This window comes from Molossus molossus, unplaced genomic scaffold (genome assembly GCF_014108415.1).
Source record: "Molossus molossus isolate mMolMol1 unplaced genomic scaffold, mMolMol1.p scaffold_m16_p_5, whole genome shotgun sequence".
Taxonomy (NCBI): domain Eukaryota; kingdom Metazoa; phylum Chordata; class Mammalia; order Chiroptera; family Molossidae; genus Molossus; species Molossus molossus.
Window position 1 is genome coordinate 117,020,535 of NW_023425388.1, and position 288,358 is coordinate 117,308,892.

At 45.8% G+C, this 288,358-nt stretch overlaps 1 protein-coding gene across 1 annotated transcript; it reads right to left on the minus strand.

The window, feature by feature from the left end:
- Nucleotides 1–19,669: 19,669 nt before the first annotated feature.
- Nucleotides 19,670–151,098, minus strand: USP25 (ubiquitin specific peptidase 25). Its single transcript, XM_036243410.1, has 26 exons — nucleotides 151,047–151,098; nucleotides 127,364–127,441; nucleotides 123,052–123,196; nucleotides 112,126–112,249; nucleotides 100,201–100,363; nucleotides 98,080–98,172; nucleotides 86,072–86,209; nucleotides 81,207–81,283; nucleotides 79,664–79,737; nucleotides 74,218–74,366; nucleotides 69,458–69,585; nucleotides 68,992–69,087; nucleotides 67,410–67,571; nucleotides 66,616–66,842; nucleotides 63,869–63,939; nucleotides 62,708–62,936; nucleotides 60,454–60,642; nucleotides 51,122–51,261; nucleotides 44,989–45,102; nucleotides 42,756–42,851; nucleotides 34,279–34,457; nucleotides 32,369–32,447; nucleotides 28,709–28,788; nucleotides 24,040–24,163; nucleotides 21,796–21,991; nucleotides 19,670–21,010 (listed from the first exon to the last, which is right to left on the minus strand). The coding sequence occupies exons 1-26, from the start codon at nucleotides 151,089–151,091 to the stop codon at nucleotides 20,838–20,840; spliced, it is 3,369 nt and encodes a 1,122-aa protein (XP_036099303.1). The 5' UTR covers nucleotides 151,092–151,098; the 3' UTR covers nucleotides 19,670–20,837.
- Nucleotides 151,099–288,358: the final 137,260 nt, after the last annotated feature.

A 288,358-nucleotide genomic window follows, 5' to 3' on the forward strand; every position in this document is an offset into this window, starting at 1 on the left:
GAGAGACCTGGGTTCAGTTCCAGCTAAGGGCATGCACCTCGGTTGCGGTTTGTCCCTGGCCCTGGTTGGGTCGTGTGGGTGGCAACCACTCAATGTGTCCCTTTCATGTCGATGTTTCTCTCTCTCTCTTCCTCTCTCTCCCTCCCACTCTATCTGAACAAAGAATGGGAAAATGTCCTCTGGTGAGGATAAAAAAAAAAAAAAAGAATTTGTGACGACAAAAATGTAAAAGGGAGGGAGTGAAGGTCTGAATTTCAAATGGGAATGGAGATCAGACGCATTCAGAAAAGAAAGGGCCACTGTATATATGAAACTTTCTTTTGCATAAGTCTAATGGAACTACAGAGAAAAAAGGAGACACATAACCTAAAAAAAAAAAAAAGAAGAAGACAGAGGCAATACTTAAAGACTACCCCAAACTAAAACAACAAACAGAAACACAAGGCAAAAGAACCAATGGAGGCACGAAAACTACTAAAAAACAAAAGATAAAATGGCTCTAGAAAATCCTCATACATCAATGACCACCCTAAATGCAAATGGACTGAACTCCCCAATAAAAAAGGCACAGGGTGGCAGATTAGATCATAAAACAAAACCCACCCACATGTTGCCTTCAGGAGACACGTCTCAGCTGCAAAGACAAAGGTAGACGCCAAGGAAAAGGGTGGAAAATGATTCTCTAAGCCAATAACACCTGCAGAAAAGCAGGTGTAGCCTTACTTCTATCTGACATAATAGAGTTCAAAATAAAAAGGTAACAAGAGACAAAGATGGACATTTTAAAATGCTAAAAAGGATACTACGTCAAGAAGACATTCATTTCTTAATATATATGCACCAAGTCAGGGAGATCAACTACTAGCAAATCAAATACAAGAGTACATTAAAAAATAGTACATTACAATCAAGTGGGATTCATTCCAGGGGCACAAAGATGTGTGTGTGTGTGTGTGTGTGTGTGTGTATCTCAATGTAATACACCACATTAACAAAATAAAGGATAAAAATCATATGGTCATATCAATAGGTGCAGCAAAAGAATTTGACAGGATACAACTTCCATTTATGTTTAAAACACTCAATAAAATTGGTGTAGAAGGAAAGTACCTCACTATAATAAAGGCTATATACAACAAACCACTGAAATGTCCTTCAAATGATAATTGGATAAAAATATATGGTACATATATACAATGGAATACTACGCAGCCAGAAGAAAAGATGAAATACTGCCATTTACAACAACATGCATGGAATCTTGAGAATATCATACTAAGCAAAATTAGTCAGACAAAAATTCAGAAACCCTATGATTTTACTCATATGTGAAAGATAAAACTGAAAGCAAGAAAGGAACAGACAAAAAGACACTCATAGACACAGACAATGTTGTGGTTACCAGTGGGAAGGGGGTTGGCAGAGTAGAGTTAAAGGGGGTCAAATATATGGTGATGGAAGAAGGTTTGGCTTTGGGTAAACACACGAAGCAATATACAGATGATGTGCATAGAATTGCACACTTAAAATCTATATGATTTTGGATTCCAAAACGGTGGCAAAGTGAATGGAAGCTACACAGACCATCTCCCAGGACAAAAACAACTAAAATAAAGACACATCATTGGGAAAAACCAACAGAAAACAGCTGGAGAGGATCCGTATAACCATGGTCAGAAAGAGGACACTAAATTGAGCCTGGTAAGAATTGCGGAGGTGAGCTAGGTGGGTTGGAAGCCCATGGACAGCTGCTGTTTTAGCTGTGAGCAGCTCACTCAGGGTTAAAATCCCAAGCTGGCTCCACAGTGCAGAGGGCTGGCACAGAACACTAAATTAGCTCCAGGCACTCACCTTGGGCTCCAGCAGAGGGAGGGCAGACTGGACTGGAACTGTGTGGAGATGTGGGAGGTTGGAGAGCTGAGAGGGCACTGGGAGTTTTGTGCTGAATCGCTCCTCACAGGGCAGTAGCCATATTACTCGAAGAGCCCCTTCCCAGAGCCACAAAAAGAAGCAACCCCTTCCCTCAGGAATTTAACACTGCCCAGCCAGGGCCAGAGAAATGCAAATTGAGGCTCATTAACAGCCAGCAAGCAACTGAGGGACACCTGAGGGAGTTTTTCATTCAGCTGAGGGCTACAACCCAAGGCTCATCAAGTAACTGAGACTAATAGCCTCCAGGCAAAAAGCTAGAGGATAACTGAACTTTCCTGGGCTTGCAAATTTACCCAAGAAAGTAAAACTTAACAGCGGTGTTTAACGTGAGTCCTCCCACATTCATCCAAACCCAGAAGAGGGAGCCACAACCAGCAGAACACCACACCCACAGGGAAAATTTGGCAGGCTCCAAAACCCACTGAGAAAGCCAAAATGGTGAAACAAAGGAACAAATCCTAAATGAAAGAACAAAATAATTGGACAGAAGATGAAATAAATGAAAAGGAACTGAGCAAGGTATCAGAGAGTTCAGAGTGATAATGATGAGGGAGTTCAACAGCATGAGTGAAGATACAGAAACATTGAAAACCTGCCAATTGGAAATGACTTCTGGAGGACTTCAGAGGAGAAATCAACAGCAATACAATAATAGCAGGGAACTTCAACACCCCACTGACATCACTGGATAGATCCTATAGACAAAAAATTAACAAGGAAAAAGAGACTATAAATGATGTGCTAGGTCAAGTGGATTTAATAGATATCTATAGAGAATTACACCTCAAAACTGAAGAATTTGCATTCTTCTCAAGTGCACATGGGACATTCTCAAAGACCGACCACGTGTTAGGACACAAACTAAATCTCTACAAGTTCAAGAAGATTGAAGTCATATCAAGCATCTTCTCAGATCACAATGGCATGAAACTAAAAATTAATTACAATAAAAACACTCAAAACTTTTAAACACATGGAGGCTAAATAGCATGTTATTGTATAATGAATGGGTTACCATGGAGATCAAGGAAGAAATTAAAAACTTCCTGAACACCAATGAAGATGAACACACAACAACACAAAACCTATGGGATGCAGCAAAAGCAGTTCTGAGAGGGAAGTTCATAGCACTACAGGCCTACCTCAAGAAGCAAGAAAAATTTCTAATAGACTATCTAACTTCACAACTTAAAAAACTAGAAAGCAAACAAAAAGAAAAACCCAGAGCAAGTAGGAGGGAAAAAATACTAAAGATTAGAGCAGAAATAAATGACATAGAGACCAAAAAAAACCAATTCAAAAGATCAATGAAACAAAGAGCTGGTTCTTTAAAAAGATAAACAAGATTGGTGGACCCTTAAGCAGATTCATCAAGAAACAAAGAGAGAGAATCCAAATACACAAAATCAGAAACAAAAGAGAAGTAACAACTGACACCGCAGAATTATAAAGGATCATTAACAAATACTATGAACAATTATACACCAACAAATTGGACAAGCTAGGTGAAATGGACAAATTTCTAGAAACACATAGTCTCCCAAAACGGAACCAGGAAGAGATAGAAAACTTGAGCAGACCAATAACAATTGAGGAAATTGAAAATGTAATCAAGAATCTCCCAGCAAACAAAAGCCCATTTTTGCACATTAAATGTTAAGATATCTAGGAAAAATCTTAACCAAAGAAGTAAAGCACCTATTTGCAAAAAACTGCAGGACATTGGAAAAAGAAATTGAGGACGATATAAAAAGGTGGAAGCGTATACCTTGTTCATGGATTAGAAGAAGTAACATTATTAAAATGTCCATACTACCCAAAGCAATCTATAGATTCAACACAATCCCCATTAAAATACCAACGACATATTTCACAGAACTAGAACAAATACTCCAAAAGTTTATATGGAACAAAAAAGACCCCGAATAGCCACAGCAGTCTTGAAAAAGCAGGACAAAGTAGGAGGGATCACATTATCAGATATCAGGTTATACTACAAAGCTACTGTAATCAAAACAGCCTGGTACTGCCACAAGAACAGGCATATAGATCCATGGAACTGACAGGGAACCTGGAAATTGACCCAAGACATTATGCTCATTTAACATTTGACAAAGGAGGCAAGAGCATACAATGGAGTAAAGACAGCTTCTTTAATAAATGGTGTTGGGAAAGTTGAACAGCTACATGCACAAAAGTGCAACTAGACCACCAACTTACAACATACACAAGAGTAAACTCAAAATAGATAAAAGATTTAAATGTGACTCGTGAATCCTAAAAATCCCAAAAGAAAATGTAGGTGCAAAATTACAGATATCATACACAGCAGAATCTTCACTGATACATCACCTAAAGCAACTGAAACAAACAAAAATTAATACATGACACTACATCAAACTAAAAAGCTTCTGCAGAACAAAAGAAACAACCATCAAAATGGAAAGGGAACCCACTATATGGGACACCATAATTGCCAATGATACATCAGATAAGGGGTTAATTTCCAAAATATATAGAGTACTCATACAACTCAACAAAAGGAAGACGAAGAAACCAATTAAAAAATGGGCAGAGGATTTAAATAGACACGTCTCCAAATAGGACATACAAATGGCCAAGAGAAATATGAAGAAATGCTCAACATCACTAATCATCAGAGAGATGCAAATTGAAACAACAATGAGGTATCACCTCACACCTGTCAGAATGGCTGCCATCAACAAATCATCAAACACAAGTGTTGGCGAGGGTGTGGAGAAAAGGGGACTCTAGTGCACTGCTGGCGGGAATGCAGACTGGTGCAGCCACTATGGAAAACAATATGGTGTTACCTCAAAAAATTAAAAATTGAACTGCCACTTGACCCAGTGATCCCATTTCTAGGAATATACCCTAAGAAGCCTGAAACACCAATCAGGAAGAATATATGTACCTCCATGTTCATAGCAGCACTATTTACAATAGCTAAGATCTGGAAACAGCCCAAGTGCCCATCAGTAGACGGATGGATAAAAAAGCAGTGGTACATATTCACAGTGGAGTACTATGCAGCTGTAAGAAATAAAGATCTCTTATCCTTTGAGACAACATGGAGGGATCTGGAAAGTATTAATCAAAGCGAAACAAGCCAAGCAGAAAAAGACAAATACCACATGATCTCACTTATTTGTGGAATATAATGAACATAACAGTCTGAGGAATTGGGTAGACCCAGAGATGTGGAAGTAGGGTACAGACTGACAACCCTCAGAAGAGGGGGTGGTGGGGGGACGGAAGAGATAAACCTCAGAACTTATATGCATGTGTGCATAACCAATGAACATGAACAACAAAGCCGGGGACGACGGGGTGGGGAGGATTGGGAGGAGGGTGTCAATGGGGTAAAAAAGGAGAAACATCTGTAACAAAACAAACAAAATACAGCCACGCGTTCTGAGGTGCTGTGGGGGTTAGGCTTCAATATACCACTTTGTTTTGTGTTGTTTTTGTTAGTCCTCACCTGAGGATATTTTCCCATTGATTTTTATTTTTAGATGGAGCGGAAGGGAGGAAGGGAGAGAGAGACACCGGCTGGCTGCCTCCCGCGCACTGCTGACCGGGGCCAGGCATGGAGTCTGCAACCCAGGTACGTGCCCTTGACTGGGAATCAAATCCAAGACCATACGGTCCATGGGCTGATGCTCTAACTGCTGAGCCAAACTGGCCGGGGCTCAACATATGGATTTTAAGGGGACCCAATTCAGCCCATGGTAACTGGGGCGGTGGATCTCAGTTCTCAGAGAGAAGTATCCTTTCTAGACATTGGAGGCCGTCATGATTTAGGGTGTTACCCAGAGAGCTACACACCCTCAGGGAAATGGCTCTCAAACCACTAGCTCCGTGATGAGTGGAGAGACATCTCCCCCAGGGATGTCAGCGGGTTTCCATTGCTCAAGTCCGAGACCGCTGGACTTCCTGCCCGTTCAGAGGCCGGGGTGTCCAACACGTCCTTGAATGGAATGAGAGATCTCAATAGTTTTCCAAAACTACCTTTTTAATCTCAAAATGATCTCAACTTAATCTCTTCATTTTTGGAACATATTAGAAAAGTTAAAAATGCTTTAACCTCTAAAAATGTGAACTATTTGTAACTCTTAGAAAGAATGTCCATAATTCCATTAAGACCAACCCCATGTAGGGCCTACCTCTTTAGATTGCTGGTGACTCTAGTGTCACAAACATTAAATTACCAAAATAGTAGATCTCACCCTGTGAAGTCCCGTTGCTGGGGTGAAGGAGGATGTCAAGGAGAAGTTAATTACTGACACTTACATAGTCGCATATTTCCTTAACATATATTTACTATATAACTTTACATAGTTTAAAGCAGGCAGGTGGAGGTTACAAAAAACCAAAAGTTTTATTCTACGAACATAATCAGCTGAGAACCTGGAACATCACACGGAACGTCGTGTGGTCCTCACACAAAGACCACCCTGTTCTCTGAGTGATACAGCTGGCTTCCTGTGATGTTGCCAAAGAAAACATGAGGATTACTGCAATGTCAGACGGAAAAATTAAGACTGTCTTCAATTCAACTAGGAACAGCTGGATGTTCAGCAAGGCCGACCGTGTATAATGTAGATCGTTCAAATGAGCAGTGAAAAGTAGAAGGCATTTTGTCGCCAAATAAAATTTATACTGATGAGAAGGACAAGTTCTGCACTCCTGTTAGACTTCCGGGACAAGACCAGCTTCTTTGTCACGTGTCTAAAGCATAAAGAGCAGAAGAAGGATCATGGGACACTTTTTGCAAACATCTTGGCCATGTTCCTTTGACGTGCGGTATTGCACAATTCCAGAGAAAGACAATAAAACACGGTCACTTAGTACGAGCTGTCTTATAAAAACGTAACTGAAGAAACAGCATGGACAGTGTGTTTTAAGCAGTGCTGTCTTAGAAGAAAAGTAAAGAGGATTTTAAATGCGAGTACATGTATTTGAGCAACTATATTAACTTTTTCTTCTTTTTCTACTGTATTAAAACAAACAAAAAATACACCTATTCCCTAAATGCAGTATTATGGCACCCCCTACTGGAAATTTAGGAGATAGCAATCAAGTTACGTCAGTGTAACTGTGCATCCTGCTGACGGCATTTTAAAAATCATCAATAAAGCGATCCAAGAGATGTGCAATATACACACACTGGTGAACACACAGAGAAACTTTATAAAATTATTAACACATTTTTATGTTAGGGGAGTCTCTAATTCAACCACTTTTCATTTTGGGAACTACTAACCAAACGATCGTATCTAGATGAGCCAGTTTGGATTACTGAAATGGATAATAGACGTATTAACCGAAACACCCACTTATCAACCTATAATGAGAGATGATTGCCCCTAAGGTAAATTGGGTTCTATTTTTTCATCAGCACACTCGAGAAACTTCATTCAGTCTAACTGGGCAAACGTGTCACAGGTTGGCTTTTCCGGAAGCCCACGCTGAGGCAGAACGGGGTGCAGAAAAGGGGTCTGCGCCTGTGGCAGCCACAGGGGACCCCCAGGACTAAGGAGAGAGAACACCTGTGAGCCCCCGGGCCGTGGCCGGGCCAGTGCAGAACTCTGGGTCCAACAGGGCTCTGCACTGGGCCAAAGTGGACTGATCTCCCCCCACGCGTGGGTGGAGCCCAGGTGGGGACCAGCACAGGGATGCCCGAGCCTGGAGCAGCCTTCTGGACCCTGAAGGGTCTGCCAGTGAAGTAGCCCCTGGAAAGGGGATCTGGGCGGCTCCTCTCTGTCTACCTCAGCGAGGAAGTACACGCTGTTGGATGTTAAGGCCACATGTATGGACAGTTCATCGGTCTGATACATGAGATCATCTCTCTCCTGCCAGAACTGTTTGTGCTGATTTCCGTGCAGGTGTGTACCCGCCGCTCGGTCGTGGCTCACATCGGTCGCATCAAGGAAAAACCGTGTTTCTCAGGGCCAACGGCCTCCTTCTCTACGTCCAGCCTTTCTGGGTGTCAGTTGCTGGCCCCACCGAGGATCTGAGTTTGGTCCTGCCTGGTCCCTGCTGTCCCTCCTGTCCGATTTTTCAGGACATACGTGCAAGGTCAAGGGTCAGACCCACATCCCCAGAGCAGCAGCTCGTGGTTGTAAATTGCTCCCTCCAGAGGAAAAGATGAAAACTACACATTTTTATTATTATCATTATTATTATTATTAACTTATTTTGGTTACAGATGTTGCCCCCTCCCCAGACCCCTCTTCTCTGTCCCATCCCCCCCACCAAGCATTGCTTTCTGTGTCCACTGGTTACGCCTACGTGCGTGTAAGTTCTTTGGTTGATCTCTGTCTTCCCTGAGTAGAGGGTTTTCTCCCTTCTTCCTGATGCTTTTACTTCTGTCTTCCGTCCTAGGTTTAACATTCTTCCCCCTGCTCCCTAGCCTGAATTATGTCTTATGGGCCCAAAGACCCATAAGAGAAGCTTATTTATTTATTTTTTATCCTCCCCCAAAGGCATTTTTGCATTTATCTTCAAATAGAGCGGGAGGGAGAAAGGGAAGAAGAGAGAGAGAGAAACATTGACGTGAGAGAGACACATCCCCTGGCTGCCACCCACACGACCCCAGCCGGGGCTGGGGTCAAACTGCAACCAAGGCACGTGCCCTTAGCGGGACCTGAACCCGGGACTCTCGGTCTGTGGGCCGACGCTCTAACCGCTGAGTCAAACCAGCCAGGACCATAAGAGAAGCTTTTAAATAAAAAAATATGAAATGATGTAGATTAGTTAATATTAAAATAGGAAAGGAAATAGCAAAGTCATACAAACATGACAAATGCCAACAAATGTAATTAAATCCTGTCATCTCAAATTTATTTTGACATTTTGACTGTCTCCCTTCACTTGTCAGCGATTTTGTAACTTTTTTTTTTTAGAGAGAGAGACCAGAAAAGTTGTCAGCTTTCCTTTGACACGGCAGATGGAAACGGATTCGGACTTTCTTCCTCCTTAGCCATTGTGCTAATTCTCTTCCTTTCCAGACTAAGGGATGCGTTACAACTGCTTTTCTGTTGCATCCAATATTGCAAGTGTCCCATCAGTGACCGCCCGGCCGCATGGTCGGCCAGCATGTTGCACATCTGTCTCGGCTGAATTCCTGAAGCCACCCCAACACGCCTGTCCCCGCCACCGCACCGACACGACCCTTGTCCAGATGGCTTACTGTGTCCTCAATTTTCTCAGAAGGACTGACCATAGATGACCACCTTCTACTTTTGGAAAAATTCTTCTGCTTTGGACTAAAAGACACCAGCCTTTTCTCTGTGGATATTCTTCTCCATTTCCTTTTCTGGTTTCCTCCCCACCCTCGCACCTTCGAGTGCTCCTGAGAACTCTAAGCCGGGGCCTCCTCTTCTCTCCCCATCGCCGTATTACGTGTCATGAGTCCCCTTGACTTCAACTGCAGTCGGAGCTGAGGATTCTTAAATGTATGTCACTGGGGAGACAGCTCTGCTTTGTGCTCCTGACTTAGAACTCCAACTGCAAACTTATATACGCACAGGAAATTAAACACATCAAATCACACGCAGCTGGGATCAAGTCCAGGGCCGCACAGATGTCCCTCCCCCGACACCTGTTTCCTTCCTCCTAGAAGTAACTGTTACCTGGACTCATGTTTGTGGCAGTCCTTTTTCTGCCTTTGTTTTGTTTTCTTTTAACATTCATGAATGCATCTCTTTATTTTGATTTTACATGGCTTTTTTCCCTTGTACAGTAAATAAATGTAATTATGTTCTATATACTTTTATCTTACTTCTTTCACTCATTGTTATCTTTATACCTTCGCCCATGTTGATATGTGGCTGTCCGTTGCTCCTTTTTGTGGCTGTATAGTACTCCACTGCATGCAATTTAGGTTTAATATTGTTGGATATTTGGGTCATTTCTGGTTTTTGCTAGTATAAACAATGCTTCTAAGAACATTTAACAAATATTGTTGAAAGTATTACAGATGTCCCCCCATGTTCCCAGTTCCCCCTCCTCTCCACTCCCCACCACCTTCCCCACACTATTGTTTGTGTCCCTTCATTGTGCATGTAAGTTAAGAACATTTTTGTATGTGCAAACTGATACACATGTACCCAAATACTAGGAAAAATCCGAAGGACTTGCTGAATAATGTACTTATAACTTCAGATATTTTAAAACACTTTTCCAAAGTGGTTGCCCTAATTCATACACCCACAGTACCATCTGTGTGTACCTATTGCTACATACACACCCCGCCGCGGTCTGATAGTGCCACGTGGTGGTTTTGTTCTGTCTTTGCCAGTCTTTGGGCATTTGCTGGGATCTGGTGGTTTTAATTGCATTTTCTTGATTACTAATGAAGTTGAGCCCTTTTTCATGTTTCGCAGTCATTTGGATACATTTTTTTTGTAAAGCCCCTGTATGAGTCCACTTTTATATTGGAAGAAAATTGTAAGTCTGTTCTCCGGAAGGTGGGATGGAGTCACAAGTCATGGCCCTCAACCGAGTCCGAGACTCAAGCCAGACTGCAGCGCCAGAGCCCCGCCGACGACGGGAGGCCCAGGCCCCTGGGTGAGTTCCCAACTTTGCAGCGCGGCGTCCACAGTCTGTCACAACCTCCCCCTGAGGGGGCAGGTGCCCGTTTGCCAAGGTGGACTGTGCACCGTGGAAAACAGTGCGACCAGGCGATTCAGATATTTTGGACGCTGTATCCAAACTGACACAAGTTTCTGGGGGTGCAGGAACGCCATTAGGGTACGCACACTGAAGGGGCTGAGCGGCGAGAGATCATGTCCCCAACGCAAGGTCAACACAGAGCAAGATGGCCTTATTGCATGTGCCTGGGGGCAGGCGGGCTGCGCCGAAAAGGGCTCAGCCCCCAATAACAGTTGGGGTGCCGGTTACATACTCTGCTTCTAGCTTCCGCAGTTCCTGTTGACGCCCTCTGCCTGGCCCACTGTCCACTTTGCAGTAGGACTGGTCTGGGATCTCGTCCGGCATCTGCTGGGTGAGTCCTTGCCTTGCGGACAATCCAGATAATCCTTATCCGTCCTCAACAGAAGGCTGAGCAACGGTCATGCAAGCAACACAATTTTTTCACAGTTTCTGCCTTTTGCAAGCTTTTACTTTTACCCTTTGAAACGTTACTGACCCTTCCACACGTCAGTAAGAGGAGACATGCATGTAGGTCAGATGAAAGAGTTTTGGGTTGGGTTCATCTCTGCTAAATTCTATTTCCAGCAGCTTCATCCCCAGGATGGTCTCTGGCCTTCCAAAACAGTTTTGTTTTTGTGCATTTAATGTCCTGGAGGCTTAGACGGCCTCAGCACCCTCTGATGTTTTGCAACACTGTTTCGTTCGTTCCCGTTGCGCTCATCCACAAACAGAAACATCTCCCTGTGTGCTGGCTGTCCTATCAGATTGGGGTCGTGCTTTATAAACATGTATCGGTGATTTCTGTTTCTTGGGGACACACAGAATTTCCCCTTTGCCTTGAGTCTGCTACCTGCTCACCTTTTCTAACCTTGAGGAAGTCTTGCCGAAACATCGTGGTTGCCTGGAACTGGGCCCCAACCCCTTGTATTTGGGGCCCCACGAGCATGCCTGGTCACGTCACGTGTTGCAAACCCTGTCTGTGTTGCTCTTCAGCTCCCCCTGTGGCTTTTAAAAATCCAACAAAAGAAAACGGTCTAGGAACATTTGGGAAAGTGTAACATCTCTTTTGCCTGTCATTTTGCTCACTGGAAATATCTTCCCCACAACATTGTCTTACTCTCGAAGGAATCATCTGATAGACAGAATGCTTGATCGACCGTGTCTGCATTTACCAGAAGTTTCCTCCATGTGGAATTCTTTGTCTGTGTTAGTAAGTCCATTGTTCTTCTACATCTTAAAGACACTCCCTCATGCTTTCGTCGAAATGATTGATAGACCCAGGGTCCTGGGACAGTTGGTATCAGAGTAACGCCCCTGCCGTCAATGTTCACAAAACCAGATGAATACACGCAGTAACCCTTCCAGGGTTTGGACGAGGGACGATCAAAGGTTTATCCCTCCTGCAACGCTTGAGGGCAGCAAGGCCTAGCAGGTAACCTCCCGAGACATTTTCAAACATGGGGTGTGGCATGTTTGATCCCCCAAAAGGGACATTTTCTTATCGGGTAAAATTCCCGGGACTGTTGACGGCATATGGACGTTCCAAACGGTTACGTCTGGTGTTTATTTCTCTAAGACATTACATTGCTTCTTGTGGTTCTTATGTATTTCTGAACAATCCATTTTTGAGTGATCGCCAGTTCACATTTTAAGTTACGAGCTGTGTGGGGGTGGGCACAGTGTCGTTTCCATAATTGTTGTCGGGGCGGGGACGGTGCTAATGGCCACTCGACTTCCTTTCCAGCCGCAGGCCTGTGGTTTAAGAGCACCAGCCTCCAACATAAGGACCAGGCAGAAAATGTTGCTGGTTTTCACTCAAAATCTGAGTTCTGTTAACATAAATGTTATGTTGCTATTTTATCACTTTAAAATGAATGCTATAATTTTTTTCTACAATGTCTAGTATGGCAAATAGCAATAGATATAAGCAGCCCAAACACAAGCTTCTTTGGGTCCTCAGTCATTTTTGAGTGTGAAGAGGCCCTGAGACCTCAAAGTTTGAGAGCGACTGTTCTATATTAATCATATTCAATTAGAAACATTTTTTTTTTCAAGGTGGAAAAAAGCTCCTTCATAAACAGCACAAAACATCAAAACACATTAAGATACCTGGAATTAAAGACAAATGAAAATAACTTCAAAACTCTAATGAGGGACATATAAATAGAATAAAGAAACAGGCACCGTTCTTGTTAGAGAGATTCAATAGGGCAGGATGCCATACTTCCGCTGTGTAGCAGTCTAAGTCAACATGATTGCAATCAAAATGCAAGCAGGGTTTCTTTCTATTAGAAAGAAAGTTGAGTAATTCTAAACTGTGTCTGTAAGAGTAGAGGATTTTTTGGAGAAAATGAGTATTAAGGGTGTGTGTGTTAGGGGTAACACTTGACTTATTAGATAGGAATACGTATGTTATATTTAAAATTATTTTAACTTTTATTTTGCTGTTAATCCTCACTGAGGATATTTTTTCAATTGATTTTTTTTTTTTTTTTTAGAGAGAGAGCGGGGGGGAGGGGGAGAGAAACATCGATTGCTTGCCTCCCGCATGTGCCCTGACCAGGGCACGGGATGAACCTATGACCTCAGGTGCGTGCCCTTGACCAGAAATCAAACCCACGACCCTTTGGTGCATGGGCCGATTTTCTTACCACTGAGCCACACTGGCCAGGGCTATAAAAGTACTTTAAATCAATGTTAAAACAACAGCAATTAAATCAGTAATGGTAGTGAATAGACAAAAGAATGGAACTGAATATTTATATCAAATATAGAAATTTATTAGCTAGTGAAGATTACATTTTAGATCAGTAAGGGAAAAGAATTCTCTTATAAATGGTATTAGACAACTACATCATCTGGGCAGAAATCTGTGATTCCTTACCTCACCCCTTAAATTAATATAATTTTCAACTGCATTAAAGACTGACATGAAAAAACAATCATAAAAATATCAGAAGAAAAGACGGGTATTTTTATAATTTGGGGCAGGGAAAAACTCTTTCTAAACATATCAAAGGCAGAAAATATAAAGCAGGTCAACCAGGTCTGATTAAAAATAAATAGTCATCAAACAATAACATAAATGACAGAAGAAAGAATATTTGCAATGTGCGTAATAAAATAGTAACGATTCCTAATATGAACTGTTGAGAATTTGCAGACATGAACACCCACCAGAAAAAGTGCCAAGGGCATAAGAGGGTCATACGATAAGTACCAACAGCCATTAACATATGAAAGTATATTCACTGTCACTAAAAATACAAAGTGTACAATAAACTTTTGGCTGTCACTGAAAAATCGTCAAGACTGACAACCTTCTGCGCTGTTGAATTTGGGCAGGAACACACACTCGTGCCCCAGGGGTAGCCATGTAAACGGGAATAGTTTTGGTGAAGAACATTTTGACCATTTTGCTCATTTCAAATCTGTACACTCAGCGACTCAGAAATTATACATCTAGAAATTAAGCAGAAAGACAAAAGATATAAAAATAATACACACAGACATAAGTAGTAGCCTACATTTTATGTTCATGAATAAATTATATTTTCCTTATAATCAAATGCTATATGGCAATAAGATAGGTAGATCCATACATACTTTCTTAAAACATTTATTATATTTTGTTTCCATGCAAAGCACTTATAGTTGTGTGTGTATGTGTTTGCATGTGTGTGTGTGAGTGTGTGTGCACGCGCACATGTATAGAAGGATGTCCAGAGTCATCAACCACAAATGTGTCTAATTCTAGGCAGGCAGGTAAATTTGGGTAGATGATTACTTTTCTCTTATTACATACACTTTGTTTTATCCTGGCAGATTGTGTGGCATGTGGTATGCATGCAAAAAAAAAAAAAAAAAATGTGGCTGGGCATGATTTTATATTATACAGACATCTCCCCGCTGCGGATTTTAAAAAAGAAGCATCCAATACCATCATTAAAAGGTCCCATTTGCTCAAAAGATCAGCCAAGTTTCAATCAGAATGAGCGCATCCTGAGGCCCCAGAGATGGTGTACAAACACATTCCTGAACGTTTAGTAGTTCAGGGGTTCACACCTTTGGATAACGAGGAGTCTTGGAGAGGAACTGGTGTGTTGGTCCTTTACCTTTCTCTCAGCTCCCATTCCGTTCCCCCTTCTACCCTCTGGGTGCTGGAGCTGGGACCCTGCAAAGTGCCTTTCCCATCGCGCCTGCTGCGTCCCACCAGCTCCTGCTAAGAAGTCCTCCTGGAGGAGGGTGGCCAGGCGGGGCATCCTCGTCTTTGTGTGCCCACCCACCAGTGTTGACCCGAGCGTCTGCCGATTCCAGTCTTTGACGACGGTAAGAACGTCTAGAACTATCTTCACTGCACCCCTCAGAAGCAGCAAGAGCAGAGAGGGGGTGGTCCCCCTCAGACTGAGCAGCCCCACACGGACTTGGAGGGCCAGGTGGCTGGTCCCCAGCTTCTCTCGTTTGCTGCTCTCCCCACAGGAACTGGAGCTGCACCCCGCAGTCAGGATGGTGGGGGCCACCTGGGGTGGCGTCCCCAACCGGACACCTGCGGCTCTCTGATGTAGCGAAGTGGCTAAGGACGGGCTCAAGACAGGGACAAGTGCCGAAGGCCAACGTGCTCAGGTTGTGTGACTGTCCCAGGGGCATTAATGAAAGGTGTCCATGGCAGGAAGGGTCGGGGCAGCTCCGCCCAATAGAACTTTCTGCAACCATGGAAATGTCCCAAAGCACATGGTCCAGTAGGGTAGCCAAGTCACACGTCGCTACGGAGCGCCTGAAGGGTGGCTGGCATGACTAAGCCACTTTATTTGGCTTAAACTCAATAATGACATGCGGCTCGTGGCCTCCTAGTGGACCGTGGGGTCTCAGGGGATGGAGGTCTGGAGAATCTGCCAGACTCCACCTCTAGCGAGCTGCCAGGTGTTTTGAAAGGTCCTGGGGTTACAGAAACAAGAGCTGCCATCGCCCTCTTAAGACGTCAGCCCGGCGGTGGAAGACACACCTGTGAACACTCTGAAAGATTATTCTGCCAACAGTACGGAAGGTGGGTCGTAGGGACAAGATCGAACACGGACGTCGTTTGGGCCCGGTTGTCCAGATAAAGGGATCAACAGAAGTAAGGGATGCAGGAGCAAGCATGAAAACACCTGACCTGCCGACACTTGATCATCAATGGAAAATCTAAGTAGAATGGAACACATTCCCCACTTCCGGGTGGTTATGTCACGGACACAGGGACACGAGAATCAGGCAGGGGAAGGGCTAGGCATTCAGCTTGGGACCCCGAAGCTTAAAGTGCTCGTGAAACATCCAAGTCTGTTGGAAATGTACTCGGGCCTGGGGCTCACAGGGAAGGTTTGCTCAGAAACACCGACGTGTGGACCAGCAGGTGGGCGGGAGGACAAGGCAGTGGGCAGGACCACCCAGGAAACGAGAGAGTTAGGAGCCTTGACCACAGCGACATTTAGGGACAGCAAGGAAAGGAAATGACAAGCAAGGCAGGTAGGAACAAGTGTCGCTCAAGAAAACCTCTCAGGAAGGCAGCTTCTCAGTCAGGAGCAAGAGGACCAAGTGACCAGCTGACAGTGGCCGAATGCCATGCACCAGAGATCACTGAGGTGTCTTGTAAGCATCCTGTAAGGGGACACTGTAACTCCACTTTCTAGATGGGGAAACTGAGGCACAGAACGGCCCGCTGACCCGGGATCTGGACCTAGGCGGTCTGTTCTGGGCTCTGCACTAAGCCACTTGGAGGCAGGTGTCCCCAAGTCCAAGGCTCCTGAAGCTGCTGCGGCTGGAACACCCCAGTCTGCCGTGCCCGAGGTGCGACCCGCACACTGAACCACCCTGCCTGTCCGGCGACACACTCGTGTGCAAAGTGTCCACCGCATGCTTTGGCGGTTCAGTGGTCTCTCGGGGCAGGGCCACAGGTGGTTCGAGGTGGGGAAGCGCTCACCCGGTGTCCTCACTCAAGTCTTCTACGGACCCTCAGGACGGGCTGCTGCTGACGCCCGGCCAGCGTGCCGAGCACGAGTCAGCCTCCAGGTCACTGCAAAGCGAGAGGGCCACTTGCTAAAGGACAGAGGGGTGTTGCCCGGGCCTTGGGCTAGAGCAAGGCAAAAAACATGTGAACTTTTGGAACTAATTTTGTAGAAAACAACTGTCCCGAAATAATGGATATAACTGAAATCTGTAAGCTCACTGTATACATTTGATTTTATATTTTCCTCACACCATTGGATTTTCAATAATGCCCATCCCTGATCATATCCTGGTTAACTAATAATCACCTGTAAGCTTACAGGTGTGCAGGAGCAATCTGAAGGGGAGGCTCCTACTCCTACGGGGTCCGCAACCGTCTCGGTGGGGCGCGGAAAACACCTGTTTCCACCAGAGCCTCCGGGACCGGGCTGGGCGTGGTGCTGAACCGGAGGGTGATGGAGTGCGTCCGCAATGAGTGAGGATTTTGGAATCCTGCTGTGTGTGCACGTGGACATTCAATCGCGGATCCATTCTGCCAATCATGCCTCGTTCAACTTTTATCCGTGTTGCACTATTTCTTATTACTATTGCATTATGGTTAAGTCACCTCTTTCAAAGCTGATCAGAAAAAGGACTGGAGACTAGAAACTACACCAGGGGAAGGAGAAAGGATGTTTAGAATAAATGGCATCTCAGCTTTGTAAAAGCAATGCCCCCTTCTTCCCAATCCACCCCCCCCAAAAAAGGTTACGCCGTGTAACCTTATCCCGACCCGGAAAAGCACGCGACCACAGTGGTTAACAGTCGTCCCCTGGCTGGGGGTGGGGGAGGGAAGGAAAAGTGATGAGGAGCAGCAGGTAAGAATAAAAATACAGGGAAACAGAAACAGCCATGATACAATGTGCCAAGTCTGAGGAAGCAAGCACATGAACAAGGGTGAGTCGACAGGGCCGCCGCCTTCATCCGCAAAGATCTGCTCAACAACAGCACACTCACTGAGCGGTGGATGCTGAGCACTTTCCACCGGACCCGCACAACCGACTAGTTCTGAGCCCAGTGAGTCAGACAACGGCTACGCAGATGGAAGAACCGAACTAGGATCCCCAGGCCGAGAAAGGGGCTGCCGGTCTTACTGTGTTTTCAAAAAGGAGGTAAGAACGGGACCATGGTCACCTATTGTTACGGACTAAATCGTGTCCCAACCCCCTGCCGAATTAATCTGAGAATCCCCTACCCACAATGTGACTCTGGAGACACAACCTTTAAAGAGGGAATTAAGATTACATGAGGTAACCAGGCTGGGGCTCCAGCCCAGTATGACGGGTGTCCTCACGAGAAGAGGGACACCAGAGAGGCAGGCCTGCAGGAGGAAGAGGCAAAGTGGGAAGACCATCTGCAAACCAAGGAGAGGCCCCCCGAGAAACGACACCTGTCACCCCCTTGTTCTGGGACTTCCAGCCTCCAGCACTCAGTCAGTCTAGGGCTTTGGCTACGGCCGCCCCGGCAAACCAATCCATATCCTTTGGATAAAGTTATCACGGGCACAAAATTATATTCAATCTGTTTAATGATGTAAAAAAATTTAAATTGTTACACCGGGGTATCCCTGCTCACTTCCCCCAAGCACTGGGGTGATCTTGCTTCCCCCAAGCATCGCAGTGATTGTATTTTTGAAAAGAAACAGGTGACCCAGAGGCAGGGTCTACGATTCTGAATCACAGAACAGAGACAGTGGCCTTCTGGAAGGCACAGATCAAGGAGAAAATCCACTTTCGTCCAAATCTAAGCAAAATAATTTGCAATCGCTTCGTTGAAATTACAAGTGAGGGAAACAGGAAAACCTTCCCCCCCCCCCCACGAGATGGTAACTAAATGGAAATTAGACAGCGTCGACTTAAGAATGCTGCCGGCGGTGTTCCACGGTGCTCTCAGACTGGAGCGGAACCGGAACCACCGGAGGGACCTGTCAGCCCACAGATTGCAGGACGAGTTTCCCAATCAGTGCTCCGGTATAGGACCCAAGAGTGGCCAGTTCTAGCGTGTTCCAGACACCGTGGAAGGTGCTGGGCTGAGACCACACCCCGAGAACTACTGACTCAGTGTGTGGTCATCACAGAATTTCAAGGAACCTGGCAAGTATTAGAGAGTCTCCAGGTTCCCTCTGGTACGGTCTCCCTAAGCCCCGTGTTTATAAGAAGCTCCTACAAGTCTCAAGTTCTATGCTTTCTGTGTGCCTTGTATTATTTCAAATCATAATTTGGGGGGGCGGGGGCAGGGAGAGGGGACCAAAGTAAAATCTGCCACAGACCACAGCTGTATGCGGTTCTAAGTTTTAAATTACCGCCTACAAATGATATTTAACAAATAAGGGAAGGGAGTTTTCCTGACCTAAAGCTTACCACAAGGTTGAAGCTGACATAAAAACAAAGCGGCATCTCTAAGTCGGGGAAAAGGTCACTTCTGTAAATGAGGGTTACAGAAGTCACGACAAGGAATGAACGAACTGGGGTTCAAATACAACGTCCCCTCAACACTGAAACTTACCTTGAGCCCAGAGCCGCGGATTCCCTGCTGTGGCCTGTGGCGGGCGAGGCCTCCCCGTGGCCCGAGTTCTGTGTGTCTCAGCCGCCAGCCGGACACAGACACAGACCATCCGCCGTTCCGGTGGGACAGCACCCAACACTGCTGATCTCTTACGAAAGCTTTGAGAGCGCACACAGTCTCTAAAATGTGGACCCGACTTGAAAACCGATGCAGAACGCGAATTCTCCTCAAGTGGACAAAATAACTTCCGACCCAAGGCACGTCTGGACAGCTGCGACATGCAAACGCACACTTACAACAGAGACAGTACCAGCTTTGTCGTGAGTCCTCAGCAGCACATTCCCCCTTAAGAGGAGCATCGTGTAACAATGTAACAGTTTCTTTCCCTCCTGTGTCCAGGATGATGTTCTGCGAGAGGCACTTAGAAAGGGCACGTTTGGCTGAAGCTATCACACACATACGCGGAGATAATGATACATTTTACTAAGCTAACAAGGTACGGTGTATAAAGAAACTTGTATAAATCCAAAAATAGGTTGTTGGTAACAGGATTACCTTTAAAGCACTGCTTTTATTCACAATATTACCTCATTAATCTTAAACAGAAGTTCCATCTATAAAATGTTCTACAGCTTCTTCCTTTTGAAGAGGAGGTAAGTTAAAGCAGGTGAGATACCCATAAACTCGAGCTCAACAGAAGCAACTTCACAGCACTGGTTAGCAGAGAGCATTTCCAACTCCAGTGACATACAACTTACAAAAATAGAATGATTATATAATGCAAAACACTGTCCTCCATTATGAAGAATGTGTATGTGTACGTGTGTGTATTGTGTGTGTGTGTGTATATACATATATACACACATATATACATATTTCTTATAAGATTCACTATTAAATAGCCCTTATTCAAGTATTTTTTTCTGGTATCTTTTGAGAGAATCACCTTGCTACATTATTTGTACATACATACAAAAATAAAAGGTTAATCTAAGAAACGTTTAAAAGTTTCAGTGTGGTTGACTAAGCCACTCTCCTCCAGGAAAACCTGATTTGACTTCGAAACAGGCTTAGGTGCCATATTAAAGTTTAACAACTTTGTGAAAAATATATATATATATATTTAAGTGTCAAATACGCAGTAAACTTCCAATAGGCCAACATTAGAGCAAACTTAAAAAGTCTGCATTCATCTTTCCATCACCCCAATCTTAATCCCCCAAATGCATTTATATATTACAGCGGAAATGATACACTAATATACAATATACCTGCTTACAAACACATAGGTAGCCATAAATAAAACTTTATTCTTTAATTCCATTTACAAGCTACCAAATGCGAAGTATCGTACACAGTGCCGGCAGCCGGGGGAGGCCCGGGCTGGACGGGAAGCTGTAGACACGGGTAAAAGCAGTAACACTGCAGCCCGGGCGGCAGAACGCAGTCCTGCCCTGGTCAGTTCGATCGGGGGCGTCACGACACGCGCGCTGGCTCAATCGAAGGCTGAGCGTCATGCGATTCTCAGCTTCGACGTCGGCGGTCCAGCGGGAGTCTGTACAGTTACTTTGTGTCTTGCAGTCGTTGAAAAGAAAAGAAACAGAGAAAGTTAAAAACGATAGCAGCAACAAGCGAACCCGGCGGCAGGGAGGCGAGGGTGGGGGCCGGACGCGGTTCGGACAGTGCGGGCGGAGGGCGGTCTATCTGCCGTCGGCGGGGGTGCGGCTGAGGGACAGCATGGCCCGGGCGAAGCGCTCACACAGCTCGTGCGTGGGGCAGGACGGCAGCTTCGGCGGCTCCTGGAAGCCCTTGACCTCCGTGGAGCAATCAAGCAGCTTCGGCAGGAAGTCCGTCAGCTTCTCTTGGAGGTTCGCTGCAAATACAAACGATCAGAGGTGACTCCGGGGAGAGAGAGAGATTATGGTCTGCAGCCGGCTTTATGGACTTAGTTTTCCATTTAAAAATACGCACAATAGCCCTGGCCAGTTTGGCTCAGCGGTTAGAGCGTCGGCCTGCGGTTCGGAGAGACCCGGGTTCGGTTCCCGCTAAGGGCACGTACCTCGGTTGCAGTTTGTCCGCGGCCCTGGTTGGTCGTGCGGGTGGCAGCCACTCGATGTGTCCCTTTCACATCGATGTTTCTTTCTCTCTCTCTCTCTCCCTCCCACTCTACCTGAACAAAAAATGGAAAAATGTCCTCGGGTGAGGATTAAAAAAATAAAAAATAAATAAAATAAAAATACGCACAATAATTATCATCTTGAGGGAAGAAGTTGGAGACCGATGGCAATGCAGACTCCAGAGATTAGATTTAAATCAAAGGAACAATGTGAATATTATCGAATATAAAAATTGATACAAATCACCCTGGCTGGTTTGGCTCAGCAGAGTGTCGGCCTGCAGACCAGAGAGTCCCGGGTTCGTCCCCGTTAAGGGCACGCACCTCGGTGGCAGTTTGTCCCTGGGTCGTGTGGGTGGCAGCCACTCGATGTGTCCCTTTCACATCGATGTTTCTCTCTCTCTCTTCCTCCCTCTGTCCCTCCTGCTCTATCTGAAGATAAATGCAAAACTGTGAGGATAAACCCACAGAAGCAGCCACGCATCCTAAGGTTCAATCCCACTGCTGTCCAGCTAACCGCCCAGGAGCACCGTGGGCCTTACGTTCCATTTCCTGTCCCAGGTAGGAACACCACCGGTTCCTCACGTCCTCCACGGCCAGCACGTCCTTCTCCTCCATGTCGTCCGCCAGCAGCAAGGGCAGGAACGGGACGACGAACTCGTTCATCACGACCAGGCCGTGGCTCACGTCCCGGTCTTCTCCGGACTCGAACAGATCTGCCGCCTGCTCGTTCAGCTTCTTAACCAAGGAGAAAGGAACAGGGGTGGGTGGGCTCGTGCCGCAGTGACAGACACGCCCGCGGGCGCGCGGAGGACACGGGCAGGCGCTCCCGAGCCGCACCAGCACGCGCGGCCACCGGGGAGAGCGGCTCACCCTGTCCCACCCGGAAAAGCTCGTGGGAACACGGCGTGGGCAGCAGCAGGCACGAAGGACAAAGCAAATGCGTCATGTTCATCGCGTTCACGTCCGGCGCCGGGCCCGTCTCCATCCCGTCTCCCGGGATGAACTCCGCCCAAGCGCGAAACCCACTAAGCACTCGCGTCCGCGTGAAAACACAGAAATGTGAACTCCGTTTTCACTCTGAGAAACTCGTCATCCTCTTCCCCACGAATGTCGACCGAATAAGGGAAGCTCTATTCCTTGGTACAAAATTACAGAGCTAAACAGGGAACTCGTGTATCCCTTCAGAAACTCTGACCTAGCGCGTGCCCCGCGCCCGACATTCTTCTACACGCAGGACACCTGAGTGACTGACACAGAAAACTCGAGTGCAGCGTGCGGCTTGGTGTGGGGACCGCTGAGCTCCTCTGTCAAGGTCAAGAAGGAACTATTTGAGGGACCCACTGTGTCCGCTGCAGTTCGTCCACCTGCCTGTCTCCAGAGGCAGCCACGCATCATCCACAGTGAGCGTGGCTGTGTTTCAGCAGCACTTTATGTACACAGATAAGGGGCAGGCTGGATGCCGGCCACGGGCCGGTCCCTAACCGAGCAGGACTGAGAAATCCTTTGGACAAGAAACACAAGAGACACAGATCTAGGAGACGGATAAAGAAGGCAGATAAAATAACAGCTGTAATATTGAAGGGCTTATGTTTGACATCTTATGTTTAGAGCGGATAAATACGATTTTTTTCTTTTTTTTAAATCCTCACCTGAGGACACTTTTCCATCTTCTGTTCAGATAGAGTGGGAGGGAGAGACAGGAAGAGAGAGAGAGGAAGAGATAGATAGATAGATAGATAGACAGATAGATAGACAGATAGATAGATAGAGAAACATCGACGTGAAAGGGACACATCGAGTGGCTGCCTCCTGCATGACCCCAACCAGAGCTGGGGACCAATCGCAACTGAGGTACGTGCCCTTGACCAGTATCGAACCCCTGACTCATAGGTCCATGGGCTGACGCTCTAACCACTGAACCAAACCAGCCAGGGCTAAATAAGGTGTTTAAATGATCCTAGTTTAAAGCTGAATTTCAAATACAAAACTTATATTATTTCTTATGTTTATGTTAGATCATTCTTGTGGAATTTATTTTTGGTTAGGAGACAGGCGGATGTTAAGTCTCACTCAGCCACCCACCAACCAATCAACTCATCTTGAGCAAATAAGGAATCTGTCAGCTTCCGTTTCTTTGTTTGAAAAATGGGATCCTATTCCCTTCCTTACACAGTGGATTAAATGAGATACGCCTTGAAGTATCGACTATAATTTTTATAATGTACATTCCAAGACATATTGTCATTATTCTAAAATTTAATGTTAGATTCGGCACGATCGGGTTTCTTTTCAGAACATTCTGGCAGTAGTATTCTAGAGGGTAAAGTAGAAAGTAATAGTGATTGAAGTCCACGAACAGAGCAGAGAGACAGGGGAAGAAGGGTAAAAGCCTCAACTAAGGCAAAGTACCATGGGTATAACGAACAGGGTGCAAAAGTGGTGAAGCAAGTGTGGCCAGTGTGGCTCAGGGGTTGAGCGTCGACCCTGCACCAAGAGGTCGCCAGTTCGATTCCCGGTCAGGGCACATGCCCAGGTTGTGGGCTGATCCCCAGTGGGTGGCGTGCAGGAGGGGACCAATCGATGTTCTCTCTCATCGATGTTTCTATCTCCCTCTCCCTTCCTCTCTCTCTAAAATCAATACGGGGAAATAAAAATGGTGAAGCAAGTAAAATCAAGGGATGTGGTAACTAATGGAGGAATGTAAAGAAATATAAATACAAACATGTAATCATTCGGATCCCATTCTAAGGAAGATAAACACATACTATGTGCATCCAACTTACCAGTAAACATTCTCTTCTGTAATGTGATATCAACTCCTGATCGTGTCCTCTGTACGGCCCTTTGCACAGGAGTTCTTTGTTATTCTGATAAGCACAGATGAGGAAGAGCAAGGAATCTATATAACTTAAAAGGACAAGAGAGCATTAGTACTTCATGTAAGAGTCCGCTATAATGATAAAACATTTAAAATAAGCATTTACCTTTTGATTATCCAGAACATTATAATAAAAACTATCATCTGAGACTCTGGAAGCCGGACACAGGGAACCAGAAGACAATTATGTCTTAAAGGTGAAATACAAAAATCGGAAAACAGCCCAAAAACTGGGAGACAGGGCCAGAACCGATGGATTTAGGAAGGTCCCCACTGTCTTCCTGGCGTCTTTCATTTTGATTCAAAATGAAGACCGATAATGAAGCAACTGCTCACTGAACATACTGTCATTTTTGTAGGAAGAGGGCTACTGTGCTTTTGGATCACATCAGTGGTTCCTTCAGGGACTATTTGGTGAGGATTCTTTCTATGCACAGGCACAGTTCTCGTCATTGAGAAAAATGTCAAGACAGAGGGGAGAACATACAAGGGAGATGGGGCGTCGAAAGGGACAAGAATCCTTCTAAATCTGGGAAACCCAAAGACACAAGGGAACACTGACAGACAAGGCTAACAGGGTAGACCTCTGCGCTATATTTAGTACAAGTCATATTAATTCGTTCTATTACTTAAATCTAGATATTATGAAGTTCAAACTAGTTTTAATAAAGGGAGGAGGGGAAAATGTTTGAGTGTTCTATTTGTCTCTGAAATAATGACCCTCCTCCTAACAGGCTGTAGGGAAAAAATACATACAGATATGTATTTGTAAAACTGAAATGTGAAAGATATATTAAGATATCTCCATTGTGTTAGTTTGTCCAATCATAACATAACTTTCTATAGATTAATTCAGAAAAATGGAACCCCCAAAAGAGTGAAATATGATAAAGGAAAACTCTAGTGCACACTGCCAATCAGTATTACTGTTTATTATTTAATTCCATGTGTTCAGATATAAATCAATGCTGTACTCCAATGGTTAAACATAGAATTATTTGGAAATATATACACACTCATGAAAAATCAAATTACACCCTGAAACTGTCTTGGAAAATAAGTTATTCTACACACTTAATAAAAATGGCTTCTTCCAGGTTTTCTGAGAAAACCTAAGATTATAAAACTTTATTTAAAATAATATAAATATCTCAGTTAAAGATTTTTTAAAAATGTTTTTACTGTTTTTTTTAGAGAGAGGCAGGAAGAGAGAGACAGAAACATCAATGAGAGAGAACATTGATAAGCTGCCTCCTGCACGCCCCCTACTGGGGCTCGGGCCCACAACCCCGGCATGTGCCCTGACTGGGAATCGAACTGGGACCTCTCAGTCCATGGGATGACGCTCCATCCACTGAGCCACACCACTTGGGCTCAGCTAAAGATTTTTTATTTGTGAAAAGAAAGAAGTGACAATAATATTACATGTCTTATGCCATTAAGGTGAGGCTGACACACCTACCCCTTCCTTTATAGCTATTACGCCAGCTGACACAAAGGTGTCCCCTGAATGACATTTCTGTCTGGCCTCATAGATCTGAGTCCCCTCTCTGAGAATAACCCTGGAGCCATGACCTCGTTCCAGCTTTTTACTGAGACGCACAGTATGTTCCATATCTTACCGATGACAGTGTGGTGATGTGGATTGCGGGGGGGCGGGGGCGCAGGGGAGGGAGGAGGGGGGGATGAATGGTGATGGTCGGAGACCTGACCTGGGTGGTGAGCACACAGCACAGTGTACAGACAATGTGTTGTAGGGAACTGTGCACCTGACACTTGTAGGATTTTGTTAACCAGTGTCACCCCAATAAGTTCAATAAAAAGAAAAAAAAATAAAGTTTTATAAATATATTTTCAAATAAATCAGAATAAGAGTCAGCAGTCCAGTTACCACGTTCTTATTTTAAAAAAACAGTTTTTTTTCTTTATTGATTTTAGAGAGAGAGGGAGAGAGAGAGAGAAACATCAATGAGAGAAAACATCAACTGGCCGCCTCCTGCATGCCCCACACTGGGGATCGAGCCACAACCTGGGCATGTGTCCTGACCGGGAATCAAACTAGCGACCCCTTGGTGCAGGGTCGACGCTGAACCACTGAGCCACACTGGCCGGGCGACACGATGTTTTCTTAAATGCTAACAGAGACCTGACCTTCTAGAGGTATGATTTCCATCATGGTGGCCACCATGTGTGACAATTAAAATTAATTAAACATTTTTTAAGAAAAATTTTGTTTCTCGGTCAGACTAGCCACATTTCAAGGTTCAGTGTCTGCAGGTGGTGACCACTGTATGGATGTAAAACTCTCCCATCTCTGAAGAAAGTTGTGCCGGGCACTGTGCCGTTACTATTACACTTACCACAACTATAGAAGCTACCACACAAAAGAAAACAGGAGTATTAATACCTGGAAGCAAATTATTTAAGTCCTAATTATTGTGTAACTTATAAGATAATTCACACTGGTCACTGAAATAGGAAACTATGTTGATTATAGCTCTATTTCATACATCTTTGTGGTCAAGGTTTTATTTCTTCTATAGAAATATTTAAATTTATACTCGGGTTTCTCAGATTTGTACTGATTCGAGGAAAGAGTAATATGATGTTACAATTCGGTAAAGTGTTTAAGACCAAAATGGCATTTTGGGGATCAAGCAGCCCCCCGGGGCATAAACTTGGTCAAGGTCACACAGCGAAGTAGGGAGAGAAGAATGAAGACAGAGACCCCTGTGTTCTCGTGTAATTTAAGGAAGTCCAATAAGCACAAAAAGTAGCATTCAATAATCTCATCCAGAATGTAAAGAGGTATAACTATCACTTTCTAGCTCTCTGCGTAGTATGTATATTAACTCATTTTAGCTAGATCTGTTAACGGTCTTTACGATATAATAACTTGGGCCCTGGCCAGTTTGGCTCAGTGGTTAGTGTCGGAGAGTCGCAGGTTCAATTCCGGTCAAGGGCACGTACCTCGGTTGCGGTTCGTCCCCGGCCCTGGTCGGGTCATGGGAGAGGCAACCAGTCGATGTGTCTCTCCCACATCAGTTTCTCTCCCTCCCATCCACTCTGCAGATAAATGGAAAAATACCGGGTGAGGATTTAAACACAAAACAAAATATATAACTTGGTAATATGTTGAAATTTCATAATTTCTTTATCTTAAATATGTTTGTTCCAACGTCAATATTCTCGTATCTACTAAATAAATTGTAAGGACCAACTGGAAAGTTAGTAATGATGACAAATAATGTTGACAGAACAAGAGAAAAGAAACGTTAATGTTATCACTAAACACAACAGTTGCCACAGCTAGCGGATGTCAGATGTTGCCCGGAGGTTTTGTCGGAGTGGTTTTTAATGCAAACCTAACAGTCGGGACCTGACGGGAATGTATCGATGGGCCGTCAGTTCTGAGACCAAGAGAGAGTCCACCAGGCCCCACAGTCTTATTGTATCTCAGATAAGAATGTGGTGTCTGGCCGGTGTGCTCAGTGGTTGAGCGGTGACCCTGCATCAAGAGGTCGCCAGTTCGATTCCCGGTCAGGGCACATGCCCAGGTTGTGGCCCGATCCCCAGTGGGGGGCGTGCAGGAGGCGGCCAGTCGATGTTCTCTCTTATCGATGTTTCTCTCTCTCCCTCTCCCTTCCTCTCTCTCTAAAATCAATAAAGAAAAATAATTTATATATATATATATATAAAATAGTTTCATTCCCTCAGTGCGGGGAAGGGGAAGGGAGGAAGGAGAAGGAAAGAGAAGCAAAGGAAGGACTCCAACAGACCTTCATACATTTGGTTGCAGCATGGCACCATTCAATTACAGCACTTTCAAAAACAAACCACCAGTCAAGCAAGCTCGTTATTCAAGGGTGTGAATCAGGAACCATGGGGAGAAGGAAGTAAACGCCCACTAGTGGTGAGTAGCCCACAGCGCTGTCCATCAACACCCGCCCTTCCTTCTTGGTGACAATTCAAACAAAAACAACCAACCATGCAAGAGTTGAATACGTAGAAACCCCTTTTAAAACCACTTGCAATGTAAATGAAAAAAATCTAAGATGTGTTTGCAGTCTCAATACTTAGGAGACCAGAGAGCGGTTTTCTACAGCTATATTTTTAGTCCCTAAAGTTCAGGCATGTAGACAGATGGGAAAACGACGTGAGTCGAGGTCAGGAGTAGACTCAGAAAGAATCAGAGGCCTGCAGGTAGCTGTTAGGGAATATGAACCATCACACCTGTCGGGTTACCAGCTTCTCTGGTCTCCAGCAAATTCTAAGCTTCTCTCCAATCCTCCCACATCCTGACCTTCAGGGGTCATGTTCCAGAGCTGATAAAAACAAAGACACTAATCCCCACCATCCAGATTTAACTTAAAATAAAAAAAATCCATGGTGTGGGGGATGCGTCCAACTCTCTGGGTTAACTGTGCCCGCTCTCTGGAAATCTAAACTGTTCTAAAATAAAGCATTCACAATATATATCATGATTAAAATCTTTTCTACATAGAAGGTCCCATCTGACAGGACGAAGTACCCAAATTAAGCTCCTCGTTCCAGCTGCCGCCACGTTTCCTTACCTTTCTCTTTGGAAATTTTCCAGCCCAATGATGAGGTATGTGGTTGTTTCTCTGAACTTCCTGTAATCCTGATGCCACTCCTACAAGAACAAGAAAATGTTAGCTGTACCCACAGGGAGATGTTTGTGCCAACACGGGGAGATTCTTCACTCGGCAGCACACTGTTCTGATAACTGAATTCACAGGAAAGACGTCACAATGAAGATAATCCAGATGATGAAGACCTGAATTGGTGTCTCTCGCCCGTGGAGATCTCGGTGACAATTCTGCGGCGAGATGTCTGACTGTTTTCGCCTACATTTTCTTCTAGGATGTTTAGGGTCTCATGACTTACATTTAAGTCTTTTATTCATTTTGAGTTTATTCCTGTGTGTGGTGCAAGCTGGTGTATGTGCGGAGCCCACGGACAGACAGAAGAGTGTTGAAAGTGTGGGGGTGGGGGGGTGGACAGAGGGGTCAGTACGGGAAAATGGGTACATCTGTAATACTTTCAGCAATAAAAGCAAATTAAAAAATAAAATAAAAACAGTCTGCCAAAAAAGACCTTAAGTTCTGCCAAGACTATTTATTAGTAAATAATAAACAAAAATTATTAGACATTGATGAAAAATTAAACCACAAGATCTCATTAGAAGACAACAGAAATACGAGGCAGGATAATCAATCTGGCTCTCTCTCTCTCTCTCTCTCTCTCTCTCCAAAATTCCTCAGTACAAAAGCACACTATGAAAATTCAGGATGGGGCAAAAGTAGGTTTACAGTTGTGAGTACGCAAAAAAGTTTACCCTTTTATATTACTTATTAATTACGGTATGATTTCCCACCCAACACTGGTAACCCTTCCGTTGCCTCATCTACCTCACAGGGGATGTACGAGGTAACTGTGGTTACGACTCTAATGTAAATCAAAGCTTGAAGCCTATTATTTGATGCAGCATTTAAAGAAACTAAAAGAAAAAAAAAAATGTTTTCGCATAATACATTTATTTCACCTGTTAATTTCGCCAAATTTGTGCTGAATGTCATTTGAAGTGTGGCAGGTGAACAGTCTATTTGTTTGAGAGTCAGGCAAAAGGATAAAAACATTTCCCATTTCACTGCCTTACCCTCCAAAAACCCAACTGTCGCGCAAGTAATAGGACTAAACAATTCAGAACTGATATCCTCTAGAAAACAAAACAAACGCTGACTTTTTTCTTACTTAAGGAAATTGATTCAAGGGAAACCATAACTAAAATACAACAAAATTACAACACTGGACTCACCTAAAAGAGATACTGATAAGAAAGCTGTGTGATCAAGCTCTTATACACACATTATTATAAGAAAATCAAAGAAGCATCTAGACCAGTGATTGGCCGGCTGTATGCTCCCTGAATAAAGACCATTTTAAATTTTTGAGGCATAATTTTCGTACTATTAGTAGACCCTAATAAAAAATAAAGGCGGTGTTGTTTTGCAGGTATAAAGGTCGCTGTCGGGGGGAAGTACTCAATGGCCACCCCATTGCCAGACTGCCCGAGAAGTTGTGATGGGCACACTCTCCGTGAGGAGCCAGACAAACATTTCAGGGTTGCAGCCACCTCGTGACGGTAGCGCGGAGACGCGCGGAGGCCAATGGCTGTATTCCAGTGCAACTTTATTGACCAAAGCAGGTGGCGTGCTGGGTTGGGTTTGCCGGCCAGGGTTTGCTGAGCCCTGACTTGGAGCAAGACAAAGATAAGCGAAATAGAAGAAATGTTATGTGACGATCTGCAAGATTCTATGACTGCCGTTAGAAAGAACATAAGACGTTTTCAGAATGTGCTGAATCCAATCCGATGAAGCTACCTTGGGGAGCAACTGCAGAATGAAATCACTATTGAAAATGAGGTCCCGTGTAACCTGAATTTGGGGGACAGAGGCAGAGTTAGCAACCCCTGTCCCTGCCATCTCTGGCACACATCTTGTGTCTGCTGATTTGTGGATGGGCCCCCAGACTTCTATTGTGCCCCATTGTTCCAATTTACCGATTCTTATGCTCATATTATTATAAACGTAATAGTTAAGACAGTATGTCTTGATTTCTAATAGAACAAGCCTTCTTACTTTGTTCTTCAAGAATGTCAGGACTAGACGAAGATCTTTGCATTTCCATAAAATATCTGAATCAGTCTATCAAGCTCCCTAAAATAACTTGCTAAAAGTTTGGTAGAAACTGTGGTGACTCAGTAAATCACTTAAGGGGATACTGTCATCTTTCAATACCAAGTTCCAAACATGACAGATTATTCATTCACTGAGGTCTTCTTTGATGTCTCCTAAAGTCACGTACATCTTTTGTCAAATTTATTTCTAGGTATTCCACTGTTTTGGATGATACTGTAAGTGGTGTCATTTTTTAAAAATGTATTTTTTCTGATTATTTGTTATCAGTATAAAGGAATAAAATTGGTATTGGACATAGGTGTGCACATTACAAAGCTCTTATTAGTTCAAATAAGTCCATCTGTAGATTGTGTGGGTATTTTCTCGGTAGACAATTGAAAGTAAGAACTTCGTTTCTTCTTTCATAATCTTTCACTTGGTGCTGATTTCTGTGGCCTCCTGCCTGTTAGTGCCGGGCTGAGCAGGAGCAATGATCACTCACTGCCCATGCCCTGCTCAGACGGACAGCGGTCACGCCCGCAATTCTCCGTATTTCTTGTAATCGTGTTTTTGTGTTTCAAAGCACTCTTTAGTCCTTTAAAGTAGTTACCCTGTACTCCAGGTTAGCTAAGGGTTTTCATCCAAAATGACTGCTGTGTATTTCCTTTGATCTGTTATACTATGGGAATTACGGTAACTGTGTAAGGGGATGTCAAATAATTAGGTCTGTAAATGGGACCAAACATTCATCCAAGGCACTCATGAAAGCAACTAAAAATTACCTGGATTTATAACTTAAAAAGACACTATATAGTTAAATACCTGTATGAATAAGGTACTATACATATCACTTTTAATGATATGAAATATATAGTATATATAGTATAAATTTAAAGTTAAAATAAATGCTAGGTATTTGAACTGGTAAATTTTTTAAAATAGGTATTAGTCTTAAAACCAAAAGTTAAGTCAAAGAGAGTTCTGTGCACAAAAATGACTGTAAACACAATGTCAGTACATGTGCTCACAGGGACCCCAGGTCCAGTGATGAAAAACATACAGGGGGTTCAGTGATTAAAATAAATTCTAACATCAAAATACGTGATGAAGCCCAGAGAGTATTCGGCGTTTAGAGGCAGGTTCCACCCGGCCGTGTGGCTCAGTGGTTGAGCGTCGACCCTGCACCAAGAGGTCCGGGGTTCGATTCCCGGTCAGGGCACATGCCCAGGTTGTGGGCCCGATCCCCAGTGGGGGGCACGCAGGAGGTGGCCAGTCGATGTTCTCTCTCATCCATGTTTCTCTCTCTCTCTCTCCCTCCCTCTCCCTTCCTCTCTCCTTAAAATCAATAAAGAAAATAAATTAAAAGAAAAAAAAAGAAGGCAGGTCCCGTCAGCCGGCGGTCCCTGCGGGCTCTGGTGGGTGGTCACCCCATGGGCCTCATCTCCTCGGGCTCAGCTGAGCCACGACGACAGGGAGACCAGTGACCCGCAGGCGCCCTCCGTCCACAGCTGGACAGCTCAGAAAGCATGTTACCTCATATTCCTCCAGGTTCACTTCCTCGGGCTTGATCATCTCCAGTTTGGCTCGGGCCACTTTCATGATGTTGTGACACCTTGAGAGGAAAGAAGGGGGTTCCTCAATCTAAAGCGAGACCCATGCACCTGGACAATGTGTGCTGTGCAAACCTGAGCCACCCAACACACCTGGAAATGAGACCAGTCCCTGAGGAAACAGGTCCCAAACAACCGTAAGGAAAACGTGCTCTGGGGACCAGTGCTGCATAGTGACAAAGTGCATAAAAAAGACAGTGTCACTGATTCTGAGTCCAATGTACCAGGTCACAGCTACACAGGGTTTTAAAATCACAGTCTGCTAATAACGACTGCATAGTAGAAACTGTGTTTTAAAAAATAATTTATATTTATTTAGCATGCTCAAGACATTACATTTTATTTCCCCCCAAATGGCATCATTTGCAAATGGTAAAAAGGACCCCAAATGTTCCCCTCACTGCAGGTCAGAAGGGAAACATTCCAGTCAATCTCTGATCAGAATCACAGATAAAGAAATCCCCACGAAATATACTGATCAAATTAGGTTATCAGAACGAATCGACTCTCTGCAGTGGCCAGGACAAATAGTTGCAAAAGAATGAAAATGTGCCCTGGCCGGTTTGGCTCAGCGGTTAGAGCATCGGCCTGCGGTACAGAGAGACCCGGGTTCGGTTCCCGCTAAGGGCGCGTACCTCGGTTGCAGTTTGTCCCCGGCCCTGGTTGGTCGTGCGGGTGGCAGCCACTCGATGTGTCCCTTCACATCGATGTTTCTCTCTCTCTCTCTTCCTCTCTCTCCCTCCTGCTCTATCTGAACAAAAAATGGAAAAATGTCCTCGGGTGAGGATTAAAAAAAAAAAAAAAAAAAAAAAAAGAATGAAAATGTGATTATTCCAGGAATCTCTTCCCCAAATTCATTAGCACGTGTTTATAGTGCTTTAACAGAGATATAATAGGGATCATAACCAGTCGTACTAGGGAGCTCTTTGTAGTCACATGTAACAAAATGAATGATGCCCACACTAGTACTATTAACAATGTAACAGCCAACACCTGCTGAGGCTCAGCCACTACCAGATATTATTAGAAACCATTTACTTGTACTATTTCACTTAACCTTAAATTCCGCATGGTGAGGCAGGAATGAACACTAGATGTTCAATTTCTCCTCCTCATCTCCTCTGTGAAACATGTTTTCCATTCAGTATTTTTGAAATTGTCATAAAAAGGACAATCACTGATTTCTTAATTAGAATGTGATTATAATGAACTCCAAGGCAACATAAATGTTTCCCATCGTATAATCACTTCCAGTATTTTGATCTTCAACGGAGACATTTTTTCAACAGTATTCATTCTAACTCAATTACGTTTACAATTTTAACATTAGTAAATAGTTTTATAGGAGCTCCACAGAAAAAACATTTTTTTTTTTTTTTTTGGAAAAGCAAAATTAATTGAACCAATTATCTGACTCAAAATATTCACAGTATAAAGGCTGAACATTTTTTTGCCTCTAAAATATTGAGTCCCACAGGCAGTGGTTAGAGTGTACTCTTCTGTGTTATCATTACATTGCTTAGCTCAGTACTTTGGCTCACAATTAAAATGTACTAAAATGACCTGAATAATTTTCATTTCAAGCCTTTAAAGGCTACGTGCTCCTAGCGGGAACCAAACCCGGGACTCTCTGGTCCGCAGGCTGATGCTCCAACTGCTGAGCCAAACCGGCCAGGGCATAAAGGTCTTGATTATAACCTGTAGATAAATTACAAAGCCACTACTCAAATGAAGTCAAGTCCGATTTTGTGCTGTACTTATTGGAAATGTTTTTGTGTATGCATAAAATAAACGTTCAAAAATCGAATCAGATATTTCGTATGTCTACATTACCTTTCATCAAAACTTAAATTTCTATCTCCAAACTGCTCCAGCAATGTCTTCTCAATGATTTTCTTCGGCGCCTGATTCTGGATAAAGTAAACCACTGCATGATGTAAACGGTAGTCGGTTTCCGGTGGGGTGTCTTCTTGGGCCAACTTAACCAGCCTGGAGTACTCCAACTTAATCGCCTGGGAAATGCAACAAAATGTCACTGTGGGTTAGTCGTCCCAATTAAATCCTTCCATTTGGTAACTGTAATCATTCTTGAGTCTCACCTGCCTTTTTCCTTTGAAAGTATCACCAACAGGGCAGTGTAGCTAAGAATACTGCTCCGCGTTCCATAGCTCCAAAGAACTTTCTACAAACTGACCACATAAGCCCTTCCTTCCAGAAATGTTCTTTCCGTTTCCACCCCGAGACGTGGCCCATGAACAACACCTCTGAGCTTACTGGGTGAGGAATTTTGTCAAGCTCATCAAAGCCTGGTCCAAGTCCGCTCAGAGGTCGCCTGAGACTGGTACACCAAGCAGCTCCTCTGCTCTGCTTTCTAGTACCAGCCTGAGGTGGCCTCTCGCACCCAAACTGCTGCAGAATGCCCGGATGTGAGACACACTGGCTGGCTCCCGAGAGCCTAGAATATCACTACAGTGAACTTTCCACGGAACAGGCCGCAAATAAGGGATGACGGAGGCCAGAGACCGTACTTATCACAGAACGAATTTCTTGTTGCTTCAAAAATTTCTGCATTTCATTAGTATAAGTACTTAATAGTGAATATTATTACTACTACCTCTTTGACGCTAAAGCTTACTTTCTCTTCATAGGTAGGAACACCTCATAATTGATAACTAATGATGATGGAAAATAAATATTAATAGGTTACTGTACATGGCAAATGATTGGAAAAGCATTTGCTCATATAGAAATCTATGTCGAGTTATACATCCAATACAGCTGTATACAAGAAACTATGATTTAAAAAACAGTTTTTAAAATATAAATTTATATTAGACTTCTATCTAAATTCTAGCTCTATTAACCATAAAATATTTTGGGGCTACATGCAAAATACAATAAACCCTCAAGTCTGTGGACCTCGATTTAATGAACTTCGGATATAATGGACAAAATGTCCAGTTTGCACGTCATATGTGAAAATTAACACTCTGTTGATTTTAAAATGCTTTTAACCAAGATTTGCTTACAATTAATTATTTGTGTTATTACTTCCTGTTATTTTTAACACATTTCAGTGAACAGGCCATATGTTGGAAGAAATACTGCAGTAACATTGCCAACAGAATAAATACTACGTATCTACAACCCTAGTCTACAACTTGAAATCCAGAGTCACACTCGCGAACACTTCAGGGAATGATTAGCGGTGATGACACCGCACGGGGCGGAGGTGGGGACTGGTTCTGTGGTCGCCTGGTGTGACCTCCTGCAGCAGCTTTTGGTGGCTGTTGTTAATCCTCACCTGAGGATAGTTTTTCTCACTGGTTACGAGAGCCAGTGGAAGGCGGGAGGGAGGGGAGAGGAGAGAGAAGCACCAGTGTAAGGGGGACACACGCATGGGTGGCCTCCTGCGCTGGTCCCAGCGGGTGCCGCGGACGCACCTGCAACCCAGGTACAGGCCCTTGAGTGGGACTCGAACCCTCTGATACACAGGCCGACAGGCGAACCACTGAGACTGAATTTAAAATGACTGTAATACACATATAAAATTTTTCTGTGAAATTAAGCTTTCCATCCATAATTTTAATTACACAGATGTGTCTACATAAGTAGAAAGAGGGAAACTATCTAAGTTGTCCAATTTTTAACACACATTTGGAAAACCTACTTTATCAGATAACGGACTTTGGCTTTAAGGGACACCCCTTCGCCTGAATTAGTCTGTTCCGTTCAGGTTTGACTGCATGTTTCAAAGTACCCACCCTGTAGAACGGTTTTCTTGTTAAATGTATGCCTTTCGTAGGCAATTCTTGGGCACACAGATATCACCACTGATACAACTGTATTTTATAGAAGGCAGAAAATATAACTAACATTAAATGAAATGTTCTAGTTACATATTGTTACAGTTTATCAAGCGGGAGGCGGAGTCCTTTCTGCAGAGCTTAGCATTGCAAATGGAATAAGAATGACCTTCCAGCTAAAATAGCATCTTCTATTTTATTTATTTTTTATTTAGGATATACATGTCATTCTACAGTCTTAGAGCTGTGGTTAAAATAGCCAAGAACGTTCATTCTCGCTGACATGTAAGATGATCACGGTTCACTTCTTGGCAGACCTAGTAACCGCACGTGAGCTTGGCTGAACTCTTTAAAATCTCCCTATTTTCCCAATTTGAAAAAAGGCTCAGCTTCACTTAATAACCAAATTATACTGAATTTGAGAAAAAATGTCAGACAAAAACAATAACTGTTCATTCTTATTATTATGGACCTTAGACAATGACTATTATAGGTTATATTACAGGTTTTTTCTGAATATTCCAGTATGTTAGATATTATGCTTTGGGCCAATACTGTGCTTTAGTATGGCCAAAATAAAATAGATTTGTACTGAGTTTGTTAAAATAATATTATGGTTCAGAGACAGAAATGATAACACTAAAGAGTTATCCATTTTCCTATTTTCAAAGTAGAACCTGTGAGTATTTATAAATAGTAAATAGATTTCTACTAGAGAGCTGAATATATGTACCTTCTTTTACTCTAAGCTTATGTTTATTACTTGATTTTGCTCTATTTTAGAGTCTCCTAATTTTCACAAGTAAATAACAAATTCACAACCTGTAGGTGTTTAAACCAGTACAGGTATTTTTTAATTTCTGGGAGTAACTTTCAAACACACACATACACCAGATCACCTTTGACCAGCATATATCCCTCATTTTCAAAAATCCGTTTTCTAACCTTTAAAATGCTCGGCAATCATATCTATTCCTTCAGACTGTCAACCGCCCTCAGCAAAGCTGGACACTGTCCGTCACCAACACCGAGAACACGCTGAGCTGCCCATCGGCCCCGCACGAGCTCCTCAGCACCCTCTCCACTGGGAACGACGCTTGTCCCGTCCACGCCTGAGTTCAGGTGATGACCACAGACGCCGCGATGACACCCCCACGCTGACAGAGAACAGGGGCCCTGGCCGTCAGCTGACAGAGCCTCTGGCTTCCTTTCTGCCTGGTTTTCCCCACTCCCCCGACTGGGCCCACTCACCACGGCCCACGTCACCTGTGAGGGCTCTTCCTGCTACTCTCCCACCAGGACCTCCTCCGTCCCCCTGGGCCGGGCCCGTCCCCCAGGGGCACCCCAGCCTTTGCTAGCGCGTCCTCCGAGCGTGTGACGTCGTGTTCACCCCCACCTACGACTCATCGGTACGACGAGCTGACGTCTCTCTTGAAATTTTCAGTGCTAAGGATTTCCTCTTCTGACTCAGTCAACTCACGCACTGTGGCACAGAGCTGGTCACATCGTAATCCGAGTGCCCTCGTCTCTAAAATAATGTTAGGTGAATACCAAGTGCATGTCTATGTGTGAATAAATGTCTGTATTAAGATGTGGACTGTGTTTTAAAAACTGACCATGGCGCAGGAATGAAGAACCCCCCCCCATCCCAGAGGACCAACAACACGTCGGCACGATCTCTGACCACAGTGCAGTACAAACAGAATTGAAACTGAAGGCAGCTCCCACACTAAACACGTAGGAAGTTACAAATACTGTTTTAAATAATTCTTAGGCCCAGAGAACCAAAATTATATTGCCACTGAGAATATGGGATATCAAAACCGATAGGACACAGCCAGACTGGTAGTCAAAGGAACTTTCCAACGTAAGCAAAACAGAATAAAACGTATCTCCAGAAGCTGGGGAAAGAAAGAAAATGAACCAAAATAAACGAGAAGAAATAAAATAATGTGGCCATTAGATATCGTCGATGGTGTTTCTTCTCCAAAAAGCTAAATGGGAAACCAAAAAATGGAAGAAAACTCAACACCAGAACACAGGTAAACATTTTAAAAGTTATGACAGAATAATACATATGACGTTGTGCCAATAAACGGTAACATCTTGATTAAACAGAGGATCGTCTAGGAACACGCGAGGGACCAGGATTGCTTTGAGAGGCAGAAAGACTGAGGAGACCCCGCAAAACCACAGAAACAGTTAAACGCTGCACTCAGACAGGATTGGGGCCCACACTGGGTTAGAGCCAAGCTGCTGGGCACATCTTCACAGACAAGATGATTCCTATCACATCTAAACCGCTCCAACACCTAAAAAAAAGGGAAGAGGCTCCTTAACGATCATATTAGGCTACTTGAATCCGGATATCAAAAGTTGACGGACATAAAAAAGAAACTATGTATCAATTTATCTGTGAACACAGATTCTCCACATCCAAATTCACTGATAAGCTACATTGTGTACAAAAAGAATATATAGGAATAGATGATGTTTACAATGATTTTTTTAAGTCAAGGTTAATTAAGATCTTTACATTTCCAAGACTAAAAATGAAAGAGAAACCTGCTCAGTATCTCAAATGCATTAAAAAAGTCCCAAGTTCCAGCATCAATGTCAAAGAAGACTCTTAACTATGAATTTAAATTTGAGTGTTTTTATATTTAGAAGAGGACTCGATTAAATGAACAACCTACTTAATAAAACACTAGAGACAGTCTTATTAAAATAAAGAACCCCTAAGGTTTTTATGTTGTTGTTTAAATTAAATGAGCATTTGCTCTGTTAAGACATTTGATTCATCTGTAAGTTGCAAATTGTATTTTGTTTGTCATTTATCTTTAAATTTGTTTTTAGTGTCTTACTGTGTACACTTTTAAAACTCATAAAATATAGCAGTATTTTCTTTATGGATTTGGGCCTCTATGAACACTTCCAAAACTACCACCTCTTTAATTCTAGAATTTTCAGGATTTTATTTTTTGTTTAGATTCTTAAATATGGGATTTTGTTTTCTCCAAATAGAGAAAGAGTCACACAGTCCAAATATACAATTTTGACTAATGTGTCTTTTATACACTGACTTGAAATATCATCTTTCTCACATATTAATAAGTACCATTTATAAATAGGTCTGTTTGGGTCTCTCCATTCTACTGATATATTTTATATCTATTAAATAAACAAAAGAGTAATAATAATTATAGGCATTTCATAATTTAAAAAGAGCAATACAATTATGTCAAAAGGAAACAACTGTTATGAAGCAATGAACTAAATGGTAAAAAAAAAAAAAAGTCTCATAATATAAAAGTGCTACTCATTAAAATTCTGAGGGTACTTAACTAGGTAAAGAAAAAATGTACATAAAAAAAGACACTGTAATGTCTTTCGAAGTAGATGAAACAAGTGAAACTGCTCTCACGATCGTAATGATCACATGACCCCGCAGCTCCCTCTCCCGGATGCGCAAGCGATGGGTCCCTTACAGAATATCATTATTTGTTTCCTTCTGGCTTTTATTCTTGCCCATCATAGTAACCCTGCACTGCCTTTCTCTGGACAAAAACTTCTGTCTTCAAGCCACTATTTTGGGGGCAGTTTCCTGTTAACAACGAAAACGAAACCCGAACAAGCAGGCAGCCGGGGGAAGGACCAGGCACACGTCCCTCCTCACGCACTTGTCCAGACCTGCCTGCCCGTCAAGGCGCTCGTGCGTGTTCACAGGGGCAGACTCCCAGGCGCGAGGCCCCGTGTGGGCGGGGACATGCCAACCACTGGTAAGGTCCTGATTCAGAGGTTACAACGTATCTCATCCACTTCTCAGCCTGATGCCTTTCACTGTGCAACTTACGTGTTTGTCAGTAACAAAGTAACATTTTCACCATGTGGTTCTGCCCTGCAAACCTGTACGACATAGGCACTGGCCTGGTCATAACCAGGAGGAAACCAATACCCAGGCGCCGTGTCGACAGCTTCCTCCTCCTCCTCCCTGCACTGCCCACATCAAATAAACCCGACACACATCTTTCTTTGGCGCTGTGACCAAATATAAAAGGGACATTAAAAAAAAAAAAATTCTCGCCCTGGCCAGTTTGGCTCAGCGGTTAGAGCGTCGGCCTGCGGTCTGGAGAGACCCGGGTTCGGTTCCCGCTAAGGGCACGTACTTTGGTTGCAGTTTGTCCCCGGCCCTGGTTGGTCGTGTGGGTGGCAGCCACTCGATGTGTCCCTTCACGTCGATGTTTCTCTCTCTCCCTTCCTCTCTCTCCCTCCCACTCTATCTGTACAAAAGGTGGAAAAATATCCTCGGGTGAGGATAACAAAAAAAAAAAAAAAAAAAAAAATTCTCCTTCAATGTAAGAGAAACTAAGCATTATGAACATCTAAATACACTAGTCTATGTTAAGAAAACAGGCAAGCAGAAGCAGCCAGCACATACGAGACACTGTGCCACACACGTCCTCTGGACACCTCTCTATTACCAAGTGACTGCGCTTTGTAGATAGTACTTTTGTTATTCACTTGACAGATGTCCTAAAATTATCTATTATCAGCTAGAAGTCTCCACATGTTAGTCATATACCTACACATCATTTATAATACAGACACGAATTATGAACAAATAATGTTTCCATAAGATTACACCCATAGATAGTCTTCAGTGACAGATGGGTAGAAACATAAATTTCAGAAATATGCTGCTACAGGAAAATTGGAGGGTAAACCAAAAAAGAAAAATATATGAGCTACAGAAAACACTCACGGGACGAGATGCAAGGAGCACCCCAAGGTCGCAGGGAATGGAGACCCCGGGGAACAGAAGGCCAGGAAGACCAAAGCTGCTACAGAGCAGGTCCCCTGAGGACGTAAAACTCACAGAGAACAGCCCTGGCCGGTTTGGCGCAGCGGTTAGAGCGTCGGCCTGCGGTCCAGAGAGACCCGGGTTCGGTTCCCACCGGGGGCACGAACCTCGGTTGCAGTTTGTCCCCGGCCCTGGTTGGGGTCATGTGGGTGGCAGCCACTCGATGTGTCCCTTTCACGTTAATGTTTCTCTCTCTCTCTTCCTCTCTCTCCCTCCCACTCTATCTGAACAAAAAAATTTAAAAAATGTCCTTGGGTGATAAAAAAAAACAAACACAAAGAAAACATGAAAGTTTGTTTTTTGCGGTATTTTTTTACGAGCAGCTGTTCAGCCTTTCTCAAGGGTCCTCATCAGGGTGACGATGTCTCCCTGGCCGCTTCGCCGGAGCTGCTACAGGTCCGCAGGCAGAGTCCTCTCCCGGAGCCCACAGCCGGGCCCACCGGACGGCGGGCCGCACCCATGCAAACAGGTTCCCACTTGTTGACCGACACAGGCGGCACTGCACGAGGACTCTGCGTCTGTCTTTGAAAGAACTGCTGGAAATAAGCAGTGTGTGAAGGACCGGGTTTGAGGATGGGAGAGCAGAAAAAATTCACGAGAAAAATTTAGATTTTTAATGTCAAGTAAAGGAGCATGCATTTAAGGTAGTGAGCTACACCTCAATGCCCATCCCCCTAAATTTCTTTTAATAGAAAGAAACAAACACTAATGAGGGGCTAGGAGTGAAAAGACCCTGGTAGATTTTCGGTTAATCTAAATAAAATGACAAAATATACAGTTTTTTTTTTTATCCTCACCCGAGGGTATTTTTCCATTTTTTGTTCAGAGTGGGAGGGAGAGGGAGAGAGAGAGAGAGAGAAACATCGATGTGAAAGGGACACATCGAGTGGCTGCCACCCGCACGATCAACCAGGGCCGGGGACAAACTGCAACCGAGGTACATGCCCTTAGCGGGAACCGAACCCGGGTCTCTCCGGACCGCAGGCTGACGCTCTAACTGCCGAGCCAAACCGGTCAGAGCTACAGTGTTTTCATTTTTAAAAGCAAATACTGTAATCAAAACATTGTAAAGACCTGGAATTAGAGGAGAAAAAGATTGAGCCGCAGAATAATGCGTCAGCTACACGGTCTCACGTGTCTTGAAATGACCAGAACTCAGGAATTAACCCAGGGGAAAACATAAGTGAATAGAAACATAAAAAGATAACGCATGAATGATTTTACAAACAACCCAACACAGAAAGCAAAGTTAAAGGACAATATTACGGGAACGACTAATCGTATTTCCAATGAGGAAAAAAATAAATTATTATCAGAAAGTGACTCAGTGCCTAGGTTTTGCTTATCAATTCCCTTTATTCCTTTCACATAAGAACAGAATTCAAATGTCTGCTAACAAAACAGAGGTGCACTATTAGGGTAACTCAGGTAAAACAGTCTCGTTTTTGTTGAATTATCTGGACTAAAGAAACAAATAACCAGTCTTCGATTCATGCAGAAAAGAAACCCCTAGAACATTGGGTGACCGTGGCTACAATAGGAGAAGAGAAATTAAACAGGAAAACAAACTTAATTAAGGAAAGAAAATATGTTAAGAAATCTCATTCAACAAATAGGAGAAGAAAAGGAAATGGGACTTGTACCTTAAAGAACCCTGCTTCAGGGCCACACTTGTCGTACACACTCCTGGATTTACCTATGGCCATGATGATACCTTGCATGCTCGGGGTCATCATGATCTGCCGCAAGGGGTTTAAAGTAAAAGTTTTCGAATGAGTCACAGAAGAAACGTAACAGGCCAGAATCATCTCTTTCCATGCAAGTTAGAAGTCCTTTGCTTTTCGCCACGTATCGATCAAAGGTTGCATTTTTTAAACAGCAAACATGACGCACTGTGCATGTAAGTACACTTCAAAGTCATCCACAGGCCACGGCTCGTTCACACGGTGCATTTGTGCAAAAAGCAAAACAGGCACCCTCTCTGAACCAAAGAAGTCAGACAAGACACCCCCTTGCTGACACGCTAGAGAGAACCGTTTAGCAACCGACACCATCTTTTCATTTAAAGGTGCCTCGTGCCCTGGCCGGTTTGGCTCAGCGGTTAAAGCGTCGGCCTGCGGTCCGGAGAGACCCGGGTTCGGTTCCTGCTAAGGGCTTGTACCTCGGTTGCAGTTTGTCCCCGGCCCTGGTTGGTCGTGCGGGTGGCAGCCACTCGATGTGTCCCTTTCACATTGATGTTTCTCTCTCTCTCTCTCTCCCTCTCTCTCCCTCCCACTCTATCTGTACAAAAAATGGAAAAATGTCCTCGGGTGAGGATAAAAAAAAAAAGGATAAAGGTGCCTCGTTGTGAAGGCGGGGGCCGCTCGGGCAGCCAGGGCTAAGTTCAAGGCTGGTACCTGCGCCCACGGGCTAGGCAGCCCCCACCAGCCACAGGCCCCGGGCAGCCCTCAGCAGCTGCCCTGTGCCCACAGCCTGTGCCAAGCCACATGCACTGTGAAAACCGCCACTCCAGTGGATTAAAACACAAAACAAAACTGCCGGGAGCATCAGCATTTGCACAAACGATCGTGTTCCATGATTAATCTCAACTCTGTGTTTGTTTGTTTGACGCCAGTAGGCTCACCCTACAACTAGCCCTCTGGTGGGCTTCATCAACAGGTTCCCATTTCCATTAAAAACGTAACCGTTTCCGTAATTCTCAAGTAGCAATAAGGTATTAAAATAGTTAACGAGAGTAAAATATTGCTAATAAGTACTTCAGACTGAAGTGTATTCTTCATTTTCATTATAGCTGATTCTTCTCAGCTGTTTACATTTTAAAGTATCTGCAAAAGTCAGGAGACTACACCCATCACCTCCACTCACTGAAACTATGTCTCTGTGCTTCGGATTACATACTGACAGCCGCTCTAACACTAACCTTGAGAAAATCCTTCTGACCAGTTCCCATCTCGCCAACCTACTTCTTACTCTCGTGATGGCCATGATTTCGTACACTGATACAGTAACATCGATGTCTTTCTGACACCTCTGATTTTAGTGTCATAAAGACACTGTAATTCTTATGTAACAGTTTAATAATAACCTTGGAACGAATCCAGAAAACAGTTACTTGGAGAAAGCTATTTAGTATATACTTATTTCTCATCTATATCACTAAAATCTAACAAATGATAGCATCCGAGGTCTTCTTTGTGCACTCCTGAAGAAATGGAAAATACCAAAATGTAAGAGTCTTAGGAGAAATGTAGGGGGGGGGATCTTCCGATGGGACCAGGATAACAGCGCATTCTCATCTGGATCCCCCAAAACCGTGTCACGAGAAGCAAGATTTGTCTCTATGAGAAAACTAACTGGATGAGAATGAACATGAGCGGGAAGGAGAGAGAGGCTGGAGGGCCCACTGTGTATAAAACACTGGTGGGCTTTCAGCTCATAGTCCCATGAAGGTTGTGGAAGCAAAAATATCAGTTATCTCTTTGCAATCAGGATGCATATCCTTTTGCCAGGAGACGTGGGCAACGTATTATAATAAATAATTCAAGCAAAACAGAAAAGAGGAAGAAAGATTCATTTTAAAGGCTCCAACCTTTTGCTGTTTCATCAGACACACCTACGGGAATCGATCGACCTGAGAGTCAACGGATCTCATGACGGCACGAAACAAGGAACACGAGACATGTGAGGTATTAACTCTAAAAAGTTCTGTACGCTCTCTGCTGGAAGTTGCATTGGACATTCCAAGTCCTGTTAGATCATTTCACACCGGGGGTGGCGAAGCGGTAGGTTATGCGGCAAGAGGTCAGTGTGAGGCTGCAGACATGCCAGGGTCTTGTAGCAAACAGCAAAACACAAGGAGGAACAGTGCAAAGGTACCTCGTCATCATAACCCCCCTGCTTGGACTCAGTCACAAGTCTCCCTACCCGAGGAGCTGCCACCTCTACGGCTTGCTGGGTAGAAGGTGGCCGGCCGGGGCTGCTTTCAGGCGTCTGCAGGAAAAAACCAGTGTGAACATTAGAAAACGGAACATGAAAACGCCCAGGTTAAGTGCACAGATTCTCGAACCTTTAAAAAATACCTGCATTTGCTCGGAGCCGATAAAACCCCCTGAAGCGGAGGATTAGGAGCAAAGGAATTAATCAGGTGATCATTCAAGATCACGACCTTTGCCTTTACATCTCAAACACAAAATGACCTTTTAGGCCCCTGCCCCGTCCCCTGGAAAGCACCTGGACTCTCCATCCTTAAAAACAAGAACAGCGGAGCTGCTGTTGCTAGTGCAATCTTCACGGCGGAAGATTTTGTTTTATTTTTGAATTCTCATGACTTCATAAAGCCTTTCTGGATATCCGCGTCAAAGAAAGACGTGCGGCTGCCCTGGCCGGGTGGCTCAGTTGGTGGAAACATCATCCAGTACACAGAGCGGAGGTGGGTTCTGTTCCTGGTCGGGACACTCGCCTAGGTTGTGAGTTCAGGAGCAACGGACCGATGTTCCTCTCTCTCTCTAAAATCAAACAACATTTCCTCAAGGATTAAAAAAAGGAAGATATTCCTCTGAACACAGGAGACTGTGGGTTTTCTTTCTTACGACTTTCTCTCTCCATCCTCCCGGGCGGTCAGTCACACACCACGTTCCATTCACTCCGCTGCGCTCAGCTCGCTCTGGAACAGCTGAGACCGAGTCCCGTGCATTCACGTCAGACGTGCCCCACGGATCCTTGTTTTATAGAAGCTGCCGGAGACTGTGCCATTTTGAACAATCAGATTTCTTTCTTTTTCTCTACGAGTGGCTTGAAATCCAGAAAAGTCCACTCAAAGACACTAATGCAGCTCACTCAAAATACTGTGCAGCCCGGCCAGTGTGGCTCACTGGCTGATCGTCGACCCTGCACTAAGAGGTCACTGGTTCGATTCCGGTCAGGGCACATGCCCAGGTTGTGGGCTGATCCCCAGTGGGGGACGTGCAGGAGGCGGCCAGTCGGTGTTCTCTCTCATCGATGTTTCTCTCTCTCCCTCTCCCTTCCTCTCTCTCTCTCCCCCCCCCTCTAAAATCAATAAAGAAAAAAGAACAAGACAAAACACTGTTCAGATCTTATTCTACTGAACAAGTCTGTAGTTAGCACATTTACTATTTACCTACAGCAAACTTCAAAAGTTCTTAAAATGCTTCAAGGCAGCTCGCTCCGGTCATTTCAAATCGCACCACAAGCGTTTTCCGAATCAAATACTAACTTTAGTCTTGACATCAAATGAACAGAAAACGTCAGTAAAATAAAGGGTTTTATTTCTGTTTAAAACACTGGTACATCTGAGCGACGGGAACACGTTCTGACCTTCCACAAGTACATCTGCAGAAAGGATGTAATGAAACAAGAAAGCGAACGGCCAGGACCGGCACCACTCTTTAGATAAGAAATGCCATTTTTTTGCCCTGGCTGGTTTGCTCAGAGGTTAGAGCGTCAGCCTGTGGGTTCGATTCCGGTCAAGGGCACGTACTTTGGTTGCGGTTTGTCCCCGGCCCTGGTCTGGGTCATGCGGGAGGGAACCAGTCGATGTTTCTCTCTCTCTCTCTCCCTCCCACTCTATCTGAACAAAAAATGGAAAAATGGCCTCGGGTGAGGATAAAAAAAAAAAATAATAATATAATAAAAGAAATGCCATTTGTAACTAACATTTTTAGAAGAGGTTTCCTTCCTTTATCTGAGTCCTCAGTTTTTCAAGAGAAAATAACTGACTTGAATGTGTGTCATGATCAGGAGATAATATCCAGGTAAGACATACCTGGGGCATCATCGTTCTATAAATGACAGGCAGTACCAATGTTATTGTATGATGATGGTATTTTAAATTGCTTATCTATGAATAATTCTATCCCAATACCACCATCACACACACCCTATCGAGACATGTTGGGCCTGTGATATTTAATTGAGGAGTTTAATTCTTCTAGCATTTTAGAGCGTAGTAATTGGCCCAGGTCTCCATTCCCGAGAGGGAAATATAAGCATTTAAATGAAGAAATCAGTCTGGACATTGTGGCGAAAAATTTCTCACAAGAAAACCAATCCAGAACAATACCATCTGAAGACGAGAAAATATAAACGGACAGCAAGTCGCAACTGCAGAATATATTCCTCAGAATACTGATCCTCACAAAACAACGCATCCCCTTTGGGGGAGAAAAAAAAATTGTACTTACAAAAATAAATCAGTTTAAAAAAATTGTTTTTTCTTTATTGCTATATTAGAGAGACAGAGGAGGAGAGAGGGAGAGAGAGATGGAAACATGGATGAGAGAGAACATCGACTGGCCGCCTCCTGCACGCCCCCCACTGGGGATCAGCCCACAACCTGGGCATGTGTCCTGATCGGGAATCGAACCCGCGACCTCTTGGTGCAGGGTCGATGCTCAACCGCTGAGCCACACCGGCCAGGCAAAAGCATCAGCGTTTTATAAACCTGTCTAGTTACCTCAGAAGCGTTTCAACAGCCTAGTGCTGACCAATTACATGGGTGCAAGCTGAAGAAGGGAAGTGGCTTTGGGTGCATGGAGTCATTCTGCAGTGCTGTTCCCAGGGTTAGACACCCAAGGTGCCATAACAGGTGCGTATACAGCATATGAGGGTTCACTCAGGTACAGTGAATGCATCTTTGTCTTTTAAAACTTTCCGTGCCCTGTATACACACCCTAACGAAGGCTAAATTGGAAAGGGTTAACATAAGTTCCTCAGTTAATAAGTTGCAAAAGTAATGGAAACACTAATGTTTTCTTTCTTTTTTATCCTCACCCGAGGACATTTTTCAATATTTTGTTCAGATAGAGTGGGAGGGAGAGAGAGAGAGAAACATCGACGTGAAGGGACACATCGAGTGGCTGCCACCCGCACGACCAACCAGGGCCGGGGACAAACTGCAACCGAGGTACCTGCCCTTAGCGGGAACCAAACCGGGTCTCTCTGGACCGCAGGCCGACGCTCTAACCGCTGAGCCAAACCAGCTAGGGCAAAATACTGAGATTTTCATTGATTGCCTGAAAGTCATTAAATGTATGGTTTTTTAAAAAGTGGTCACATAAAAGGGAGGTTAGAAAGCTATAGAATTGCATCAATTCCAGTCCCCTTGGGATGCTTATACCTTTTTTTTTTTTTAAGAGTTTTCTTTTTAATGATTTTTAGAGACAGAAGAAGGGAGAGGGAGAGAGAGATAGAAACATCAATGAGAGAGAACATGGACTGGCCGCCTCCTGCACGCCCCCCACTGGGGATCAGCCCACAACCTGGGCATGTGCCCTGACCGGGAATTGAACCAGTGACCTCTTGGTGCAGGGTCGACGCTCAACCACTGAGCCACGCCGGCCGGATTTCTCATATCTTTTAACCCAATCATTCAACTGGGGAAGCTAAAGAAATAGCCCAAACCACGAAAACAAGTTTGACTTCCTGCGGCCTATTTAGAATGACGTGAGAGTCGAACTGAACACGCCCCGGGGAATAGGTAAGTGCCCAGGAAGGAAATCCCACAGTGGAAGAACACACGACCCTGACATGTTTTTACAGCACTGACAACATGGGAAAATGATTACGGCATCGCGTTAAGTCACTGACAAAGAAACGTTACATAAGAGAAAACCGAGGTTTAGAGACATCAAGCAACTTACTCAGGTTGGCACAGCCAGTAAGAAGTGAAACCGATGTTAAAGAATCAGGATGATCTAACCTCAAAGTCTGAAGCCTCTTTGAGTCTATGCAATGTAGTTTCTAAAGTATTCCTTTACGGGAGAAAACCCAGCTGTGGTTACCATGATGCTAAGCCACTGACCGGCAGACCGCGAACACAGGCTGCCCAGCCATGACGGACACCTTCCTGGACGTGTTGCAGGATTTACATGAACAGTGGTTCTCAGCGTTGGTGCTATTCCTGAAGACAGACCAGATGGAAAAATACGTGTGCTAGCTTAGCTGTCTGCCAGTCTCTCCAAGCGCCCCTCCTTTCTCAGGTAAGGGTGGAGCAGTAGTTTTTTCGCTTATAAGAGGACACTCATATTAATAAACTAAGTGATCGAAACTCAAGTGCTGATTTCTGTTCATTTGAACCACACAGGTTTAACCAAACTAAAAAAAAACAAACAACACAATTCTATGTTAAGTGAGGGAATGCTTTTGTTTGTTTTTTGTTTGTTTTTCTTTAGAAGTGTCTTCATTTTATTATTTTTATTTTTTTATTATTTTTTTAATTTTATTTTTGTTACAGATGTTTCTCCTTTTTTACCCCATTGATACCCTCCTTCCCACCCCACCCCCACCCTGTCCCCGGCTTTGTTGTCCGTGTCCATTGGTTATGCGTACATGCATGTAAGTTCTAGGAAATGCTTTTTGGCTTTTTCTGTACCAGTGAAAAGGATGCTCTTTATTAACCATAATGTGAGCCCTAACAAATAAAAATCCTAGTTGGCAAAAAACCTGGAAAATTATTTTTTTTCTATCTGGAAAAAATATTTCCCCCATGTACCTGCTTCTCTGCCTTTTCTCCCTCCTTGGGTGTCCCTACTCTACCAGCCCCCGAAAACCAGGCGCCCCGTAGCCACGGAAGGAAGCAGTCCCAGCGGGAGCTCTGTCCACGTGCAGGTGCTCATCTCAAGCTCACCTGGAGTTCCTAGAACATCTGCAACTTTGGGAAGATTAAAAAAGAAGAACCCTACATCAAAACATTATTTTTTTTTATGGTAAGATGATAATCAAAATTATTCAAACAGAAAATGGAATGAAAAAGTAATTCTGAGTACCTGATCCATCCAACTAGAATGAGCACAACACCCTACCTAGTATAAATGGACATTTTGGTTAATCAAGGGCTTAAAGACCTCAGCGCACGCAGCAGGTTATCGTCTGAATGAAGTTCGTTCACTAAGAAGAAAATTGTGCTGAAAATGATCCTCTCCTGTCCTGTTCAGTTCTCTAGAAGGGGAGCCCTCAAATACTGAAATTCGCTACTGTGAATCCCGCACCGGGCTGCTTGAGCTGAGAACGTAAGGCGACAGCTCCTGAATGGTTTCGGAACACCACCGTCGGGAGCTAACATCTCCCAGGACGCCACACCCACCGAACACCGTGCGATGCCAGTGCTACACTGTAACAGTAAATGGAACGCGCGGTACTGCACCGTCTCCCGGGAGCTGGTCGTCCTCGGCCGCCACCGTGGACTGCCGACAGGGGTACGGCATGACAAGTTTGGGCGGGGCACTGCTGCAGTCTGCAGAGATCAACCGTAAGATCGTATCTGTCCCAACACCGCTCCGAGGGATCTGGTATGTTATTGGAAACACATTCCACAGGACAACGACACTGTAAACCTGATTCCCAGCGATTTCAATGTAGCAAGGCCAGGGATGGGGGAGGGGTGAGAAACAGCAGACATACAGGTGCCCCTTGGACGACATGGATTTGGACTGTGTGGTGCGTTTCTACGTGGACTGTTTCGATAAACACTGTGAATGTATTTTTCTCTTCCTTCTGATTTTCTTAATAGCATTTTCCTTTCTCTAGTTTATTTTACTGTAAGAATATAGTATATTTCATATGTATATGTATACACACACACACACACATATGGGATATAATTAATCAACTGCGTATATTACCAGCAGGCTTCTGGTTAACAGTTCTTGAGGAGTCAAAAGTGATACCCGAATTTGTAACTGCTCAGGGGGCTGGCGCCCCACCCCCGTGCCGTGCCAGGGTCAGCTGGTACCGCCCAAGGTTCTGGTTCTCCTTTTAAGTTCCCAAACATCCAATTTAATCTATGCTTGTAACGTTTCACAATCCTCTCACAAGAAGACAGAAACTTGGTTTTTGAAAGAATCATTTTTTAAAGCACAGCTGAGCACACCAGAGCTGGGGCACCCGGTGGCGCCCTCGGTCCCTGTTCCCCTGGACCCACAGCCTGCCCCTGGCACCACCACCCCGACTGCCGCCCTCCCTGGTCCCGAGGGGCCAGAGGAAAGGTTCTCACCGACTGCAGAACGGCCTCGGGGCTGTCGTCTTCGTGCTCATGCGAGGCCTTGGCGATCGTCCGAGCAGTCTCTTCCTTCAAGTGCTTTGAGAAATCATTTCTTGACGGCTGCTCCAGATATTCTGCTTCTCCTGCTTGCGCTTCGGGAGAAAAGAATCAATTGCATCTCTAATAAAATCATCTAATAAAATAACGAGGACTGTTATTTACTTCCGATTCCCGGTGAGGCAATGATCGATTTCACGGATCTGTTTAAAGTGACAAAGCCGCACCACACAGCCCCTCCCCCAGAATGGACCAAAACAAAACAAAAATCCCAAAGCAATCAAATAATTACTGAAGAAAGCACCCATTATAGATTACGATACAAAATTCATAGTACATTTTTTTTGCCCCAAGTACCAAAATCTCACCTTGGAAAACCACTATCATTCTAAGCAAAAATATAGAAAAAAATTTGGTGTGTACCACCCTGGACTCGGTTTCCAGAGAGCACACCGGCTGCCCTTCTGGCCACAGTACCCTTTTCACATCCGCCTGGCCAAACCTAAACCTGGAGGAGATGACCTTCTCTTTTCTGAACCTGCTCCTCCTGGTAGCCGAGTGTCGTCAGAGGAAAAACGACGACGCCTTGGCAAACGGGCACCACTATACATTCAGGATTCAAGTGTCACACCTGCGAAGACCTCCCCAAATGATACCTATCGCCCCATGTGCTGCCGCTGAGGCCCACAGGTCAATGGTGTCCCCAGGGACTTACTGCCTGCTCACCGACAACCCCAAAGGGTTCCTTCACCCGGGCGCGTCTCATCTCTCCAACACAATCTGTGTCTTCTGCCCTTTGCCCCAAGGGGGCGTGTATGAGCCTTTTTGCAGCTCCCTGAGTACATGGAAGAGATTTTGCTCCTACCGTCCATCCGGCCTTAGTTTCTTTCCTGAGTCTGTATGTTCACCCACTCACGTCCTCAACTAAGAACTGCTCTATCCTTTTGTTTGAACAGCACTTCCTTGTCCAAGGGTTACGGTCACACTGCACCTCGGCCCCACCGACGTCTGGTGTGGTGGCTGCCCCGTGGGCCCTGGCTTTCACCCGAGATGCCAACAGCACCGTCCCCAGGTGTGACTTCCAGTGTCGTCAAAGCCCCTAGGGGACTAGATCACTCCCAGAGGAGAACCGCTGCTTTCAATGAGCTTACACTTTCTTATTAAGACCACTCACCACAATGACAACTTGGTTATCTTTACAGGTGTATGTTTCAGCCTGGACCCCTGCCGGATCTAAGAGCAGGGACGCTGGCTCCCTTCGGTATTGCTGTCAACACCTGGCACAGAGTAAAGCACCCGGTGACTTGGTGGGGCGAATGAATTACTAAATAAGTTAATGAATGGATGTGGGGAATAAGAAAGTACACGAACGTGTTCCAGTTATTGAGTCCTTCTCCTCCACCAACCGGTAGGACACAACATGGCTCCTCTCATCCTTTCCAATATTTAATGTAAAAAAATCTCTCAAAGAAAAATATTATTCCAAATGAAACATAATGTCAACATGCAGGCACAGTCGCCCACTTATGCAATACATTTTCATTAAGCGTCTCACCATGCGCCAGGCACCAGGCGAGGGTCTGGGACCGTCTCTGCCCCGTGATGCTGGCAGCGACCTTGGAGAGTCACTGGCCAGCAATCACGCATGTGACACGCTTACGATAATCCGTTCTGGGGAAGTGGAGGAGGGGAGACTCCACCATGGGGTCTGGGGGCGACCACGGCGGTGGCAGGGGGCGCGGGGGTGGTGGAGCGGGCCACACGCTGAGGGAAACCGGAGGCAGGGCCGCCTCCGTGTGTGCTGAGCGGAGACGCCGCAAGAAGCTGGGGTCTCACTCGGCACTCGGGGTCTGGACCGCAGTGTCTTGTGTGACCTGCACGTGGGTGAGGAGAACTCGGCTCCTCTCCAGCTTAGCGGGGCTGCCTCGGGTGGGCTTCATACGCGCCCCAGCCGGCTGCTTTAGGGCTGAGCGGGGGGAACTCTCGCTCGTAAGGCCTTGACTTTGCCCTGCCCCTGGTCTCGCTGCCTGGACGAACAGAACCGGAGGTGCACAGGGGCCTGTGAGCCTAACGCCGTGCGGCCAGGACCTCCTCGGCTCTGACCCGCTCCGACTGCCCAGAGCCTGGACAAGATGCGTTCTCAGAAGCAAAGTGATGGTACCCGATCGAAACCACCGATGTACCTGGGTCAGCAAGGTCTCCGTCCACTTAGGGACTTGAGGCCGAAAACCCTGGGTAACGCCGAAAGCCTGGCCCTGCCTGCCGCACAGAAAGAACCATTTCCCCAGAGCTCCTCCTGGGGATGCTCCCAGAGAACCCCCGTGCGTGCTGAGCCGGTCGCAGCGGGGAACCTGCAAGGCCGCGAGATCTGGGAATCTGGAAGCAGAAACCCTCACTCTTCCCGGTGGTGTTCACTGCGCCCGTGCCGCGGTCAGGACTGAGCTTGGTATCCACAAGGTAAAAATGCCTGACGTGAAGAGCACTCACTCTGAGGACTTCTGAGGACAGTCAGATAAACGCTTACTGCGTGACAACAGGAGGTACCGGCCGCAACAGCCGTCCCGCATGAGGTCCTGCAACAGCACTGTGGGCCAAGGCACACACGGGGGGTCATGCTGCCCATTCGGAAACGCCCAGAAGCAATGCCGACTGAGCCGAGTCTCGCAGGACTTGCAGGGGATTGTCTCAGCCGTGGAAGATCCGAAGCAGAAGGAGTAACACACAAAGGCACCGTAAAGACACATACAAGATTAATAAAACCCTGGCTCGCCCTGGCCTGTTTGGCTCAGCGGTTAGAGCGTCGGCCTGCGGTCCGGAGAGACCCGGGTTCGGTTCCCGCTAAGGGCACGTACCTCGGTTGCAGCTTGTCCCCGGCCCTGGTTGGTCGTGTGGGTGGCAGCCACTCGATGTGTCCCTTTCACATCGATGTTTCTCTCTCTCTCCCTCCCACTCTATCTGAACAAAATATCGAAAAATGTCCTCGGGTGAGGATTAAAAAATAATAATAATAAAACCCTGGCTCTCAGTGAGCCTTCTCACTACATAATGAGTCTTTAAGCAAATAAAAATACAAGCACCGCACACATTGGAGAGTGAAACTGGATTAGAATGAAGAAACAGGGAATAGTTGTAACAGGTGAACCTCATGGGAGTTCATAAAGACGTTGAGAAAGGTCTTGCAGAATAGGCAACATTTCAAGAATATTGATAGAGGACTTTAAAACACTTTTTTTTTTCTTTATTGATTTTAGAGAAAGAGGAAGGGAGAGAGAGAGATAGACACATCAGTGAGAGAGAACATCGACTGGCCGCCTCCTGCACGCCCCCCACTGGGGATCAGGCCCACAACCTGGGCATGTGCCCTGACCAGGAATCGAACCGGCGACCTCTTGGTGCAGGGTCGACGCTCAGCCACTGAGCCACACTGGCCGGGCAGAGGACCTTTTCCAAAGAAGGGTACTTGATGAACAATGCCCTATGAGAGGGACGTTCCCCAGAGCAAGAGCATTGGGGAGTGATGTGCTTTGGAGGAGGCACAAGGGACTCCTAGGGAGCAGTCTGGGAAGAATGACAAAGGAGTCAGGTCATCAGAGGGTCCTCATACCGCAGCAAAACATTTGGGCTCCATTCTGTCAACCCGGTGAGTTAACAACATGTTGATGAGAACCACCCACTGAAACAAGAACCACAAAAAGCTCTTCCCACTCCTCAGAGATAAGCATTATTAACACTTTTACTATCATCTATTTCCAGACTTTACCTACCCACTGTTTTGAAACAAAAAGAGTAATTCTGAGTATACTGTTTTGAACTCAATGAACATTTTTCCTGTCAATGTTACTGGTTATTCTGTGTTTATTTCTGTCTGGAGGACTCATGAAACGGATACCCTCCCATAGATCGAGGCAAAATCCACTTCTTTGTGAAAAACAACAGGACAAAGCGTTTGCTTTGCGTGTGTGCAAATACACGTGATGATTTGTCTCCATTTAACAGAAGCTCCCTCATCACCAGCCTGTATGAACGGCAGGCGCTGGGCAGAGACGATGCTGTTTTCTTTCTGTTCTAACAGGCATTTTATATATTCGCTGGTCCCTCCGCTTAAGGTCTGGTTCAGGCTTCACCTTGGAATACGGCTGGTGACCACTGGCATATCGCTTATTATTCTTAATTCTCGGACGTCTCCCTGGTCCCCTGCCTGCAGCTCCCGACTCCCGAGTGCGCTCATGTCACCAGAAATGACAGCTCTTTCTGGAGGCACAGAGCAGCCCCTGCATCTCTCAGACCAGGTATCTGCTCCGTGGTGCCCCACGGACATTCGGACGGCTACCCTCCACGCGAGAGGTGTTCCGGCCACGCGCTACCCTCGCCCGTGTGGTTGCTGGAGACCCAGCGCTGCCCTCTCCCGCGGACGCACGAGCCGGGGGGGCTCCGAAGTGTACGTCCTGGTCATGCCGCTGACTCTCCCGCGGACGCACGAGCCGGGGGGGCTCCGAAGTGTACGTCCTGGTCATGCCGCCGACTCTCCCGCGGACGCACGAGCCTGGGGGTGGGGGGGCTCCGAAGTGTACGTCCTGGTCATGCCGCCGACGGCTTAGGAGCAGAGTCAACGGACGACCGCTCGGCTCTCTGCGAAAGGTGAGGATCTGCTCTTTAATAAACCATTTCTTTTTAAAAAGCAACATCACCTATCTTCCTGAACTACCTACAACCTTGACTTACTGACGAGCCCGATTCATTATACGCACATTTGAAGAACATTTAAGAGGACGGCTTTAAGGATACGGAGTCCCTTCCCTGCTAAAAACGCCACTAAAGTCAGGGGCTGCCCAAAGGGGTCTGTGAAGAGCCACGGCAGGCTGGCTACAGGCAGCGGCCGGAAACGTAAGCTTCAAGTTCCCGGTGCCACCACGCTCGGAGTCTCGGGAGTGGGGGATGGGCAGAGGCGGAAAAGCCAGTTAGACCTAAAATGTATCCAGGACAGAGTGACATCTGCATCACACAGCTTAGCCCGCCTCCCTGGCGTGTAGCAATTTTGGCTGTATTGTTTATTTATTTGTTTATTTACATCCTCACCTGAGGATATTTTTCTATTTATCTTCAGAGAGTGTGGGGAGGAGGGAGGGAGGGAGAGAGCGAGAACATCGATGTGAGAGACACACATCATCTGGTCGCCTCCCGCACGACCAACCAGGGCCGGGGACGAACCGCAACCGAGGTCTGTGCCCTTGGCCGGAATCAAACCCGGGACTCTCTGGTCCGCGGGCCGACGCTCTAACCGCTGAGCCCAACCGGCCAGGCCTCGGCTGTGCTTGTAGATGATGGCGTCCCTGTTACTGAAATCTCCACGGGGAAGGACCCAGTGAGAAAACACTCCAAGGCCACTTAGTGTCACTCACTGCACTGGATTCTAGAGCCACCCTGGGAACCTCACCCAGCTCCTCTTTGCAGGGACGGGTGAACCCGGGAACCTGATCCTCCCACCAGGCCTCAGCTCGGAACCCGACGGGGAACCCACGGGACTGTCCGGAACACCAGCGGGGTTCAGCTCTCAGACGGGATCTGCAGGACCGTCCCGGGGCCGCTCTGCGTGCACCTCTGGACGACTTCATGAACTCTCACGGGACCCGTTTCACACCAGCACCGACCATTCTTGCCTTAATGTTTGTTGTTTGTTTTCTTTTTCTTTCCTTTGAGTATGTTACATATGCTGTGAGAACCTGAAGTAATGTTTAGTGGCACGGGGGGACCCCGAGTAGATAAGGAGCCACTCACAGGTCCTCTCTGCTTCACATTAACTCCTGGTTTCGCACACACAGCCTAGAGCCGACGTGCTTCATCGGAGGCACACCTCGCACTATCCGAAGGTCTTTCAAATATACATTTATTTTGGACCCTTCTTCCAGAGACTCTGATCCCCGTAAGTCTTAGGTAGTATTCGGCTGGGGGTGCTGTTTATTCTCAGGAAAAAACCCAGGTAATTCTGAGCACCCACAGCAAAGAACGGTGGGCTGGCCCGGGCTGGGTGCTCAGGTGGATACAATGTTGTCCTGTGCACAAGGCTGTGGGTTTGATCCCCAGTCAGGGAGTGTGTGGGGGGCAAGTGATCGATGTTTCTCCGTCTCTAAAAATCAATAAAAACATATCCTCGGGTGATATGTTAAAAAAAAAAACAACAAAAAACTGTTGGCTAGATCTCCAAACATAAGGGTCCAGGGAAGTTCTCCTTGTAAGCAGGCAAGGGAGGTAGCGTGAGATTAATCAGCTAATACTGCCCCATCGTTTATCACGTTGCTGCAGAAGGTCATGAATGATGATGTTACAGAAATGATGTCTGTGGTTTCACATGTTGGCAGAAGAACAAATACTGATTTAATTAATACTGTATCAGTTACTATTCTTAGTGGGATATCACTCAGAAATAGGATTTTAATAGCTATAATGTTAATTTTATTGGAGAATATCTGCAAGGAGGGAAGATGATCACTCTGATGGGTTTTTTCAGCAACAGTATCCTGTATTTCTTTTCTAGTCCCTCAGAATCCTGGCCGACACCTAGGAGACTCCGATACAGGCTTTCTTTGATATTTTGAAAGTATTCTACCAAATTAAACCAATCACTTGGAAAACCGTGGCGAGAAATAGGAAGAAGATGACATGGGCATTCAAGAAAAACCTGTCTACTCATGACAGCAGATACGTGGTCCCAGCAAACATGATAAGCAGTTCCCTCATTCGGCACTGACACGTTCAATTCCCCTGCGACACGAGACCCCTTTCTTCACGTGCTATGTAAAATAACGCAGAAATAAAGACCAAACTTTTCACCAACACGCTCACGCCCCAGCGTGTAAAGTGAGCACTTCCTTCTTTCTCCCCACTCAGGGCGCAGGTGTCGACACTTCCCGGGGACCGTGTCTCCCGCGGTGGCATCACGCTGCTCTCTGAAGCCCGTTTTGGTTCGGGCTGCTCCCCGAAATACCTGCGTTCTCTCCCAGCTGTTCTCCCTTATACTAAAGAGAGAGACATGAAATCGATGCCCACCGCCTACTCTGAACTGCTTAACAGCACAGAGCAGCACACGAAGAGGCGGTGGGAGGGACGGATCAGGAGGACGGGTGTGGAATCTACCGCTGGGGTCTTTGTACGGAGAAAAAGCAGATGACAAATGGAAGTGGGGGGCCAAGCTGGCTAGGCCCGTCGGAGAGGACTTCTGTGGGAATACACATTAGTCTCGGAGAAATAAAATGTGTCAGATCTTTGCGTTTAGAGTCCTGGGAGAAGCAGAGCAGATGAGGAGACTACAGGGTTCCACGTTCCGGGGGCAGCAAATACAGCCGGACCAGGGACAGAGGTGCTGCGTAGCCAATGAACACAGGGCTCCCTTCACCTCAATGCTGACCCCCCGAAGCCCAGCGCCAGTTATGCAGCCCCCCAATTATCCCACTAGTAAGGAGAACAGCCGCATGCAAATGGGTGTGTGGGTGTTAGGGGAAGACCAACACGGGCTACATCGGGGCGAGTTCAGGGGCGTGGCTTGGGAAGGCCCGGAGGGATGACCGTGGCTGATACTCCACCGACTGGAGCTCAGAAGCCTCCGAGACACCTGCTGAGCTGTTCCGTTTCCTACTGAAGTGGACCAAGCCCCTGTGACGAAACTGCACAGCTGTGAAGCCAGCACCTCACCTGCTCTGTGTCACCTGCTCTACGCACAGGTCATCACGCACAGCGCGGACCTGCCAGTGGCAGAGCTCACCACACCAGTGGGATCGCACCCACCTATCAACACGTTGCTACCTCCTGGCTCAATCCCACCACGTTGGTCTTTAAAAAATCCCACGTCAATGCCTCCTAATATCAAGGACTCGACTACTCACCCGATGTGAAAGCAAGTTGCAGGTCTGAATACAGCTGTGAGTCCCTGCACTGGTCGCAATAGTGCGATATTGCGAATCTCCCTTTACAAAAATCATTCCTTCTGAAGGTCAAAGGATACTGCTACAACCCAGCCAGGCAGCCTGCATGGGGTCTGTCCGTAAAAGAAGGACCTAAACAACACCTGGAATGCTTCCTGAACAACTAAAAGCAAAGACGCACACCTGGCAAAAAAATGAGTAAATCAATAAAAAAAATGAGGTCATTCAAAATGTTCCATTCAGGGTTCTAATAAAGAAACAAACGAGTGTGAAAAAGATGTGTCTAACTCATCTCTTCTACTGCACAGAAACAGGACTTTTTCCACAGTAGGAAATATGTTGCCCTAAAACATACTCCCAAGTCAGTGATGATGAAATTAATCTCAAAAAAAAAGAAAAAAAAAATCAGCCCGGTCGGTGTGCTCAGTGGTTGAGCATCGACCCAGCACCAAGAGGTCGCGGGTTCAATTCCTGTTTAATACACATGCCCAGGTTGTGGGCTGATCCCCAGTGGGGGGCGTGCAGGAGGCAGCCAGTCGATGTTCTCTCTCATCGATGTTTCTATCTCTCTCTCCCTCTCCCTTTCTTTCTCTCTCTCCAAAAATTAATACAGAAAACATTTTTTTTAAAAATCTTAACATATTCTATTTTCAGTTGTAGAACATATATTCTTTAGTTGTGTATGGCGTTCACTCTAAATGTATTAGATTTCATCAGCTAATAATTTTAGAATTATATTTCTAAATATTTGTATTTTTATACGTTTATCTCTTTGTTTTATAGACCTACACACATTTTTACTTGGAATATATTAAATATTTAGTTTGGGGTCATTTTGTTTTTCATTTTAAGAATTATAAAAAAATAAAGTGCATGTATCTGAGTATACCCCAAATGGGTGTGGAGTAGTGTTCCTCTGCTCAGACATAAAATCACTGAAGTTCATTTTACGGATCGCTTTCGTGAATTGGTTTGGATTACTCTTGGGTTTCACAGGTTTTCTGAGTGTCCTGCCGAGAAGCATCAGCCCAAAGAGGCAGGACAGGCAGAGGGAGAGTTTGCAGAATCATCTCCTTTGGCTCGAGAAAGGCGCACCCACGTACACGCGGATTTTCAATGCTTGGGCGGGGTCCCCAGCCCCGCCCCGCTCGAGGGTCAGCTGCGCCCGTCCCTGTTCACGGGGTGCCCGGCAAAGGGTCCCCTCAACGGCGCCCTGTGCTTATCTCCGGGAGACGGAGTTTCAGATCATCGTGACCAGTTTCTTCCTGCTTTCACACAACGGCAGTCTGCGCTGCACCCCACAGGCAACTTGTTTTGCAGGAGCTGCGGGGATGACTGCAGACGACACGCCGCGGCTACTGCGGGACTCACCTGCGGCGGCCGCAGCCTCCCTCCGGGCCTGGGCGGCCGGCGCCCCCTGCGGCGCTGCCTGGGCCTGCGCGTCCCATTCCTCCAGCTCGTCCTGGAAGCGCCGGTTGTCCTCCTCCACGAAGGCCCGCAGGTCCGGGGGCAGCGTCTCCATGCCCGCCAGGGCCTGCCCGGTCTCCTTGTGAAACTCCTCTGGAAGCACAGTCGAGGACCAGCATGGGGTTAAGAACGGAAGGGAACACGCAGAGCTCGAAACGGTGCGTGTCGGCCGGGGTGGAATTGTGGCTGGTCACCCCTGCGATCTACGCTACCCAAACCCGAGAAGAAAACTCAAAACACGCCGAAGAGAAATGAGGCAGGTGTCGGATGACCCTTTACAGGCAATGTCTCAGCTTCCCTTTTTAATCTGAGGAGTGAGAACTGCACCAGGATATAAAGCCAGATCTGTTACTGGACACGGACACAGACCCACACACCGATGTCGGATGATCCGTGAAGTAAAACCAGGAGAGACTCATAGCCTTATTCAGCTCAACACAGAACTGAAGTTATTTTCCATCCAAGGCAGTTGAGTATATCAATATATTTATATGCAATTTGAAAACTAATCAACATAGAAAGGTTGTTTTTTTTTAAAACACTGCATAAGTATTGCCCGGCCGGTGTGGCTCAGAGGTTGATCGTTGACCCTGCACCAAGAGGTCACCTGTTCGATTCCTGGTCAGGACACATGCCCAGGTTGTGGGCCCCATTCCCAGTGGGGGACATGCAGGAGGTGGCCAATCCATGTTCTCTCTCATCGATGTTTCTATCTCTCTCCCTCTCCCTTCCTCTCTCTAAAATCATTAAAGAAAAATTAAAAAAATAAACATTGCATAAGCATTATTTAAACCAGTTATTCCATTTCTACTCCACACATACAAAATAGAGTAGACGTCATAGCTAGTCTTGCTGAATGGTTAAATCCAAAAGGAAAGCTGATTTGATCAGTTTCAACAAACCTTTATTAAGTGTTTTCCACATGCAAAGCCGGTATTAGAATATAAAAAATAGCCCTGGCCGGTTTGGCTCAGTGGTTAGAGCGTCGGCCTGCGGTCCGGAGAGACCCGGGTTCGGTTCCCGCTAAGGGCATGTACCTCGGTTGCAGTTTGTCCCCGGCCCTGGTCGGTCGTGCGGGTGGCAGCCACTCGATGTGTCCCTTTCACGTCGATGTTTCCCTCTCTCTCTCTCTTCCTCTCTCTCCCTCCCTCTCTGTCTGAACAAAAAATGGAAAAATGTCCTCGCGTGAGGTTAAAAAAGAATATAAAAAATGAAAAGAGTAAGACAGTGTGTGGCATGGTCCCCGGTTCGAGCAGATCCGAGTGAAGAGAGAAGGCAGGTCAGCCCCAGCACAGTGAGTGCCCGATGGGGTGGGGGGGGTGTGTGGCGTGTGTGGGGTGTGGCGGGCGGTGGGGGGAGGGGAGGGTGGGGACACAGGAGGGCTGCTTGCTGGCAGACTAGGAAAACCTTGTCACATGTACAGTGGATCTCAACAGATGAGCAGGAATTAGGCAAAAGAAGCAAGAACATTACCGGCAAAAGGTACAAACAGAAAAACCTAAGAACACGTAGACAGAAACGTGTGAAAGCAATGATCAGCTGTGAGCACCACACAGCCACAGTCCGAACAGCAGCCTGAAACGGACGGACAGTCAGAGGCCAGAGGATGGAGGTCGTCGATGTCAAGGAAGGGACACGTGTGACGGAGTCATTAAAGCGGAGAGAAACACGTCAGATTGACAGTCTATAATAGTTCGTAAATAGTTAACTTTGAATAGAAAATACATTCCAATTCTCGGCCCTGGTCATGTTACTTTCTCTTTTTTGTTTTTTTTACTTTGTATCCTCACCTGAGGACATTGTTGCAATCACCTTCAGATAGAGCGGGAGGGAGAGAGAGAAACATCGATGTGAGAGAGACACACGGACTGGCTGCCACCCACACGACCCACCCGGGCCGGGGACAAACTGCAATTGAGGTACATGCCCTTAGCAGGAACCGAACCCAGGATTCTCTGTTCCGCAGGCCGACGCTCTAACCACTGAGCCAAACCGGCCAGGGCTCTGCCTCTTTTCAAGTCCAGTTTACCTGCAACAACCCGGCACTATGCCGTCCTCCCCATCACCCCCTGGGTGAGTGATTCTTAACGGACCACACCAGAGACCAGAGCCACGTAACAGGGCCCCTTCGACCACCCCCGGACGTGTCCTGCCTCACCTTGTATCAAGAACTGTGCCTTGTCGTTTATGTACATTAAGCAGTAGGCGCTGGCGTTTCTGTAACCCCCGAAGGAGTCCCTCACGAGCTCCTCCCACGACGACTTCGTCACGGCGATGTCGTTGTACTTCATCCACCGGTGCTCGTGATGGTCGAAGATGTAGGCCCAGTAGTGCCCGGCGCTGGCCTGGCCCTCGTGCACCAGAACGGCGTGCAGGCGGTACGGGACCTGGAGGGAGCAGAACAGAGGCGCGCGGTCAGGCGGCCTGCCGCTGAGCGTCCGTGGCCTCCGGGGACCGCAGGGCCGCACGTTCCTGACCACAGGAAGCTGGCCGAGGAGAAGAGTTTGAAAAAATAATGAAACTATGAAATAATAAAACGGGACATATGCTGAAGACGTGGAAAGCAGACAGGTGTGTGAACAGGACCATTTTCAAAACTCTGAAAATGTGTTTGTAGGTATGTGTGTGCTGACGCAGTTCAGTTCTTTCTTTTGAATCAAGAACATACATCGTTTTCGATAAAGCACGTGGTCTGTCTAACTCTTCACAAGTACAAGCGGATGGCTGAGCTCACCGAAATGGCTTACTTACAGTACGCCAGATTTAAAATATACAATCCTACACTTTCTCCCACGATCTTAATATCCTTAAACAACCTTATAATTCTGTCATTTTATTTTTAAATATTAGGGAAAATTCTGATAAACTGTATTATTAAAAATAATAAAAGAGTAAGCAATGCATGTAGTATGGGAATAGAACTGAATGGAGAAATATTAATACGGCCCCTTAAATTTAGTTCAGCAACTTTATAACAAAACATTTAAGAAGAATTTGGTGAAGATAAATAAAATATGTAAATACCGCCCTGGCCGGTTTTGCTCAGCGGTTAGAGCGTCGGCCTGTGGTCCAGAGAGACCCAGATTTGGTTCCCGCTAAGGGCATGTACCTCGGTTGCAGTTTGTCCCCGGCCCTGGTTGGGTTGTGCAGGTGGCAGCCACTCGATGTGTCCCTTCACATCGATGTTTCTCTCTCTCTCTCTTCCTCTCTCTCCCTCCCACTCTATCTGAACAGAGGATGGAAAAATGTCCTCGGGTGAGGATAAAAAAAAAAAAGTAAATATCTTTTATAATGATTACTAGCTAGGAATTTAACTTACTTGGATCATAGATTTGTCCGAGTACATTCGTTCAACTTTTCGATGGATTTTGGATATTCTTTCTTGCAAATCTGAGAACAGAAGGTGTCATTTAATGATTAACATTAAGTATGTTTGTACGGAGACCTCTATGATAGAGATGAAAGGTTTTCCTACCAATATGTCCGAGTAAAAACCACGTCCTAAAACCGTTTTAAAAACACTATGTGGAGTCCGTATGAAAACACAGTTGTCTTTAACTTCAACACCTAAGGTTAAATGTGCGGAACCAATAAAACGGAACTTGGTTCATATCTATAAAAACGTTTTTCACGTAAATGACAGCGAAACCCTCTTGCCTGTTTATATAAAACAGAAAAACCTTAGAATACCATAACTTCACTGTCAATCTTATATAAATGCACAATCAAATAAAAATTCACCACAATCACCAGCGGAAATAAAGTTCCAAGACTCACATCACTCGTTACTTCTCCTTCCAGTGGAAATCTACCTACAGAATCATTCAGACAGGGATGCTCAGAGCCATGCTGTCCACATGATTTAAAACTGAGACCACCCTGGAATCTGTCAGTAGGCTGTGGTATAACGACACAACCACCCTAGACTACAAACCTGTTGAAAAGAGTCAGGAAGAAGCCACGAAAAATCACAAAAAGATACCAGTCACTTGAGCGTGTGGGAAGGCCTTCCTAAGCCTGACAGAAAATCAAGTAACCATAAAAAAGATAAGGCTGCGTCCCCAAACTTAAGAAGATCCACATGATAAAAACAAACCCAACAACATCAGAAAGTCCAATGACAACGACCAACAAGGAGAATAGTATCCGCAGTACACGTCAGGCAACAGGCTGATACCCACAGGGCTAGTTTCTATAAAGCCGTAAGACAATGACAAATGGTTGAATGTAAACAAAGGGCAGATGTCACAAACAAGAAATTTATAGAAAAATGAATTTCACCGGTCATTAAGGAAATTGTAAGACAGCAAACTACATTTTTGCTCAACTATCAGGCTACCACAGGGCCAGGGAGAACGCTGAGAGACCAGCGCTCTCAGGCTGGTAGTGGTGGTGCCTTTACATAGTGGAATATTACGCTGCCATGAAAAGGAAGGAAACTGTGCCCTTTGTGACAGCACAGATGGACCTGACGAGCATGATGCTAAGTGAACTAAGCCAGGGAGAGAGAGACAAGTACCACATGGTCTCCCTCCTATGTGGAATTTGATGGACAGACGGAACCACCAAGGGAAATACAGACAGACTCAGACAGAGAGAAGGCACACAGCGCTGGTGGGGTGAGGGAGGGGTGGTTGTGAACGGATTGAGCAAAGAAGGAAGAAAGAGAGAGAACTCGTGGACACAGACAACAGTGTGCAGACTATGGGGTGTGGGGGGTGAGTGGAGGTGGAGGAGGGTAGAGAGGGGACAAATGATAATGAAAAAATAAAATAAAATAAATAAAACACAAAACAAACACAATCTGCCAAGTCCAGAAGAACAAGATCCCAAACTGGGCAGTGCTCAGGAAAACTGCATGCTTAATCAACATGTGCTGATAAACGTAAATGAGATTTCCTCATGTATGAAAAAGGCTAAGAGAAATCATACTTTTCCTTTACTAACGCTAATTGTTAGTCACGATCATATACTATTAACTCCCTATTTAATAAGGACTGCTTTTGCCCGGCCGGTGTGGCTCTGTGGTTGAGTGTCGACCCTGCATCAAGAGGTCACTGGTTCGATTCCCGGTCAGGGCACATGCCCAGGTTGTGGGCCTGATCCCCAATGGGGGGCATGCAGGAGGCGGCCAATGGATGTCCTCTCTCATCGATGTTTCTCTCTCTCCCTCTCTAGAATCAATAAAGAATTTTAAAAAAATCAAAATAAATAAATAAGGACTGCTTTTTATTTATCTATTGAGTACACAGCATCAAACTAAGCCCATAAAATCTAACCATCAATATTGTTTAATATAGTTCCAACCTTTTGGTATAAAACAGCAGTTGTTTTTAATTTTAAATCTTCAGTTTCAAAAGTCCTAGTTTTTTCTTTTACCATAAGGCAGTAAAATTAGGATCAAATTGGGGGACAGTATTAGGGTATCCCACTTTTGATATGTTACAAGAATTACAATAAAACCTACCCTAAATTATTGATGTCACTTTATTATTATTATTATTTTTAAACAGGGATGTTTTAACATAGTAGGGCAGGAAGGAGGTCACTTCAGAACAAAGGTGAGCTCTTTCCAAGAAAGGGCAGGTGGCGACGGACCAGCCACACGCGCCCCGGAGCACTGACCTCATCTTCTGCTGCTTCGTGCCAGGGACACTCGTCCCAGGCTGGCCCTGGGCTCTCGTCACGTCTGGACATCTCACGAGCAGACGGCCGATTACAATTCGCATTTCTAATTCTCAAGCCTGACCTCGTGCAAACCTCAGGGCGCGCTCGGATCTGTGAGCCACACCTGCAGGGCGGCGCCCGCCGGAACGAGCTGGGGCACCCGTGTGATGGGGGTTCAGGGCACTAAGGAGGAAATCGGGCGTCTGCCCTGTCGCGGATGGGCCAAGCAATCCAGGGAAAGGCCGTCCGTCTCCGAACCGCCATCCAGGTCACGAAGATGGAAAGCCAGGAGGGCTGGCCTTTCAGAAAACCCTTCCAGAAAGGGCTGACGTGGGCGCGCCCCATCCAGAGCCCGTGCGTCTCCAGTGCCATCGTCACACGCCGTCCTCCGGGGCTTACCTCTGGTGTCATTCTCTATCTCTGTCCTCCAGCGGTGCAGACAGCTCTCCAGCACCGACAGCTCCTCCTCCGTGATGTGCCTGGGTGCGGGGTGCATGGGCAGGTCCGGGGGTACCCGGGACTGGGTGAATGGTTTGTGAATCACCGACCTGGAAGGCACGGCGCCTGCAGGGACGGGCGGGGTCCTCGGCAGCTCTGAGGACGGAGCCGCCTGCTGCTCGGCTGTGCTGCATGGAGAGCAGAAAAGGGTTGCTCAGGCCAAGCTCCGGCCAAGCTCCGGCCAAGGCTGTGCCCAGTTAGCAAGTATGAATGGCCTATCCTTCCAACGAGAAAGGCCTTAAAACAAGGAGAGATGCGGAGTGATCTAACACCCTAACGGCATCCTTACCATCTGGGGGCTGCGCTATTATGAGGAAGAACCTGCCTGTACAGTAGAAATGGCCTGATCGTATCTACTTAAAAAACAACAACAAACCAACAAATCTTACGTGTACCAATGTTACAAAGGCCTCTCTCCTTGCTAATACGAGCCTTACATTCTAGAAGAAAATTCTAGTTTAATAGCATTATTTTGATGGATAAAAGATTGCAACAGGTAACATACCCCAACAACCTAAAGTATATATATATAGAAAAATCCATAAATGCAGCAAAATAAAGCACCCAGACCACACGCACAGTCCTGCGTGAATCTGCTCCGCGTTCTTGAAAAGCGATCACCACAGGCATCTCCCAAAGCCCTCTTCCAAGGGCACCCCCCCCAGGGTGCTCACACAGCACAGCCCTCTGTTCACCTTGGCGCGGCCTGGGGCGGGGCGGAGCCGCAGGGAGGGGGCGTGGCATCCAGGCCATCGACCGGAGAGCCGCAGACAGGCTTGCTGGACGCGAACTCCATGGTGTACTGCAGGATGTCGGCCAGTGGGAACCGCTTGGGCCCCGAGCCGTAGCTTAAGTATCTGTTGACCATAAAAGGCATGAAAGCTTTCATCTGCATACAAAGCACATTCGGTTGCTTATTTAGTAATTTATTGATTCATTTTTTTATCCTCACCCGAGGACATTTTTGCATGTATCTTCAGACGGAGCAGGAGGGAGAAAGGGAGGAAGAGAGAAACATCGATGTGAAAGAGAAACATCGACGTGAGAGGGACACATTGAGTGGCTGCCACCCACACGACCCCAACCGGGGCCGGGGACAAACTGCAACCGAGGTACGTGCCCTTGGCGGGAACCGAACCCGGGACTCTGGTCCGAGGGCCGATGCGCTAACCGCTGAGCCAAACCGGCCAGGGCGTTCTAAAATAATTTTTATAAAACACGATACAAATACTTCAATGAATCTTTCCCAACAATGAAATTAATTTTCAAATGAAGATAATAAGATCAAGCATACATTCCAGAAATAAATTAAACACTGGCCAAAGGAAGGAGACCAAGGTGGATGGGGCCGAGTGTGGGTTACAATGTTGCAAACGTTCCTGCTGCCCTGACTTGTAACCCAATCGGAAAATACAAACGGACAGTTTCGTCTCCTGAGACTATTTATATTTTTCAGCCGTGTCATCTGGTTTCACAGTGACTGGCAGTCACTTCCTGTTGTTTTACCTCGGACTATTTTTCAATATTGCTATGGTTACCTTTGAAGAATAAGAATGACTGAAACAGGATATATTAGTTTGTATAAAAACGTTGCAGGGTGTTCAATGAACACTAAGACCCGGGAATGAGGATCAGCTCAGAGGTGGCCAGCTGGCCCCTGCCAGGCACGTTCGGGGACGTGACCCGAGGGACAGACCATTGGAGTCCAGACGCTGGCTTCCGGAAACAACTTGACACTCTACGACATTGAGATGACATTTGTCAGGACACCACCCACTCGCGTGGGGGACGGCCACTGCCTCTCCAAGGGGTGCCCTCCGGGCGGCCTGCCCACCACGTGTCTGGCTGCCAGCCTCCTTCCCAAAGCGCCCACTAGCTCTGCAGGGATCCGAGGCTGCACCCCCTGTTCCAGAGGAGACCCAGGCACCATGCCCCGCACAGGAAATCTCAAGAGTAACACTTACTCTCATGAAAGAAGAAACCTCAATTGTAACTTAGTTTATCTTTACGTCTATTTTCAGCACCAGAAGCATTTTCTGTTGTTGGGGAGAATATTTCATTTTAAATAACAAGATAATCTTCTCACGCAACTATAAATGACTTGTTTCTTGAATTCAAAACGAAACTAGACAAGCAAAACTATCCATGCAGAATGAGTATCTACCTAGTCCTAAAATCATAAATTACTCCAGAAAAAGGAAGTATTAAAGATTCTAGATAATCACTGAAAACATGAACTTCTATAGTTAGCTCACAATTCTGTAAAAGTTGCAATACCTTTCTAGTTTTTGTTGTAATACTGTAAGGCAATCTTTCAGTCTCTTGATTTCTTCCCTCTTAATTCTTGTTATTTCTCTATTTCTGTGCATGTATCTTGCAGGAAAAAGACAAATAGGAGTCATTAGCATTTCTAAATATCAGGGAAGTAGGTACAATACTGTCTAGGCAATATCACAGAAGATCAATTCATTCAAAATTTTATAATAAAATGTCAGACAGTAAAAAATAGTATTTCTGAAAATTTCTGACAGAATTACAATACAAAAAATAATTAAAAAAAAAAAACTTCCTTATCACATTATTTCCAGTAACTATACCATTTCTTGACAAATGCTACTAGATATATTAATGCACAAAGTAAAAATTCTACAAAAATTAAACAAAATTCTTCTCTAAACACAGTAATTCTTCCTTGGTTACAAAACTGTTTCAAAGCGAAGTCATGCTGTATGCCAAACCATACCTGTCCAGATATAAAACTTGAGGAAATTCTAATTTGTTGTGAATTTTTTCTGGTCTTCCCAATGCCTGATTGAATTCAAACCGTGACAATTCAAATGTTAACACGGGCGGTAGTTCGGTAAACCAATGCTGAAAGAAAACAATAATTAGAAACCTTAGTACCCTCCTTCTGTCTTCTCCACTCCAATTTTAGGCACAGGGTGTCGACAATGCCATTTTTATACGCATCACCGCAATGCTGACGTCACAAAAAACTGGTACTTAGATAAAACTCAGAGTTTCCCCCCAAATTTTCACACCTCTTGAAAATTCCAAGGATGTCAGATAACATACAACCAGGAAAGAAAAATCTCCTGACACCTCTCCTTCTCTCATGATAATTCCTTACATTAGAATTAGCAACCCACAGAGAAAGGCCTTGGTTCAAATCACAACTCAGTAGCTCAAGTCTTTTGCCTTCTTCAATATTATATCCCTCTTACTACCATCAACAGCAGATACTTGTCACAAGGACCATATTGCTAAAGCTGTGACAAAGTTGCAAGATGCAGGATAGAAAGGAAAATAAAAGTTTACAGCATAAATGATCACAATTCCTATGTGTATCACTAACAACTAGAAACTGTTTTAAATTTACTTTTCCTACAAGAAATCTGACTAATTTAAGAAAAAGATCTGTCATTAATAAATAGTTACGGTAACTACATTTGAAATATTTCTCAATAACTAGTATTTAGCAAATTAAATGTTTCATTGCTATAAACCAACTCCTCCACAAACTGGTAACTGTTCAGTTAAGCATGAAATACAACAGAACTTCAAAAAAAATTCTTTTTTGTAAAAGAGATGCAAGTTTTATATAAACATTACTTAAAGAGAAAGGAAAATGACAAATTATGAATAGACAGATACAGAAGCTTAAAACAATGTAACAAATATGTTTCAATTGCTTATTATCAACCATGCAATGTACGGCTTCTTGATACTACGAAAATAAATTGCTCTATACTACATTATGGGTGTTTTCAACTGTCAAAAAACGACATCACACAGATGTCAATACGTTGCGAGTACACTCATTTGAATTCAAGCATCCAAAAAAAGCAGGAATGACGCACATGTAGCAAACTGGATTTAACGAAAATCTTCAAAGTTGCTCCTTTTCTCAAAATAAAGTTAATAAAACAGTGATTCGAACGGCTTCTCCCTCCCCAAATGCTAATGATTACCTGAACTGAGATTCCCTAAGTTGAATTTGGTTTATCTTTTACTAAACGTTGAGGTTTCAGGAATTTATTTTCTATATGGGTATTTCCTGAAGCTGACTAGAGAAAATTATGAAAGATCCAATACCAGAAACATCTTTTAGGTTTTATTTTTTATTTTTATCCTCACCTGAGGACATTTTTCCATTTTTTGTACAGATAGAGTGGGAGGGAGAGAGAGAGAGAGAAACATCGACGTGAAGGGACACATCGAGTGGCTGCCACCCGCACGACCAACCAGGGCCGGGGACAAACTGCAACCGAGGTACGTGCCCTTAGCGGGAACCGAACCCGGGTCTCTCTGGACCGCAGGCCGACGCTCTAACCGCTGAGCCAAACTGGCCAGGGCCATCTTTTAGGTTTTAAAATCTCCTAAACAGATTTGCTTCTTTATTTTGTTCTTGCATGACATTGGCAAAAATTAGCCCTAATCCACACCTCAAATTACTATTAAGAACTAAAATAGCCCGGCCAGTGTGGCTCAGGGGTTGAGCATCGACCCTGCACCAAGAGGTCGCAGGTTCAATTCCCGGTCAGGGCACATGCCCAGGTTGTGGGCCCGATCCCCAGTGGGGGGCGTGCAGGAGGCAGCCAGTTGGTGTTCTCTCTCATCGATGTTTCTATCTCTCTCTATAAAATCAATAAAGGAAAAAAAATTTTTTAAAATAATGAAAATATATCCTATGTGTATCACACACAAAAAACTTGTAATGCCCTATGATGTCATTTCCTCCTCCATTTTACGCAATTCAAACAAGTATGTAAGCAGATTGCAAGACCTATTACTTTCACATTTTATTGCAACACTTCAAAAGCCAGCCGTAAAATGAAACAGTCCTCTACTTGAAGTCACGGGAACCTCCAACGGCCGGTGGAAATGAAATGACTCAGCTGGGGATACGCTTCCCTGTAGTCCACAAAGAGCCCGGGCAGAGCTTCCGCGCTTGGGAAGTGACCACAGCTCACACCCGCCCCTGGCGAGCGCGTGTCGCTACCCCCAAGGACGGCGTTTCCCGCTAAGGACACCGGAGCACCTCACGTCCTTGTGCACACACCGACGGTGGTCAGTCAGCCAGGCAGGCCCTAGATCGCTTTGGAAATGTCACAGGCATCTCCAGCTCTGTGATTTTAGCCCTTAGGTACAGTAGGTGCATAACTAGAAAAGTAAGTGAAACAATGAGACTTTTTTCTTTCAAAATGTCATTTCCCCACGCAATACAAATCATATTTACTTCTTCAATCTAAGTGGCATGTCACGGCTTGTGAGACAGGACTTAAAGGTAAAAGTGATGCCTATATTCTCCACCTCCCCTAACATATGTATGATTATTATGTTATATAATAAATCTACAGGAGTAATAGATTGATGCCATTTAGGAATAAATAACTTATATAATCAGCACAGGTGCTTCTAAATTGATTATGACTGTAAATCTGACCTGTTACCATAAATATTTTCTAAAGAGAATAGTCATTTTTATGTGTTGTAACAGCTGACTTTTCTGTTTATATGTTGTAAACCTTGCTTTTGTGACATGCCATGAACGCAGGGGTTGGCACACAACCAGACTGGCACCCCAAATCCCCCCGAGGACACCACAGAGCCAGGAGGTGAACTAGGAATGAGAATCAAACACTTTTTGTTCCAATTCAAAAATTAGTTCAGTCATCAAATTGTCTTTACCCATTTACCTTAAAAACATATTTTAGAAACGTATTTTATAGAAGTATTTCTCTTACATATAATCATTTTAATGTATTCAGTTGTCTTGTTATCTTATTCCAGACATTTAAAATCTTATAGCCTGCAGACTGTGTTAACATGAGTGATTCTAGAGACGAAAGGTCTTCCTAATTAGCTGACAACACTATTTCAGTTTAAAAAAAAAATGTTTTCTGTATCAAAGTAAAATGAACAAATTTTACTAAATAACGTTGCTATCAGGGATTATGACAATTTAGAAATAAGCCTAAAATGCGTCTAGCGTTTTTCCAATTAGCCTAATATTTTCTTTTAAACTTTTTTCTTTATTGATTTTTAGAGAGAGGAAGGGAGAAAGATAGAAACATCGATGAGAGAGAACATGGACTGGCCGCCTCCTGCACACCCCCCACTGGGGATCAGGCCCACAACCTGGGCATGTGCCCTGACCGGGAATCGAACCTGCGACCTCTTGGTGCAGGGTCGACGCTCAACCACTGAGCACACCGGCCAAACTAGGTCTATTTTCTAGTTCCCTTGTGGGATCCTGGGAAAGTCCCAATTCTTGGAGATCTGTTCCCAATCAATAAAATAAATAAGCCTAATTTCAAGTCTTAATTTCAGGTCTATATCGGAATCACCTGTGAGCCCTTGAGCCATGTACAGCCCTACCCTGGATTCTGCTTTGACAGCTTTGAGGGGGGCCTGGCATCTGTTGAGAATTAGACCACCTGTGATACAGAGAGAAACATTATTTTACATGTTCTCTTTAAAAAAAAAACAACCTAAATAATAAATACTATATATTTCTGCCCTGGCCAGTTTGGCTCAGTGATTAGAGCATCGGCCTGAGGACCGGAAAGTCCAGGGTTCGGTTCCCGCTAAGGGCACGTACCTTGGTTGCAGTTTGTCGCCTGTCCCGGTTGGGGTCGTGTGGGTGGCAGCCACTCGATGTGTCTCTCTCACACTGATGTTTCTCTCTCTCTCTTCCTCCATCGCTCCCTCCTCCTCTATCTGAAGACACATGCAAAAATGTCTTCGGGTGAGGATAAAAAAAATAAAAAATTACTATTTATTTCTGGTTTTGTTTGAGTGTTTGAGGAAAGAAGTTAGAACCAAAATTGGTTCATTACATCTTTTTTTTATTTTTTAAAGTGCACAATTCAGACAAAACCAATTAATTCTCAAAGATACAAGAACCCAGCCCCTTTTTAGATAAACACAGAGACAGCATCCCAGTATTTATGAAGCCTCTATTGGGGTAACGCCCTCAGACACCTTTTGGGTAACACTGAGACATGTCAGGCAGTCGGAAGCATGGATGTTGCAGCTCTGTCTGCGGTCACCGCACCATCCGCAGGACACAGCGGGCGCCCAGCTCACAAAGATGCCTCTCAGCAACCGCGCGACGGTGACTGACCTTCGAGACCCTGCCTACTGTAACCCTGCTCCCCAGTGGACACATAATGTATCCACGTGTACGTATGGACAGCCAGAGTTTGGCGGCAAGACAGACTCCGGTGGACACAGATGAACAGGTCTGCAACATATTTTGTGCATCATTTCCTTCCGAAGAGAGTCATTCCCTCCACCTGCCCTTCGCAAAACTCGGCGGCAATTTCACGAAGAGAGGGGTGTGGGGCTGCCGATTCGGCGTGGGCAGGTCCCGCACCTGCCGGTGGACATCAGCAGCAGGCGCTGCACACACACCGAGAGCATCGCCCTGGGTCAGCAGGCAGCTGCAGGGCCTCGACCTGGGACAGCCCCGGGGGAGGGGACGCAGACGCCACTCACCTCCTGGCCGGACCTTCCGGAGCCCTCCGCATGCAGAGACTCGATTTCCCCCTCGATCATAGCAGCTTCCAGGCACTCATGCAGATCTCTGAACCCATTGACCTGAAGCGGGTACTGACCGAACATCTCGGTATTCTCGAACTTCTTCCCTGCAGGAGGGGAGGCTGTGATTTAATCCCTGTTCGTCCGTCCGCCCTTTTAGCCACTAACTGTACCTGCGCATTCTCTCCTGAACCTGAAAAGCGGACTCAAAAGCGGTGACATGCCAGAGGGCAGTGAGGAGTGTAACTGTCCTGCTGGTTAACACGTGCGTGTATGTACATTCACACACAGGCATTCAGTCCACGCCGCCTGTGTGCACGTATGCAGACATGTAAGTCCACACACACGGGTGTGCGTGTGTGTCTTTATGTATTAAGTTCGTCTAAGGGCTGGGGACTGTGCCAAACTCTGAGGATATGTGTGACCGTGAGCAGAAGAGGTGCGGTCCCAGAGCGGAGGACACTCTCGGCACCTTCCCGGAAGAAGGACATCACACGCATGGACTGCACGCACAGCACTGACCACATGTCGGCTCGGCTGTGCAGAGTTGTAAGAGGTGTGGTGACACGGACCGCTGGGGGCGGGCACAGAAGGGCCCCTCGTGTCTCGGGCCGGAGAGGAGAAGAGAGAAGACTCCCACAGAGAAGGACATTCGTGCTGAGACTCGGACAGTGGGCGGGAGTTAGCCGGCCAGGGTGTCAGGGGCCTGCAGGGCACTCTTGCCAGGAAAAGCCCACACAAAGGTTTCAAAGCTGCAGGGAACCTGGCATGTCAGAACGAGGGGACCACACAGCTTGGGGGCCATGGGGAGGCGGCAATGAAGAGTCAGGTGGGTCAAATCCACAGTCTAACAGCCCTGATTAAAGTCACTGAACTGGCCTGGCCAGTTTTCCTCAGTGGTTAGAGCATCAGCCCACAGACCAATGAGTCGTGGGTTCGATTCCAGTCAAGGGCAGGTGCCTTGGCTGTGGTTCGTCCCCGGCCCTGGTCAGGGTTGTGCGGGCGGCGGCCAGTGGATGTGTCTCTCTCATATCGATGTTTCTCTCTTTCTCCTTCTTCCTCCCTCCCACTCTATCTGAAGATAAATGGAAGAATATCCTCAGGTGAGGATTAAAAAAAAAGTCACTGAATTGCTCAATCTAGGAACAACGGGGTCCAATGAACTGACAAGCCGAACAGAGACACACTCACAGACGGTGGGCTGACAGCTGTGGCCGGGGCTGGGGCAGTGGAGGGGACCAGTCGTGGACTGGACGACAGAGTGGTGTCTGCCGGGGGGTGGGGGACAGGAGGATGGTCTGAGGGAGAAATGGGGACAGAGACTCGACTTGGGGTGAACGCACAACTGTGCAGAAGACGTGTTGTCGAGAACTGTGCACCTGAAACCTGTATACTTCTGTTAACCAGTGTCACCCCAATACGTGCAATGAAAAGGCACAAAAGGATCAGATCTATGTCTTTAAAATGTCCTAATGGCTTGGGTGTTGGGGGGGGGGGTAGACTGTTGGGAGACCATTACGGAACCCATCTAGAAATAAAGGTAGGGAATAGGGGGCTACCAGTTAAAGTGTACAAAACAGACATTAATTTACACACACACACATGCATATGTACAAACGGGGACACCAGCAAGACTTGACTGACTGCCTCGTGGGCAGGAGGGGTCCGAGGTAAGGAAGGTCTCCAGGAGACTCAGATTTCTCGCACAAACAAGCGGACTGATGTTGATGCTCTGAGAGGGGCCCCGCTGAAGGGAGTGCAGGGGATTTTCCCTTTTGTCTCAAGGTCGGAGTGGCCCTCCTTGTTCGAGGACGTCCCAAGAGATGACAAGTGGAGAACACAGTTGGATGCGTCTGTAAGATGAATCCTCTGAGCCGAAGCGGTGAGTCCGAGAACTGCCGGCTGGCTGGTGGCAGGGGTCAGGGCAGGACCCGAGACCACCCCGGGAGCCAGCAAACAGGGTAAGAGCCTAAGCGGAGTCCCACAGAGTCCCACCTCTAGATACAAGAAGAGACTATAGACGTAGCTTCTGAGAAGTACCCACACAGACATTATAAAAAGCCAAGAAAATAGGGTACCATAGAAGCCGGTGGTTTTTAAGAAAAGAAGTGCCCGGTCGGTGTGGCTCAGTGGATTGAGCATCGTCCATGGACTGAGAGGTCCTGGTTCGAGTCCCGGTCAGGGCACATGCCCAGTTGTGGGCTCGATCCCCAGCAGGGGGCGTGTAGGAGCGGCCAATCGATGTTTCTCTCTCACATCAATGTTTCTCTCTCTCTTCCTCCCTCTCTAAAAAAATCAATAAAAACATACTAACAAAAGGAAAAGAAAAGAACAGGAATAAGGAAGAGGAGGAGAGGAGGGTCCTCAGAATTAACAGCTGCTAAGAATTCAATAGAAAAACTGAGAGGGATTCAGTGAAGCTGAACACGGAGAAATCAATAACCTTACAAAGCGTCCTTTTGGGACAGGTCTCGGCCAGAACGAAAGTGGGGCGGTCTGAAATCATGGGGAGTTAGCAGGCGAACTCAAACCCCCTTTTAAAGGGGTGAACGTCAGACAGGATGAACTGAGAAGTGTGGGAAGAGGGGAGTTTTTTATTTTTTATTATTTATTTTTTTTATCCTCACCCGAGGATATTTTTCCATTTTTTGTTCAGATAGAGTGGGAGGGAGGGAGAGGAAGGGAGAGAGAGAGAGAGAAACATCGACGTGAAGGGACACATCGAGTGGCTGCCACCCACACGACCAACCAAGGCCGGGGACAAACTGCAACCGAGGTACGTGCCCTGAGTGGGAACCGAACCCGGGTCTCTCAGGACCGCAGGCCGACGCTCTAACCGCTGAGCCAAACCGGCCAGGGCTATTTATTATTTTTAATCCTTACCCGAGGATGCATTTCTCTTCAGATAGAGCAGGAGGAAGAGAGAAAGAGAGAGAGAGAGAGAGAGAGAGAGAGAGAGAGAGCGAGACTGATGTGAGAGAGACACATTGATTGGTTGCCACTCACATGACCTCAACCGGGGCCAGGACGAACCGCAACCGAGGTACGTGCCCTTGACCGGAATTGAACCCCGGACTCTTTGGTCTGTGGGCCAATGCTCTAACTGCTGAGCCAAACTGGCCAGGGCAGAATTCTTTTTATTTTTATTTTCTTTATTGATTTTAGAGAGAGAGGATAGAGAGAGAGAGAGAGAGAGATAGAAACATCGATGAGAGAGAACATTGACTGGCTGCCTCCTGCACGCCCCCCACTGGGAATCAGGCCCACGACCTGGGCATGTGCCCTGACCAGGAATCGAACCAGCGACCTCTTGGTGCAGGGTCGACGCTCAGCCACTGAGCCACACTGGCCGGGCTCTACTACATTCTTGATCCGCTCCAGGGAGGCCAGTGAAGTGACCTTTCCTCAGCAATACCCAGGGACTTAGTTCACGCGCAGGGAACCCGGACAGACGCTCAGCGAAGGTCAGAGAACAGCCAGAGATGGTGCCGGCAGGAAGGTATGAAAGGGAGCTGTGGGTATTTGTACAACTAATTGTAATGGACAAGGAGGAGATGAAGAAGGGGGCTGAGAGGGACTAAATGGAGGGGTCAGTGGACTCTAAGTTCGGGACAAGTTGAGGAACTTTTTGCAAGGGGGGTGCTTGAGTAATCAAACTGAAATCACCCCCTGGGGACCCACTGGCCTAAAAGGAAGCATTGGGAAGACACATGCAAAAGTCATCAGAAAGTGCTCTAAATAATTTAAATATATATTTTTAAAAATGTATCTTCATTGTAGAAAGTATTACAGATGTCCCCCCTTTTTTCACCCAATGGCCCCCTCTGCCCTGCTCCCGTCACCCCTAGGCCTGTGTCCATGGGCTGTGCATATATACGCATGTAAGTTCTTTGGTTTATCTCTTCCCCACCCCCCCATCCCTCTGAGGTTTATTGGTCTGTTCCATGCTTCCATGTCTCTGGATCTATTTTGTTCATCAGTTTATTTATTTTTTTCATTAGATTTCACATATAAGTGTGATCATTTGACATTTGTCTTTCTCCAATTGGCTTATTTTGTTCAGCATAATACTCTCCGGTCCCTCAATGCTGTCTCAAAGGGTAAGAAATCCTTCTTTTTAAAAGCTGCATCGTATTCCATTACATAAATGTACCATAACTTTTTTATCTACTCATCTACTGATAGGCACTAGAACTGTTTCCATACCTTAGCTATTAAAGTCACATTTACATAGTACAATAGCTCTGAAGCAACTTACTAAAGACTTTAACACTGACTGATAAGTATTTTAGAAACAATCACAGTTAATTATCAAGATAATGCAGATAGAAATGGGTATGAAGGGTATTATAAATGGTGCCAAGTCACAACCTGATGAGAGCTACTCTTATGCTTCAAATAAAAATTAGTATCACAGTATGGACATCCCAAATTGGAATGGAATGTAGGGTCTATGTAAAATATTCCACTATTTATATAATGAATAATTAACACTTGAGGCAAACAAAAATATACTGATACCTATATACTGATACCTCAACATAACGTTTTAAATGACTGACCCAACCCTTAGTCTCTCTGCCTTAGTCTCTCTGAATTCTAAACTATAAAATTATATTCAAACAAAACTTCATGGGAATCCATTACTTAAGATCCTAAAGGAAAACCAATTTTCCAAATTTTATACTTTGGGTAAATGTCCCAAAGTTGATGCATTGAGCCACTTGGGAAAAACAAGTTCTCCAAAGTTTATGTTTTGGGACTTAGTAATATTATTTGAAGTAAATCTATTGACTCAGTTCCGCCCCTTGATAGGAAAATCAGAGAGTAACTGGTTTGGCCCAGATCTGAGTAACAGGCCTTTATGGTAGATGGAGTAGCATCACTCTTAGCTGATTTGGCAAAACATAGACTACAACTCTTTCTTGAAAACTAGAGTCTAAGGAGTTTTATAATTGCCTCCAAACTGTAGTATCCTAACTATGTTATATTGCTAAACTCAGTTTTTAACACTCACAGACTTGAAACCCTCAAAAACCATCATCATACCAAATCCAGTAATATTCAACTCCAAGACAGTTTCAAAAGATCGACCAACAACTGACCCATCATTCCCGTATCCCAGTAATTCGCAGAATCTCAGAAGCCTTCCCAGGGCAAGGACAACAGAGTGATACTAAGTATCAATGAGCGTGTGATAATACACTCTGTGCCTTTGTCTTCATCACTCCATTCTGCACTTTGTATACAAATGATTAGTAGTAGTAGCAATGTAACAGGAACTCTCAACAGAGTAAGTCAAATTGAAATTAAAAACCAGCCAACAAATAAAGAGTTACTATCAAGACAAAGCAGCTAACAGATACTATCTCAACTGTAACAACAAGCAAAAGTGTAACTATACCTTCAAGTACTCCCACGGCTAAGAAGCGTCCATAGAACAACTCCACCATGGGGTTCTTTGGCTTCTCTTCATCCCTAAAGCATGTTAAAAGAAAATACGGTTATAATTTTTAAACCTGTAAATAATAAAGAAAACATGTCAAGAACAAGAACATATGCCAAAGCGGTAAGGTCGATGTCATCATGTGCTCAGCTGTTACTTAGTGTCCCTTCAGGTAAGGTACTTAAACGTATCTGTCGCTTCACCTGTCAGCTGAAGACAATAATGGTAATTAAGCTCACCGGCTATTTAAACAGTTAACAGGAGTGAGTTAGTATGTGGGATGACCACACAACAGGATCTGACAGTCCGTGCCCATGAAGTGCCTGATCTTCCTACTATCATCAGACACTTCCGTGTTGGGCCACACACGCTGTTCTGGACTTGATGGGAAGGTGAAAAGCCACCCTTAATCAAACATGCCTTGTCCACCTGAAGGACTCGACCAGCGCTCCGGTCCCGGCAGACTAAGAGTCTATGTGTGGACGTCATCCACGGCTGTCCACCCTGGGTCCTCGTTCTCCATGGCTCCTGTCCCTTGCACCTTGAAGGTTCTAATATTAACAGGTATTGGGCATGTTTCCGCTGAGCGTGAACAATATCTGTATCCCGGTCTATGGTAGCTGAGTCTCTTTGACTCTCTCTCAGTAATTCTTTAACTGTTTCACCCTGAGGCGCCCCCCTCCAATCCACCCAGATTTTGTGGGCACCCCAGTGTCCCGCCTTCAACCCAGAGCTGCCCGCCAGCGTTTCGCCTACAGATCAGGAGAATGCTGCCGGACTCCTCTCGAACCCTTCCGTCTTCTGAAGGACTCACGCGATTCTGATTCTGAAGACCTGGCTGCTGATTCACTTACTGTGATTTTCGTTGGGTCCTGGTCACCTTAGAGGATCTAGTAACTAACAAAGTATCTCCCCTTTTCTAAAATGGTTTTTAAAAGAGGCTAGAACTTTTCCATTTTCTTCTGAAATCTTATTTTTAAATTTTTTTCTTTATTCATTTTTTAAAAATTAATTTCAGAGAGAGATAAAAACATCAATGAGAGAGAACGTGTCTCCTGCACGCCCCCCACCGGGGATCGGGCCCACAACCTGGGCATATGCCTCGACCGGGAATCGAACCGCAACCTCTTGGTACAGGGTCAACTCTCAGCCACTGAGCCACACCGGCTGGGCCATTTCTTCTGAAATCTTAAGTCTTACTTGCAACATGTCCCGCTCCTCACTGAATCCAATGAGAAGAAGTGGGCATTCGGAATGAGCCTTTCCAGGGGTCACTGTGTAGACCTGGCTGGATTCTGATCTTGGAGTGAAACTCTAAGGCTACCAGCATCTGTGGCCACAAACCCCAAACAGTTTGTCAATAATACAGCGGCGACCTTTGGGTTGTCATATGTCTCAGATGCCTACTTTCTGTTGACACCGAATACATTAAAAAACAAACAAAAAAGAGTGCTATTTATAGATCCCTTAAACCCCGCCACGAACGTGCCCGGTAACTTACGTCTCCTCTTCCGCTTTCATCTGGAAAGCGTCTTCTAGCCAATCTAAGAGTTTGTGTGTGAACTCACTCACATCTTGCTGCGGAAAGAAAAAAACTCGTCATTTTTTTTAGCCTATTAATACAAATACGGACTACTGCAACCTAAACCTTGCAGCCAGACATTCAAATGCATAATTACAGACTCCTCACAAAGGTATCATATGAAATCTTCCTCGCCCAATGCAAGAAATATTCGAAACTTAGCCAGAGCGTAAAATCAGTGTTGGAGAAAAACAAGTATTATACGGATCATCACGGTGAGTGGGTTTCACTTTAGGAAAAAAATTACATACCCAAATGCAAACTTCACAAATGAGATTTCTATTTTTTATTTTTATGTATTTAATTGTTATTGTCCTTGCTTTTCACGGAATTTATTGGGGGTGAGACTGGTTCACAGATGATACAGATTTCAGGTGCACAACCCCACAACACATCATCTGGACACACCGCATTGTGTGTTCACCGCCCCAAGTCAAGTCTCCGTCCAGCACCATTTATCCTCGCTAGACCTGCCCCCAACCCTGCACACCCTCCCCCAGCAATCACCACACTGTTGTCCGTGTCCATGAGTTCTTTTCTCTTTTCTTCCCTTTTTGGCTCGATCCCCCCATCCTCCACCCTGCCCCTCAACCTCTACCCCGACAGCTGCCAGCCTGCCGTCTATCGATGAGTCTGTCTCCATGTTGCTTGTTAGTTGATTTTGTTCATTAGACTCCACATAGGGGTGAAATCATATGAAGTATTATTACTCTCTCAAAAAAGCTCTGCAATGAATCTTTAGAAAAGGACCTATCTCACCAAAATACTCTTCATTTTATAAATTATGACTGGCTTCTCTCTTAGAAGGAGAATGTGTTTTTCTTAATCCAACTGTTTAAAGTGACAGCCACTTAGCTGAGAGGTCTGACAAGCTCAGTCTCTCACGCCCGACCCCCGAGCCTACCCTCTGAACAGCAAACGGACCCCCAGAGCCAGCACGCCCAGCGACGCCGGCCACCCCGTCCTCTGCTTCCACCTCCCCTACCAGGGAAACAGGAGTAGCCCCGGCAGATGCACTCATCAACTACCGTAATTCCTTCAAATATGCGAACCAAACCCAGAAAATCGGTCCACGCAGAACCTCGGTGGGGGAAAGTAAAAGATTCCTAAGACTACCCATCAAATACAGATACATCAGGGAAGCAATGTGTCTGTATCAAAGTAACCCTAAACAGAAACAAACGAGCATATCTATTTTTTTTCCATCTAGAAACTATTTAAAGAACATGGGAGCCAACCTACGAACCTTTACAGTGTTGAAACTAAGGTCTAGGAAGAGTCAGGAAATTACTCCAAAGTCATACAATTCAAGACCACGAAACGCAGCACAAAAATCCAGTTATAAACATCCGTACATTCTGCAGTAGGTCGAACAGTGGCCCGCCAAAGCATACGTCCACCCGGAACCTCAGAAGGCAAACTTCCTTGGAACAGGGTCTTCGCAGACGTAATCCAGGCTAGGATCTCCAGAGGAGGTCACCCTAGGTTGGGATGGGGCGAACTCCGATGATGAGTATTTGCATAAGCAGCAGAAAGTGAGCAAACACACAGACACGTGGGGAAAGGCCATGTCAGGGTGAAGTCAGCTATGCTGACACGTGACAAGACCTCCGGGAGCCCACAGAATATGGGGGAGGCAAGCAGGCTGCTCCCCCTTAGAGCCACTGGAGGGGGTACATCCCTGCCAACACCTTCATTTAGGATTCTGGCCTCGACAAGGTGGAGGGAATCCTTTGCTACTGTTTGAAGTGATTTGGGTTTGTGTGATTTGTTACAGTTGCCCAGGCAAGTTCTCACACCTTAAAACCTCCTACACGTCTCCACAATGTCTCTTGCACGGTTATCTGACAGGAAAGTCAAAGGTTTCCCAGTTTTCGCAACACCTTCGCCTTTTACAGCAATCCCCTTTTTCGGCAATCGATCTGAAATTTACCCTTACGGGATAATTCTGCCTGCGTTTGTCAGGAGACAAGACAAGGCCTTTACTATCACATTTTAGTTGTATATTAAAATCGGCAGCACTATATCCCAAAAGGTATCCCCCTCCCCCCAAAACTCGTGCCTATTTCAAAATGAAACAACCAGAAAGAACATGACACATCCATTCACCTGTAAAGAAGCATGCTGCTTACTTCGTTTCTGATTTATTCCTCTAGGTCTCTGACGTGTGCTTCAGGTTCAGGTGAGTGGGAACAGGAGAGGTTCAAACCCATCTCTACCTCAACTGATGTGCAACTACTCTACAGATTTTGTTAAAATTGATTTTTCTAGAGAGACAGGAAAGGAGAGAGACAGGGAAACACAGAGCATAACATCCATCAGCTGCCCCCTGCACGCCCCCTACCAGGGATGCAGCCCACAACCCCGGCATGTGCCCTGACAGGCATCAAACCAGCGACCTTTCGGTGCACAGGACGATGCAGAACCAACCGGGCCGCACTGGCCGGAGCCATGTACAAGTGCTTCAGAGGACCTCACAGGGAAAAGAGCACAACAACGAGAGAGCTGGTCGGTCCACGCCGCCAGCTCGAAGCGAAGGCGTTTGCACCGGGACATTCTGGAGCACGCGGCGGCACTGACGCGCGTGTCTCCTGTCCGCTCCAGCAAAACTGAAGTCTACCTGCGGACACAGGCTCCCAACGAGGCCTGTGCTGCCTCCCTTTTAAATATGAAGCGACGCCTACAGAGCACGGCACATCCGCAGAAACCTTCAATGCAAACAAGAGCGGCCAAGAAAAAAGACTAAGCGATTCCAGAAGAAAAGTCAAGGGACCCAAGTGACTTTGTAATTTAACTGTATCCTCTGTAGCCACCAGAGAATAGAGCACACATACTAAATCAAACAATAATGCTACAAAACAAACCAACAAACCAACAAACCAAAACAACCCTACTCAGAACCAGCAGTGCCCTAAATTGGTGGTTTGGAATCATTTTGAGGAATAGTATTTCTTTTGGCCTGTTTAAGCCTTGTTTTAACAGATAAAGACAGTAAACCTAACAGGCCCTGGAATAGTTAGAAAACAAAACTAAAAACAATAAATAAAAGCAAATACAGGTAATGCTGGCGCAGGTAGGTAGCTGGACATTAATAAGAGAAAGGAGCTGGCTACGCGTCATTAGGTTGGAAGCTACAGCTTCACACACCAGGGAAGGCAGCATTGCCAAGGGGGTTAATACCCCTCCAGCCCCCTATTTAGGAAGGAAAACCCACTTTCCAGTCCACCCAGGGTACAACCAGCCTGGCACCAGGATTATCGGGGGGAAGGGTGCACACCCCTCTGGGGGGGGGGGTGCGCATGCCCAGGAGTCCAGTGGGCCGGAGAGGCCCTTCTACTAGGAGACATGCCCCGTAGGAGATAAGGGGGGGTGGGTCTAACCTGGGAAAGCCTGCACTGGTCGGGGAGGGCCCAGCCCAAGCCTGGGAACCACCGGGAGAGAGACTGGTCAGTTTGAAAGCTGGAGGCAACATAATCAAAGCCTAACAAAGGCCTCTCACGGGGTGACACGGGGGCCTTCACCCCTCGTTCTCCCCACAGCAGCCCACGGGCCCCGAGCCCACCAGGTGAGCGCACAGCAGAGGTGAGCGCAGGCAGGAACCGAGGCTAAGCCAGTCGGACGGGGACAGAGACGGGGCTAAGCCCTGACAAGGACGAGGAACCCACAGACGCTGGGAACTTGGGGCCATCTTCTGTTTCTGCCCTAAGAAATCTCACCCCTGTACCTCCTCCTCCATATGTGGGTCCCTGAACTGCGTTTATTGCAACTCTCTGGAAGGGCCCACAGCCCCCAGAATCATGGGCTCCACTTCTGTTCACTTATCGTGGCCATAAATCATAAAAAAAAAAATGCAGAGAGGCGGTGGTGGCTGAGTACACCCGCTCCGAACACGCCCTCCGCACAGCTGCGTGGCGGGGACAGGTGGGCTACAGCGCTCTCCCGAGTAACATTGTATCTCCCAACACTGCTACTTTCCTTCCTCTCGTCTTCCTTCTTTAAGGCCGCTGACCTCTCAACTTACCCGTGACCATGTTGCTTGCTGAGGTCTTCTGCTTTATGAAAGATCCCTGACATTCGTTTAAAGACATGAATAAAAAGCCCCCAAACAGCACTACATAAAGACTGGGAAATAAAAGCAGGTGATACATAACGGAGTGAATGTCGATCAGAAACGGTGCCTGCCAGCAAAAACAGGCACCTCAAAAGCAGGCAATGCTGTAGCAGGTCATCACAGATTTGGGCAGATTATTTATTTGTTTGTTTGTTTGTTTGTTTGTTTGTAATCCTCACCCGAGGATATTTTTCTGTTTATCTTCAGATAGAGTGGGAAGGAGAGAGAAACACCAACGTGAGAGGGGACACATCAACTGGTTGCCTCCCGCATGACCCCGACCAGGGCCGGAGACGAACCACAACCGAGGTACGTGCCCTTGACCGGAATCGAACCTGCGACTCATTGGTCCTCGGGCCGACGCTCTAACTGCAGAGCCAAACCATCCAGGGCTGTGCAGATTTCTTACTACACGTTTTAGAGCATTCTTACTTTTACCCATAGTTGTAACTTACCCATGTCCATCATAATATAAATTATACTTTTATTTCTCTTAACACTTTCAAATTACTTTAAAAAATTTTTAAATAAATATTTCTAATAAATAATGTTTTAAATGGCTCCAGCTTGTTATTAAGAGGAATAACAACATCTTCCAAAAAAGCTGCTGACCGAATGATCAGATTAAGGAAAATACAGAAGGTTAAGAAACAAGGAAGCACAATACAGCTACCTGCTGGGAGTCATTGGATTTAAAAGCATCCTTAAGAATTTCCACCGCTCTCGAGGGATCCACATACTTCCTCTTAGTACCGACAAGAAGAGCAAAGAGATATCTGAGTTCACGCATGAACGGCAAGTTCCGATGCTCCTGTCGGGATCAAAGAAAAAAAACAACAATAACCCTTAAATGAAGATGAACAAATCTTTACTGATGACCAGATTTTCACTTCAAAACGAACCAAACATTCAAGGAATACAGATTTGGGACGCATCCAGCACTCCTGAGTCATAATTACAGAAGGGTGTGGTGGCATCTGAGACTCCCAGGAGTCAGGCACAGAGAACAGCCCAGAATCTAGGCTGAGCTCACAATTTCAGCCTAAATGCCACATATTCATAGCAAATCATGTCATCGCCCGGCCCAGAATATCCTCCCCAATCAAGGCTGTTTATCATCATCCTTTCTGCTCAGCGAGGCCCAGATGCTGCTGAGGACAGCAATAACACCCAGCACCCTTCAGCGAGGGCTAAGGACGGGACAGGCACCGTTTAAGTACTTGACCTCAATAAATCCATTTAAGCAAAAATCCCTCCACCTCCAAGAAGCCTTCCCAGACCCCTCCAAGTCAATAATCCCTTCAAACTCCATATCCACTAAATTGAATGTCTTTCCTTCAACCATGAATCACCAAGTACCACAGTCATGTGATGATCCTAATGATCACACTAAGAGTAGTCTAACAATTAGTCTAGGTCCTAATAATGGACTAATGTATCATCCACTTCCTGCTCCTTTGAAATCTTACTTAACGTTTGCTTCTCAACGAGACTGTAAACCTCTCAAAGGCAAGAACTTCTGTATCTCTTCCACAATGTTTTGATACACAAAGCATAGTCCATATTTACTAGTTGATTAAATCAAAGAATAAAATCAACCCAGTATTATCTATCACGAGCAATGTATTTTAAAATAAGAAGGAAACTTTTAAAAGGAATGTAATTTATATACATTAGTAAAATATGGCAACAAAAGTAGCTCTTTTAGTTAGCTCGTGCAGTAACAATTTTTTTTTTTTTGGTTTTTTTTTTTTATCCTCACCCGAGGATATTTTTCCATTTTTTGTACAGATAGAGTGGGAGGGAGAGAGAGGAAGGGAGAGAGAGTGAGAAACATCGACGTGAAGGGACACATCGAGTGGCTGCCACCCGCACGACCAACCAGGGCCGGGGACAAACTGCAACCGAAGTACGTGCCCTTAGCGGGAACCGAACCCGGGTCTCTCCGGACCGCAGGTCGACACTCTAACCGCTGAGCCAAACTGGCCAGGGCTCGTGCAGTAACAATTTTAACATATAAAACTTACTGTGCTAATTTTTTTTCTAAATCCTCACCTGAAGATATTTTCTCATTGGTTTTTAGAGTAGAAGGGAGAAAGGGAGAGAGAGAGGAAACATCGATGTAAGAGAGACACATGAATTGGTTGCTTCCCACGTGACCCTAACCGGGGCCGGGGATCAAACCTGCAACTGAGATACGTGCCCAGGAATCGAACCTGAAACTCTTGGGTCCTCGGGCCAATGCTCTAATTGCTGAGCCAAACCGGCCAGGGCTTATTATTCTTTTTAAATATTAGATAAGTTTTACAAGTTTGCAGAGGTGGAGTCCTCAGCATTATAAAATTATAGGGGCGTGTGTATATGTGTATAATGGCTTTCAGACTAATGCAAACAATATAGGAATAGCTGCTCCCAGAAAGCGTTAAAAAAGGAATCCTAGAAAATAGGTGTAAGTAACAAAATTGATTCCAAATACTTGCCATTTGATCAAAACTATATAGTAATGACAGAGTACACTGTCTGACATACAAATGCTAAGTTATGGAAAACATGGACTTTATTTAAGTAGAATAAATTCCATCATCGAGGACAAAAGTTAAATGTAGAAGTTTTAAATCCGATAGAAAAGCAATCCATGCCCTGGCCGGTTTGGCTCAGCGGTTAGAGTGTCGGCCTGAGGTCCAGAGAGACCCGGGTTCGGTTCCCGCTAAGGGCACGTACCTCGGTTGCAGTTTGTCCCCGGCCCTGGTTGGTCGTGCGGGTGGCAGCCACTCGATGGGTCCCTTCACGTCGATGTTTCTCTCTCTCTCTCTCTCTCTCTCTCTCTCTCGTCCTCTCTCTCCCTCCCACTCTATCTGTACAAAAAATTGGAAAAATGTCCTCGGGTGAGGTTAAAAAAAAAAAGAAAAGAAAAGCAATCCATGATTTTTCTGTGGTACTTCCTACCTCCCTACAATTGCCCTATAATAAATAAGTTTTAAAAGTGGAAATACTACACATTTTAGAAATATCCTTAATTTCCTGAGATCAATTTCTTCGTTTATCACTATATCTAAAATCAGGACAGTGTTTTGAGACACTCCTCACCAAGTAACAAGGATAAAATAAATTACTCTTGAAAATTAAGTGGAATTCTGCTGAAAAGCATATTTCAAAAGTAAAATATAATGAAATATTTTTCTCTTAGACAATTCTTGTGCCTTTTGAATTTCAAATAGAACTATCAATGAGGTTAAGAGCAGGTACTGCATTTGGCTAAATTATGAAAATACCACCACAGTCCAGCTGGTGTGGCTCAGTGGACTGAATGTCACCCCATGGACTGAGGTCCAGGTTTGATTCTGGTCAGGGCACATGCCAGGGTTGCAGGCTCGGTCCCCAGCAGGGGGCGTGCAGGGGGCAGCGGATCGATATTTCTCACATTGATGTTTCTCTCTCTCTCAAAAATCAGTCAAAACATATATATTTTTTTTAAAAGAAAATACCACCACATATAAAAACTATTCAACCATTGTTCTTAGTCTTTTTTCAATGATTTTTTCAATCATTTATCAAGGTATAACTGATGTACAATGCGTGTATACTATAAAGCACACAACTTTATGAGCTTCAGACACCAAATTCATGAAAGTATAAGCACAATCAAGACAGTATACCGATCCATCATCCCCCAAAGGGTCTTTTCCTCATTCCCCTTCCTAATCTTCCCAGGCAGCCACGGTCCCTTCTCGAGAAATTTATAGAAATCAAATCATACACTATGTATGTGCTTTCATCTGGTTTCTTGCAAGAGGCATGATTATTTCGAGCCTCATTGCGATGACGGTGTGCATTTCGAATTCATTCCGTGTTATTGCTCGGTTCCCTCCATCGTATGGGGACACCGCACTTACTTATCCGTGAACCTGTCCCAGCTGCTGTGATATGATCGCATGTCTCTGCGTGAACAGATGCTTTGATTCCTTTGAGTTCGGATCCGGAGGGGAAGAGCTAGACTGCACGGATGTTTCAAGAGACACCCAAACAGGCAGTGTAACGAGAGCTCAAGGGCCACATGCTACAGGACTTACACGTGGGAGATATTTTTAACTTCAGTTCTTGTGGGTACACAGAACCTTCGTTTCGATTTGCATTTTCCAAAGGGCATGTGATGTTGAGCATCTTTCCGAGGGGTTATTTATAATCTGCGTATCCGACGTGGTCAAGTGTAGGTTCAGACATTTTCCCCCAAGGCCGCCACAGGCGACTGGTCTTAGCGACTGGTCCACGTTTTGTATATATTCCAGATGCGATTCCTTTATCGGATACGTTTTGTTAATATTTCCCTCCAGCCTACGGCTTGCCTTTTCTTCGTGGGTCCATTGTCCGAAGATGACACGTTTTTAATTTTAACGAAGTCCAATGTATCGGTGTGTTGCTTTTATGGTTTGTGCCTTTTCTTGTCTTACCTCAGAAATCTTTTAAACCCAAGACACTCAAATTCTCTCCTATGCCTCCTTCAAGGATTTTTATCGTTTTAGTTCTTCCTTTTAGCTCTATAACCTATCATGATTTTTTTCATATACAGGCCCCCACACTACGCTGAAGTACAGTGTTCCCCTGAAACCTCTCCTACGCCCACTGGCGCCTAGTGAACAGTACCCCCACTTTCTGAAGGCTCGAGTCCCGCCCTTTCACGTTGACAAAACGTCTACATTAGTACTGGAACATCTCTTTTCGTAAAAGCAAAAAATCCTCTTTGGACTACTAAAGCAAGGATACCTGAAGAGCAGAGTATCCTGTAAGAACTGAAGATGATTTTTCTGCCTATGACACCATTAGTCGAAAGATTTTGCTTTGCCCAGTAAACTGTTTGGGCAACACGGATGAGAATCGATTCACCCTATCTACGTCGGTCTGTTCCTTGCATCTCTTCTGCTCCATCGGTCTGTATGACTATGTCTCCGCCAACAGAGTTCCTTGACCCCTGGAGCCTAGTAACTGCTCCTTCTACATTGTCTTTCCTTATAAAATTGCTCGGGCTATTCTATACATTTTGATTTTCCATATAAATTTTAGAATCAGTTTGTCAATTCCTATAAAAAAGGCTCCTGAGATTATGACGGGGATTTCACTGAATAAACAGGTTAAATTGGGGACAAGTGATACCTTAATAATATTGAATCTCCTGACCCACGAACACAGTATATATCTTTTTATTTCTTTAATTTCTTTCAGTAATATTCTGTAGTTTCATATATATATATATATATATATATATATATATTACCCACTTTACCCCCAAAAGTTCATAAGTTCATATTTTATGCTACTGTGTATAAGTATTTTTATTTTCATTACTTTTTTAAATTTTCCTTTACTGTTGCATTACAGAATGTGCCTCCTTTATTCACCCGTTGACTCCCTGCTCCTGCCCCCCACCCCCCCCATCACCACACTGTTTTCCATGCCCATTGCTTATGCACATATGTGTATTAGTTCTGTGGTTTATCTCTTTCTGCCCCACCGCCCTGCCCTCTGAGGTTTGACAGTCTGTTCCCTACTTCCATGTCTCAGAATCTATTTTGCTTATCAGCTTATTTTGTTCATTATATTCCACAAATAAGTGAGATCATATGGTATTTGTCTTTTTCTGCTTGGCTTCTTTCACTTAGGATAATACTCTCCAGGTCCCTCCCTGTCATCTCAAAGGATAAGAGATCTTTCTTTCTTACAGCTGCATAGTACTCCATTGTGTACATGTACCACAGCTTTTTTATCCATTCGTCTACTGATGGACACTTGGGCTGTTTCCAGATCTTAGCTATTGTAAATAGTGCTGCTATGAACATGGGGGTACATATATTCTTTCTGATTGGTGTTTCAGGCTTTTTAGGGTATATTCCTAGAAGTGGGATCACTGGGTCAAATGGAAGTTCAATTTTTAACTTTTTGAGATAACACCATAGTGTTTTCCATAGTGGCTGCACCAGTCTGCATTCCCACCAGCTGTGTACTAGAGTCCCCTTTCCCCCCACACCCTCGCCAACACTTGTTGTTTGATGGTTTGTTGATGGCGGCCATTCTGACAGGTGTGAGGTGATACCTCGTTGTTGTTTTAATCTGCATCTCTCTGATGGTTAGTGATGCTGAGCATTTCTTCATATGTCTCTCGGCCATTTGTATGTCCTTTTTGGAGAACTGCCTATTCAGGTCCTCGGCCCATTTTTAAATTAGTTTCTCTCCCTTTATTGAGTTGTTTGAGTACTTATATATTTTGGAAATTAACCCCTTATCCAATGAATCATTGGTAAATATGTTCTCCCATATAATAGGTTCCTTTTCATTTTGATGCTGGTTTCTTTTGCTGTGCAGAAGCTTTTAAGTTTGATGTAGTCCCATTTATTAATTTGTTTCCTGTTTCTCTTGCCCTAGGCAATGTATCAGTGAAAATTCTGCTTCGTGTGATGTCTGCAATTTTGCTGCCTACATTTTTTTTTTTGATCAGGAACGTCAAACCACCAACTCTCCTTGGCTCCAGCTGGTTACATTTCTTCTATGATTTTATGGTTCCACAACTTATATTTAAGTCTTTTATCCATTTTGAGTTTATTCTTGTGTATGGTGTAAGTTGATGGTCTAATTTCATTTTTTTGCAAGTAGCTGTCCAATTTTCCCAACACCATTTATTAAAGAGGCTGACCTTACTCCACTGTATGCTCTTGCCACCTTTGTCAAATATTGACTGAGCATAATGTCTTGGGTTGATTTCTGAGTTCTCTGTTCTGTTCCACTGGTCTATATGCCTGTTCTTGTGCCAGTACCAGGCTGTTTTGATTACAGTGGCTTTGTAGTATAACCTGATATCCAGTATTGTGACCCCTCCGACTTTGTTCTTCTTTTTTCAAGATTGCTGTGGCTATTTGGGGTCTCTTGGGTTCCATATAAACCTTCCGAGTTTTTGTTCTAGCTCTGTGAACTGTGCTGTTGGTATTTTAATAGGGACTGCACTGAATCTGTAAGTTGCTTTGGGTAGTGGGTGCCGCTGGTGCATCGCTGGGGTGCACGGGTCCTGAGGCACAGCTGCCGCCTGAAGGGGCTCAGCTCTCTGAGCTGCTGCTTGTATATAAGTATATTTATTTTTATTAAAAAAAATTTTTTTTATCCTCACCCAAGGGCATTGTTGCATTTATGTTGAGATAGAGCGGGAAGGAGAGAAGGGGGAAGAGAGAGAGAAACATTGACGCGAGAGACACACATCGAGTGGCTGCCACCCACACCACCCCAATTGGGGCTGGGAACAAACCGCAACCAAGGTACGTGCCGAACCCAGGACTCTCTGGATTGGGGCCGACGCTCTAACCACTGAGAAAAACCAGCCAGGGCTATATATAAGTATTTTTAAATTCACAATTGTGCATTGCAAGTATTTAGAAATATAATTGATTTTTGTATGTTTGCTTTGTATCAGTGTAAACTTGATAATTCATTTCTTGCTTCTAGCTTTTCTTTTGATAGAATACTTGGAATTTTCTACATAGTTAAGTTCTAAACACACACCCAAAAACCAGCTCTATCTCTTACTTTCCAATCTACACGCTTATTTTTCTTGCTTTATAGCACTGGTCACAAACTCTAGTCCAGTGTTTAATAGAAGTGGTGAGGTTGACACCCTTCCTCCTTCCTGCTCATTGGGGAAAAAGCTTTCAGTCTTTGGCTACTAAGTATTATATAAGTTGTATATTTTTCACAAATAAATTTTATCAGGATAAGATAGTTTTCCTTTTATTCCTAGTTTTTGAGAGATTTGGGTATACATAGATGTTAGCCTTTTGTCAAAGTTTTTTTCTTCATCTGCTAAGATAATCATGTGGTTTTCTTCTTTAGTCTGTTAATGTGGTAAATCACACTGAATTTTTAATATCTAACCAGTCTTGAAGTCCTGAATAAACTCTACCTGCCAATAGGGTATTATCCTTTATACATATCACAGGACTCAATTTGCCAAAATCTGCTACTTGTGTTTCTATATTCATGAGAAACATTGGTCTGTAACTTTCTTTTCTTTGAATATCTTTTTCTACTTTGGGTTTCAGGGTAATCCTGGGCTCGTACAATGAGTTGGGACGTCTTATCTCTTCTTCAATGTCCCGGGAAAACATTTAGAGAATTGGTATTATTTCTTTCTTAAATATTTAGCATACTTCACCAGTGAACTATTCTGCTGTTAACTTTTTAGTGGCTGTTCAATTATTATATTTAAAAATTCAACTTTTGCCCAGCTCAAAAATTGTTGTGGAGGTGGTACAGGAGGGAATCAATCGATGTCTCTCTCTCACATTGATGCTTCTCTCTCTCTCCCCCCCACCCCTCCCTTCCACTCTATCTAAAAATTAATGAAAAAATATCCTCAGGTGAAGACTAACAACAACAACAAATCGGTGTGGCTCAGTGGATTTGGCATCGTCCCGCGGACCGAGAGGTCCCAGTTCGATTCCCGGGCAGGGCTCGTGCCCAGGTTGAGGGCTCAAACCCCAGTAGGGGGTGTGCAGGAGGCAGCCAATCCATTTTTCTCTCTCACATCGATATTTCTCTCTCTCTCTCTCCCCATTCCCCTCTCTAAAGAATTAAATAAAAACATTTGTTAAAAAATTCAATTTTTAAAATATAATATAGGGCCCTGGCCGGTGTGGCTCAGCAGTTAGAGTGGGGCCTGCAGACCGTAGGGTCACAGGTTAGACTCCCAGTCAAGGGCACACGCCTGGGTTGCAGGTTTGATCCCCACCCCAGTCAGGGTCGTGCAGGAGGCAACCAATCGATGCGTCTCTCACACATCGATATTTCTTTCTCTTCCCCCACCCCTGCCTTCCACTCTCTCTAAAAGTTAATGGAAAACATATCCCCAGGTGAGGAATAACAACAACAAGAACAACTACTATATATAAAAAAATATATAGGGATACTCAGATTATTTATTTTTTCATCAGTGAGTTTCGATTGTGGATTTTAAGACATTTACCTATTGTTTACAATATACGCTATTCTCTTATCTGTGGAATACGCAGTGATACGCCTCTCTTTTATTCTTTATATTGATACTCTGTTTCTTCCTTCTTTTGCTCATTCTATGTAGAAGTTCACCCATTTTACCAATCTTCTTTTTTTTTTTTTTTTTTTTTTGTTTTTTTTTTTTTTTTATCCTCACCCGAGGACATTTTTCCAATTTTTTTTGTACAGATAGAGTGGTAGGGAGAGAGAGAGAGAGAGAAACATCGACGTGAAAGGGACACATCGAGTGGCTGCCACCCGCACGACCAACCAGGGCCGGGGACAAACTGCAACCGAAGTACATGCCCTTAGCGGGAACCGAACCCGGGTCTCTCAGGACCGCAGGCCGATGCTCTAACCGCTGAGCCAAACCGGCCAGGGCTTACCAATCTTCTTAAAAAGTAGCTTTTGATTCTAATTTTCTCTATTGTTTTTCTGATTTTTTTTTTTTTTTTTTATCCTCACCCGAGGACATTTTTCCATTTTTTGTACAGACAGAGTGGGAGGGAGAGAGAGGAAGAGAGAGAGAGAGAAGCATCGACGTGAAGGGACACATCGAGTGGCTGCCACCTGCACGACCAACCAGGGCCGGGGACAAACTGCAACCGAGGTACATGCCCTTAGCGGGAACCGAACCTGGGTCTCTCTGGACTGCAGGCCGATGCTCTAACCGCTGAACCAAACCGGCCAGGGCTGTTTTTCTGATTTCTAAGTCACGGATTTATGCCCTCATCTCTAGGAGTCCCTTTTTTCTGCTTTCCAATCGATTGCTGTTTTCCACCCAGTTCTTGACTGTAATTGTCGTCATGAGCTCGAAACCGCTCTTCTTGTCCAGTGGGGCGTTCAGCTCACGTGTGTCCCACTCATGACTGCTCCAGCCGCACCCTCCAACTTTGGTACGCCGCGTTTTAATTTTCATCTGGTCCAGAATATTCTGAACTCTCCCTTTGGATGTGTTCTCTGTCCCTGGAGTTATTGAAAGGAGTATTCTTTAATGTCCAACGGTCAGGGAGATTTTTCTGGATATCTTTTTGTTAATTTCGAACTTCATTTTCCTAGTCCGAAAACATACATGAATGCTGTGAATCCTTTAAAATTTACAGACTTGTAAATCCAGTCTCTGTTACGTCATCACGGCTAAAGAGAGAAGCCCCGGAATGGCTCTTGTATTTGTAACATTCGCTATTCCTTCAGGAATTTGTGTAGTAACACAGTTCACCACACTCGGCTACACACACTCCCTGCTCATATGCTTCTCCTGGGAGTAGGTGAAACGTGGGGAGACGTTCATCTGGAAATTGCCTTAAATCAAGGCTTTAAGTACTACAACCTATGGTCAATAACACTTGGGCTATTTATATGGAGATGACGTCTGAGTGTTGTGAGTTTATGCATCTTTGTGTTGTCGATATTTAACATGTGCTCTGCCATCATTTTGTAACTTCTTTTAAAACAATTTTTTCTTTATTGATTTTTTAGAAAGGAAGGGGGAGAGAGAGATATAAACATCGATGGGCCACCTCCTGCATGCTCCCCACTGGGGATCGGGCCCACAACCTGGGCATGCGCCCTGACCGGGAATCGAACCGGCGACCTCTTGGTGCAGGGTCGATGCCCAACCATTGAGCCACACCAACCGGGCATTTTGTAACTTCTTAAGCCAAAGAGACTGTGTGGGAAGGTGGGCAAGGGTGGGCTGTTTACAGGGAGAGTCTATCTTTAAATTTTTGGTGCTTCACCGTTCTCCTAGACATCAAAATAGTTTCAACTCCTAGAAACCATAGCCACATCTACCTAAAATACAGATTCCAAAGACGCCCTGCCTCTCACTCAGTGTGTATGTAGTATCTGTGGTAACCTTTGACTGCTGATAAAACATGACATCTCTATATCTGGGGCAAAGCGATCCTCTAGGGTGTGCTGTGTCTTAACACATCTGCTTTCAGACCCAGTTGCGGTGAACATGAGTCACATATACATGCATTATTAACTAATCGGTGACAAGTTACACCGAGACCTTCTGAAAAGTCCGCATCTTTATCACCTGACTGCATGTCGTGCCCATCAGGGGCTGGCTAACTACCCATACACCCACGATGGTTTCCAAGACTCGAGTCACAGTCTGTATTGCTGTCACCACGCCAAAGTCCAGAATAACCTCATTGGTGGGACAATCTTTTACAAAACTGTGTGGTATTCTTCTGAATAAGTGTCTTGAACAGAAGCAGAGATCCTTTTTATTCCTGAAGCTGAAGGAGCACCTGCACATGCTACAAGAAACCCACCTCTCTAGCAGGGGCTGAGGGGGGGATGGACGCATTTCCCTGGCACCAGGGGCATGTCCTCACGACCCCCAAACTAGCTCTGGTACACAAGCATGGCTATATCACAACTGTCTGTTAAGCAAGACTAGAAAAGGAACATCGTTGAATCAACATGCTGAAGAATAAAAGAAATTCAAACTCCGCAAAGCACTAAAATCTAGGAACATAAAGAGAAGGTCGAGATACGATGAATACGGAATGGGAAGTAATGACGTTAAATGACGTATGTAAATCATAAATACACTCCAACGAACACATCAGAAGACAGGACTGCTGTATTAACACATTGTGATAAGGGACCGCAATAACCCCCACCGTGATGACTGAAAGGGTTGTTTTTCTCTGGAGGGCCGAGGGGCTGTCCGATGACCTTCATTCCCGGTGAAAACGGCTTGTTTATCAGACTGACACTTTATAACCTAAAGATCACGGTGATACATCAAACTATATTCCCATTAGCTTGCGTAATAAATGTTGCACGTTTGCAGAAAAAGTAGTTTTCCACATTATACACGACAAGAAAAACATAATTTAAATGTATCATCACTGCTAACAGCAGGTCACACGGCGCTCGACACTGTGGCTCAGAGTCCCCTGCGGGGTTACGATGTTTACGAGGAGATCCCCGGAGACCCCCACTCGAGCATGTTATCGCTGTGATTAATTTTTGTCCCATGAAGCATGGGTTTCTGCATGCAAATCAGCCCTATGTTTCAAAAAGCTAATATGAACAATAGAGTAACCAACGATAGTGGACACCTGGGTGTTTTAGCTCATTGAATTCTCACAGCAACTGGATAAGATAATTGCTGTTATTACTGCCACTTCTCCCAGAAGGGAACAGAGCAGACACAGGTCGGGGGAGGACATCTGTCCTCGCTTCGGCTCCGGAGCCAGGAGGAGGCAGCCCGGGCCTGGTTCCGCTTTCCCACTTGGCTGCCCAACCTCGGGAACGTCCAGAGCAGGCCGGCCCTGCCAACACGGTCAGTGTGTGAGCAAGCTTTCGGGGGGTGGTCTGCAGGAAAAACCCGATTCCCACAGATCTTTCCAGGAGACCAAGAAAGCTCTTGGACTGTACACGGCAGCCTGTGGAGTTCACTGAAACTGGATAGTCCGAAAAGCAGGACAAAGCAGGAAAAAGTTACACAGGAAACTGGTACAAGACTGCACCCAGGTGAAGCAAAACTCATGTTTTTCTTCCGACAGAGCAGAAAGTTTCTAGTAGCAGCGGACATTCATGAGTTGGTATTCCAATGTGACGCCGTTCCAGACTGGAGAGGCAAGCACCCCCCAAAGAAACACAGAGTAAACAGGAAGAACGGCTGCTTACTTCTACCTTTTGATTTCGAGGTAAGTCTTGCGCGTTGGACGGAGGCTTGTAATTCAGAACCAATCTTCTAAACTCCAAAAGATTGAATAATGACTGAAAAAGAGCAACAATTTTAAAACGTAAGAAAAAATTCTACTGACAGAACTATAAAAATATGACGCGTTTCCGAGATTCATCTTTGGCAATTATACAGGTTATCACAGAACTAACGCAACTGGTGCAAGAATTGGGAAAAAAATCAAATTACTTATATTCGGACATACTGCTCTTGACCATTAACAACATGTATTGACTGCAAAGCAGAACTTATACGTGGAGAACTAAAAACCAACACTACATCATGAGGCTCTTTGGGGAAAACTAAAGAGATAAGAAAAAGTGAAGTTAATACATGTTAAAGGAGAACCTGAATTTAAAAAAAAAAAATTTTTTTTTTAATGTTTTCATGGATTTTTTTTGAGAGAGAGAAAGGGATTGAGATAGAAACATCAATGTGAGAGAAAACCATCCAGCCCTGGCCAGTTTGGCTCAGCGGTTAGAGCGTCAGCCTGCGGTCCAGAGAGACCCGGGTTCGGTTCCCACTAAGGGCAGGTACCTCGGTTGCAGTTTGACTCTGGCCCCAGTTCGGTCATGCGGGTGGCAGCCACTGGATGTGTCCTTTCACATCGATGTTTCTCTCTCTCTCTCTTCCTCTCTCTCCCTCCCACGCTACCTGAACAAAAAATGAAAAAATGTCCTCGGGTGAGGATTAAAAAAAAACGAAAAACACATCCACTGGCTGCCTCCTGCACACGCCCAACCGGGGATCGAGCCCACAAGCTGGGCATGTGCCCTGACCGGGAACCCAACCAAGACCTCTCAGTCCATGGGAGACAGTCCATCCACTGAGCCACATCAGCTGGGCAGAGATCCCGGATTTTTTAAAAACTTGTAGCATCACTTCAATGCCATACATCATTAGGGTGACAAGCTTCTTAAATCCTTAATTCCACCATCAAGGACACATGCTCCTTTCTGGCCCATTCATTCAGTCATCCAATCACTACTAGTGGGCTCCTCCAAGGTGTCAGACGCTGCACCAGCTGCTGCTACAGACGACCTGGGCGATGTGCTCTCCGCCCTCAGAATGTCTGCATTTCACTCCACCAGGAATTGTGCAAATGAAAAGCCACTTAAAACAGAACAGACTTTAAAATGACGGTAAAAAACACAACTTCGAGTGATCTTTAGGTAAAGTTTTCTTTCCACCCATAATTTTCCAAAAACCAGTATCTTAATATTTCATTGTAACCCAAGTTTTTCAAGGTTAGAGGTTACTTCTGAGTATCTAGATTTCAAATGTGTTTCCCATCTGTAACCTCTTCAAATAAACAAAATACCCCCTTAGGTTAAAAATAGTATCTAGCCCGGCTGGTGTGGCTCAGTGGTTGAGCGTCGACCCTGCACCAAGAGGTCGCCAGTTCGATTCCCGGTCAGGGCACATGCCCAGGTTGTGGGCTGATCCCTAGTGGGGGGCGTGCAGGAGGCGGCCAGTCGATGTTCTTTCTCATCGATGTTTCCATCTCTCTCTCTCCCTCTCTCTCTCAAATCAATAAAGAAAAACATTTTAAAAATTAAAAAATTAAAAAAAAATTAAAAATATTAACTAAAAAATTTAAAAATTAAAAAAAAATAGTATTTAGATACTAAAGGACTATAATTCTACGACAAACATTTTCGAGTGTATACAAATAAATCTGATTAGATTCACAAAAACCCAAATCGAGTTCTGGTTTCATCTCTTGGTCACGTCCTTCCTTAAGGGAAACACAGACAGAAACACGTCTACATCCTTTGCACCCTTGACAACAGTTCCTGAGAGTCGGAGGGAGAAGAAATCAGTTTCAAACAAGAGATCAATTCCAAGTAATTCTCAGAAGGCCCGGGTCACGCGCCCTGTGAACCCCCCGGGACGGAGGCGCAGGTCGCGAGGAGAGCTGCGACCCCACGGGCCGCACAGAGCGCGCCGCACCCTTGCCCACAATCACGCTTCGAGCTCGGCGCTGAACAGAAACGCAGCCCCGACCCCCCCGGGTCCCGCCCCGACCCCCACGGTCCCGCACGCGGTCGCGGAGGCCCCACCTGGATCACAGCGCTGAACCAGCAGGTGTTGCCCACGTTCTTCAAGCCCACGGGGGCTCGGTCCTGCCTTTTCCTGTCGTAGGGGTTCCGAGAGTCCCTCCACACCTCCGTGGGCGCCCTCTTCAAGCACGCCTTGTTCTCCGCTATGCTGGCTTCGAGAACTCTTCATGGGGAAATCACGGAAAAGAACACAAGACAGAACAGCGTATTAATTCATGCCGGACCAGGGAACCGCACACACTACACATTTTGATGACTTCAGCTCGCGATCACGTAATGTGGGGAAGTTATGGTTAGGGCTCTCTCCCCTCAAGCAGGGGTTAGTTTTCTAAGAAAACCTAGCAGGTGGCAGCACCAATGGATCGGAAGAGATGTAGCCTTTTTTTCCTACAGAAAAGGAAATTTCACATATAAAGACAGTGTTCTCAGTAGAAAATATGTTAAGTGACGTTTCAACCAATTAGAGGTTTAGTACCACAATATCAATAGCACCTAGAGAACATTTTCTGAGAAATGTACATATTTACACTCCAGCAAAATGATTACTTTTTATCACGATTACTTTGAATGATCGAGAAAACACTAAAAACTGAAAATGCACCTTTTTCACCTCTGACTATTAATTTGCTTTTCTATAAAAAAAAAGTGAAGTTCCTTCCCGTTCTGACTCTCCGACAGCTAACTAAAGGAAGAGAACACTTATGTGTGTGCCTTTTCACCCAAAAGTGTGCCTAGGGAAAAACCCAGTTAAATCAACATCTCCATGGCGGAATAATAAAAGACTAACCTCTTCAAAATAAACTCGCCTACGGAATATCTTCAACATATTGAAACATGGCGAGAGCGATGCTACTTTGCTCTTTGATGTTTTCCTGCAACGTGCTGGGAAATCTTGATTCCCACGTATGAACTACATGTGTTACTTACTATTCCAAATAAGCATAAATAATGCTCAGGTGTCTTATCCCATTCTGTTCATTACGAAAACCTTAACAAGAATGAGTTTTTCCAACTTTTGGGGTTCACCATATTTACCCTAAAGATATTACTCTATCAGATTATATCAAAATATACAGCTGCCTCCCTGAATCATGGAGAAAAGTAGATTGTTTTATCTCTACCAGCGTTATTTACAATGTGACCCTAGATACAACACAGTGAGATCCCCAGTTATGACTTAACATGACCTGTGTGAATATACAGTAGTCCTTCCTTGGGAATCAGTTTTTAAAAGCAGGTCACGACGTATTTTAAGATGTAAAGATCAAAGCAAACTCAAATATTTAAAAATACGCAGTCTCCACCTCTGTCGCTATTAAGAGCGCTCGGACACTAGCAACACACTTTGCCTAATAACTCTCCAACGCAACCTGGGCCACTGGTGGCTTCTCATCAAACTATCTGCCACTACGGGGACCACGACTCCTTGGACGGTATTTAATTAGATAAACTGGAGCAGGGAAAAAAAATCAGCATTTATGTAGAACATCTCACTGTTACCAGAAACAAGTGTTTTTTGTTTTAAGGTTTTTTTAGAGAGAGGAAGGGAGGAGAGAGAGAGAGAGAAACATAGGTCTGTTGTTACACGTATTTATGCATTCACTAGCTGTTTCACGTATGTGCCCTGATAGGAGCTCGAACCCGCGACCCTGGTGCATCAGGACGACACTCTACCACTGAGCTCGCCAGCCAGGGCCCAGAAACAAGTTTTCAAGTACGTGAGGGGGGATAACAGTCAGACAGCCAGTTGAGACTCCCTACGTCCAAGATGGGCAGCTCAGCCTAAAACAACACAGGAATAATAATCAACCGGAAGAAGCGGACTTTGTACCCGGTAACTGACGTATGCAGAGCGGAGAAAGGTGAATCCATAGTATCCCAAAGGTAAATGTCACACACAAGACCGCATGCTGCACACAGAGGGCACGTTGAGTTTTGGAAGCGGGGGGGGGGGGGGGCTTCCTTTCGACAAGGGTGTTCCCTTTGTCACGCATTGGTGTATTTAGAAGGACAAATGGAGAAACCTCATTTCTCTCTCGGTGACAAGGGATGAATGAACTAAAAGCAGCCATGAGTGCTGGGGAACAGCTCCCCGGGAGAGAAGAATTTGCACCAGGGGCCACGTATGAGAGTCGGAGGAGAGACATCCAGCAGGTCTACGGCCCTGCTTGGCAGGCACAGAACCACTTAACGAGAGAAGCCCAGACTTATTCTCACACTATAAGGCGGTCAGAGGTCTCGGAGAATCACTTTCGATCCTGACTCTCCTGGTGGCTGAGCCTCTACCATTAGACCTTTTTAGCTACTAATCACAGTAAAATCCTCGTGAGAAACAATTCTTCTTAACAAGGGCAACAGGCCAGATCCCATTCATCATGACCAGGCAAGAAGAGGTCACACAGACACTCGTTACGGAAAACGTGAGAACACTTCATTTCTGCAGAAGACACCCAACCTGTAAACATGAAGATCCATGTATTTCAGTCACATACAGTAACAACAAAATGAGACTCAGCCTCAAGACCAGACTGAGTACAACGAAGCCATAGGTTCTCCGCAGAGTCGACAACCCGGCCCGAACCCAAGCTACACTGCCCCAGGTCACCCTACTCCTTCCGGAACCGGATAAGATGACCACGACCCAGGGAGTTGAGTAGTTCTTCACCCTCCTCTCCAGCCCATCTCCCACCAAACAAACACACCTCTTCATTGTACGTGTACATACAAAGAGTGTACTGTGAAAACTACCTTAGTGCAACCAGGTAACGGACGCTTTGCCTACTCGCCCCCACGGGACTTGGGAGAACGTATTCGAATGCTCCTTCTGGGTCCAGGCATCTTGTCCCCACTGTTTGTATCACTGCTCCACAGAGGACGCTGGGAGGAAAGACACCGTCTCCCCAGGACCCCCATTTTCCTTTCATCACAGGGTAACATGACCTACAAACTCTAGTCACTGATTAGGGCTCTAGAGATGCATGCTCATTGCTCCTCAAAGTCACCCAGGACAAAGAAACAAAGAATACTTATATTGAGGATGTCATCGGTATACAAAAATCCAACATTGCTAGAACGCTCAAATCGGGCACGTGGTAGCTATCAGCCATGGGCGTGTCAAGAAACCGGTTTATTGTAACATTCCTCACCGCACCTGTGGAAGGTGATGGTGCGGAAAGAGGGTGGAGGCAGGAAAGCCAGGACGTGGCACTCTCCTCGAGGTAGGGATGGTTTAGACACATCCAGTCTGGTATCGCCAGGGACTTAACACATGCCGCAGTAGGTTTCTTCTACCTCCTCCTGGTTTCTAAGGGGCTCAACAAACACATCCATCTACTGCACCCCAAGTGTGTGTTAATCAACCCATCTCCCTTGAGCTCTGGAGTTTAGAAACACAGATGCTGCATTCCTAGAACACCCCTGGTACGTAGGAGGGGCCAGGTACGTGTTCAAAGTCAATGGATGATGGAGATGCCTCTTTGTTATTTTTCTTAAGCAAAAGCCCAACGTATAGCACAAGATACCAGTCTATTCCCAAGCCCTCTGTTCCTTCCTACAGCCCAGTACCAGCAAAACAAAGGTCAACCTTCCATACATACAAAGCCAAGTCCTACACAGGGTTCCTTTCCTGGCCTCACGAAAGTCAAGCCAGTGGCACTAACAAGGCTTCGACGCTACATCCCAGGTATAAGGTTGGCAGTACCCCGTACAGGGACCAACACACACACACACAAACCCACTGCCAATGTCAAGCAGAAAGACCAGAACCCACAAATGGAAACCCAGCCCCACTACACTTCACCTGCTTCCTCGTCTTCCCGACACCGGTCACGACCACGCACTCAGTCACACACACAGAGCAAAAGATGACAAGCTGTTTGCTGTCTCTGCTCCTTCACACATCACCCTGAAGGTTCACTTTCCTATTAACCTGTAATGTACTGGCTGTGGGTCACTGTTTGTTGTTGTTGCTTTATTTTGCTTTGCATTGTTATTTAAATTGCAGTCTAACAGTCATGTTAAAAACATCCCATTTAGATCATCTATATCCATTCTGAGGAAGCAGTGACCATGATGCCTTTAATTTAAGCTGTATAGACGAGGTGATAAAGGGAGGGAGGGAGGGGGGAAGAAGGAAGGAAGGAAGGAAGGAAGGAAGGGAGGGAGGGAGGGAGGGAGGGAGGGAGGGAAGGAAGGAAGGAAGGAAGGAAGGAAGGAAGGAAGGAAGGAAGGAAGGAAGGAAGGAGGAAGGAGGGAGGGAGGGAGGGAGGGAGGGAGGGAGAAATCAAGTTGATTTCCTTAAAAAAAAAAAAATCCACTGGTATTTTTATTGGGATCACACTGAACCTATAAGTCAATTTAAGGAGAACCGACCAGTTTTACGGTGTTCAGCTTTCCAATTGATGAAACAGACTACATTTCTAGGTATTAAATATTTATTAATCTGCTTCAATGATATTGAATACCTTGCTTCTTGGAAATTCCTACACATTTCTTACTAAATGTATTCCTAGTCTTTAATAATTTTGTGCTAGAAACGACAGCTTCTACAAGTTTCGCCTTCTCATTTGCTCTTATATACAGAAGTGTAATTTCTGTATATTGATTATCAACGTTAGTAACATAGCTAAATACGTTTTTTTTTCCCTTGGGAAGAATACTTTATTGAGAAATAACGTACATATAATAAGATACACACATCTTATATGTACAGAGCCGTGACATTTTTTACATATGTACCCACCCACCCATGGGACAACCACCCAGATCAAAATACAGACGATTTCCATGATTCCAGAAAGTTCTTTCACGCCCTTTTGAGTCCGTGTTTTCTCCGATCCGTTGTGCCGTCCTCAAGCGTCACACACACGGAATCACAGCGGTTCCTCCACGCCAGGTCTCTGCCTCGCGGCTGCTGCGGAAGGCGCACACCCGTCAGGTCCCGGGAGACGCCTGGCACAGTGCTCAGGGGCCCGAGCCACCCCCACTGCTCCCTCTCCTGCTCACTCAATCTGCTGCTGTCGCTGTTACAGTTTCGTGAGCCACAAAGCTGCCACGGCGGCAAGGAGTGGAGGTGCCCGTCCAGCACGGCCGGTGTGGGTTCACCAGGGACCCCCGTGTCCCAGCGGCTGCCCAGGACGTCGCTCCCCGCGGCTAGGACGGGGCACCTGCTCACCCCCACGCGGACTGTCGGTCTCTCGGCTGCAGCCGCGGGGACGCAGAGGTGCCGCCCTCTCCTGAGGACTCACTGAGCTTCCCCACCCACACTGCTGGGACCGGTCTTCACACCCGGCTCAGCCACGTGTCCACCATCACTCTCACTTTTTTTTTTTATCCTCACTCGAGGACATTTTTCCATTTTTTGCAGAGTAGGAGGGAGAGAGAGGAAGAGAGAGAGAGAGAGAGAAGCATCGACGTGAAATGGACACATCGAGTAGCTGCCACCCGCACGACCAACCAGGGCCGGGGACAAACTGCAACCGAGGTACATGCCCTCAGCGGGAACTGAACCCAGGTCTCTCTGGACCACAGGCCGACGCTCTAACCGCTGAGCCAAACCGGCCAGGACCACCATCACTCCTGAGTCCACACCAAGGACTCTGCTCCTGACACATGGCGACCACCGCGTGGCGGACGTGTCTCCTACCCAGAGCTGACCTGCTTCTCTCACGGCGACAGAGGCCACACTTTCGCAGACTGACCACACTGGACCTTTGACCCCTTCCACTGCCACCCCCTCCGACCCTTCTTGGGACCATCAGTGGCACTTCACGTGTGGACACATTCTCCAGTTAGAGGTCTGCTGTTCACGTCCTGTCCGCCAACCCCGCCCACGCCCTTGCGGCCCTTGAAACGAATCTGTTTCCTCTCTCCAGCTTTCGAAACCATCCGTGATCTGACGACGCTGTGCTCTCATCATAACCCCACTCGGAAATAGAATGAGAGTCAACATCTTCAGGAAACTTTCCATGCCCCCCACCATCCACGGGCATCGGGGATCACTGGGCCTTAAAATTATCCTCACAAGTCAACTTAAAAAAAGTCATCAGCCCTGGCCGGTTTGGCTCAGCGGTTAGAGCGTCGGCCCTTGGACCGATGAGTCGCGGGTTCGATTCCAGTCAAGGGCACGTACCTCGGGGTGTGGTTCATCCCCAGCCTGGCCGGGGTCATGCAGGAGGCGGCCAGGCCATGTGATCCTCCCACGTCAATGTTTCTCTCTCCCTCCTGCTCTATCTGAACAAAGATGGAAAAATATCCTTGGGTGAGGACTGAAACAAATCAGCAAGTAATTACCCCTCGCCTACCCGTTCACACACTCCTCACAGCTGTTTCTGGGGTGACACTCAGGATGGAAGGGTGGAGCTGCAGAGATCTACCTCAAACATCCGGAACCCCGCCCTCGCCGCTCCTGGGCATGATGGTCATGCCCCTAATGGCCACTCTGGGCTGTCTGGTTGGTACACCCTCCAGGTGGCCCCAAGCTTAATCCCAGTTGTGACACCCGGATTCCTTGTTGGGCTGACCTGCCTTCTCGTATGGAGATCCCGGGCTCTGGCTGCGTACACTGCTCATCCAGTACCGCTGCAGTGGCCCATGTGGTCAGAGCGGGGGGCCCAGCTGGTCTCCGTAATTTTACAGAAATGCCTCTGTTCTCCTTACACCCGACCTTCTGAAGGAAGCTGGGGTGCGAGAAGAACACGGCTGGAAAACAGGAAACTGTAACTCCTGGACCCCTGATTTCGCAGCAGGGGGGCAGTCCAAGAATCCACGTCTGGGTGTGGGGACAGGGGGGTAGGGTGGCTGCTGGGGTGCCCATCATGAAGAGCAAGGCCACAGCGAGACTGCCTGACACTGTCCCCCTGCATAAACTTCCGGCTGCTGTGTCCAGCCACTGGGAACAGTTCTATTATTTTCACGTGTCCACCGGCTGTGCCAAGTGTGTCACTTGTCAGTTCACCGCCACCGTTTATAGGATAACTCCGCCTTCTTCCTCCGAGGACCCTGACGACGTTCTCAGTCGTAATGAAGTGTCCGGGGCGTCGCGGTGACACGCTGAAGGGCTGGTTTCTGCTCACCCTCAGGACGGAGATTGGTTGAGCTTCATGGAATCACGGGTTTTCTGTGCACTTGTGAGAATCCCCCGTGAGGGCCTCTCCCCTTCCTTTACCACCAGTGAACGTGCGGCAGACCCGCTCAGATGTCCGCACCCGCAGCCTTTCCCCTTCTTGGCTGTCTGCTCCAGGCCGCATCCTTCTTCCTGTGCATCTTCCAGTCTCGCTATTTCCGATCTGCTGGTAACCCTGTGCGGTACTGCTTTTCAAATTTTGAGTAGTTCTAATTTTCATTTCCAGAGGATATTTTCAATTCTTTTTCCAACGTGAGGTCATCTTTTCAAAGATTTCTTATTTCTTGTACCAGCTTAGCCAGAGAACATACACGCATAACCCATGGGCCAGATGGGGCAGGTGGGGGGCTTGGCAGAGGAGAGAAAATGGGGGGAAATGGGGACATCTGTAACAGTGCCAATTATAAAAATTAAAAAAAAATTATGGTAAAAAAATAAAAGAGTGTCATTGTACTCTGAGCAATTTTCCCCAATAAAAGGTAAAGCAAAGTCCCGTCAGTCACTGCACCTGAACATGTGGGAACATTTCAGCTGTTTCTCACAGTAGCTTTTGTCCAAGAATGCTTGTTAATTTTGACTGGAGGGGTTTATAGAGCCCAAAAGCAACTGAAGGGTGTTCCCGAAGGCCGAGGGTAAAGACACACCTTCGTAAACGGGGTGCGTTTCTGACTGCCAGGAACAAGACACAACACAAACCCAGCACCTTTTAAAGCTAAATTCCCAAGATTTACTGGGCCATTCAAGTGGCGGAGATTTTAGCTTCAAAACCATGACACAGCCCTGGCCGGTTTGGCTCGGCGGTTAGAGCGTCGGTACCAATGAGTCTCGGGTTCGGTTCCAGTCAAGGGCACATGCCTCGGTTGCGGTTTGTCCCTGGCTCGTGCAGAAGGAAACCAGTCGATGTGGCTCTATGACATCAATGTTTCTCTCTGTCTCTCTCTCCCTCCTACTCTATCTGATGATAATAGAAAAGTATCCTTGGGCCCTGGCCGTTTTGGCTCAGCGGTTAGAGTGTCGGCCTGTGGACCAGAGAGTCCTGGGTTCAGCTCCTGCTAAGGGCACGTACCTCAGTTACAGTTTGTCCCCGGCCCCAGTTGGGGTCATGTGGGCAGCAACCACTCGATGTGTCTCTCTCATGTGGATGTTTCTCCCTCTCTCTCTCTCCCACTCTATCTGAAGATAAATGCAAAAATGTCCTCAGGTGAGGATAAAAAAGAAAGAGAAAAAGAAAGCATCCTGGGGTGAGGAATAAAAACAAAGAAGCCATAAAACAACCCCTCAGGGGCAAGTCCCACTACAGACAACAACCTTCAGAGCCCAGTCAACTCCTTTGCAGTGCTGTCGGGCTTGAAGGGGGAGGGGAGGTCCTCATTGTTCCCTTCTTGTGAGTATGTCATCCCCTGGAATAACCATTGAATGAGGGGGTGAGCTCCTATTAAAGCTCCCCACCTATGCAGACAATGGCTTGAGACGTTCCCCCTACATGCTACAAGCTTACCGGAGCTCAGGTTCAAGTGCACGCACACAGCAAATGCATCATGTCAAAGAGCGGTGGTCGCTGTTCCCAACTTTCTCTTTTGGGTCCCTTCTTTCACCCGGATTTTGGTCTTTACTATCTTCGCAGTCCTGTAAGCCTTTCAAGATCTTAACAACTTTTCCGTCCGATGGAAAAACACATCCTGGTTTTTCCACTAGAAAATACGGCTGAGTCTACCATGTTTCCAGAAGTGATTCTAAGCAGAACCTAGCTTTATGGAGCCCGTTCAAAGTCATTTCGTGAGGCGAGTCGTTTTCCCAAGAAATACGCCCCAGACCCAACTGCTCACAATGCAGCTCATTAGCACATTTTAACTATCCATACGCTTCTTGTTCCCCATTAAAGAAATGGACCAAGAGGCCATGATAAATACAACTCATTCTGAAAGTAAAAAGGAATTATATTAAGAAGTACACTTTAATAATGTGTGTGAGCACAGATTCCTAAGTGACATATATAACACCATTGTTGATAAGTAGATGTTTATATGTAAATATTTGTATGTAAGTACAGCATACACTTCTTATGATAAATTAATTAATAACTAATTAATGTTTTTAAATGTTCAACTTAAGCCCTGGCTGCTTTGGCTCAGCCGTTGGAGCATCGGCCTACGGACCAGAGAGACCTGGATTCGGTTCCCGCTAGGGGCATATACAAAAAAATGTTCAACTGAAGAAGTCATACCATGAAATTCATGGGTGTCTAAATATAGGATTGTAAGATGTAAAAAGATAGGCTTTATCTCATCTGATTGCACACAATAACATAGTATTCTAAATGTGTGAACTCATGTTGAATAAAGTACAGGGTGGGGCAAAAGCAGGCGAACAGTTGTTTGTGTGGAAACGATACAATGTTTAATAAATATCACAAGGATAAACTGTTTCGCCTACTCAGAACTGTAAACCTATATTTGCCCCACCCAGTATGGCTACTGAAATACCAACAGTCAAACGATTCTGAACTTAATTTGGTAACATTCTGTCACCTGAACATGGGTAATGAACAAATAGTTAGGTTTACTTTTAGGCATGATATATAACGTTTTTCCATTAAAATGCACCATTTCCCCTTTTGAATTTAAGTGCTAGCCTTAATAAAACCCACAGCAACAATGTATCTCTGCCAAAAGTTTAGCTAGAATTCTCACATTTCCTGATACAACGTGATTTGTATACATGCTTATTAACTGCACATTTTGCATTTAACATTTTAAACTGTAAATTATAAAATCTACACATACCAAAAGTACATTTTGTAACAGTAATTTAATGACTTTTTACTCTACAGAGTATAATTTTATGCAAAATTACACTATTCCAAATCTCAGTAATGTTATATAGAATAAAATTATTCATAAAGTATTTACTATTTTAAAAGTACATTAGAAGTTAAAAGACCAAGAATAAAAAAGAACATTATCTTAAGAAATTTTTTTCCATTTAGACAAAAGTATCTAAAACAAAAGTGAGTATATGGTTGAACTTAATAGCCTTAATCCTCTATCTTTTAAGTGAGTTTTACTTTTTATTATCTAATTGATACATATTATTTTAAAATTAGGAAACATGACATAAAAGTGCTGATACTATTTTATAACTTCTCTTTCACATAATAGATCATCATTCCCCTTACCTATAGATACAACTCATATATTTCACGTTTAAAACATTTCTTATTGAAGTGTAAGTACTGTCAAGTTTTATAATTATTCAAGACAACTATTTCATTTCAATCTATTTTTGAAGACGAATAATAACTTCATACTTTCTCCAAATCCTTTACAAAATAAGCTTAACTAGTCTATCCATTTTCGGTTTTCATTTAAAATTACTGGTAATAGCCCGGCCGGTGTGGCTCAGTGGTTGAGCGTCAACCCTGCACCAAGAGGTTGACGGTTCGATTCCCAGTCAGGGCACATGCCCAGGGTGTGGGCCTGATCCCCAGTGGGGGGCGTGCAGGAGGCGGCTAATCAATCTCTCTCATCGATGTTTCTCTCTCCCTCTCCCGTCCTCTCTCTCTAAAATACAATAAAGAAAAAAATAAAATAAAATTACTGGTAATAAATGATATTAACCACACTAAGGAGGGTAATAATTTTAATTAAGTCTGTTTATTTTAATACAATGTCTTACAAGGTAGTTTCCAAAGTAATATTTAAAGACATTTAAAAGTATTACTAAGAAAAATTATGTGCATAGCATAAACATAGTATTCTGTGACATCTCCTACTAAAAAGCAATTTCAGATTACTTAGAAAAAAGTATACTATTGATATTGGGCCAAGAGAATTATCAGAGAAAGTTGGTCCATTATGCTACCCACCTGTGTTGTAGGGACAAGCATGCTGGACTCATGAGACCCACCTGAGCTGAGAACCTTTGGAAAATCACTTAGCCTCCTAAAAGATACATTTCTTTTTCAGTTAGAGAGTTACCAATGCCTCCAAAGAGTTGTTTGGATTACAGTTACAATTTAAATACTTTTTCAAAAATTAGCATTGTAGTTGTGATACAATCGGTTTACTTATTTAATTCTTTGGTAGACCAAATGGTTTCAAACTAAAAAGTTTGGGCTATGAAATCAAAAGAGGCATTCTATCCCCCATCTTGGGATCTTGCCAGTTTTTTAAAGAAAGTAACAAAGCAACCTTATACCACGGTACTATAGACCAGAGGTTGGCAAACTATGGACCATGAGCCAAACCCAGTGGGCAGCCCGATTTAAACTGGGATTTATAGGAACCAGCCACTCACGACCCTCTGTGTGGCCTGTGGCTCCACCGAGTGGAGTAACTGTCACAAAAACATGGCCAACGAACCTAAAATATTTCCCGTCGGCCCTTTACCGAGAAGCCTGCTGACTCCACCTACCTCGACTGTAAGCGAAATTGGACAGGGTACATGCGCAAAAGGGATTAAGGGAGGAAAAAAACAAATCAAAGAAACGTTATAATAATACTTGATGGGAGGAGGGGGGCTATGGGGGGAAAGGAGAAACATCTGTAACAAAAATAAATTAATTGAAAGAAAATAGATACTTGAATGTACGCGCCATAATGCCGCTCCAACTCCCCAAATCTAAGCTTCAAATGCAACTGTAACTAAATGTGAACATTTTGGTTACATAACCTATAAAAACAATACTGAAGTATATTAATATTGAGAACAACACAGTATATCTTTGTGCCTCTTGAAATCAAAGCCATTATCATTTCTATTATGACAGTAGTTGCATCTACGGATACAAAGCGCGTCTTTACCTGCTAATGGCTTGCTCCTCATCAGTTACTCCGGTCTCCCTGAACGCCCTGCTTGACTCGGCCAGACTCAAGGCGATTGCTCTCTGAAGATCATCTTTATCATCTCCAGTGAGATCAATCACATCTGAAAAGCAAAACTATCTTCCTCAAAATTAAACGTCAAACACAATGAGAGGTCATTCTTATCACGGAGTTTACACCCAACAGACCCTTTCAAACCAAACTCGGCACCGACTTCATGCTGCATAAGCGTCTCTCTGAAGAGAATGCAAACCAACAGTAAGTGGGTGCACTTCGAAACTTAATGTTCTTCTCTGGAACACACCAAAACAAGAAGAGCATACATGTTTTTCATCGCAGAGGAATCTCAGTATTTACTAGAGTCGCTGATGAAAAGCGAGTAAGTTGCCTTACCAACAAAAAATCAAAATCAACATAAACATCTGCATTTATGCTTTCTGAAGTTAACCCAATAAAAACACTCCAGTGTGTCCATATAGCTAGATAGTATCTATCATAGTATAATAATTAGCAACTGAGCTGTCAAAAATCAAGTTTCAGAAACTGACTATATCTATCTATCTATCTATCTATCTATCTATATATGTATATATCTCTACATATATCTATCTGTGTGTGTGTATATATATATACACACACATATATATACACACACGTATATACATATATGTGTGTGTATGTGTATAGAATCCTGTATATGTACATTTTTAAAAGTCTGGAAGTATGTACCAAACTGGTCAGCATGGTTAATCTGGGGAGGAGGGTTAGGGAAGAGGCAGTGTAAGGATCTTTTTACTTCCTATGTCTGTACTCTCTGAAGTACTTAATAAACATGCAGTCCTTTAAATTTAACAAAAAGATTTTTCATGTCACAAAAAGAAATATAGAAGTAAATGACACCATTTTTCTTTTCTAACAAAAGAAAACAGTTTTGAAGCTGTAAGTATTCTTTACCCAAAAAATAAAGGCTAGAATTATTACCACTTTCAAAAAGAAAAAAAAACTTTTAATCCCGTTTGCCAATGTAAACTGGTCGATTTCCTTAATCCAACAGATTCCAGTAACACTCCCATTATCATTTAAACAACGGCAGGAGCCCTGGCCAGTTTGGCTCAGCAGTTGGAGCGTTGGCCTGCAGACCAGAGAGTCCCGGGTTCGGTTCCCGCTAGGGGCACATACCAAAAAAATAATAAATAAAAATAAAAAATAGACAACGACAGGAACTGTAGTATGTGGCTAAGTAGGGGTTATTGAGCAGTATGATGAGCAAGAGAAAGAAGCATAGTTGTTACCACTTTGTCTTTGTGTGGTTGGGATTATAGTTCTTGATATTTTGGGAAAGTTTTGTATTCATTTGGTTTGTTTGTATTTTGTCTCTGTAATCCTGGAGTTTTACAAGAGAGAAACAAACACGAAGGGGTCAGAGCACTGGAAATCAGGTATCGGCATTTCACCATCTGGCTAACGGGTTTTCCACAGATACTAGAAGAGAATCGTCCACGCTAACTGACAGGTTCAAAAGCCAACTTCTATTGTTATCCACATTTTTTTCTCTCCAAACAGTACCTTACATGAGTATTAAAAATATTAGAAATAATAGTTAGCTACAGAAGGTGTCATTTTAATGTCCTTAGTATAATAAACCTCACAAAAATGTAGTAAGTAGGATCCAAAAATAATCCCATCAAGAAAACATGAGACAAGTTATAGCAGGGTGACTGTAAGGACGTATCAGCAGGCCAAAGGGGGCCTCCGTCTGGCATACAAAACCAAACCACCTGGACCACAGCTGTCGACGGCCATCAGCTGGGTCCAGTCCCGCTCAAAGACTGATGAAGAAAAAGGCAGGCGCCCGGCTCAGTGATTGAGCGTGGACCCTGCACCAAGAGGTCGCTGGTTCGATTCCTGGTCAGGACACATGCACAGGTTGTGGGCCTGATCCCCAGTGGGGGGCGTGCAGGAGGCGGCCAGTCGATGTTCCCTCTCATTGATGTTTCTCTCTCTCTCCCTAAAATCAATAAAGAAAAAAATTTTTTTTAAAGAACTCTCTGTTAAAAAAAGGAGGCATGAAATGGCCTATAATAAAAATGAGTCATCCAGTCGTACTCACCAGATAATGCCTATAGCTGGGATAAGTAAAGAGAGGATCATGGAAGTAAAGGGAATCACTTGACAAGCACACAGAAGCAGAAAACCAGGTTTGGGGGAGAAGACCAGTTAGCCCTCAGACCCCCTTCTTCCATCCTCCCAGGGGGCTCCCTGCACCTACAGAAGCTGGGCAGATTAAAGTAAACAACCCGACCTATTTCCCAAGACACTCGTGTTCAAGTTCTGGGTCAATTTAGGTTCTACCAGCTGGATGCACTGATGTGAGGCCTGGGAGGAGGAGCCAGGGGGAAGCATTCCCTTGCTGCGTCAGGCTGCTGTCCCCAGTACGACTGGACCTGTGTGGGCTGCTCACAGCGGCATCCCAGTGTCCGGGGTCCAGCCTGAGGGACGTCGAGAGAGAGAGCAGTGGCCACCAGACTGCGCTCCCTGTCCAGGCACAGCTCCGTGGCAGGCGCCTCCTCCTGCTGGCTGAGCCCTGGGCACGGCCTCAGGGGCATGTTCCTGAGCTCAGCAGGTCCAGAGGCAGCCTCCTGATCCACTACCGCCCCGACTGTGCCGCGACCCTGTCTGACTGTGTCCGTCTGTGTCCTGACTGTGCCCGACTATGCCCTGACTGTGCCTGACTGTGCCCTGTGTCCTGACTGTGCCTGACTGTGCCCTGACTGTGCCCTGTGTCCTGATGGTGCCCTGACTGTCACTGTGCCCAGACTGTGCCCGACTGTGTCCTGACTGTGCCCTGACTATGACTGTGCCCAGACTGTGCCCAGACTGTGCCCTGTGTCCTGACTGTGCCTGACTGTGCCCGACTGTGCCCTGTGTCCTGACGGTGCCCTGGCTGTAACTGTGCCCAGACTGTGCCCGACTGTGTCCTGACTGTGCCCTGACTATGACTGTGTCCTGACTATGACTGTGCCCAGACTGTGCCCTGACTATGACTGTGTCCTGACTATGACTGTGCCCAGACTGTGCCCGACTGTGCCCTGTGTCCTGACTGTGCCTGACTGTGCCCGACTGTGCCCTGTGTCCTGACGGTGCCCTGGCTGTAACTGTGCCCAGACTGTGTCCTGACTGTGCCCTATGACTGTGCCTGACTGTGCCCCTGTGACTGTGCCCGACTGTGCCCTGTGTCCTGACGGTGCCCTGGCTGTAACTGTGCCCAGACTGTGCCCGACTGTGTCCTGACTGTGCCCTGACTGTGACTGTGCCCACCTGTGCCCTGCTGTGTCCTGACTGTGCCCTGTGTCCTGACTGTGCCCTGACTATGCCCGACTGTGCCCTTACTGTATCCAACTGTGTCCCAATCGTGACCCAACTATGACCCGACTGTGACCTAACTGAGCCCTGGCTGTGCCCGACTGTGCCCCAAATGTGCCCGACTGTGTCCTGACTGCCCGGCTGTGCCAACTATGCCCGACTGGGTCTGACTGTGCCTGACTGTGTCCTGACTGTGCCCTGGCTGTGCCCGACTATGTCCTGTGTCCTGACTGTGCCCTGTGTCGTGACTGTGGCCGACTATGTCCCGACTGTGCCCGACTGTGGCCAAGGGAGTGACTTCCTGGCTGGCCATTCCTGCAAGAGACTGGAGTCCTTTCATAAGGCTGAGCTACAGTCCTTCTAGAGATTTCTGAAGAACTAAACCCCCCGTTTTAAATGTCTTTGAAACAATCAGGAGGGTTTACCGTTTCGTGACTGACAAGTGAACCAAACTGGCGAGGGCAGAAAACTGAGTTAGAAATAGCACCAATTCTCCCTGGGGATTCTCATAATTCTTTGAGAAAAGGGGGTTCCTTAAGTAGAAATGTCATCAGAATGCCGACCTACCCACTCTCCGGCGGCCTCATCTGCACGGCGGACGCGAACTGCCGCTGCACCCTGGCACAGACCCTGGCACAGACCCTGGCACGCGTGTGCCCAATTCACTCACTGCTCACAACCACACACACTCGCTGTTCCAAAAAAGGTCCGTGAGAAAAATAGTGCTATTTAAGCAGATGTAAACCTGCCATGCTGTCAAACACTCTGTGCTGGGCACCCGGAGGGAGCTGTGCTGAGGGGCACAGGCCGGGCAATGCCCCCTCTGCCGGCCATTTCCCGGGAGGACACCGACCAGCGAGAACCGGGAGCACTAGACCTGTGGCGTTGGCAGGCACGGTCTCACAAGGACACAGTGTCACTGGGGAGAACACAGTAACGGTATTTGTTGCCAATGATTAACCTGGAGTTCTCAAGGGAAGACCGGCACTTGGTTAAACTTGTTTCCACCACTATGAACTTAGTATCTTCCCAGTACTTACAAGCTTCTCTGATGAAATCAAATGTTACCATTTCAGTTTGTTTGATAGGGATTCTTCCCACGTTTGAGAGGAAGCGTTTTCCAAATGAGCACCGCACAGCGTGATGCACTGCACCCAGGGGAGACCACTTCAAGGAGCAGGTAAGGGGTGAAGATGCTCGGGGCTCTGTCCTAACATTTGCTCTCTGACCTTGGTTCCTGACACAGCGCTCCCGAATCTCAGAACTGCCTGGGTGACAGGAGCATCTTCGGTTCTGGGGAGTGACCCTTGGTAACTCCCGCACAGCTTCAGGACGGGCACTACGACCAGAAAGGCCAAACCTGCCGAAAACGCATGGAACGCGGAGCCCCACCCTCCAGAGAAGACAGAAGGCTGAAGATTCAGTTAATAACCAGCCATGCCCGGCCGGTATGGTTCAGTGGTTGAGCGTCGACCCTGCACCAGGACATCCTGGTTCGATTCCCGGTCAGGGCACATGCCCAGGTTTCGGGCTCGATCCCCGGTGGGGGGCGTGCAGGAGGCAGCCCATCCACGTGTCTTCCTCACATCGATGTCTTCCCTCCCTCCCTCCCACTGTATCTAAAAATCAATAGAAAAATACCCTTGGGTGAGGATTAACAAAAAAATAAAAGAATAGTTAAAAGGAGGGGGATAGAAGCAATGAAAACTGCTCCCCCCTCCCCTCCTCCATCCCCCTCTGCCCTCGGTCAGCTCTTAGACGGTCCTACTTTTCCAACCTTCCCACTGAACTCGGATCTCTAAACAGTGATGTCTGCCCGGCCGGTGCGGCTCAGTGGGTTGAGCAGCGCCCCATGAACTGAGGGGTCCCGGTTTGATTCCCAATCAGGGCACATGCCCAGGTTTCGGGCTCGATCCCCGGTGGGGGGCGTGCAGGAGGCGGCCGACTGACGTTTCTATCTCACATCGATGTTTCTCTCTCTCTTCCTTCCTCTCTCTCTAAAAAAAAAAATCAATAAAAACGTAAAAAAAAAAAACCAGTCATGTCCAATAGAACCTTCTGTGAAGATGGAAATGCACTAGTATTTGCACTATTATCTGCCCAACAGAGTAGACACTAGTCACATGCAGCTACTACTGAGCACTTAAAACGTGTCTACTGTGATGAAGAAACTGAATTTTAATATGAGCTTCAATTTATATTTAAATTTACGTTAACCTGTAACCACTGGCAACTATATTGAACAGCTCAGCTCTGAATCTGTTTTTAACAGCTGCTAACATTACAACGGCAGCACTGATGAGGGAAATGATTTTGGTCATCCATTTTACTATGTTTAGCAACTTGGATTACGGGGGGAAAACAATTAAAGTTAGCATTCTGTATTAGTCAACAAAAAGTGCAAAGACCGTGACTATCATTTTGCCCTAAGGTTAAAGAAAATTCATCAAGTTACACAAGTCATTCCGCAGTGCGTGGCTAACAGAACGCGCACCTAATTCCATCTAATCAGTGACAAGTGGCTTCACACCACGGTAGTCACCTCCCTTCTAAGGTTAACCTGGATTTCTGGTGAATCTCCCAAATAGTTTTACATCTTAGAACTCTTGACAGAAAAAGGGATGTGACGCCCATTGCGTTCTTTTTCTATCTGCAGTTCCTTACCCGACACATTTGGGAATGGGAGAAACATCCGTGTCCAACAGAACCGTCCTCTGCGTAACAGTGACGAGCCCTGAGCGGGGACAGGAGCAGGAGGCTGGATCTGCCCGTCACTTGTGCTTCACCAGGACCAATGCCAGCGCTCTCGGAGGGACCTCAACATCCTCCTCCCTTTCTAGGCAACCCTTCCAGATGACCCCCTGGGATACGGGGTGCTAAACTGCTGAAGGGTCAGCCACTTAATACTCACTCAAACATGTGACACCAAGCTCTCTCCGGTGTCACCTTCTGTGTGAGCAGGACCTACCTAACCCCTCATATCTTCTGACCCATACTTTGATGGCTCGGTCGTGGCCCACCTCATGCTGACAGGCATACACTGTTTTTGTCCTGTCTTTAAAAAGTTCAAAAGAATGTAATGGTCATGAAAAAAAAAAAAAAGAAAACGAAAAAAGAATATGACTCTTCAATTTCAAATCGGGCAACAGTCTTCTATGGTCATGTCTATGACAGAGTTGGCCATGACACGAAAACCAGACACTCTGTCCTCTGACCACTGAGTACACCTATGAGATCTCAACAGCCTGCATTGTTTCTTAGTCCCCTCTGCATTAGTATTTTTTCCTAATTTTTTTTCTTTATTGATTTTAGAGAGAGAGGAAGGGAGAGGGAGGGAGAGATAGAAACATCGATGAGAGAGAACATCGACTGGCCGCCTCCTGCACGCCCCCCACTGGGGATCAGGCCCACAACCTGGGCATGTGCCCTGACCGGGAATCAAACTGCTGACCTCTTGGTGCAGGGTCGACGCTCAGCCGCTGAGCCACACTGGCTGGGTTGCATTAGTGTTTTATTACTGCAAAATTCCACCATGATTTCATTTCCAATTTAAGCTGGAGATAGGAGGTGCTCCTCTGAAAATCCACAACATTCAATCGAGACAGGAGATCCAAGTAATGGAAAAAAAAAAGGTGCCTAAAATGTTTGCTAATTACACTACAAATGATTTGGGCATTTCCCCCTAATTCAACACAATATTAAATTACAGTACAGAATGCTACCAATTACTATAAAGACACCAGGTACACTACTCTGTAATTTATTGACATGCAGATGTACCCAGGTAAGCATAAGGGAAAACTTCCCCACAACTCCTAAATATAGCTTCTGTGGGCTATTAGTTTAAAAGCAAAATTTTTCTAGTCACTGAAAATGTATTATTTTATTCCTTGTGAGAGACCCGTAGTTATAAAGTTAGATTCCAGCTTATATCAGCAGACTTCTGTACTCTCATTGGAGACCTTAATTTCACAATGTCGATGTTCTGTCCACGTTGCTATAGATGACAAGCTAGGAAAGCTTTGCTTATGCTTTTAGCCCTGCTTGTAACACACGTATACTTAAAAAAAAAAAAAAAGAAATTAAAAAAATAAAAACCCTTGACATATTTGAAAGAAATAAGTGAGCCCGGCCGGTGTGGCTCAGTGGTTGAGCATCTACCCTGCACCAAGGGGTCGCTGGTTCGATTCCCAGTCAGGACACATGCCCAGGTTGTGGGCCTGATCCCCAGTGGGGGGCGTGCAGGAGGCGGCCACTCGATGTTCTCTCTCATCGATGTTTCTCTCTCCCTCTCCCTTCCTTTCTCTCTAAAATTAATAAAGAAATAAGTGAAATAAGTTAAACTACAGTCAACTCTCAAATAACAATGCATTTCACATAAAATTAAGAAAATGCTCAACAGGGGTTTTTGAATCTAGAACGGTCCCGTGAAAACGTCCTAACACCTTGCTCGCTCCAACACTACACGTTTTCTCAGCACTTAGCCTGGCTTTTTCAACAGAGGCCTGCGTTTGAATACATTTTCACTGATAATTATTTTTCTCTCCTACCCACTTGTTTTGCCACGATTAAAAACTCACCATTAAAGACACCTCACAGGAGTAATAGAGTAATTTAAAGAATGTGCTGAATGCATGACTTCTCCTTACTTTTTCAGTTTTAAACCACAAAATTTATGGTTTAACATTATGACACCACAAAATTTAAATGCTGAATTGAGACTATTTCCTAAAGGTAGATATACTTCTTCAGACTTCATAATATAGGATACAAATACGTTAAAACGGAAAATAGTTATTGTTACCTCCTCGGCTATTTTTCCAAGTTTGATACTATTAATAATATCACTCCGTCGTATTTCAACAGTTTCTTCTCTATCATCTCAAACCAACTTTATGGATACACTATCCAAATTGTTGAATGACCAACTATGAATTAGCCTCTAGTTAAAAGGACAGCACATTTTATCCACAAAAAAATCACAACGGCAAGAGACTTACTCAACACATTAGTCAGTTGGCTGATATGAAACCAGAAAGCCAATTTCTCTACCATTTATTTCAAGTGACATATAAAATTTCACTTGAATATAAAATTAGTGGATATTTTTCAGGAGACACACACACACACGTGCACATGCACACGCACACGCACACACACACTCTATTATTTTTTTTTTAATTTATTTTATTCCTTTATTGATTTTAGAGAGTGAGGACAGGAGAGGGAGAGACAGAGAGAGAGAGAGAGAGAGAGAGAGAGAGAGAGAGAAACATCGATGAGAGAGAACACGGACTGGCCGCCTCCTGCACGCCCCCCACTGGGGATCAGCCCACAACCTGGGCATGTGCCCTGACCGGGATCGAACCAGTGACCTCTTGGTGCAGGGTCAACGCTCAACCAACTGAGCCACACCGGTCAGATGAAATCTCTTTTCATCCATAACATTTCCACTATTCCTTTGTCAAAAATACTCAACAGGTATTAACACGTAGCTTAAACATTTCCCGACATTCTCCGAGCAAATGAGCCATTTAACTTGGTCTATAACAGTCTTATGGTCCTAATGCCCGCATACCCTCCGCGCTGCCTGCCCCAGGGTCCACCACTCCATTCAGAATTCTCAGCTTCTGTTCTCAGGTCCCGTCACTGGGAACCTGAACGGTGTTTGGTCGACTTCCTGTTTCCTGCACTTTAAGCAGTCGCCTTCAATCAAAAACATCCTATTTTTCCCTTTTCTACCTAATTCTGCCCCCCTCCCCCCGAGTCTCAGAACTTTGGAAACTCTGTTATCCACACATACTACTTCCTCGTCTGTCTGCACACGTCTCTGTTTTCACTTTGAATCACTTCTTTTTTCTGTCTTGCCACAAGCTCGTTCCCTGTCATTGGTTTGGAAACTGCTTTTTCCATACGCAAAAATAACTCAACAAACACTGTTTTAGAACCTAGGACGTTCCAGCAGGATGGTGGGGACATCAGTGGGTTCTCGCCCTGTTACGTCGTCTCGTAAGCACGAAAGGCACGAGCAAGGAATTTGAAAATAGCACGGTGCTCTTTAAGACAAAGGTACACCCTCAGGGCGGGGAGGCCCCGGCTCCAACCTGGAGGCCAGGGGAACACCCTGTAAGACAAAGGTGCGCTCTCGGGGCGGGGAGGCCCCTGCTCCAACCTGGAGGCCAGGGGAACACCCTGTAAGACAAAGGTGCGCTCTCGGGGCGGGGAGGCCCCCGGCTCCAACCTGGAGGCCAGGGGAACACCCTGTAAGACAAAGGACGCTCTCCGGGCGGGGAGGCCCCGGCTCCAACCTGGAGGTCAGGGGAACACCCCATAGCCAGCAGCTCCGCGCTCAGCCTGACCCCAGAAAAAAACGAGGCTGGAAGTGAAGGTTGGAGGGCACTCCAGACAGAAGGAAGAGCAAATGTAAAGACAAAATAAGTAAACAGCACTGGGTGGGGTAGGAGAAGTCCCAGCTGTTCTGCATGAGCCCAGGGCAACAGGAGAGCAGCAAACAGCAGAAAATGAAGTTAGAGACACAGACAGAGGCCAAAGCACCATCTGCCTTGCAGTTGGACACAGTAAGGTCCGTCTTATGTGTATAAACGTCTCCTATCGCCTGTCATCTGTGAGAGACAGGAGCACCCAGCTTCGGCTAACCTACGATCACTTAATGAAGCAAAAATATAAGGAATACCTGGACAATCTGAAATGCAAGTATTTTACTAACAAACAGGAAGCAGTGTTTAATGCCAATCAATAGCATCAATATCTATGTGATTGGGTCCTTCTTTTTGCTGCTGACTTTGAGAGTCTACAAACAAAATCAGAAATCATCTTCAAATTCAAGGACTCGAACGTCTCAAATGCAGAAAGCACAGAAGTACGTACGTTTACAGAGTGCAGTGATGATACCACGATGATAATATGGGATAACTAACTGTTCCTATTATTAAAAATGCACTGCTATATAAGCATCAAGTATAGATGCTACGAAGAAAAATTAGAATCCGTGAAAAGTGTGCCGTATGCATAGCTGGTGTGTGTCTGTGTGTGCGTACGGGTGTTTCTATGATGTTATGTGGTAGTAAATCTTTTTCCAAAATCTTTATTTTGGGGAGGGGGAGGGGTTGAGGGAAAGGAAATTCTATTAAATGGTAAACCTATCAGTAAGTAGAAATAACATTTTATCTTCAAAAATAATACGAAGGGCTCTACAATGCTTAAAATCCATAAAAGAAATGACCATTCCCATCTGAAATTCTAGAAATTGATGGATAACACCTGCCGCTGCTCCCTATGTCACAACATCAGACAGGGCCTGAGATGCTCTACGGAAGGATAAATAACTTCAATCCAGCGTTTACTCCTAAGCTGGAAACAATGTATCACACTGCTGATACAAACATGCTCCTGTAAGTGCACTTACAAGAACCAAGTTTGCAGTGGTTCCTTGTCCTCCGCCTCTGGGTACAGGAATAACTGCACTTCCCGGGGAATGTCTCACCGCGCCCCCTACTGGACGTCGAGGAGAGGTGAACTTACTTGCGTCGGCCTGGCTCCCCACGCTGATGTACCGGTCGTTGCCGGGCAGCGCCGTGTGGTAGTAGGCGGCCTCTTCCTGCGCAGGGGCCTTGGCGTTGTTGGCGGTCAGGAAGGCCACGGCCAGCTCCAGGTTCCCGTTGCTGTCCTTCAAACAGCAAGCGCAGAACGTCAGCTACTTTGAAAGGTTTCTGTACGTCCGCACACGGGGTGCAGAGTGGTCTCCGTAACCACGAAAACTGCACGGCAAAAACCCGTCTCAGAGTTTAAATGATGGTTGGGATTCTAACTGTGTGCTGTGCATTCATTATACACAAAGGATATTATCACGTCAACAGTAATCCCTGCTCCTGCTCATTAAGACTGCTAACATAGCCAATGTGGCTCCATGGTGGAGCGTCGACCCTGCACCAAGAGGTCGCTGGTTCGATTCCCGGTCAGGACACGTGCCCAGGTTGTGGGCTGATCCCCAGTGGGGGGCGTGCAGGAGGCGGCCAGTTGATGTTTTCTCATTGATGTTTCTCTCTCTCTCCCTTCCTCTCTCTCTAAACTCAACAAAGAAAAAACAAACAAAATAAAACTACTAATATAATGTAAAAATCACTTTTATTACTAATTCCTCAGTTTTCCATTCCTTGCCTATCGGGTTAGCCAAAGTCAATCACCAACGTACACGTCTACACCAACGAACACACTGGAAAAGACGTCTCTGGCCACGCCGCGGGGTGAAGAGCGAGTACTGAGGGCAGCACGTCTCCGGACAAGGACAGGGGACGGCGTTCCCTGTGACGGCAGCCGAATGCACCCCGCGGGCCAACCCGAGCAATCGTCAGAGGCTCGCACAAAGCGACAGCCGACCACCGACGCCGGCCAGCAGACGACACACGGAGCTCCGGACAGAAACGCTCCACGCCGACGAGAGCACGGTCCCGCCGGACTACGTGCTGCCGGAAGTGTGTTGCTGACAGCACGCCTGGACACGGCGTCACTCGACAGTTACATTCGAAGAGAGCAGATGCTAGGGGCCTAAGAATTCCCAGAACAACAAAGTAACCACTTGTGCAGTTTTACCTCTACATTCTCAGTACACTTAATAAATGTAAGGGACTTAGCTCGCAGCAGCTCAAACAACATTAAGAAAGCCAGATGTTGCCCTGGCCGGGTTGCTCAGTGGTTAGAGTACTGGCCTGCGGACCGGAGAGTCTCGGTTCGATTCCGGCCAAGGGCATGTACCTCGGTTGCGGTTTGTCCCCGGCCCTGGTCGGGGTTGTGCGGGAGGCAGCCAGTGATGTGTCACTCACGTTGATATTTCCGTCTCTCTCTCCCTCCCTCCCACTCTATCTGATGATAAATGTAAAAATATCCTCAGGTGAGGATTAAGAAAAGAAAGCCAGATATCAGTAACCAGGTTATCTTTGTAACGCAAGGCTCAGCAGGCCTCAGAACCTGACCACATATGCAAAGTGTAACGACGTCAGTGGAGGGTTCTGCACAGAGATGTTGCAGTATGGCTTACATTTCATTTTATATATTTTTTTTTATCCTCACCCAAGGACATTTTTTTTTTTTTGCATATTTCTTCAGATAGAGAGAGAGGGAAGGAGAGAAAAAGAGAAACATCGACGTGAGACAGACACATTGAGTGGTTGCCACCCATCGACCCCAATGGGGCCGGGGACAAACTGCAACCGAGGTACGTGCCCTTAGCGGGGACCGAACCCAGGACTCTCTGTCTGGGGGCAGACGATCTAACCGCTGAGCCTCACAGGCCAGGGCAATGACTTACCTTTTAAAAGGACTTTATTGAGCATTTATTATGGGCCAGGAAACAGGCTGAGTGCATTTCCTATTCTACCTCACGCAATGACAAACTGAGTGGCACCAGGATTTATGCAAGCTGAAGGTTCCTAACTTTGGAGGGCTGAAAAAAAAAAAAAAAAAATACTCAAAATAAAATGAAAGGTCTGAAATCAATCAATAACATTGTGGATCCCAAAAGAAAACTGAGAAAGTCAAGTCATTATTAAACCTCTTACAAATCTTTAAAAATATGTTTTTATTGATTTCAGAGACAGAGAGAAGAAGGGAGAGAGAGAGAGAGAAACACTGATGAGAAAGAAACATCGATTGGCCGCCTCCTACACGCCCCCTACTGGGGCTAGAGCCTGAAACCTGGGCATGTGCTCTGCCCAGGAATCGAACCCGCAACCTCAGTGCATGGGAGGGTGCTCAACCACTGAGCCACAGCGGCTGGGGCACATCTTACAAACTTACATGGGGAACAGTTAAGGCTTAAACACAGTTCCCCACAGCACCACCCAGCTACTGGTCCCTGAAATAAACATCAGAAAAACACAAAACTACTAATCACACAACTTACCTCCAAGAAAATGTGGACAAGACCTTAATTCATTCTTATTTCCTTAAACATATTCTACATGTTTCCCAAATTTAAAAAAAATCATAAATAAATTCCCTACGTGTGCCCCGGCAATGCAACAGGTGTAGAGTCATAAGCGGCGATGGAGAACGGGAAAGACACCTTGTGAAAACACACATGGGTGACGTGGGCATGGTCTCAGAACAGGGCGAACGGGCCATCATCCAGCGCCACCGCCGTACACGCTGAGGCTCGGTTCTTCGGCCTCCTCTCCGAATGCCTACACCGGCTCGTTTTCCTAAGGGAACCGCAAGCTTCTCGCAACAGCAGTTCGAGGTGGGCCCTTGGGGGCAGGCTGCTGGGCTTCCACCCCCAGCCCCCCGCAGACGGGCTGTGGGATCCTGAGCAGGTCACTTGAAGCTCTGCTTCCTAATCTCTTTCAGCTTTTGAGTCGGATGTAGTCCCATGTGTTCATTTTCTCCTTTGTTTCTGGTGCCTTAGGTGATGTATCGGTGACAATTCTGCTGCTTGTGATGTCTGAAATGTTGTTGCCTACAGTTTCTTTTAGGATTTTTATAGATTCATGAGTCACATTTAAGTCTGTTATCCATTGAGTTTATTCTTGTGGATGGTGTAAGTTGGTCTAGTTTAATTTTTCTGCATGTAGCTGTCCAGTTTTCCCAACACCATTTATTAAAGAGGCTGTCCTTACTCCACTGTATGCTCTTGCCACCTTTGTCAAATATTAATTGAGCATATTGCCTTGGGTCCATTTCTGGGTTCTCTGTTCTGTTCCACTGGTGTATATGCCTGTTCTTGTGCCAGTACCAGGCTGTTTTGATTACAGTGGCTTTGTAGTATAACCTGAAATCTGGTAATGTGATCCCACCTACTTTGTTCTTTTTCAAGATCGCTGTGGCTATTTGAGGTCTTTTTTGGTTCCATATGAACTTTTGAAGCATTTGTTCTAGTTCTGTGAAGTATGTCGTTGGTATTTTGATGGGGATTGCATTGAATCTATAGATTGCTTTGGGTAGTACGGACATTTTAATGATGTTAATTCTTCCAATCCAGGAACAAGGTATGTGCTTCCACTTTTTAATATCTTGCTCTGTTTCTTTCTTCAATGACCTGTAGTTTACTGTGAAGAGGTCCTTTACTTCTTTGGTTAAGTTTATTCCCAGGTGTCTTATTGTTTCCAGTCTTTCAAAAGGGATGAGAATAACACCTACCTCACAGGCTTAGTAGGAGAATGCAGGCCACATAAAGTGTGCAGAACCGAGCCCAGTACGATAAATGCTGAGCAAGGGCTAGTGAGACCACTCTCATTAGGATGACGGTGACGACGCTCACCTGGACGATAAATTATTCCTGGAAACAAGAACTTGAAGCTGTGGGCAGGCCTGGAGTGGCCCAGGTGACGTCAGGTCCAATGCAGTTCACCCGTGAAACAATTTCCATTTCCCTGAGCTTTTCCAGTGTGCGTGCCGCGTGATCCCACGGAAACGAGGCCACGCCACCAGACACCACCCAAAGGATGCACTTTATTTCTTGCAGCCACTAAACGGCTTAACGTTGAATATTCTTAAGGTCCAATCAGCTGAATGTCAGCCAAATTACATTTCTCTTCGTGACCCTCTATTGATTTTCGACTTCTCCCCCGTCCTCTCTCTGCCCCACCCCACCGCACCTCCGCTTTGCCTGACAAGCGTTTCTCAGGGAGACTCACCTGTCACTCCATGACGTCCGGGAACATCAGGCTGCTGAAGCGAACACGCTCAGAACTGTAGTGTGTTGTGCTAAGAAAGTCCCTTACTGTATCAGCCCTTTCTCATAGCATTACTACCAGGCGGTAAAACAAAACAGTCGACCTTCAGAGGTGTGGGCAGGGGAGGGGAGGGGACCACGAACCCGAACCCGGAACAGAGGCCCTACCTTCAAGGCTTGCTGCAGTATCTGGGCGTCATTAATGCCAGTGATCTCTCTCAGCTGATTCAGAAGCGTCTGCTGGTGCTGGAGGAAGGGAAAAGCGAGAGCATGAGCCTCTGAAAGCTGAGGACGCAGACGGCCTTTGGGGAGAGGGTTATGCAACATCAGCTAGAGGAGACACAGGACTTGACACTGGACAAATGTCCCTCTCAGGAAGAAGGAGCCACGGCGCGGGGGCCCTTATTCCACGCTCGTGTGCCCACCGAAAGGGAAGTGTACAGTCCTCCCCAAGAAAGTCCTCCTGGATTCGCTTCTGGCCCCCCCTCATTTGTGTCTCCCAAAAGGAGAAGGCGTGGCCTGGCTGCATGGTGCCGAAGCCCGAGAACGAAGGAGAACAGGTAACCACGGGGCCACTTCGAGGGGGGAAAGGCACCATCGACAGGTCAGGCGGTTCTGGTCACTCCTCCCTGACCCCTGGGCCAGCCAGCACCAGGCCCCCGGCACCAGGTCGGCACAGTGATGACAGGGACCCTCAGATCTATTTCAGGAAAGAAGAGAATCATCTCATCGTCCAATCTGTCATGAAGACCCTACATAGAATTGATCTTTCGCCTTCACTTGTGTCAGACCTGCTTATACTACTGAATCGGGGAGACAGAGAGAGGTGGACAGGACCTCGCTGCCTAACCCTGCCCTGAACTACCCTAATGGAGTCATGTTCCTCCCTACATCTCTGTATTTATTTTTCTTTTCCTTTATTGATTTTAAAATATTTTTTCTTTATTGACTTTACAGAGAGGAAAGGAAAGAGAAAGAAACATGGATGAGAGAACATCGACTGGCCGCCTCCTGCACGCCCCCCACTGGGGATCGGGCCCACAACCTGGGCATGTGTCCTGACCAGGAATCGAACCAGTGACCTCTTGGTGCAGGGTCGCCACTGACCACTGAGCCACATCATCTGGGCTCCTTTATTGATTTTAGAGAGAAGGGAAGGGAGAGAGAGAGAGAAACATGGATGAGAGAGAACACTGACTGGCTGCTCCCTGCATACCCCCCACTGGGGATCAGCCCACAATCTGGGCATGTGTCCTCACCGGGAATCAAACCAGCGACCTCTTGGTGCAAGGTCCATGCTCAACCACTGAGCCACACTGGCCAGGCTACCTCTGTATTTCCTAAAAGAAGTTCCCATGACAACACCTTGAAATAAACTCAGCGCAATCGATGTACGAAAAATAAGCATCACTAAAACAGAAGGATCTGATGAAATATTTCTGGAAAATGTTCTACCTTCATCCCGGCAATAATTCCGTCACGTCTCCTCAGTGGATGCTGAAACTGCTGGGGGAACGTTCAAGAGCCACAGGGTGGTTACACAGTTTCGAGCCCCTGTCCCAGGACTTCCTTCTCAAGGGAGAAAGTAACTATGGAGAAGGAAGCACTTCAACCACAAGCGAGCAAAGTGAACACACCACTGATGGGTCACAAGGACAGTGTGTGCCGCCTGACACGTATGCCAAGAAAAAAATGCCACGTGTGGTATTCCGGCCGCAAAATAAACAAATAGAATCTACCTTTCAGGAAGCATCAGACAAACCCATACTGAGGGGCGTTTATCTTCAAAATGTCTCCATCGCGAATGACAAAGGAGGAGACTCCAGATTACAGGGGACACGAAGCTTGGCGACCAAATGCAGTGAGAAACACCTGTGCTAACCAGACAGGGAGAGACACCTGTGCTAAACCAGACAGGGAGAGACACTTGTGCTTAAACCAGACAGCGAGAGACACCTGTGCTTAAACCAGACAGCGAGAGACACCTGTGCTAAACCAGACAGCGAGAGACACCTGTGCTAAACCAGACAGGGAGAGACACCTGTGCTTAAACCAGACAGCGAGAGACACCTGTGCTAAACCAGACAGGGAGAGACACCTGTGCTAAACCAGACAGGGAGAGACACCTGTGCTAAACCAGACAGGGAGAGACACCTGTGCTTAAACCAGACAGGGAGAGACACCTGTGCCAAACCAGACAGCGAGAGACACCTGTGCTAAACCAGACAGCGAGAGACACCTGTGCTAAACCAGACAGGGAGAGACACCTGTGCCAAACCAGACAGGAGAGACACCTGTGCCAAACCAGACAGGAGAGACACCTGTGCCAAACCAGACAGGGAGAGACACCTGTGCCAAACCAGACAGGAGAGACACCTGTGCCAAACCAGACAGGAGAGACACCTGTGCCAAACCAGACAGGGAGAGACACCTGTGCTAACCAGACAGGGAGAGACACCTGTGCCAAACCAGACAGGGAGAGACACCTGTGCCAAACCAGACAGGGAGAGACACCTGTGCCAAACCAGACAGAGAGAGACACCTGTGCTAAACCAGACAGGGAGAGACACCTGTGCTAAACCAGACAGGAGAGACACCTTTGCCAAACCAGACAGGAGGAGACACCTGTGCCAAACCAGACAGGGAGAGACACCGTGTGCTAAACCAACCAGGGAGACCACGTGTGCGAAAGCAGGGAGAGACACGTGTGCTAAACCAGACAGGGAGAGACACGTGTGCTAAACCAGACAGGGAGAGACACCTGTGCTAACCAGACAGGGAGAGACACCTGTGCCAAACCAGACAGGGAGAGACACCTGTGCTAAACCAGACAGGGAGAGACACCTGTGCCAAACCAGACAGGGAGAGACACCTGTGCCAAACCAGACAGGGAGAGACACCTGTGCTAAACCAGACAGGGTATTTTGGGACAGGTGGAGAACTATGCATGTGGACAGCTTAGTACCAATACCCTCTTAATATTAAATTCCTGAAGTTGGTAACTGTACTCCAGTTCTGCAAAAAATGTTTCTTTTCGTAGGAAATGAGCTCGGGTATTTCAGTGGTTAGGGACGTGCAACTTACTCTTCTCAAATGGTTCCGAAAAAGTAAGTTATGGCCCCGGCTGGTTTGGCTCAGCGGTTAGAGCGTCGGCCTGCGGACCAGAGAGGCCCGGGCTCGGTTCCTGCTAAGGGCACAAACCTTGGCTGCAGCCGTGTGGGTGGCGACCAGTCGATGTGTCTCTCTCACATCGATGTTTCTCTCCCTCATTTCCTCCCTCTCTCCCTCCCGCTCTATCTGAAGACAAATGCAAAAATGTCCTCGGGTGAGGATAAAAAACAAATAAATAAAGCAATACGTTATGAAAGTTCTTCGTGCTCCTCTTGTAACTTTATCTTTAAAATTACTTCCAAACGAAAGTTCTAAAACGTTCTGCCTGCCGATTTGTTGACGTCACAACTGCCAAGTGTGCCAAGTGTGCGTTTCCTTGCAGGCTGGAGAACTGGAATGTGCACACTGTATATCCATTCAGATGAGGAGTCCGACACCAATTTCAGAATTCAGTGAAAAAAAAAAAAAGCCATTTTGAACTCAAGTTGGAGATAACCTAGACTGAACATCTTTTGCAGAAAACACGTGTCAGTTCAAAATCATCTTCAGCTACAGAACTGGGTGCCTCTAAATCGCGGCCGCAATGCCTCTTTTTCCTCCGGTGAGTGGACTGCGGTGAGCAGGCCGGACTGGAACACATACCGCCGGGACTCAGACGTCGAAGCTCCGCAGGCCTTCCCCCTCAACGTGCCGACGGGTGACCGCCACCCAACGTCAGGCCTCCTCTTCCGGCGTCCTGTCCCATCTCAGACAACAGGAAGGAAGGAGCCGAGGACAACAGGGGTCTGCAAAAGATCCCGCCTTCTTCAGCAAACCCACGTATTCGAATCACTTCCACTTAGAGTCCCACTGAGCCCCACAAAGTCACGTGGCCCAGTCGCAGGTGCCAAGGAGGCAGGGTAACGCCCTGCTCGGCCAGGCAGAAAGCTGCCCTCAAAATGGACCAGGGTCCCGTTCAGAAGGAAAAAGAAGAGAATGCACATTGTATCTGCCGTGTACACAGTTTCCGTCGTGCTATCAATTGTCACTGCTGTGAAACTCGGAAGGAGCCAAGAAACCAAGATTATCTAACGACACCCAGGCAATCAAGTACACGCGCGAGGTTACATAAAATGCCGTGAAGAATCGAAATGCCGGGTTTACAGGAATGACAGAGGGAAAAAATTAAATTCTCCTTAAACCTGTGAACTTTTCCCTGTTCATTTTTTTAAAATGACCAATAACTACTACTGGAACCGTAACTACGCAGTATAGCCAACATTACCCATCAGACATCTATAAAAATACAAGAAATTCTCCTTACCTAATTCAATGTCTTATGTTAGTGAACATATATATACTATGCGAAAGATTTTCTAGCCATCACCATCACCAGCCCTCCAAACTCCATCTCCACCCCGAATATTATTTCCTCCACTGCAAATTCATGCATCACGGATCGGGGAGACTGCTGGGGAAACCCCCGAGGAGTTGCCTGCACACATGTTGCTGGCTACTCTGTGTAATGCTGGGAGAGCAGACACAGCGCCAACGTCCTTCCAGAAAGGAGGAGACCCCGGCCTTCAGGGTGCAGGAGCCTAAGCTGATGACTGTTGACAATGAAGATTCCCAGGCCCCACACCACGGAGACTGTGTGAATAAGCACCTCAAAAGCTTTGGCAGCAGACGGATCCAGAAGTCCAGTCGGAGTCCAGCAAAGCAACGGGACGTTGCAAAACCACATGAAGCGAAAGGGACGGCATTCAAAACAGCACACAGACGCGGCCATGACGTCCGCACGAACAGAAATCCCAGGAAAGCTCACAGAGCGCGCGTCAGACTTATTCTCCTCCCATCTCTGCATCCCACCGCGACTGACACTTCCTTCCTCCGAGAGAGACAGCTTGCTTCCTTGCTGCGCTGAGGGTGGGCTGCCCTGGGACACGGCAGTGACGGGGGACACGTGAGCAGACATCAGATGTGCCCGCACGCTCGGGCTTGCCCTCCTGAACTTCCACAGCTTCCCAGGGCCTGACCTCAGCGGCCCAGGTGCCCCAGAACAACGGGGACCCACGGAGAAGGGCCGTCCCGCCAGCCTACCCGTCTGCGAACGTGACCAGAGTAAGTGCTGGCCACGAACTTCCGGACCGGCTGTCCGGCGACGGCGGCCTGACACAGGGCGCAGTGAGAATCCGGAGTATCAGACAAGAACGGCCACATCTCCGATACATTGTTCTGGTGGGGCTTGTTTCTCCCCGGAAGCCAGGAAGACAGGCGAGGAAACAGTCCAGCAGGGAGGGCTCTGGCTCCCCAGGTCTCACCGACTTGGGCCGAAAACGAAACGATGACGAGAAAAGCGCCGCGTGGAGAAGAACATGACGAGATGCAGGAGCCGAGCAGAAGAGGGGAGCTCAGAGTTCTGAGCTCCCGGCACCGGAGCCCCCTCGTGTGGGAGGCCCCCCCACCGCTTCCGGCGTCTTCCGGCTGCGCTGCACCTGCCTCGAACCCTGCGCCTTCCTGTCCTGCCATTTTACGTTTTTGCTGCTGCTGTGTCTGTTGTGATGAAGACCCCGGTCTTCCCTTCAAGGTCTGCGCCTCCCGATGTGGCGAACTCCTGGCCCGCGAGACACCTGCATCAGCGGACAACATCCTGCCCGTGGTCTCTCCTCCCTGGCTGGCAATGTGGGGTCCAAGGTGGATCCAGCCGCTTCCATCTCCTTTTCTGGGCCCCCAAGTCTTCCCGGAATGAGTTTCTGATGAACTAAAGTACGAGCGGGGTGCGGCCTGCTCACAGCGCTGGACCGAGACACGTTCAGAGTCTGGGACGCGCAGGAAACACAAAAATCAGTCAGCAAAGGAGCCAAGACTACACACAGGCCTTCAGATTCCTTCCTCAACATTATTTATTTCTTAAAAAAAATTGTTTTGTTTTCCTGTACTGATTTTAGAGAGAGAGGAAGGGAGAGGGAGAGAGAGATGGAAACATCGATGAGAGAGAACATCGACTGGCCGCCTCCTGCACGCCCCCCACTGGGGATCAGCCCACAGCCTGGGCATGTGCCCTGACCGGGAATCGAACTGCCGACCTCTTGGTGCAGGGTCGACGCTCAACCTGAGCCACACCGGCCGGGCCCTCCTCGATATTCTTACAGTGTGATGACACCCTAAGTGCCTACCCCGTGCAAAATGCAGTGCACGACCGGAGAAGGACAAATCCGTTGTTTCGATGTGAATTAAGAATTCGAGTGCTGCACAGAATGTCCTTCCCTTCCCAGGGCACCCCCCCCCCCAAGGTTGGGTCTGTTTTAAATCGGTCTCACTGAAGACTGCAACATAGTAAACACTGGTGTACCTTTTTAAGGATGCAAAAAAAAACAAAAAAAAAACAGAGAGATCACTGGCTCAGGCCAAGAAAACAGAACACGCCTTTTTGTGGTCGTGCTGTGTGGCACAGTCTCATGTAATACGCGTGCGCATGCACACACAGACACACGCACGCACACGTACACGCACACGCACACGTACACACGCACACCCCCTCCAGGAAGTGGCTCGCGTCTCAGAGCTAACCAAGTCTTCAAGAGGTTCGTAAGTACCGAGTCAGAAATAAGAACGGGTTTCTTCCAACTCCGCAGCCCACGCGCTCTCCACATTTGTACTTCAGATCTGAGTCGAGATTAGAGAGTCAGCAGAAAAGAGAAACCTCCGCCCCCAATTCCACTCCTCTGTTGGTGGCAAGTGTCTAGATACCGGTGGGAGAGGGGACGCACCAGGCGGAGAGCTTCCGAGCGAGGCCGAGTGACTCCGAAGCCAGCCACTGGTCCCTCTCACCCGGCTTCCAAATGTAAACGAAACCTGGTGCAGTGCAAAGGGAGAGAAAGTCACAGGTGTCCGTCTTCAGGGGGACAAACGGCAACCCTAAATCACCTCTAGGAAAGCTTTCAAATTTTCTAACAGAAGCTAGAAAAAGAAACAACTCCGGAGACCCCCAGGCGTCCTGGATCGTCAGCACCTGGGCACCGAGGTGCCGCTGGGCATGGAGGGATAAGCTCTCAGGTCCAACCAGTGAATAAAGTAGTGATACCCCCGCCCTCAGTGAGGGCAACCCTGCCTGCCTGCTGGTGACACCTTCTCGGCCGCCTGGTGCCACCACTGCCCCAGCCATGGCCTCCCTCACAGGGCACGGGGCCCCCCGACTGCCCCAGCCACGGCCTCCCCTCACAGGGCACTGAGCCCCCTGACTGCCCCAGCCACGCCCCCCCCTCACAGGGCACAGGGCCCCCCCGACCGCCCCAGCCACGGCCTCCCCTCACAGGGCACTGAGCCCCCTGACTGCCCCAGCCACGGCCTCCCCTCACAGGGCACGGGGCCCCCCGACTGCCCCAGCCACGGCCTCCCCTCACAGGGCACGGGGCCCCCCCAACCGCCCCAGCCACGGCCTCCCCTCACAGGGCACGGGGCCCCCCGACAGCCCCAGCACATGGCCTCCCCTCACAGGGCACGGGGCCCCCCGACTGCCCCAGCCACGGCCTCCCCTCACAGGGCATGGGGCCCCCCCAACTGCCCCAGCCACGGCCTCCCCTCACAGGGCACTGAGCCCCCCGACAGCCCCAGCACATGGCCTCCCCTCATAGGGCACTGAGCCCCCCGACAGCCCCAGCCACGGCCTCCCCTCACAGGGCACGGGGCCCCCGACTACCCCAGCCACGGCCTCCCCTCACAGGGCACGGGGTCCCCCGACTGCCCTAGCCACGGCCTCCCCTCACAGAGCACTGAGCCCCCCAACTGCCCCAGCCACGGCCTCCCCTCACAGGGCACGGGGCCCCCCGACTGCCCCAGCCACGGCCTCCCCTCACAGGGCACGGGGCCCCCCGACTGCCCCAGCCACGGCCTCCCCTCACAGGGCACGGGGCCCCCCGACTGCCCCAGCCACGGCCTCCCTCACAGGGCACTGAGCCCCCCGACAGCCCCAGCCACGGCCTCCCCTCACAGGGCACGGGGCCCCCCGACTGCCCCAGCCACGGCCTCCCTCACAGGGCACTGAGCCCCCCGACAGCCCCAGCCACGGCCTCCCCTCACAGGGCACTGAGCCCCCCGACAGCCCCAGCCACGGCCTCCCCTCACAGAGCACTGAGCCCCCCAACAGCCCCAGCCACGGCCTCCCCTCACAGAGCACTGAGCCCCCCAACAGCCCCAGCCACGGCCTCCCCTCACAGGGCACGGGGCCCCCCCCTCACAGGGCACGGGGCCCCCCGACTGCACCGCAGACGTTTCCTGCACCAGCTGGTCCCCAGGCCGCTCTTGGGGAGACGGAAGCCCGGCGCTCAGCAGCCACAGGAGCGAACACAAACAACAAAGCCTGAACCACGCAAAACCCACCTCGTACTCCCTGAACTGGCTTGTTTTTCTTCGAACCTGTAGCGGAAGGGGAGGCGCAGGGAGTCCTGCCTGTCTGAGAGCTGCCCTGCAGGACATCCCGGGGCCCCCGGTCCTTCGCTTGCCACTGACCTGTGCGCGGCCCCGCTGTCTGCTTCCCGCCGCGTTCCTTCAGGGCCTGAAAGCAACGTCCAGGGGTTCTCTGTGCGCCCGCTGCCTCTCCTACGGGTCTCTCCGGGCACCTCGGGGGTCACACCACACCACGGGCAATGCCAGAGCGGAGGACGGCAGACGCGTTGCACTCACTGACGCATTTCTAGCCCGTGTCTGGCACGGGACGCGAACTCCGCGAACAGACGGAGAAAGGAACACAGCCGAGTGTGCAGAGGCCAAGCGGAGTCCGTCAGACCCCAGGGCTTGAACTCACCCCCAGGAAAGAGGCGCTAAGGACCGGAGGGGGGCGTGACAAGCTACACAACAGGCCCGCTGACCAGTGAGCAAGCTCCGTGCTCTCCCCGGCTCCCTGTGGTCTCCCAGGCTCCCTTCCTGGTTGTCCCTGGGAATCCAGCTTCCCGTCGAGTCTGCAGCCCGCAGCGTGTCGCTGCAATTCCCAGTTACAGAGCCTCTATCGGCGATTCACGTCGAGTCTGCAGCCTGCAGCGTGTCGCTGCAATTCCCAGTTACTCACGTCGAGTCTGCAGCCCGCAGCGTGTCGCTGCAATTCCCAGTTACAGAGCCTCTATCGCTGATTCCCGTCGAGTCTGCAGCCCGCAGCGTGTCGCTGCAATTCCCAGTTACAGAGCCTCTATCGGCGACTCACATCGAGTCTGCAGCCCGCAGCGTGTCGCTGCAATTCCCAGTTACAGAGCCTCTATCGGCGACTCACGTCGAGTCTGCAGCCCGCAGTGTGTCGCTGCAATTCCCAGTTACAGAGCATCTATCGGCGACTCACGTCGAGTCTGCAGCCCGCAGCGTGTCACTGCAATTCCCAGTTACAGAGCATCTATCGACGATTCCCGTCGAGTCTGCAGCCCGCAGCGTGTCGCTGCAATTCCCAGTTACAGAGCCTCTATCGCTGATTCCCGTCGAGTCTGCAGCCCGCAGCGTGTCGCTGCAATTCCCAGTTACAGAGCCTCTATGGCTGATTCCCGTCGAGTCTGCAGCCCGCAGCGTGTCGCTGCAATTCCCAGTTACAGAGCATCTATCGCTGATTCCCGTCGAGTCTGCAGCCCGCAGCGTGTCGCTGCAATTCCCAGTTACAGAGCCTCTATCGGCGACGCACGTCGAGTCTGCAGCCCGCAGCGTGTCGCTGCAATTCCCAGTTACAGAGCCTCTATCGGCGACTCACGTCGAGTCTGCAGCCCGCAGCGTGTCGCTGCAATTCCCAGTTACAGAGCCTCTATCGGCGACTCACGTCGAGTCTGCAGCCCGCAGCGTGTCGCTGCAATTCCCAGTTAGAGCATCTATCGCTGATTCACGTCGAGTCTGCAGCCCGCAGCGTGTCGCTGCAATTCCCAGTTACAGAGCATCTATCGGTGATTCGCGTGGAGTCTGCAGCCCGCAGCAGATGAAAGCAATGCATCCTAAGTAGAAACTCTAAATACAGTTTCCCCCGTTTACACTGTCACGCACAGCACTACGAACTAAGTTCATGCAAAATGAAATTCATGTCCAGGCCAAATAAGAACCGACACCCCAAACATGGTTTCTCTGGGAACACACATTTTAAGTTCCGAAACCTCAACCTACAAAATCTTTTGGAACAGTGTGTTTTTTTAAGTTAGAGTGCTTTTTCTGATTATTTAGTTATTTTAAATCCTCACCCAAGGATATTTTTTCATTTATCTTCAGATAGAGTGGGAGAGAGGGAGAGAGAGGAAGAAACAGCGACCTGAGAGGGACACATCAGCTGGTTGCCTCCCGCATGACCCGACCAGGGCCGGGGAGGCACCACAACCGAGGTACGTGCCTGTGATCGGAATCAAACCCGCAACTCATTGGTCCTCGGGCCAATACTCTAACCACTGAGCCAAACCAGCCAGGGCTGATTATTTTTTTATTGAAGTTACTGGGGTGACATTGGTTAATAAAATGATAAAGGTTTGAGGTATACAATTCTACAACCCAGCATGTCTAGACTGTGTTGTGTTCCCACCCCAAGTCGAGTCTCCCTCCGTCACCTGCACCCTCTCCTGCCTCCTCCACCCTCCCGTCCCTCTGGCCATCACCATACTGCGGTCTGTAGTCAACTCTTCGTTATTTTCCTTTGCTTAAATTCGAGTGCTATACTCGTGTAGCTAAACCAAACTTCCGTGACTCAAATCCTGTCCTTAAACTATGATCTCCGCAGCTTAAATAAAAGGTGTATTCAGCTTCTTTTGATGCTAATAATCGAATGCCTAATACATTTCTCTCTTGTTTAATTAAATCTTTATGGATCTCTAGTTTCCATACTTAGATCATCTGAATTAACTTCCAAGCGCGTGAAAATCCCTCGCACGAATAGAGCACAATCAACATGCTCCAAGTGGAACTTCCAAGCTAGAGTGCTATGGAATTCCTAGCAGCCACATCCATCACCAACAGTTCCTAAAGGCCAATACCGTTTTCGGCGATACAATGACACACACAGACCTGAAACTCCCCTCGTCCAGAGATAACGTGGGTTTAGTGAAGCATATGTTGACCCGTCTTTCTTCCCAGGACCCAGACAAGAGCTGCTGCTGCCCTGGCAAGCGAGGCTCAGTTGGTCGGAGCGCTGTCCTGTACACAGATAGCTTGTGGGTCTGACTCCCGGTCAGGGCATCTCGGGTGTAACCCCCTCTTCCCCGGTTGGGGTGCAACAGAAGGCAACTGATCGATGTTTCTCTCGCTCTCTCTCTCTCTAAAAGAAGTTGAAAAATAAATAAATAAAACCATTATTCTCTGGAGCGTTTGAAACCTTGCTCCCTGGCATACGTTGTTCAGCTCAAATAAACTCTTTAAAAAAAAACAAACAAAAAAAACACAGCTATTTTCAGAAGTGTCCCAGCACCTAGAACGTTACCCCCCACCCAGTGGGCTTCAGCCATAATCTTCCTTTACGCCTTGGCCAGTCATCTGTGACCAGTCCATACTTCTCTGCATTAAACTTTCCCTGTTCAAATTATTGTGTGATTTCTCTACCTACCTGGACCCTTACTGATTCGACTTCCTGAAAAGCAATTTTTATACCCTAACAATAGGTCAATGACATAGTTCGGTGTTTTTAGACAGTGAGTCTCAAACACAACTAGGAAGGAAAAAAGTTAACCATGGATGCCAAGTCCTACCCCACAACGACTGTTCACGGAGCACTTATTAGAAATGTCCAAGGCATCAGAGACTTCATTATGTAGGCATGCTTGACTAAAGTATTGGCCGCCAGTGACCCCAGTCCCTCTGCGCTCCCGGGACTGGGGGGGGGGGGGGGCTGCAGGTCTAAGCCTCGGTTCGCAGTGGTTGGTTTTCTGAGGCAAAGCCCCCATCCCGAAGCCACTTAGTCCCCCAACCAGGAGTTACCGCACTAGCATAGGAAAGACTACATACTTATTTTTAGTCTACCACATCTAGCCACGTAAAGTTACTCTGTCAATAACAGAAGGCACCAAGTTGGCTCATTTCTTTGCCCTTGACTTCTCTCTGCCTCGGGTGATACCATTGACCTGCCTATGAGTCTTCAACAGCTCGTTTCAGCCAGTACTACACACTCTGTGAGGTCTTTCCGGTTCTGAGACCGCTGCTTGGTCACCAACACAGCCTGAGCACACTGCAGTTCACTTCAGACAGCACGTATGCGTCTCTGGCTCCCACCGTCCCCAAACTATAAGCTTTTGGTATAGTACTCATGTATTAACCTGCTTAAAATAAAGACAGAATAAACAAATGTATGAGCATGACAATGAGAGAGACTGGGTATTTAAGCAGGAAAAGGCAATTAAAAATCTGAAATGAGCCCGGCCAGTGTGGCTCAGTGGTTGAGCGTCGACCCTGCACCAAGAGGTTGCCGGTTCGATTCCTGGTCAGGGCACATGGCCAGGTTGTGGGCTGATCCCCAGTGGGGGGCGTGCAGGAGGCAGCCCATTGATGTTCCTTTTCATTGATGTTTCTATATCTCTCTCCCTCTCCCTTCCTCTCTCTCTAAAATCAATAAAGAAAAAAAATTTTTTAAAAAACCTGAAATGAGAGTTTATGTGAGGGTGTAAATTTAATTTATTTTAAATATACAAACTTGGCAGTAATGAATCTACATAACTCAAAAAACACATGATCCCTCAAAGACAGAGCTTGCAAAGAAGCAGAAAATCGTAAGACTGAGCCTGGGAACATTCCCAGTTAAGCAGCAGAAATGTAGCGTATTATATCGGCAGGAAAATGTTCCTGGGCTGTGCAGCCCACACGTAAACAGTGTAAACATCTGTCCTGAAAGTGCACGCAGCAAAACCTGCCGAGCTCAGATAAGTCTGCCCGACAGCCAGGCCGCCTTTCTGCGCTCCTTACCCCCAAATCCTCCACTTCTTTCTGTGTGTAATACATGCTCAAACACTAAATATTTTGGCAGCACATTTGAAAGGTGTAAAACCTTCACCCCAAACAAGTTCAGCACCCTCAGGGGGAAGCAATACCTACAGCACCACTGTTCATGCAGCATATGACACTGTCTCGGTGTCTGGAAAAGGGGCGGTGTGGCCCCGACTGCCCAGCACTGCGACCTCTTCACGGGGTGCAGGGCTTACGAATTCTACAAGACAACATTTACTCGGCATGAAGGTACACGTCAGCTTTCACTGTGACCTCTTTCACACAACTGTGCCCACTCTGCACAGATCGCACGACCTCTTCCAGTCCACGCGCCGCTGGAGAGAACGTGGATTACAATGTTTTCCACAAGCATACAATGTTGCACGCTAGGATCAAACCTGGAGACACATCTGTGGAAACACTGTAACAAGGAGGCGGAGAAAGAACCAGGGACACAGATGTCATGTGGACGACAACAGCTATAAAATCTACTCCCGGCATCTACCATCTTACAAGAAAATCCTGACAGACATGCATTGATGACCGTGGGTGAAGCTGGAAATGCCCAGTCACCTCCTATAAATCATGACCTCTGTCAAATCAAGTCACCCTTGTTACTCTGAATTTTACTAACTTTATAGCTTTGGTTACATCTAAGTTATCAGCGGATGTTTGACTTCCGTGTGCGAGGGTACACAATAGGACGGAATAAATGGATGCCTAGTTCGTAGTTATGCAAGCTTCAGTAAAACGACAATAAAAAATACTTTCGTTCAAGGGAAAGTCCCTGAGACCTATTTTCCTTTAAAAGAAATTCCCAACTCAAGAATGAATATGGAGTCATCAGGAGGAGTATTAACAGGAGAAGCTCTGCAGCACAGTTGCTATTCTGCAGAAGGGACATCTGGATTTAAATACCTACTCGAACAATATGCAACATTCAAATCCAAGTGCAATGGGACTTAAAACACTGAAGGTAAAACTAGAGAAACACTTGAGGGCCGTAAAAGAATTTTTTATGCAACAGTGTGGAAGTTCAAATAAAAAAGGAAACATACATGACAGTAAGTTAAAACAAACTTCTATGTAGAAAAGGACATCATAAAGGAAGGAAACAGACATCCTGAAAAAGGGAAAAGATATTTGCAAAATATGTCAGTGGGGGAAGAAAAATAGCATCTAGATTCTAAAGAACTCCTTCAAATAAAAATGGAAAAAACAACCCGAAAGAGAAAATAAACAGCAGAAACAAATGTGAATTTCACAGAAAACACTCAGCGGTCCATTGATATGTGGAAAGAGAAGCAAGCAGTCACCAGCAGTGAAATGGTCAAGTTCTGGGGGAACAGAAGCATGACTGAACTACATTCATCAGTCTCATAAACCTCGACTCCCACACCTCAGAGCACACACAAAAATAAACTCCACGGAGATCACAGACCCAAGCATGAAAGCTTATTTTGTAAAACATTTTAGACAAAAACGTAGGAAAAAGTTTTTGTGGACAAAGTTAGAAAATATTAGGTTAAAGTACATTAAAAGAAAAAAATGTATAATGAATTTTATCAATATTCAAACACTTGGACTTCACAGAAATTGACAAGAAAATGAAAAGAAAATAAGCTACATTCTGAGAAAAATTATCTTTATAATAAAAGACATATTTAGAATATGTAAATTCTTTCAATAGCAAGATATAGACTACAGAAGATTAAAAAAAAAAAAAAAGGTCAGTAATCCCAGCCGGTGTGGCTCAGTGGTTGAGCGTTGACCCTGCACCAAGAGGTCGCTGGTTTGATTCCCGGTCAGGGCACATGCCCAGGTTGTGGGCCTGATCCCCAGTGGGGGGCGTGCAGGAGGCGGCCAGTCGATGTTCTCTCTCATCAATGTGTCTACCTCTCTCCCCCTCTCCCTTCCTCTCTCTAAAATCAATAAAGAACAATAAAATTAATTTAACGTCAGTTTGAAGCATGAAAAAGAAAAAGACTTTCATTCTTCAGCAGTGAGCCTTTCTATTGTGTTAGTTTTTAAAAAAAACTATGAAAAAAAGTGGGCACTTCCCTTTTGTTTTGTGAGCATATTAATACTTGCTCCTACAGTGTGTTACCTCTAGCAACTGCTTTCACATTTTAGCCATTTTCAGACTTGGAAGAAAATAATTAGCTATTGTCATTGCTGATCTTGTGAGAATATAAATGGATAATATATGAGAAGCATCAGTATTTTTAAGTCATCCAAAAATGGCTAATGAGCACATACAAATGTTCAAAACTATTAGTCACTGGGAAAACAGAAATTAATCCAACAATGAGGTACTACAACATTCTCACTAAAATGGCTAAAACATAAAATGTGACAATACTAAGTGCTGACAAAAACGGAGACCAGCTGAACTCCCACACCCTGCTGATGGGAATGGACAGTGGCACAACCACTTTGAGTAATTGTTTAGCAATATCTTATAACAAATACATCTGAATATTTGCCCAAGAGAAATGCAAATATAGCTCCTCAAAGACCCTCCTACAAGTGTACACGAAGCAAACATCAATCGTTAGAGCCACAAACCGGAAACAACTCAAAGTACACCAGCAGGTACACACTTCCACAGATTTTGAAATATTACAATATTTGTCTGCAATAAAGGAAAACAAAGTACTAATACATGTAACAACACAGCTGAATATCAGAAATATTTCACTGGGCAAAAACTGTCCAATGAAAAAAAATTATGATTCCACTTATGCGAAGACCCCAAACAGCCAAAACTGATCGACGGTGATAGAAATCAGATCAGTCCGGAGTGAGGGGGGCAGGGATACGAACAGGAAGGGCAACACAGGCACTCTTTCGGAGTGACAGGACTATTTTGTATGCCAAAGCTCATCTACGTATACACGCTTAAATGGGTGGCTTCATTTTTTTAATTCAATTTTTTGTCTTTTTAAATCCCCACCCAAAGATATTTCTCCATTTATCTTTATATAGAGTGGGAGGGAAGGGTGAGGGGAGAGAGAGAGACATCGATGTGAGAGAGACACACGGACTGGCTGCCTCCTGCATGACCCTGACCAGATGAACCACAACCAGGTACGTGCCCTTGACTGGAATCGAACCTGAGACACTTTGGACTGCGGGCCGACGCTCTAACCTCTGAGCCAAACCGACCAGGGCTATTTCATTTTGTGTAAATTATATCACAGTAACACTAACTTCAAGAAGTCAAGACAGCAGGTAGCGGGAAATCGAAGGGAGAGCCACTGTGGGTGAGGCAAAAAGGAACCTTCTAGCATACTAAGATCATCTATTTCATGTCCAGGTAGTGCAAAGGGTAGTCATTTTATGACATTGCTTTAAAGTACACGTAAGTTTTCATGTGCTGTTTCACACACATTGAAAAAAACACACCAACTTTCGGAAATGATTCGCACACACAACAGCCAGAGAAAGCCTGGTGGAGAGAAGGGGCCGACACACACTCACCCCCAGCCCGGGAGCTTGGGGTGAAAACGTTCACCGGCGTCGCTCAGAGCCAAAAGGGAAAGTACACGCAAGCATCAAAATTTGAAATAACACATGAACCTCTAGCTCTTTAGAAACAGAACCCTCCTAATAACGTGTGTGTATGGCGAACACCTGTGGACACCTCAGACGTGCATTAGGTACCCCGGCGGAGAACCGTCCTGTACAATCAGCAGTGCGCTCTGGCCAGCGTGGCTCAGCGGTCAGAAGACCGAAAGTAACAATCTGGACAACAAACTACAAAGTTATCTCAGCGCATAGGAGATACACAAAGTGAAGGAAATTATAAAATAAAATTTGAAGCAAGAGAGAGAAATAATATCTGATATTCAAATGATAGTTACAAAAAGGGAACAAGTGAAATAGAGTAGAAGCAATCATTTTAAAATACCTTTTTCCTGAGAAGAACACTAAAATGTTCAGAACAGAAATCCTAGGCAGGATTATTAAAAAGATACATACACACACACACCAGAGAGATGCAAATTAAAACAACAATGAGGTATCACCTCACACCTGTCAGAATGGCCGCCATCAACAAATCATCAAACAACAAGTGTTGGTGAGGGTGTGGAGAAAAGGGGACTCTAGTACACTGCTGGTGGGAATGCAGACTGGTGCAGCCACTATGGAAACACTATCGTGTTACCTCAAAAAATTAAAAATGGAACTGCCAATGGACCTAGTAATCCCACTTCCAGGAATATACCCTAAGAAGCCTGAAACACCGATCAGAAAGAATATATGTACCCCCATGTTCATAGCAGCACTATTTACAATAGCTAAGATCTGGAAACAGCGCAAGTGCCCATCAGTAGACGAATGGATAAAAAAGCTGTGGTACATGTACACAATGGAGTACTATGCAGCTGTAAGAAAGAAAGATCTTTTATCCTTTGAGATGACATGGGAGTGGGGGGCCTGGAGAATATTATGCTAAATGAAATAAGCCAAGCAGAGAAAGACAAACACCACATGATCTCACTTGATAAAATTACATGGAAAGAAATCATCATCTCCCAGAATTTAAGAAATAGAGAAAAGAAACAAAAACACATTAAATATTCAAATCACACTATAAGTGTCCATTTAGTATGTATATGCAACTTTAACTTTCAAAGAATACGCATCCTTTTCCTATGCTCATTTTCTCATGTACTTAGTCAAAAGAACATCTCATAAATTTCTAAAACTATTACTAATCATATTTTCAAAACAGTGCCTCAAAGCTAAAAATCAACAATTTTTAAAATGCAACATCTTGAAAAGTAAATTCCCCCCACCAAGAAAAATCTTTTAATGGGAAAAAATATCAAAACCAAAACAAAATCAGATGAAGATCCACAGCCCAAAAGGCTGTTCATTATTAAACGTGACTGGAAAGTCACTAAATGTGAATTCAAGTACAAAAAGAGCAACAAGAACCACCAGAATGGGTAGAAAGGTGGAATTATTAAAAGGAAAAAATAGTAAGTTAGAAGATGAAACAAGTTACACATAAAGCAAAAAGCTGAATTTTGGAAAAGCCCAATAAAGTACATCAACACCTGGCAAACATTACGGGGAACAAAATAAACAGAAATTAGAAAGGACCAACCTACATATACATAGATCTAAGAGAAAAGATCAGGCCCGGCCGGTGTGGCTCAGTGGTTGAGCGTCGACCCTGCACCAAGAGGTCGCGGGTTCGATTCCAGGTCAGGGCACATGCCCAGGTTGTGGGCTGATCCCCAGTGGGGGGCGTGCAGGAGGCGGCCAGTTGATGTTCTCTCTCATCCATGTTTCTATCTCTCTCCCCCTTCCTTCCTCTCTAAAGAGAGAGAGAGAGAAAAGATCAGACTACTGTATATGGAAATCTAAGTGAAATAAAATCTGAATCTATAAAACAGTCTTAACCTTGACCTGGAAGAAGAAGAAAACCTAACAGATAAAAATTTGGAAAAGCTTCTCTAACACTTGCTGTAAACAAAATGGTCATCCTGATGTCGGTAAATTCATCAAAACTTCAAAGTATCAAGTGCTTAGGTTGAATGGTTTTTAAAAATCCCTTAATGCCACTAATTTGGAAGGACTGACCTAATCCTAGAGTAAACAGTTCCAAAAGCACAGAAAACCACAAGAACACTTTCTAACTCTTGCCGGTCTAGCCCTGAAGCCCACAAGCACAAAAGCAAACTGTGTAGCCAGTCTCCTGTAAGAACACAGATGCCCAATTCTAGGTGAAATTTAGTAAATGCATTTGGAGTTACCATGATTCAATGAGATGCTACCACAGAGCCACACAGCATAATGGTTAAGACCAGGAGCTGCTGAGACTCACGGTCCCGAGTTAACACACAACAGGGAAATGTTACTCTAGTTATTAACTTCTCTAATACTGTTACCTCAACTACAACATGAAGGGGAAGAGAAAATAGTGTTCATCTAATAAGGTAGTTAGGAAAATTAAATAAAAAACAAACCTCGCCCAGCCAGTGTGGCTCAGTGGTTGAGCGTCGACACTGCACCAAGAGGTCATGGGTTTGATCCCAGGTCAGGGCACATGCCCAGGTCGTGGGCCGATCCCCAGTGGGGTGTGTGCAGGAGGCAGCCAGTCGATGTTCTCTCTCATCGATGCTTCAATCTCTCTCTCCCTCTCCCTTCCTCTCTCTCTAAAACCAATACAGAAAAAAAAATTTAAAATAAAACACAAAGCTTAAAAAACGCTTAACCCAGCTGGTGTGGCTCAGTGGACTGAGCACAGTGCCATGTACCAAGAGGTCACCGGTTTAATTCCTGTTCAGGGCACATGCCCAGGTTGTGGGTTGGATCTCCAGAAAGGGGGCATACAGGAGGCGGCCGATCATTGTTCTTTCTCATAAATGTTTCTATCTCTCTCTCTCCCTTCTTCTCTCTTTAAAAAAATAAATGAAAACATATATTAAAAAAAACCAAAACTCTTCGCATAATTCATTAAGTACATAGTCAATATTCCATGTATGTTATCTATTACAACATTCTTATTATTGACACATAAAATATCACAGAAGTTATTGCAAAAAAAAAAAAAAGGTATTTAGTAGAATCAACATCCTAAATCAAATTGCAAAACAGTTTAAAAACTTGGAACTATAAGAAATTTCCACATCATCATGAAATGATACATAGTGACACTAATCCTAGTGGTATTCTATAATCTTATCTAAAGCAATAAAAAAGTCAATGAAAGAGGTATGAGTATTGACAAGGAAGATGTCAGAATAAAAATTATTTGCAAGTGGTATAAACTTTCCGCACAGAATATTGAAGAAAATCAATGGGATATCTATTAGAACTGATGAGCATTCATAAAGGAAGCTGGATACTATGTTAGTATACAAATCAAAATTAGGTGAGAAAGAGAAGGAATAACAAGGGAATAAGTAGCTGGATCCCTACGACTCAGCTCAAACCAAGTCTTAAGCCAATAACAAGACGAGCAACTCCTTAGTACTAAGGAATCTTCATCTTATGTAATGTTTCCAGTGACTTCTACAATGTTAACTGTCCCTTGAAAGGCCGTATGATACCTTTGTAACTTTACACGATACCTAACGAGAAAATACTACATTATTTTATCTACGAAATTTACCCTGAATCCAGTTTGTATTCTTTCCTAATTTTTGGTTTAACTCCTAATTTGGTTCTCCGTGACATCCTTCCCACCTAACCCCAATATAATTATTTGAAAACTGATTGTTGATCCATCAGATTCCTTCTTCTTCCACCCTGTAGCACTTCCTTCTTAATCCCCCCTATCTGGGGTGAGCGAAGGCTTATATCCACTGAACATTCAGATCTGAAATGTTGCTCATGTCTAATCACACAAACTTTGCGGATTTAAAACATGATCCAGAGGCATTTAATGACTTGCCCAAGGTCACAGGAAGGTGATTTATATCCTACCCACATCCTACTGTCTTTTCACTACACTGCCTGTATTCCAACAGTTGTCCGGTACGAATTTTCATTGTCTCATAATAATGTTAAATCTTGAGGTTCAGTGAGGGGACAAAAATAACTACTACCTTTGCATCCCTTTTAGAAAACATTCACTCTATTACATCATCAAATATACCATATACAAGGCACTGTTATAAGCCCTATGGTGAAACGAAACCAAACTACCTGCCCTTGTAAACCTTCCATTTATTCAAAGCAGGATACATTTACCATGAATAGTATACAGCTCATTTCACTCTGTAAATTAATTCGATTCCTAGGAAGAAGTCTTTCATTGCTGCCCGGAAGGATCCTCACTTGGGACCTGAATCTCTGTATCACGCTCCTGAGATCTAAGATTCCTTCACTTAGAAAAATGACAAGCATAAAGATTTAAGATACAGGTCCAAGACCAAAGGCCAGGATTTAACCGGACCCAATCTGCCTCCAAGGCCACCTCGCCTGTGTCATCCAGACCTCGGAAAAGCAGGTCTGTGCACTTGTACTGCATCTCCTAAGTCTCCGTCATGATCAATCTTCAGCATCAAGCACAGAACACATCTGAGGAGAAGACAGTCCCTTGACTTGCAGTATATTGTGACAAGCTGTTCTTAAGTATACCAAGAGCTATGAGTTTTGTGTTGTGCTGCTTAAAAAAAAAAAAAAAAGATCACTAATCATAATCCTTCTGGAAGGAAAATAAAAACCTTGAAAATATAGGGAACTGTTCCAACCACCAGAATTTAGCTATTTTACATACAATCAATGTTATACACATGCATACACACACACACACTGTTTTTTTAAGGAGAGCAGAAAATACACTAAAATTCTGGTTGTGCAATATGCACTAGACAACTCTCATTTTCCTGGTAATTCATAAAGTGTCAAAGGGAAATCGAAGTTTCACTTTTGTTTTCTTCTAAAGTATGAAGTTTACTTCCTAGTTACTAGCTTGAGGTCTACTTCCTACTTACTAGCTTGCTTACTAGCTTGGTGGATTTAAACGTATCAATTTATTTGAAGTAGGTGGTATAAAGTATACATACTCATATAAATATTTTTAAAATAGCTCTAATATGAATAACAAAGCAATAGTATAGTAATATAGAAAGTAAGCAAACATATTAAGTGTTTCTTTTAAAAAAATACAAATACTATAAGTCTAAAAATAATTATACTGCTCTACAAAAAAATTCCCCAATACCAATAAAATAATCTGACATGCACTAAAAATGGCATCATAATGGTACTACTTTAAATTGACTACTATTCTCTTTATGTAAGGAGAGGGGTCATTAAACTAGGAAATTGTACTTGATGGCCAAGATCACTTTCAGTCATTTGATTCTTAATCCTACAACTTTATGTATAAACCTCTGAACCAGGCAGATCTCTATCATCTGATTCTATGCTAAAGAAGGTACTTTAGTCAAAAACAACTTAACGTTTGCCATTGTTCAGATTTAGGAGTTGTCAAAAATAGCTGCCCTTCCTCCTTTGAAATAGGCTTTAATTTTCAACACTGAAAAGAACTATAAACAAAAAGATACCAAATCTATTCAGTGTTACTTAGTATGAGTGACCACGAAATCCTCTTCTAAGTATTAACACTTTATCACATACTCAAACATCAAGCACCAAAGTGTAAGACATTCAAAACAGAATAGAGGGGATTAGGAGACAAGCTGTTCCAAACTCCTATCAAATCTAGAATTGTTTTACTGTAAGTAAACAGCAGTGTACAATAACCTGCATGTACCAGTAGCCCCGAACCAGAACACACACGAACACACGCGAGTTACAAGAGAACTTTCCCAAGGGGCCTGAAATAACAAAGCACTGTCCCTCGCTTTCCAAAATTCCTGAGCATCTTCAATGACTTCAAGCACTATCATAAAATTCTAAAAATAATCTCAAAGCAGAAACTGAGCAGGCCGCGAACACAGACACTGACCATTTTAAGACAGCAGGCCTCACGCCACAACCCGGCACAGGTAGGATCCCCGATGCCAAAACTACAGCAGGGTGCGGCGTTCATTCCTCCCCGGATAAACCACACACGGTTTTGGCAGCTGCTCACGGCCAAGAGTAGTGATCCCCATAATTCCAACAGGACTAACGCAATGTTTTCCTGTTACCCGAAATGCTTCTCACACAAATGACCAAAAAAAAAATTAAGTCACGGCCAACCACTCCGCAGGATACAGTTCAAGCCGTGGTCGTGCGCGTGAGAGTCTGAAGGCAAAATCTCGAATCCAAGAAGCGTCTCTCACCACTGACTGGAAAAGACTGAGGCTGCACAAACATAAGATTTTCTCTGTGTCTTTTTTTTAAACTTAAGTGACCATTTGAACGTGTGACTGAGGCCAGAGTAAAGGGTCAACGATGGAACAAGGTCAAACTCAAGGGACAAAAGATTCCTGGAATAAACGTGACCAGAAGGGTTTCCTCCTAAGGGGCAGGTCCTAGACTCAGAAAAGGGGGAGGGGGTGGAGGAAAGAGAAACAGAAAGAAACAGGAGGAAGGGAAACCGCCAAGTCCTCTCGGGGCACAGCGACCCCCGGGCCCACGTACCTGCCCCGCCGGGCAGGCAGTCCCGTTCCGGGGAGCCCCTGGGGCGCAGGAGCAGGCCTGGCCCGCCCCCGCCCTGGAAACACTCACTGTGCCCAGAAGGATGACAACTGGCTGCTCATCGCAAAGGGCGAGAAGTTTAATGAGGAGGCCACGCGGAAGCGTGGAGGAATGTGGGGTCGCTCTCCGTCAGCGCCGGCCCGGCTGGGGTCGGGGGACAATCGGCAAGAAGGGGGTGGACCCGCTGACTGCACCCGCTCCCCGCGAGCGGCCCCACCGGCGCGGCCCCCGAAGGCGCGGGAGGGCGCGGGGAGCCGGGCGCTGGGGAACCAGGCGGCGGGGAACCAGGCGGCGGGAGAGAGCCGGGAGCCGGGCAGCTGGGAGCCGGGCGGCGGGAGGGAGCCGGGAGCCGGGCAGCTGGGAGCCGGGCGGCGGGCAGCCGGGAGCCGGGCGCGGGGAGCCAGGCGGCGGGACGGAGCCGGGAGCCGGGCAGCCGGGAACCAGGAGCCGGGCGGCGGGAGGGAGCCGGGAGCCGGGCATAGGGGGCCGGGCGGGGGCAGGCCGGTGGAGCGGCACGTCGGAGGGCGGCGGGAGGGAGGGCGCCGGGGGCCGGGCAGCTGGGAGCCGGGGAGCCGGGAGCCGGGCGCGGGGAGCCAGGCGGCGGGAGGGAGGGCGCCGGGGGCCGGGCAGCTGGGAGCCGGGGAGCCGGGAGCCGGGCGCGGGGAGCCAGGCGGCGGGAGGGAGGGCGCCGGGGGCCGGGCCGGGCCGCGCGGCGGGCGGGCGGGCTCACCTTCTGCGCCGCGCTCTGCTGCAGCACGTTCTGCTCCACGGTCATGGCCCCGGCGGCGGCGGCCGGCTCCTCGCGCGTCCGCGGGCCCGGGCGGCCACGCTCGGCCGAGCCGCAGGGAGCAGCGCGGGCGGCCGGGGACAGCGCCCCCGCCAGCCAGGCGCGAAGGCGACGGCGGCCGGCGTGCGCGGGCACCGCGGGCACCGCGGGCGGGCGGGCGGCGCAGCGCGGGCAGCGAGGGCCACGGCGGCGACCTCACGACTCGGCGCGGCGGCCGCGGCCCGGAGCGCAGACGCCGGCGCGGGGCGGGGGGCGAGCCGGCCGCGTCACGCGCGCTCCTGGCGGGCGCTGGGCCGCGGGGGAGGCAGGCGCGGCGGGAGCGGCCGGAATGGCGCTGTCCTGCTCCCGTCGGGCCCGCCCCGCCCGCGGTGCCCGCCCCGCCGCGGCTCCGCCCGCCGGCCCCGCCCGCGGCCGCCCTAACCCTACATTGTGACCCGCGGGCGGCCGGCCGAGGCGGGGCTGCCGGAGTCCCGCCCCCCCGCCCCGCCCCGGCCCCGCCCCGCGCGCCCCAGCTCCCCGCGCTCCCGGACGGGCGAGGGCGCGCCCCGCAGGCCGGGCTTCCTGCTGCCTCTGGGCGGGCGGCGCGGCCGCTGCGCCCGGGCCCGCGGGCTTCCGAGCCGAGGCCCGAGGCTGCGCGCCTCCCCGCGCCCGGGAGCGGCCGGCTCGCCGGCCCGCCGCGTCCCTGGGAGCCGGCGCGCCCCCGCCAGGCCCCGCGACGCCGGCCCAGACCGCGAGGGGCCCACCCGCCCCTCCCGGACGCCCGCCCCTCCCGGACGCCCGCCCCTCCCGGACGCCCGCCCTCCGCCTGCGCCTTCCAGGAATTTCCCGGGCGCCGGGCTCGCCGGAGGGAAAAGTCAGGAGTGATTGACCTGAAGGGCCGTCAGGAGCCCTGCTGGAATGTGCCTGTCTCCTCTCCGGCCGTTTCCTGAATCAATACCGACATGCTCCTCCCCGGCCTTCGTCCAGACCTGTGCCGCCACTGCCCGGCCCTGAGCCACGAGGTTTATTTCCCGGAGATTTGATACAAATGAAGTAGGGTCTGTGAAGCAGAACATGACAAAAGTGCTGCTGCCCAGATGCTACATTCTTCTAATACCCCAGATGTCAAACTACCACCCTGCAGGGAATACCTGACAATACACCACCGCACGGAAACCCTGATCTGGAGAAAGCAGCATCTGTCCTCAAAAAATCTTGTTTCAGGAGCTCACCTGGGGACGGGAGGCCAGGGAGCTGCTGGGGGGAGGGGAGGGGAGGGAGGAGGAGGGGAGGGTGGGGGGGGGGGGGTCAGCCCACTGTCAAAAATTCAGTGCACACAGGTGCAAATATGGGTACAATTTTTAATCCGTTGACCAGGAAAAGCAAACTTGGTAAATGATCCTTGACGTCTTATTTGGTTTTATTTAATAATCATAGATCAAGTAACTCTTAAGGCTTTGTAACCAAGCGGTGCCCATCACAACAGTTTTTTGGCACCTTAGATTGTTTGTAACCCCCCCTTTGAGACCTTTTCCTTGAGTCTTCATATTTTTTGGTGATTCGATTTTCACAAATTACAAATTTTATTTCATGGATATGTCTCTGCCAGAAGAATTTCAAAAAACATGTGAGAGGGTTGGAAGCCCTTATGCAACAGTTCTGATTGCACACTTTTTTTTTTTTTTTTTTTTTATGAGAGTGCTGAGACTCAGACACTGACTTGTCAAAGAAGGCATACCAGAACCCATTCTTCCTCATTCATAGACCAAAGTTCTGCTCAACGTATCGATTTCATGCTTCTCTGTAGTTTAGATTTAACCAGAAAATCTATCAGGTTCATGATATTAGAAATTAACAAAGTTAAATCGAGGCCAGCCAATGTGGCTCAGTGGTTGAGCGTAGACCCTGCACCAAGAGGTCACCAGTTTGGCTCCTGGTCAGAGCACATGTCCAGGTTGTGGGCCCGATCCCCAGTTGGGGGCGTGCAGGAGGCAGCCAGTTGATGTTCCCTCTCATGGATGTTTCTGTTTCTCTCTCCCACTCTATTCCTCTTTCTAAAACAATAAAGAAAAAAAATTTTTTAAAGAAAGCTACATCGAACATAAAAATCAAGTACATATTGTGGTTAAAAAAAAAAAAAAGATATCTCCAGATACTAAAGATTAGTTTCAAGCATTGGCAATAAGTATTCCTCTGAGTTAAAATTTTTAGTTCCACCCAGACATGATCTTACTAGCTAATCATCAAATGAAGCTTTATATAGGGTGGTCATAACTTGCCCACTTTGGTAATTTATTCACAGCTTACTTCTGATGGTTTTCTACTTTTTATTTTTTAATCCGCACCAGAGGATATGTTTTTATTGATTCTAGAGAGAGGGGATGAGGAAGGGAAAAACATCAATCAGTTGCCTCTGTTACAGGCCCTGCCCAAACGGAACCCGAAACCTAGGCCTGTCCCCTGACCCCGGGAATGGAACCCGTACACCTTTGGTGTAGAGCCACCCAGCCAGGGCCTTACTTATTTTTTATTTTATTTTTTTTATCCTCACCCGAGGACATTTTTCCATTTTTTGTTCAGGTAGAGTGGGAGGGAGAGAGAAGAACAGAGAGAGAGAGAAACATCGATGTGAAAGGGACACATCGAGTGGCTGCCACTCGCACAACCGACCAGGGCCGGGGACAAACTGCAACCGAGGTACATGCCCTTAGCGGGAACCGAACCCGGGTCTCTCAGGACCGCAGGCCGACACTCTAACCGCTGAGCCAAACCAGCCAGGGCCTTACTTATTTTTTTTAACCTTAATTTTTTTTTTTCTCATTTATCTTCAGATACAGTGGGAGGGAGAGAGAGAGAGAGAGAGAGAGAGAGAAATCCATGTGAGAGAGACACATCATTTGGTTGCCTTCCACCGGACCCTGACCATAGCCAGGGACAAACTGCATCCTAGGTATGTGCCCTTGGCTGGAATCGAACCCATGACTTTTTGGTCTGTGGGCTGATGCCCCAACCACTGAGCCTAACCAGCCAGGGCTTAACCTTAATTTTTATTTTGTAGAACTTTGAGAAGAAAATGTCAAGTTTCCTTGTAGGCATTCCTTCTTAGAAAGAGTACTATTGGAATGAATAGAAAATGGAAATTTGAGAATTTGGATAAATTTGCACATAACACCCATTGCCAGTATTCTAATTCATTTTTAAAACCTGTCACCATGTCAGTTTTGTTGCTCATGAATCAGTCTTCAAATGTATAGCTGTTGAAATAACAGCCTAGGTGATACTATGTAATAATTCCTAAACTGTTGCTTTACTCGGGATTGTTGACACGCAGGTAAACTTGTAAAGTGATAGATTTCAGATAACATTTAAAATTTAGTTTTTACTGCCGAGTCTATTTTTCTATTTTGGATCAAAATTATGCTTCTTCTAGTATATAATATTGTGTCTCGTATGTGAACCAAGGAAACTGGTATTCTTCTATTTTGACTCTTCTTTTCTCTTTGTTTAGAAAAGGGTCTGAAAATCTGTTTCTGGACCCGGCATTTAATACGTTGCTAAACCACATTTGTAAGACACGAATAAGAGAGACACATTCCATTCATAGCGTAGCTCTGAACAATTTCTATGACAAAAGAGAGGTTCTTCAATCTACTTTAAGGAGGATAAGAATGATTTCCTTCTTTAGATGTATTGACATTCTGGAATAGTTTTTTTTTTTCCATCAATAAGGAAACCATAAGCCATTTGTCAAAGAGGAGCCTTGTATGATGTCACAGTGGTGCTATTCAGTGATAGGGTGTTCACAGATGAGACCCTGGAAGAGGGCCCTCTGCCTGAGGCGTGCACAGTAGAATCCTTATTGGATTCTATGTGAAGCCACAAAGGAGAGAAAACGTGTACTGAATGTCTCACTGGCCCCCCTCATCCCACGTGGGCAGCTTGTGGTTCTGGCTGCCGCACCGTTCTATACGACACGGGGCACCATTATTCGCATCCCCGGCAGTCGGTGGTGCCTTGCACGTGGAGAGTGTGCGGATACAGCTTCTCTGTCCGCTGGGGCCGTCTTAGCAAGACAGCACCAAGGAGGGGGCTCCGACAGCAGACGTCGGCTCTCTCAGTGCTGGGGGCTGGAGGCCACCACGAAGGTCCAGCAGGGTGGCTTCTCCTGCAGCCTCTCCTGGGCCTCAGGCGCCACCCTCTTACCACCTCTACGGAGGTGTTGACGCTCTGTGCCCAGGCCCCTGGTGTCGCTTTCTGTTTTCATAAGGACACTGTTCACGGAGTGGGCGCCCACCCATGCCAACAGCCTTGTGTGAACTTACTCGCCTCGTGAACGGCCTTATCTCCAAACGCAGTTGTATTCGGAGGTGCCAGGGGTTGGGACTTCAACCTAGGACTTTTAGGGGAACCGGTGAGCTCGTGACAGTCAGGTTTAATCTGCTTGATCCCTCGCTTTATGCCTCTGTGCCACCAAGTAGCCTTGTTCCGGCTCGGTCCCACCACCTGCTGGACTGCTGAGATGCTCAGACACTGCAGCAACGGCGCTTCCGGGCCTGCCCATGAGGACCTTCCAGTTAGAACGGGGGGGGGGGGGTGTCTGTGAACTGAAACAGAAATCTAGTCCAATGTGCACCCCCCCCCCCAATCTACTTTAAAAGCAAGGTCTGGCCAGGTAGGTCAGTTGGTTGGAGCATCGTCCCATACACCACAAGGTTGCGGGTTCAATTCTTGGTTGCAGATTCAATTCTTGGTCAGGGTACATACCTAGGTTGTGGGTTCAATCCCCAGGTGGGGTGTATAAGGGAGGCAACTTCTCTCTCTCTCTCTATCTCTATCTCTCTCTCTCTCTCTCTCTCAAAATCAATAAAACATATCCTTGGGTGAGGATAAGAAAATAAAAGTTTAAAAATAAAAGCAAGGCGTGCTTGGGTAGAAAGCTATGCTCTATCAGCTGAGAGCTAGCACCACAGTGGAGAGTTCTTCATGAATCACTTGCTCCCCGGACCTTGGACATGCTCAAAGGCACACTCTGGCGACGAAAATGACTTCGAGTCCCCAGGCCCTTTCTCGGTTCTTACCTTTCTTTCTCATCTATAATGGCAGGCGGACACTTTTCTAAACTTATCCTAGAGCACATATAGGGACAGAAAAATCTACGTAAACAATGTCACGTCCCAAGAACTCCTGCCTCGCAGATTCCGAGAGCATGATCGCTGCACGTCCTCAGACTCCAAAGAACAACCCGGGACTGCTCCACCCAGGGTCGAGAGCAGCCAAGCTTTTGCACATGCCTTGCCCGTTTTCTGTCCGGTGCACCCCTTGCGCCTCAATCGCTTTGCTCTGAATCACAGAAAAGATTTTCCCAGCACCTTCTTCGCGCTCAGGTCGCTGGTCTGAATGGATTTGGCCAATGAGAGGCATAGGGGTGGTATTGGGGGGGCACACGGGAAGGGAGAATCCAGAGTATTTCTTTCTTCTTCTCCCTCTCCCTTTGGGTGGCATCTCCAAGGGCTATATATTTTTTGGGGGGTGGGGGGGTTCTAGCCGTCACCAGATTGACATATCTTGGTTCAAGTTTCTGCTGAAAATCTCATTTCCTCTCATCATCCCTCCCGATTAAGAATTGTAATGAGCCCTGGCCGGTTTGGCTCAGCGGTTAGAGCGTCGGCCTGCGGTCCGGAGAGACCCGGGTTCGGTTCCCGCTAAGGGCATGTACCTCGGTTGCAATTTGTCCCCGGCCCTGGTTGGTCGTGCGGGTGGCAGCCACTCGATGTGTCCCTTCACGTCGATGTTTCTCTCTCTCTCCCTTCCTCTCTCTCCCTCCCATGCTATCTGTACAAAAAATGGAAAAATATCCTCGGGTGAGGATAAAAAAAAAGAAAGAATTGTTATGAGTTCGTGCTGTTGCTAAACTCCGGTTTAACTGCTGCCTTGGTTGGCTTCCCAGCTCTTTAACTACCCGTATAGCCAGTTCCTTGGATGAAGTGTCCCTTGATTTAAACATAGAGAGAGTATTCTGTTTTCCGACACGACCTTTACTGGCATGTTCGTCTGGGTCAGTTCTGCCGTCTTAAAAAATGAACGCAATAATATGGGGTTATTTTGGTGACTGACTTACTAAGCGCATGTAAAGTTTTTGGAATACTGTAAGGTAAAAAGCAGGTCTTTGCCCTGGCCGGTTTGGCTCAGTGGTTAGAGCTCAGCCCGCGGACCAAAGAGTCGCGGATTTAATTCTGGTCAAGGGCACGTGCCTTGGTTGCAGCTCATCCCTGGCCCTGGTTGGGGTTGTGCGGGGGGCAACCAATTGATATGTCTCTCTCACATTCACGTTTCTCTCTCTCTCTCCCTCCTTTCCTTCCTCCCTCCTGCTCTATCTGAAAATCAATGGAAAGATATCCTCAGGTGAGGATTTAAAAAACAAAATAAGTGAGTACTTAAAATATTTGAGTTCTTGCTACTTCCATTATGTAGTAGGGCTTCCTTGTGACCTATAGATACATTGAGAAGTTAAAACCAGTAGAAATAAGCACCAGGAAAAATCAGTCAGCTGGGATTGAATATTCCAAGTCTAGGAAAACAAGACAAGAAGCAGAGTTAAGTAGTAAGTTTACAAAATCTGACAGTCTAAAACGGGACATTTCTGCAATAGTTCATTGATCAAATTAGGTAAAAAAGAAGTTGCTTAGATATTCCTAGGCAGCTTATGTGACTGCTAGTTTTAGACTCTTCTAATTATTTGTGTTTTTTCTTGGATAGTAGAAAAGATGCAAATGTCTTTAATTGTTTAAAATACATACGAAAGGTATTAAAATCAGAAATTTATTTTTGGGCAAACGATGCTATTAGCAAGTAGAAACAAAATAAGAGGAAAAGGCCCTGGCCGGTTTGGCTCAGCGGTTAGAGTGTCGACCTGCGGTCCTGAGAGACCCGGGTTCGGTTCCCGCTAAGGGCATGTACCTCGGTTGCAGTTTGTCCCCGGCCCTGGTCGGTCGTGCGGGTGGCAGCCACTCAATGTGTTCCTTTCGCATCGATGTTTCTCTCTGTCTCTCTCTCCCTCCCACTCTACCTGAACAAAAAAAAATGGGAAAATGTCCTTAATAAATTTAAAAAAAAATAAGAGGAAAAGGATTATGTAGAAATGCTGCTCGTATTTAGACTCTGGACGATGACTTTATACTGAATGGATGCTCAATCAGTGTCATTGAAATGAATTTATATTAAAAAAAAACCACAAACAAATCTTAAAATCTTCTTTCCTATGTTCTCAGCTTTTGGAAAATGTTTTAAGTGTGTTTAGTATGTCTAATATTATCTTATACAATCTCACCATATTAATTTGATCTGTTTTTCATTAAGAACTACACAATTTTTTTTTAATCCTCGCCCGAGGACATTTTTCCATTTTTTGTTCAGATAGAGTGGGAGGGAGAGAGAGACAGAGAGAAACATCGACGGGAAAGGGACACGTCGAGTGGCTGCCACCCGCACGACCCAACCAGGGCCTGGGACAAACTGCAACCGAGGTATGTGCCCTTAGTGGGAACCGAACCCGGGTCTCTCTGGACCGCAGGCCGACGCTCTAACCGCTGAGCCAAACCGGCCAGGGCAAGAACAAAACAATTTTAAAAACATTTTTTCTTTATTGATTTTAGAGAGAGAGAGAGAGAGAGAGAGAGAGAAACATTGATGAGAGAGAACATTGACTGGCTGCCTCCTGCACGCCCCCCACTAGGGATCAGGCCCACAACCTGGGCATGTGCCCCAGCCAGGAATCAAACCAGCGACCTCTTGGTACATGGGTCGATGCTCAACCACTGAGCCACACTGGCCGGGCACGGACAGCATATTTTAAAATGAGACACTACTGATGTCCATTTCTAAACATCCCTCTCCCTCTGGCCTTCCAGTCCAGTGAGTTGGGTCGGCTCTCCCAGGCCTGCATTTTGAGGGGAGCACAGAAAACAGTCGATGACACATCAGAGTCCCCACTATTTCTGTACACTCGTCATGTGCCAGAGCCCACGCTTCGTGCTTCACAGTCCCCGCATGTACTCCTCACGGCAGCCCCATGGCGTGGGCATCACAGAGGAAGAAGCCAGGGCTTGTTGTTTGGGGAAGTCGCCCAAGGACGCACAACCAAGACGTCCCATCGGTTTGAACCCAGTGGGCGGTCTGCCTGGCTGCAAAATTTCTGCACTGAAACCCCTACTCTGTAGATCAGCCATTTCCAAGTGTGCTGGGCGGGTTCCCGGAGATCCCCAAAAGCCCTTTCAAGGGGTCAGCAAGAGGCTCCTTTTCCAGCTCCCTACGCTTCAGCGTGAGACCACGCGGCCCTCTGTCCTTCAACCCAAACAACATGCGGTGACAGACACAAGGCAGAAGCGGACCAGAGAATTCCGTCGTCTTCTGCTAAATCAGACATCAGGGATCCGCAAAATGTCAACGTCCGTCTTCTCGCCGGTCTTTTTTTTTTTTAATTTGGAAAATGTGGTTCTTTTTCATAAAAGGAATATTTACGCTAAAATGTCACGGGTGCCTCGCTTCAAAATAAAATAATCAGTATTTTTGAAATTTCTCGGTTTGGACTTCCACTACGATACAGACGGACAGATACGACCTGTCGGTGTGACTGGGGTCCTCGGTGATTTTTAAGAGAGTACAGCGGTTCTGGGACCAGTGAGACCTCGACTGTGGACAGACCATCTGGCTTTTCCCGAAAACTAGAACTAAAACAGATCTTTATGGTTCTCAGGTATCATGGATCACCATTGAGATCCCCAAGAAATTAAGGTAGACATGAATGGAATCGAAATTTCTTTCTCATGCAAGGACCATTCCAAGGCTAGTTTAGTTCTGCTTTTAGAAATGACTGTGTAGAGAAGAGGAGCCCCAGCAATGCGTGGATGGAAGAATACAGCACAGAAGGATGTTCTGCCTGTTCAGCTGCTACAGGAATCACCGATGAATTACTTGACAGGGCTCTGAAAAGGGTAAAGTATACTTCAAATGTATGATATTGTTACAAGTTATACTATTTGGTAGCAACCACATTATGGAAGTTAGGAACTGGCTTTGAGAGCTAACCATAGTGTATGTGATACATATAACTTTATTGCGCTTTTATATATGTGCGTTGTAACTAACATAATAAATATAATAACTCGATTTCTTTGGATGATTTATTATATAAAAATCACTCAAGTATATAGTGTGTCTCCTTTGACTCGCGCCTACTGTACAATGAGACAGGGCTGAATGAACTCTATATCCTTCCTACAAGTATGGGAACTCGGTCTCACCAACAGCACACAGAGTGTTTGGTTGTGTTAAGTCCTGTAGCTAGCAGAATACCTCAGCAAATATTTATGGAATAAAAAAAAGGTAAAGAAATCAGGTGTTCTGACCCCTAGCTTGGTGTCTTAGCTCTGGTACATGCTGACTTAAGACAGCGACATATCCTGCAACAGTGCCTCTTTTGCCAACGTTACCCAGAATTCATTCAAAAAGGCACACTGTGGTATCCAGTTAGCGCTCACGTATGCAGACCTTGTCGGGAGGGCACTAACAGATGACGATGGTATGCATTCTTACATTACGGGCTTGTCCTCAATTCCCACATTCATTGTTTCCATCTTCATAGACTAAGTGACATAATGCTCTAACTTCTTCCCTCATGGCATGTTGGGAGTAACCCCCCCCCCCCAAAAAAAACCAGAAACACACACACACACACACACACACACACACAGTTTCATTGGAATTCCCAAAGTATGACAATTTGGCCAAATAAATGAGAATATAGTATAGATGTTGTTCCTGACAAGTCCATTTAAGAAAAACCGATGATTCCATGCGTCAGACTCTCTCAGATTTCAGCACCATGGACAAAGACCAAAGGCCAACAGCCCCCTCCCAAAGCCTACAGCCTGGTGGGTAGTCAGCTACCAATACAGTCACAGTGTACAAGGGAGCGAGGGAACGAGGCAGAGGGAGTACCTAACTCTGCCTCAAGAACACCGTCTCTGCTGCGACAGCGTTGACCATCTGGCCGAGAATCAGAAATACGGGCAACAGCAGAGGAGACGTTAACAAGCAAATTCGTTTACACATTACTGGAAGTCAGAGGAAGGAGAGATGGACTCAGTCTGAGAAAACAAAGCAAGATGTTACAGAGAAAAGTGAGCTTTGCTATAGGCCTTGGTGAAGAAAGAATAAAGGAGAAGAATTGAGAGCAGGGGCCTCGAGTCCCGTCCTGCTGAACGGAGGCACTGAAGACGTGACCTTTCCTTTACCATCGCTTCACCGAAACTTGAATGAAGTGATCATGGGCCTCTTGTGTTTGTGGGAACCAATTACCTACTTGTGAGGAGCAGGAACTTCTGTAGCCAGAGTCTACAACTGTTAGGCTGGTTGAGTAGGAATGTGTGTGTGTGCGTGTGGGTGTGTATATCCTTGAGGATGGCAGTCACACTTCCTGATCGTTGTAGAAGTCTCATTCCACTTAAATGGACTCATCGGTAACTGTGCGTACGAATGACCACTTCTGGGAAGATAAGAAGTCTCCGGAGCCATACCGTGTAATCTCCTTTATGTAACTATTGCCAAAAATGGCCAGACACTTGGCCATTGAATCATCTTACTCTGATGTTCTAAATTGCTCTTCCCATCTGTCGAGTCTTTCTTGAAACTCATATGTACGCTTCACATTTTCTCTTTAACAAGACCATCAAGCTAAGCTTATTTCTGGAAAGTACCAACACTTTGTGCTGTTGGCATCGAAGGCTGTGATTTGGGGCAGAGCCCGGCACCTGAACCTTGTCCTTGAGGTCTTGGCCGCTGTGTCTTGGTGAGAAGCAGAGGTCTGCCCACTGCCCCAGAAACCAAAATGCCCACATTGTTCTCTCCAACCCCCAGAATAAACTCTGCCGATCAGATGCCCTCTCGGACCCACTGAGTGTTTAGCTAGTGAGGCAAACAAAGGAACAATGTAGACTTCTTTCTGGTGATGGAAGTGGGAGAGTGGAGGGCGATGGAGATGAGGGCTTCTTGGGTGGGGTCCAGTGTCAAGCCGAGGACCCGGCGGTACTGCACTGTCCTCAGGAAGGTCGTTTCCTTAGCTGGAGTTCTCCCTCTCCCCACGCACTTCCCCGGTTCCTACCTATTTCCCACGCCGAGTTTCCCGTCCTCCACGAATTCTGTCAGCTGTCAGACAAGTTTCCAACACATTTCCTCCTTGAAGGCAGCATTGATTTCTGTCACTTTTAACAAGGAACCCTGCCTGGCCCGGTTTTTCCCTGAGTAACAGAATGCATAATGTAATTGCATCTTGTAGTCCTTCTAATCGGACACGTTTTATCGGAAACGCCTTGCAAGAATGTCCTAGCATTCGTTAAGTGACAAGCGGTGATATCTCAGACAAAGGAGGTTTTCGTGGTGGGATATGGAGGGATATTAATATTAATTTAAATAGCTCACCTGGCCCCCCAAGCCCCAGGGAATAAACATACATTAGACTTTGCAATGCTCATGCTTGCTAATTGTAACCAAAACATGGCTGGTTAATGGATACAACGTATCCTCCAGTTGGGAAATGGAGTGAGGAGTTTGTTAGCAGAAGGACTGAACATAAAAATAACCAGGGTGCTACATCAAGGGTTTCGCCCATTCATTTATTCATTCAAAGAACATTTAAGAAATATTCATGTGCTAACGGAAAGCAGATGCAAAGAGAACCAAAGAGGAGCCAGCTGTCAAGGAGCGCGTGTAAATCCAGACACGTGAAAATGTCATGTAATCATGCAAAGAGTTGCCTACCAGAGTTGCCTGCGCTCTTTCATAGGCTCGTGTATCCGTTATTTCTGGTTCATAATCAAGGAGCACAAACTCAGTGGCTTAAAATCACTTGCTGTTATCATCTCCGTTTTCCATGAGTGAGGAGTCCAGGCCCACCTGCCAGGACCCTTTAGACACGGCTGTGCACAAGGAATCATTAGGACCTGTATCTCGTCTGGGCCTGAGGTCCTCATCCGACCTCATGTGGCTGTCGGAAGAACAGATTTCCTTGCGGCTTAGAAGTCATAGCATGAAAGAGAGAGTCTCTAAACCTCTTTAACAGAGCCCCTGTGTTTAGGTCGGACCCACACAGGATAATCTCCTTCTTGATTGACCCCAAAGTTAACTGATTAGAGACCATAACTGTATCTGAAAAAAATTCCTTTACCTTTTCCATAAAACATAATCTCAGGAGTGATATCCCCAAACATTCGCCATATTCTGTTGATTAGAAGCAAAGTCCAGGTCCCGCCCAGACTCTCGGGGGGGCAGGCTGCAGGGATGGTACGAGGCTGCGAGTCTCTGGGGCTTGTCCCAAATTCCACAGCCTGACACTATCTTCAGTCATAAATGTATGAAGATGGACATCTGAGAAACTGACAAGCCAGAGTCACGCAAACTGTCAGCCTAGCCCTTGGCCTGGGGGAGAGTCCTTCCTTTGCCTGCAGGAGTCAGGTCTAAACCAGTTGCCCAAGAAAAGTCAGAGGCATTTTAAATTCCCTCAACAAAGCCTTGTGCTACAGATTCCAGTCCAGGAACTTCCAGGAGAATGTAAGAAGTTTCTGTCTGGAGTGAATTTATAGCCAAAGGAAGAGAGACAAGGCCACCCTTCTATCCAAACTGCATTAGCAAGCATTCAGATTAGCCGTGATTCAACATTTCGTCCCTTTGAGAGCTGATGTACTTACCCTCTCTCCCCAGGCCCCCCCATTTCCCCATATCCACGTATGTGTTCCCTTCCAGAGGTGGGTTCTTCTCCTAATTTCAAGAAAATATTGAGTTCGTCCTCAACTTAACTAGCATGAATGAGCTTCCATATGTATGAGATAAGGCACAGGCTCACCTGGTAGCTCCCTTAGGCAGTTACCGTCCTGATTTCAACGACATGGCCGGATAACGTCCGGCCAACGCCATGAAGATGTGAGAGGGCCCTGGGCCTTTGGGTGAGAGCCAAAGCTACAAGACTTACCTTCTGTTGCCTGAATGATGCACTGTTAGCCGTGGTTTTCAACACTGTATGTTCAGAACCGTCTATGAAAGTCCCAGTGGACTGTTTCCATCCTGCTGTCATGGAAGGACAGGAGGGTGGACACTGCTCTCGTTCTGTTCCTGGGCAGATCAGCTGCGCCTTCCCCTCGGGCAGGTGCCCCCTGCCGTTGTGGGGCGGACGGGCCTTTGATGCCTCTATCTGGGCATTTTGGACCTTCCTGCATTTGAACCACCTCCGAAGGGGTTGACTGATGGTAGAAAGAGTCAATGTCGGGGGTGCATGACCCTACTGAGTCCTGGGATATTTTGGGGAACACCCTTCCCCCAAGTGTTGATCAGGGTACTGGGGCTGCCTACAGGCTGGAAAGGGCGTGACTTGCAGTACTATGTCCAAAAGGAGAAAATGATGGGGTACCAGATCTTCATGGATGCCATGCATAACCGAAACACATGCATCCAGTTGGGGACCTAACCATGAAGAGAAGGCAGCGAACCGTGGCCCTGACCGATGTCCACCACCCGAGAGATCGGGCACCTCTCTGGGACAGAACGTGACTGCCCCTGTGTCTGGTAACCACACATGTCCAAGGCCCACAGTCTTAGCTTTGGACTTGTCTGTTTGCCCTCCCAGGCCTCCAGGGGTCGATTAATTCATTGCCATGACCTTCAAAAAATAGACGTTAGTGGGGCTATCTCTTGTTGGCACTGACTGACATTTGGTCAGCAAAATAAAAAATAAAAAAATGCAGTAACCTCACAATCCTGGTATGTTTACATTCATTTTGCAAAACCCTTCCTCGTCGTAACACACGGTGACAGAACGGCGGTTACATTTCTGCACAACCCTCGGCAACAGGGGGCACCAGATCCCACGACTTCCATCCATGTGCGGCTGTAGTCGGGGGAGTAGAAGTCCCACCGGCAGGTGAGCACCTCTTCCGAGAAGGGCGTGTGTAGCGATGCGGGTTGCAGCTGAGGCCAATTTGGTGGGCTCGGCAGACCCCAGAGGTTCTGGCTCAGAAGGGCTGGTGCCCAGCGTCTGTGCAGATTTTTAAAATAGATAATGCATGCAGATAGAATCAAATTTTAAATTTCAAAAGGATACAGAGATGAAAATATTTACTGCATCAAATCCTCTTGTTTTCCGTCTGCGGGGACCATTGTTCTTACGGCTTCTTTTCTATCCTTTCTTCATGTACGAGCAGAGAGAAAGCAGAGGAAAAAGTATCGCATAGTCTCTGTTTTTCATCTCGCTCTTTTTAATTGCATAGTATATATCGGAGATCATTTCATGTCCTTAAGACACGTACCCTCAATCCATTTCAGCAAATCCGTACCCTGGTAAAAACCCTTAGCAGGCACGACGCTCGTCTAGTATTCTACGGCGCGGTCTGTGCTGGGCCCACGCTGACTTCAGAAGGTCACAGTGACCCCACATTCTCTCTGTTTTATCTGCCAACGCAAATTTACTTACCAATCTACGTCTGCAACTGTCTTTGTCATTGAAAGTGCAGAATTCTTATGGCACTGGCTGGCACACTCGGACCCTCGACCTAACAGATCTAAGAAATCACTATCCCTCACACAATTCCAGCTCAACTGATTTCACTTGTGATATTTGTTATGAAGATCGTTAACAAGAATAAGAAACATTTTGTTTGCAAATATTTAGACACTAAACTGTATCCTTAAGGGCAAGGCATTAGTCTATTATTCAAGATGAGCAGTAAATAAAGAAATAAATATAGGCTTAAATACCAATGGCTAAAAATGTGGATTTGAAAAGGATTTTACTTTACTCTTGAAATTTTCATTTGTTCAAAAGCACCGAGCTAGGCAAAATTTTAAGAAGAGTCGCTTCAATCTTCAGCTCGTTTTATGGCTCGTCCAACTTGAACCAAACTCAGCCTGGAAATTCTGTTGCCTAGATCAAAATGAGAACACACACGCACACACACCCACAAGTGCACATCAAGAAGCCTCGTATCTCAGGACCCCAATTTACTGTCAGTAACGTGGAAACAGTAAAATACTTTCCACTCCACTTTGGTTAGAATTTACCCAGCGCCAGTACTCTGCTGTTTAAATATTTAGCAATGTGTTTAAATATTGAATAGGAGACCTCTCTGACACAGGCATGCACTAAAACAAATTGGAATTGGTTTCCGTGTTCCAATGTTAGTATTCTCGTTGGAAACAACTGAAATAAAGAAAGCTCAGTGACACAAAATTGCACTTGGGACATCCTCAAAGCCAGAGATCAGACATATGCACCGTATACTGGTCACTATAGATCTGGGGTCAATAGAATAAATAAAATTGTAACTACTTTTCCTCATGTTGGGGCTAACTTGTCGTGGAATGCGAGTAAAATGTACATAGTTGAGAATTATTGGCTTTGCGTTTTAGAGGTAAAAAGGTAAATGGTTTTTTACTCTGGCCAGTATGGCTCAGAGGTTAGAGCACTGGCCTGCAGTCCAAAGGGTCTCAGGTTCGAGTCCCAGCCAAGGGCACATACCTGGGTTGCAAGTTCGATCCCAAGCTTCGGGGATCGTGCAGGAGGCAACCAATCGATATGTCTCTTTCACATCGATGTTTCTCTCTCTCTCTTTCCCTTACTTCCTCCCTTCCACGCTATCTAGAAGACAATGGAAAAATACCCCCATGTGAGGATTAACAAAGAAAGAAAAAGGTTTTTTGATTTTCAGTTTTTGTTTTCTAATATTTTGGTCTTTCCCTAAATAAAACTGGCATTTGAAAAGAGTATCTTTTGCCTATATATTATGACACAAGCATATTTATTGGACTTCAAGTAGTTGGTTTTCGTCTTTTGGACAAAATAGCATATTAAGAGTTATTTATTTTCCCACATCTTAATTTTTTTTTTTTACTGATTCCATTTTTAAGATGATCAACACAGTTTTATTCCCTTTCGTTTATATCTAGATGACTGTCCAGCCCGTGTCCCAAATTTAATCCTAAGTGTGAGTCATAGAATGGATATGAATAAATCACACAGCTAGAAAGAGATGTTCCCAACTCCAGCGCAATTCAAAGAGAACTCTAACAACCTCAGTTTTAATGGAAGTCCACACGAGCTCCCCGGTGTGCGTGGTCTGGTCGGTGTTAGTGTATCGCCCTGACTCAGACGGTCCTTGTTTTTAGAGGGTAGTGATGGTTTCTGTCAATACTGTTGAGCTGGGGGGCATTCCGTGGTATTGATGCAGGGTCAAACACAAATGTATGTCCTATGTTTCAGAATGGAAATCAATTTATGAGTCTTCCATTCGGCCTATCAATTTTCTCAGGCATTTGAAACACATTTTTTAAGTTTAGATTGAGTTTTGTAACTTGGGGAAGAGAATAGCCCTTTTGTTTGATACTACCTTAGACTTGATCAACGTGGGTAGACACGTTTATTTTCTTAATAAGTAGACACCATAGCTGGGGATGCATGAAATTATTGTTAGTTCAGAACAGTTCTGTTTGTCAACTTTTAGAAAAAAATTTTTTTAAAATTTAGATTCATTCACCGTTTTGTTTGTTTTGTTTTGTTTTGAGATTTCAAAGCACAATCTCAGACTTTCTGAAGAAGTTCTTGGAAATCATACCCTTTTCCTGCAATGCGGTATTGATACTAGTTCTGATTAAACTAGTAATGTTGTGTGCTTACCCAAGACACAAGGATAGAATCCAAGAGTGGAAAAAAGAGGACCCCCGACCCCGTGACCTTCTCGCACAGGGGTATGCCTTCACGGGAACGCTGCACCTACCGCTCTTCTCTCCTCAAAGTCTGTTGTCACTCAGGCTTGGAAATGACCCTGAAAGGTTCGGGGTATTTGCATGAGTCAGGCACTGGCTTGGGTTCAGAAGTAAACAAAGAAACCGGTCCCGGCAGTAAGACAGCATGCTGTGTACCAGAGATAAAACACAGGTACACAGCCCTGGGCGGTTCAGCTCAGCGGTAGGAGTGTCGGCCTGCAGACCAATGAGTCTCGGGTTCGATTCTGGTCAGGGGCACGTGTCTCAGTTGTGATTGCTCCCCGGCCCTGGTTGGGGACCTGCGGGAGGCAGCCACTCAATGTGTCCCTTTCTTGTCGATGTCTCTCTCTCTCTTTCTCTTCCTCTCTCTCTGTCTGAACAATAACAAAAAAAAAAAAATGGAAAAAATGTCCTTGGGTGAGGATTAAAAACAAAAACAAAAACACAGGTAAACAGCGACACAGGTACAACGACATGAGGCTGTTCGGGGACACAGCGACAGATGTGACCACTGCCGATGGGGAAGACCAGTGCACTGGACTCAATGTCTGCATCCCCCAACTGAATTCATATTTTGAATGGTATTAGGAAGTGAGGCCCTTTGGGAAGTGACTAGGTCATGAGGGCAAAGCCCTCAGGGATGAACTAACCCTCTTGAAGCCCCTGTAAGAGACCCAGAGGGCTTTCTAGCGCTCTCTCCACCACCGGCTACAACGGGAGCCAGCCGTCTGCAACCAGAAAAGGGCTTCCGTCACAACTGGACCATGCTGGCCCCTGACCTCAAACGGCCAACCCCCAGGACTGTGAGCAAATGCATCTCTGCTGCCGCCGCCCCTCAGCCTGTGCTGCTTGGTCCCAGCAGAACCCTGAGGGTGCAGACGTCTTCATAGCAGCAACAACACAAGTTGTACGTGTCTCGAGGCGGATGCACCCGATGGCATAAGCAAAGGCCCAGGAGCTGAAGCACGTGTGCCCCCTGGAACGTCACGAGGGTGGTGGGCAGCGTCTGGGCACGCTGGGTGCAAGGAGAGTGAACAGGAAGTGAGGCTGGGAAGGCTGGCCGAGGTCAGGCAGTGCAGGGCCTGCACCAAGCACAGAGGCTGAGCTTGTCAGACTATGCTGTCCAGCACTTGTTTTTGATTTTTTAACAATGTTTTTCCTTTATTGGTTTTAGAGAGAGAGGAAGGGAGAGGGAGAGAGAGAGAAACATCGATGAGAGAGAACATCGACTGGCCGCCTCCTGCACACCCCCCACTGGGGATCAGGCCCACAACCTGGGCATGTGCTCTGACCGGGGATCGAACTGGCGACCTCTTGGTGCAGGGTTGACGTTCAACCACTGAGCCACACCAGCCAGGCTATTTTTGATATTTTTAAAACTCCTTCTAGAATTGGAGCTCCTTTTCCTAAGAAATAGTACCACAGTCACTGTAGTGATACAAACACCTGTTTCAAATGTTAATCACAAAAACACATTCCCAGGCCCCGGCCAGGTAACTCGGTTGGGCAGAGCGTCATCCCGGAACGCCGAGGTTGTGGGTTGGGTCCCCGTTCTGGCTCACACCAGGCTGAGCCGATGACTGCACATAAGTGGAACCACAAATGGATGTTTCTCTCTCTCACTTTCTAAAAATCAATAAATGTAAAAAAAAAAAAAAAAAAGTCGTACATCCACGGGGCAGGTACTTATTTTTTAATGCCGAGAATGGCATGTCTACTCGGCCCTTTGCCAACAAGATAAAAGCTTCAGTCTGGTCGTATAAAAAATGTGAAGAGCGACTGCCGTGAAGGAGGGTGTAGCAGTTAGAAGAAACAGTCTACTGTTATTTTCTACCAATGGACACCTGTACCCACACCTGGGAGGGGACCTCCCTTTGTCTGCCGGGGTCTTGGGAATGAGGTTGGGTGCCGCGTTTCGTGAAGCCAGCTGGCAAATGCATTGCTGGTGTTTTTTTAACTGTCTAGTTCATGATTTACTGAAACTATTCAAACTCGGGGTTTATAGTGGATACAGGTAACAGCACAGTGTTTTCTTAGATATCGAGTGAAAGAACGCAGGAGGGAAGAAAGAACTGGGCGGGGCTATTTAGATTGGAATGAACGACGAGAAGAATCCTATGTCTAGTGAGGATTTTGCCTCGGCTTCTGCTACATGTACATAACGGTGCATGATGTGACCCATTCCCCCTCGGTCTGCAAGATCTTAGACAGACCGTCCCTTTCTCATTCCTGCTTTGTGAGAACCCAAGGGTGCCGGAGATAACCCCCAGGAGGGCGAGGAGCCAAGGGTGAGGTTGGTCCAAAAGCCTCCATGAATGAGTTTTATACAGGTGGATGGTTTAGTTTATCCTTAAGCCCACCCCTCCTTCCATATTACCTTTGAAGGTACCTGTCACCCTAACCCACTGTGAAAACCGTGACGTGTGATTGTGATGTCGATGAAGGTTGTAATGACAACAGACTCCCCGCTTCCCCTACGACTGGACACTCAACTCATAGCTACTTTCACCCCTTTCTCCTGCCTGTGTAGCAACTGATGCTAAGTTAATGTCAAGTGTTTGGACGATCGTTAAGCCAGCATGGGTCATGGCCAACATCCGTCCCTGGTACCTCGTCTGGAGCTGGAAAAAGGCACCTTTACCAAGAACCGGTTAGAACAATATTAGGGGTACAGGTTCCCAGTTCCCCTGAGCAGAAAAGTTCCAGCTCCTTAACTTCCTGTCTCAACGGTGCTGAGAGTACCCGTTGCCAGGTTCCAGTGAAATGAGGAAGGAGCCATAAAAGGGGCCACGCTCAGAGAGACTTCGCTCACGACTGGGAGCGCACCCTCGGCGTGCAGATGAGCTCCTCTCGCAATCATCCTCTCGGTAGGAAGGAAAGGGGCCAGGTTTGGGGGAGCGTCGTTTTGCTTCGGATAGACCTATAAAGAGAAGGGCCAACCTGCATGTTTGAGAAGAAGAGACATTTAACTGTTGCTATATGGGATCAATAGAACGGTTAAGAACCAGACCCCAAAGCAGTGGTTTTCAAACGTGAATGAATGTTCACATTACCTGGGAATCTGGGACAAGTCACATTCTGATTAAGAACATCTAGGATGGGACAGAGGGTCTGCATTTAAAAAAAAATATTTTCTTTATTGATTTTAAAGAGAGAGGGAGAGAGAGAGAGAGAGAAACATCGATGAGAGAGAACATCAATTGGCCGCCTCCCGCACGCCCCCCACTGGGGATCTGAACCACACAACCTGGGCATGTGCCCTGACTGGGAATTGAACTGGTGACCTCTTGGTTCATGGGTTGATGCTCAACCTCTGAGCCACACCGGCTCGGGGGGGGGGTCTGCATTTTTAATAATATAACAAATGGTACATTTCGCTGGTCCACGTAACCCACTTTGAGTAGCAAAACTCTGGAGTTAAACCATCTGCATTCAAGTCCTGGTTTTAGACTCCAGGTTTTTGGCTGCGTGACCTTGGTAACTGAACATTTATATGCCTCAGTTATTTCATGTGTAAAATGGGAAAAGTATTACTACCTACAACCTTAGGTTGAATGAAAGTTAAAAGAGTTAACAAAATGGTACTGAAAAGAAGGTTTAGCACAGGATAGGTGCTCAGTAAACATTTGGTGAATAAATTACTGAACAGGAGGAGAAGAGGAGAAAAAGAGCCTGTACTTTTTAATCCAACTCTTTCATATCCCCCCAAAAATGCTCTGCCCTTTCAGCTTCTAACTTGGCACCGCTGATTGCCTTTGAGTTGACTCGGTAGAATCTGAAAAGGGATCAAAAGAACAGAAGAAAGCTTCTGTGGTTAGTAATAAGAAGTCTGTTTTTTTTTTTTTTTTTCAACTTCAGCATGGAAATGATCACTTTTATATATAAGAAAATCACTCTGAGAGCATATAGGGGTCAGACAAAACTCAGACTGGGGAGAGGAGCTTCCACACAATTATAAGCCAGGAAGAAACCAAAAAACCCGAGATTAGGGCAGGGCCAAAAGCTAGGGAGGGTGGTCACAACCAGCCACTGAGGACTTGGCTGGACATTGACTAGTAGGCATGACGAGTGTTCAGGGCGAAGGTGGGACAGGCTCCCCGCTCCAGCTCTGGGAAGACGATGGATCTTTGGGATGATTCGCAAAGATAGAAAGGAAATGGAATAAACACAAGTAAGGATAAAGAGAACGGATAAAGAGGAAGGGAACAGACGGTCGCCTGGTCAATTCCGGACGAGTTGAACGTGATGATGGGGCTCGATGACCACAGGCAGTGAGCAGTCCAGGCCCCGAGCTGAAGACCTCGGTGGGACCGCACGGATCTGGAAGGCGTCAGCATCTGCGTAGGAGGGGCCTGCAGGGGAACGAGTCTCTCCAGGACAGTGTCAGCTGTGACAGGCGGCACCAAGGAAGGCCGTGAGGGAGCCTGGAAGGAACAGTGGGCGAGGTAAAAAAAAAAAAAAAAGTCGAAAGGGAGGTTGGGCCGAAGAGCGGAGGAGAAGGTGCTTCGGAGTGAGGGCGGGACGACAGGGCCCAATCTGACACGACTCGCCCCGGGAACCAGTTTTCCCTCCGATCCACTGACTGTCAACACTATGATCTCCCAGAGCTCAAATCTGGCCTGTGTTTGACCGATCCTGCTTCCTCGTTCTCTGCGTAGGAAACTGCAGTCTCCTTTCATTCCTTGATACCCATCCCTTTCTCTCTCGGCTGGATTTCATATGCAAGTCCAGATGCACCTTGCTGATACGGAAACCTGCAGCCCCAGCAGCCACTTCTCCTGAGAGGACGGGACCCTCCCAGCAGCCACAGACGGGGAAGGGCAAACACGGACCCTCAGAAATCCCGCTCCACCCGCAACTGGACCCCTGCTGGGGAGACAGCAGCCCAGGCCAAGCCTAAGGGTCTGGGAAGTCCCAGGGGGCATCAGTGACTGGCTTTGGGGCGGTTCCATTTCCCACATTATATTGGGAACCTGACTGGTACTCCCCCTTATGGGGAGCTGATAGAAACCCCCAACTTCCAGTAGATCCCCCCAGACTGCATACGAGGGGCTCTGCTTGGCGGAAGTCAGGGACATACTCTGGGACCAACTCAGATGTGTGGCTCTGGGATGGGGGGGGCACACCCAACATCTTTTCTGAAATCTGAATGGCACCTCCTGTTCACGCGAGACACAGAGGTCCCATCTCCTGATTCCAACAAAGGTTCTTTCTCAAACAGCCTTTTAAATGACTAAATCTGAGAGCTGACTGGCAGGCAGAGGTGGGAGCTGAGGGGCCTTGGGACCTCTGCTGACCTGCCCCGTGGCCCCATGCTGCCAACAAGCTGTCCCTAGAGCACAGCTAAGCCCTGTGCCACAAACAGTGAATTGCTTGAAGCTTTGAACGAGATGCTGGGAGCAAAAGACAGACAGCTTCTGACAGGGGCTAGCACCAAAGCATCTCTCAGGAGGCCCAGAACTGGCAGACAAAACAGTCATCTGCAGGCAACACAAGAGCAGGATCCAAAGGGGGCTCCCAGCAGGCACTAAACTCTTCCAAGATGAACTCCACTGTGCTTGTTTTTTGCATTAGTTTCTTTACTTTTTCTCTTTTATTGCTTTGTTACTATTTTTGTCTCTTTTTTTCATATCTCTTATTTTTCTCTTTCCTTCCCTTACTCCATTTTTTCTTTCTCTATGAGGTTTTCTTAATTGTTTCTAAGTTCTTGCTCTTCTTCCTTTTCAAAAATTTTTCTTGCTTTTTTCTTTTATACCATTTCCCCTTTCCTATACTTACTCTGGTTTTTCTTTCCCTTCTTTCTTTTCATATTATTTTTCTTCCTCTTTTTTTCTTTGCATATTTTTTCTTTTCTTTTATTATTCTTGTTTGTTTTTCTCTTTCCGAATTCTCTTTTCATTTGTGGGTATTTTTTGTTGTTGTTGGAGGGGTTGTTTTTCTGTCAGCAGCTCCCTGCCCAACAGCTCTCATAACGTGGTTGGGGTTGAGCCTCACAGTCAGCCAGCCGGAGAGGAGATCCCACCCATGAAGTGGACAATAAGAACCAGTGACAACACGGGAGCCCAAATAATCCACACAAAGAACATTCCTAAAGAATCCAGCTCAGGAGATCAAAAAGACTGCACCACTGAATCCCACAGGACACTTACACCTTAAGGTCCCTCCATAAAGACTGGAAGACAAAGTAGTTCTATCTAATACATAGAAACAAACACAAATGATGGCTAAAATGGGGAGGCAAAGAAACAACCCCCAAAGGAAAAGAAAGGAGGAACATCCAGAAAAAACGAGCTAAATGAAATGATGGCAAACAATTGATCAGATAGTCGGTTAAAAGTGATAGTTAAAAGGATGCTCAAGGAACGTAGTTAGAATTATAAGAAACTTAGTGGGAACCACAACAGCATGAAAAAGGAAATATAAATCATGAACAAGAGCCAGTCAGAAATAAAGAATACTATATATAACATCAAGAATACACTAGAAGGAATGAAGCAGATGATTGAATCAGTAATTTGGAAGACAAGGTGGAAAAATATCCACCTCATTAGAGCAGTAAAAAGGAAAAAAGAATTTAAATGCAGGAGGATAGTTTAAAGAAACTTTGGGACAAATGAAACGTAACACCATCTGCATCATAGGAGTATCAGAAGAAAAAAGTGAGCAAGGAAAAAGGCCCTGTTTAAAGAAAAAATGACAGAAAAACTTTCCTCACCTGGTGAAGGATAAAGTCACACAAGTTCAGGAAGCACAGAGAGTTACAATCAAGATGACACAAAGAAACCCACACCTAGACACATCATAATAAAAATGACAAATGTTAAAGAGAAAAGACTATTAAAGGCAGCAAGGGAGAGACAGAAAGTTACCTACAAGGGTGCTCCCATTAGACTGTTAGCTTATTTCTCAACAGAAACACTCTAGGCCAGAAGGGATTGGCATGAAGTATTCAAAGTAATGAAAAGCAATGACCTGAATCCAAGCCTACCCAGTTCAGCAAGGCTATCATTTATAATTGAAGGGTCAATGAAGAGATTCCTAGATAAAAAATGGCTAAAGGGGTTTATTACCAAAATACCTGCATTGTAAGAAATGTTAAATAGATGGCTTCAAGAATAATAGGCCTTGGCCAGTTTGGTTCAGTGGTTAGAGCATCAGCCCACAGACCAATGACTCATGGGTTTGATTCTGGTCAGGAGCACGTACCCTGGTTGCAGTTCATCTCTGGCCCTGGGTTGTGAGGGAGGCAACCAGTCGATGTGTCTCTCTCACGTTGATGTTTCTCTCTTTCTCCCCTTCTCTCTCCCTCCCTCTTGCTCCCTCCAACACTATCTGATGATAAATAGGAAAATATCCTCAGGTGACGATTAAAAAAAATAATAAGAATAAGGATAAGAAAGATATAGAGAGAAACATAGATATAAAGAAAAAAAATGGCAATAAATAAGTAGCTAACAATACTAACCTTAAATGTAAATTGATTAAGTATTCCAATCAAAAGACAAGGTAGCTGAATGGAAAAGAAAACATGATTCATATATATGCTGTCTAAGAGAGACCCAACTCAGAACAAAAGATTTGCACAGGATAAAGGTAAAGGGATGGAAAAAATTTCCATGCAAATGGAAATGAAAAAAAAAAAAGCTAAGTTGTAATACACATATGTGACAAAGGAGACTTCAAAATAAAGGCCAGAACAAGAGACAAAGAAAGTCACTGCATAATACTAAAATGATTAATCCAACAACAAAATATAACCCTTGCAAACATATGTGCACCCAATATAGGAGCACCTAAATATATAAAAAACTCTTGGTGGACGTTCATCCAAAAGCAGCAGAATATACATTCTTCTCAAGTGCAGAAGGATCATTCTCAAGAAACAGACCATATGTTAGGACACAAAATAAGCCTTAACAAATTCAGGAAGATTAAAATCATATTAAGCATCTTCTCAGAACACAATGGCATGAAACTACAAACTTTTACAATAAAAAGAATTCAAAACATTCAAAATCATGGAGGCTAAATAGCATGTTATTAAACAATAAATGGATTGTCAATGAGATGAAGAAAGAAAAATAAAACTTCCTGGAAACAAACAAAAATAAACACAAAACAATCCCAAATCTATGGGACACAGTAAAAGCAGTCCTGAGAGGAAAGTTCATAGCATCACAAGCCTACCTCAAGAAATCAGAAAAGCTCAGGTAAACCATCTAACCCTACAACTACAAGAATTAGAGGGAAAGAAAAGCCCAGAAGAAACAGAAGGAAGGAAATTATAAAGATCAGAGTGGAAATAAATGATATAGAGCCTTAAAATATATATATATATAAAAGATCAATGAAACCAAGCTGGTTTTTGAAAATATAAACAAGGCTGATGAACTTTTAGCCAGACTTATCAAGAAACAGAGACAGAGGACCAAATAATTAAAATTAGATATAAAAGAGGCATAGTAACAACTGACATCACAGAAACACAAAAGATTGTATGAAAATACTGTGCACAACTACACGTGAACAAAGTGTTCAACCTGTGCAAAACTGACAAGTTTATAGAACCATTCAATCTCCCAAAATCAATGAGGAAGAATCAGAAAACCTGGATAGGCTGATAACAGCTAGTGAAATTGAAGCAGGAAAATGAAACAAAACAAAAACTCACAGCAGATGGCTTCCCAGGTGAGTTTTACCAAAACATTCTAAGAAGAAATAACACCTATCCTCCTCAAACTATTCCAAAATATTCAAGAGGAGGAAAGACTTCCAAGCTCTTTTTTTGAGGCCAGTGCAATTGTAATTCCAAAACCAGACAAAGACACTACAAAGAAAGATAATTACAGGCCAATACCCCTGCTGAACAGAGATGCTAAAATCCTCAACAAAATGTCAGTAAATCAAATCCAGCAATACATTAAAAAGATCATACAGCATGACCAAGTGGAATGTACTCCAGGGATGCAAGGTTGGTACTATTTGCAAACCAATACTCATGATACATCACATAAACAAAGGAATAAAATTATATGACTATATCAATAGATGCAGAAAAAACATTTGATGAAATCCAGTACCCTTTTATGATAAAAACTCTCAGCAAAGTGGAAATAGAGGTATCATACCTCAACATATTAAAGGCCATATATGAAAAACCTACAACCAACAACATACTCAATGGACACAAACTACAAGCATCTCCCTTAAAAATGGGAATAAGAAAGGGATATTCACTTTCACCATTTTTATTCAATATAGAACTGGAAGTCTTAGCCACAGCAATCAGAGAAGAAGAAAAAAATCAAAGGCATCCAAATTGTAAAGGAGGAACTAAAATTGCCATTAGTCACAGATGACATGATATTTTACACAGAAAGTCTTAAATACTCCACCAAAAACTGCTAGATCTACTGAAAGAATTTGGCAAAGTAACAGGATACAAAATTAACATCCAGAAAGCAATGGCATTTTTATACAGAATTAATGAACTCTCTGAAAGAGAAACTAAAAACAATCTTATTTACCATTGCAACAACAACAAAAAAACGAGATACCTGGGAATAAACTTAACCAAGGAGGTGAAAGACTGGTACTCAGAAAACTATAAGACATGAAAAAGGAAATAGAGGAAGATTCAAATAGTGGAAGCATATACCATTTCATGGATTGGAAGAATTAACGTCTTTAAAATTTGCATACTACCCAAAGTAGTCTACAGATTCAGTGCAATCCCTATTAAAATACCAATAGCATATTTCACAGATATAGAAGAAACATTGCAAAAGTTTATATGGACCCCCCCCCCCAAAAAAAACCCAAAACAAAAAACAACAACAACAAAAAACACTAAAAATTCTCAGCAATCTTGAGAAAGAAGAACAAAGTTGGAGATATCACAATACCAGATATCAAACTATACTACAAAGCCATTGTAATCAAACAGCGTGGTACTGGCACAATATATAGGAATATAGACCAGTGGAACGAAGCAGAGACCCAAGAAATGGACCCATGTCAATATGGCAATTAATATTTGACAAAGAAGGCAAGAGCAAACAATGGAGTAAAGATAGTCTCTTCAGTAAATGGTGTTGGAAAAATTGAACAGGTACATGCAATAGATGAAAATAGACCACCAACTTACATCATACACAGGAATAAACTCAAAATTTATAAAAGGCTTAAATGTAAGTCTCAAAATAATAAAAATTCTAGAAGAAAACATAGGCAGTAAAATCTCAGATATCTCATGTGGCAGTATTTTCACTGATACATTTCCCAAGGCAAGAAAAACAAAGGAAAAAAATTAACAAATTGGACTATATCAAACTGAAAAGATTCTGCACAGCAGAAAAAACCATCAATGAAATTAAAAGGGAACCCACTGTATGGGAGAACATATTTCCCAAGGAGACATTAGATATGGGGTTAATTTCCAAAATATAAAAAGAATTCATACAACTCAACATCAGGAAGACGAACACTCCAATTGAAAAATGGGCAAAGGACCTGAATGTTCTCTAAAGAGGACATACATAAAAATGGCCAATAGACATATGAAAAAATAATTAATGTTACTAATCATCTGAGAGATGCAAATCACTCTACAATGAGGTATCACTTCACACCTACCAGAAAGCTGACCATTAATAAATCAACAAATAAGTGCTGGCAAGGATGTGGAGAAAAGGGAACCCTAGAACACTACTGGTGGGAACATGGACTGGTGCAGCCACTGTGGAAAACAGTATGGAGTTCTCTCAAAAAATTAAAAATGAAACTGCCTTTTGACTGAGCAATCCTACTTCTGGGAATATGTCCTAAGAATCCCACAAAAGCACTCAGAAAAAATATATGCACCCCTATGTTCATAACAATGTTATTTACAATTGCTAAGATCTGGAAACAGCCCAAGTGCCCATCAGTAGATGAGTGGATAAAAAAGCAGTGGTACATATACACAATGGAGTACTATGCAGCTGTAAGAAAGAAGGAGCTCTTATCCTGTGTGACAGCATGGAGGGACCTGGAGTTATTATGCTTAGAGAAATAAGTAGGTTAGAGAAGGGCAAATATCACATGATCTCATGTATATGTGGAATCTAATGAACAAAATAAACTGGCGAGCAAATTAGGTCCAGAGGAATGGATGCATGGGACAGAATGACAGATCTCTGAGGGCAGGTGGATGGAGAGGCTGGGAAAAGATTAACCAAACAACATATATGCATATATGCATAGCCCATGGACACAGACAATAGTTTGATGAAGTCCTGGGGTGGGACAGGTGCAGGGTGGAAGGGAGCAAAGGGGCAGAAAATGAAGACATCTGTAATACTATCAACAATAAATAATAATAAATACATGAGAATAATAAACACTGAATTGAGGATGATACCAGCTATGTACAGTGTGGGACAGTTATGATTAGGAAGGGAATGCATGCGTTTCAACTGCATTAATGCTTAATTCTGAACCTAGGTAACAGGATTTTTGATGTCTCTTTCTGGATATTTAAATAATGCAAACAAATTACGTAAGAAATTATAATGACACTTCCGGTCAAGATGGCAGTGTAAGTAAATGTGGTATCGCCTCCTCCCACAACCACATCAAAATTACAACAAAAATACAGCACAACCATCCTTCAGAATCACCCGAAATTGAGCTGAATGGAAGTCCTACAGCTACAAGATTAAAGAAGAATCACATGGAGACTGGTAGGAGGGGCAGAGGTGGATGGGTTGGTCCCACACCCACGTGTGGTGGATAAAAATCAGGGGGACACCTCAGCTGGGAAGGTCCTCATGGAGGAGTGAGGGGTCCCCATCCCACACCAGGTGCCCAGCTCAGGGTCCCAGTGCCAGGAAGAGAATCCCCATCACTTCTGGCTGTAAAACCAGCGGGAACTGAGGCTGAGGGAGGCTGAGGCTGCGGGAACCCCAGGCAGCTCCTCTTAAAGGGCCCGCACACCAACTTACTCAGACCTGCTTCCTCTAAACTTGGTGGGGAGGCAGCTTGAGGGGCACCAGAGACATACGGGGAAGAACTGAGCTGTTTGGCTTCAGGATGAGGGCTGCAGCAGTGGCTTTCTCCTGGACAGACGTGTTGTCAGAGACTGATATTCCTTTGGTGAGCCCTTCCCTGGGGCGGCAGATGACCACCATATCTGGGACTCCAGCAACCTGGCTCACACTGTTTGCCCTGCCCTGGTGATTCCCTGAGGCCCCACCCCACCCACTTTTCAGGCCCACCCAAGCTGTTTCCAAAGGCTTTACCATAGGATTGGCCTGTCTTGGATCCTGCTTCAGAGTTCTCTAAATTCTCTCAGACAAGCAGCATCTGGTCTCAGTGAGCCCAATACTTCTTGTTAAGTGGCCCCGGGTGTGGCACTAGAAGCAGCCAGCCTTGGTTCACAACTTGGCTTTGCCTGGGCACCTCCAAGCCCAGCACAAGGAGCAGCCATCTGCAGATCACTTTGTAGCTTTGCTGGGTGGCCCCGGATAGAACACAGGCCGTGGCTGACCTTGCCCCAAAGCCAGCACACCCAGTGGACAGCTTCAGACCACATCGAAACACCACCACCCAACCACCTCCACAAGTGACACACTCAATGAGTGGACTCAGTGGGTACCAGAGCCCTGATGAACTAAGTCTTGCTCTGTGTGGTGGGCCCTGCACAGCTGATCCTCCAAGGGAGTCAGAGGCCAGTGGTTAGTGGACACAGCCAGTCCTTGCAGCTGATCAGCCTGAGTAAATCCTTCCTATTGATGTGCCAACAGCAATCAAGATTCATTTCCAACAGAAGGGTGTACAGTCCACAGTAGAGATGCACCTCAAGGGCCCAGCTGGGGTGATCAGGGAGGCTGTGCCACTGGATCCTACAGGACACCTGCAATAGGCCACCCTACAAGGCCTAGGAGACATAGCAACTTGACCTAATACATAGAAACAATCACAGGGAAGCAACCAAAATGAGAAGACAAAGAAAAATGAAAGAAAAAAACAAAACTCCAGTAAAAGAACTAAACAAAATGGAGACAAGCAATCAGTCAGATGCGGAGATCAAAACATAGGTTGTAAGGTTGCTCAAGGAACTTGGAGAGACATTCAAGGAAGTTAGTGAGACCTCAAGGACCTTAAGGAGACTTCTAAAAAACTTAGTGAGAACATCAACAACATAAAAAAGGACCAGTCAGAAATGAAGGATGCACTAACTAAAATGAATAATTTACAGAGAAGCACTAGTAGAATAGGTAAAGCCAAGAAATAAACCATTAACTTGGAATATAAGGAAGCAATAAACACCTCGTCAGAACAGCAAGAAAAAAAAAGAATAAAAATAGTATAAGAGGATAGTGTAAGGAGCCTCTGGGACAACTTCAAGCATGCCAACATTCACATCATGGGGGTGCCAGAAGGAAAAGAGAGAGAACACAAAATTGAAAACATATTTGAAACAATAATGACAAAAAACTTCCCTAATATGGTGAAGGACACAGACATACACGTCCAGGAAGCACAGAGAGTCCCAAACAAGATGAACCCAAAGAGGACCACACCAAGACACCTCATCATCAAAATGACAAAGGTTAAAGACAAAGAGAGAATCTTAAAAGCAGTGAGAGAAAAGCAGTCCGTTACCTACAAAGGAGCTCCCATAAGACTGTCAGCTGACTTCTCAAAAGAAACTTTGCAGGCCAGAAGGGAGTGGCAAGAAATATTCAAGGAGATGAAAAGCAATGGCCTACAACCAAGACTACTCTATCCCAGACAAAAAAAAAAGCTCAAGGAGTTCATCACCACCAGCCAGTATTATGTGAAATGTTGAAGGGTCTTCTTGAAGGAGAAGAACAAAAATATGAACAATAAAATGGCAATTATTACATATCTATCAATAATTTGAATCTATAAACAAAATGAACAAGCAGAACAGAAACAGACTCATAGATACTGAGACTTTTTTGTTGCTTGCCAGATGGGCGGGGCTGGAGGGATGGGAGAAAAAGATGAAGGAATTAAGGAGTACAAATTGGTTGTTAGAATGATGAACCTCAAAGGGAAGAGAGGAGAAAGGGCAGGATAAGATAAACCAAAGAACTTCTATGTATATATGCATAACCAATGGACACTGACAAAAGTGTGGGGAAGGTAGGAGGAGGGCGGGATTGGGGAGGAGGGTTCAATGGTCCAAAAAGGTGGGGAACATCTGTTAATACATTCAACAGTAAAGATGAGTTTAAAAAAATTAGCCTTGGCCAGTTTGTCTCAGTGGTTAGAGCATCATCTGAGGACCAGAGAGTCCCAGGTTCGTTTCCTGCTAGGGACACGTACCTCAGTTGCGATTGTCTCCGGCCCTGGTTGGGGTCATGTGAGTGGCAGTCAGTCGATGTGTCTCTCTCACATCCATGTTTCTCTCTCTCTTCCTCACTCTCTCCCTCCTGCTCTATCTGAAGATAAATGCAAAAATCTCCTAGGGTGAGGATTAAAAAAAAAAAGAAATTGTAATGACAGCATTTTGAAATTTAAGTGTTTATGGTCTTCTCAATTTGGGACCTTGCTCCTGCCTTATTTTATTTTTTACAATCCTGTATAGTGTTCTCTTTGAGGTCCATCTCCTCTCTATATTATTCACAAAGTTTATTGTCAAGTCCATTTTTTTGCTGTCTTCGGACATAGTGTGTCCCCCTTCCAGAACTGCATCTCCAATCTTGATTGTGATTGCACATTAAAATTACCTGGAGAGCTCTTAAAAAATATTGGGCCTGGTCTCCAGTTCAAACAGTTCCCACTTCAAACAGGCCTGAATAATGGCATTTTAAAAAAGCTTTCAAGGTGATTCTTATACCCAGTTATACCCTGATCATGTGTAAAGACAGGGGCTACATTTTCTTAGCCATCTCTACAGCCACACAAAATATCATATACATGAAATGAGAACTATGCAAATGTAAGTTCAATGACCAGTTCCAGTTGATGAAATTATAAAAAGCTAATAATCTTAAGACACTGCTGCACTGTTTTTCTTCTGACATTACAACATGTAAAAAAGTCTACTTTACAGTAACCTGACCTTCAATAGTCCAGAGTCATAAATCTTTGGAAGCAAACATAAACAGCTACACTGAAAGTGATGTTCAATACTGGTGACCAAGGACCTAAGGTCATAAAGGAGAGCTTGTAGTTCCAATATCTGACAACTGATCCTTTATCTGAGAATGGATCAGAGGAGCAGTATGCGAGTATAAAGAACATAGCATAAAAAATATAGGCCATTTTGTTTTAAAAAGACAATGCAAATAGGTGAAAAATGTGGTCATGATGCTATGCAACAGTGAAGCAAATGTAGAATCCTGTTCTAAGTGTCCTAATTAAATATTAACTGTATGTAACTGTGTCTGGCTAAAGATTCATCAATCTTGTTTATCTTTTCAAAGCACCCACTCTTGGTTTCGTTGATCTTTTGTATTTTTTTTTTAGTTTCCATATCATTTATTTCCACTCTGACCTTTATTATTTCCTTCCTTTTACTTCCTCTGGGCTTTCCTTGTTCTCTCTCTATTCTTGTAGTTCTAGGGTTAGATTGTTTACCTGAGCTTTTTCTTGTTTCTTGAGGTAGGCTTGTGATGCTATGAATTTCCCTCTCAGGACTGCTTTCACTGTGTCCCGTAGACTTGGGGTTGTTTTGAGTTCAACTTTGTTTGTTTCCAGGAAGTTTGTAATTTCTTCCTTCATCTCATTGGCAATCCATTTATTGTTTAATAACATGCTATTTAGTCACTGTGAGTTTGAATGGTTTTGAATTCATTTTATTGTAGTTGATTTGTAGTTTCATGCTATTGGGATCTGAGAAGATGCTTGATATGATTTTAATCTTCCTGAATTTGTTAAGGGTTCTTTTGTGTCCTAACATATAGTCTGTCCTTGAGAATGACCCATCTGCACTTGAGAAGAATGTATATTCTGCTTTTGGATGAAAGTTTTAAAATATCAATTAGTTCCAATCAAGTGTGTCAGTTAAGGCCATTGTTTTCTTTGTTGTTGTTGTTTGAAAGATCCATCCAGTGATGTCAGTGGGGTGTTAAAGTCCCATATTATGACTATATTGCTGTATTTCTCTTCCACAGTCTATCAAGAGTTTTAAAAATATATTTAGGTGCTCCTGTGTTGGGCGCAAATAGGTTAACAAGGAGTTTATTCTTTGTTGGATTGATCCTTTTAGCATTATGTAGTGACTTTCTTTGTCACTTGTTATGGTCTTTGTTTTCAAGTCTTTTTTTTTTTCTTTTCAGATATGAGTATTGCTGCCCCAGCTTTTTTTTCATTTCCATTTGCATAAAAATTTTTTTCATCCCTTCACTTTCAGTCTTTGGGAATCTTTTGTTGTAAAATGGGTGTCTTTTAGAGAACATATATGTGGGTCATGTTTTTTTATCCCTTCAGCTAAAAAGAGACCTGTGTCTTTCTTGTTGTTGTTGTTAAATATATTTTTATTGATTTTTTAGATAAGTATGGAGAGGGAGAAAGAGATAGAAACATCAATGTGAGAGAGAACCATTGATTGGCTGCCTCCTGCGTGTCCCCGGCTGGGGATTGAACCTATAACCCGGGCATATGCCCTGACAGGGAATTGAACCAGTGATCTCTTGGTACATGGGTCAACATTCAACCACTGAGCTACACTGGCCAGGTTACCTTTTGATTGGAGCATTTAGCTCATTTACATTTAAGGTTATTATTGATAGGTATTTATTTGTTGTCATATTTTAAAAGCTTTTTTCTTCTCTCTCTCATTTTCTTCTTCTTATAGCAGTCCCTTTAACATTTTCTTGCAATACCAGTTTGGTGTTAATGTACTCCTTTAACCTTTTCTTTTTCTTTTTTTGGTCTTGTCTAGGAAGCTGTTTATTTCACCTTCCATGTTAAATGATAGCCTTGCTGGACAGAGTAGTTTGGCATTCAGGTCCTTTGTTTGCATTACTTTTTATACTTTCTACCACTCCCTTCTAGACTGAAGTGTTTGTATTGAGAAATCAGCTGACAGTCTAATGGGAGCTCACTTGTATGTTACTTTTGTCTCTCTTTTCTTGCCTTCAAAATTCTTTCTTTGTCTTTATCATTTGTCATTTCAATTATGATATATCTAGGTGTGGGTTTTTTGGGGTCCATCTTGTTTGGGACTCTCTGTTTCCTGAACTTGTGTGACTTTTTTTTTCACCAGGTTATGGAAGTTTTCAGGCATTATTTCCTCAAACAAGCTCTCTGTTTCTTGCTCTCTTTCTCCTCTTTCTGGTACCCCTATGATGCAGATGTTTTTATGGTTCATGTTGTCCCAATGCTCTCTTAAACTATCCTCCTGCTTTTTAAGCTTTTTGTTTTTGTTTTTCTAATTGCTGCTCTGACTAGGTGCTTTTTTCTACCTTGTCTTCTAATTCACTAATTTGGTCCTCAGCTTCTTCTAATCTACCAATGATTCTTTCCCAGGTAGTCTTTATTTCAGCTGTCTGGTTATTTCTTATTGGTTACTACATCTTTTTTCTTGCTGATGTAGTTCCCACTCAGTTCTTTATAGTTTTCATTAGGTTGCTTTGAATTCTCACTTAGTTGTTTGAGTATCTTTATCACCATTACTTTCAATTCTATATCTTATAAATCGCTCGCCTCCATTTTATTTCGATCCTTTTCTGCCAATTCCTCCTTTTATTTCATTTGAGGGTTGGCTCTTTGTATCCCCACGTTAGCTGTTTCTTTGTGTTCGTTTCTATGTATTAGCTATTCCTCCCAGTTGTGGGGTGGCCTTATATAGAAAGTGTCTTGTGGGACCTAGTGGTGGAGCCCCTTTGATCTCCTGAGCTGGATGCTCTAGGACAGTCCCTTGTGTGGGTTATTTGGGCTCTCCTGTTGTACTTGGGTCTTGAGTGTTGATGCCCCATTTGAGGGTAGGGTCTCTCCTCAGGCTAACTTACCATAAGGCTCAACTCCAATCATGTCATGCCGGCTATTATACAGGTGTTTAGATCTGCTGTTTTGGCACTCACTGGATTTTTCTCTGATGTTGTTGATTCTAGCTCCTTAGTGTGTCAAATCCTGGCCTCCCAAGAAGTTCTCTAGTGCAGGCCAATAGGAGTCACTGTCTGAGCAGCTGCGGGCACCAGTTGGCAGCAAGAGGTCTGGGCTTTTGGTGGTACCTGGTAACAGCGCCAGGTCAGGTGTGCCTGCTTGTGATGGCAGGTCCAGGCATCCAGGAGTGGCAGGTTGTGCTGGCGAGCCAGATGTCCTGGGTCACAGTGGCAGGACTGTGGTCATCACTTTCTTTTGTGTCAACCTTATTTCCATTTTATGTTGAACAGTTTATGACCACTTGGTGGTTGTTCCTACACACTGAGTGGCGTGAGCAGTGGCAGCTGCTGACCAATCTTCAGTAGTGGGCTGAGCACCTCAGCCTTTAGTAGAAAACTGCTAAGTAGACACAGAGGAAACCTGCACCTTCAGATCAGCCTGCAATCTTGGGTTGAAGAGCAGTAAATTCAGGAGCTGGAGGAGTCCATTCATCCTGGCATTCCTCCATAGTTATGGCCTTTTCAGCAGCAGCCTGTCTGCCTTTCCATGATCTTCAGGATCTCTGTAGAAGGAGGGATCAAGCACGACCGGCCACAGCTGCTCACAGGTGGTGGTGCAATGCATGCACAGAATTCCCAGCCAGCATCCACCACACGAGACCTGCTGACTGAGCTCTCTTGTTTCACTGGATGGCCGTGTCCACAGAGCAACGCAAGCAGGGAAACAGAAGCGTCTCTGTGAGAGGCTGGTGGTCAGCCTGGGATCAGTAACCACCAGAAGTCCTGGCTCCTGGAAGGCTGCCCGGATCTGGTTCCAGGTTTCAGGAATGATGCAGTCGGCCAGAGCAGTGGTTCCAGGGACCGCAACACACTCCCCCACAGCCCACTGGCCAACATTCCTGGACGATATGGCACCGCCATTAGCCGGGTTTTCAATGGCAACAGTAGCGCACGCTGCGAGAAGAAACTTCTGTTCAGAAGTGTGATGCAGATGGCATCGCTTTTCCTTTTCCATTTGGAAGTCAAGGTTGGTGCTGCCCACATGGATTCCTGCTGCCAGGAAAGAGGACATCCCCCTCCTTCTGTGGAGGACATCAAACAACCAAGACGTGGTGAAGGTTTCTCTTCAGTTACAACGGCAGCCCAGAACAATGCTGTGTGGACCCCTCTCTAAGTAGCATTGAAAAACTCATCACAGTTATTTTAAATTCCCTGTCTGATAATCCCTAAATCAATGTCATATCTCAGTCTGGTTCTAGTGCTTGCTTTGTCCCTTGACGATCTGTTTTGTTGCCTTTGGCAGGCATTGTAATTTTTGTTGTGGTTGAAAGGTGGACATGATATGTACGATGATTAGAACCGAGGTAAACAGGCCTCTAGTGGGAGGATTTATGTTAATTTCACTGTAGCTGGAGGTGCTAGAAACTTTAAATTCCTTTAGTGTTCTTCTTCTTCTTTTTTTTTTAACTGTTCCTTGTGACATTGGGCTTCCCTAAGCATTCCTCCTTAAAGAGAGTCTGTTCTGTGCAGGGCTGACAGGTGTAAATGCTGTTAGACTGGAGCCCTGTTGGTGTGGTGGTAGGGTGTAATCTTTCAGTGAAATTTCAGTGTCTTATTAGGCCTTGGTTCTTGGACTGTGGCCTTCACAAGTGTTTCTCTAGGGGTTAAGCTCCCCCCACCCCAACTGTCCTATACTCAGCAGCCTGCTTCATCTATTCCTTGAAGCTCTGATCCCTGGTAACTATGTTTTGGTTTTCATATTTTCCCACTTTAGGTGAAACAGCAAGCCTGGAGTGGGGGGGGGGGGGACTTCTCTCACATCAGCTGGGGTGAGGATTGTAACTGATGGGCTTCTTTATTTTATTTTATTTTATTTTTTTCTTTATTGATTTTAGAGAGAGAAGAAGGGAGAGGGAGAGAGAGAGAAACATGGATGAGAGAGAACAATGATTGGCTGCCTCCTGCACACCCCCCCACTGGGGATCGGGCCACAACCTGGGCATGTGCCCTGACCGGGAATTGAACTGGTGACCTCTTGGTGCCGGGTCGATGCTCAATCACTGAGCCACACCGGCTGGACATTTTTCTGTTTATTGTAGAGAGTGGAAGGGAAGGAAATATAGAGAGAGACACATCGATTGATTGCTTCCTGCACGACCCTGACCATGGCCAGAGATCAAACCTACAACCTAGGTACATGCGTGCCCTTGACCGCAATTGAACCCATGACCTTTGGGTCAGAGGGCTGACGCTCTCACCACTCAGCAAACTGGCCAGGGTAGAAAGGTGGTTTTCAAACTAATTCTTAATAGTTAAATTTTGTTTTAAAAAATATAGCATGATAGAGTGTCCTAACTGTGAACTCTGCCTGTTTAACTGAAACTGTCTCTAATTTTAAGGTGATGAGAACTAACTTGTTAACGCAGGACTATTTTCTTCTTCTGTCTTTTGCAAGCAGGAGACATTGATTCTGTCCTTTGGGCTGTGCACGGACGTGGGTATAGTCAGTACCTGGGCTCCCCGACGCAGTTTCGTGCCGGCGAGTTTTTCTGGAACATTGAAAAATGATTGGAACTTACCAATGCATGTCGGGGAATACCTCAATGAGGCAAAGTGCCGTTGGTCTTTAGTGTGATTGCTACTTTTCTGTAGCATTTAAGTCAAAATGCAAACAGCGATATACCACTTCAATCCCGTGTCTTCTCCTGCAAGGACGTATCTACAAAATCATGTTGCTTGCACATGTGCGGAATAACTCTCTCGCCATCACCCCCTGGGCCCTGCTCATGCCCATGCCCATCCCGTGCGTGCACACTGAACTCCGGGGGCAGGGTCTCTGCAGTTCCCAGAGCCCGGCCATTCAGTCTGCATATCTGTGGATGCTTGTTTTGGCTCACTCTGCACAAGCACTTTATTTTTCTCGAGAAAATAAATCCTTATTGCAAAACCATTTTATTTTATTTTTTTGGTGTGTGGGCAGAGAGCTGTGACAGAACCTGGAAGGAGTGAAAGATTTCTCAACACCCGGAAAATACCCACGACTTTTTAAGAGGCTCTTTGCTATGTTAGAAAACCAACCTCAATCATGTACAGAGAGGGCGGTTTATTTGATGTTGATGATTTCATTGGCTTCTGAAAAATTGCCCCTAACTTAAAAAAAAAAAAAATCATAAGACAGCAGTCGTGTTTGAGTGTTGTTTGTGTGTTTCTTCTGATTGTTCTCACGCCACTTGTGAGTACTTCCAAGGGGAGTTCATAACCACAGTTGCTTTCTACCCTCGAATCCCCACCACCCTGGGGTGTCCCTGCCCTTGCACAGCATGTTCCTGACCACGGGAGCACGTTTGCCTTCTTAGACCGCAGTGTAAGTGTGTGAGACACAAGCACACGCCCTGTCTCTCCCACGCCCTCCTTCATGACAAAGCTCGTCGTAATCTCTGCGGACGTCACTTATTTTTCCAATCACAGTGTCAACCTCGGCAGCAACACGCGTGGTGTTTGAAGTGGTCTTTTGGGTTGAATCCAAATACAATGCATTGGCTGACACGCTCCAAATACTATTTCAACAGGAAGTCTATTTCATTGAACACAAGTCTATTTTTTTTCTTTTACGTGAAAAGGAGTGCAAATGCGCACCGGGACATGGATTCTTCTTGGAGAGGTGGAGGAAGCGCAAGGTGAGAAAGAGAGGCAGGCTTGGCAAGAGCTGGGGGACCAGAGTCTTGCCACCCCCAAAGACAGAGGAAGATGCGCCCGGAAGGAAGGCGGCCACCACGCCACCTGTGTCTGAGAGTTCAGACAATGAATGACTGAGAAGCACCATTTGATTTCAACCAAAAAGCCGGTGTCTTCAGCAGAAGCCGTCTCAGGCAGGCCTGCAGGGAGCCTTTGGGTTCAGCTGAGAACTGGAGGTAAACGGAATGTTAGAAAGCAGCAAAATCTGGTGTAGAGACGTTTGTAGAGAACGTTCAAAAAAGAGAGGAGGGCGCGGCGGAATGAGGATTGAGGGCTAGGGCTGACAGCACAATCTCATGAAACGTCAGGGACATCAGAGAGCTTCTTTAGGTGCAGAAAAGAAGGGTCCAGAGAGAGAAAACAACTGGAGGCCCGGTGGGAGAAAGGACACCGTTGCCGCAGGGAGACCCTGAGGGGGCAGAGTGGATGGGGTAGGGTGGGCTTCATCTTTTTCTTAATCCTCACCTGAGGACATTTTTGCATTTATCTTCCGATAGAGTGGGAAGGAGAGAGGGAGGAAGACGGAGAGAGAAACATCGATGTGATAAAGACACACTGACTGGTTGCCGCCGGAGCCGGGGACAAACTGCAACCAAGGTACATGCCCTTAGCGGGAACCGAACCCAGGACTGTGGTCCTCAGGCAGAGGCTCTGATTGCTGAGCCAAACCGGCCAGGGCGAGAGGGATTCTTCTCATAGCAGAAGGAACCATGCACCCTTGTGACAGAAGCAAGAAAAGATTACTAGGCGACAGCGATGGCTCTGGGCAGATCTCCAGTGTCTATGTGAGGACGCACCTTCCTTCACGTTGCTCTGTGCTTGTCTGCAAGGCCGGCCCCTCCCTCCGGACACAAGGCTCCTCCCCTGTTTCCGCTCTCGGCTCGAAGTCCTTCCGAAAGGCCTTCCTGGGCAGTTCAAGCTGCTCTGGGCTCCCCTTGTGCTCCCCGGTGCTAACGGGCACCTGCTCGGCTCTGTAATGGTACCTGCTTGCCGGTCTCCTCCTTCAGGAAAAAACCAAACACGTTGTGTTTGTCTTTATATCTCCCAGGCCGTTGCCTCTGAGGAACGTGGTCTGTGTTTGTTAAAGCAGAGATCACGTCCGCCTGCGAAGTGGATTTGCACAGGGACACCTGCTGCGGACAGCTTGCATGCAGGGGTGAGGGAGGCGGTGCAACCCGTCCTCTCTTGCAGTGTACCCCGTCCTCTCCCGCGGTGCGCCCCGTCCTCTCCCGTGGTGCGCCCCGTCCTCTCTTGCGGTGCACCCCGTCTTCTCCCGCTGTGAGCCCTGGTCCTCTCCCGCGGTGCGCCCCGTCATCTCCCGCGGTGTGCCCCGTCCTCTCCCGCGGTGCGCCCCGTCTTCTCCCGCTGTGAGCCCTGGTCCTCTCCCGCGGTGCGCCCCCGTTCTCTCCTGTTCTGTGCCCCGGTCCTCTCCCGCCGTGCACCCCGTCTTCTCCCGCTGTACACCCCGTCCCCTCCCGCGGCGCGCCCCGGCTCCTGGCTGGACTCACTTGTAGTCAAGTTCGCCCTGCAGCTGGCGTTCGCCATGAGCTTGGTTTGACTCCAGGCTCCAGGGTGTGGCTTCCTCCACCCTCTTCCTTCATTGCAAAGAGCCACCCTGTGTCACAGGTTTTTCCTTCAGTGTTGGGGCTCCGTGGAGACACGCAGAATGCGCAGAACAGAAACCTGCGCGAAGTGGGATATAAAACCCACCATAAAAACCAACTTAAAGTCTCACTGACAATTAGTCCTTGCTCTGGGGGAACTCTCACTGGGCATCTTTCTCAGGAGGACACAGCCTGCCACCCTGTGCCGGGGTGCTCGACCCTCTCTCTCCCCAGGACCCCCTTTCTGCGTTTCTGCCGTGCATGACACTCCGCCCTGCGAGGAGTGTGGAAGCAGAACGATGGGGCCTCCAAGACGTGCACCTCCTCAGTCTCTGAACCTGTGCCTACGCCCTCACATGACCAAGGGAGATCAGGTTGCAAATCAGCTGGCCTTCAAACAAGGAGACTGTCCTGAATTATCCCCGCGGATCCAATGTAAATACAGAGTCTTTAAAAGGGAGGGGGAGACAGCAATGCCAGTAAGACCCCACTGGCCACTGCTGGCCCAGAAGATGGAAGGAGCCAAGACCAGGAAATGCTGGTGGCTTCCAAAAGCAACACCCTCTGCCCTCCTGGCATTTCGACATTCCTCCCCTAAACCTATGTTGGCTTTCCAATCCACAGAACTATAAGATAATGCATTTGTGTTGTTTTAAGCCATTAACTTTATTTTATTTTATTTTATTTTATTTTATTTTGTTTACAATTTGCTATGACAGCAAAAAGGATACCTACACGAGGACCCAGATAACACATTCATTGTGATACGACTTACTGTAATTGTTTTTGACTCAAAATCTGCTGCGGTTCAAGTCCTGGAACTTTTCTTTGCCAAATTAAAAATAATGTTAACAAGCTTTCCTTTATAAAATAACCATCTACCCCTAAGATGGATAGAAAAGAAGTCTCTCATGCTCAAGCCCCCTTATATTTATGACATTTTTCATTTCTATTGTTAATACATTGTTTAATGCTTGACTCTAGAAATAATATTGTCTTCTTCCAAGACAAGGATGCCCACTCTCACCTCTCTTGTTGAACATAGTTCAGGAAAGAAAAAGAAATAAAAAGCATCCAAATTGGGAAGGAAGATGTGAAAGTGTCCCTTTTTGATGACATGACTCTATATATAGAAAACCCTAAAGACTCCAACAAAAAAACTATAAAAACAATAAACAACTACAGCAAAGTTGTAGGATAAAAAATAAATGTACAAAAATTTACTACTTCCCTATATACTAACAATGAAACTTCAGAAAAAGAAATTAAAAAAAAAAAAAAAAAGAATTCCTTTTGCAATTGCAACAAAAAGAATAAAATACCTAGGAATAAACTTTAAAAAATATGTGAAGAACCTATACACTAAAAATAACAAAACATTATTAAAAGAGATTTAAAAAGACACCATGAAATGGAAAGATACTCCATGTTCATGGATTGGAAGAATCAGCATAGTTAAAATGCCCATATTACCCACTTTAATGCAATCCCCATCAAAGTCCCAATGTCATTTTTTAATGAAATAGCATAAAAAATAATCAGATTTGTATAGAACCACAAAAGATCCCAAATAGCCAAAACAATCTGGAGAAAAAACAAACAAAAGAACAAAGCTGGAGGTATCACACTACCTGAATTCAATTATACTACAGAGCTATAAAAATAAAAACAGCATGGTATTGGCAGAAAAACAGACACACAGACCCCTGGAACAGAAAAGGAAACTACGTGTCTATGGGCACATAATTTTTGCAAAGGGGCCAAATCACAAAATGAAGAGAAGAAAGCCTCTTTAATAAACAGTGCTGGAGAAATTTAAAAGCCACATGCAAACGAATGAAATTAGATTGCAGTTTGTCACCAGGTACAAAAATTAATTGAAAGTGGATCAAAGATCTAAAAATAAGACCCGAAACAACAAATTGAATAGAAATAAATGAATGAAGAAAACATAGGTACTAAAGTTATGTACCTTGGTCACAGAGAACATTTTATAAATTTCACCCCAAAGGCAAGGGAAGTAAAGGCACAATACATGAATGGGACTACACCAAACTAAAAAGCTTCTAGATAGCAAAAGAAACTGACAACAAAACAAAGAGACAACCAACCGAATAGGAGATGATATTTGCAAACCACAGCTCTGACAAGTGGTTAATATCCAAAGTATATAAAAAACTCATACAACTCAACGCAAATGAACAATCCAATTAAAAATGGGCAGAGGACCTGAACAGATAACACCAATGGCCAACAGATATATGAAAAGATGTTCAACTTCACTAGCTATTGGAGAAATGCCAACCAAAACTACAATGAGATACCACCTCACCCCTGTTAGAATGGCTGTGATCAACATGACTGCTAATAACAAGTGTTGGAGAGGTTGTGGAGAACAGGGAACCCTCATTCACTGGTGGTGGGAATGTAAACTGGTACAGCCACCATGGAAAATGTGGAGGTTCCTAAACAAACGAAGAATAGAGTAACCATATGACCCAGCAATTCCTTTTTTGGGTATCTATCCAAAAACTATGAATATATTTTTTTCACAAAGATATATGCACCCCTGTGTTCAATGACGCATTACTCGTCATGGCCAAAATAGGGTGACAACCAAAGTCTCCTTTGATAGAGGACTGGACATAGAAGATGTGGTACCTATATACTATGGAACACAACTCAACCATAAGAAAAGAGGAAATACTGTCACTTGGAACAACATGGATGGACCTTGAGAATACTGTGCTAAGTGAAAAAGGTCAGTCAGGAAAAGCTGAGAACATATGATTTCAGTCATGTGTAGAATATAAACTGAAACTCAAAGACACAGACAGCACTATGGTGGTTACCAGAGGGACGGGGGTGGGGTAATACAGGGTAAAGGGGGCCAAATGCATGATGACAGAAGAGGATTGGACTTTGGGTGGTGGGCACACAGTGCAATGCACACATCATGTACCATAGCAATGTGCACTTGGAACCTACATGATCCTCTTAACCAATGTCACCTCAATACATTTAATAAAAAAAAGAATAATTACTTTATTAGGAATTTCAAAACCTCTTCTAACCTACTGCTTATGTGAACTTGAGAAAAGCATTTAAGTACCTTAAGGCACCTTTTCCTCATTTCTCAAGAGAACGATATCTAATGCATAGGGTTGTTTTATTTATTGATTTTTTATTTTATTTTTATCCTCACAGAAGGTCATTTTTGCGGGAGGGAAGAAGGGAGGGAGGAAGAGAAGGAGGGAGAGAGAGAGAGAGAGAGAGAGAGAGAGAAACATTGACATGAGAGAGACACATCGATTGGTTGCCACCCACACACCCCCAACCAGGGCCGGGGACAAACCGCAACTGGGGTACATGCCTTAGCGGGAACTGAACCCAGGACTCTCTGGTCCACGGGCCGAAGCTCTAACCACTGAGCCAAACTGGCCAGGGCCGTAGGGTTGTTTTAAAGACGAACGAGACCATGAATGTGAGACATGCACAGTACCTGACGTGCGGTCAGAGATGAAACTGAGCTCCAAGTACATGGAGTTTAGGACACACGTTACTGGTAGTATTCTCTTCGTGGTTTGGCTCAATTATCTTTTGGCGGAAATTAAAGCAAGTTGTACTTCTACAAGCAGGGTGGGAGGGGGCCAAGTTTTCCATCTTTCCGTAGGAAGTGACGTAATCAGAATGTTTCCTGTCATACGTGAACTGTTGTCGTTGCAGCTGACCTTTATGAGAAGCCGGCACCGTTCCACAGAGGTCTCCTTGGTCAGGCAGTGGGACAGCTGTGCCTGGACCGCCAGTGACCCAGGGCACGGAGCCGTCAGGAATGTCTGTGACCAGGTGGAAGTCGCTGCTCCCCGCCCCCTTCTCATCCAGAGGCCCCGGCTCCGGGTGTGTCTCTGCAGGGCGTGTGGCCCTTCTGCGGAGGCACCGGTCCAGCCTGCAGGCAGGCAGGCTGTGGAGCTGCTCCCACGATCCAGCTGAGGGGGACAAGGCGGTGTCAGCAGCATTAGAGAATCCTGAGGGGGCGAGGACCAGCGTCACAGGGTCAGGTGACCGGCAGGCAGGGGGAGAGGCAGAGCAGGGCTGGAGTCCGAGGAAGGCCGGACTTCAGTCTCTGACACTGGCCGTCACGCTCCATCCCACAGCGTGCAAGCCGAGTGGTTTGGGAGGAGGTTAGCTTCGTTTGGACTATGTCGAGACTGAACTGTGTTTGGAGGCTCACGAGCAGAACTTGACTACACGGTGTACGCATGTGCTGTCAGCACAGAGTGAGGGTCTGGGCTCCTGGAAACAGACACGTGGGACATATACATCATCGCATATAAAAGTCGGTGACACCGTCTACATGAGTGACATTTTCAGGAAAAGGCTGCTTAGGAAGGGAATATCAATATATATCTCTATCTCTATCTCTCAGTTATATTATATAGATCTATATAACCAAAACCATTCTTTTTGTTTCCTTTTTTTTTTTTTTATCCTTACCCTAGGACATTTTTTTTTTGTTCAGATAGAGTAGGAGGGAGAGAGAGAGAGAAACATCGACGTGAAGGGACACATCGAGCGGCTGCCACCCGCACGACCAACCAGGGCCGGGGACAAACTGCAACCAAGGCACATGCCCTTAGCGGGAACCGAACCTGGGTCTCTCCGGACCGCAGGCCGATACTCTAACCGCTGAGCCAAACCAGCCAGGGCTGTTTCCTTTTTATTGACTTTCTTGGGGTGACACTGGTTAACAAAATTCTATAGGTTTCGGGTACACAGATCTCTACAGCACATCACCTGTACACTGTATTGTGTGTTCACCATCCAGGCCAGGTCTCCGCCCAGCAGCATTCAACCCCTCCACCCTCCCCACCGCCCTTCAATCCCTCTGCTACCTCCCACCCAGTGCCCAGCCCTCCACCCACCGCCCCACAGCTGTGAGACATTGGGGGACATTTGAAAAACTGAACAGGCTAAGCAGCGTGTGTCCATCTCCAAATGCTTGCAATTCTACCTTTTCTCTAAAAGGTCAGGTTTTGCTTTCTTCTCGCATTCTGTTTTCCTGAATATAGCTCGTCACGGTCATTAATAAAAATCTAACCAAATAAAAGGCATGCGTGTGTACTACCCTGTGCGTTTGAAAGAGGGATGTCTACTGAAGGGAAGGAAGATAACAAGTTTGAGAAATAGGAGAATTTAAAAATGTCAATTTACTAAAGTCTTCCAGCTTGACTCTTACAGCTCGCTACTAAATAGCTACATGGTGAAAGGGCCGAATATTCCATTGAACGAAATGAAACCAAACATCATGCAGTTTAACTCTTCCAGGTGTTTCCCCGGAGCGTCCTACACTGGAGGTGGATGTGGTTCTAAGGCAAACCCTCCTCAAGCTCGGTGGGTGAACAAATCGCAGGGAGATCTTGTTAAAATGCGATTCAGGAGGTCTCAGGGGCGGGGGGGGGGGGGCTGAGATTCTGAGGTGCTGACATTTTAATATGCTCCTAGATGATGCTGATACTGTGGGCCCCTGGACATTGTAAGTAGCAAAGTCAGAGGGGACCCTTAGGGTCGCAGTAGAATCTCACGCTTGAATTCTGTGCTTCTCTAAATCAAACACAGCAAAAGCACTTACGTGTTAAATGTCAGCGTGTGTAGCACAGAGAACATTCCTTCACATTGCTATTTGGAGCTGACAATCATTTATGACAAGAGCATAAGACTACGAACCTCCCTCACAATTGCTTGTGGCATCGTGACTGGTAACGACGACACATGCGGCGTGCCCGCCACCCCCGCGAGTGTGCACGTCAAGCGCGCGTTCCCAGGTGCGCCTCTGCTGGCTCACGGGAGGGCGTGCTCATGTGTGTGCCAGGAAGACGCAGGGCGCGAGGTCAGAGCCAGCTTTGCTCCTGTGGTCGCCCCAGAGTCTCCAAAGCTCCCGGACAAGCCTGTCACTGGCCTGGGTTCCCCATCCAGGAGGTTTCCAGAAGCGCACACCTGGTCCTGGCATCTAGACGTGAACACACCGACGACGCTTCACAACTTCGCAGCCTGCCGCAGTCTGTCCCCTGCCCGGCGCTCCTGGGCCCTCTCTCCTGACCCGCTTCGTCTCCACCGGGCTGCCTTCTCCCAGTTCCGTCCGTTCCCGTCTCTGCGGACCTCAGGCCACGTTCGCGGTGGTCTCTCCCCAGACAACTCTCCTAACCTCCTCGCTTTATTTAATGCGAATCATTCCTTCCCCAGTCTCAACTCACGTCACCTCCTTTCAAAGCCTTCTTCGACGTCTCAGACTGAATCATGCGTCCTCGTCACACATGCTCCGAGCTTCTTTTTGATTTCTTAATCCTCGCCCGAGGATGTTTTTCCGCTGATCTTCAGATAGATGGGAGGGAGAGAGAGAGAAACATTGATGTGAGAGGGACACATGGATGGGCTGCCTCCTGCATGACCCCATCAGGGCTGGGGTGAACCACAAGCGAGGTACGTGCCCTTGGCCGGAATCGAACCTGCAACTCATTGGTCCGCGGGCTGACATCTCATAACTTCTTTAAATGCACTTATCAGAGTTCCTAGTTATATATTTGGATGATTGTCTGAACACATGGGGTGGGGTTTGTGTCTGTCCCCCACCACTGCTGTGCCCATATCGCCTAGCCTGGGAGAAAGCAATTGATAAACGTTGAAGTAATGAATGCAAAACTTGCTTTTTTAATGGGCTGTTTAGACTGCTGACGTCAGAGCCAAGGACCTATTTCCTAATAGAAAAATGGCTGGCGTGGAAATAGAATTTGCAACAAACCTTTTAATTCACTGATGGCTGAGAATGTGTTGGGTTGATACATTGTCTCCTATAGGATCTGTTCATTGGTTTGCTTTTCCTTCTTCACCAGGATCGACACCCGGCGTCGGGAATGTAGATACAGACGCAGCAGGGTCTTCTGCTTGTTGATGCTCAAGCCGCTTGAGAGAGGTTTGTCCACAGTTTTCATGTGCGTCTAAACCTATGATCGCAGTGGAGAACACGCCGGCATGATTGGAATCCAGCTCGTGTCATTTGTAGGACGGAGACCTGTGTGGACGGCCTGCTCTGCGCTGTAACAACAGGATGGCTAAACATTGCACCACGGTAATGAAGCCAGACACGGCCCTTGCCACCTCCGCGCCGCTCAGGGTTGTTTACAGAGCCCACAATCTGTGTTACGTAAACACTTAAAGAAACATAATACCTACACACTTCATGACACCGGAGCAATAACACTTCCATTATCATTGGGCTTGAACACAGGACACTTTGATGGCTTTTCTAAACTCACAAAACAGAACTTTATATATAAATATTTATATATATTATAATATATGAATTTCCTTAATAAAATATAAGAATTTCCTTAAAGCAAAGATAGACTTCATCAGTTTTCAATGTTTATGTTTTCATTCCTTTTAAAATTAAATATATATATTATAATATATAATCTTATATAATATATTATATATAATTATACAATATAATTATACAATATATTATATATATTATAAAGTTTTATAATATATATTATAAAATTAAAGAGTTATATAATATTATTATTATATAAGAGTTACATAATCTATATAATTATATTATACATATATTTAATTTTAAAAGGAATGAAAACACAAACATTGAAAACTGATGAAGTGCATCTTTGTTTTAAGGAAAATTCCATGTTAATGTACAGTCAAGAAACACTTGCTGGGATGACAAGGTTTCACCAAAAGTTCTAGTTCCTAGCCAGAAGAAGAAAAATTACACTGATTTCAAATAATCATTCGTAAAACAAATATCTATTGAGTTTCGCTTTTATGTCAGACATCGTCCCAGGAGCGAATGTCCTTAGACTTGGGGAGATTATGTTTTCATGAAAGGACGTTGACAAGATAATGACAGACAGTGGTAAATGTAAAGCAATGCAGGAGTGCATCGAGACGGGGAGTTAGGGAAGGAGACACGGGGCGGAGCCCTGAATGTCGGGAAGAAGAACACCACGCAGAGCAGCATGAAGGGTAGAGATGACACAGAGCACAATAGACTCTAGGCAGAAACCATGCCGGCGTGTCACAGGGACAGAATGAGGGCCAGGTGGCCCAAAGTTGCAGAGGGACATTGTGGCCAGATCATGTAGGTTTGAATTTTTTTTTTTACTTTATTTATTTTTTCTAATTTTTATTAATTTATTTTTGTTACAGATGTTTTTAGTTTTTTTCCCCCTGGACACCCTCCTCCCCATCTAGCCCCCCACCCCCCTAGCATGGCTGTCTGTGTCCATTGGTTATGCGTATATGCATATAAGTTCTTTGGTTCATCTCATCCATCCCCACCTCCACCCTCCTACTCTGAGGTTTGTCAGTCTGAACCCTACTCCTTTCTGTGTCTCTGGGTCTATTTTGTTCATCAGCCCACCTTGTTCATTATATTCCACAAATAAGTGAGATCATGTGGTATTTGTCCAGGTCCCTCCATGTTGTCTCAAAGGATAAGGGATCTTTCTTTCTTACAGCTGCGTAGTCTGATAGTTTGTTCAGGATTTTGGCATCTATTATTCATCAGGGATACTGGCCTGTAGTTTTCTTTCTTTGTAGTGTCTTTATCTGGTTTTGGTATTTGAATTATACTGGCCTCATAAAACAAGTTTGGAAGTCTTCCTTCTTAAATGTTTTGGAATAGTTTGAGGAGAATGGGTGTTAGCTCTTCTTTGAATATTTGATAAAACTCCCTACTCCCTGTGAAGCCGTCCGAGCCTGGGCTTTTGTTTGCTGGGAGGGTTTTGATTACCTCTTCAATTTCCTTAGCTGTTACTGGTCTGTTCAAGTTTTCTATCTCTTCCTGGTTCAGTTTTGGGAGACTGTGTGTTTCTAGAAATTGTCCATTTGGCTTAAATCATCCAATTTGTTGCTGTAAAATTGTTCGTAGTATTTTTAAACAATCCTTTGTATTTCTGTGGTGTCAGTTTTTACTTCTCTTTCATTTCTGATTTTGTGTATTTGGGTTCTCTCTCTTTTTTGTTGGTGAGTCTAGCTAAGGGTCCATCAATCTTGTTTACCTTTTCAAAGAACTAGCTCTTTATTTCATTGATCTTTTGAACTTTTTTTGGTCTCTATGTTGTTTATTTCTGCTCTAATCTTGACCATATCTTTCCTTTTACTTGCTCTGGAGTTTTCTTTTTGTTTGCTTTTTAGTTCTTTAAGTTGTGAGGTTAGATAATATATTAGAAATTTTTCTTGTTTTTTGAGGTAGGCCTGTAGTGCTATGAACTTCCCCTTCAGGACTGCTTTTGCTGCATCCCATAGATTTTGTGTTGTTGTGTCTTCATTTTCATTGGCTTCCAGGAAGTTTTTAATTTCTTCCTTGATCTCCTTGGTAACCCATTCATTGTACAATAACATGCTATTTAGCCTCCATGTGTTGAAATGTCTTTGCATGTTCTTGTTGCAATTGATTTCTAGTTTCATGCCATTGTGATCTGACAAGATGCTTGATATGATTTCAATCTTCTTGATCTGGTAGATACTTAGTTTCTGTGCTAACATGTGGTCTCTCTTTGAGAATGTCCCATGTGCACTTGAGAAGAATGTTAATTCTGCAGTTTTGGGGTGTAATTCTCTGTAAATATTTTTTAAATCCATTTGATCTAGTGCATCATTTAGAGTCTTTGTTTCCTTCTTAACTTTGTGTCTAGAGGATCTGTCCAATGATGTCAGCAGGATGTTGAAGTCTCCTGCTATGATTGTATTGCTGTTGATTTCTCCTTTGAAGTCCTCCAGAAGATTTTTAATATATTTTGGTGCTCTTATATTGGGTGCATATATGTTTACAAAGGTTCTATCTTCCTGTTGGATAGATCTTTTCAATATTATGTAGTGGCCTTCTTTGTCTCTAGTTATGGCCTTCATTTTGAAATCTACTTTATCAGATATGAGTATTGCTACCCCAGATTTTTTTTCCTTTCCGTTTGCTTGGAAGATTTTTTTTCCATCCCTTCACTTTCAACCTATGTGAGTCTTTTGTTGTGAGGTGGGGCTCTTGTAAACAACATATAGATGAATCATGCTTTCTTATCTAATCAGCTACTCTGTGTCTTTTGATCAGAGCATTAAATCCATTTACATTTAAGGTGATTATTGATATGTACTTATTTATCGCCATTTTTGTTTAGTGTGGTTATATTTTTCTCCTTATTTCTTCTACTAATTACAGCAGTCCTTTTAACATTTCTTGCAGTGCTGGTTTGGTGCTAATATTTTCCCTTAGCCTTTTTTTTTGTCTGGGAAGCTCTTTATTTGACCTTCTATTTTGAATGATAGCCCTGCTGGATAGAGTAATCTTGGATTCAGATCCTTGTTTTTCATTAGCTTGATTACTTCATGCCACTCCCTTCTGGCCTATAGTGTTTCTGTTGAGAAGTCAGCTCATAGACTTATGGAGCCTTTGTAGGTAACCTGTTGCTTATTTCTTGCTGCCTTTAGGATTCTCTCTTTGTCTTTAATTTTTGGCATTTTGATTATTATGTGTCTTGGTGAGGGCCTGTTTGGGTTCTTCTTACTTGAGGCTCTCTGTGCTTCTTGAACTTGAATGCCTTCTTCCTTCAGCAAGTTAGGGAAGTTTTCTGTCATATTTCTTTAAATATATTCTCTAACACTTGCTCATTTTCTTTTCTTCTGGAACTCCTATGATGCGAATGTTGTTATGTTTCCAATTGTCCAACAGTTCTCCTAAATTGTCTTCCTGTTTTTTAATTTTTATTTTCCTTTGGGTTTTCTGATTGGTTGATTTCTACTACCCTGTCTTCTAATTCACTGGTCTGGTTCTCAGCTTCTTCTACTCTGCTGGTTATTCCTTCCAATGTGTTCGTATTTCTGCTATGTCATTCTCCATTTCTTTTTGGTTTTTCATTTCCAATTGGTTGATTTTCAATGTTTCGATATTTTTCTCATGGTGTTGCACTCCTTACTCATGCTGTTGAGCTTCCTCAAGATCATGGCTCTGCCCTCTACCTCTGATAACTTGCTTAACTGCATTTCATTTATCTCATCTTTGGTACAGTTCTTTTGTTCTTTAATTTGGGATTTGTTTCTTTGTTTCAGCATTTTGGCTATCTCAGTGGGTTTTGGAGCCTGCCAAATTTCCCCTGTGGGTGTTGGTATTCTGCTGTTTGTGGCTCCCTCTACTGGGTTTGGATGCGTGTGGCAGGACCCACATTAAACACCACTGTCAAGTCTTAGTTTCCTGGGTAGATTTGCAAGCCTGAGAAAGGTTCAGTTAGTCTCCATCTTTTTGCCTGGAGATTATTAGTCTCAGTTACTTGATGAGCCTTGGGTTGTAGCCCTCAGCTGAATGAAAAACTCCCTCAGGTGGTCAGAGTAGGAAGATTTCCAGAGGGTGGGGCAGATGCTGGTTGTTAATGAGCCTCAATTGAGATTTCTCTGCCCCATCTTGGTGGGGTTAAATTTTGGAGGGAGGGGCTTCTGCTTCTCCCCAGAACTCTGGGAAGGGGCTCCCTGAGCAAGATGGCCACCATCCTGTGGGGCCGTGACTCAGCAAATCTCTGAGTGCCCTCCAAATCCTGAGTGTTTCCACACAATTCCAGTCCAGTCTGCCCTCCCTCTGCCAGAGCCCAAGGTGAGTGGCTGTAGCAAATTTAATGCTCTGTGCCAGCCCTCTGCACTGTGAAGCCAACTTGGTATTTTAACCCCGAGGGAGCTGCTCACAGCTAAAGCAGCTGCTGTCTGTGTGCTCCCAGCCCACCCTTTTGTGCCTCCGCAGACCTACCAGGCTCGATTCAGTGTCCTTTTTCCTCTCCCTGGTTGTATGGGTCCTTTCCTGCTGCCTTTCTGTTGCTTTTCCCCAACGATTTGTCTTTATCTTAGTTTTAATTCCAGTTTGGTCCTCGGAGATGGTCTGTGTAGCTTCCATTCACTGCACGGCCATTCTGGAATCACGTAGGTTTGACTTGTAAGTGTAATTAAAAACCACAGGAAAGTTCTGAGCAGGAGCAAGGCAATGTTGAAAAAATTACCCTGGTGCTATGTAGAAAATAAATTACAATTGAGTAAGAGAAGATGGAAAGAGATCAATTTGGATATTGCATTCAGTCCAAGGAAGAGATGCTGGTAGCTGGGATCAGAGCCATCAATAGCCACAGACTTGAAGTTCTTTGAAGCAAAATGCATCTCTGCACTTAAATAATGCAAATACATTCATTTGAGCAGGCATCTTCCATAGGAAGGTACTCCACTCTCCACAGACCATTTTACGGAAACACATTATGGTTGTGGCTAAAGACATAGGTTAATTCTGCAGATAGGTTTAGTTCACAGACTATACTTTGAGTTCAGCCAGTACTTGGGATTTAATCAGCTATCTTTACAATGCTTCTCATTAGTCACAAATAGGCCATTGACAAGGGATCAGCATGATTCCATCATAACCTTCCGAAAACCTGTGACCTATTGTTAGTGAACAAATGCAATCACAAAAATGCCTCACACAGGCACTCATTTTACGAAAAGACATGGTAATTTGGCACATTGACAAAATCATCGTCTAATCAGAGACTAGAAAGGCAACTGAAAACTATTTAGCGTCATGTGTATTTTTAAGTTCGTTATGCATTCTCTAAATACAAGTGCTGCCGAACAGTACTTGGAAAAGCGAATAGTTTCTAGTTCTTATTTTTCACCCCATTATCCAAATGGTTGCCCAAAACATCGGCGGACAACTGCATCTGTTTTCTTACATTAGAAAACTTAATGCGTTAGTGTGTAAGAATCACCTCTATGACATGGTTAACCCTTTCATGCTTGGTATTGGATGAAGCCTGTTTTAGTTTGAAGACCAAGAACATTAAGGTGGTTAATCACCAGAGTATAACTCACCATATGTTCTTGATTTCCTAAATTAGAATCTAAGTACTAGATGAAATTTCACATTGCCCTTGTTCTAGATGGCATTGAATTTATAAGACCAGTAAAGAAAATCACAGGTACTTTCAGTAGTAGTAAATGATGTCAAAAGAATAGTAATTTCATATTTATATTTTCTACTGAAGTATAATTCATTTATTTTTAATTTTTTTCCCTTTATTGATTTTAGCAAGAGAGAAAGTGAGAGGGAGAGAGAGAAATATTGATGAGAGAGAACATCGAATGGCCGCCTCCTGCACGCCACCCACTGGGGATCGGGCCCACAACCTGGGCATGTGCCCTGACCGGGAATCGAACCTCTTGATGTAGGGTTGATGCTCAGCCACTGAGCCACACCGGTTGGAGTGAAGTAAAATTCTTCAGGAAATAACTATTGTTATATGTAAGAAATTTCATTCATATTCAGAACAATAACCACACTTTTCAATTAGTATTCTCTATCCATTTTCAAAAATATGTCAAAATTTCTGCCGTCCTTTTTAAAATAACAAACTCTACATTCCTGAAAATAGACTCTCTTTATCCACTGTTATTTTTGGTCTCTGAAAGTGTAATTCATAATGTGTAACTCACAGACACAGAATGTTTTAATTAACAATATTGAACAAGTCATATTTCTGGTGTGAGTTTTCCGCATTAAAACCAGAAATGAAAATGGAAACTAATATTTTAAAGAATGAGTTATTTCTCCCCAATTATTGTCTGAGCTTTACTATGTTTTTTTAAAAAAAAAAAAACAACAAAAAAAACCCCACAGAGTTTTCAATTAAGGTTAGTCAGTATGTAGAGTCATAAGGGCTGTTCTCTTTCTGTGTTCTTATAACTAAAAACATTCTTCAGTGTAGCTATATCATAATTACTTTGTGGAGAAGTCCTATTCCCCTTTCTGCATTCAAACCCAACATAAGCAGTGATACTCTGAATTAAAAACGGTCAGTAATGTAGAACAGTCCGCAGACCGTAAGAGGCATAGTATCCCCATGAGTAAAGCAGACTAATTAACATGGCTTACCGTCCAAATTCGAGAACAGAACTCACGCCTCCAGATCACTAACCTGGTCTCCTAATTCTGATCACTTTTCACTTCATTTTGCGCTGTTCGGTGTTTAGCGGCAATTTGAAACCTAGCGATTGTAGGTTTCAGCAATCATAGTATCAGATGAAAATTAACTGTGGGAAGGAGAACTCCCAAATTCCTTAGAGAATTAAGTGGTCGGGTTTGTGCTGAACTGTATCTTGCTCATAACGATATCTGCTGGTTCTGCTTCTGTGGATAATTCTGACTCATGCGATCCATTCCTTAGAAAACATTCACGCGCTAGATTTATCACTGATGGATGATGATTCTTGACGGAATCAAACATGGGTATGGTGGTTGCCCACTGGGAATGTTCTGTGGTCCCCCATATCTTTAGTTGGCATCCTAAGGCAGAACTTTTCTTTATCCTCATTTGTTGATTTTTAAAATATTTAACTTTATAAGCACAGACCTGGGGATTCTTATTTCATTCAATAGATCAGAATCCGTGACGACCGTTCCCTCGTTTTGCTGCGGTGTGGTTCTGGTGCCACCATTCGGTGCCCTCCAGGCCAGCTCCGGTCTTTCTGCCATGTGTCCACCCTATTGTGAAGACACCCACACTTTCCGCCACGAAATGCTCCGGGCGCATCTCGTACTTCCCCTGCCTCAGCTGTGGATGACGTCATTTCCTAAAAACCCCGTGTTTTCTTTGTTAGTGGAGAATGTATTTAGAAACCAAGGTTGGGCTCTAAGTTGTCACACGTGTGTGTGTGTGTGTGTGTGTGTGTGTGTGTTTAAAGAATTTCGTAAGTCTATTTGAGCCCAGACGGTCAACAATTGCCAGGAAGCAACACCTCGGTGGCTTGAGGTAACGCTCAGAATGGCAGTTTTGCACCGTGTTGTGTACTTTGCAATCAAAAGGGAAGACGCAAGTGGGCTACATTAAATGCGTTTATGACAGAGTGAGGGGGCGTGAGAACGCGCAGGAGGGAAACCTCGGGGGTTGGATAGAAAGTAAAATGAGACCCTTGTTCGTGTTTGTCTTGCTGAACAGGATGGATCACTGGGGATGGGGCAAGACCATCCCCTTCGATGGCATTCAAGGTCAAATTGTTATTATTACTCCAAATGACAAGGCAGGTGACTGGGTGGCAGTCAGATCCTATAAGTCCTTGTTTAAAAATATTCTGGGTCGGCTCTAACTTCTGAGCTACCCTAATACGAGTCCTTTTGCTGCCTGCGCCTTGTTTGTCTGCATCTGGGATAACGTTTCCATACCAGGAACAAGAGAAGCGGCATTAAAACAGGAACACCAGTTAGGAACAGAAAACGTCTCATGCTCGGCAAGAAACGGTCTGAGGGGAGAAGCGTCTCAGCCAACCTGAACACTGTACATGTATTACCTTAATGTTTTATTAAACTAATTATGTTTTCCTCTTTCCTCCGTTGTCCTTTGGCCTTATGATATGTTTGGCCAGATGAATTCAGACTCTCCTGCTGCATCATCCGGAAGCTCTGGTTTGTCTTCTGGCCATTTCGTTTCCATGGAAATGGCTTCATGGGGAGGGTACGTTCAATTTCCCAATGCATTGGATTTTGAGTATCAATATGGCCGTAGGATTTGTTAACCTCAGGCAGAGTTATTCTGCCTACAATTTTAGTATTACACCACATTGCAGCAGTATTTGGTGTAAATTTGGTGTTATTACAATAACAATCACGTAGTATAACAGAAGAATTTTCTAACTTTCCCCAACAACAATGCCCCTTTCCCATATACCATATATGGTTATTCGTTGGGGCTGACACAATAGACCAGAATCGGGTGGAATCAGGATCCCATCTACATGGGGACACACCCACTCACCCTTTCGATTTGCACAGTCAGACAGTGAGATGGGTTCCCCCTGTTTATTATTTTTACATGTGACCCACCCCCTTCCCACTGGACCCATTCTAGTGTTCCTGAGGACGGTCCCTTGCCAGCCAGTGGGACGACTGAGAATTAAGCTTAGGATCTAGCCGAGGTGCCTGGGCTTTTAAGGCATAACAATGTAGTTCTCATTTCCCATCCAAAAATGTTCAAAATCCAGGGGAACCCCAAGTCCCTGAGTGCCGGGCCCGGACCTCTGCACCTGTCCTGGTTGGCCACCGTTTCATGGGTCCATGTGCATCGGCATGGACAGGAGGCCCTGCTGAGCCAGGGTGCAGACACGTCCCCGTGGCTGGGCGTGCCTGAGTGTTTAGTCTGTCCAGTCTGCTCTGCCCACTGGGCTGAGGCCCTGTCTTCCTTCCGTGCTGCTTCTCACGTGTCCCTTCTTCCTGAAACAGCATCCCCTCTCTGTGACCCCGCTTGGATAAAGAGTCTTTTTCTAATGAATGGTGTTCTTCATTCGCTGCAAGTTCGCCTGTCCCAGAATACCACACCTGCTCCTACTCCTCAACGTATCCCCTGTTATCTTTTTATTTAAAAAAAATTATTTTTCTTTGTTGATTTTAGAGAGAGAGGAAGGGAGAGGGAGAGAGAGAGAAACATGGATGAGAGAGAACACTGATGGGCCGCCTCCTGCACGCCCCCCACTGGGGATCAGCCCACCACCTGGGCGTGTGCCCTGACCGGGAATCGAACCGGCGACCTCCTGGTGCAGGGTCAGCGCTCAACCACGGAGCCACAGCGGCCGGGCTGGGAAATCTATTTTTTTCTGAAGCCCATGCTTTTGGAGATGCCACGTGAACAAGTCTGCATTCGGGATGAACAGGCATTCGCACAGAGACATGTGCGCGTCTGTGGTCTGCAGCAGGCGGAGTGAAATACGGGAAATAACTCACGTGTGCAGCACGGGGCCGGTCAGTAGTGGGCTATGGGTGTGTCTGGGCACACACCTGTGTAGATAAAGAGTAAAAATGGTAAAAAATGTGTTAGATATCTACGTGCAGCTACGTGAAGGTCTTTAGGACAGGTTAATTAAAAATATTGCAGAATATTCCATATAATTTTTGTGCAATAAAACATTACATACAGCCCTGGCCAGTTTGGCTCAGCAGTTAGAGCATCGGCCTGCAAACTAATGAGACCCGGGTTTGATTCCGGTCAAGGGCACGTACCTCAGTTGTGGTTTATCCCCAGCTCTGGTCCAGTTGTGTGGGAAGCAACAAGTCGCTGTGTCCCTCTCATGTTGATGTTTCTCTCTCTCTCCCTCTCTCTTCCTCCCTCCACTCTATCTGAAGAAAAATGAAAAAAATATTCTTGGGTGAAGATTAAAAAAAAAAAAACCCAAAACATCACACATAAAAATGTTAATACACAGAAAAACGTCTGGAAAAACAACGACGACGGATTCAGGAGAGGAATGTGCACTTTAGGGAGATGAGAGATTGAATTTTACTCTTTATGCCTCTTCCGTATTTGAGCAAGAAAAAAGCGTGTCTTCCTTAAGCGAAATGTGTCTAAGTTATTAAAAACATGGACTTCTAACCCCGTGATCGTAACATCATATTGCAAGAGGGAACCTTTGGCCGTACCCCGCCCCCCAGCTGTCGATGACTGTGTAACAAATTGCTCGCATCTCAGAGACTTAGCACAACAGGCACTTGTCACCCGAGACTTCCTGTGCGACGGGGACCTGGGCAGAGCTCGCCTGGTGCCTCTGGGCCCAGGGGTCTCGCAGGATGAAGTTGCGCTGCTGACCGGGGCTGCGGTCTCACGTGAAGGTTCAAGGGGGGGGGGTGAAATCTGCTTCTCAGACCCTGAGGACACAGATATTTCCACAGGGCTGCCCAGAACACAAGCCACCGAGGGGCCGCGAGAGGGCCCTGCAGGGCTCGGCGGAGCGAGGGCGGGGCGGCCGGGACGGTGGCTGGAGGCAGAGCTGGTAAGGACAGAGGGAAGGCCAAGGCTAAGGCCGTGTCTCGCTCGTGGACAGCTGGGCTACAGTTTCCCGTGGGCTGCGTCCATCAGTGCTGCAATCCTACTGTAGCTGGGGGTGATGGGAACCCTCAGATCCACAAGTCTCTGACTGGACAGAGGGCAGCAGAAAACCGCTTAGCGAGTTGTTTTAAGCAACCCTCCTCCTCCCTGTCATTGTCCTGTAACTAGGACGGAAGAAAGAAGGGGGATATGTGGAATTTTAAAAACAGTTCAATGGAAAAGCCTAGACAATTACAGTGATACCTCGGTTCTCGAACATAATTCGTTCCAGGAGGACGGTCGAGAACCGAATTGTTCGAGAACCGAAGCAATGAAACCCAATAGGAAAGCGGACTCCACAAAGCGTGACTCTCTCTCTGCGCTCACGCTGATGACGCCAGCAAGGCGCGCTGGGCCGAATGAACGCCATTCGGCTCAACTCGGCTCATCTCGGAAGTTCGAGTTCCAAATATTTGTTCGGATTCCGAGACAAAAGTTTCTCGAATCTCCATTTGGTCGAAAACCGAGGCGTTCGAGAACCGAGGTATCACTGTACTGTAGACATGGGAAGAGAAACATTTGGACGTTCTTAGACGCGACGTTTGATAAAAGTACCTTTTCGTGTGGCAACAGTTGTGTGCTGGTTGGCTGGATTTCTCCCACGTGTTTTATACGAAAATGGAATTGATAAACCATTTTTCACAAAACAAAACAAACAAGGGGCCGAGAGAGCAAACGGGATGGACGCCACAGTTCCACAGACCTCGTCCGGGGGGTGACAGCCCACCACGCCGGCTGCCTTCTGTGTCAGGAGCAGGTCATCAAGTCCCGTCCACACCCCAGGGCTGAGGGTGACCCAGGACCGGGTGAGGACCAGGGACAGGGTCTGCGGGTGGCCCTCGGAGGCTGCCTGCCACCTCCTCCCCCCACGGGGGACCCCCTGCTCCAAATAAATACCCTCCATGTGTGTATTTTACAGGTGATTCTGAGGCACAAACCCCTTCATTTTTGGACATTCCTAACATGTCATGAAAAAGGAAGGTATCTAATAAAAGATTAATACACGTGTAATTTACCATTTGTGTTCAAAGAATTTAACCCTTGGAAAGCGAAAATCACATTTTTCTATGAACAAGACAACTTGAGAACATGTGCAAACGGAATGAGTTGCTGGCTGTCGATCGCATGGTCTGGAGCTAGGATTCGCCTTCCAGGCTGTGAAACACATCACGCCCCCCAGCTGCGCGTGATTTCCCGGGACTCTCTCTAGAAAACACCTTTCCAGGCAGTGCCGGACATCCTTCCCAAACCAGGTCGTAGCCAGCTGACCCCCCTGCTAGCTCTTTCTGGGACAGGCCCTGGGCTATTCCGGGTGCACTGGGCTGCGCAATGTGGGGTTCCAAGTTCTCTTCCACAACACAAAACACTGTAGACGGTTTGATCTTAAAATTAGGCTACACGTCTGCAAAGCAGAGAACACGAAGTGCGTGGTACACATGGAATCAACTATCTATACCTTTATGGTACAAATATTAAGGAAACAGCTTTAAAAGTAACCCCCAGGAGAGACGTTTTGAGCTTTTCTGGTTCTGTTAACAGTAATGAAAATGTCTCGGGAAGCATGTGTAATTACTGTCGCGGAAAACATACTCCCTGTCCCTGGTGTTTCTTTCAGCTGGACAGGGCTCTACTAGCCTGTCACTTGAGCTTTTGCCTATCTCTTCTATTTTGGGGAGCCGGGGGGCACCAGCCTGGCGCATAAAGAATGCGTTTTGCTCTGTCCCCACCCCTGTGTCCTCCATGGGCGGCAACCCCGCGGAGAGACCTGTGTCGGCCCAACGCTGCCTGTGACTGAATAAATGAGGAAACGCCGTTTCAGAATCTACGATGAGGAACATCATCTGCCTCTGGACGTTTGAGAGTCTCCAACGTGCGCGTTCTGGTCAGTGACAGTGGCATTGTGCTCATCACCTCTCTTCTGTGTGTGTGTATTTGTCAATGAGTTCAGAACTCCGGTGGGAAGCACAGGTGTTAATGTTGGTAGCTCCCTGCTATGGGTTGAATTTTGTCCCCCAAAAGATATATTGAAGTCTAAGCCCCAGTACCGAGCAATGTGCTTTTATTTGAAAATAGGGTCATTGTAGATTTGATTAGTAAAATTAAAATAAGGTCATACTGGAGCAGGGTGGGCCCTTAATCTAACATGACTGGTGTCCCTCTTTGAAGAGAAGAGAGACACAGCGAAGATGGTGATGTGAAGGTAAAGGCAGAGATTGGCGCTGGGCAGCCAGGCACCAAAGAGCACCTTGGCCCACCAAATCCGGAGAAGCCAGGGACAGTCCACCTCCAGGGGCTTAGAGGGAGCATGGCCCCCCAACACCTCGATTTAGGCTTCTGACCTCAACAGTGTGAGAGAACAGATTTCTACTGCTTTAAACTACCCAGTTTGTGGTACCTGGTCACGACAGCCCTAAGAAACCAGGACAATCCCATTACAATATCAACAAGTACAAGACCTGTGTGAATGAATCTTGACTTTTCTTTTCTTCATATCAAGATGAAGAACAAATTGTTGACAGTCTTCATTCACTGTTGGTGTTCATAAAAGCACTCTACCTTCAACGTACTTCTTGTTTTGGTGTGGAGATATATGTTCAAAAAAGACCTGTGATGGTCTCATTTCATTCATCATCAGTAAGGATTCACTGTAATTAATTAACTGCAAGGGAAAGATTTGAGCTCAGCTGTGACAATATTAGCTATCACCCTTTTTCCTCTATATGGATACATGTTAATTGTACAACATGGAGCAGGAATCTCTGAACATAAATGACATCTCTCAGACACTTGTCTTTTTATTACCACGTGCTATTTCTGTGCATTAAGATACTTATTGCATAATTTGTATCTTAGTGTATAATTTGGATTGTTAGATCCATTATAGTTCAAAAAGTTTTCTTTCTTCCTAATCAGTGTAAAGAACAAATGAGCACGAAGGGTTACCTGGTTTCCCCAAGCATTCCGCTCGATGTTTCCAAGTCAGCCTGATGCTGTGGTTAAATCTAACTACAGCCCTGGCCGGTTTGGCTCAGCAGTTAGAGCGTCGGCCTGCGGTCCAGAGAGACCCGGGTTCGGTTCCCGCTGAGGGCACGTACCTCGGTTGCAGTTTGTCCCAGGCCCTGGTTGGGGTCATGTGGGTGGCAGCCACTCGATGTGTCCCTTTCACGTCGATGTTTCTCTCTCTCTCTCTTCCTCTCTCTCCCTCCCAATCTATCTGAACAAAAAAATGGAAAAATGTCCTCGGGTGAGGATAAAAAATAAATAAATAAAAGGGGTAAAAAATCTAACTCCAGATGGGGACAGCAGGAAGGTGCCTCCCGGAGCTGATAAGGTTTGTCAGTGTGTGTGCTAGACAGGTCTTTCGCTGACCGAGTCAGCATATTTAAACAGAAAGCAAAAAGATCATGAGTGACATAGAACAACTTAATTTATTAAAAACAGAAATGGGTGAGGTTGGTGTGGCTCCGTGGTTGAGCGTCGACCCTGCACCAAGAGGTCGCCGGTTTGATTCCAGGTCAGGGCACATGCCCAGGTTGTGGGCTGATCCCCAGTGGGGGGCATGCAGGAGGCGGCCAGTCGATGTTCTCTCTCATCAATGTTTCTATTTCTCTCTCCTTTTCACTTCCTCTCTCTCTGAAATCAATAAAGGAAAAACAAAAAAACAAAAACAGAAATGGACTCAATGTTTCCGCATACTGGTCCCCCTGGGAGAATCTGTAACGTGGATGATCCTCAATCACTACTCTGAATGTGAGAAGGCTTTGGAGATAGGCCCAAGGGACTAGATGTCCAGGGAAGGCTTTGATGGGTTCTCCGAAGGGGAAACATATTTTTATTCAGATATAAATAAACCTTAATTGTATTTTTCATAACACTTTTTTTGGTGCCTTTGACTTAATTGAATCTGTAAATAAACCGTAATTGTATTTTTCATAACACCTTTTTTTTTTGTGCCTTTGACTTAATTGAATCTGTAAATAAACCGTAATTGTATTTTTCATAACACTTTTTCTGTGCCTTTGACTTAAGTGAATCTGGAGGAAACAAAGTAGCACTCATGAGAGTTCATCAGTGAAACATCTCCACGATGAGTAAACAAGGTCTGGACTGAATTTAATCTGTCATTTAGAGTGTTTAATGTTGCTAAGTGCTAAAGCGCCATCATAAATAAGCCCCTTTTACAACTGTGCATTGATATATGTAGTTAGCCTATTAATTAGCTGTGTTTCAAAAGCAGACTTCGAAATGGATTATTTGGAACAAAGAATATGTTGCTTCATTATAAACATTCGAGTTCTCAGCTAGCCTACAAAAGCCCATTTAACACACGGGTTAGCCCAAAGAGTATATTTACAGTGAAAATACAAAGTAAACATGTGTATAACAATTCTGTGCCTTTTGTGATATACAGCAAGATAGAAAAACTATTTTTCTTTGTTTTTTAAGATTCTAGTTTTTGAGAACCCCATTGAAGTGAGTAGAAAATGGATAAAGCCTTTTCCTAAATTCTGAAGGAAACTATTTCCAAGATTTTAGAAATGAATGAAGCCAATCCCTCCCTCCCTTCCTCCCTTTCTTCTTTCTTTCCTGAGGGGAACCTCCGTGCACACCCTGGCTGTCTTTGTTTGTGACCAAACACAGTTCTTATCACCCCTGTGCACATCAGCTGTGATCAGAATGAGCTTTGACTCACAAGAAAGAGGAAGATAGTTTCTCTCGAGGAAAACTGGATCAAGGCAGGAGGAGTGGAAGGAATTGGGCGTGAGTGTGCTTACCAAGGACGCTCACGGGGAGGAGCCGGAAATCATAGGAAATTAGCTGAGCAGAAAACAAGACGAAAGCTGACCTCGTTCCAAAGGCAGGGCCAGGAGAGCAGGGAAGACCGGGGGAGGAGACGAGAAATTCTCCTCCGCAGGGTCTGCTCGTGGGTGGGATGACAGAGCCCGGGACAATGTCAGAGGGCTCTCGCCTGTCCCCCGTGTGTCATTCCTCAGTGGTGGGCATGTGAAGAGGGTGTGCGCGCAGAGAATGTGAGCCTCCGCGTGATGAGGTCACGTCACACAAATTTGACTACAGGAGATAATTCGACGAGAATCACCATTTCTGCATCATGTGAAATATTGTCTTCAGCAAGTAATTTAGGTTTTACTAATATAGAAATCTATTTTCATGTAATAACTTGCTAATTCCCTTTGTGTCTTCCCGCATATACTTCGGACTAATAACACAGCCGGTTGTAACCATGGCAGCGGGCCCAGGGATCCAAAAGTTTAATGAAGTTGGTAAACCACACACACAGACCAACTGGAGTTGAGAATCCTTCGATGTGAGAGCGACATCGAAGTCTTTCAGCGGATGCTATCCCTCGCTCACACTGCACCTAGCTCCGCAATTTCTTACAAATTCCAGATCAGAGGCCCTGGACACGGAGTCTCCTTACAACATGGTCCCATGTAAAGTATCTGAATGCTACAAAGTACAAAGATAGATACTGTATACAAACATAAATTTGTAAATAAACTAAACATAAATGGAAAACCCAGTAACTCTTGTGAGTACATAGTAAGTGTATGCTACTCTTCTGGAGAGAAAATTACACACTGAATTATTATGGTTTTCCCCATCTCCAGCCCTGGAACGTGTTCTTTGTGGGAAAGGAGTTTTGAGCTTATAAATCATTTTGAGATTCCTTTTTGGCATAATTATCCAATTCTATCATTAATGGACTTTTTTTGTTCTCAGATTAAGCTCATCAACCCCTTTTGTAACATGGACTTGGGATACATTATGTTCCTCTTTCTGTTTAAAATGCACTAACAATGTTTGATTGATAGTTTTACTGCAAATTCATACTTATTTTTTTCAAAATTTTAATTTCAAATGTATTCCACTTAAAGTTTTCAGGAATGTTCCAAATAGCAGTCCTTAGTCATTTTTCCTCAGAATTGAACTTTTGTTGGCAGAGAAATCAGTACACGGAAATGCTACTTATTTATATCAGTAGCTCTAACCAGTGAAAAATACTCCAGCAGAGTATTTATTAACCAAAAATTACTTTTTTGGGGGGTATTGATTCACATATTTTGACATAAACACAATTAACATCCTCAACACATTCAGATTTAATGTTTAATACCCAATGATCAAACCCTTATGAATCATCTACCACTAAAAACAGATAGGAATATATTTTGTCCTAGAGCCAAATGTAGTGAATGCCACTGCTGAATTTTACGATTGCATGTTGCCTTTGAATTTGGTTTCTATCTATCCTTTTTTTAATCCTCACCTGAGGACATTTTTGCATTTATCTTCAGATAGAGCAGGAGGGAGAGAGGGGGGAAGAGAGGGAGAGAAACATTGACATGAGAGGGACATATCGAGTGGCTGCCACCCACACAACCCCAAGTGAGGCTGGGGACAAATTGCAACTGAGGTACGTGCCCTTAGAGGGAACCGAACCTGGGACTCTCTGGTCCTTAGGCCAATGCTCTAACCGCTGAGCCAAACTGGCCAGGGCTGATCCCTATCGATCCTTCATAAAAAGCCCTCATAATGACATTGAAATATCAGACACGGTTGAGAGAACATCAACGTGTGCATTTATTGACCCCCCGATATTCTTGCATCTCTCTGCTATGGAGGGCGTTTTCGGGGTGCCTTCCCAGCACCCATTCTGTTCAGTGGCGTTGAGGGGAGAGGGTGACCCACGTGGTCCCACGTGGTTCTAGGGAAGCTCAGGGATTCTCCGCAGGAGGATGGGGTGCAGGCTGCTCCCGTCCGCTCGTCCCACCTCCCAGGGTGCACGGTGGGGTTCGAGAGGTGGAATGGGGCTCAGCCAGTGCAAAGAGCTCATCTTGGAGTAAACACATTTTCTGCTGTCGTAAACACGAGGACACGTGTCCCAGCGACCTGCAGCCATCGTCACAGTATTACAAGAAGAGTCGTCATTGGCACGAGCCTGCTGGGCAGCAGGCAGGCTGGAGAGGCAGAGGAACTGGGTCCTCGGAGAAGCCTTTGGGCCTGGAGCGCTTGGTCCGGTCTCAGGCGATCAAGGCCAGTGACATGAACCAAAGCCTTCTCTTTCCTTTCTAAGCCAGGCTGAGTGAGATTCTCTGTTCCTTGCAAGCGGAGCACCCTAACTAATGTGAGCTCTGAGGGTGGGCAAACCACTCGGCGCCACGTTCCCCCACCTCGGACCGTCCTGCGGCCGCTGGGTCTGCTTTTCCCGTTGCTGCCTGCATCCTTCAGACTCTCCAGCGAAGACAGAGAAGCTTTCTGTCTTGATTTGGAGTCTGTTGTTGTTGTTGTTTTCTATTTTATTTAGGTTTCTTCTTTCAAAAATAATTCAGCATTATTTACGCTTTTCCTTTTTAAAAAATTTTTTTTCTTTATTGATTTTAGAGAGAGAGGAAGGGAGAGGGAGAGAGAGAGAGAAACATCGATGAGAGAGAACATTGACTGGCTGCCTCCTGCACGCCCCCCACTGGGGATCAGCCCACAACCTGGGCCTGTGCCCTGACCGGGAATCGACCCGGCGACCGACCTCTTGGTGCAGGGTCGACGCTCAACAACTGAGCCACACCGGCTGGGCTACGCTTTTACTGTTTAAAATGCAATCATCTAAAAACGTTTTGGAAGACATAAAACTCTCATACACAATAGCTTGCACTTTCTTAACTCAGGATAGTTGGAAGTGTGCAATGCAGCAATGTGTGAAATTCTGAGCTTCATTTAAAAACGATGTCATAAGCGTTGAAAAAATACACATACTTCTTATACATAGCTATTGACATACTTATTCCTTGACACTATTAATTTGGTGAATTAATAAGGACATTTTTACCATGATCACTGTGTTGAACAGGAGTCACATAAAAACCCTCCCTAGCTGAACTGGAGAACACACATTGGATTATTTTACTTGAGTAGAATCAGACTACGGATTAATCAAAGAAATGGAAAATGCAATAGCGATATTCTTTAGACGTCTCAGCTTGGCTCTGACCTTCGGCTGTTCCTGGGACCCTCGGGGCGGATCCCGAGCTGACAGCGAATGGACTGTATTTGTCCTGGAATTCGCCGTGACGGATGGGACGTGTGCCTAGACTCCAGGGTTCCACACATAGTGCCCTTGATCAACACGGGGGCCACACTCTTAGAGTTTTCGTGAAAAGCAGCAGCGCTTGTTTTGACATTATTTTCACGCGCGTCACCGTTTCTGGGAAGCCAACCACCAGGGTGCCATGTGGGAATGATCGATGCCGAGTACAACATGCATGTCTGTTTTAACTGGTCACTATCTATGCTGTGCCAGTTGTAAACTATTTTTATATCATGCCTGGATCAAAGTGTTAAAACCATGTTTTCTCCTTTATTGATTTTAGAGAGAGAGAGGAAGGGAGAGGGAGAGAGAGATAGAAACATGGATGAGAGAGAACATGGACTGGCCGCCTCCTGCATGCCCCCCACCTGGGCATGTGCCCTGACCGGGAATCGAACCGGTGACCTCTTGGTGCAGGGTCGACACTCAGCCACAGAGCCACACTGGCTGGATGTTAAAACCGTCTTTAACTGGTGTGGTCTATACCGCTTTTCTCAATGAAATGTTCACATCGTAAATATACCCCTGCGACATCAAGGTCACCTGTGAGGCAAATGACATTTTGTATTTTCAGAAGTTCTCCCACGTAACTGATATACAAGTCGTTCTGTGGGGAGGTGGGTGTCAGGCCTCTCCCCCAACCATCTGCCGACGATGCTAACCTGTTCCTGGGAGGGGGAGTCGTGGGAGGTGTCCCCGACATTCTGACACCCGTCTCACAGGCAGGGGGCAGCTCTCTTGGAACCGCCGTTGGGCAGTTTTCCTCTGTAAATAAACAGTTCCTGATCCCTCCTTGGAAAGGACTCTGACGGATGCTTTCGGGGTGAAGTCACCAGCCACTTAGCTCATAGCCGCCCGTCAGCCGCCTTCAGTCAGTGCCAGCGACCTCGGGACGTCACCCCTCTCTCTGCCTCTCTTCCAACCCCCTCCGCTCTCTTCTCTGCAAGTTCCCGACCTCCCCGCCCTCCGGGTCCCCCGGCCGCTGAAGGCCCGCCAGGGAGCAGTGGCAGCTGCCTGGAGAAAGTACAAGGGACAAGAGGGGACGAGCTTTGGGAGTTGATGGAGCGTGTGTCTCTGGCTTCACGGGGCCCCGGCGTGGAATTCTTCACCACACGCCTGCCGCTCTCCCCGTCTGTGTCGCATGCACACGGCAGCCTGGGTCCAACCTGCTCAATGCCAGCGTCTCCTCGTCACCACCACGCAGAGAGGCCACATTTCTCCAGCTGGGAAATTTCACGATGCTCAGCAGATATAAAAATCGCCCCGCAGAGTAAATAAATGAATCCCCCTCGTCTCTGGGCTGGTCGTGATGTGACTTTACAGATGATCCTGAGACTGTTTGGGAGAATAGGGGCTTGTATTTCTCTCTATGCACAAGGAGCGCCTGGAAATACAGGCCGTCCACGATCGGCGGGTGGGCGGGGGACAGGGACCGCGAAGGCAGGTCCACACCATGAATGGGCCACGCAGACCCTGATGCAGCGCTGACCACCCCGGGGGTGCCTTCTGCACCCTTTAGGGTTTCAGCACCGTCAGTCATGGGAAGGGAGGCTACAAGTCACCTCTTAAGAATGTCTTGGCTAATGTCCCTTTTTGGATAGAGAGTCAGCGACGAGGCTGCTGAGCTTGAGAGAATAAAGACTTGTTCCGGAAAGGGATCAGAAAACATTTCGGGGGAAGACGTGAGACCTCAGGACACAGTACGGAGGAGCCGCCGGAGAGGGCATGACCTATCGGGGTGAGTGGCGCTGAAAATGATAAAGTCCGTCGGGTTAGAATGTCTGAGTGGTGAAATCCAGCAGGCTGGCAGCCACGGGCCTGAGATTCCAAAACAGGAGCAGCTAAGCCCCATGAAATGCCATCCAGCCCCGGCTTCATCCAGCCTCTATTCGCAAATGCTTTCGGCCGACATGTGACGTGGACGCGATAGATTATCCGTGGATATTCTGATTTGTATTTCTGTACGGTACTCACCGGTTCCCTCAAGACGACTGAACTCCTTCAACTGCTGTTCAGTTCAGTCCCAGGGCGTGAATGATGTCATGCTGCCGTCCAGGGGTGACGTCTGAAAGGTCATTTGAGAAGGAATCGTGTTATTAATTCTCAGTATACTCCTGAAGGACATAAATGATGGGGCAATTATATTTTATTTTGTATTAATGTATAGCCGAGTTGACATGCTTTTGAAAATCACATGATCGGAACCAGAATTATTTAGCTGTATATATGCATACATGTGCACACATGTGCGTGTGTGTATCTGTGTGTAGTTTTCCAAAGCCCCAGAAGGAGAAGCGTGTTATCTTAGTTCTAGTTTATTGGCATAAAAAATATTAAAGTTTTCTATTTCTAGGTATTTAAGATAAATGGTGCTTCAAATGCGTAGACGTTTACTCTCATTTAATAATAAACATTAGCGTTAAAGATTTTATTTCAAAAATGATATTTGAAGCTAAATGGGGAGACATACCATGGCTCTCCGACTGGATTATACACTGTCAGCACCGACAATCTCCAGGCGTAGTAACGAAATAAAAAGTATGTCTAGGCTCCTCTTAGGAAGTTACGTTAATTAGCATTGTATTTTTAGAAATTAAAACACAAGCGAAGATATCGTTGTCAGTGATTCATCTTCAAACACATAGCACCAGATGCAAATTAAATAAGAGCCTCAGTCCAAACAGAAACGCACCTACCAGTTGTGAAACGTTCGGAATCATGTTTGATCTACTATGGATCCTCATCCAGGGAGCTAAGCCACAAACAAACAAAAACGAAAAAGAATCGTGCAATAACCAATCATGATCAATCATTTTTTTTTTTCACTTCAGCAATACTCGTTACTGGCTAAGTTTTTAAAAAGCCTTTTCTTTATTTTGGAGACTAAATTTCCATGCATTTTGAGCACAAGGAGAAGCTGAATTACAGTATTCCCTCTCCTGGTGGGTATTTTTAAAATTACTCTTTTGGGGAGGGGGGCAGAGGACCCAAATAGACACTTTTCCAAACAGAATATTCAAATGGCCAAGAGATATATGAAGAAATGCTGAACATCACTAATCATCAGAGAGATGCAAATTAAAACAACAATGAGGTGTCACCTCACACCTGTCAGAATGGCCGCCATCAACAAATCATCAAACAAGTGTTGGCGAGGGTGAGGAGAAAAGGGGACTCTAGTGCACTGCTGGTGGGAATGCAGACTGGTGCAGCCACTATGGAAAACAGTATGGTGTTACCTCAAAAATTAAAAATTGATCTGCCATTTGACCCAGTGACCCCACTTCTAGGAATATACCCTAAGAAGCCTGAAACACCAATCAGAAAGAACATATGTACCCCCATGTTCATAGCAGCACTATTCACAATAGCTAAGATGTGGAAACAGCCCAAGTGTCCATCAGTAGACGAATAGATAAAAAAGCAGTGGTACATGTACACAATGGAGTACTATGCAGCTGTAAGAAAGAAAGACCTCTTATCCTTTGAGACGACATGGAGGGACCTGGAAAGTATCATCCTAAGTGAAACAAGCCAAACAGAGAAAGACAAGTTATCACGTGGTCTCACTTATTCATGGAATATAATGAAGAAAATAAGCTGATGAACAAAACAGACCCAGAGACATGGAAGTAGGGAAGAGACTGACAAACCTCAGAAGAGGGGGTGAAGGGTTGTGAGAGATAAACCACAGACCTTACATGCATGTCTGCGTAACCAGTGGACACAGACAATAGTTTGGGGAAAGCAGGAGGGAAGTGGGTGCAGGGGGGAGGGGTCAATGGAGAAAAAAGGGGGGATATCTGTAATATTTTCAACAATAAAGATAAAAAAGGTAAGGAATGACTCATTTTTATTTTATTTAATTAATTAATCAATTAATTAATTTATTTTAATTAATTAATTTATTTATTTTGTTCAGGAAGAGTGGGAGGGAAAGAGAGGAAGAGAGAGAGAGAGAAATTGACGTGAAAGGGACACATCGAGTGGCTGCCACCCGCACGACCAACCAGGGCCGGGGACAAACTGCAACCGAGGTACGTGCCCTGAGTGGGAACCGAACCCGGGTCTCTCTGGACCGCAGGCCGGCACTCTAACTGCTGAGCCAAACCGGCCAGGGCAGAAATGACTCATTATTAAAGAATATTTAGGAAAAAGAACTTTTCAATTTATTTTATTTTATCAATTGAAGAATGGGTTATGGTTTGGTTATAAAATGTTAGGTTAGAAATAATTGTTTTCCTGATTGAAATGCACAGCTTAACCCCAGCCCCTGCGTGTGGTGACACCTGCAGAGCTGGGCACCTGCCTACCTGCAGCGTGTGGGGTCATGGCAGCCCCTGCGTGTGGGTGACACCTGCAGAGCTGGGCACCTGCCTACCTGCAGCGTGTGGGGTCATGGCAGCTCCTGCGTGTGGGTGACACCTGCAGAGCTGGGCACCTGCCTGCCTGCAGCGTGTGGGGTCATGGCAGCCCCTGCGTGTGGGTGACACCTGCAGAGCTGGGCACCTGCCTGCCTGCAGCGTGTGGGGTCATGGCAGCCCCTGCGTGTGGGTGACACCTGCAGAGCTGGGCGCCTGCCTACCTGCAGCGAGGGGTCATGGCAGCCACAGTTCTTCTCCGAGACGGCGTAGGGAGTGTGGGCACCAGACGCCCGGTTGTCCATATCTCTTCACTATCCTCTCTCTCTTTCAAATCCTCACCAGAGGATATTTCTCCATTTATCTTCAGAGAGCATGGGAGGAAGGGAGAGAGACAAACATCGACGTGAGAGGGACACATTGACTGGCTGCCTCCCGCACGACCCGACCAGGGCCAGGGACGAACCGTAACCGAGGTCCGTGCCCTTGACCAGAATCACACCCAGGACTCACTGGTCCACAGGCCGACGCTCTAACCGCTGAGCCAAACCGGCCAGGACACTGTTCTCTTTTAATTGGATGACTTGACCTGCCTGAAAAATATTTTCCATTTTCCATATAAAGATAAGCAAAACTTTATTTTCAAAGTTGCTAACGAGATTCACAGAGTAATCATTTTCTTATTAAAGTGGCGATTTATACAAAAAAGTGAAGTCTGTTTTGAACAATGCTATGTTGAATAATATGGAAGAGGAAATAAGATTTAGCTACTATTCAAATGATTATATATCAAATGAGTTAAGGGAATAAGAATAAACAAGTCACATATGATATTCAGAGAAGGTGCTGAGAACAATGTCTATTGCTGACCTACAGCTTTACTTTTGTTATCAGATAATTTGTGTTTATAAAAATGGATTTTTAAAATAATATGAGTGACATGTTATGATTTTAAAAGAAAATAAATCAATTTAAAACACCACTGGGCCCTGTGTATCCAAAATCTGTAATATTCTTGTGATTTTGTGTTAAAAAATCTCTAGAGGTTGTTGAGAACTTTTTCTTCTCCTCCTTCATATGAACTGCGTCTTTACTTTTTTGTTAAATTTATTTTTTTATCCTTACCTGAGGACATTTTTCTATTTTTTGTTCAGATACAGTGGGAGGGAGAGAGAGATGGAAACATGGATGAGAGAGAACATCGACTGGCCGCCTCCTGCACGCCCCCCACTGGGGATCAGCCCACAACCTGGGCATGTGCCCTGACCGGGAATCGAACCGGCGACCTCTTGGTGCAGGGTCGACGCTCAGCCACTGAGCCACCCCGGCCGGACCACCGTAGGCTTTTACAGGGAGAACACATCACTCTGCCGGTGAAGACGCTGTGTCCGTCATTGAGTCCGGTCATTGGTGTAAAATACTCATCTCTGCGTCCTTCTGGTGGCCCTTCGGCGTGATAGAGCCCGAGAGACCGAATCCCGCAGCCCCGGGCTCTCTCGTATCTTCGGTTCTGCTCCCCTCGCGGAGAGGGCAGACCCCGGGAGGTGGCGCTGAGCTGGGGTTCCTGCCGGTCTGGGCTTAGCAGGCACCCTTGGGAGGCGGCAGAGGTCGGAAGGGAAGAGCCCCCGAGGCGGGGCTGGTCCCTGGGGCCAGGCTCCCGGCCGTTCCCGGGGTCTGCGGAGAGGGTCTGCCTTTGTCATCCTCGGCCCTGCCGTGCTGCCGATTTTGCTGTTTCCTCTTGAAGCAGCTCAGACGTTTCTTCAGTGACCCTGCCTCTCCTTCTGCAGAGGGTGGATCCGAGGACGAATCCCGTGCTCCCAAGGGTTGCACGTAATTCCTGGGTTCGGTTCCTTTCCTGCAACGGTACCTAGCGTGGTCCCGGTTCCCAGAGTGAACCCTAATCCCTTCCGTTACGAGGCAACGCTGAAACGGGGCCAGTGACTCACTGCGGGTTTGTGTGTTTTCTCTTGGGCCTTTCAGCATCCGTGTGTGTGTGTGTGTGTGTGTGTGTGTGTGTGTGTTTTATCCTCACCCGAGGAAATTTCTGCATTTATCTTCAGATAGAGTGGGAGGGAGAAAAGGAGGAAGAGAGAGAAACACCCACCGATGTGAGAGAGACGCATAGAGTGGCTGCCACCCACACCACCCCAACCGGGGCTAGGGACAGACTGCAACCCAGGTACATGCCCTTAGCGGGAACCGAACCCGGGACTCTCTGGTCCGCGGGTCGACGCTCTAATTGCTGAGCCCAACTGGCCAGGGCTCAGCATCTGTGTTTATAACCTGAGTTGTCGCACTGAGATTCTGAAGTCATCTCGCTTTTTTGATTCATCAAAGTCTCCTTTTATTTTTAAACATCATTTATTGATGACATGGGTGGTCTTTCTCATTGCTCATCGTCCACGTTTGAACTCCCAACTCCTTTTGCCTGGGAGGTTGTATTAAATTCCTCCTTGTTTAGGAGTCACCGAAGACCGTGAGCTTCATGACTTATGAATCGTTTTTCATTTCGAGGCCCATTGTATTTCCACTCCGCCTGTGTGTTAGTGTGTCCAAGGAAGGAAACAGAGAACACAATTATTTCGACATGGAGCTACAGCCCACCTTTGCTCAGCCTGCACCTCCTTAACAGCTGGACTTCTCCGACCACAACCCCCAAGGACAGCGCAGACGGGAGACTCCACCTTCTCAGCTGTGAGCTGGGTGGAGAGACAGGCTTCCCAGCGTTTATAAAGGACGCACGGCACAACCCACAGGAGATTATTTAGAGTGTTACTCACTTTGACAAATACAAAGGACCCGTGGATCGCCGGCGCTGGGTGCATTTCAAAACTCCTTGGCCGGCTTCTGGCCGGTAGGCTGCCTGGATTCGCATCATTTATCCGAGCGGAATCCATCACCACTGCCGTTCTGCACGCTCGATAAACCAGCGGATGGTGTGTGACAGTTTCCTCAAGGTGACACCACAGACAGTCTATGGAAGCCCTTCCTGTTTCCTTCAGCGCCAGCCCACCAGAACCTGTTTTCGTCTGCACAATGAAGAGAAAGCCAGACATTTGAGTGACCGACGTACGGAGACCGGCGGCGGTTCAGGACCCACGTGGTGACCGCCGTGGTCCGTGTGACATGGACGGAAAGTTACCGTGGAGAGTGCTGGAAGGGGAAGAAGGTGACGCAGAGGAGAAATGGCTGTCACCATGCTTCACGATGGCCTGTTTCTTGCTGACACAGAGCTGGATAAGCTCACTTGCCTCGGAGGACAAGCTGAAGACGAATTCTGAATGCTCTCGTCCTCAGGACGAGGACGCACGCGGGTCGGCCGTACCCGAGTCCCGGGCAGTGTAGTCTCTTTACTCTGACAAATGCTGCTGTTTCTGTCAGCGCCCCAGGCACCGCCGTTAAAAGTGATAAAACAAAACACCGGCTTTCGAGACTTAATCCGTTTACGTGCACATTTATAAAATGCTCGTAGATGGGTATTTGCTGTTACAGAGCACGTGTGAAGGTGCTACGATGCTGAACTTGAGAGCGGTTTCAGCGGAGGCCTGTGTCCTTTGCACCGGATGGACCGGGCAGCGATTGACCCGGCTCCATCAGTCGCTGCGAGTCGGTGAGGCCGGGGCTGGGAGTTTCCAGGTTCATTGTCTCAGCTAAGAAATAGTAGGTTTGGATGGATGAGATGAACCACACAACTTATAAGCATGTCTGCGTAACCAATGGGCATAGACAGCAATGCTGGGGGGATGGAACGGGGAGGAGGGGGTCTGGGGGGAGAAAAGGAGAAACATCTGTAATAAAAATTAGAGAAAAAAATAAATCTGTTTAAAACACTCTATCTGGGAAATTAAAAAAAAAAAGAAATAGTAGGTTTGAAAAACAAGGGCAGGACCGGGATTGAGGAACATAGCGCAGGGAGATTTCGACAAGAGCAGAACTGACTACATTCAATCTGCTTTCTGTTATCGCCAGCATCCCCTTCTCCAAACAACATCAGTAATAAAGTCCTTCCACCAGGAGAAGATCTCCTGTTGGTCAAACCCTAAACAAGTGCTATGGTAACTATGGTACTGGGTTTAACAACGCAAACGCAAGCTTGAATTTGCCGCGTTTTTAAAAATTACTAACCCTTTAATGAACATTCCATTCCATTCGAAAGCAACATTCAAGACATCTTTGGATGTAGTTGTCTCTCCCTATACACAGGCACACGTGGGCACAGGGTGGTCCCCTATTTAACATCTGGTAATTTATTTATTAAACAATTATTATTACTTTATTGATTTTTAGAAAGCGAGGAAGGGAGAGGGAGAGAGAGATGGAAACATGGATGAGAGAGAACATCGATTGGCTGCCTCCTGCACGCCCCCCACTGGGGATCAGCCCACAACCTGGGCATGTGCCCTGACCGGGAATTGAACTGGGGACCTCTTGGTGCAGGGTCGACGCTCAACCACTGAGCCACACCAGCCGGACAATATCTGTAAATGTAAACATCCCACTTGAAATGGAGAAGCAGATCTAATCCAGATAACGTCATCCTTCCCGATCCTTCAGAAACATAGCTTTGCCTAGATTCTGAACATTTGAACAAAATGCTTTGTGATCCCCGTCCTTGGATAATTGCATCAATTTAGCACAGGAGAGAACCTGGGGGAGAGGAAAAGCAAAGACCAAGTGGATACGCTCCTAATATAACCTAAAACCTGCACAATACATAGTTTGACTCTCTGGTTTTTTGGTTTGTTTGTTTGCTTTACTGCCTTCGGTAGCAGCTTTTCACAACTACGTCACACACTTTTCAATCTGTCGCTCTTGCGAATATAAATTTTTACGCCCCTTTTGGAGAACATTTTGGCAAAACTTATCAAAATGCAAAACGTGCATCCTCTTTGATTAGAACATTCCCCTTGAACACATTTATTCTATAGATAAACTCTCCCGTGTAAAATAACGAAGTGACGAACACATCCATTATAACACTGCGCACAAAGGCAAAAGGCTGGAATCAACGGGAATGTCCACGCGTACGGTTTTGGTTAAGGAATCTCTGGTTGTGTGTGTTGTTATAAGAAGCAGGCTAGCTCCAGGGATGAGGGCAAGCTCTCGGACCACTGACTGCTGGGGGTGGGGGCCGAGGGGAGCAAACTATTCAGCTTCTGCAACTGAAAAGGGTTAGGAAGAGTTCCTCCTTCACTGGACTTTTGTGAAGACTAAATGCGTTCCGTGAGAGTGAAGTATTTTAAGTATTTAGCACAGTGCCAGCCCTTAAAAATAGTGCATCTGTGCAGCCGAAAACACCATTCCGAGTGGGTAAAGCAGCGGAGACACACCAGGGGTCAGCGCTGTGGCAGAGCGCCCAGAGAAGGCAGCGACTAACGTGTCTGAGAGGTCCGCTTGAACAGGTTACTGTAGATGATGCTACGTGTGGACGAGCGACGTGCAGATTAGGAAAGGGTTAACTTTACCAGAGGACACCTTCTAGAGGAAAAAAAACCAAATCATTCAAATGCTTATTTTCATCGTTGGTGCATGACCATGGGATATTCAGTTTGATTTGAGATCGGTTCCTCTTTGGATGACTGCCCAAGCAAGCCCTTAGGAGGTAATAGCTGTGATAAAGAGAAAGAAAAAAAAAAAGTCGAGTCATCAGTCTTAAGGCTGAAAATGTGGGGACAAGTCGAAGCCGCCAGGTGACCAGGATGTAATGCGGGTAGGGACATTTTACCCCCCTGCAGTGGTTCGGGGAGGTCAGAAAATCACATGGTAGGAGAAACATCTTGCGGAGAGATAGTGAAAAGGTACAGACAGCCCTGTAGTGGGTATTCCTGCCACAGCATCATGCCACTGGCAACGTAGAGGTCATTCCTCAGGCGTGTGAACAAATCCGGTGACAAAGCCAAGAGGAACACAGAATAGGAAGGTAAGGGATGGACTCAGGAATCTCTATAATCCACCTGGATCGGCTATGTAAGCAACCTACCTTTGTGGCACAAAGACTGTGAAATATATGACATGAAAAGATGTCAAGGACTTCCGGTCAAGATGGTGGCGTAGAGAAACGCAGTATCGTGTTCTCCCACAACCACATCCAAGTTACAACAAAACTACAGAACAACCATCATCCAAAACCGCCTGAAATCAAGCTGAATGGAAGTCCTACAACTACGGAATTAAAAAAAAAAAAAAGCAGCTACATCCAGATCGGTAGGAGGGGCGGCGGCGCGAGGGGTGGCGGCAGCGGTGAGGCAGCGCGACGGGCTGGTCCCACACCCACGTGTGGCGGATAAAAATCAGGAGGCTCCCGCGGCCCGGAAGGTCCTTCCTGAGGACTGAGGGGTCCCCGTCCCACACCAGGTGCCCCGCTCAGGTTTCCAGTGCCAGGAAGAGAGTCCCCATAACTTCTGGCTGGAAAAACTAGCAGAAACTGAGGCTCAGGGAAGCTGACCTGGCTGGAGCCCCAGGCAGCTCCCTAAAGGGCCGGCGCACGGACTTATCGGACTCTCTCCCTCTGAGCTCGGAGAGGAGGCAGCTCGAGGGGCACCAGAGAAATACAGGGAAGAACTGAGCTGTTTGGCACTGGAGCGAGGGCTGGAGAGGGGGCTTCCTCGGGGACAAACGTGCTGTCAGAGGCCTTTGTTCCTTTGGTGAGCCCTTCCCTGGGGTGGCAGACAGTCGCCATACCTGGGACTCCAGCAACCTGGCTCACACTGGTAGCCCCGCCCTGCTGACTCCCTGAGGCCCCCCCCCCCCCCGCCCCGCCCAACTTTCAGGCCCACCCAAGCTGTTGCCACTTGCTTAACCATAGGATTGGCCTGTCTTGGATCCTGCTTCAGGTTTTTCCTAAATTCTTTCAAACGAGCAGCATCGGGTCTCAGCGAGCCCCATACCTCTCATTAAGTAATACACAGAAACAAACACAGGGAGGCAGCCAAAATGAGGAGACAAAGAAACAGGTCCCAAATGAAAGAACAGAACAAAACCCCAAGAAAAGAACTAAGCGAAATGGAGATAAGCAACCTAACAGATGCTGAGTTCAAAATACTGCTTATAAGGATGCTCAATGAACTCAGTGAGGGCCTCAAGAGCATAAAAAAGTACCAGTCAGAAATGATCGCTGCACAGTTAGAAACGAAGGAGGCTTTAACTGAAATAAAGAATAATTTACATAGCTTCAATAATAGAGTAGGTAAATCCAAGGAGCAAACCATCGATTTGGAATATAAGGAAGCAAAAAACGCCCAACCAGAACAGCAAAAAGAAAAAAGAATCCAAAAAAATGAGGATAGTGTAAGGAGCCTCTGGGACAACTTCAAGCATGCCAACATTCGCATCTTGGGGGTGCCGGAAGGAGAAGAGAGAGAACAAGAAATCGAAAGCCTGTTTGAAACAATAATGGCAGAAAACTTTCCTAACTTGGTGAAGGAAACAGACATACAAGTCCAGGAAGCACAGAGAGTCCCAAACAAGATGAACCCCAAGAGGCCCACACCAAGACACATCATCATCAAAATGCAAAAGGTTCAAGACAAAGAGAGAATCCTAAAAGCAGCAAGAGAAAGGCAGCTAGTTACCTACAAGGGAGTTCCCATAAGGCTGTCAGCTGATTTCTCAAAAGAAACTTTGCAGGCCAGAAGGGAGTGGCAAGAAATATTCAGAGTGATGAAAAGCAAGAACCTACAACCAAGATTACTCTATCCTGCAAAGCTGTCATTTAGAATCGATGGCCATATAAAGACTTCCCCAGACAAGAAAAAGTTAAAGGAGTTCATCACCACCAAACTGTTATTATATGAAATGATGAAGGGTCTTTTTGAAGAAAAAGATAAAATATATGAACAAACAAAATGGCAATGAATACATATCTATCAACAATGGAATCTACAAGCAAAATGAACAGGTAGAACAGAAACATTCTCATAGATACAGAGAACATTTTGTTGGTTGCCAGTTGGGAAAGGGGTTGGGGGAATGAATGAAAAAGGTGAAGGGATTAAGAAGCACAAATTCATTGCTAGACTGACAAACCTCAAAGGGAAAGGGGTTGGGGGGGGGTGGGAAGAAATAAACCAAAGAACTTATATGCATAACCAATGGACATGGACAATAGTGTGGGAAAAGGTGGGAGGGGGGCGGGAGTGGGGAGGAGGGGGTCAATGGGGGAAAAATGTGGAACATCTGTAATACATTTTACATCCAACAATAAAGATGTGGAAAAATTAAAAAAAAAAAAAAAAAAAAAAGATGTCAAAATCATCTGTCTAGGTTTCTCAAGTCTCAGGAAAAGGCAGGATGTCACCAGCCTGGGGGGGTGGGGTGGGGGAGGGGAGGCTTGCCTGGGTGTCCTAAAACTCTCACTCCATGTTTTATTCCTTTAACATTTTTGAGTTTAGACTCGGATAGTTGGAACTGATTTTGGCAATAGTTATTTTGCGTAGTGGACGATGGGAAAGATGTATTGATGACGTAGGAGAAAGGAAGGACTTTCAGTTGTACAACTCATGTAGTTTTTCCTTCCCTTGGACGTGCGTAATTACATTGTCACATGTCTTCAAGGATGATGAAGATGTTCAAACATAGCCCCTTGAATGCAGAACAACCAAAACGTTAAACACGGTAGCTGTGGGCAAATTCAAACGTCCCTGGTAGAGTCCCTTGACGTTTTTGTGTGTGGAGACATTCCCGAAGGAGAAATAGGCACCTGACGTGTTAAAATAGCACACCTTGTTTCTCCTTTCTTAAACCAGTGACGAATTCCATGACAACAGAGACACAGAGAGGGAGATGTCAGCTTCAATGAAACGATGAAACCATTTAGTCCTGAAACAGCACATGAGTATGACAAGGGTGACCAGGGGCAGGAAGACCCGGTGCAAGGGAAGGAGGACAAGAGAAATAAATACCAGGCTTGGGAAGTTGTTGGTTCTGAGAACAGAAAGGGAGCAAAGGCAAGGTCCGCTCTTTTACATCTGGAATGTGGGTTCCCGGGCGGCCGTGCAGATTTCGGAGAAGCCTGTCGGAAGGGATATCTTTGTGGTGAGACGGTGTTTATAGATGAAATCTTTAACATACTATACAGCTTAGCGTGGTATCATACACTGTGAGTACAACTTTGTAGTCGGAGGGTTTCAATCTCCTGTCCCAGCCTCTCCACTCTGTCATGCATTTGCTTTGCCACATGGTGGCATGTCATGCTACACACCACTACATGCCACTACATACTGCACACCATTACACACCACTACATACCACCACACACCATTACACACCACTATATTCCATTACACACCACTACATACCTTACACACCTTTACATACCACACACAACACTACACATCACTACATGTCACACATACAACTACATATCATTACATACCACCACACACCATTACATACTACTACACACCACTACACAGCACCACACATCACTACACACGACAACATACCATTACACACCATTACACACCACCATATCCATTACACAGTACTACACACTACGCACCATTACACACCACTGCACCACTGCATATTACCACACACCACCACATACCACTACACATTACTACATACCATTACACACCACCACACTCCATCACACACCACTACACACCATTGCATGCCACTACACACCATTACACACTACAACATACCATTACACACCATTACACACCACGTAATAGACTAATTTGTTAAAAAACAAACAAACAAGGGACTAAAATATGGATTTTTTCCCAAAATATATTATTAAATGAAAAAAGGAAGGTGAAGAACAATATGTGGCGTGTGTGTGTGTGTGTGTGTGTGTGTGTGTTTACACAGATAGAGTTACATATTTCCTTACAGAGAAAAAGACTGTCTAAAAAGAAAATGTAACAGAACAGTAACTGGAGAGGAAAGAAACTGGGGAACTTGTATCTTTTGCCCTTTGTGCCTCATTCAAGCATTCTCTATTAAAACAAACAAGTCAGTAAACAGTGGAGGTGGACAGGGAGGCCTGTGCCGAGTGGGAAAACATTTCGGAGGTCTTCACCGCCAGACCCTTGACGGTGATGTCTGAGTCCTAGGAGTCCTGGAGAAGGGTCAGAAGGGGAGGAGCAGATACGGAGCCCCGGACAATGAGTTTGGGTCCATGAATATCACCCTTCAAACACGGCTCTAGAGACCTGCATTTAGAGGACTAAAGAAACGGGTAAGTGTTCACATGGATATTTTAAAGTCTCTCATGTGTGACGCTGGTTGGAACACGACAGAGACTGCATGTGGTGAAGCAGAGAGAGGGAGAGAGGAAGTTCCAGAGCAGGCCGAGCAAGAAGAGCTCTGTGAAAGCCAAGCAAAGAAATACAGTCCTGCAGAGAGTTAAGACAGGCAATGATATAAACGGAAACAAAGAGAATGTGAAATAGTATGTGGGCTAAAAATAGAAACAACTTCAGGGATTAGGAGAAAGTAAATGGCAGAGATTTCTGATCTGCATCTACTTTTAGGTCCAAGGAGCCTATAACATTATATATATATAACACATATGTAACACACACACACACACACACACACACACACACGTATATATAACATTATATATATAAAACATATAAATATATATGACATAAATGGAGATAGATATAGATATAGGTAGATATAAATATATAGATATATAGATACACATATCTTTTAAACCTTCAGAGATACAAGTTTGTATATCCATGTGTATATATATATATATGTATACATATATATTTCTTTATACCTTCTACTTATGACCAGAATCCTGTAAAAAAAAAAAATCAACTTTGGCCCTGGCCGGTTTGGCTCAGCGGTTAGAGCGTCGGCCTGCGGTCCGGAGAGACCCGGGTTCGGTTCCCGCTAAGGGCGCGTACCTCGGTTGCAGTTTGTCCCCGGCCCTGATTGGTCGTGCGGGTGGCAGCCACTCGATGTGTCCCTTTCACATCGATGATTCTCTCTCTCTCTCTCTCTCTCTCTTCCTCTCTCTCCCTCCCACTCTATCTGTACAAAAAATGGAAAAATGTCCTCGGGTGAGGATAAAAAAAAAAATCAACTTTGTTAATTTCTTTTTCATGAACTGATTGTGAGGCTTGTGGTCAGGGATATGAGAAGGAGTGTCATTCAGCTTGAAAATACTAACAGTTTCTCTGCCAATACCATGCTGTTTGGATTATTGTCACTTTGTAGTGTAATTTGAAGTGAGGGAGTGTGATACTTCCGGCTTCATTCTTTTTTTCTCAAGATTGCTTTGTCACTTCAGGGTCTTTTGGAGTTCCATGCAAATTTGATGTGCGTGTTTTTTTTTTGTTTGTTTTTTTTTAAACTCATCTTTATTGCTGAATGTGTGACAGATATTTCTCCCTTTTTCCCCGCATTGACCCCCTGCTCCCTAATCCCGCCCCCCTCCTGCCTTTCCCATACTATTGTTGGTGCCCATTGGTTATGCATATATGTATACGTTCTTTGGTTTATCTCTTCCTGCCTTCCCTCCACCCTTCCCTTTGAGGTTCATCAGTCTAACAACCAATTTGTACTTCTTAATTCCTTCATCTTTATCACTCAGCCCCCCAACCCCCACCCATCTGGCAAGCAACAAAAAGTTCCCTGTATCTAGGAGTCTGTTTCTGTTCTGCTTTGTCACTTTGTTTGTAGATTCAATTGTTGATAGATATGTATTCATTGCCATTTTATTGTTTATATTTTTGTTCTTCTTTGCCTTCAAGGAGACCTTTCAACATTTCATGAAATACTGGTTTGGTGGTGATGAATTCCTCTTTCTTGTCTGGGAAACTCTTGATATGTCCATCGATTCTAAATGATAGCTTTGCAGGATAGCGTAATCTTAGTTGTAGGTCATTGCTTTTCATCACCTTGAATATCTCTTTCTACTTCTTTCTGGCCTGCAAAGTTTCTTTTGAGAAATCAGCTGACAGTCTTATGGGAACTCCTTTGTAGGTAACGGACTGCTTTTCTCTCACTGCCTTTAAGATTCTCTCTTTGTCTTTAACCTTTGGCATTTTGATGATGATGTGTTTTGGTGTGGACCTCTTTGGGTTCAACTTGGTTGGGACTCTCTGTGGTTCCTGGACTTTTATGTCTGTTTCCTTCACCATGTTAGGGAAGTTTTCTGTCATTATTGTTTCAAATAGGTTTTCAATTTCTTATTCTCTCTCTTCTCCTTCAGGCACCCCTATGATGTGAATGTTGGTACACTTGAAGTTGTCCCAGAAGCTCCTTACACTATCCTCTTACACTATTTTTATTCTTTTTCTTTTTGCTGTTCTGATGAGGTGTTTCTTGCTTTCTTATATTCCAAGTTAATGGTTTATTTCTTGGCTTTACCTACTCTACTATTGCTTCTCTGTAAATTATTCATTTTAGTTAGTGCATCCTTCATTTCTGACTGGTCCTTTTTTATGTTGTTGATGTTCTCACTAAGTTTTTTAGAAGTCTCCTTAAGGTCCTTGAGGTCTCACTAACTTCCTTGAGCAACCTTACAACCTGTGTTCTGAACTCTACATCTGACTGATTGCTTATCTCCATTTTGTTTAGTTCTTTTCCTGGAGTTTTGTTCCTTTCTTTCATTTGGGGCGTGTCTCTTTGTCTTCTCATCTTGGTTGCTTCCCTGTGATTGTTTCTATGTATTAGGTCGGGTTGCTATGTCTCCTAGGCTTCGTAGGGTGGCCTATTGCAGGTGTCCTGTAGGATCCAGTGGCACAGCCTCCCTGATCACCCCAGCTGGGCCCTTGAGGTGCATGCCTAGTGTGGACTGTACACCCTTCTGTTGGAAATGAGTCTTGATTGCTGTTGGCACATCAATGGGAAGGATTTACTCAGGCTGATTAGCTGCAAGGACTGGCTGTGTCCACTGACCACTGGCCTCTGACTCCCGTGGAGGATCAGCTGTGCAGGGCCCACCACACAGAGCAAGACTTACTTCATCAGGGTTTTGGTACCCACTGAGTCCACTCATTGAGTGTGTCACTTGTGGAGGTGGTTGGGCGGTGGTGTTTCGATGTGGTCTGAAGCTGTCCACTGGGTGTGCTGGCTCTGGGGCAAGGTCAGCCACGGCCTGTGTTCTATCCGGGGCCACCGGCATAAGCTACAAAGTGATCTGCAGATGGCTGCTTCTTGTGCTGGGCTTGGAGGTGTCGAGGAAAAGCCAAGCTGTGAACCAAGGCTGGCTGCTCCTAGTGCCAGGCCTGGGGCTACTTAGTGAGACGTATGGGGCTCGCTGAGACCAGATGCTGCTTGTTTGAGAGAGTTTAGGAAAATCTGAAGCAGGATCCAAGACAGGCCCATCCTATGGGAAAGCCATTGGAAACAGCTTGGGTGGGCCCGGAAAGTTGGGTGGGGCAGGGCCTCAGGGAGTCACGGGGCGGGGCAAACAGTGTGAGCCAGGTTGCTGGATTCCCAGAGATGGTGGCATCTGCTGCCCTGGGGAAGGGCTCACCAAAGGAACAAAGGCGTCTGACAGCACTTCTGTCCAGGAAAAGCTGTCCCTCCAGCTCTCATCCCTCAGCCAAACAGTTCAATTCTTCCCTGTCCTCTGATGCCTTTCAAGCTGCCTCCCTCACTCTGGAGCCTGGAGGGAGTGGATCCAAGTAGTTAGTGCGCGGGCCCTTTAGGAGGAGCTGCCTGGGGCTCCAGCTGCCTCAGCCTCCTTCAGCCTCAGTTTCCACTGGTTTTACAGCCAGAAGTGATGGGGATTCTCTTCCTTGCACTGCAACCCTGAGCGGGGCACCTGGTGTGGGACGGGGACCCCTCACTCCTCAAGAAGGATCATCCCAGCTGAGGTGTCCTCCTGATTTTCTGCCACACGTGGGTGTGGGACCAGCCAGTCCGCTTCTGCCCTCCTGCCAGTCTCCATGTGGTTCTTCCTTTATCCCGTAGCTGTAGGACTTCCATTCCGCTCGGCGTCAGGTGGTTCTGAGTGATGGTTGTTCTGTCGTTTAGTTGTCATTTGATGTGGTTGTGGGAGGAGGCAAGGCCACATTTACCTACCCACTATTCTGACTGGAAGTCTGAGGTGTTTTATTTCTTTTAAAAATGTCATTGGGATTTTGATGAGGATTGCATTAGACATGCACCCCTATGTTCATTGTAACATTGTTCACCATGGCCAAGACAGGAAACTACCCTGCCACAGAAGATTGGATAAAAACGATGTCACACCCACACCCACAATGGAATATTACTCAGCCATAAGAAAAGATGAAATACTGCCATCTGTGACAACATGGATGGGTCTTGGGAATGTCCTGCTAAGTGAAAACAGTCAGACAGAAGAATTCAAGAACCCTATGATTTCACTCATATGTGGGATATAAAACTGAAAGCAACAAATGAACAAAACTCGTAGACACAGACAATAGTATGACGGTTACCAGAGGAAGGGAGGTGGGGGGCGTGAAGGGGATCAAATACATGGTGATGGAAGATTTGGCTTGGGGGGTGGGCACACAGTGCAATATACTGAAGACGTATCATAGAAATGTACACATGCATCCAGCCGGTGTGGCTCAGCAGTTGAGCATCGACCCATGAATCAAAAGGTCGCTAGTTCGATTCTCAGTCAGGACACATACCGGGGTCATGGGCCTGATTCCCAGTGGGGAGCACGCAGGAGGCGGCCAATTGATGTTCTCTCTCATTGATGTTTCTGTCTCACTCTCCCTCTCCCTTAAAAAAAAATGTGCACTTGCAATCTATATAATTTTATTAACCAATGTCACCCCAATAAATTTAATGGAAAAAAATTTTTAAAGAAAATATTAACAATTGGAAACATATGAGAAGGTCTGAGGTCAGGTTCCACATAGGAATAATTGGAACCTTTTAGAGATCTCCCTAGTCCTTGTTGTCTAGGTCCATGAGAAAAAGATGATTTGCCAAGGATTTGTCATAATCTAAGGATTTAGGATGGCATTCTTCCATCCTCATTCACCAGTCCCTCACCTCAAAGAAATAGTTTTTGTCTTATGGTGTAGCCTTTCTTTTTCTGCGAAAAAGCGAAGAAATGGAAGAGAATATGCATTAGCGACTTGTGGAAGTTAAAATCAGTGACGTTTTACTGAAATAGATCTGGCTTGTGCTGTATGGATTTCCTGGAGAAAGGGAGGGGCCCCAAAGGCAGAAGATTTGGTGAACGCTTGCAAATGATTTTTGCTAATCTCCACATTGCAACTTAACACTGAAATATTTTCTCTCACAATTTTATGGGTGTCAATAAACAAAATAAATAGTTTTACTGGGGTGGTGTGTACTCCCCAGACACGAATTTGGTGAGACATGAAGCTGCCTGGCCTATTTTTAGGGAACCAAATCTCAGTGCTGTAACTTCAGTGTATCCTAGCAACCCACAGAGCAGAAGACGTATGTGTGCCCGAGACAAGAGAACACTCACGCTCCTATGTGCTACGTTTTATGGAAATGGTGAAATTCATGATTTTTTTCCTCATAATCCTCATCCAAGGATATTTTTCCATTTATCTTCAGATAGAGTGGGAGGGAGGGAGGGAGAGAGAGAGAGAGAGAAACATAGACATGAGGGAGACACATCGATTGGTCGCTTCTTGCATGACCCTGAACGGGAACCGAACTGCAGCTGAGGTACATGCCCTTGATTGGACTCAACCCCATGACTCTTTGGTCCGCGGACCAATACTTCAACCACTGAGCAAAACTAGCCAGGGCTAAAATTTGTGATTTTTTCATTATATTTTTGGATGAGAGAGTCCCTTTCCAAAATATAAGAACGACATTTCATGGCATTGTATTTTATGAGGAGAAGGCACTACAAAGTTTTCTTTGGGTTACAGAATTTACATAATGTTTTAGAGGAATAAATCAATATTTCCACCACAGAGTGTATATATAATTATGGATTCTTATCAAACATTTATAAAGGTGAGAATATTTGTCTGTATTACTTATCTAACTTCATGCTTAGAGCTCACAATATTTAGGTAAACTGAATATTCAGAGAGTAGACATTGTATATATGTTAATCAATTTATTCTGTATTTACTGGGCATCTACTGTGTGCTATGCACTGTGCAAAAAACTATAGAGATCCCGGTAAAAATGGCAGTTTCTGTCTTCCATGAAAGAACATTCTAAGGGAGAAACTAACTGAAAAAGAATAAACTGTACAATGTAATAAAAGCAATAAAAAAAAAATGTGTACTGGGATATTGTATTAACTGAAAGAAAACACAGTGGATATACAGGCCCACAAGTAATAGCTGTGGTCCAAGGAATACATATTTTGAGCTGATGCATAGGGTGGATTAAGAAGTGAAAAAAACATGTAAGATAAAGAAAAAAACCAGTTACCTTGTCTTCTATTTAATAGATATTTGAGTAATTATTTCCTCCATGAAGTTTGTTTTAGAGTATCATTCATATTATGGTGTATTTTTGTATATTTTACCTTGGCCACAAAATGTGCCAAATCATATAATAAAAGTGTTTATCCCATGGGAGAGCAAAATATATGCCTAAAATTGAGGGGCTCTTTTTTGTCTTGAACTCAGAGTCATAAAATAAATCTACCTGATGTCTTTTTTTCCTACAGTTTAAATGGCGCCTTGGTGAAGACAGTGAGGCTGAACTATTCCTATCATCTTCAGAATTCATTGTTGTTTTAAAAACTTGGTCTCTGGCGTGAGTTGCTGAGTTCAGCAGAACACTTTCCTTTCTCCAGATCTTTTATCGTCCTTTACACGACACGTTTTCTTAATGGCTTTCGCGTATTTTTCTCAGAAAGCCGTTGTAAATATTAAAAGAATAGATTTCCAGCCCAAAGAATTCTATATACACCACATCCATGTTGTTCAACATATTGTTTGCTTTTCTTTGCTATGTGAATAGTTGAGAATGGGCCAAAAGATAAGTTCAATTCATGCATAATCCTAACAATTAGTTCAACTCATGCATAATCCTAAAAATTATAGCACGTCCTGAACAAGAGGAGTCGCTGGGTGCTTCAGGTTTCCGTAGGTTATAAGTAATGTTTGTTCTGCCATTTCCTGCAGGCAACAGCAGAGTATGAGTCTTCGTGAATCATTGCCTCCAATTATCTATAGTTTTCATGTTTTCTGGTTTCCTCACTGTAGACAGTAAGTTAGGGTTTGAGCGTATAACTCGATCCACCCGCTCCCGTATCACGGCGAGAGTGGCCCCTTTTACGTCACTCCCTCCAGCAGCTGTGCATGGGACACACAAGGCCCTCGGCAACGTCTCCCACATGGGTCCCATCTTTCCCACTTCGCTTCCGTCACACCCACCGCCGTGGCTCAGACCATCTTCTCCCTCTGGATTTGTCCGCGTCTCCCCACCTCTACACTTCCCTCTGGCACCCTAAGCACACGAGACACTCTCAAACCTAATAGGGACTCTTTCCCTGAAAACAGAAGTCTGGCCCTGGCCCCTGTGGCTCCGTTGGGTGGGTATCATCCCATAGACTGAGAGTCTCCGTTCGATTCCCTGTCAGGGCTCGTGCCCAGGTTGTGGGCTCCATCCCCAGTAGGGGACATGCAGGAGGCGGCTGATTGATGTTTCTCTCTCTCTGAAATCAGCAAAAAACAACAACAACAACAATAATAATAATAATAATAAAAAAAGGAGAAAGAGGTCTGCATTTCTCTCAGGCCACTTCTTCTGGGTTCCCACAGAGGCCTTGAACAGGAAGAGATGAGAGGTGTTTCTGGCCATGATTGGCCAGATGTGCATTAGACATTTTCCCGTGACCGATGTGTTCAGGGCCTCTGACGATGTGAAGAGGAAGGAAGTTCTGGGCGGGAAGGAAAAAGCTCTGGGGACGAATCCTCGGGAAGGATGGCTTGTTAGAGCATCGGAGAGCCCAGCTGTGTCCTCAGGGACACTCAGAAGCTCTGCTGTGACAGGGAGAGAAGGAGAAAGGAAAGGCTGTGACTGTGACAAGCTGATATGGGCCCGGTCTCGGGACCCTGCGTCATACGAGGCTGAACTAGAGCGAGTAGATAATGGTGTTTTCACTTCTGTACTTTGGACCCAGCTAATTTAACCATAAAAAAAGGCAATGAACCTGTCCAGTGTGGCTCAGTGGTTGAGCGTCGACCCTGCACCAAGAGGTCGCCGGTTCGATTCCCGGTCAGGGCACATGCCCAGGTTGTGGGCTGATCCCCAGTGGGGGGCGTGCAGGAGGCGGCCAGTCGATGTTCTCTCTCATCCATGTTTCTCTCTCTCTCTCTCCCTTCCTCTGTCTCTAAAATAAAATAAAATAAAATAAAATAAAATAAAATAAAATAAAATAAAATAAAATAAAAAAAGAGATAAATTTCCTACAGTTAACTCCTTAAAAAGAACAAAGGCAGTGAAATGTCCCGATCTAACAAACTCGGTTCTGATCTTAGAAACCCCTTTGCATCGGCAGGTAACCGGGCGCCTGGGTGCGGCTGCTGTCGGCAGTGATGAACCAGTTTCCCTCCCTCTTCCTTTGCTCTTTCCCTCCTCTCCCCATCTCTCCTTCTTGCCTTTACATTTATTTTTATTAAATAGACGTAACATAATATTTTTTTCCTTTTTTGAATAATATTTTAATTAATTAATTTTTGTTACAGAGGTTTCTCCTTTTTCCCCCCATTGACACCCTCCTCCCGTTCCCCTCCCCCCACAGCAGTGTTGTCTGTGTCCATTGGCTATGTTTGCCTGCAGAAGTTCTTGCTTTATCTCTTCATACCACATAGAATATATAAATTATAGCAATGCAGACACCCATAGACCCACCATCCCATTTAAACGGAGAATATTGCTTTTTTTTTTTTGGTACGTGCCTTTAGCGGGAACTGAACCTGGGACTCTCTGGTCCACAGGCTGACGCTCCAACCGCTGAGCCAAACTGGCCAGGGCTTTTTTTTTTTTTTTTTTTAATATTGCATTATTTTTAAATATTGCTATATTACTGCCTACAAGCCCTCCACTGAGGTAATAGCTGTAAGAATTATATTTACCATCCTGATGCTTTTCTTTACAGCTTTTTTTTTATGTCATCCTAACATTGAATTGTTTAGTTCTACATTTGCAAACGTTATGCAACAACGCATTTTTCTCCAGCTTCCTTTCCGCCCCCACCCCAGCCTCTGCTGGTGAAATGCATGCTGGTTGTTGACAGTCACTATGGGTTTATTTTTATTGTTGCGGGGCATTGCGTTGTCATAGCCACTTGGACTGCTTCTAGGTGTTACGCTGCAAACAGAGCTTCTGAGAGTATTTTGGTACATTGTTTCTGGATTCATACCTAGAACAGTTTCTCTGGGGTGTGACGTGGGATCGATACATCTTCAACTCGATACAGCCGAACTGTTTCCAGGGTGACGGTACAGCCTTACACCCACCTGCAGTGTAGGACCTCTTGGTGTTCTGTGTCCTTGATGACACGTGATGTTCTCAGTCTTGACAATTTTCAGTCAGGCAAACAAAATAGTATCCCACTGTGAGTTTTTCCTGAATAGTAATGAGGTTGAACGTCCTTCATACATCCACCCTCCCTTGGGATTTTCTTCTCTCTGAGGTGCCTATTCAAATCTCCTCCTCATTTTTCTACAGTTTTTTGTCTTTTTCAAGAGATCTCTGCCATTGAAATGTATCCGTTATAAATATCGTCCCCCAGGGGGTGACTTGTATTTTTATTTTCTTTGAAGCCTTTTTTGATGAGCAGACATTCTAGATTCATGAAGTCCAATTTATTAATATTGTTCTGCATTTTTTCCCCCTAAGTTAAGAAAGCCTGCTATGTCTTAACAATGTAAAGATATTTTAATATTGTTTCTAAGCCTTGTAGTCTTTCTTTAACGCATCTTTTATTTCGAAACAACGTAAGGGTTACAGGGAGGTTTCAACCATACCAGGGAGGTTCAGGGAGATCCGTCCCTGAGACCCACCGTTTGCTCCTGCCTTGCCCCCAATGGTCCACTTCTGAAAACTAAGAAACCAACAGCACCCCATTGCTGCCGAACTTCAGATTTTATTTGGATTTCACCACTGTTTTCTCTTCCTGTGCCAGTGTTCGATCCTCTGTGAGTCTGCATTTCTTGGTCATTTCTACCCATTCTCTGCTCGTCTGGGACCATTGCTGAGTCTTGTTTTCTCAGCCCTGACGAGCTTGAGAGATGCTGGCCAGGGAGGCTGTGGCATGTCCTTGACTCTACATTCTTCAGATGTCTTTGTCGTGCTGGAGCGGGCTTAAGGGTTTTTTGGAAAACAAACAAACAAACAAAAAACCTCATAGGTAAAGGGCCGCTCCCCTCCAAAAATGTCACCAAGTCCATGTTCACAAGACAGCACTGGAGCGGTTATCCGTGAGCAGCAGCTTAAGAACACCAGCTGGATTTCTCCACTGAAAGTTATGATTTTTCTTATCCTCTACTGTGGTTCTTGGAAACAAATCGCCCTATTTACACATTCATTTCTTTTTATTCATGTATATATATTCATATAGATTTGATATATGTTCATATATGCTCATTTTGTACTTTGGGTTTGTATTATAAGATTTTATTCACCTGTATAAGTATTTTTTTTTTTTTTTTGTCTATCTGCAGTTGGTATTTCTGAAGTGTGGGAAAAGGGACCAATTTCATTCTTTTATATTCAGATAATTAATGGTCTCAGCACCTGTATAGAAAAATCTATCCCCCAACACACGCATTACACGTATCTGATGTATTCAGAGAAAGAGTCTGTTTAAAATATGCATGTCAAGCCAATAATTAAAACATTATAGTGATTTAATTTTCATATATTGAATTTTTAAGTTCAATATTTTTTGTGATCTTGTTCTATTTGGTGTGTTGTGTATTCCTTGTGGGTGTTAAGAACTGTTGACAGCATGTATCAATTAAACATCTTTTAAGAATACGAGGAATTCTTAAATAGCCCAATGAGACATTTAAGGTAATGACAGTTACTGTTGAGATGCGTCGTACTTTGGGCTCTGTCCTCAAGCTTTCTCTACATCCTGTCATGGGATCTCGCATCCTTTTTGTAAGACAGATGCCTTTCAGGTGGTCAGGTGTGCAAACCAAGGTTCCCAGAGAACAAACGACGTGCCCCAAATCATTGCAATAAACAGTGGTGGCTGCTAATCCGTGGCAAAGTCAGATTCAAACCCGGGCTTGACTTCAGACATGTGGCTGGTCTCCTCCAGTCGCCCGTAGGAGGCCTGTTTGCTTTACAACCCACTTCTTCTGAGTCACAACATTTTCCAGTGAACCAGGAGCGCGGACATTCCGAGAAACATTTACCGGGGCAGGTAGGTTCTGCTCCATCTGCCTCAGCTAGTACTGATGACAAACAAGAGCGGTTTTAACGGAGATAAATGCACAGTTTAGAAACTAAATTGAGCCCACAATACAATAGAAATGTTAAATTGTGCTTGAGAGAGAAAATGTGACCACTTATAATTAAAACTGTCAGAAAGAGTCAAATGTACAAGCCTACTAAAGCTATTAAAATTATTTTAGGGGAAGCGATAAACCAAGTGAGCCAGCGAGTACACCTTGCTATTAAAACCATGGAGAATTAATGGGGTATTGGAAATGGAGATGGGAAACTAATTTATAAGAACAATTGAACATCTTTGAGGTAATAAGCAACACCTATTGCCCTGGCCGGTTTGGCTCAGCAGTTAGAGCATTGGCCCTTGGACCAAAGAGTTGTGGGTTCGATTCCAGCCAAGGGCATGTACCTTGGTTGTGGTTCAATAGTGTGTCATTAAGGAGGCAGCCAATCAATGTGTTTCTCTAACGTCGATGTTTCTCTCTCTCTCTCCCTCCCTCCCTTCCACTCTATCAAAACAATCAATGAAAAAAATATCTTCAGGTGAGGATTAACAAAAAGAAAAAAGAAATACCCACTCCTTTGATAGATGTTAGTGTTTCTAAATTTTACTCTGCAGAGCACTTTTTATTTTAAAAGGAGTCATAATTAAGTAAAGAACCACCATTTCTGGCCAAGATTCTGTGTTGCTGATAAATACCACAATGGGCAGGAGTCTGATTGTCAAGACCAAATTATTACAGAAAATAGGGAACTGGAGGAAAAAAAATAAAAGGCTGGCCTGGCCGGTGTGGCTCAGTGGGTTAGTGTCGACCCTGGACCAAGAGATCACTGGTTCGATTCCCGGTCAGGGCACATGCCCAGGTTGTGGGCCGATCCCCAGTGGGGGGCGTGCAGGAGGCGGCCAGTCGATGTTCTCTCTCATCCATGTTTCTATCTCTCTCTCTCTCTCTCCCATCCTCTTTCTATAAAATCAATAAAGAAAAAAAATAAAATAAAATGCTGGTCACCGAAGACAAAGAGCATTAGAACATATTGGCTTCTGAAACAAACCGGAGTAGACAAGGCTAGAACGTTCCGCCGGGAGCAGCAGCTTTTGTGAATCCCTCCCCCAGAGGCTCAGGAGACACAGCGGTGGCTTTGCTCGGACAGCCCTGCTCTCTCCCCAAAATGTGTATGATGCAGACTATGAATCTTTATCCACCGCAAACCATTCTGTACTGGCTTAGACTTGTGTGCATTGCACTTGTAATTCTCTAATTTCTTCCCCTAAGGGTGATAGCTGAACAATAGGAATGTTAACAGTTATTCATTTTGAGAATTTCAGCTGAAGAGTTCGCGTGTTACACACCTCTCCGCAAATTGTCAAAAGCAGGGACATGGAAATCATAGATGTAAGATGTTGCTGTATTGGCCCTTGTCTCCAAAGTCACACGGAATCAAAAAAACGAGTTTAAAGAAGATTGGTTGGATAGTGACATGTATAAATCAAGTGGACTGAAAGGAGCCATCATTACGTAAAGGACCACCGCAATGCTTCGCGAGGGGTCATTTCCACCGGCAGTTCTTAGATGAGCATGGTAAGCAGAATAACGGTCCCCCAAAGGTGCCCAAGTTTTATTCCTGGGGCTATGAATAAGAAATGGCTAGAGGGGAGTTTGCAGACAATGACTAAATAAGCATCGTTAGCTGGGGAGATACATTATTCTGAATTATCTGCCCAGTGTCCTCACCAGGGACCTTACTGCTCACGTGCAGGTGGAGAGAGGAACTTGGAGCCCGAAGTGCCCAACCACCTGGACATCTTGGTTTTAGCCCAGGGAGACTCATCTCCGAGGTCCATCCTACCAAACGAGAAGCTAATACATCTGCCTTGTCTGAAGCTACTCTGTCTTGTGGTAATTTGTTTTAGCAGCAATAGAAAAACTAGTATAAAGAGTACAGAAATACATTTCATAGAAATAGCTAAATTTTTTTGGTTTGTTTTAAAGCAGAACCCTGTGGTCCAGGAGAAAGTAAACGTAGAGATGTCCAGGGTAGTAATCGCAGCTCTCTTCACAAGGGGCAGTGGACAGCACTTGTCCTCTCTGGTTCTGCAGACGTTGGTTCCAAGTGCGGATGCAGGTTCGGTTCAGATTCCGCACGTGGCTTACGTATCTCTGGTCCCAGGGTGCAGGGAATTCATCCCAGCAGATGAGAAGCATCCACTCCGACATATTCTGAGCATGTAGACACATGCTAAACCCTGGAGATAACCACACGAATAAGACAGTGTTTCTTATTCCCTTGTTTTGAGTAATACCATCATGACCATGACCACAGGAGGAAGTAACTTTTGTACTGTAACTCAGCATGTATACCTTCAGAAGACTGAACCAAAGACTGATACACTCGAATTCTTTCTCTTCTCTTCTACTCTAGTTCATTAAAAAATGCTGTGTGGAAACTTTTAATATATATTTTTCTTTATTGATTTTAGAGACGGAGGAAGAGATAGAAACATTGATTGGCTGCCTCCTGCATGCCCCCCACTGGGGATCGGGCACACAACCTGGGCATGTCCCGACGGGGAATCGAACCAGTGACCTCTTGGTGCAGGGTCGACGCTCAACCACTGAGCCACACTGGCTGGGCAAAACTTTTAAATGGATTTTATATCCCACTCATTGGTTTGAAAAACACTAGCTGAGTGACTAATCTGACATGTGGAGGAGTAGCGGAGTGTGCCCTGTGCTGTACTGGAGATGAACACGGAACCGGGTAGTTACGACAGAAACAGTGAAGGCTGAAACAGTGTGCCCTGAAGCTCAGTGTCATTGTCCTAGGAGCATATTCACCCCTGAAGCACCCCAGTCAGGGAATCTCCCTTCAGAGGGAGCAGCGCAAAAACTTCACACATCTCTAGGGAAATCTACATCAGAGAGCGTTTGATCAGCCTAAGAAATATTAGAAATGTTTTTCTTCTTTTTTTTAAATTTTCACCCAAGGACATTTTTAAAAAATTTTTTATTTATTTTTTTGTTACAGATATTTCTCCTTTTTTACCCCATTGGCACCCCCCTCCCAACCCCACCCCCACCCCGTCCCCGGCTTAGTTGTCCATGTCCATTGGTCATGCATACATGCATATAAGTTCTGTGGTTTATCTCTTCCCATCCCCCACCCCCTCTCCTGAGTGATGTCAGTCTGTGGCCTACTTCCATGTGTCTGGGTCTACTGTATTCCTCAGACTGTTATGTTCATTATATTCCGTATATAAGTGAGATCATATGGTATTTGTCTTTTTCTGCTTGGCTTCTTTCACTTAGGATAATACTTTCCAGGTCCCTCCATGTAGTCTCAAAGGATAAGAGATCTTTGTTTCTTACAGCTGCATAGTACTCCATTGTGTACATGTACCACAGCTTTTTTATCCATTCGTCTACTGATGGACACTTGGGCTGTTTCCAAATCTTAGCTATTGTAAATAGTGCTGCTATGAACATGGGGGTACATAAATTCTTTTCAATTGGTGTTTCAGGCTTCTTAGGGTATATTCCCAGCAGTGGGATCACTGGGTCAAATGGAAGTTCAATTTTTAATTTTTTGAGGTAACACCATATTGTTTTCCACAGCGGCTGCACCAGTCTGCATTCCCACCAGCAGTGCACTAGAGTCCCCTTTTCTCCACACCCTCGCCAACACTTGTTGTTTGATGATGTGTTGATGGCGGCCATTCTGACAGGTGTGAGGTGATACCTCGTTGTTGTTTTAATTTGCATCTCTCTGATGATTAGTGATGTTGAGCATTTCTTCATATGTCTCTTGGCCATTTGTATGTCCTGTTTGGAGAGGGTGCCAAGGACATTTTTTGCATTTATCTTTGCATAGAGTAGAAAGGGGGGGGGGGAGAAGCATTGATGCGAGACAGGTACATAGACTGGTCGCCACCCACACGACCCCAACCGGAGCTGAGGACAAACCGCAACGTACGTACCCTTAGCGGGAACCGAACCTGGGACTCCCTGGTCTGCGGGACGACACTCTAACCGCTGAGCCAGGCCAGGGCTGGAAATGATTTTTAAATAGTAACCTGAGTGGTGCTTGAGGGATGTGACAGTACAGGAGGCGTGGCCGCACACTGGCACCGTGTGTGTGCACCTGTACCCCTGTGCGTGCACCTGCATCCATGTATGTGCACCTGCACCCCTGTGCGTGCACCTGCATCCGTGTGCGTGCAGCTGTACACCTGTGTGTGTGCACCTGCTGTGAAGAGGCGTGTCTGGCAGCAGCGGCGAGGGGGTGGGGTGGGGCAGCACCCCCAAACCCCCCCTCAGGCACCATCACCCACGTTAGACGTTGGCGACTCCGCTTCCGCACGTCTTGACAGCCTTGTAGCCGGTGCTCCCAGCACAGTTCCCACGACTGCGCCTGCTTGCTGGTCAGTGAGACACGGGCTCCATCTAGGACTTGTCTTCATGATGAACACGCCGCGGGTGGCCAGGGCGTGCGGGGGGGGGGGGGGGGGATACCAGCCCAGCCTCCTTCTACCCCTGGGAACTGCCAGTATTTGCCCAAAGAACCGGACGACGGTTCAGCGGCCAGTCTGGCTCCTTTCAGGTCCCCAAGGGACTTCACATTCAGTTTTAAGAAGCTTGTACTTCTCCTGGCGGTGTGGCTCAGGGGTTGAGCATCAGCCCTGCGCCAAGAGGTCGCCGGTTCGATTCCCCGACAGGGCACAGGCCCAGGTTGTGGGCTGTTCCCCAGTGGGGAGCGTGCAGGAGGCGGCCCCTCGATGTTCTCTGTCATTGATGTTTCTCTCTCCCTCTCCCCTTCCCTCTCTAAAATCGACAAAGAAAAAAAAAAAAGAAGTTTGTACTTTGCCCCTCAGCAGGGTCTCCTAAAAGGCGTGCTGTCAGAACCTTCAGTGGGGTTCAGCCCCCGCAGTTTCAACAAGCGGCCCGGCGGCTAACCCGGCTGCGCACAGCGGTTGGGGCGGAGGAGGACCGAGCGCAGAGGTGGACCTCAGGGCTGCCGGGTCCTGCCTCCTCCGCGCCCCCGTCCCCCGCTGGGAAGGCTCTGTGCCCGCACGTCCCCCCGCCCCGACTTCCTCCCCTGGTGCGTCTTTCCCCGCAGCCTGTGGCCTGACACTTCTCGGACCCTGGCAGTATGGACAGAATGACGCAGAAGGGGCACAGAGGAGCTCGCAGATACTGTCGGTCACTTGCTGGTCATCATGTCAAGCACCGTGGTTGTAAGAAAGGCGAGGGCAGGATGGGTGGGGTGGAAACTCGTGTATAATGTGCAACGTGTCTTCCGCCCGCTCTTCGCTCTCCGTCCTCAGTGCCCTGCGGGTGCCCGCAGCGGTCCGCCCGCGAGCTGGCCCTTCGCCCCTCCTGCGCCCCGCAGTGCCCGAGACTCCTCGTCCTCCGCACCGTCCCGGGCACGGGTGGGCGCAGAAGAGTGACCAGTAACAGTGTCGCGTTGGTCTTTCGTAGAGGTCTGAGGACTGCAGAAGGCAAGGGAGGGAGGGGGGAGGGAGGAAGAAGGAAGGAAGGAAGGAAGGAAGGAAGGAAAGAAGGAAGGAAGGAGGAAGGGAGGAAGGAAGAAGGAAGGAAGGAAGGAGGGAAGGAAGGGAGGACGGGAAGGAAGGAAGGAAGGAAGGAAGGAAGGAAGGAAGGAAGGAAGGAAGGAAGGAAGGAAGAAGGAAGGAGAAAGGAAGGAAGGAAGGAAGGAGGGAGGGAGGAAGGAAGGAAGGAAGGAAGGAAGGAAGGAAGGAAGGAAGGAAGGAAGGAAGGAAGGAAGGAGGGAGGAAGGAAGGAAGGAAGGAGGGAGGAAGGAAGGAAGGAAGGAAGGAAGGAGGGAGGAAGGAAGGAAGGAAGAAGGAAGGAAGGAAGGAAGAAGGAAGGAAGGAAGGAAGGAAGGAAGAAGGAAGGAAGGAAGGAAGAAGGAAGGAAGGAAGGAAGAAGGAAGGAAGGAAGGAAGGAAGGAAGAAGGAAGGAAGGAAGGAAGGAAGGAAGGAAGGAAGGAAGGAAGGGGAAGGGAGGAAGGGAGGACGGGAGGACGGGAAGGAAGGAAGGAAGGAGGGAGGGAGGAAGGGAGGACGGGAAGGAAGGAAGGAAGGAAGAAGGGAGGAAGGAAGGAAGGAAGGAAGAAGGAAGGAAGGAAGGAAGGAAGGAGGGAGGAAGGGAGGACGGGAAGGAAGGAAGGAAGGAGGGAGGGAGGAAGGGAGGACGGGAAGGAAGGAAGGAAGGAAGAAGGGAGGAAGGAAGGAAGGAAGGAAGGAAGGGGAAGGAAGGAAGGAAGGATGGAAGGATGGGAAGGAAGGAAGGAAGGGTAAGGAAGGAAGGAAGGAAGGAAGGAGGGAGGGAGGACGGGAAGGAAGGAAGGAAGGGGAAGGAAGGAAGGAAGGAAGGAAGGAAGGAAGGAGGGAGGAAGGAAGGAAGGAAGGAAGGAAGGGGAAGGGAGGAAGGAAGAAGGAAGGAAGGAAGAAGGGAGGAAGGGAGGAAGGAAGGAGGGAGGAAGGGAGGAAGGAAGAAGGAAGGAAGGAAGGAGGGAAGGAAGGGAGGACGGGAAGGAAGGAAGGAAGGAGGGAGGAAGGGAGGAAGGAAGGAGGGAGGAAGGGAGGAAGGAAGAAGGAAGGAAGGAAGGAGGGAAGGAAGGGAGGACGGGAAGGAAGGAAGGAAGGAAGGAAGGAAGAAGGAAGGAAGGACGGGAAGGAAGGGAGGAAGGAAGGAAGGAAGGAAGGAGGGAGGAAGGAAGAAGGAAGGAAGGAAGGAGGAAGGAAGGAGGAAGGAAGGAAGGAGGGAGGAAGGAAGAAGGAAGGAAGGAAGGAGGGAAGGAAGGGGAAGGAAGGAAGGAGGGAGGGAGGAAGGAAGAAGGAAGGAAGGAAGGAGGGAAGGAAGAGGAAGGAAGGAAGGAAGGAGGGAGGAAGGAAGAAGGAAGGAAGGAAGGAGGGAAGGAAGGGAGGACGGGAAGGAAGGAAGGAAGGAAGGAAGAAGGAAGGAAGGAAGGAAGGAAGGAAGGAAGGAAGGAAGGAAGGAGGAAGGAAGGAAGGAGGAAGGAAGAAGGAAGGAAGGAAGGAGGGAAGGAAGGAAAGAGGGAGTGAGGGAGGGAAGGAGGAAGGAAGGAAGGAAAAGAAAGAAAAAAGGGGTCCTTGGATCTTTAGAGTAAAGTGAATCATCTCATCACCCCATAATTAAAAATTAAAGGCAAACATTTTTGTGATTCAAAATGGCACTTCCCAGGTACTCCAGAACAATTCTCTCCTGACGCAGTCATCAGCATGCAGCCCGGTCCCCATGAAGGTCAGTAGCTGCTCTCATGACCCTGGGTCGCTGGCAACATTCAAGCAACCCCTCCCGCCCACAGACCGGCGATCTGGGGCTTTTTCTCCTGCTGGGAGTTATATATGCTCAGGACACACAGATATTTCAGTAACTAGGTACGTTTACTGAAGTACATTTACCCAGGAAGACAATTTTATGATACCGTTTTAAAATATTTCAAATTTCAATTTCTAAAATCTGCACGTTGTCTATTTACAAATAGTCATCTCTTCGCAGAAGGCTTTCTTCCTCCCCGGCCTGTGGAGGTGCCCCCTCGTTAAAGGTTTTCCGAACATACTGAGATGTTCTCTTTTAGACCCTTCGTGAGAAGCACCCCTTTCTCCACGTGGACCCAGACCAGGCCCCCTAGATGTTCAGTAGCCGCTGCACAGATTTCTTCCCCCCACCTGTGTGACTAAGCGATTGTCCTTCCTTTCTGACATGAAGGCATTTTTACAGAAACGGAAAACATGACTGCGGAAAGCCACCATTATGATCTTTTATCTTCTTCACCCCAGACGGAAAGGAACACTCTGGCTTTCCATCTGGTGCCGCCCTGTGGGTGACCAGTGCGGTGTCCGTTGAGGTTGAGATGACATTTCTGTGTGAACAGAACACAGAGGATTCCGGTCCCGCCGCCTGGGCCTCCAGGGAGCTGTCCCTTCTGGAGGGTGGTGGCTGTGTCCCCAGACAACAGGGCACAGGTACCATTGCTGGTGGGCAGGGGTGTGGGACGGTGCTCCCTCAGCGACGCAGACGAGGACAAACAGTGAGTTTGAGGCTCGACTTTCGGTCATCCTGTTAAACAAACCTTCTAGAAGATCTGACTTTTCAAGGACGCAGTCCAGGGTATGGGAAAGCTGCCGGCACACGCTCCGTCTTCGTCCATGTCTTTGGATTTCGTGACGGGCAGGAAAGGGGGGATCTCACCAGGGGGTACGTTTCACCGGAATGTCTAGAATGTTCTTTTTTTAAACTCATCTTTATTGTTGAATGTATTCCAGATGTTCCCCCTTTTTCCCCCCACTGACCCCCTCCTCCCCAATCCCGCCCCCCTCCTGCCTTCCCCACACTATTGTCGGTGTCCATGGGTTGTGCACACGTGCATAGAAGTTCTTTAGTTTATCTCATCCTGCCCTCCCTCCCCCCTTCCCTTTGAGGTTCATCAGTCTAACAACTAATTTGTACTTCTTAATCCCTTCATCTTTTTCAACCAGCCCCCCAGCCCCCTCCCATCCGACAACCAACAGAAAGTTCTCTGTATCTAGGAGTCTGCTTCTGTTCTGCTTGCTCATTCTGTTTGTAGATTCGATTGTTGACAGATATGTATTTATTGCCCTTTTATTGTTCACATTTTTGTTCTTCTTTGCCTTTAGGAGACCCCGCAACATTTCATGTAATACTGGGATGTTCTCGACTCTAAAATAATCAGAGTTCTTTGTTAACGTCGTCACACGAAAGGCTCACCTCATTCTGGATTCCTTTGTCCCCCCCCTTTCCGAAGTGACTTCGAGGGCCATCTGAGCTCTGCCTGTCAAGAAGAGTCTTCGTTGAACAAATAGGTCTGCGCCTGTGACGGGGCGCTAAGGATGGGGGGGGGGGGACACGGCAGAGCAGCGCCTGCCCTTCGGGGACGCTTCATCCTGACGGCTCTGTCCGGACTCACACCCCCACGTCTGCGCAAGCTGCTCCCCAAATGCTGCTGAACTGTGTCTCCCGTGCGGGGAAATCCCGGTCCCAGGAAGGCGTGAGACAGCTTCGCAGTGGCTGCCTGGGACGTTCGTTCAAAGTTCGGATTCCCCGCCTGGGCAGCCCAGAGCATGTTTCCGTGGGCAGGATGGAAGCAGGAATTCCGGTTTTCAAAACGTTTCAACTCTTTTTACAAAATTTTAAAACGTGTTCTAAGAACGCTTTGGAAAGTGTGTTTCGTTTGTGGGTGGGGAGGGCCACATTGGACGGTCTGAGAAATTCTGCAATGTCTGAGCATTCGAGTGTTCGAGCATTTTCTTGAGATTGGGTTCACACGGGAAGTCGTGAGGGGAGAGAAAGCATCAAAGATCGCTTCACCCCGTGCAGCAATGACCCGATGGGGAATAATGTAGCAGGAGGATGGATAGGATGGGAAGGGCATGACTTGGGGGGGGGGGGTGAACACGCAATACAGTGTACAGATGATGTGCTGTAGAGTTACGTACCCGAAACCTGTAGAATTCTGTAACCAGTGTCACCCCAATACATTCCATAAAAAGAAAAAAAAAACGAAAATGAAAACAAGAATAATGACTAGTCCTCCCAAATAACTTGGCCATTAATGGTTTGCATAGGACTGCAGAAAATTCCCGTACGAGTAGGCATTATCAAAGCACTTCATTATTATATAATCACATTAGTATATAGATATAGATATCTTATGCATTGACAGAGTCAAAGGCTAGAATTAAATCTAAGCAACTTTGTTTCCTCCTTCAGAGGGGTCTATCATCAATGGCTTTGTAATCTTAGGGACAAATTTGTCTTATACACACAGCCTAATGCCTGCTCAAAACAACAAAATGATAACATTTGTCCTTTGGCATATTTTTCTTTCTAGAATTTCCATTACTTAAAATTAAGATTTAAGGATTCCCCCCCCCTCCCCGGAGAACCTTTACATTTCCAAATACAAGATACAAGAAACAAAATAATTATTTCTTATTATCTCCTTCTGGCCCAGTGTCTACATTTTTGTCCATTTATTTCTTCAATTTATATTGGACACAGCCATTAAAAAATGAACAAAACGCCTCTCATGTTTACACAGGAATACAGAATTCATAAAGTCAGACCAAAAAGAACTGGAAGATTATTTACGTCGGGCAGTAAACATGTTCTGAAATTAGATTGTGGTGACGGTCGCTCCACTTTGTGAACCTACTAAAATCGCTGAATCGTAGGCTTTAAATGGGCGATGTTTATAATATGCAAATTGTATCTCAGTACTATTGTTGGAAAAATTTTATTAGGTTTATTTTAAATGCTAAGGGCACTTGGTGCACTTTGGTGGCACATCAGTGGAGAGAACAAGGAGGCAACCAGAGAAGTAGATTTTCCCATGTTTTATCCCAACTTCGTTTTTGTTTTCTTACATTTTGAGACATAGTATAATCATGTAGGAATCCCCCACAAGCACGGGATTCTTTCTATAAGCTCGTAAGTGTTCGTTGAGATAGATATTATAGGTAAGTCTGACAAGAAGGCATGTCTACCGACAATGGACGTACGTGTTACTAATTCATGATGCGTTTTCTCGAAAGGCGACACGCTGCGTCTTTGCAGGTGTCCAAGCAGACTTCCCCGTACACCTGCAGAGGTTTCTTTAGAAAACGTCCATGCTGAGGATGAAATCGGGCTTTTAAAAGCCCGTGTAGCCCTGGCCGGTTTGGTTCAGCGGTTAGAGCGTCGGCCTGCGGTCCGGAGAGACCCGGGTTCGGTTCCCGCTAAGGGCACGTACCTCGGTTGCAGTTTGTCCCCGGCCCTGGTCAGTCGTGTGGGTGGCAGCCACTCGATGTGTCCCTTCACGTCGATGTTTCTCTCTCTCTCTCTCTCTGTTCCTCTCCCTCCCACTCTACCTGAACAAAAAATAGAAAAAATGTCCTCAGGTGAGGATAAAAAAATAAAAAAATAAAAATAAATAAATAAATAAAAGCCCGTGTAATTGTGAAATAAGACCTCCATGGAAAATCAGCCTTCCTGCCATAATTTTGCTGTGGGGTCTTTAGGTGTGTACTTTTTACAAAGAAGCTTAATAATGCTAGAATATTTGGCAAGAAAGCTATTATTTAAAACATATTAAAAGAAGTGCATTTAGGAAAGAGACTTGACTTGGGATAGTGAACACACGATACAATATACAGATGATGTATTATCCAATTGTATGCCTGAACCCTTTACATCATTTTATTAACCAATGTCATCTCAATAAATTCAATAAAAAAAGAAAAAAAAAATCTCATAAAAAAAAGAATTTCTAGGCCCACCTGGAGGAGAGAGAGAGAGGTGCATTTATAAAGCATTTTCCTCTTATTCACATATCATTTACTAGATATTATCACCAATAGTATTGTCTTCTCTTTACGGTAATCATAACTTTCCTGTGAAAATGCAGACCAGTCTGGGCTTAGAAGGCTGTAGCCCCCGTGAGTCATGCCGATGTCATGTCAACATGGATGTAATGTTTAAGGTCATCACAAAGAGGTTAGTCCAAGGTTTCACCCACCCTGCAGCTTTAATGAATCCCTTCCAGGTCCCCCCTGTTCTCCTCACTGAAGCAACCCACGTCTGGTGAGTAGTCGGTGTTCTTGGGGAGCTGAAGGCGTCGTTATTGCTGTTCATCTTTGAGAGTCTCCTTTGGTGATGTCCTAAGTTCCCCTCTATGCTGAGTGCATGTCACCGACGATCAATATTTGAAAAATTCCATGTATGTCAAGACACTCTCGACGTCTGAGCACCCTGGGCTTTGCACAGAGCTGTTCACATTCTCCTGAAACCGTGACGCTGGGCTGACCTGGGGTTGCACAGTCCCACACACCACACGAAGAACATGCGTTTCCCGTGCAGAGCTAGACCTGACCACAAAAAGGCAGGGCATTCTGAAGTCAAAGGATAATGGAGTGTCAGACACAGCGATGACTACACAAGGACTCCGAGTCCAGGGGAATTAGGAGGGAGACGCCCCCAGACCAGCTGATCAGTACAGGCTTGTTAACCGCTCACTTCCGGTCGCTCTTAACTTGAACTCCCGGTCCCTCACCCAGGCCTTCTCACGGTAGAACATCTTTCTTCTCTTATACATGCTCAGTGCAGTAGCAGCTCTCAAACTGAAAAGTCAGGAGACTGTTCCTTCTTCCTGCCCTCCCCACCCTTTAGAGTAAAATGATAGAGAAACTTTCTATTTCCAGGAGCATGATGTTCATGAAGAAATCTCTCTCAAAGAGTAGATGCTACTGTGATCTCATTGTTTGGGGGCCTGGAAATACAAACAACATTTGAAGGCCTGGTGGGGTGGCTCAGCTCATTGGAGCATCGTCCCATATATCATAAAGGTCATGGGTTTGATTCCTGGTCAGGGCACACATGGGGGCAACCGATGGATGTTTCTCTCCCGCACTGGTTTCTATCTCTCTTCCTCTCGTTCTCCCAAATCAATAAACAGTTGAATATTCAAGAAAAAAAAGTTCAATATTAAAATACAAACGCAATTTGCGTCAGTGTCTGTGAATGCCATTATAGAATGCATCCTTAAAATGAAACACTCATGATCTGATTTGATAAACCGTTGTATATAGGAATAAAAATATTAAACAGGGTTAGTTAAGTGCTTTGCATAAATTTGCAATAAGGGAGTAGTCAACAGATGACAGCCATCAATTCTAGTAGTAGAAAATGGATGACAATAACGATTTTCTAACTTTGCTTTTACCAATACCTACATATTTGGGCATCACTTTTTAAAAATATGTTTTCTTTCTTTCTTTTTTTTTTTAATTTAAAGACAGAGGAAGGGGGAGGAGAGGGAGAGAGACAAACATCGATGTGAGAGAGAAACCTTGATCAGTTGCCTCCTGTACGTGCCCTGGCTGGGGATTGAATGTCCAGCCTGCGTATGTTCCCTGACTGGGAGTTGAACCCGTGACCTTTTGGTGCACAGGACAAAGCTCCAACCAGAAGAGCCACATTGGCTAGGGCTGGGCATCACTTTTTATGTTTGCTTGATTTCAATTTTTCTAACAAAAATGTAATTTTAATGAAAAAAAGAATGACCTCTGAGTGGTTAAGAAGAGAATCATTGAGCACGGGACAAAGCATTTTGCAATATGTGAAGACATATCACCGGCGGGTGAAATTTTCCTGTTTTGCATGAAAAAGCTTTTGAGGTAGAAATACACCTTGTGAAGAGTAAACTGCAAAAATACTAATTATAAGATAGTTTCCACCACAGGTAGTGAAACGCAAATCTGCTCACATGCGCCTTCCCAAGTGGAAGACGGTAGGTTGCAACCTCAGAGCAACGCAAGACGCGTCGCTAGTTCGGACGGAGCAGAAATGGCCCTGATGTCACCATCTCACTTCACAGAACATGAAGATGCTAAAGAACCTGCTTGGCGAGACAGCAAGGTACCAACCACCACTCTCTCTGGAAACACGGGGGATTTTACCAGCCTAAGCGTTGTGCCTAATGTGTTCTTTCGGAATCAAATATTTTATTATTTATTTATTTCAGTTACGTTGAAAGGTGGGTAACATAACACTTACCATTTTAACCATTTTTAAGGGTACCATTAAGGTTCCAGTTCGGTGCCATTAAAGTCCATTCACAGCTCTGTGCAGCCATCGCCACCATCCACCCAGAGAGCATTTTTCATTTTGCAAAACTGAAACCCTGTGTTCATGAAACTGTGTCTCCCCATTCACCCCCTCTTCTCCGGACCTGGCAATCATCCTTCTACTTTCTGTCTTTACAAATGTGGCTGGTCTAGGTCCCTCATATAAATGGTGTCATACAGTATTTATTTATTTTTTTCTCTTGATTGATTTTAAAGAGAGAGAGGAAGGGAGAAGGAGAGAGAGAGAAACATGGATGAGAGAGAACATCGACTGGCCGCCTCCTGCACGCCCCCCCACTGGGGACGGGCCCACAACCTGGGCATGTGCCCTGACTGGGAAACAAACCCGCGACCTCTTGATGCAGGGTCGACGCTCAACCACTGAGCCACACTGGTTGGACTTCAGTGCATTGCACTGCAAACTCTGTCTCCCATAAATTGATATACAATTCCAACCGAGTACAAGCAGTTTTTCTTATTTTTGTAATTTTGAAAATTTGATTTCTACTTGTATTTTCAAATAAAAGGACTACTTTATCTGAAATCTTAATTTAGGTCAAGGAACACAGAGTCTGAAAAAAAGATATATGTATATTTTTAGGGGCTACTATTTGTATTTCTTGGACTGAGGTGAATCAGAAATTCACTTCGGAGACTGGCGCTATTCAGACCCACTGGTTCTGTGGTCACCACAGTGGCCACTCAGGCGTGTTCACGGGGGAGGCGCTGTCATCATGTGGGGTCCTGCGGCCCACTGGGACCCCAGAGCTTTAGAAAAGTCTGTTTCAAAGATCACATCGTACTTTGGGTACATTGCACAGTGCTTTGATTAGATATAGACCAATGGGCTCCCAGACTTAACCAAATACCGGCGGATCAAGTTGGAGAGCATCCTCAGTGCGCGTGCACACACACACACACACACACACACACACACACACACACAGAAATAATATAGCACTTTTAGCCACAAGGCTATCCACAGAGATTTACCAGCCTGGTGAATTTGAAGCATGGAAACAAAATGTTACATTGTCTCTTTTCTCTTTGGACAGGTCACTTCTAAAGCTCACGACATTTAAAATGTCTCATGTTTGAATTTGTCTAAATGAATGAGACGTAAGGTGGTAAGTAGGCGCCAAATGCTAACATATTCCATGTAGGAGTTTTCAGAACATATATTTTCAGAAAGAGTCCATATAAGAAAAAAAAATAGCTTGTTTACAACTCGACTGAGGACTAGTTGGTAAGATTTTAGGATCTAAGTATATGGAGATATTTACTTATCATTTGAAATTTCAATCATTTTTTTCATTGCATACCCAGTCCTTTGGGTCTGAACTGACTGGGTTCTCCAGCAATCCCTCGTTGAAACTAAAGCTGAAAGAATCCACACCCTTATCAGCTGAGGTAAGCCAGAAAACAGGACGGACAGGTCAGACAGGTCCAAGGTGCAAGGAACCTCCCGAGAAAAGGTGGACCCACGACCCACACAACCGACAAATCAGGTGAACTGACGGAAACTTGGGAATATGAACGTTTCAATAATTATTTTTCAGATAGAAAAAGAAAAAGACATTATTACCAAAAATTATTCTCCAGAAAACTACAAGTAACATTAAAAGACATCGTGATAACATCATCATCTCAGATGTGGGGGCTGATCCTGTTCATATTGATTCAAAAAACACACCCAGGAACTGAGATCTTTAAAATAGCACATTCATGGAAGAATACACGTCACGTACGTCAGTGATTTACCGAGTGACTTGATCCCTGGGAAAAGGTACAAACTCCAAAATAAGAATCTTTTATCCACAGTGATGATATTTATTTATTTATTTATTTGGCCATCTTTGCGTTTATTTATTTACTTAATTTTTTTCTGCACTATTGTGAGATACTTTTCAGAGGCTGACTGATTTCCTTTTTTTCTTTTTCCTGTAGTCTTTTTCCTAATCCCTGTTAAAATGATCGCGGAGACTTAAAAACACGCGTGTATACTTTTCTAACCTCTCCATTAACTTCGTCACAGCGTTTTTTTCTTGCCTCAACTCCACAGGGGTTGTCATTCTAGCCACAAATCCACCGCCGGTTTTGTCTAAATTGCGGACCATCTGCTCGCGAGCTCTTATCTCTTCCTCTGGTTACTTCCTCTGGTTATGTTTAGGTTAATCAATGGTGCTCTCTTCTTCTAAGGTAACCGATCTCAATCACCCTGTTCCTCTGTGTCCTTGGCCGTCATTTTAATCGTATAGTAAGAGGAAAGACTTGGAAACTATAAATATTTGTCTCAGAGATAAGCACAAATCGGAATTGACGTTAGACCACGGAGCCTCAGACTGAGGCCCTCAAGGGGTATCGTAATGCTTTAAACACGTTCTGCATCACCAAGGTGCCCTCATGCCAGTGGACCACCCCGTCTCATCAGCGCCCATGTCCGTGTTGGCTGTGATGGAGCGTTAGTGCAACGTGACCTGGAAGATAGGTCACCACCCAGAAAAGGGTTCCCAAGATTCGGAACGGACAGACTTGAGTTGATAAAACTGCTCTGCATTCGGGGCACATGACACTTTCTGCAAATGTTTCTAAGACCAACGGCAGTAACTCAGTAACAGTACATGGGCACTAAAGAGACGATGAACAAATTTGCTGCTTTTAACTGGTAGCAAATCAATAAAATACAAAAATATTTAATGTTAATTTCAACAGAGCCACAATACTTGAAATAAACACAATAGTTTTGCTCATTTTTCACGTGTAAGTTTGGCACTTGAAGATTGCTTGCTGGCTAAAGAGTCATTATTCTGAGCTGGGAATGTCTTGCAACTGCTTTGCTTCATATAATACATGTACGTGAACAGGCAATTATACATTTGTAGGATTTATGTAAAAATTCAGAAACAGAGCAAATCCAGAATTAGATCTGAGGCAGCATTTTTCTATTTAATTCAATAACGTCTGCCATTGCAAGTTTAATTATTTAAGTTTTTGTTTGCTTGCATTTAATTTGAAAACTTGTTTGTTTTTATGGATTTGCATATGCTATAAGCATAAAATATTTGTTCTTAGTTTTATTTGTATTTAGCATTATAGCTGGAAGATTTCAGTTTAAACACTTTTTCCCCTTTAAATTGGATCCAAATATAATTCAAGAGTGAGAAAAAAAATCGTCTGGGAAACAAAAAATTACATTTGCCTCTTTCATTCTAAGGATTATTAAGAAGAAAATCCAACCATAAAAATAAGTAGCCTTGGAAAAAGATGAAAATATCCCACACGTTCAAGTTGTATTAACACTAGTGTTAGCCACATAAAATATACATTTTTAAAAATAAACATTTTGTTTGATAATTTTCAAGGTCAAGAGAGTAAATGATAGAAGCCATTGATTTTCTTACTGCTTATTTTCAAATGAAAGACATTAATATTTATATTTGATTTGAGACAAGTACTAAAGCCTTGGATTATGAAATTCAACTTTATGATTGCTACACCATTTTTGGTGGTTTTTTTTTGTTGTTGAAATTTTCTTATTATAAGCAGAAATTCTCACCTGCTTTTCTTGCTGCCTTGGGTGTGTATTTTCAAAATATACGCCTTGTTCGGGTGGTGCAAGACAATGATACTAATATTCCTACTATTAATACAATGACAATAATATAACACAACTACTAAAATCTTGTCATTTTATAGGGTTTAATACCTTATGAAATACATTTTTATATATTAATTTTCACAATGGCATTTTGATGAAGGCCCATCAATCTCAATGTTTAGGTGAAGAAATAGAGGTAAAGAGCTTTATCCCAGATCATAGAGTTAGTGAGCAATTTATCTGGTCTTTATTGATTTTAGAGAGTGAGGAAGGGAGAGGGAGAGAGAGATAGAAACATTGATGAGAGAGAACAGTGACTTCCTGCGTGCCCCCCACTGGGGATTTGGCCCACAACCTGGGCATGTGCCCTACTGGGAATCGAACTGGTGACCTCTTGGTGCAGGGTCGACGCTCAGCCACTGAGCCACACCGGCCGGACTCCCATATCGTTTTAAATCCACGGGTCTCTATTTGTGGATGCAGTCCCCTTAAATGTCATCTGGAAACTTCTGGTGCCTGAGGACCTATCATAGGTTGAGTAGATGAACTTTGGGTTTCTGGTACACAAATAATAGGAATTGCTAACATGATGTCATTATCTGCATAACATTTGAGGGCGTACCTGCAATGACAGTCCATACTTGACTTATTCTATCTGAAGGCTCTAATCTGAGTCCAGTCAAGTCCTCTTGTAAATGAGGTCTGGCAATGAAGGACCATAACTGTGCTCAGATTATCCTTTATATTTAGAATAGTTTTCTTCCCAAAGATATCAGTAGAAAGAGCTTTGGTACTCAAGACAGAACATCGGGTTCACAAAATAAAGCCTCTTCCTCCATCCTTGTTCTTTCAGCCGAGCAAAGTACAAATGAACAGTAAGGAATGCAAACCTTTTGGAAGCAAGCCAATCCATATTGATTATGTACAAGTGGAAAGTTAGGGGAAGGAGAGAGCAGGTGTGAACTAGGTTTTCCTTTAACTAAAATAGACCAGCATACTAAATTTGAGGTTCATAGAATAGTATTAGAAATTAACTTTCTTCTCAACATGGTCACAGAAAGTATATTCAAGATAAGGTCAGAGGTTTGTTTAGTACTATGTGAACGTACTAAACAAACTTCTGAAGAATGATCCATTAAGTTATGTCAAAGTAAATGCAATATCTGTTTAAAAATTATCATTTTGCTTTTCAGGGTGGGTTCTTTTAAAAATGATCTTTCTGCCCTGGCTGGTTTGGCTCAGCGGTTGGAGTGTCGGCCTGTGGACCAGAGAGTCCTGAGTTCGGTTCCCACTAGGGGCACGTACCAAAAAAAAAAAAAAAAAAAAAAAAGATATTTTCTGGTACATTTACAGCAGGAAGGGAGCTCACTAGCTAGAATTGCTGTTTAATCTGATGAGAGGACAACCCCCCTTTTCCTGACCATGCCTTCTCTCAGACTTCAGTGAACATTGGTATCATCCCATCCAAAGTAACTCTTCTCCAAAGTAAACAAGAAGAGGATTACCTCCACTGTTATTCATAGACTCTTAGAGTTCCGCTGTCGTCTGAAGCCAAAACTTCGCGTCTGTGAGCAGACACCTCCTTTTCTCACTTGAGTCTCCTGACCATGTAGAATGATTTTTCTCTCCATTCCGTGGCTGAGTTAGGTAAGGCCAGGAGTGTTTAGGTAAACTGGGCAGGAGCACACGCTTAGTGAGTAGACACTGTAGAAGAGGAAAGCCCCATAAATCCTAGTCCATATTCTCAAGGACTTATTGAGTCGATCTATGGTCATCGTGGGGGACCACAGACGACAGTGGCCAGGATGAGACACAGGAGAGTAGGTGTTCACATTGGGAAGCTGGGACATGCCATGCGTGCACAGAAACAAAACAAACGAACAACAAGAAACACAACAGCAACCAACACTTTTGACCTGAATCGATAGATGTAGACAAAATAAAGGTAGCAGGGTTAAGACCATTGGATCGAGTTTGTAGAACCAAGGTGGTTATGCTTATTGTGTGAGCCAGAGGGGAGGGAAACGTCATGTCAAACAGGTAGGATACAAACCACGCAAGACACTCGGACATGCTCCATGGTGATCTCAGACAAGCATGTAAGGAAACAAGAGTATCTTACCTCTTGTCTAGGGTGAATGACTACCAGGTAAGCCTCCGCAGTTACCATTCTACACATAACGAAATGGAGTCATCTTTAATTCGGCTGTAGTGCAAATTTGGTCACACAATGTGAGTTGAGACAGTCCCTTCCTTGATGAGTGACCCTAGGTCACCACTTCGTACTTCCATCTCTACTTTTTATCTTTCTTTCTTATTTTCTACTTTTCGTGATAGCTTTCGAGGAAGGCCACATATTGGTGAGGATTTGAAATATGGCCCTCAAGGGAGAGTGAAATCTTGAATACAAAGTAGATATTGTAATAAATAGAAATGTCATGAGGAAAATGAGATTTTTAAGAAAGCTAAAAAGACTATAAAAAAAACTGTGTTTGGGGATCTTTTAAGTGCTGTTACATGCCCTTGTTAAAGTCACATTTACTATATCACCATTGAAAATACAAACCAAACTTCTTTGAATGTGGCTCATTTATCAAGAGTTCACTTTTGCATACAAAGCAGAGAGTCTAGGATCTGTAGCACAGGACACAAAAAAAGGCTCAAAGACAAAGTCAAACAAATACACATTTAACGCTAATCACCCCATAGAGTACGTAATAAGCACCACATGCTCAGAAAGTGGCAATCTCGTTATAAAATGCCCCCCTATTTTACACTAATATGAAAAGTCTTCCTGTGTTCAACATAAACTGCTTTGGTTCAGAAGATGACCTGGTTTCTGCTCTTAAGAGCCAAGGCAAGCCGGATCAATAAGGAACAACCTCCCACTCCACCTCTGATGGACAGATGGTGGGCTGTGCCCTGACCTTGACTTCACATTGTCATATGAATGTTTCTTTACACCAGCCCTAATGGGGTCAATTGAAGGATTACAGGCTTGGGAAAAGAACATATTAAAAATTCACTCATAATGTTTATTTGATAGATCTCTATTACAATGGAGAGAGTTGAGGGTCAAGGGGAGGAAGATCCCTCTGTTTGTCCAAGGTTGCTGGGATGCGTAAAGAACTTTCTGACATCCTTGAACTCGGAAACTTCTGTTGGTCAAGTGTTCCTTTAAACGATGATCAAGCAGGTAATTCCCAGTACTGTTATGTGAATCAATTACCAGACAAGATAATTATCTTAATATTGAACTTCAGGGCTTCTTCATGCTTGAGTTCATTGACTATAAAACATCTGTATTTACATCAAGTATCAGGAAAATAGCCTCTGGCTCTGGTCATTTTTTTTTTTTTTTTTTTGGTTGTATGTTTTTAGTGTTGTATAGCATGTCCTGTGTACAACTCATTTAATAATGTTGACTTCTTTACATTATTCTTTTAAGTATTCAAATGCCTTACCTGTTTATCTGACTTCTTTTTCTTAAAATGGATTTCTGAAATTAAATACTGCCAAAGGAATGAAAAACTTTTCACTTATCATGTAGCAGATTATGCGCTTTGACCATCTAATAGGGAATGAGTTGGTCCACGACTGAAGTTTCACATTGTGGCTTTAGATTGGGATTTAAGAAGCCTTCAGGGTGTCATGGTCTGCCTCCAGGAGCCTTCTCCAATTCTTCTTCTTAGAGTCAACATAAAACCCCAACTGTACACATTGCACCATGGACCGTATTTATTCTTCCAACTGTGCTCATTTTTTTCACATGAAATAGAGTTCTGCAGATCATCTTTGTCATGTTGGCATTTTGTCATTGGGCCTTTGACTAAACATGTGCCCAGTAGTCCTCTGTACTGGCCGTCTCATAGTAGGTGCGTTTTAGCCAAGGTTTTCACATCAGTTTCCCCTTCCTTGGCCATAGTTACTCACACGCTGTCAAGTCAACTAGCAATTGCCAAGCTAATTCAGAAAACTGTGACCTGTGGCATCAAATAGTTAATCAACATGAACACTGAGAATCATGTGAAAATCCGTTTTTCTTCTCTTTGCTATTGGACACATCTCCTCTCTGGAAAGTTCCTCTTTGTCAGTTGTCTGCCATGCGGTTCACTTGTTTGAACTCTTAGACTCTAAGGTGATCAATTATTAAGACAAAACCTACTAAATTGCAGGTGTAAACAGTCTCCTTAGGTTTTTTTTTTCTTCTAATGGCTTCTGCTACTTGATGGTGTGCGTGAGTGAAATGGAATCTTAGAATATTGCTTTGTTGTATTTTCTGAGACTCCGAGATCTAAAAGTACAGACATTCTCTGCTGATTGTGAAGGGGTTCGGAACGTGCAAATTGGACTTTGGCACATCAATTATTCTGAGCTGGAGACATTTGAGAAACAGCAGACGCAGAAAGGACTCTCTGACTTTCCCTTTTGTGTCTAAAAGCAGGTCATAAAATTTCCCACGAGAAGGGTGCCCTCCCTGTACCAGGAACAGAACATTCTCATCACGAAAGTCTGCCGGTTGAAGTCAAATGGATCTGTACAAACAAACCTACTCCAGTAGCGTCTGTCTTCCATTAGTTTTCTGATGTGTTCTAGTCTCTTTCCCACCATTCACCACCCTAGAAGCTTAGGCTGTGTTCCCTTATCTTGTCATCTCTCCACAAGTGTGTCATTCTTTGATTTAAAAAACAAAAACAAAAAAAAAGAATATAAGCTCTGGACCTAACTGCTTCTTTGGGTGTCCGTTTTCCCTAACGCAGTGGGCATTTCGACAGACATGAGCAGAGCAAGGGTGATGGGCCAGGGGTGGAAGCTCACCCAGGGCAGAAAGGCCTGGGTACCTAGCAACAGACAATTGCAAGGTGGGTCCTCACCCCAGGGGGACCTTTCTTCCCCTAGCATATAGCTGGCCCTTTGGTTCAGACCCTCCCCTGATTGTTCCTCCCCCAACACATCACTAGTCATGGGGTAGACCCCCTTCGAGGGGGAACAAAGGGGCCAGAACATAACACCATATGACTCCTGTGCGAGCCCTTGCAAAACCACTCCCTTAAACATTAAGCCCCCGGAACAATGAGGTTGTGGCCCACATCAGGCTGTCTTAAGAACAAAGCCTCAGGTCTGTTGACTACAGAGTCAACGTTCTGGTTAAACTGAAGATGACAGTTAGATCTCAGTTGTGTTTCAGCTCTAGGCCTAGAAAAGCAACAGAAACAGACAGAGAGACTCCATGGCTGGGGTCAGGACCCGTTGCAATGACTAATGACCCCCTCCTCCAGTGTGCTGACTGGTCAGTAGAGACCACAACCTTGAAAGGATACATCTGAAAAACTGATAAATATTCTATTGAAATCCTCCCCTGAGACCGTCCCTAAGATCCCTGCCTTTGGAGGGGGGAGAAAACCCCTCAGCACCCAGAACCCAGTGTACCTTCTTCTCTCTCTGGAGTACGTACCCCTGCCCCCTTCCACCTTCTTGATTCCTTGAGACATGTACCTTTGCTCCTTCTTTTTCCTGAGCTCCAAAGGCCTTTCTTTTACCTCTGTAACGTGTTTCCTGGGCCCACACAGCCCAGCTGGCTCACTTCTTCTACTTCTGTGACTTTCTAAATAAGCTCTCTCCTTCAATTTGCGTTCCGTGGCTCTGAATTCTTTCTTTGCTGAAATCAAGTACTGAGGCTGCTGAACTGAAGTCCGGTCTAACTCTGCAGGTTACACCTGGTGCCGTTTCACTCCTAACACTAGGAAGGCTCTCGTGTGCACATAAAAATATTAAATGAAATGTGTATGCTTTTCTCCTGTTAATCTGTTTTTGTCAGCTTAATTCTCAGGCCCAGCCATAGAACCTAAGAAGATACAGAGAATTTTTTTTTCCTCTCCTGGTCATGGTTCAAGTCCATGATTATGATTATTAGATAGAAATAATATGTTTAAAAAGATAGACAGCCAGAGTGTGATATTTCACTTGTTAGCCTTAATTAACAATGTACACGGAGTGGGTTCTCTTGTTTTCTCAAACACAAACTCTAATGAACCAGAAAGACATAAATGAGCCCACCCAGGTCTGTCAGTGTGTGCCCCTTGCAGAGTTATACTTCCACATCCAAAACAAACTTTCTCAGATTGGAGGTAAAATGCTTCCTTCTTAAATTTGGGAGTCAATTACTTTCTTAAACTATTTAACCTGGTTACGGTGAAGTTAACAGATAATAAATCATCCTTATCAACAACACAATAAGATGAGTTTTGATAGCAATCAATGATAGACTCTTGCTGTAAGGTTACATTGAAGGCTATTTTGTACATTCAAGAATCGAAGGGAGCACTAATGTTATGAAGGGTTGGCCTGTAATCTCCAGCTACATAAATTTGAACCCTATTTTCTTAAAGTGGATGGGAATGAGGCCAATCTCTCCTGACTGCAAACATGCTAAGAATGCAGCATGACCCCTCCCAAGGAAGGGATGGTCAGCAGGGGCCTTACCTCCCTGGGTCCTGAAGCGTCTTCATTTACTTCCCCAGGGGATGTGAAATGAAGGGTCACATGACGCTGTTTCCCAGGTCTTTGCCTTGGCTCAGCTCTGGGAACTCCCTTGGATAAAGAGGATGGCTTCTTTCCAGACAGTGTTGATGCTGAGATAAATGTCTTAAAGCAGGAAACTCTCCACATCTCCTGTAGTATAAAAACTGCCTGTCTAATGTAACTGTCACTGTGCTGTCCACATTTGGGGAACGTTTTGAAACACTGGAGAAAATGAAACAGGACACCAATTTTGCAATAAATAAGACTTCAAGAAGCCCACACCAACCCTGGGCTTGAGTTCTGTCTCTAGCAATAATTAGTTATTTGATCTTCAATAAATCTTAATTTCTCTATCTTGCAGTTTCTAGACTTGAAGTGAGGCTAATAAAACGTGCTATGGGCGCTGTACGGGTTAATGACAGAACATGCAAAAGGTCCTACCCATTCTTGGGGGTCCAAGAAAAACCAGAGCTGGACAATAGTTAACATGGGAAAACCAGATTTCGTGAAGCTGTTACAACAGGGGAAAAAAGAACTTGGTATCGAACTGGGCTTATTTCAAACACAGTATGGGCAAGTCAAAGTGGGGAGTCAGGGGATGAAAACTATTAACGGGAAACCTCAGAGGCCAAGGGGATTCTGGCTGAACCAACCTGACAGGATCTTGGCTGAAGACAGCCCAGGGAGCTCAGACATCACCTGGGGGGTGGGGGTGGGGGGATAAACCGGATCAGATATGGAGCGTGGGGACTCTTGCTGTTTCAGCAGGTTCCTGCTAAAACTGAATTTTCCAAGGAACTGCACAGGTGGACCTAGGAGAAGGTTCAGGAGCTTAAGAATCTTTGTCATTGGTCACAATATGTCCAGTGAGTCTTGATTCCTACACTTTCTATTATCTTAATATTTGGGAACTCATTTTATTAATCTCTAACATAAGTATGTTTTAATTTCATTGGCATATTCTTTTTCATTTTCAAGAAATTCGTAAGGTGAAAAGTATCTCTTGTAAAAGTATTTTCATTTCTAGGGTTCCTGCCACGTGCTTATATTGGATGTCTATGGAGATGGCTTAGAGTTACTGAGAGATATTAGTAACAGCTTTGACCTTTCAATTCATTCTGTTTCAGAGTCCAGAGGTCAGAACGTGATGGAGGCTGTGTCGGTCCCCGCCACTCGCTAGGACGCTCGCCATTAGGGTTAGACGGCAGCTTGTCATCCATCTGGCAGAAATCTGACCCTTTGGGAACAACCAAATTCCAAATTGCAGAGGTCTTTAAAAAAAAATAAATAAATGGGAGCCTTTTGCCTGGCTGGTGTGGCTCAGTGGGTGAGCGTCGACCCATGCAGTTCGATTCCCGGTCAGGGCACGTGCCCAGGTTGTGGGCTGATGCCCAGTGGGGGGCGTGCAGGAGGCGGCCAGTCGATGTTCTCTCTCATCCATGTTTCCATCTCTCTCTCCCTTCCTCTCTCTCTCAAATCAATAAAGAAAAATAAAATAAAATAAAAATGGGAACTTTGGTTTTCTTTTTTTTTTTCTGTCTTTATGCATAGCGTAAAAGGAAATTCAAATAGAGGTAAAGCATTTAATGAGGATACGTTCTCTATTTCTATCTAAGTCTTATTTCTAAGTTTAACACTCAACAGTACCTTGATTTGCTGTCGCTTTGTAACAAAGAGATACCACCTACTGAAGCCAAGCTGAAATAGCTTTTCTCCCAGGCGACACAGTTCCTCTTGGAAAAGGGCTTTGCAACATAATGGTTCTCAGGCAACTCTGTTTCTTTCTTTCTTTTTTTTTTTTTATCCTCACCCGAGGACATTTTTCTATTTTTGGTTCAGCTAGAGCAGGAGGGAGAGAGAGGAAGAGAGAGAGAGAGAAACATCGACGTGAAGGGACACATCGAGTGGCTGCCACCCGCACGACCAACCAGGGCCGGGGACAAACTGCAACCGAGGTACGTGCCCTTAGCGGGAACCGAACCCGGGTCTCTCTGGACCGCAGGCCGACGCTCCAACCGCTGAGCCAAACCGGCCAGGGCTCAGGCAACTCTGTTTCAAACCTCTGGTCACACCAGCTCCCTGCTCTTGGCTTCCGCTGAGTGTCCTGACTTTCGCTCAGTCACTGGAGAGGAAAACATGAATGTAACAAGACGGCCTGGAAAAAATGAAGAACCCCAGGAATCTGATGAGCTGCTACTCAGTCTTCCCCTACAGATGGGACACAGTGGGGTTACATGTAAAATCTGCAATTCTAACTTCTGGACAGAGTCAGCATAGCGCCGCATTTGGCCTTGGGTTGGCTAGTTCATATCTGTGCTGCGACCTCAGTGAATCCACCGACTCCGATCTATGATGTAATAGTGTGTTCTCTGAAGGAAAACTGCTGGCTCTAAAATCCAAGTGAAGCAAAAAAAACTTAAGTCAGAGGATAGAAGGAAAACTATTTTGAAGGAAACTCGTAAGTCACAATTTTTCATTTGCACAAAAAAAATCACAGGTGCTTTATTGATTGATTGATTTTAGAGAGGAAGGGAGAGGTAGAGAAAGATGGAAACATCGATGAGAGAGAACATAGATTGGCCGCCTCCTGCACGCCCCCCACTGGATTAACCGCCATACTCAGGGCCCACGGGACTTGATTTTCACCAAGCACACAGCTGGATGCTGAAGGCTAGAAGTCGAATCTGGGTTTTCCTAGGACCACAGCTTTTACGTATTTATTTATGTTTTTATTGATTACTTTAGAGAGAGAGAGAAACATTGAAGTGAGAGGGAAACATCATTCCGCCACCTCCTGCACACCCCCCCCCTCCAGGGATGGAGCCGCAACCCGGGCTTGTGTCCTGACTAGAATCACCCTGGGCTCTCTCAGTCCCTGGGACAACGCTCAGTACACAGCCACCCCGGCCGGGCCACCCCACAGCTATTATTTGCTCCTCCATGTTTCACCCCTTGTCATGGACAATTAATCTAAGATCTCTGCCAGCAAAAGACACTGTGTAAAGGTAGGGACAAATATGTAAACGACCATTTATAATGCACTTGAAAAGCAAGATAAGTTTTACTGGTTAAATGGGAACGTTTCCATTGGTTTTACCATTTTTATTGAGATATGATTGACATATAATACTGTGCAAAGTTGGGGTGCACATGTCGATTCGATCCATTTATATACTGCGATGCATTTACTGCCTCAGCTCATACCTCTGTCACATCACATAATCACCTTTTTTTTTTTTTTTAGTAGTGAGAACATTTAAGAGCTAGTTTCTTAGAACATACAAGTATGTAATACAGTTTTGTTGACTATAGTCAGCATGGTGTGCTTTAGATCTCCAGAACGTATTCATCTTGTAACTTGCAAGTTTGTATCATGGGAACTTTAAAAATAATTTTTTTTTCTTATTGGTTTTAGAAAGAGGAAGGCAGAGGGAGAGAGAGATAGAGACATTAATGAGAGAGAACACCAACTGGCCGCCTCCTGCACGCCCCCCACTGGGGATCACAACCTGGGCATGTGCCCTGACCGGGAATCGAACTGCTGACCTCTTGGTGCCGGGTCGACGCTCACCCACTGAGCCACACCGGCTGGGCCATGGGAACTTTTTTATATGACCAAGTTTACCTGTCTTTAGAATCGGGGAAAATCTCACTGAGGAACAGGCCTGAGGAGGAATGGAAATGTTCGACACAGAACAGGAAGAGGGATATAACAGTAAGCAAAAGTAACGCATGCACTTCATTGGAAACACGAGAGAGCGTCTCAAGGTCAGGGAAGAGGTACGTGGGGAAGGACTTAGGGAAGAAGAGGGTGATGACGTCTTCACGCCTTCGACATCGTGCCGAGGAATTTGGACTCCCCTCCCTGCAATTAGAAACTTCATTTTCCCAACAAACACTGAGTGCTTACCAGAACCAGATGCTCATCCTATTAATAGATTAGAATAAATATAGAAGATTGATTAGCAACAGAGAAGACTAGAGGCTATTTCCAAACCTTTGGGCAGGAATGATGAGAGATGGTGGTGGCGACCAGCCTGTCTCCCTCTCCTTAACTGATGTCAGAGGGCATTAGGGCAACTGTGATTTTAGCAGCTTTACCTTCTCACCTTTATTCCTCCAACTGGCCAAACCTGTCAAACGCCCGGTGTCCCAGCCAACCCCCAGGGCCCGCCGGTGTCTTGTGAACTCACGTGCCACCTACCTGACTGGTTCCAGTCACGGCTGGATTTCGTAACGGTGCTGACGTCCTGTCTCGGATGGAAATCAAGTTCGGGACCTAAAGTCTTTAGACACATCGGTTCTGCAGGCTTCTGTCCACAGCCCGGGGATGCAGGGTTCTCCTGCTATACGGACTGAAATCCTTCCAAGAAGCTTTGGCCGCTCAGGAGCAACTCATGTCTGGCTCGGATCTCGATTCTTTTCATGGGAAACTCATTCAGAAGTGAGGAGGGTCCCCCTCTATGTCTCCAGACATCTGTTTTTTACTTTTATTTTATCCTCACCCGAGGACACTCTTCCACGCTTGCCCAGATACAAAGGAGAGAGAGAGAGAAATATCGACGTGAAAGGGACACATGGAGTGGCCGCCACCCGCACAACCCAACCAGGGCTAGGGGACAAACTGCAACCGAGGTACGTGCCGAACCCGGGTCTCTCTGGACCGCAGGCCGGTGCTCCAACCGCTGAGCCACACCGGCCAGGGCTCTCCAGACATCTTACGCGATGAGCATCTAACGTACATGGTATCTCCTCCTCCTTTTCGCTCTCTTCACACTGAGTTACTTAGTGACAACTTAGTGACATTCATGGAGGGAGGACAGACTCCAGGAGACAGGCACAGCCGTTCAAGTATTCCGTGTTGTCACGAAACTGATATCTGAACACAAAATTCACTTAGAGAGACTTTTTTCCGTCGTCCTCAGGGGCCAGGTCTGTGGCACATGGCAGACAATAGACTTCGTATTTTTTAATTGGACTTTATCTTTTAGAACAGTTTTACATTCACAGTAATTTGGGGTGGAAGGCGCAGAGAGTTCCCGTGCACCTCCTTCCCCCACACGTGCCTGGCCGTCCCCGTCATCACATCCCACACAGAGCGGTTCACTTGTGACACTGAGGAGCCCACACGGACACATCACCGTAAGCCAAACGCCATCGCCTGCATCACGGTTCACTCTCGTACGTTCCATGGATCTGGGCGAATGAACGACGACATGTACCCACCATTATTGTATCATTCCGAGTAGCTCTATGCCTAAAACTCGGCTGCGTTTTGCCTCTTCATCTTTCCCTGTTGACAACCAGACCTTTTCTGCCTTTTCGGAATGTCATGTAGTTGGCATGAGAGAGCTTTTTCACGCGTGTTCCGTCCCGTAGCCGTTGGCTTTCAGGTGGGCCACTCGGTCGTGGTATACGATTCTCCTTACACATCGTTGGATTCCGTTTGCTAATATCAGTTGAGGATTTTTATAAGTAATTTCCTTTTCCTGTAGGGCCAGCGTCTGGTTTTAGTAACAGGGTAATGTTGGCCTACAGAATTGAGTTAGGAAGTTTCCCCTCTGCATCGATCTTTTATTTATTTTTTAATCCTCACTGGAGGACTTTTTTCCATTTTTTTTTTTTTTTAAATTTGTTGTTCAGATAGAGTGGGAGGAGAGAGAGGAGGAGAGAGAGAACTATCAATGTGAAAGGGACACATTGAGTGGCTGCCTCCTGCACGACCCCAACCAGTGTTGGGGACAAATCACAACCGAGGTACGTGCCCTTGACCAGAATCGAACCCGCGACTCACTGGTCTGCAGGCCAATGCTCCATCCGCCGAGCCAAAGTGGCCAGGGCTGCTTCTATCTTTTAAAGAGATTATACAGAATTGGTATAATGTCTTCTTTAAATAGTGGTAGAACACACTAGTGAGTACAATAAGTCTCGGTGTTTTCCGTTTTGCAAGGTTATCAATTATTGATTCAATTTCTTTAACAGCTATAGGCTTATTCAGATTGTCTATTTCTTCTTGTGTGAGTTTCACATCTTCAGTGACGTCTCTCTTCCTTCCCAGCATTACTCATGCGTGTCCTCTCTCTTTATTTCCTAGTTGTTCTATTTAAAAGCTGATGCATTGGCCCTGGCTGGTTTGGCTCAGCGGTTAGAACGTCGGCCTGCGGTACAGAGAGACCCGGGTTCGGTTCCCGCTAAGGGCATGTACCTCGGTTGCAGTTTGTCCCCGGCCCTGGTTGGTCGTGCGGGTGGCAGCCACTCGATGTGTCCCTTTCACGTCGATGTTTCTCTCTCTCTCTCTCTTCCTCTCTCTCCCTCCTGCTCTGTCTGAAGAAAAAATGGAGGAATGTCCTTGGGTGAAGAAAAAAAAAAAAAGAAAAGCTGATACATTGTATTGATCTTTTCAAGGAGTCAGAGTTTGGATTCACTGATTTCTCGTTTTCATTAGATTGAGTTCTGATCTAATTCGTCTGACTTATTTTCTTCTGTTTACTTTGGATTTAATATGCGCTTCTTTTTTGTTAGTTTCCAATCATCTAAGTAAACATTTAGATGATTGATTTGAGATCTTTCTTCATTTTTAACATGTGCAGTTGGTGTTATAAATTTCCCTCTAGGGCAGTGGTTCTCAACCTTCCTGACACCGTGACCCTTTAACACAGCTCCTCATGCTGTGGGGACCCCCAACCATAACATTATTTTTGTTGCTACTTCATAACTGTAATATTGCTGCTGTTATGTCTTAGGCGACCCTGTGAAAGGGTCGTTCGACTCCCCAAAGGGGTTGCAAACCACAGGTTGAGAACCGCTGATCTAGGGGCTGCGTTTGTTATACCCACACATATTGAGTTGTATTTTCGATTCTTCTAGTTCAAAATAGTTTAGAAGTTCTCTCAGGAGTTCTTCTTTGATTCATGCATTACTTAGAGGTGTGTACATATACATGTTTTTAAATCCCCAAGTCTTTTGGGATTTTTCAGCTCTCTTCCTGCTATTGATTTCTGGTTTAATTCCCTTGTGGTCGAAGCGTAAACATTGTATAGTGTCTGTTGTTTTAAATTTGTGAAGGTGTGTAGTATCTTGGTTATCTTGGTGAACGTGGTCTATCTTGGTGAATGTTTTATATGAGCTTGAGTGTTCTGCTGTTGGGTGAAATAGTCTATAGATGTCTACTGTAGCGAGTCGATCGATGGTATTATAGATAACTACGTCCTTATTGACAACGGTATCACGGTCAGGCCTTTGTTTATTCCTGGCGACACGCCTTACTCTAAAGTCGGCTTTGCCCGAACTTAATATGGTGACTTTGTTTTTTCTCCTAATTCAGATTAGCATGGCATATATATATATATTTTTTATCCTCACCCGAGGACATTTTTCCATTTTTTGTTCAGGTAGAGTGGGAGGGAGAGAGAGGAACAGAGAGAGAGAGAGAGAAACATCGATGTGAAGGGACACATCGAGTGGCTGCCACCCGCACAACCGACCAGGGCCGGGGACAAACTGCAACCAAAGTACGTGCCCTTAGCGGGAACCGAACCCGGGTCTCTCAGGACCACAGGCTGACGCTCTAACCGCTGAGCCAAACCGGCCAGGGCAAGCATGGCATATTTTTATCCATCCATTTATTTTTCCTCTGTATGTGGCTGTGAGTTTCAGGCGAGTTTCTCCGTGACGGGAGGGCTGGGGTGAGTGAGAGAAGGTTATGCCCCAGCTCCCAGCTCGACAGGCTGCGATGACGTCGAAGCAGGTGGACTCCAGTTAAAGTCTCTCCTGAGGGCGGACCTCGTTAACAGGAAAGAAATGATGTGGTTCCTCTCCCCACGCTCCCTCCCCCTCTGCCTGCTCTAGTCCCCGTGAGAACCTGCTAGAGCTCCAGGAGGTCGTACCCCCAAGTTGTGGGGCTCCCACCTGACTGGCTCCTCTGGAGTTTTCTCTCTCAGATCGTCCACGCCGAGCTGCCCGCCGTCCATCATTGTGGTTTAGGTTTCCCCTCCCGGGGCCGGTGCTCATGGAGGTTTCTGCTCCAACCTGAAGGAGTCCCCTCCGTTCCGTGCCCGTGTGCCCTGATCCGTGCACCAAGGGGCGTGGCACTGGGGCCCCGCCGAGGTCAGGGTGTCCAACAACATTTTCGGTGCTGGAGACGGACAGTGAGCCGGTCCAACAGGACTTGGTCGCTCATTGTTTCACACTCGTGAAGGCCACCCTGGGGAGGGTTCCCCGCAGGTCACCCGAAACAACCCATCGCGCCTGTTCACGGAAACGCCGTTCTTTCTCTGTCAACGCCACAGTCCGCCCGAGCTGTGAGGACAGGTAGCCCCGTAAACGCGCCCATTTCATGAGAATAACTGACGGCCAGAGGGAGGGAGGATCTAAAGACAGATGCAGTTCCTGCCCGAATTTGGGCAAAAATCCTGTTGTTCCACCTGTCACATTCTGAGACATGTTTGCTTGGACACAGCAATTCAGGGGTCCTGTCCCCCAGGTGTCGCCCGGTTGTACACCTCTCAGGAGGGCAGACCCAGGGCAGCAGGGGGTAGACTCAGCTTCGGGGCGAAGGCTCTACTCAGAGTGGGGTCTGAACACATATTTCTAGAAATAGCAGAATATATCTACAGGTAAGTGTCTCCCCCATGGAAATAAAGGCAGACCCGTCTACCCAGCAGAAGCACAAAGCAAAGCAATTTTTGACGGAGTTATACCCGAACACATGAGAAACAAGAACAAAAGCACCTGCTCTCTCAGAAGCAGAACTTGTGGGAGGGGTGACCCACCGTTACCACCACCACCGAGGTCCCGCTGACTCCTTCTGTGACCTGTGCTACTCGTCGGGCACGTACCCTAGAATCGTTGACCATCCTTTAACGTCTCAAACCCGTTTCTGCAATTCTACCGGGAACGAGAGAAGAAGGTTTCCGTGGTGTCACGTTTCCTTGCGCCAAGGCACCCGCCCAGAGTGCGTGGCAATGTCAAGACCCAGTGAACAAGGGTGTGTCCGTCACGTGCACATGAGTGACGACCCCCGTGAGCTAGCACAGAGGTCATGGCTGGCCGACTCCACACGAGGGTGTAGAAATAACAGAAGCTTAACCAGCCTCCTCAGGCCGGCTGGAAGCAGACCGTTTGCTGTGCCCCACAGCGAGGAACGCAGCCCGTCGAGACTGGAGCCGGACAGCGCCGGCCGGATAAGGTGATGCAGGCCCCGCCTGAGGCGGTGGCGGGCGAGGTCTCCCCTCCTCTCTGGATGCCTGGGAACAGGAAGTACAGGTGCAATTAAGAGGCGCGTTTTGTAGCCCAGAAGGCACCTGCCACCGGTCAGGCACCAGTGACGGGCTCCTGGGGAGGATTCTGTGACGAAAGGAGTCCAGGCTTTTGCTACGGGGCTGACCGACTGCTGCCCAGCAGATCAACGCAAGTGCGTTGGCTCGTGACGACACAACGATTACAGTGTAAAAACTTGCTTTGGACCCTTGCTAGGCGTCCAGAATAAAAGACCCACACGCGTCCGCGGTGGCAGTAGTTCAGAACTCTCAGAGGTGCGGACACGTTAGCTCTGCTAGAGGGCTTGTATCCAGCGCGGAGGTCGCGCTGGGTGCAGAGATACCGCAGCTGCCATGTCCGCGTGCATTCGAGGCCCCTTGCACTGTTGGTGAGCCATTTCCCAGGCGTGTGATCCTGTTGGGAGGCGCTATCTGACTTCCTGCTACAGAGAGGAGGGGAACAGGACACACCCGCAGCCAGGGAGTCGCAACCATTTAATCCCCTGTTGCATTTTCCCACACGTGACTGGGAATGTACTCTGTGGTCCATTCCAGGATGGAAGCTGTTCATTCTGAGCCTCAGTTCTCACATCTGGGTCCGATGACGGGTAAGCGATGCCCCTTCAGATGAACCTTCTATCAATATAGTTACCTTCAAGCCCGGCCTATGTGTCTCTGTGGTTGAGCGTGGACCCTGCACCAAGAGGTCACCGGTTCGATTCCCAGTCAGGGCACATGCCCAGGTTGTGGGCCTGATCCCCAGTGGGGGGCGTGCAGGAGGCGGCCAATCCATGTTCTCTCTCATTGATGTTTCTATCTCTCTCCCTCTCCCTTCCTCCCTCTCTATAATTAATAAATTTTTAAAAAATATATAGTTACCTCCAATTATATATATGCACATATATATCCTTAAATATATCTCTATCTATCAATCTATCTATCATCTCTCATCATCATCGATCATTCTATCATCTATCACCTGAAGCTAACCACAATATATTTCTGTTACCTATTGTAAATCAATGTTCTAATTGATACTTAGACCAACACAAGCAAAATACCCCTGGGGGAAATGGGGGTAAGGGGACTGATTATCTGGGTGGGTGCGTCCAGTGAGAAGTCCTGGAGTGTTCTGGAATGGGGATCTAGTAACCCAGGGCACCGGTGGTGAAACTCCTGCTCGGTCATGGTGCTCCCCTGGGAACAAGCCGAGAGACAGCACCTGCCCCCTCCGAAGTATGGCAGCAGGAATTCAAGGACAGCTTGGCTCCTGCCGGGTAAATTAATAGCGGAGAATAAAGGAATCACTGCCTTCAATATCTCACTTCAAGAACTGGGGACAAGACAAAGTTGTCTGTCTGCCATCTTCCCTGAGCACCCTCTGGCCCGGAAGCGAGTCCCCTCCCGTCTCCGGTGGCTCTTTGTGACTTGATTAAAGGTGATTCTGTTGCCCTGGCCGGTGTGGCTCAGCTGGCTGGGCGTTGTCCCTGCATGAAGATTTGTCGGTTCGGTTCCAGGTCAGGGCGCCGGCCTGGTTTCAGGCTCAGTCCCTGGTGGGGTGCGTGGGCAGAAACCCTGTACATGTTTCCCTCTCACATAGACGCTTCTCTCTCTCTCCCGCTCCCCTCCCCGCTCTCAAAACATCCATAAAAAAAATCTTTAAACTAGGTTATCCTTTTCCGATCTCACATTAGTGATTTCCATGAAGAGGAGCCCATGACCCGCATCTCTCTCCCCACCCCGGCTTTACCCAGACCTGTAACTAGATGGTGTCCGTCCAGCGAAGGAGAGAATCAGCAACGAGAGCCTCTCCAGGTGTGTTGCTGTTCTAGCCATGAAAGGATTCGGACTTGCCGACAGGCGTGGAAAAGCAGAGGACCTGCGGGAGAACAGGTCTGACGGTGTGCGTTCGAGGCTGAAACATTTTTAGGTCCCTGGTACCAGCTGCTACGATAAAATCCCCTCTTGCCATCCTGTGAACATGGGGACTTCCGTAACTTCGTCAAGACCTTCTCACATGTGTTTTGAAAAAGAACTAATGTAGTTCGTCTTCCTCTCCCGATGACTCAGGGGTGGGGAACCTTTTTCCCGCCCAGGGCTATTTGGCTGTTTAAAACATCATGCGTGGGCCATACGACATGGTCAACTTAAAAATTAGCCTGCTCTGTGTGGTCAGGATCCTTTGGGGAGGCTGTGATGTGAGCTGGTACTGATGCCACGGACCTTGTACGGCCCTCGGGCCGGACCTTCCCTGCCCCTGGAAGACATACATGTAAAAAATCACAAGTTGAACGGATTTTGCAATTTTGGACATTGTGTTCGCAATCCTTCTTTTGGTCCCTACATGTCCTCCCCTTAGCTGCCTACACTTAGTTTATTTTCACCACAACTATCAGTGATATATTCAGGCTCTCTGGGTCTGGGTAAAATATTAAGAAACAGCTTTGCCTGTACGTTTTAGAATTCTTCCTGTTCTTGAACCTCCCTGTCTTTTCTTCCATTTGGCCACAGCAGGAAGAGAGTTGCGCATAAGGAAACAAAATCTGTCTTCACCTACTCGTTACACACTTTTCTTCTAGACTTCTCCATTCCAAACTCACTGGGTTTTGTTTTTTTAATTTTTTTTTTTCTTTATTGATTCTAGAGAGAGAGGAAGGGCTCACTGTTTTTTTTTTAAACAAATTATTTTTGTTCCCTCCTACCACTAGAAATTGTCCTTAAGAGGGTCTAACACTCATGCTTTTGGTAAAGTACCCTTAGTAATAATCTTCTGGGAACTGCTTCACAGAACGGGTGGCAATTATTTCCATAGCTTTACCGTGTTTCAAAATAGAAAAAAACGAATGACAATCATTGTTTTCATAAAAGAAGTAAAATCATTGGCTTGAAATTCACAGAAGGCCATCAGATATATAATTATACTTCTTTTATTAATTCAGGAGGGAAAATAATAAACCTTACTGCTCTTTGAGGATCAGTATAAAAGCAACAGTAAGATGCGACTAAAGGAGGAGATCTAAGAGAGTCAGAAGAACACACCCTTCTGGGAATCTAAAACAATCACACAGTTAATGGATCGTGGTAATTACTACCTGCTGGTATAAGAAAATTACAAAAACATAATGTTAAAATATCCCTTTAAGTATGCGCGCTAGGTGCATTCTATAATGTTCCCCAAAGTATTGGAAATGACTGTTTGGAATTTATTAAACGCAACTTCCTTGTGTAACTTGGAAGGTGTATTGGGGTTCTCCAGAGAAATAGAACCAATAGGACAGAAACCCAAGCAGATAGAGAGAAAGATTTATTTTCCCATGGGCCCATACGATTGTGAGAGCTAGCAAACCTGAAATCGATAGGGTGGACTGAGAAGCTCAAAATCCAACGAGGAGTTGATGTTGCAATTTTGAATTTGGAGACTGGGAATTTAGGTAGAATTTCTTTCTTTTTTCCCCCCCCCCTTTATTGATTTTTACAGAATGAGGAAGTGAGAGGGAGAGAGAGATAGAAACATCGATGAGAGAGAGCATCAATTGGCCGCCTCCTGCACGCCCCCCACTGGGGATCAGGCCCACAACCTGGGCATGTGCCCTGACCAGGAATCGAACTGTTGACCTTTTGGTACAGAAGACAGTGCTGAACCACTGAGCCATACCGGCCAGGGCACTCAATTTTAAATTGCATCTAACAAATGTCTTTACCACAACACCAAGACGATTGTTCAACCACACAACAGGGTGCTATAGCCCTGCCAAATCGAGCCATAAAATGAATCATCACAGAAGTTTTGGAGGGAGAGACCATTTTCTGTCTACTCTGGTTATAACTGTCTGCAGTTTTTTGTTTTCGTTTTTGGGTTTTTTGTTTCGATGATCATCATTCTTAATGGATTTTACTAAATATTTGAAATGAGTTCGACGACCTTAGCTACAGACGCCTGTTTGGTACACGGCACCGCGAGGCGCAGACACGGACAATTGGGCACCGAATCCCCCTGAATACATTCGGTCCGTTCTCCCCCGCACGCCAGCACCGGCCGCCCCAGCTTCGCCGACTATGCAGCGCAGCAGCCTCCACATCCAGCGAGTGCAAAGCACAGTGTAGACAGGTGCCAATTAGAATCATACAAGAAAGAACTGTGTCCCCAAAGTGAAAGACGGAGAACACTTTGTTCTGACATATCTGAGAATCAAAAAAAAAAAAAGAATTATATAGAAAGATACACTAGGCTATTTTGAGCAGCGGATCAGAAGCCCACATATGCACTGTGATGTGACGAGTCACCCCGGGCGCCCGGCGGAGCCTACTCTCGATGCACCCGAGACTTCAGAAAACGTGCCGTCTCATAAAAACCAAACTCCGCCAAAACGAACGGTACACGGCTAACCGGATTATTTCTTCGGGCGCTGGGTGGTGGTTTCTCTCTGATATGACGTGATAATTCACGCGCTACTTAGACTTATTTCTGTTCGACTCTTACAAACCATCGCACATCTAGCTCCCGGAAAACTCGCCTCACACATTGTCGGGTAGGGAAGGTCACACAGGGAAACCACCTATACAAAGGATCTGTGTCGGACTCCACGAGAGGTTTTATTTTTATAGGTTGTTTGTTTGGGTAGTGAATCAAGATGCAACATTTTGCTCTGAACATTTTAGCGTGATAAGCAGAATTCCCTTTGTAGGTTATGTGAGTCATTTTATATTATTGTAGAACCTTCATAGATGTCTTTTCCCGCAAGATTCTGTCTGTGTCCAGCAGCAGGAACACTCAAGGGAAATGAAACAGAATTAGAAACAGGGCCCGGCCGGTGTGGCTCAGTGGTTGAGCATCGACCCTGCACCAGGAGGTCGCCGGTTCGATTCCCGGTCAGGGCACATGCCCAGGTTGTGGGCTGTTCCCCAGTGGGGGGCGTGCAGGAGGCGGCCCATCGATGTTCTCTTTCATCCATGTTTCTATCTCTCTCTCCCTCTTCCTTCCTTCCTCTCTCTCTAAAATCAACAAAGAAAAACAAACAAACAAGCAAACAAGATTTCTAAAATGCTTGAGGCCCTGGGACACCATGGCTCTATTTCAGACACTGAGATACGCTGAAGCTGGGCCATCGTCTGTGAATGGACACTTCTCCTTGGCCTCAGCTCAGGATGTAGCTGTCAGGACTCCCACCTCAGATGTGAGCCAGGGCTCCACCTTCAGGGTCTTTATTCCTGGGGGGCTGTCCCAAGTGCTGGCAGCCCCTAGCAACTGTTTCCATGGGAACAATGGCCCCCAAGCTGGTGTCACCATTCTGAGCTCTTACGTTCTGGGTCGATCTTGACCTGATCACTCTCCACCTATCTCGTGAGCTTTCCGCGCCATCCAGCCAATGGCTTCCACGCTGTCTTCCGCGTCGCTCCTTCTCGTCCGTAGTCATTTCGGTTCAAAACGTGAGCCCCACCTGAGCGGAAGTGGACGCCATCCCGGGTTCTCAGCTGTCCCTTGTCTCGTCATTTCGGTCGGACCCTGTGACCACCACTCTGGAGATTAAAGCTGAGTGTTGCATCATCTGATTTACGTACCGTGATGTAGATCCTGTTGGTGTTCACATTGTCTCATTTTGCTGAGCCTGCGTCAGGGTTATTTATGGATTGCCTTGGAGCCCCTGCTGAGGTTTCTTCTGACTTAGAAAGCCTGCCCCCCTCAAGGTTGCTTATTCTCCTCCTACTCGTGTTAAAGGCCCAGCTCTAAGCCACCTCTCTCCTAACATCTCCCTTGTTCTCCGTGTGTGTCTTCTCGTCTTGGGTTGGCAAGCGCACCAGGCAAGATGATCAATTTGCCGGCCTGGGTTACAAACTCTCGAAACAGGTTTAAACGTTTAGTATCTTCTTCTGAACTGAATTTATTGGACTGCTTTACAGACAATGGGGTGTCTCGTCCCGGTTGGGGAGATCACTTGGGTTAAGTCAAAGCTTTTTCAAAGCTTTCCGGATCCCATAAACGTTTCTGAATATTGTATTTATTCAGTGTGTTTTACTGACAGAATTTTCACTGGTGTGTAGTGTTTTTTTCTCCCCTTCGGTATTTAATAGTTATGACTTTTAATGCATATAAAATAAGACTTGAAACCCATGATTCCACATGTATCGTTATGGGAATGTAGACCTCATGAAAAAAAGTCAATGAGCAGCAGATCAATGGGTTTTGCAAAATTTGTGATGGTGATCAGTGTGCTAGGCTGATGGCGAAAATCGTGCTCATTGGCTCTCAGTCTGACTTCGCAGCTCCTCCCTTTGACAGGTGGTGTCCAGTTCCCTGCCTGGTAACTCTTTGGCCCACAAACCTGGCAGGAGGGACCAGACGTGGTCCAAGCGCAGGCTTCAGGAGCCTTGCACAGACTGCCCCTTGCCATCTTCCCGAGCTCCTGGAGAAGCAGAGGGTGGGTTGCTGGCTGACGACGAGGAACCAGGTGCAGGAGAGTTGGGCTTCCCAGGTGTGCACATCCTAGCCAGCTCCCAGGCACCCCTCCACCCGTCCGCTGGGTAAGGAAGCCCAGCGAGCATCAGCTGTGATAGGTTCAAATCAGCCGAACCATTCGGCGCGTGCCTGGCCAGTGTGCTCGGTGGTCACCAGCAATGAACTTCTCTCCAAAGTTATGTACCAGAATATATAAAAAATAGAGGCATTCATGAATTGGTAATACAGCTAACAGACAAAACACTCAAGGTTCAGCTAATGGCATGTGTGTGTGTGTGTGTATGTATATACACACATATATATATTTATTTTTTTAGAGAGAGAGAGAGGAAGTGAGAGGGAGAGAGATATAAACATCAATGAGAGAGAAAATAGACTGGCCGCCTCCTGCACGCCCCCCACTGAGGATGGGGCCCACAACCTGGGCATGTGCCCTGACTGGGCATTGAACCGGCAACCTCTTGGTGCAGGGTCGACGCTCAACCACTGAGCCGCACTGGCCAGGCCATTTTTTATTTTCAATTAGAATTGACATACAATATTATATTAGTTTCAGGTGTGCACCCTAGTGATTAGACATTATATAACTTACTAAATCATTATTATAAAAAAATCTCCTACCCATCTGGTACCATACATAGTTATTAGAATATTATTTATATTCCTCATGCTGTACTTCACACCTCCATGACTATTTGGTAACAATCAACTTGTACTTTTTAATCGCTTCACCTTTTTCACCCCTCCCCCCAATATCCCTTCCACTTAACAACCATTAAAATGTTCTTTGTATCTATGAGTTTGTTTCTGTTCTGATTGTTCACTTATTTTGTTCTTTTAGATTAAATTATTTAAAAGATATGTATTTATTGCCATTTTATTGTTCATATTTTTTTTAATCTATTTTTTTCCTCTTCTTTTTAAGGAAAATCCTTTAACATTTCATGAAATACTGTTTTGGTGGTGAACAAATTTCTTCAGCTTTTTCTTGTCTGGGAAGCTCTTTATTTGTCCTTCAATTCTAAATGATAGCTTTGCTGGGTAGAATAATCTTGGTTGTAGGTCCTTGCTTTTTATCATTTTGAATATTTCTTGCCAATCCCTCCTGGCCTGCAAATTTCTACTAGGAAATCAGCTAACAGTTTTATGGGAGCTCGCTTGTAGGTAACTAACTGCTTTTCTCTTGCTGCTTTTAAGATTCTATGTCTTTAACCTTTGGCTTTTTAATTATGAGGTGTCTTGGTGTGGGCCTCTTTGGGTTCAGCTTGTTTGGAACTCCTTGCACTTGCTAGATTTGTATGTCTATTTTCTTCACCAGGTTAGGAAAGTTTTCTGTCATTATTTCTTCAAATAGGTTTTCAAATGTATCTTTATTGTTGAAAGTGTTACAAATGATCTCCCTTTTCCCCTCATTGATGCCCTGTGCCCCTCTCTCACCACTGACAGGCCTCCACTACACTATTGTCTGTACCCATGGGTTATGCATATATGTATAGAAGTTCTTTGGTTCATCTCTTCCTGGCCTCCTCCCCCTTCCCGCTGAGATGCCTCAGTCTGTTCCATGCTTCAATGTCTCTGGATCTATTTTGTTCATCAGTTTATTTTGTTCATGAGATTTCACATATACGTGAGATCAGGTGATACTTGTCTTTCTCTGTTTGGCTTATTTCACTTAGCATAATGCTCTCCAGGTCCCTCCATGTCATCTCAAAGGATAAGAGATCTTTCTTTCTTACAGCTGCATAGTACTCCATTGTGTAGATGTACCACAGCTTTTTTATCCATTTGTCTACTGATGGGCACTTGGGCTTTTTTCGTGCTCTGTCTCCTCCTTCTGGCACCTCCATGATGCAAATGTTGGCACTTTTGAAGTTATCCCAGATGCTTCTTACACTCTCCTCATTAAAAAAAATTTTTTTTTCTTTTTGCTCTTCTAATTGGGTGTTTTTGCTTCCTTACATTCCAAATCGCCAATTTGATTCTTGGCTTTATCTACTGTACTGTTGATTTTCTCTAAATTGGTCTTCATTTTAGGCAGTGTATTCTACTTTTCTGAATAATTCTTTCTTATGTTTCCATGTCCCTTTTTATGCCATTGAAATTCTCACTACATTCATTAAGCATCCTTATAACCAGTGTTTTGAGCTCTAAATGTAGGAGATTTTTTGTTTCCATTTTGTTTAGTTCTTTTTCTGCAGTTTTGTTCTGTTCTCTCATTTGGGACCTGTTTCTCTGTCTCCTCACCTTGGCAGCCTCCCTGGGTCTGTTTCTATGGGTTAGGTAGGGCTGCTATGTCTCCTGCGCTGGGTAGATGGTCTCAGGTAGTGAGAGTGCTGTGGGGTCCAGTGGCACAGACTCCCTGATCATCCCAGCTGGGCCCTCCAGGTGCACCCACCACGTGGGCCATGCACACCCTCTTGTAGTTGAACTTTGATGGTTGTAGGCCTGTCAAGGTGAGAGATTCATCCCCAGGCTGATTGGCAAGGACTGGCTGTGACCTCCGGCCACCACCACCACCGGCCACCACCACCGTGGAGGATCAGCTGTGCAGTGTCCACCCCATGGAGCAGGACTTACTCATTGGGGCCCTGGTGTCCAATCGGTCTGCGCCTTGAATGTGTCACTTGTGGAGGTGGCTGGGTAGTGCTCTGATGTGGTCTGAAGCTGACTACTGGGTAAGCTGGCTTTAGGGTCCCCGGGGAGGTGCAGGCCACGTTCAGCTGCCACCTGTGTCCTGCCAGGGCCTCCCTGCGTGATGGCTACCTGCCGACGGCTGCTCCTTTGGCCGGGCTTGGGGATGCCCAGGCGAGGCCAAGCTGCAAACCAAGGCCGGCTGCTGCTAATGCCAGGCCGGTGCTACTTACCACGAGGTACAGGACACCCTGCGGCCAGATGCTTCTTGTTTGAGAGATTTTAGGAACGTCTAAATCATGAGCCATGACAGGCTGTTTGTATAGAAAAGCAAGTAAAAAGCAGCTGGGGTGGGCCTGTAGGTTGGGTGGGGCAGGTCTCGGGGAACCACCAAGGTGGGGCACAGTGTGAGCCTGGTGGATGGGCTCAGGTATGGAGCCTCCTGTTGGCTCTGTGTGCGGGGGGAGGGGGGGTTCTCAGAAAAGGAACGAGGCCTCTGCCAGCACCTCCGTCCGGGAGAAAGCCGCCCCTCCAGCTCTCGCCCTGATGCCAGACACTCAGTTCTTCCTTCTGGGTCCCTGTGCCTGTCAAGCTGCTGCCCCAGCCCTGGAGCCTGGAGGGAGTCCGTCCAAGTAAGTCTGCGCAGGCCCTTTAAGAGGAGCTGCCTGGGGCTCCAGCCGCCTCAGCCTCCCTGAGCCTCAGTTCCCGCTGGTTTTACAGCCAGAAGTGATGGGGATTCTCTTCCTGGCACTGGGACCCTGAGCAGGGCACCTGGTGTGGGACGGGGACCCCTCAGTCCTCAGGGAGGACCTTCCCAGCCAAGGTGTCCCTCCTGATGTTTACTCTCGTACATCGGGGTGAGCCCAGCCCGTCCCCCGTCTCCACCCCTCCCAGCAGCCTCGGCAGTGTCCCGGCCGCTTCTTCTATCCCCAGTCGTGGGACTTTATTCAGCTCGATTGCAGACAGTTCTGAGTGCTGGTTGTTCCGTAGCTTAGTTGTAATTTTGATCTTCTCTGACTTACGATTCTAAACAGATTTGAATCCACAGGCTCTGGCTTCTGCCTTTGCTATGGACGTGACTGTGGTACCTGTGGTTTAAACAGGCCAACAAATGACAAAAAATCAAGTGTGTACACTAATCTCCATGCCTCTGATTTTATTGTTTTTCATCCGGAGAACATCCAAGGTGCTGTGTCCCAAAACAGCATTTACGCCCCAAGGACCGAAACCACGGGTTTGTTCAGCGGGTACTTCAAGCGCCAGGCCCCGCTGCACATTCACACGGGCCACTTCGAAACGCTCTGGAACCAGAGCTGTTCCTAAATCCCCGTCGAGCCAAAGAGTTTGCAAAATTTAAGGAAAAACTTGCAATCACCCAAATGTGCTTTTCTCTGTGTTTTTAGGTTGTTGAAGGGGTTCTAGCACTGACCGTCCGTCAGATTATTTCCTTTGAGAAGGCTCATGTCCAGGATAAGTAATAAAACTGAACTTTACTACACCAACACCTCCCTCCAATCTCAACATTTCATTTCGTTAACGAAATACATGCCCCAGTGGTCCTGCGCAGCCATGACCCATTCGCAATGTGTTTCCCTCGACGGCCACTGGGTGGCAGTAGTGTATCATATCAGTGGCCTTTGGTCTGTGTTTTTTTTCTCTGTATTCTGGGTGTAAAACAAGTACTTTTTTTCTTTATTGTTTTTGTTGTTGTTGTTTGTTTTTTTTGTTTTTTTTACAGAGGAAGAGAGCAAGAGAGAAAGATAGAAACATCGATGAGAGAGAACATCCATTGGCCGCCTCCTGCACGCCCGCCACTGGGGATCAGCCCACAACCTGGGCATGTGCCCTGACCGGGAATCGAACCGGCGACCTCTTGGTGCAGGGTCGATGCTCAACCACTGAGCCACACTGGGTGTGCAGAGCAAGTCATTTTTTGAAGAGCAAAATGTTAGAGGGACTTTTTAGAATAAAGATGGATAACTGATTAGAAATATTAATGACAGAATTAAATCCCTTCTACTTGAAATAAAAGTTACCATATATTTTCTCCTTGGTCTTAGATGTCTTCATAGTACCCAAGAGACAGATACGTGATGGCATTTTTTCCCTTCAGAAAATCCAGCGGTTTTATCGTTAGCAAATTGCCGAATATCCGTAAACCGCGGTTTTCAAATCTGTAAATGCTTTCTTAGAGCACCGCCCCCCGTTGTGTATTAAATAGGAAGATATTCGCAAGGGCTGAGCCTGCAGAGGTCTCAATTAGTGTCAACGTTAGTAATAAAATGACATTTTATTATGAGTGGCAGGATCCTGGCGGGGGGGGGAGAGAGAAATGAAAACCGTCACCTTGAGCTGAAGCAGCGAGAGAGAAAAGTACAAAGAACAACAGAAACGGGTTAAGTAGCAGGCTTTGGTAAGAGAAGCAGTGATATCTGGTGAGAAAAGAGCGTGGGTTTTAGCGCCAGCCCAGGCCCAAGTGGGCCATTCTGCTGTGGACCAGCTGTGTGACATGCCTTGGCCACCGTGCGTGGCTTAGACGCAGGTCTGTTATTTAGATCCGAACTCATAATCCAACCCTCTTCAGGCTTCTATGAGGTAAAACAAGCGAATATGTGTAAACTGCTTCACAAGTTCCAAGGAGTCAAGGTTGCTCTTTCTATATTTTGCAGACTTTTATAAAAACCTACCAAGAAACGCTGCCTATTAAAGTCTGATTTTATCATTTCTCTGGAGCTTGAGCGCTCTGAGAAGTCTATAGAACCCGCTTATGCATCCACGTGCAAATGCCAATGTTACAGGTTTTCATAATTTAAAAACTTTTATCTGAACCTATAAATCACTTCCAGTCTTCCACAGCCTTTGTGAACTGGTATTCTCTGGGTAAAATGTTAATGAATACTGAGAAGTCACGACGAGGCAGTGGAAGGAATTAGACAGACATGGAGGATTAATCCACTAAGTGGAAACGCAGTCTCTGATCTGTGTTTAAAAAGATTATAAGAAATGAACTCTTCTAAAGTGATGTCTAAGGATTTTTTTTTCCTCGAGGGTTAAGAGAATTAAGTTGCGGGCTAAAGTCAGTCAGAAAGCAAACACGCTGTGTCCAGATGAGCTGATGGATGTTGACCGAACACGGTGCCCCAGCAGCAATAGAAGGGCAGGGTGTGCCTGTGCGGTACGAAACCAGTGTTTCCATGGGTACGGTTCACGCTGTCG

Coding starts and splice junctions, on each gene's coding strand:
- USP25 (XM_036243410.1), bottom strand. CDS start 151,091: ATGACCGTGGAGCAGAACGTGCTGCAGCAGAGCGCGGCGCAGAAG. Junction 69,586..74,217: donor CCGGAAGGTCCGGCCAGGAG/GTGAGTGGCGTC, acceptor GTTTTCTTTCAG/CATTGGTTTACCGAACTACC. Junction 63,940..66,615: donor GATAGAGAATGACACCAGAG/GTAAGCCCCGGA, acceptor TTCTGTTCTCAG/ATTTGCAAGAAAGAATATCC.